The following is a 286,689-nucleotide window of genomic DNA, read 5'->3' as shown; positions in this document are numbered from 1 at the left end:
ATCAGTGAAGGTATTAGCCACAGCTGCTAACCAAATGCCTGGCATCCTGTGGTGAAGAGGAAGCCAGCGTGTGGAGCGGTGCAGCTGATGGCTCCGTTCACCTTGAGAAGCAGTAACCTGGCGTGTGGCATATAATAATACTGGCGGCCACTACTGTCTGAAGGCGGTGTTGTAGGGGCAAGTCAAACAAATCAAAGCGTGGCCCGAATTACATTGGAAGAAAACATTGAGGTGAAATAAAATCATTTCCTGAAGATACAATGCCCAGCCAGGGATATTTATTAACGGTAGTGTATTGAGGACACTTCACCGGGAAGGGTGGAAGCAGCTGGCATTTTGTCAAATCCCCCAGGAGGTCCCCAGTGCATCGCCTCTGTGGCCTCTTGTTTCTGTCTCCACCTTCCTACTTTCCTGTCCACATCCCTTGGCATGGTGACCCTCAGGCTTGTGACAGCACACTTATAACAGCTAGCATCACAATACACGGACTCACTCACCTTTTTAAGATTTTAAAAAGGTTTTTTTTTTTTTTTTTTTTTTTTTTTTTGCCTCTATGTATGTCTGTGTGAGGGTGTCAGCACACTCCTGGAACTAGAATTACAAACAGTTGTGAGCTGCCATGTAGATGCTGGGATTTGAACCCAGATCCGTTGGAAGAGCAGCCAGTGCTCTTAACTGCTGAGCCATCTCTCCAGCCCCATTACCCACCTTCTTTAAAGCAAGAAATGACTTTTGTTTCCTCTGCATCCCTTAGATGTGAATGTGGCGCTGGGGGACACTGCCACAGAAGGATGTGGGTAGCTGGCTGCGGTGAGACTGGGGCTTCTCCCTCTCCCCACCACTTAGATTTCAGGGTGCTTCCAGCACTAGGCTTAGGTTGTGTCTTTTTCATGGAAAATGGCTTGAAGGTTAAAAACCTTTCCACCTTGGAGTTCTATTTTTAATAGTTTTCCCCACCAAATATTCTAAAAACCGGAACAAGGCTGATTATACACAAGCATATGCATGCTAAGATTAGGAGAAAGGTCTTTCCAGCCAGGCATGGTGACACATCCTGGCAGTCCCAGCCCGAGGGAGTCAGAGGCAGGGGGCTGTGAGTTTGGGCCCAGGCTCAGGCTACTTAGAGACACTGTCTCAAACCCTGCCACCACCAAAAGGTATTTTAGGCTGAAGATTTGGTAAAAGTCTTTTATTTTTTTATTTTTGCAAACTATTTCCCTTCAAGCCATGTGACAAGGGGCTATAGGTGAGGCAAAGCTGCATTTTAACTGCATAGTCTGGCCAAGTAAGAAGCAGGTTGCCTTCTCAGTAAAGACTGGTAAGAAAAGGAAATCTTGGGTTAGTATAATGACATTATTTCACAAATAACAGAAGATAGAACTCATTAGTTTCAAATGAACCGTGCTCTCCTTGTTATTAACGACCACCTTGGCATTCCATCTCCAATATCAACAGTGCTTGGGATACAGGTGCCTAGTAATTGTTGAAAGAATTCTACTTTTATGGAGGGGAGGGGGAGGAGGAGGGAGGGAAGGAGGGGTGCACAGACAGACACTAACGCAGCATGTAGCCCTAGATGGTCTGGAACTCACTATGTAGACAAGCGTAGCCTTGGGTTCACAAATATCCTTGTCTCTGCCTCATGAGTGATGGTATTAAAGGTGTGTGTCACCATGTCTGTCTTGAATCAGTACATTTTATGATCTTCATGTCATTTAGGCTTGTTAAAAGATCCATATGCAGATTATGAATTCTCAGAATTGTGGTTCAAAAAGTTAGGTTCTGAGCAAGCAAGAGTTTTTAAAAGGTTGAAAAATTAGGGCTAGAGATGTAACTGGGTTGGCAGAGGGCTTGCCTAGCAAGCGGATTTGATCCTCAGCACCTTCTAAAACCACGTGTGGTGACGCATGCCTGGAACCCCAGTGCTTGGGAGGTGAGGCAGGAGGCCCTGAAGTTAGTCCAAGGCGGCAGTCTTTGGTAAGCTTGGGGGACATGAGATCCTGTCTCAAAAAAGAAAAGAGAAGAAAGTAAGGGACAGGAGGCTGCCCTGGGGTGCTTCATTTAAGCTCTGTCAAGTGCATTGCACTTAGTGATATTTATATTAACAGAACTTTGGATAATAAATGAATATTAGAGATATGGAGCTTGTTAATACCTAAAGATAGTTCAGCTGAGAGAAGAGTTACCAATCCATAGGTACAATTTATCTACATTCATAAATATAAAAACAAAAGATAACAATTTTAAAAAATACTATAACAAATGAAAATAAGTATTAATAGCCTTGGGGAGTTAAAAGTAACAAAACAAAACAAAAGTAAAAAAAAAAAAAACCAAACCAAAAAGTAGAGAAACCCTGTCTCAAAAAAAAAACAAAAACAAAAACAAAAACAAAAAACACTAACATTTCAAAAGAATAGCAACTATCTCCCAAAAAGATGAGATAGAAAAAGCCAATAGAACATGAAAGATACCAATCCTCAGTGAATCTTTGTATAGTAAAGAAATACATTTTTCTTTCATCAGATTGCTGGACAACAAAAGGCTGGCCACACAGTGTTATTAAGGGCATAAATAAATAAATATGGCCTTGTGCTGTTGGTAGGAGGATAACTTTCTGTACGTTTGGCAATTTGACTTTAAACATTAAATATAGTATCTCTTTGACTCAGCAAATCCTTTTGGAAGAATTTATTTTATAAAAATATTTGGACTGTATTGCAAGACTGGAATAGCAAAGGAGCAAAAGGAACCTTCATAAGGATCAATATCGGTGCTAGTGTGACACAGGCACACAGCAGGACATCATAAAACCAGCCATGTCTGTGATCACCTGGAAAAAAAATGTTCATAGCATAGTAAGTGCAAGAAGTTGGCTACAAAATGGAAGTGTCCTAACCCTGGCTTGTGCTGACACTTCAACAGTCTGTATACTTAACTAAAATTGCTGCATTCCTCAAATAGCTGAGCTGCAGGGTATATGATTTATATACCAATGGTTGTTCCTGTAAAAAGTTAGCTACAAAATAGTGTGTTATGAATATAATTTTGTCTAACACACACACATACACACACACATGCACACACGCACACGCAGAATCGTGAAGCTCTGGGTAGAGGCGGTACACTTGCTGTTTACATGGTCCAGTTTCCTGCAATGGGCTTTGACAACTGGGATGAGGAGGGCTATCTGAAACACAACAGGTGACAAACCTGTGTAAAGCTACTTCACAGCAATTTGGCAACGTCAAATGTCGGAACAGCCATCTTAGTCTCAGCATCTCCCTGTTTTGTGTTTTGAAAACTTTATATTCTGGACAGCTGTGTTACTAACAAGGCTAGGACTACCCAGGTTCCCAGTTGGGACATACTTTTAACCCTCGGCTGGAGCGCCACTGAAGACTCCCAAGAGCCCTTTCTGCTCACCGCCAGCCCCCACTGCAATTGTGGGAATATATTATGCTAACGCTGAGTCTCCGGGGTCCCTTGAAGACCTTTATTTCAAGTGAACGTTCGTGTCTCTCTTAGGCCATTACGGGTGGCTCTCGGGAAAGCCCAGGGGCCATCATGGCCTCCATAACAAGTTTTCAGGCAGTCTCTTGAATTAACACTCAGATACGGGTGTTTAGCTTTCTGGCTCCGGCCTGAAGCTAAAGTGTCATTGAATATAGTCCAGATATGACTTCACTCCCTCCCCATGTGCAGCTATGCATCATCCTGGCAGTTGTTGTGCAGATGCAGGAGGGACTAGGTGGCTTGGATGATGCACACGGGCTCCTGCTCGAAGGACTAGTGAAACGTCATTTTGTGAGCTCGCTAAGCCCCAGATGGTGCCGGGAGGAGCGTGAGAAGAACAGCCACACGTTTGCAGTGTCCGGGCCAAGAAGAGCTCTGGGAAATGCAGAGTTCCATCAAACCTGAGGGCGGTGGCGTCAGAGGGAAATGAATTCTTCCCTGGAGCTTTTAGGGAATCCGCATTCACTTGGCAACTCAAGCTGTGAGCAGCATCGGCTAAAAACCCCAGAGATGGAGACGGCCAAGCGTTTATTGCCAAAGTAAAAGGAGAAAACGAAAAGTTCCTCTTAGCCACAGCCACGGTGCCAGCTGCAGCTGGAGGAGGACTTGGTGAGGTAAGACTGCGCTGTGCCTCTGTTTCCCCACGAGCCGCAGGCCTGGGGCCATTGGCCAGTTCTTGAAAGCTGTGTCAGCCTAAAGCAGAAATGCTATCCAAGAAGAGGAGGTTAGACAGCCGTCACATCAGCTTTACTGCAAGAACAGTTCAGACTGTGAGGGCAATAGTCTGTGTTCTTCTTCTACAGCCAGCTCAAAGGTTGTAACTGTCATTCCATAAGTGAAATCTCACTGTGTGTCCGTGGGCAAACACATGAAACCGCAACAAAAATAAAAATAAAAAAATAATAAATAAAATAAAAAATAAAAAAATGCCGTTGTTGGAGACAGGACCCCTGACACAGACAATAAGATGTGGAAATGCTCCCAGGAGCAGCTATTACATGCGCCCCGTTGTGTTTTGCATAGGTAGGTAGAAGGGAGTTTCCAGAACAATCTCATTGATAAAGAGGGAAGGGAAGCCAAAGCCATACTGAAGTCACGTTTCCATGGGGAAACTGAGGAATCACCCAGGAAGACCTAGTCGCCTTGGGAAGCCAAAGCCAAAAAGCCTACAGGGTTTTGCTTGGAAGCCACCGTTCTTGGGCTGGGCTCCAGCTTCCCCTCTAGTCGTTAACACAGTGTGCGATACCTAATCCCCATCTCCTCTTCTGGAAATGGAGGGGGCACCTCACTGGACTGCTGGGAACACCACCTGTGCCAAAGCATACCAAAAGACAACCCACGACTGCTGCCCAACACAAACAGCTGGTGCCATCTGGAATCTTCGAGTTTTGAAACAGAAGGGAAAACTGTTGGGATTTTGCTCCAGTCGCCTACCTGTGATGTCACAGCCTACCTGCCATGGGGGTGTGGCTCTGCCCAGTATATAAAAGGACAGACTTACCTCGCCCCTCCCCCCCTTCCCTCTACTCCTTTCTCTCCTGTCTCTCTCTCTCTGCGGTCCCCCTCCCCTTTTCCTTCTCCCTCATGCTCATTTAATAAACCGCATATAATCTAATATCTGCTGCCTGTCCTCTTATTATCTTATTGCCTCTTTCTTATCTTAAACATAAAAAAAAAAACCCTCACTGGGGGACAATGATGGCTACCTGTAACGATGAATTCTGAAGGCTACTAAAAGGACAGTGAAAATAGTCAGAAACAGGTGAAGTAACTCACAGGCCGGCTCTCTGATATCTTTCGGAAAGGAGAGAAGTCTCGACTACGGATGCCTGGACAAGAGGAAGCTGTACAAGGGAGGACAAAAGACGGGCTGGAGAGATGGCTCAAAGGTTAAGAGCACTGTCTGTTCTTCCAAAGGTCCTGAGTTCAATTCCCAGCAACCACATGGTGGCTCACAACCATCTATACTGCGATCTAATACCCTCTTCTGGTGTGCAGGTGTACATGCAGGCAGAACATTGTACAAAAAATAATTAAATAAATCTTTTTTTAAAACAAGGGGGAGGGGACAAAAGATAATGAGCTTCCGGAGTCTCTAGAACGGGGCTGACATTGAGTGGCCACCACACCCTAGCCAGAGCATTTATTTCATTTGAATATTTACTTAAGGGTCGCTGTCACAGAGTTGGTGAACTGGACTCCCTTGGGAGCTTCTTGTCTAAATTTCAAGGGGAAGCCATATTGATTATGTTGTAAAAATGTAGTCTATCAGTCAATGGCCCTAAGTAAGTGACCTCTGTTTATTGCACCACTTACCAGGAGCCTGAGAACACAGGCCGGGTGAGGGGACTTGGCTTCTACAGTCAGGTGAGGGGGCTCAGCACCAGAGTGAGGCCAGGAGAGGATCAGGGGGACAAATAAAGAGGTTTGGGAACTCACATGGAATGGCGTTTTGGACCCTGTTCTGTCAGGCTGGATACACTTGTATTGGTATATTTTTTTTAATGCTGTATCTGATCTGGGTACCAACTTAAGAATGGTGTAATAATTTTAGTACTTTTTGTTTATATGTGTATACACACGTTCGTGTAGATGTGTTCGTGTGTGTGCAGGGAGGTCAATGCTCTTCCTCACTGTTGTCTACCCTATTTTATGAGATAGGGTCTCTCGCCACACCTCGAGCTCACTGACTTGGCTAACAGACTGGCCAGCAGGTCTCAGGGATCCTTCTGTGTCTGAGCCCCAGGGCTGGGATTACAGGGATATAGGTGCCTGGCCCTTTATGCAAGTGTTAGGGAATCTGAACTCAGGTTTTCATGTTTGCGTGGTGAGTACGTAGCTAGCTCCAGGCCCTGATTTCATTAATTACCCACCCACATGCATTCTGAACACTGGGAAGCACAGTGGGCCTTCTTTATCACTGTCTACATGAAAAATATACTTGTTAATAAAAATAATTGAATTGTGTTTAAGTACTCAACATGTTCACATAATTTAATTGATGAATTATAATCCACATGGTTCTGGTTTTGGTTTTTGTTTTTTGAGAGCGAGAAGTATGAGGGGCTTGGATCTTTGAAAGAATTGTGAAGACCATAAATGCACATTTATGTTCAGTGGGTTGTTAAATGTTCTTAAAGGCCGATTATCTTCAGGGTTGAGCAAGAGGAGGTAGTCATGGATTTTACATCCAGACAGACTGAAATTGTTGTCCCCACAAACATGTCAGACAACATAAAAGACAGATTCTGAGCCCAACAAAAAAGCTGGTGGGAAGAAAATCACTGACATATCCCTTCCAGTCCAGCATCTCAACAACTTATATTCCACAAGGGAGCTAGAGAAGGGGGTTTGGTTCTGTTCTGTTTGCCTGTGAACAGCTCAACATCTTAAGCTCTGCAGAGTTTAAACAGCACCACAGGAAAAACTCCCCGAGCAACTAACGGACGTTATTTAGTCTGATTCCCTCTGCCTTCCCACCGCAGAGAATGAAAAAAAGAAAACGACTTTTAGGCTATTCTCTCCGCCGACAGATTGCAATAGGCCCCACCTGGAGTTACAGCCCAGGATGTTCCCATTTTTGAACGAACACTGCAGCCTTTCCTGCCTCTCTTCTATCTTCCCTCCTTTGTTTCCTGGCTTCCTTCCTGCCTGGCCTCTTAAATGGCTGTACCCCTTAAATGGCCTCTCGTTAAGATTTCTTAAATACATACCTCCCTGAGGAGATAAATATTTTATTGACAGGATTCTGGGCAGAGCAAAGGACATTGTACATCATTAAGCACCTTCCAGACAAGGGGAACAAGCCAGTCCCCAAGACAATGACAAGAAAGCAAGCCATGAGGTAGTCGGCCAAGGTAGCAATCCGGCCCTGCCTGAGTTCCAGGAAAAATACAGCCCTCCCGACTAGAAAGCTATGGTCTCTTGCTCAAACTGGAATGATTTCCAGGTTCACTGATGCAAAATGCATACGCCTTTCTGGGAAATGCAGTAAAAAGAGGTACGCTTTCAAATCACTCTAGTCTCCCGGGGCTCCCCCAAATCATTCTGACAGAGAGGAAGAGAGAAGTTGGCAGGTTTCAGCACATTAATAGCAAACGACAAATTAGTAACTACGTTCTTTAATCTTCAACATTCATAATTGCACAAAGTATCACTGATCATTTAAATAATACATGTCAAATAGTCTAACGAAGAAATGGTGAAGTGGGACGCTAGGAAGCAGCAGCGCCGGAGAGGAGCCCTGAGTGCAGAGGCAGATCGGGCCTCTTGGAGGTCTGAAGTCCTTGCCAACAGGGCAAAGTGCTATAGAGAAACACATGGAAATATATTCAGCCTGTGAGACCTTGTCAGTAAACACACAGCAATTCTAACAGCTTTGGCTAAACCGACTTTCTACATACATGCAATAGTTTCTAATGCTAACATCCATTGGTGGGACTACAGAACAGGAACAGAGGAAGCGGTCCTTTGCTTTCAAAAACAGAACTGGGTGAGGAGGTCGGTCTAATCTCCTGACTAGCTGATGGCAAAGTGGCAAACCAGAACTCTGTTACCAAGGAAAGTAGTTTCCTTAAAAAATGTATATGTGTCAAAGATGACGGAAAATCTTGTCCATGCTGTGGGAAAGCAGAGTATGGAAAAATTTGCATTTTTCTATCTATGCTGTAAAGAAAATAAAAAGCCAGTGCGTTTTTGGCTTTAGGAAAAGGCTGAACTAAGTTCTCAGGCAATAAATTTATGGGGAAACATGACAGGCTTCTCATTAAAGCTATGTGTACGTTGGCTGAATTTTATACAAAATTCTCGAATCTTGTGGAAAACTGGGCACGGCTTGACATCTGAGCAATGTCCCTGGCTTGTTTGATTTCTAAAGCGTTGGAAAATGTTGCACTTTGGAAATCAAGTACAGAAGAATAAACACGTTCTGAATCAGAGCTGGGCTGGCTGAGTGATTTCCCCGCGTCTCCATGAGGTTCTAACGGCGGCGCTGACCTCTCTTACAAACACAGCCCCCATGCTAGAAACACTGTGGGCCTCTTCCTTTTCCCTCTTTTCCTCTGGTGCTGAGAAAATAGTACTGTTAAGGCAAATCTGACCCAGCAGCAGCAGCAGCCACCTAAGGATGGGCAGTTTTCAGCTGGCTTTTCAGAAGCTGGTTGCCATGACAAAGAGCACAATTTATTCTTTAGTCCCTTATCACAGCTACGACCACAGACCATAAAAATTAACAAGGCTTGTCCGTCCCCCCTATGACTTGGTGTGCCTCATCCTTACCTGAGGCCTTTTGTTCCCCCAATTAAAGAGAATGGATGTCAGTCATCTAGCAATTCAATTAATGCCGATTCAAAATTCTGGCCCAAACCAGAATCTATAATCACAGCCTCCTAATCACAGCTCAGTCGTGAGAATGAAAAGCAAGCAGGAAATTGCACTAATTACTCAATTAGACTAATACTGTATTTTTAAGCAAGGGCTTAAGGGGTTGTCAGCCCTGACAAAGGACTCATGAGTCCCCCTCACCTGTATGTCCCTTGCCTGAGTGAAGCTGGTGCTTTCAAGTGACTGTGATGTCTAGCCATCTAACACAGCTGGACTCAATCAGGCAATGGGACATTTTAATTGACAGAAGGCTCATAACAGAGGGTGGGGGTGGGGGCAGACGGACACACAGCTGTGGTGGCCTTCCAGGGCTCTCAGCAGAGACCTGTAGCATGCTGGGATCTTCCTGAACTAGGCCTTCCTCCTTGGTGTGAGGACAACTGAGCACACACCTTTCTGGTCCCAGGAAACTATTTAAGGCTTGCATAGAGCGTCTCTGCTAACCCAGTAAGATGGAACCACACTCACAGACCACCCCCTTAGCCGCAAGCTCCCAGCAGAAACCCCAGCATGCAGAGCCCGCACCATGCAGAGCCAAGACCCAGCCAGCCACCTGGCCCAGTGTGGGGCCTGTGGGCTGCAGGAATCAAAACCTCATCTGCACCCCCAGAGACAATGGCCAATGCCAGGTCCCCCTGGACAATCTTCCATGAAATCAACAGTGAATGAGAAAAGCTGGCTGGGAAGAACACACCAGCAGATGTGACTGAATTATTTACAAGACAACACTGGTTACAGACCAAACAGGCCGGACCTTATTTAAAAGAAAGCATCTTTCGTTTTTCGTATTCAATTTCAAAAGACACGAATATTCTGTAAACACCAGGAAGGGCAACAGAGCCTGTCAAGCCTCTGGTTTGTGTGGTCAGCTGTCAGAATCCTCCCTGGGCAAAGGGAGGGGAGCTGCAGACAGGGAGAAGTGGGCCTGCTTTGGCCCATGTAGCGCGGCCATTTCTCTACGGCAGTTCTGAAAATGACCAAGTTGGGAGTGCTGGGGGTTCTGAAAGGAGGGGACATTTATTTGACTAAACAACACAGGTCTTCACTTCCAGGGTTTGCCTTGCAGGTGGCCACTGTTGAGTGTGCGGGAGTTCGAGTGGCCAGCAGGACCCCCAGTGGGCAGGTTCTGGGCACCGCGACCAGCAGGCACCTTTGAGTCTCTTCCGGCAGAGTTATTCTGGTTCAGTCGGCCTGCAGGGAGCAAGAAAAAGAAAGGAGCAGAGCTGCAAGAAGGGTCCAGGGATAATCAGCCAAGAACACTTTTAAGCTAATGATGTTTAGTCGGTGGTCACTTTTATACTAATGACGCCTTCTGCGGCATCCACTGTGGGCCAGTGGTGATCTATTTCTTATCCCTGAGATCCACCTGACGTTGGGGAAGGGGGGCGGGGTAAGGATGAAGAAAAATCTGGTCTATCTCTCACCCCTTCCTTGGCAAAGATGGCTGTACAGGTTAGGGGGTGATTGAGGAGAGGGAGAAGACAAAGCAGGGGGGGGGGGGCAGAGCAGGAGGCTCTGGGTGGGGTCTTAAGCAGAGAAGGAAGGGAATCTCCCAAGAAGGAATCTCAGTGCCAGTGCCTTGCTCTTCAACCTAGAGGCAGCTGCTTGGGTGCCAACACTGCTGGCTGAGGTCTCCGTGCCAGCCCTCGGTACCTAATCCTTGCATTACCAGTGACCCCGACTAGTTCCCGTGCCACGCACAGAACCCCAAGAACATGGTTATATAAAGATACTTTTTGTATGATGAGGGGCTATTTAAGGGTGCACGGCTAGAGCGCCACCAAAGACACAGCCAGGGTCTCTTACTAGGCTTGTCAGCTGGTCCCTGGTCTGCTTCGAGGTAACATTCTATCTTTTTTAAGTCTTCTGGGGTAAATCTCCACTTGTTCTCGGCCGGTAGGGGTGGCGTTTTGGGGCTGGATCGTTTCCGGGGCTGCTGGCAAGAGGCTGGCAGGGAACCAGTGACCAGTCCTTCTGGGAACTTCTGAGCTAAGACTTTCAGACCTGGATGTGGGAGAACATCAGAAGAAGCAGGATTAACATAGCGAGGCCACAGCCAAGGCAGCGGAGGCCTGTGCATCTTCCAGCCCTTCATCACCATGTTGGAGAGCTGAAATCTTCCCTCATGCTGTGTCAACAAGGGAAGGAGAAATGTCAGCTGAGAATTCCACAGGAAATCTTCTGCTCAAGTCTTTAGTATTCTTACAGAACCCCTGCAGTAATGCTGTTATCTTAGGAATTAGAAACATGTGCTAGCTGGGCCTGGTGGCTTGCCTGTAATCCTAGCCGTCGGGATCTGATGCAGGAAGATTAAGGGTTTGAGGCCTGCCTGCGCTATGTAGCAAGATCCTGTCTCAAAAGCCATAGAAACCCCAAATCAACAAAACCTACAAATAAACCTCCCGCTTCCCCCAAAATGGAACCCATGCAAAAGTACTGACTAGAGGGCATGTCACATGACTCCCGGTTCCCTCCAGCTGGCAGGGCTTTCGCTCTGCCCAATGTTAAGGCCCTACCACTGAGCACTGAAAGGTGACAGCGTGGGTCTGAAGGGGCAGGGCGGCTGAGTGTAGAGACTTGGGCTTTGCTCACCCCCAGAGAGCATGAAGAGGTTTTCAAAGCCGCGCTCACACATGGTGGTGGCCGCCTGGCTGGCCAGCCTCTCGTCGCCATCGTATAAAATGATGATCTTGCCACGAGCGTTTTTCTGTGAGGTAAGTTAAGGATCCGAGTACCGAGTTAATGCTTCTAGACAGCAAACACTGGGCTGCCAAGGTCCACCCTGAGGACTGCGGGAGACCATGCTTTCCTTGTCAGAGACCACACAAGACAGGGCTGTCCGTTTGGGAACCAGCATGACCTAACACCTTCTAGTTCTTTTACCTTTGCAATACTGGAAAGGAAAAGTCACAGCCTCCATTTTCAATTTATATGTCAAACCCATCGCCAAAGCTCCCTTATCACAATACAACAGAACCACCCGGAAGCCCAAAACAAAGGGGAATTTTAGAGAGTAATCGGACAAGGAGATATTACACACCGTCAAAAATTAAGTTTACACACGGCTTACATTAATTAGCATGGGGAATTACAGATGTGAATGGCTTCACTTTTGTAAAAACAAATGGCACAGGTGCACATCAGAGACCAGTCAGAGCAAAGCACATCAGCTCTGTGGTGGGAGTTCATGCTCACTATCTGACACTAGCATCTTTTAGATTTCTTTGTTAATAGTTTCAGTGTTTTTCTCCTTGTATGATTTTTATGAATGAAAAATTAAAAATTTTAAAAGAAAAATGAAAATAGAAAAATATTTACTTCCTAACTTCGATTTGGGCAAGCTTTCCAAAAGAACCCTGGTCTTGGGGCTCTCAACAGACTCTTAGCAACCGCAACACCCTCAACCTAGTGTTTTCTGGCACAGTGAGGCATGATTGAAAAGGTTAGTCTTAACAGTTAGGATGCTCAGTGCCTGCTAGGAAGCCAAAATCTGAAATATGCTAGTCTGCTTAGTGTCAAAGGTCTCTTGCAGTTTCCATACTAAGAACATGGTTCATGATACATATGAGTCTTAAAATCCTGGTACCATCCAACTCCTTAAAATACAGCAAAGGATACATACTCAAGAATATCATTTGAGTAGGGGTTCATTGTCCTGGATAGAGTTGCGATTGGGTAACTGTAAGCTAGGAAGGGAAGAACAAGATTAGAGCTTAGAGTTCTCTTACAATCTGGCCCGGCTTCCCTGCTGGCTTACAGTCTAAGAGGTAAATATACTTTCAAAGTTAGTGAGCCATAAACCAAAATACACCTAAATATTTCATGAAAGAAATGAAAAGAAAAAGGACTCCATGAACAAAGAGGGAAACTCGGCCTCACTGCCCACGCACACTGCACTGTGCACTGGGCCCGTGGGCGAGACACCAGAGGACACCGTCAGCCTCTCTCAGAGGACATGGTGGTGCTAACTCCAAGGGTTCCATAATGGAGGCAGCACAGACAGTTTCCCTGACTGCTGACCCTGTGCTAGCACTGCGCTTCCTGGACTGAGGCGAGGCTCTGCTCCACAGCCCCCTCTCTCTCACCCCCGACAATGTGACACTGCTGATAAGAGTCTCGGTCGCGCACATCCAGCAGCAGGAAGGGGCAGTCCGGATAAGGCTTGTCTTTGCCTCTAGGTTCTTCTTTCTTCACGAGCCCTTTGTCTACATCCAGTTCCCCCACGCCACTGATGACGCTATAAGCAGAAGAAAAGAAAAAAGGTCATCAGAAACCAGTCAGGGGTCAGAGGGTTAAAGGCCAAATGTATCTCTATAGAACGGAGAGATGAGGGTTCCTTGTCTTTTCCAAGGCTACCCCTAAGAAAAAGTAAATGGGCAGAGTGCCTCACTTTTGCCCAGAAGGCAGGGCTGTGGGCATCTGTTCTACCACACTGGACCCCAGGACAGGATCCTCACTCAGAGAATGCAAGCAGAGCCACTGGAGGGCCAAGGGGTAGAAAGTATAGGGGACGCGCTGCCTTCAGCAACAAAGGCGACACTCAGAGAAAGGAAGAGGGAGGATGAATGCAATAGGATGTAAGGAGTAAGAAAACCAGCTAAATGGGCGAGGAATAAGGTCTGCAGAACCAGAGAAACGCAAAAGATTTCTATGTAGTAAACACAACATAAAGTATCAATAAATGTTTTAGACATTTCAAGTACAGTCTCAGGCCATGTGAAGACATTCCAGTCAAACGTGGACAGCATATAGTGGCTCTCTCACAAGATGATATGCAGTGATATGGGAGCCATTTTAGTTGGTTAAGTACACCCTCTGATGCTCCATCATGGGGAAAACACACCTAATGACACATTTCTCAGAATGGCCTGTCATTAAGTGATACGTGACTGTACTTACACAACGGCCAAGCCAATGTGGACATTGAACCTTATTTTCAATAGTTATCTGTACTTACTTTCAATTTACAGAGATGACGACGACGAGCCTGAAGAGGCTTTTAGAGTTAGTGGCATTCATACAATGAGCCAGTGGAAGAGCTGGGATTAAAATAAGGGAGTTCATCACTGACAGTTCTATTTCGAAGGTCATTAAACACGAGCTGCCATCTTAATGCCATAGAGAAAATGTGACAGGAACATAAGAGGACTGAGAAGACCAGGTACTGTGAACAAAGTGGCAAGAAGCGAAATATCTGTAGGGAAGTAAGAAGATACCAACCGTTCTCAGACATACAAGGTGCTGCGAACCCTGAGATCAGTAATGATGTCCAGTTCGTCTCCCACCACAGGTGATTTACTTTCTGCCATTAAATCCAATAAACTCCAATATGACTCCATTCTACCCAGTGTATATTTCAGTGAAGCAAAGGAGAAGAAAACCTACATGACGTGAACCTGCGCCCTCCATGGAAGCACTGCTGGCCTATATCTCTTTTTTTTTTAATACTGTGTGTGTACGCGTGTGCGTGTGCACACACATGTACGTGCACACTTGCATGTCTGGGTGTATGTATGTGCACTGTGTGTTTGGAGGTTTTGAGCTGCAGCAGGGGTCCTAGGAACAGAACCCAGGGCCTCTGCAAGAGCAACAAGTGCTCTTAACTGCCGAGCCATCTCTCCAGCCCCACCTCTCTCTTCTTGCATGCATTTTTTAGATAACCCTTTCACAAAAGCAGCTGTGACCATAACACAGTGGCACCAATGACGGTACTTCCGCTAGAGACTTTTCTAGCAGGGGTGTCTTGTCGGGAGATGGGCTGATTATGTGCCGGAAGCCAGCACTTGCCTTACAATCAACAGGTAATATTTGTGAGAAGTGATGGATGCGATAGGCCCTTGTAAACAAAAAAGATGAGCCATGTGCCATTTTAGAATAAACACCAATGGCTGCTATAGTTCCCTCTGTTCCTGCTCCATGCTAGGGCACTCTGTGCCACTGTGCCTTTTCTTACTTTAGACGGGACAAAATTCATACTCTACCTGAAAAAGCTAGACCCTAATTAACCTACATGTGGAAGGGCTGAGAAGACTGGAACCAAGAAGTGAAAATTAATATGTGCCTAATAACCAACCCACTTTCGAATTAATGCAGTAAGAACTGAAAAGGGCTCAGGGAGCAGTTAAATAGGAGGAGAGAATGCACAGGGCTGGGATTAGGTGCGGGAAGCCACTGCTGCCAGGTCTGTTTCAGCAAAGTCAGAAATGGCTCAGAAGAGCGATGGATCCAACACACGTACCTCTGCAGAGTGGAGCGGCTGGAATCCCCGGCTGCCGAGCTGTCGATGAACTGGACAGGACTGGGTGATTTTTCCCCCGGGCTCCCTTTCCCATTGGTCTTGGCAGCGATTTCAGCATCAGCCTCTGAAGTTTCAGAATCATTGTCTAAAAATTGCAATAAAGAAAAGACTTAAGGCTGCTGAGGTGACTCTGTGGGTGCTCGCCATCGAACCCCATGACATGAGCTTGGTCCCTGGAAAGCACACACTGAAAGGTGAGGACCAGTCCCCGCACCGTCCCCTGACCTCCACACACACACTGTTACACAGGTGTGCCCACCACGCATGTCACAAATAAATGGAGATTTAAAAAAAGTAATCAAGTGGAATCTCAGGATTTGAATTTACTTACTAGGTATTTCCATTGATACAAAGTTTTAAAAGATCATATCATTATCACTAAGTTACTCTAAAAGTTGTAATACAAGGAGCTCTCAAAATACAGTGAAATAAACCCAGGGGTTCCCCCAAGACCCTTTCACGCTGTCTACAGAGTGAAAACTGTTTCTTAAGATGTTATCTATCCCCACCCCACCCCAGCTAAGGACAGAACCTGATGCCCTGAACTTGCTAGGCAAGCGCTCTACCAATGGAGCTAAATTCACAACTAATCATTAAAAAACAAAAAAACAAAAACCAACCAAAAAAAAAAAATCTCCTTGTATTTATATTTGCTCTGATGGTACAAAGGAGACAGTGTGAAAACTCTAGCCCTCCAGTAAAGATCAAGGAAGTGGCACCACATTTATTAGCAGTCATATTTTTCCCTGTTGCACATGCTCTCACAGTAAATAAATTTAGCAGTCATGCTAAAAAAGTGTCCCTCATAAAGCAGTGATTAATAATTTTCATTAACTCTCGCCTTGAATTGGTGTGGTGGCTCACAGCCATAATCATAGCACTTGGGAGGCTGAGGCAAGAGGATTGATATAAGTTTGAAACCAACTTGTGTTACACAGCAAGTCCTAGGCCAGTCTGAGCTACAGAGCAAGATCTTAGCTCAAAAAAGGGAGAGAAATCTCTCTTTGAGGAAGGCCTATGCCTTTGGAACATTCTGTGTGGTGAAATGGTAGTTTTCTAGATGCCAATATACTATGGCAGCGTCAGCTTGCTCAGCTGTGGCCGAGCCAGCCATGTTGCTGTAGGCATCTGTTCTTGGTAGGAAAATCTGGATCCTTAGACTTGTGTGTTTTGGAGATATTGTCTCAAAGATGAATTGAGTAGACATTCTTTTAAAGAGAACAATTAATGGTATTTCTTGTCAGTGGATAAATTTTGAACAGAGGACAGAATTTTGGAATCTGTTTGGCGTCCAGAGGTAAAGTAGGAAGCGTCTCCCCATACTGGACACATTTCTGATTTCCTTAAGTCAGTAAAATGACATCTGACAAATAAGCAGTGTATGATATGGAATCTCACGCAGGCAGAAGTACTGAAGGCATGAGAGAGAGAGCAGAGGGCTTTCACAGAGCATGAAAGCCCATTGATAAGGGGTCTTAAGAAACAAGCTGCTGGGCAGGGGGTGCATGCCAGTGACACAGCGGGGGGGGGGGGGCGGGGGGTTTGAAGCTATAAAGAAAGAATAGGATGGAAAGGGAGGAAGGAAAGAAGGAAAGGGAAAGAAGAGAGGGCTGGAGAGAGGAAGGGAGAGAAGAGGTTGAACCTGTTGACAGTATAGTATCAAAGAAAGGCCAATGAGACCCCGCCCTCAGCTAAAGATAGGCCTTGTGAGCCAGATGTCCTCCACAGACTTCAACCCAAACAGCACATTGCACCAACTGAAGGCAAAAGTAGATACCAGAATCAGCTGTTGTCTACTAAAACACACATAAAAGAAATTTACAAAATACTTTAAGTCATGTGGCAAAATTCTGAGTTGCATATGACAAAATATGCCTAGAAACTTCAAGCAAATACTAGGAGAACATAGATAAGCAAAGCTGAGGTTATGACTTACGTGTCAATAGCCACATATGGCCTGACGAGGAGGACGAGAGGGCTTTCCTTTACAAGCACGGCGACAGGCCAGCACTACAACTACAGCAGCTATAAGGATCTATGCAGACCGTCTAGGCCCCTTAGTCTTATGCAGTTTTACTCTGGGTCTCAAAGAAGACCTCGACAAAGAGGTGCCGCGTGTGGCATGCTTCTGATTGACCAGCAGAACTGGGTTTTTAATCCTTAAAACTGATCTCAGTGGAAACTGTTATGAATAATCAAGATTTTCCTCACCGTTTGCAGTATTATATTGGTTTCTGTTGTATAAAGATATTCATTATCGAAAGCACTCACTCACAAATCAATAAGAAAAAAATGAGCATTGTTTCAGAAAAATAAAATAGGAAACACTATATAAAGATATTTTTTAAAAGAGGCTCAGTAAATGGACATGCATGGGCATTACCCATGCACATATTATACACATGGCTCAATTTCACTATCAAAGACACTAAAAATCAAACAAACAAACAAACAAACAAACAAACGATTAGATACAAGTCTGTATCCATTGGATGAGTGAGGAGCTTCTAAGGATGACTAGTCTGTTTTAATGGCAAGGTGCTCTCACTCACTCCTGACAGGAGAACGTGTGGGTCACAGCCACACTCGGGATGGAACGGGCTGGTTACCTGTGACCATTTGCAGCAATTCATTTTCAAGGAGCAATGAGACTCACATGCCTGCTTACACATATACAGTGTGGCACTGCTTCAGCAAAGTGACAAATCAAAAAACAAAACAAAACAAAAAACCCCTGCTAAAAAACAAAAACAAAAAACAAAACAAAACAAAACAAAAAACCCCTGCTTAAAAAAAAAAAAAAAACCAACACAACAACAACAACAAAAAAAACAAACAAACCCCTGCTATACCCGAGCAGAATGATAAAATTAAGGTATGCCCCCAAATCAGTCATGTTTTTGAATTCTGTCTATGACATTGGAAGACATGCATTAAAAAACATGTTAATTTAAGGTAGCACAAAGCAAAGCTTCACACAGACCACATGCTGACAACTGGGGTAAGATGGAAGATGCAGGAAAGTGGACCCAAACATCAACACTGACTGCTATTTATTATCATTTCTTCTGCGTAGATTTTTGCCATGCTGAAATATATTTTCTAAGTCAGGGAAAGCATTGGCAGTGTGAAGGAGAGCTCTGCGTTTTTCACGGTAACCAGCACACACAGGAACAGCCTGTTCTCCAGGCACCCCTGCCTGACGGATTATCTGTGTAGGGCACTAGAAAAACACTGATATTACTCACACATTATGGCGTCCTACTTTACAAGAGCCTATTTTGCTGCGCAAATTTATCTCAGGAGAGAAAATTGCATGCGCCCATATGCTCTGGTGCAGCAACCTCAACAATGAATTAAAGGCCGAATCTAGGTGCTTATACAACCCGGTTAAAATTGGGAGTGCTTGTATGAGGAGACGCAATTATCTCTGTTACAATGAGCCCTTATTTCTCTCTGCTGGGTGAGAGGCATCTGTCAAAGATAAATTCCTGTCGTTTTCAGATTCTCTTTATCCTCCCTAACAAAAACCAGCCCAGCAAAATGACAGTTGAGTTGCACAAAACCAGTGTGTTCAGACTTCCTGAGAAGCTTGTCTTGAAATCAGAAGTTAAATTCCTGACCTACATCAACCTTAACAAAACGCATTCCTCTTCAGTAAACAGGCACACATTGATTGTGGGGAACTTCAGGATAAAATCAAGACCCGAAGTCTGTGGACTCCTTTCATGAGTTCACAACTAGACGGGTTTTATTTTCCAGTTGGTATTTAAGCAAAGAAATCTGGAGCCTGCTTATCTTACGAGCCTTATCTCCCACCCAGTGTCTACCGTCCCCAAAGACCAAAGCAAGCCGGATTCCCAGATTCCTGGCATCCACCCTGTCCTTTCATGTCCACGTCTTGCTCAGGCCATGCATCCCCCATAACTTGTACCCCTTTGAGGCTTGCAGCAGAGGCCCTCAGGAAGCCTGTTTTGGTCAAACTGGAAAACATCCTTCCTTTCTGAGAACTCCCACAGCATCTCACATATTTTCAAAAGAACTCTCGGAATCCCTTCATGCCACAATGAGAGGGTTACTGCTACTGGAGACATTTAGACTGGGGCCTGGGTCCGCTCCCTCCTTACCAGATGGGCCACCTGGGGCTGAACTTTTGATGCTCGGACTCTTCGTCTATGACAGGCACCTTGTTGCCTGTTTCTGAGAGGAGTACATGATAAAACCCTGATGAAGTGCCCAGCTACACATACTTATTAACAAGTGACGCCACCTTCTTCCAATGAGTCCCAGCACACTGATAATTGTGTGGTGCTGCATCATTTCCCCCGACACATGTACATAGTTGTGTGTGTACACGCGCAGCCACAAATCTCATGGAAGCAGAGGTGTTTGCTCAGCTTTTTAGTCTCTTACCATTGAATTCTATAACCTGTGTATGCGCAGAAGACATTAGAAATGTTTGTTGGGAAAAAGGAAATAACATATTAAAACACTAAAACTGTGGGTCAGAAAATATTATTTTTTAAAAAGAAACAAGAATAATTAGGGCACCAGATAGCATTTCTCTGAGAGTAACTAATTGCAAACAGACGTATCAGTGACCCACATCCCTGTGAGTGCAGCAGTGAAAGCACAGGGCAAGCAGGCTCATCAACGGTCAGTCTGCTAGTTCCCTACATCCCCGGCTCTCCTTACCTTCCAGCCTTTGAATCTCCTCAGCTGTCACTTCCAGTGTTTGATCTGACAGGGAAGCAACTTGAATGACCTGATGGAGGAGGATGAAATGTGTAGATGTGTGTATATTTTCATTTTAAACATAGGCGACTCTGTCTTTTACAAAAGACCAGGAAACTCCAAACATCAAAGACATCATGCTTTAAGAAGCTGTCAGTGTCCTGACTGGCAAATCTTACTGAATTTCAGCCCTCTCAGCCATCAGGGTGGTAATTATCCCACAGATGAATGTTGCAGAAAACAAAACAACAACAACTCATTTAAAACATTACACACAAACAGTACAAGAAACAAGCAAGTAAATAAATGTTATGATATCAACATAGAAGCCATGGACGTGAGTTTAAAGCCACATGTACATATTGAGTCTGATTCTTGAAAATGTGGTACTGATCTATAGCAACACACAGTGGTGTTGACAATTCCCCACACGATTGAGAAGTAAAGGAAATTATAGATATGTTTTAACACAGTGTTCATTCTAAAGCACTGTCCATAGACCCTAAAGCCATCTGGCGTCTCATCAATGAACCTCTTGTTCAGAGGTCACAGAGACACCTTGTCCATTATTTTTCAGTGAAGGAAGAGACCCCTTCGCCTGGGGTAAGGAAATCACTCACAGCGCAGCAGTTTGGAAAGGAACTCAAGTGACTGAAAAAGGGGGGTCACTTGTTCAAGCATTTTTTCCAAAAATGTAGAATTGAGAATTTGAGATTCTAAATTTAAGTGAACAAACTAAAATAAAACCTAAGCCACAAATCTGGTCATTAAAAATAGAATGCAGATGCATTTATTTGATGGAAACCTTATTAAAGGGAAAAATGTCACACCATCTTTTTGTGAATGCCACCTCCATACAGACCAATTCATCCCCTCGGGGTGAGACTTGAAGGGCCCAAACCACTCCTTGGAAAAAAACCCGCGAGATACCCAGACATGCTCATGTAGGACAGCACAAATTCACCTGACTCCGAAAGGAAAACCGTTAAACTTACCAGCTGGGCAAAAGTAGTAACTTTTAGTCTCTTGAAAAGTTCATCTTTTTTGTATCTATAGTCTGAAAAAGAAAAATATGACATGCATTATGTGGGTTCCTCTTGCTCTCCTTGGGCTATTAATTCTTTCTAGTTATCAGATTCTGTGGTGTCACCTTTAAGTTATGAGTGTGCTTTACACATGTCATTGGATTTTGGCATTGTGCTCAAAAGAGGTAAAGTAGTGTTTTCTCCACTTTGCCCTGTGCCTTGGCCACCTGAAGAGCCTTCCTCTGTCTCCACCATGGCCATACTGGGTGGCATGCATCCTTTTCAGAACAAAGCGAGGGATAAATGTCTACATTTTACGAATGGTGATAGAGACGCAGAGGAGCTGAGCTGCCTCAGGCCAAACAGCTGGTCAGGCGCTTATACCCTGCGCTTCTGACTCTGACTTCAAAGAGAGCAATCATTTCTTCCTGTGGTGGTAGCCGATGCCAGAGACATGAGACATCATTGTGTGCGTGCTGGGTGCAAGGTTATGATTGGGTCTCGTAACTTGATTGGTGTTTCTAGTCAGATTTATATGAGGAAAGTTCTGGAGGTATATTGTAGAACAACAAGAGTACAGAACATCGCTGGAGTAACTGCCCACTTGAAAATAACTCGGATGGTAAATTATGTTTTGTGTTTTTTACCACAACAAAAATTAAAACCACTGGAAACAATCTGTATTAACTCAGCATCATCTTTATAATTTTTAAATATAAACTCAAATGAGGGTGCTTCTACAGTTATGTCAATCTAAATAGCAATACGTCAGACAGTGGAAAAGCCAATAGCTCTTTGTATCAGCCAGGCATAGTAGAACATTCTGTAACTCCAACAACTGGGAGGCGGAGGCAGCAGGACGCTGAGTTTAAGACCAACCTGAACTAACATCAAGACCTTGTCTTTAAACAAAGAAAGAAAAACACATCTTCACATCACATCCAACAAACAATCAAAGCTGGGACAATCTTGCTTTTCTCATATCTGCTCCGAAGATTCTCAGCAACAGCTCATTTCCTGAAATTTTTCTAACAATGATGCTAATTTTAAAGCTCACATTGTTGAACTCTGCCCGCCTTTATCCTTCCTTCCTGTCCATGGTTTTTACACTGGTGCCCAGGACTCCTTAAAGACTGCCTCATTATTTCAGAATTACTAAAGGTTAGCTGGATAATTGCCATGGCCTTCACCGAACGTCTCATAAACCGAGACTCCTAGCAACAAAGGAAAGGATTAAAGGTGTTTAAGATTATTTACTTGGTGTTACTAATCAGTTCCATGAATTGCCCCCAAAACTCGGCACAAACCGGATGGTTACTTTGGAGGGTAATCTAAGCTTGATTTACCAAATATTTTAATAATTAGAGTCAGGAAATAATACTACCTTAAAACTAACCATCTGTTAAATATATTACGGCTCTTTCTTGCAGAGAATTAAAACTTCTCTGTCTTAAAAATGTCTTGAAGAGAGCAATTTGGCAAGGAGACTATTATTTCTAGAAAGTTCTTAGAGCAGCTTCTGCTGGATGAAACAAGTTAATAAATGTGTCTGGATACAAATTCCAACAGGCTGAGTAGAATCCTCAAAAGAACAAGCGAGGTGATACAGCATTTCCTTCAAATTGCTACCAACCTGCCCACCCAAAGCCATTTTTGTAAATCTAAATAGCAATAAGTCAGACAACGGAAAAGCCAATATCTTTCAAGGAGCTTATATTTTGACATCGACCTATTGGCATTCTTTTGGTATTGCAACATAGATTGAAATACCTGTAAAATATAAAATGTACACATTTAAATCCCCTCTAGCTACACAGAGATTATACTGGATAAATACCAAGCTTTGCTATAGCCTGTGGACTGCCTTCTGCTCCAGCCCTGGGAACACATCACATACAGGCGTGGGTGCTACATACCTGGTTCTGCCTGAGGAAGAGAGCCATCAGTAGGACTTTCTGACATTATTACTTGGAGATAAAAGATCAAGTCAAAGCCTTACACAGAGTTTTAAATTGTATTAAAACAGGATGGTTTGGACAACTCTGTTGGTCTGTCCTCGCAAGAGCGAGCACAGCTTTAAGAATGGAGCTCCTCCCGCCTGGGCTTCCCTCAGACCCTGGAGGACACAGATTACCCCAGCTCAGAACACGATCAAGCTTTGCTTCTCCAGTGAGTGCAGGGCCTGAGTCGGCCTCTCTCGAGTTACTGGAAGGACAGAGACATGACTATCTAGGGTGTTTCACACTGGGTCATCTAACCACCAGGCCCCAAGAATGGGCTTTGTCAATGGTCAATAGCAGAGAGCATCGTTTTCCCCAGGTACAGTGCACACAATGTTCAGGTTACAAAGGATTTCTGCATTTTCAAGGTTCTGTCAAAATGTGTTACTAGCAAAGAAAAGGAAGTTGAATTCACAGAGGAAGACAAATCAAAGAAAGTAACAGAACAGGGTTTGTGATTTCACAGACAGATGTGGCATCTGAGGTAAGGCCAGCAGAGAGCTGGGTCTAGGATGTCAGGAAACAAGGCAGCATTCTCTTCCTGTTAGACCCAAGAGAACACCTGAAACAGAGGATGAGGAGGAAGCACAGGTGCCAAACCAGAATCTAGAGCACTTCTGTGGATGAGCACAAAGCACCAAGTGGAGGTGAGAGGACGCCTATGACTTCTAAGGAAGGAAGGAGGGAGGGTGTTCAAGGATTCAATTCCAAGAATAGGTCTCCGCTGAACGAGAGACAGTCTCCACCTAACGTTTAGAGACTCTGGAGACCACAGTGCTCTTAGCAAATGTGTTACAGCAAGGTTGGCCTGATCTGGGTGGAACAGGGCATTTTCTTTTTTTTTTTTATGGGACAAAGTCCCAGTAAGGACACGTGTGTTCACATCTAGAATCAGATGGAAGGGAGCTGAAAGAGGCCACAAACCCAAACAGAAGCAGGCTGGCCGGGGGCTGCCTGCCTTACAGAACTGAGGACGACAGCAGCGAAGTGTTGGTGAGTAAACACATTTTCTTCGCCCCCCGCATTTTCTTTCATAGTTCAGAAATGCAATACATTGTATACATATTAAGACATATAACTGTCATTGGGTAAAATGAATAAGAAAGCTCTTGTGATATTTATATGTATATATATATATATATAACATTAAATATCAATTTAAAAATGTCTATAGAACTGGGTCTTCTAACCGAGTGTAGCAAATAAAGAGTACAGAAAGTTGCCCCCAGGCCACATTTACTGTGGGTTTCCTACACTGTGCAATTCAAATGGGACATTATCTTTTAAAATGAAAAGATCTGCTGTGTCAAAAAAAATATTCTGGTGTATTTCAGAATTGCAATTTCCCGACCAAGACGATGCACGTTAGCAGAGCCAAGCCCTGACCTGGGATAAGTGCACACTCCTCTTCCTGTATTGGCCAAATACCCTGGCTCTGGGCTTTGTCACTTTACACAGAGCAAATTCACCTTATAAAATAGATGTTTTAGGTCCTCTTTAGTTCTGGCGTCAACACACACATTTTCTATCGATTGGATTTGGACACGGATTGAGAAGTGATGATTCTCTGTGAGGGCAATGCTTTCAGTGACCAGTCAGACATCTCTGCAGAAGATTAGCTTCTAAAAGGGATGTGCGTGAAATATGGTTTTTAATTAAAAGAAAACAGACTGCAATGAATGGCTAATGTAGAACACTAAGGTCAAGCCGGCTTCCTCAGACCTCTCAGTCTTTCATGAACATTTGCCAGTGAACATGAGAACAGCATGAAGAAAGCTTTTATTACCCTGTCTCAGGTATGGACCAAGTAAGAAGATTGAGCTGCAGAAAAAGACCACAAAGATTGTATTTAAAAAACCCAGAAACTTGGGCTGTGGCTGGTCCTACATTCTAACATTAAAATCCCCTCCAGGGTATAAGTTGAGTAGACACGGGGGTCCTAGTGTCTCCAACCACCTGCCAGGCTCACCTGACCCCCCACAGCCCTCCACACTTGGCAGCTGTGGAGCGTGGAGGCCAGTGGATAACCAGGGGATAGGCTACAGAGTTCCATCTTTTCTCCCAAGCCATCAGCAATGGTACTCACTTTTTTTAATGTCTTCTAGCTTCTCAATGTATTTGGTCATACTGTTACCTAGAAAGAGAAGACAAGTCTTAGATCTGCTTTGCTGTTGGGGAGTGAGGCTGAGAGTGGGTGCCCTCAGCTCCACTGTCCCGTTATTAGAGCACGTGGGACAACAGGCAACTGAGCCACGCGTGGCCAACAGCCCTTTAGACGAGGAGGAAACAGAACGAGGAAGTGCGCGGTTTCCCTGTGTTTAAGCCCAGGTGCACTGCTCCAACCTTCACGGTCTTGGGCAACACAGATGATCGTCTACAGCCTGCGTCCCCTTTGTCTCCCTTCCAGAGCCAGAGGCTTCTTCCTCCTTATATTCCCATAGCCTTTTGTGTATACAGAGGAAGATGAAGAAGCAATCATCTGAGGCTCTAAAAGCTGCCTCTGTGCTGCCTCTCTCCACTCCACCTTGTCTCTTTGGCTTTCCCTCCCCGCCCCCACCCTGTACTGCACTATTCACACTACGCTGCAGCCTGAACTAGACCACACGATCTGCGTGTGTGCACTCGCACGGACGTGGTGTGCTGAGCTGTGGAGCACGCCCAGCCCTTGTGTTTCACAGTCTGCTTCTACAATTCTCAGCTCTAGACAAGGCGGTTTGGGGCGACCTCATGCTTTAAAACTGTCCCATGAGCATTCTGGTTTCCAAATGAATTAACTTCTAGCTTTCAAGCCAGAGCTTCTATTATTATTATTATTTTTTAAACTGAGTGTGCTGCAATTTGATTTGATTTAACATGGCAATTTCTACCTTGCACCTAAAAGTGGTAAATAAAAAACATTCAAAATAATTTCTCATTTCTACAGTTTTGCTCCTCTTTAAGCCTTGAGATTTAGCCTAACTTCAGATCAAAGTAATGCCTCCATCTATGAATGGCATGAACTGACATTTCAAAGCACTATTCTGAATTTTTCTTCATTTTGAGCCAGAAACTGGGAGAAAAAATCCCCAGCCTGTCTTAAACCACCAAATGTATTTTCAAAATAATACTATGCTTAATTTGTTATTAAAAAATTTACCATGGATTCATCACAGAATAAAACCCCATTGGTTTAGGCTTATTTTTAATTATTATTGTTATTTTTTTCTGTTCTTATTTTAGGACATGCTAACAGGACAAGAAGGATGAGGTGTACCCCTAAACTCAGATGGTGTCCTTCCAGAAGCTCAGCAAACAAGCAGAGCTGGGAGGCCGGAAGCCCTCTCAAGAGAGCCCCTGAGTATGTTTCAGAAGACCCTCCCAAGCCACCGAGGACCAAATACAATCTGTTTTAGGAGCTTTGGTTTTGGTTTTTTTTCCCCCTTTCTTGGGTCAAAGCTCTCTTCCTCCTTTTGTGAGGAGGATATACTGAGGGAGAGAAAGAAAGAGCCAATACTCCTTAAATGTCTAAAATAAGCCTTTTGACCTGAGAGCTGACCCGGGAATTCCACAGCGGAACCCATCAATTCTTCCTGAAGCCCCGCCCCTTTTCCCTACTGCAGCTCTGAACTCAAGTGTGGACTTGCCAGGCAACACACTGAGGTTTTGAAGAAAAACCCAATTAGTTTGCTGTTCAGTGTCTTACAGTCTTATCCTTAAACCATTTGACACAAGAACCCTAGTGACAGGTCCCTTCCTGTCTCCTACACTGTGTGTGGCTGCAGTGGCAGATTCTTTAGGTTTAGGGGAGCTTCAGGCAATCTAGTCAGAAAGCTAGGAGGAAAAAAGCCTCATCAATTTGCCCAGCAATGCAGCGACTTACCAATTATTCGAGGATTAGCATCCTCAACCTCCCGGCTTCTTGTATGGTTCACAGAACCACCTGGCTTTTCTACCAGTGTGCTATTAGAAATGGTGGTGCAGGTTGAACCCAGGCTTCCTGCATGCGTAGGCAAGGACTCTCCCTAAGCTATGGCCAGTTCTCCTGTGTCTGGAACCTGTGGGAAGTGGTCAGTTCCCTCTTTGAGCACAGGGCCATCTGATGCTACAAATTCCCTGAGGAATGGAAAACAAAGCCAGCCTCATTTATTTTATCTTTTATTAAAATATTGTAGTTACAACTAACGCTGATATATATATATATATATATATATATATATATATATATATATATATATTTAATTCTTCGGTGCTAGGGATTGAACCCAGGGCCATATACATACTAAGTAAATGCTCTGCCTCTAAGCTATATGCCCAGTCCTGAAAATTAATCTCTTCAATATCAACATTCCCTGCAGGTTTGCATAGCACACCATCTCACAGCGGCAGACCTCCACCGGAATGCTCAGCGGCAAGGGCTTCCCCACCTAGCATTTCCTTTTCCTACTGAAGAAAAGGCAGAAAACCAAAAACCGCTTGCATTTCTACAAATGCTTGGCAAAATTATGCACATATCTAAGCCGAGTAACAACAAAGGCTCTTTTCTTTACAACGTCTCTTTTTCTCCAGGTAGGGAGGAGGAAAGACAGCGGAGGCGTCCACGCTGCTTCAGCTGGAGAAAGGAAATGATTTGAGTAAGTGGGGAAAGCGGCATTTTATCATGCATTGTATAGCAGTGTGTCAATTAAGTGCTTTGTCTTACTACAAATAATTTCAACAAAATGGCTGGAGATGGATGAACATAGGTCATTTATTTACAAACATGTCTTTTATACCAAAGGAGCCTGAAACGCTATCAGAGAACTAATCTTTTAAGACTTTTAAAAATCAAGCATTATTGTCAAATTTTCCTATATAAGACTAATTGAAAAGCCAAACAGAGTAAAGAAAAGCTTAGCGCTGTCCACTGCCCAATACTGAGTGTGAGGCCCTAGCTCTAGTGTGGACAATGCCAGCAGCCTGCTGGCCTTTCCTGCATAGTCTTAATGGCTGGCCTTGAGCTCAGCCAGCCTTCATTTTCTAAGTCCCTGCACTGGCTTACGCGGCAGCAGGAAGTGGCCTTTCCCTCCCTCCCTCCTACAGCAAGCAGCTAGCAGTGCACAGGGCATTTATCACTGACTGCACTGCCTTAGCTACCTTCTTCAACAGAAAGCCCGCACTATTTATCTGTGCACATCCACACACACACACACACACACACACACACTCACTCACAATCTTTACTCCTGTGTTCTAGTGTAGGAGACACTAAAAAACACTGGCTGGGTGAAATATACTACAGAACTCTACCATTTGAAAGACCCTTAGAGTAAGTTATATATAACGTAAACAATCACACCCGATGTGGCTTGCCTCTCAACCGCCCAGGCATCTGATTGTCTTTAAATGATGTGCACCTTTGACTGATTCACAGCTACACTACAGAGCACCCACAGGAGTCATCGACTCGGGCGACCTAGAAATGCCTAAGGTGGCATTTAGCTTCTACCTTGTTTACCACTGGCGTTGCAATGAAAGATACCTAACAAGGCTTCCACAATTTGAATCAGGAGAAAGAAACAACGCAACTCCATCAGTAGCCCTGTGCAGAGACAGAGCACGGTCCGTCCTCGGAGTGACTCACTGCTTTGATTTTTTTCCCCATTGTGTTCCTATAATTTAATAACGTTATTTGTACTGAGCATGTAACAAAAGCAAATGATTCTGAGCAGCAGTAATCTAGAGAGGGTAAGATTTATAAGGCAGGAATTCAGTTGCTAAGAGACAGCTCCACAGCTTTATTTTTCCTTCAATATTTCCCTCCTCTACGGAGAAGTTCTTTTGGCTCAGAAGGAGCAGGAAGCGTGAAAAGGGGCACAGTGGTCTTTTGTTAACCCAGATGAGTTATACATGGGTCTACAGCTTTCTGGTTTGTAAAAGCCTTTCACATACATTCCTTCCTTTGACGTAAGAGACAAATCAAATTCCAAATAAAAATGAGGCGCATATAGCCCGTGATGAGCTTGAGTGCTTAAGATCAAAATTATTAGTGAGTATTCAGGAAAAGTAGGGACTAACGAAGAGAGAAGGAAATGGTTAGTTGTGCGGATTTAACAAGAGGAAGGTGACATCCACAAAATAAAAACCGAGCTAGAAAGACCAAGTGGAGGAGGGCTACGGGATTGGGAGCGCTAAGGGAGGAGAGAAGGGAGAGAACAATGCGGCAGCAGGGACGGAGGGAGAGCCCGTGGCCATTCACAGAGTCCCCTAATGAAGCCGGGGTGCGGACTGCAGAACAGAAACACAGGCCTAAGACTGAACATAATAACCGCAGGAGCACTCAAAAGACACACCCAGGCACCTATGAAACAAAGGAAATACTGCAAGCCCACCATCATTCTGCAGTGTCAGTCACAGCTGTATACAGCTGGGTTCAGATTTCTGTGAGAAATGGAGTACAGAGGCAAAGCAGCCTCTTCCAGGAGAAGAGACCAGCCTTTCAGAAAAATAAGGCCTGACACAAAATTCTTGCCTTTGTGTATGCCATGATGAATTCTAAATTGATCGCTGTTTTATAAGAAAAAATTTAAAGGCTCACCTATTTAATCTAGGGATGAGAACCGCTCACTCATTCTGCCCATTTCCATGGCCCTGGCTGCAGAGCTTAAAAACATCCCACAGAGCCCTGTGTTGGTGGCATATGCCTTTAATCCCAGCACTTGGGAGGTAGAGGCAATCAGATCTCTAAGAGTTCAAGACCAGCCTGGCCTACAGAGTGAGTTCCAGGACAGCCAGGGTCACACAGAGAAATCCTGTCTCAAAAACCCGAAAACCAAACCAGACCAAAAAATCTCAGAGGTGAGCCTCTCTGCAGCTTGGGCTCTGAGGCCCCCAGTGCTTTCTTAAGCAGGACTCCTCAACATTTTCACCCATGGCAATGATAGTCTTTGGGCAAAATGATGTGTTCAGAGCTGCTGTAGGCAGGTTTTGCACATCTGAGAGGCAAGTCACAAAAAAACCTGTGAATGCAAACACTAAAGATCTCTCCCTAAAGTTGATTGATGGCTAAATGTGAAACACACACACAACCAAATGCTAGGACAGGATTTTTCTCCTACACTGACTATAAAATAGTTGGGATCTTGAAGCAATAAGGTATGCTTTGGCCCTTCCAAAATAAGCTATTACAAAGCAAGTTTGAGTGACTTTTGCTTCTAGGAAAGATGGGTAGATGTAATTTACTCCCTTGGTTAAGTCCCACAAAAACCTCAGACAACCCACAGCATGGGAGCATACATCTGAAAATCATATTTCTGTTAATAGTCTAGTGTCCAGAATAAACAAAAGAACTGACAATGTGAAAAAAATATCCACTTTTAAAGTGAGCAAATGATCTGAATAGACATGTCTCCATAGGAAATATACATGTGTCAATAAACACACAAGAAGGGTGTTCACCATCATGTCATCGGGAGCACACAAGTTACAATCACGTGAGATATTCCATGCCTGTCATGGTGGGCATAACCAAGACGAGGACATGGAGGAGACAGCCCACCCTCACCCCCATCCCCACCCTCACCCTCACCCCCACCCCCACTATTGATGGCAAGGTAAAGTGCTGTGGCTTGGTTAGAAAATTTGGCATGTTTTCACACATACAAAAGTGTATCCTAGGACCAGTAATTCAACTTCTCAGTATATATGCAAGAGATGTAGAAGCACATGCACACAACACTTGCATACACTGATGCTCTTAAGACACGCCATGACCAAAAGGTATGAATGATCCAATGCTCACCAGCTGGTGAGTAGAGAAACAAAGCACGGAGCACCCAGACAAGAGAACATCATTTGGCAATGGAACGGAACAGAGTGCTGACATGTGCTGTGGCGCGGGTAAGCTTTGGATACACTACATTATGTTAAAGAGGACAGACACGTAAGAGGACATCCTACACAGCTCAACGTGCTAAAATCATTCTGTAAAGAAAAACAGAGTGGAACTAGTGAGGCCAACCGACTGCATGTATCCAGTTATCATGAGCTGCAGTCATCAGGACTGTGGTACTGGCCAAAGCCTATATAAACAGACCAAGGGAACAAAAAGGGGGCCTGGAAATAAACCCACACAAGTGCTCTCCTGCCGGCTGACCAACACCCCTCAGCTAGAGAGCTAATGTTCATCTACGCCAGCCGTCCTAACATAGAAATGGTTCAACACGCACCATGGACTTACATGTAAAAGCCAGAAGCTTGAAGGAAAAACCTATGAGAGCAGGAGCCTCTGGGACATATTTAGGCCGAGGCTCCTAAAGTGGACGATGGTTATGATTACTAAAGAGGACACAGCAATGGACCTCAGCGAGATGAAAAGGAGTTTTCTTCAGAGATTGTCAGGAGGAGGAAAACAAGAGCTGCAGGTGGCAAAAGGACACTTGCAAACCAGGCCTCTCACAAAGGATGGGTGTCCAGAACAGGTAAGAAACTGGGAGTTCCGCTGGGCACAGCGGCACACGCCTGTAATCCCAGCACTCAGGAGGCAGAGGCAGGCGGATCACTGTGAGTTCGAGGGCAGCCTGGTCTACAAAGTGAGTCCAGGCAGGAAAGGCTACACAGAGAAACCCTGTCTCAAAGGGGAGGAAAAAAAAAAAACTTAAGAGAGAAAGAAAGAGGAAATTCAAAGGTGAAAACGCAAGCAATCCAGTCAGCATAGGCATGTCAGCAAAGAAGACAGAAAACTCACACAAACACATGAGCCATTGGGCAAGTTTAAAGTGCGGTGCTGTGCTACTGCAGACCATATCCGCGTGGTAATATAAAAAGTGGTGAGAACACCAAATGCAGGTGAACCTGTGGAGAAAATGATCACTCAGCTACTACTGAAGGAAATGTAAAATGGTCGAGCCACTTTGGAAAACTGCTTAATAGTTTTCTCAGGCTGAGGAGGGACGCGCAGGAATGCAGGCCAGCCTTGGCTAATAAACGGATGTGAGGCCAGTCTGAGCTACCTGAGGCTGCCTCAAAAGGACACACACACAACAAAGGGGAAAAAAAACCAAACAAACTCCATCAAGCCAAAGCACAATATGACCCAGCCACTGTGCCTCTATGCATTTATTCCAGAAAAACCAAGACCTGCTCACACAAAAAGCTGTAAATGAATGCCGACAGCACCTTTTAAAAAGCTATCCCCCAATTTGGAACAGTGTTACTGTCCTTCAGCTAGCAAGTGCCAAAGTCAAGAACGGCCATAGCAAGGAATCCCAGCCAGTAACAAAGGCACAAACTGCTGTTACGCGACAGCAGACTTGAAGTTCCAGAAAACTCTGCCCAGTGGACGTGCCCCCCCCCCCCCCCCCCGGCTGGACACGCATGGCCCTGTGCCAGAGCAATAGCCTAGCGTGTTAAAGTTCACTCCCCAGCAGTACACATGTAGAAAAACCAGTGAAAGGGACAGAGGAACAGAAGCAATCAATCCAAAAGGCTGTGTACTGTACAGCTCCATAGACGCTGCACTTGAAAAATGGCAAAGTGAAAGACTGAAGAAATTAGCAGCTGTGATGCTAACGAGGGACTGGAGTGGAAAGTAGCCAGGGCTGCCTACCGAAGCACAGCCTGGGGACCTCTGTGGGCGCGGCAGTGCTCTATAGCTTGGCTGCACATAGCCATGCCCTTAGCGCCACAGCAATAGTGCAGGTGGAGAGAAACTGGGTAAAGAATATGTGGAATTTCCATTTCATTTCTTACAAGTGCATGTGAATCCACAATTATCTCAAAATAAAAAGCTTAATTAACAAAAAGCAGTTTAAAACTCTCAGGATATAAAAGGACTCCAAATTTAATATGCACTACAAAATCAGATGTTAATTATTGCATTAAAAATTAAAATTAATTTCAGATGCCATTATTAAGTCAAATTTCTATTTGATTTTCATGAGAAAAAAGTTATGAAGGTATAGATAAATCTAGATGTCTGCAATAAGCCTGGGCTCTTAAATATTTATTTAGTCACTTATTTGTTTGTTTGTTTGTTTGTTTATTGTGGTACAAGAAATAGAACCAAGCAAATTACACAATCGCCAGGTCACAATTTTTTCCTCTGAAACAATAATACTTACATCTGCCCATCACACAGGATATACACAAGAATAAATATCCACGCAGCACGGGAGTGTTTTATAGAACTTGCACATCCTAATCTGGTACACTGAAAACATTTGTGTCTATGCTAGTGAGGACGCCTCAGAGCAGAAGACAATGGTTTTCAAGGGGACCAGAGGGAGGGAAAGGTGACTGAAACAGACATAACACTCCCCTTCACTTTCCTCAGGTGTCTTCAGATACTGCTGGAAAATTCTGAATTGTGAGAGAAAGGCTGAAGTAAAAGGAAACAAACAACCCCAAACGCACAGGGCTGCAGATCCACTGGGACCCTGGCAGGAGCAGCAACGGCGGTGGCGGTGGCAGTGCTCAGAGAGACGCAGACAGCATGGAAACTAGCAAGAAGGCTGCTTCCACCTAGGGCAGCACTAACCCAGTCTCAGCTGGGGTTCCAGTTACTCAGTCAGTCAGCTCTAATTGCAAAAGCCACAAGCCACAGCCATCCTCCTGTCTCCCAGAGTCCACAGTGTCACAGGCAGTGAGCACTCTGCAAACACAGGACTGAACAAACAGGCAGATGTATAATCTATTGCTGTCAGTGTGATGGAGTACACTTAAGGCACTCCAAAATGGAGTGTGACCTTCTGGTATTTACTCAGCGTCAGCCCTGTAACTTATTCAACAGTGGCTTCCATTCCTCGGATTTCCTTTTCTTGATTCAGATGATTTCTAATGGCGTAAGCAATAATAAGTGAGGTTACCTGAATGAGAAATTTTTACTGATAACATGAAAAACAGCTTTCAAGGACATCAGGCAAGAGGGACTCCCAGCCATGGCTGATCCCAGTGTCATGGGCGCTTTCCTGTTTATCAATAGCTACTAGATTTTTTTCCCCCTTCAATTCTGTTTCTGATTTTTACTTACCGGTATCCAGTCTTGATTTGACGTGTTGATACCTTGGGTTCTGTGGTATCCGTCTGGTCAGATACTACAAAAGAAGAAAATTCACAAGGAAAGGGGTTAATGTGAGGATGGTGGTGGGAAAGAGGAACGCATGCTGAGATTTCAGATCCCACAAATGAAGGAGGCTCAGAGGACCACTTAGGCCCTTACAGACAGGACTCTCCAGTGTGACGTTGCCTTGGCTGGAGGTAGTTACCTTGTTCCTATCAAAACATGTCCACTTTTCATCAGAATAACCTCAGAGTACTGTGTGCTAAGGAGAAAAAGGAAACCTTTAAAAGGATGTCTTCCACTGGGGTAGTTATGCTGTCCCCCTTTTTTAAATGTCACTCTTTGTATCATGGCTTCAGGGCCATCTCCTCTGGACACTCATAGGTTTTGTCCACAGTGCTACAGTGTGGCAGGCGGGATCCAGATGCTCCAGATGCTGGCAGGCCAGGGCCCCCTCTGGCAGGCTCTCTGGATCTCCACAGATGTCACTGTGTGGCAGCTGAGGCACATGTTGGCTCGGGTGAGCCTATGGCTGGCAGAGGTGTCTATGTCAGATCTGCCTGGTGTTACGCTGTGTTCTGGTTAGCCCTGTGAACCCAAGTGAAGACCATCCCCCATGTTAAATTCCTGTGGTGAATACAAAAGCCACTAAGGAAGGGCAGGCTCAGAATAAAGCGCTGCCTTGCTTAGGCCTGTTTCTGGTCTGCTGCTAGGAAAAGCATGTGTGCTGCACAGGTAGATGCACCAGCTGACCGTCATCTTCTCAGTGTTCCCATGCTGTCCCCCTAAAGTCTCCAGTCTAGACAGGTAACTGCCAAAAGTGCCTTTCCTCAACTTCTCCTTGGGAAAACCTTTGTCTCCTGTGAAGCTGCCTGAGGTGGGAATAGGCGCTCTTCCCCTGGCCTGCAAATTGTGGAACCCTAGCTCGTCCTCTACAACTAGACCTTTGCCCATGAGGTTTTCTTGAAGCCAGGGACAGTGAGTTGTTCATGTTTGTGGGACCTCGTACATGGCAAGTACACTTATTATTGCCATGGTCAATCAAGGGTTATTTGTCTGAGGACTGAACCACACTAATTTCCTAAGGAGAGAGCATCCAACTTACAAGGACCGGATCACTTGCCTTTGAAAACAGTGAGGGGCACGTGTGCTGTTGAGAGAACTGTGAAAAAGACACATGGATCAGAATACCTTTTTGAATGGCCTACAAAACACAAAACCAGCCTAGGACACTTCTATGATTTATGCAATGTCTGTTGGCCAATGGTTTGGACTTCAGAGACCAAGAAGAACTGTTAAAGACTGAGGGCGCTAGGAAAGATGTTTACTACCAACCCCATGACCTGAATTCCATCCCTTGGACCACATGGTGGAAGGAGAAGCCTGGCTGCAGAGAGAGAGAGAGATGTCCTCTGACCAAAGCACTCACACTGTGGACTGCAGAGAGATGTCCTCTGACCAAAGCACTCACACTGTGGACTGCAGAGAGATGTCCTCTGACCAAGGCACTCACACTGTGGACTGCAGAGAGATGTCCTCTGACCAAGGCACTCACACTGTGGACTGCAGAGAGATGTCCTCTGACCAAAGCACTCACACTGTGGACTGCAGAGAGATGTCCTCTGACCAAGGCACTCATACTGTGGACTACAGAGAGATGTCCTCTGACCAAGGCACTCACACTGTGGACTGCAGAGAGATGTCCTCTGACCAAGGCACTCACACTGTGGACTGCAGAGAGATGTCCTCTGACCAAGGCACTCACACTGTGGACTGCACATGCATACATGCACACAATGTAATTTAAAAAACTAACAAAACAAAACTGGGGGTACCTACAGGAAATTATCCTTTTTAATTTTGCCAAGTAAGCACATAAAATCCTCACACCTTTCACTTGCTACTTTATTTTTTTTTTAAGGTAAGTATATTTATTTTTTAATTAAATTCATTTTTACCACCGAAAACATAAACAACCTGCTATTTTTCTCAGTACTGAGGAGTGAACCCAGGACCTGTCACACTCTCGGCAACCACGCTATACCACAACACTCCTAGACCTGCCGTCTGCTATTTCAATTATCTAAAAGGTTAAAAAAAAAAAAAAAAAAAAAAAAAGCCCCTCAGGGTAAAAAGGTCAGTTCCTTCATATTATTAAAAAGCCAATGACGCTGTCTGTGTTTTTCATTTCACACCAGGCGAGTAAAACCTTTATTATGAACCCTGAGCACTGCTCCTCTGCTAGTGCTTGCAGTCACTAAGCCGATCTAGCCTCAGAAGAATGGTGGAAACTCGTTTCTCATTGTGATCAGTAATGGCTGCCTAGAAGAGCAAGGGACCGTAATGTCAGTGACAACACCTTGCCTAGAGGAAGATGGAGAAGGTTCTTAGGAGACAGTACAGCATACAAACACAAAGAGAGACTTCGGCGCAGTTCCCAGAGGCCGATAATATCATGAAAAATTAAATAGTGAACTAGGTCCAGCAAAATAAAGCGCACACGCGCGCGCGCGCACACACACACACTCTCTCATCTTAAGCTGAGGGACTTTTCCCCCCAGTTTATATTTTTATCATTTCTATACCCTATTTCCTGTTTTTACTTTTGTTTCCTGGCAAATCTTCTTTTGAAAAATCCCAGGCTAGTCTCTGCTGAGCCATGGAGATTTGTCCATACCTAAGCCAAAATAGCTGAGAAGTGAGGGTGCCTCTGGGGACCAGGTGTGGTGGGGCAGAGTGATGAGGGGTGGGAGTGTGGACAGCTGCAGCTGCCGGGGCCTCCCCGCCCCCGGTTTTCCCTTACATGGACTAATGAGAAATCCATATGCTGCTGGGGGAAAATGTCAGGTTTCTTTTCTGAGTTCTCAGTTTAGTTCAATTTCTTAGTCCTTTCTGGGTCCCAGAGCGACACTAAGCTTTGTGTGCTGCACTGCCAGGCAGCAGAGTGCCGCAGGCTCTTAAGACGATGCACTCTCTTCCTGAAAACTCCCGCTTCTTGACCTACTGACCAACTGCCTTTGTTTCCATGGCACACGCAGGCTGGGATGGCGATGGCGCAAGTGAAAGCACTATAACAAGAGGTGGTTTTAAGGAAGGCTCTTCATTCCTTCTATAAAGACTTAGTGAATGCCACTCACTCTGTGGACACTTACTACTGCGTGCCAATGAGAAGTAGGTCCCTGTGTGGGACACAGAGGTACAAACAGGCCTGGCCATCAGCTCTTGCTCCCTGTGGGTAAACAGGTGTCACTATGAAGAACAAGGAGAGGGAAAAGAGCAGGTTGGGAGCACATGAGACCAACACCTTAACAAGGGTCAGGAACCGTTTCCTAGAAGGTACCTGCTGAGCCAAATTCTGAGAGTCATGAGGTTAGGCCAGTGACAAGAGTAGTGGGTAGGTGCTCCAAGGCCCTGAGAGAAGAGCCTAGGTAAAGCATGAAAACAATGCAGATGACTTCTTACAGAATCCAGTGGCCACTGGAAGGCATGGAGTACTTGGGGCTAGGAGAGGACAGATGGCACTGGAGGGGTGGGGAAGGGGGAGGTCACAACAGGCCTTCTATTAAAAAAACCTACAGGACTTGCAACTTGTACTGCCAATCCGTGGACTCTAACAGGTGTGATTGTGCCAGCTCTGTGCCCAGGGTCATTTACCAAGGTCTGGAGACATTTTAGGTTGTCATGACTGAGTAGTGGGGGGTGCTGATGGCATTTCTTACGAAGAGACAGAGGCACTGGTTAACGTCCTATAGCACGAGAGCCAGGCCTGACGCCAACAGTGTGGAACCTGAGAAACCCAAGAGAAGAGCATGGTGGGGGCGTCCCCGAAGGTTTCGGGAGCAGTGATGGAGTCTTATTTACATTTGGGGGGGGGATCAATTGGCACGATATGGAGAATATGATCATAGTCAAGAAAAGAGGAACAAAAATCAGTTAAGAGACTCATGCTAAGGGGATAGAAAGCCCTAAAAAAAAGAAAGTTTCGAGAAATCTGTAAAAGGCAAGGCTGGGGTTGTGGCTCTTTGGTAGAGTGCTCACACCGCCCCCCTCCATCTTTAAAATGTAAATGCAACATGGCTACTTATACCCCTCCCCCAAAAAGGCAGTGAAAGAGGAAGCATATAGGTTAAGAACATCACGTGTGAAATCTGGGGCCACACTAAGTACAAGATGCTTGTAGGTTGTCAAAAAAGGAAGAGTCCAGCTAGCGATGTAGACATAGCAATCAGGAGAGAGCTGGGCTAAAAAGCAACTTGGGAATTTTCTGAATACAGACATGAAGTCATGGGACTGGCCAATATCACTCTAGGAAACAGTGTACACAGAGAAGAAATGTCCCAACGTTGCCAACATTGCAGGTGGGGAAGAGCTGCCTTGGCTGAGACTCAGAGGAGGCCAAAGAAAGAGGATTACGCAAGGCACAGAAGAGTTACAGGAGAGGGAAGCAGCCAACTCGGCACAGAGTTGTCAAGTCTGAGAATAAGAGGTCAAGCAGGAACAGGCAAACAAGAATCCAGGTCAAGTGACGGAACAGAAAACTGAATTTGGGTTTACAAACCAGGACACTGTTGATGGGCCCTGATGGGAGCAGCTAGAAAGTAACAATAGGTCAGATGTGTGCAGGGAGCAGTAGGTAGGCAGGTGGTCTTTTTGGGTTCTCTCCAGAGTTGCCAAGGTGAGACAGAGTTATCTCTCTGTGTGGTGGTGCTTTTGTGTTTGGGGGGAAGAAAGGACAGATTTAAGGATGCTTACAGAAAATGGGCAGAGGCCCAGAGCCCAGATGGAAAAGGTGACTTTTGATACATATTTAAAACAAAGATAGTCACAACGAAGTTCATCATCAGAGAGCAGGACGCGGAGACCGCTCATGTTTGTAAATTCCTAGAGGCTTTTTGGCAATACCCAAATATGTCAAAGCCCCTTCAGGGGCTTACTGAAGGATAGTGACACTGTTTTAGTCACGTTCCTGTGCCTGTGATAAACGCCATGACCAAAAAGCAACCCCAAGAGGAAAAGGCTCACTTGTCTACATGAGCTGATCATGGTCCGCCTTGAACAGGGGCTCTACCTACTACATGGCTCAGTATGTTACAAAACCTTGTGCAAAGCAAGGGACAGAAAGTGCCTGTGCCTGCCAAACTCAATGAACCTGGGCACAGTGGTGCACACCTGTAACCCAGCTCCTTTGGAGGGTTAGGTGAGAGGACTGTGAATTCTAGGCCAAGATGGGCAACTTTGTAAGATACCCCCACCCCACCCCACCCCCGCCAAAAAACCCACCTCAGCACACACACTGAGGCACATGCGCAGACACACACATTAAACATGAAGGCGCATGTGTGCGTCAGTACCACAGGAGCAGCCCAACACTCGAGGCTCTTAGAAGTCTGAAGAGCAACAATGCTAGGACACTGGGCTGAGAAGACAGGCTTCATGGAAGAATGGGCATGAGATAACAAAAGGGATGGAAAAGGTACTCCAAGTGGAAATAAATTCTAATAGGAAAGCCATTTGAAGGCTATGTTTGAAAAACAGATTGCTGTTTGCTAAAGAAAAGTTGAAAATCAGCAGAACCGTAATCACTCCTTTTATTTGGTGAGCGTGTGTCCCGGGTTGTTTGACATCTGACTAAGCATTTTACCTACTTCGTCTCATTTAACCATTAGCCACTGTGAATCTGAACTCCTGCCAGGGTTTTCACGTGACCTCACTGGTAAGTTTCCATGACTCTCATGAAGCTCTGTGAAAAAAGTCTGTGTATGTTCGTTTTCTCTGCTGGGTTTCCACCAAGTTCCCAAAAGAGTATGTAATCCCCAGACCTCAATAACCATAAGGATGTGGACTCCTGGGCTATGACAGGGCACGGGGGAGCGAGTCTCCAAATGGAGAAGATAGATGCGTGAGGACCAGCTCTTCTCAACAATGCAACGTATTACAGGTGCTGAGGTGTAAGCCATACAACCACAGCAGCGTTTCAGCAGATCGCTACCCTGCATACTGACGGAGAAAGACAGACTTGTGAAGATGTCAATGTTGGAGAAGAAAGAGAAGCGACAAGTTCACACGGAAACAAAGTAAACCAGCAGCAGCAGTGCCTGCGCCATGTGCTTTTCTCGCTTCCCCTCTCTCAGGACTCACATGCTGTTTGGCACACTTGCATGTCCACAAATGAGGGGAGTAAGTACTGGCCTTCAGGTAATCTGACTTTAAAATAGGTTTTTGTTCAAAGGCGAACTTTTTAGGATGAGTGCTTTAATGAATCCAGTTGTGTTAATATCAGTCATCTTGGCCCTAGACTCCGTGCACAGCGATACCTACTTTCTCAGTAGCTACTCCTCAGGGGCAGACTGTATTTTCCAAGATGGAGCCAAACTTTCCCATGGTATCAGACTATGGGTTTACAGTCTGCTGACTCTGGTGAGCCTGCGATGTTGGTGCAAGTGGCAGATGACTGAAAAGCAGCACAGCTTCCACCTGGTTCCCTTAGGACTCAGCCACCAAGTATGGGAGAGTCTGGGCCACATGGGAGAGGACACACAGCACTGATGGGCATACGTGTATATGCAGGTTTTGAGAAAATTCTAGCTTCAGGCTGTCTGCAAAATGCCATGAGCTTTCATGAGAGGCACCGAGCAGAGCTAAGAACCAGAAGGGATGCGGACAGAAGGGTTTCTGTCAGGGCAGCGCTCATACCAAATCAACTTATTACTGGAGCAGTGCCCTGCCCCTTCTCCTCTGCCAAGTTCCTTGAGTGCAGCCGTAGTAAATGTCACCACTGTTGTCTGGACCTCACTCGGTCACCCACCGCAATCACTGGACTGCGGTTCTCAGGCCAGCTACCTAACGTGAAAACTCTACATGCAAAACACAGTGGATACCTACTTAAACGTTCTCGGTCCTTCTTTAGCATACGATGGGATATTAAAAAACATGGTGGTGCACACCTTTAATCCCAGCACCAGGGAGGCAGAGGCAGGCGGATCGCTGTGAGTTCAAGGGCAGCCTGGTCTACAAAGTGAGTACAGGACAGCCAAGGCTACACAGAGACCCTGTCTCAAAAAAAGAAAAATTAAAAAACCAAAACCTGTTTCTACTGCATTGGCTTCGGTAATCTCTCTCTCCTCTGACGTTCCACTGACACATGAGTCACTCCTCCGTCAGTCCCTTAATTACTCTGTTTCTCAGGATTCCACCTTCTCAACCAACTGACTCTCTGTGGAGCAAAGCCTTACACTTTTTTCCTTTTATAGGCTTCTAATCTCCAAATGGTGGAATTTTACGCTTAACTTTTCCTCTCAGCTTCACACATATCTTCACTTATTCCAAAGGGTCTGCGGAAGCACCCGGTCCCCAGTGCAGTGAGGCTCATGTTCCTGCAAACATGTCAGAAACCCAAGTCATGGTAGATGATGAGGAACTGAAACAGAGAGACAGAACGGCTGCATCTGATTTCACTCTCTCCCAAAACCTCAGGAAGACTTCATCAGGAAGTATTTTAAGGACATAAACACCCCCCAGTCCTGACAGAGAGGGAAAAGTGACAGCAATTGGGCACTAGAGTACTCAAGCCTACAGAGAAGCTAGTGACTGGGAAGAAGAAACGAAGTGGCTGGCAGAGGACTAAGCCATGTACCACTAGAGATGAACAAGTGAAAATGACATGATGGGCTCCTGACAGCTGAGCAATAAGGAGTGCCAGGGGAGCCAAGAGCAGTGTTTAAAAGGCCAAAGAGTCGGCTGTGCCAAACATCCTCCACACAGGAAGGAAAACGAGCACTGAATAAGGGCTGAGGAAAGAAAGCTCTTCGGAGCTAGGGTCTACAGATCCTCCTCCCAGTTTGCACGCGCGTGCTTGCCCATCTTGGTAAATATCATCTGTAGCTCACCATCAGCAGGCCTTGTCTCAATTAAAAAAAAAAATCAGTATCTCAATCACCTTGTAAAATCTGCTACTCAGAAACATAAATTGACAACTGGGGGTTAAGAGACTCTGAGAATAGTGTTGTTGTCTTTACAAAAAGATACAAGTGAGAGGCTGGGGAGCAGGCTCAGCTGGCACAGTGCCCGCCGTGCAAGCAGGAGGTCCCAAGTTCCAATCCCCAGCATTCACGTAACAATCTGGGCAGGCATGTATCTGACACCCCAGTGGTGGGAAACGTGGGTAACAGGATGGGGACGAGGCCGCCAGCCGAGCTTTGTCAAAGAACTCCACGTTCAGTGAGACCCTGCCTCAAAACGAAGGTGGAGAGTGCACCAGAGGACAACATTAAATGCTGACATTCGACCACGTGTGCACAGGAAGAACACGTATGCAAGCACATGCCACACCTGCATCCACAAATAAACTTTTTTGTTGTTTGCTTGTTTAGTTTTTGAGACAAGGTCTCACTATGTAACCCTGGCTATTTTAGGACTCACTACATAGACTAGGTTGGCCTTGAACTCACAGAAATCTCCTTGTCTGTGCATCCTGAGTGCTGGGATTAAAGGCGTGGTACACTAGGCTTCACAAATCAACTTCTACAAGACTCAAAATAATTTTTAAAAAAGAAACACTATTGAATTATTTCTCTCCTGCCATCCACTGTGAGGACACCAAAAGAAGTTAGCCATCTACAAGCAAAGCCAGTCCTCACCATAAATGGAATCAGCTGGCACCCAGAGCTTCAAGACAAATTGTTAAGTGGGGGGGAAAAACAAGTCAAAACACCATATGTACAATACAACATTTATGTAAAACAAAATTACAATATAAATCTCCTTGCCATCCGACATAAATTTTTCAGTATGATGTACACAGAGAGAAAGTCTTGGAAAAGGAAATTATGAAAAGATTATGGTGATAGTGATGTAGGGCATTTTCCTGCATTATTTACAAAAAAGTAGAATAAAATTTTGATAGTAATAATTACAAAAGGTGATAATGATGTAGACACATCAGTCATAAGAAGTGCAGAGTCAAAGTAAAGGCAAATAGAAACTCAAGGAAATCAAAAAGCAGTAAGGAATTTAAATCCTAATTATTATCTGTTGTCCAAAAAACCAATATGTATGCAGTCACCAACAATGGCAACAAAAAGAAAAGGCCCAGGCATTAGAGCAGGAAGCCCAATGGAGGGGTGCACACATGGACTCCTAGGCCTCGAGACTGAGGCTGAGGCTGGAGGACTGCCATGAGCTCAAGGGCTCCCATGTGAGACTTAAAAAAAAAAAAAAAAAAAGCAAAAGACACAAAGATGTTTTGCTGAAAATGTTAGCTAGATAACAGATAATCACATAATCACATGAAAAGATTGCCAGTTTTTGTGTCCATTAGGGAGACAGATACAGATTAAAACCCTAATGAGGGTTGGCGAGCTTACTCAGTGGGTAAAGGCGCTCACTGGCAAGCCTGGGAGTAAAGAACCAACTCCCACAAGCTGACCTCCCACCTCCACACACATACCATAACACCCAGACACAAACAGCCACACACAAATAAATGTTTTTTTTTTAATCCCACAATGAGATAACTCTATGTGCCTATTCAGAGCAGCTCTGGTAGCATTGATAATATCAGATGTTACCAACATTATGCGACATCTAAAACCCTTATACACTATTAACAGGAATGAAAAGTAGTATAGCCTCTGTGTTAAGTCATAGAGCATTTTCTATTAAAACCAAGCATGTGCTTACCATACACCTCAACCACTGCACTCCTGGGTACAACACCTATCTTACGGAAATGAAACTTAATGTCCACACAAGAAGCTGAAATCCTTATTTCTAATAGTGCCAAACTGAAAGCAATCAAAATGTTTTACGCTGCTTGGGTGAGTGAACAAACTGCTGTATCTACACTACAGAGTACTGGCCAGCACGAAGGAGTCAATTTTTAGCATCGCCCTGGTGTGTCTCCAGGACGCTATCCTGAGTAGAAAGTGAAAACCATCCAAAAGGGCCATATATTGGATGATTCTATTCCTATAGCATTCTTAAAATGGCAATACAGAGATGGAGAACTTATTTGTGGTTGCCAGGGATGAGGGTAGTGAGAGAGGAAAATGGGCTGACTGGGAGGGGTACCGTGAGGGAGCTATTGTGGTGATGAAGTTCTTTTACTGTGACTGTAGCTCTATGCAAGTCTGGATTATACTAAACCTGCGTATGTGACAAGAGAGCCTAGAACTATGAACAAATTGTGGAAGCTTGAATATCCTAGTTCTGATGGTGTTCTATACTCATGGAAAACCGAGTGAAGAGCACACAGGACCTCTCTGTACTGTTTTAATACCTTTCTGCAAATCTATGTTTGTTTTTAAAATATTTTAAATATATTTATTTTTTTAAAGGAACATCACAGTAAAAAACAGAGCTCTTAAAAATTAAACTGATAAAGCCAGGCGGTGGTGGCGCACACCTTTAATCCCAGCACTTGGGAGGCAGAGGCAGGCAGATCTCTGTGAGTTCAAGGCCAGCCTGGTCTACAGAGTGAGTCCAGGGAGGGAGAAACATAAGGATACAAGTGAGAGCATAACAACTGAGATGTAATCTGAATAAATTAATTAAAAAAAAAAAACAAAAAAACAAAACAAAACAAAAAAACAAAGTGAGTCCAGGACAGCCAAGGCTACACAGACAAACCCTGCCTCAAAAAACAAAACAAAACAAAAAAAGTAAAATGATGGGGCTCTGGGTGACATCTTAGTCAGTATGAGGATCTGACATGTCCCAGAAGCCATGTGAGACAGTTGTGATGACATGCCTGCAATTCCACTGCTAAGGGGCCGGAGGATCCTTGGGATGCACTAGGTAAACAGCATCTGAGGTGAGTACCTGAGGTTGCTGACTTGTACATACACAAGCCCCATACACGTAAATCTCTCTCTCCCCCTCCCTTCTCTCTCTCTCTCTCTCTCTCTCCTTTTTTCCCTCCCCCCCTCTCTTTCTCTCTCTCTAACACACACACACAACAAAAATTACAATCAATACAAGAATTAGGAAATACATCTCTCTCTCCTCTCTTTCTCTCTCTCTCTCTTTTTTTTTTTTTTTTTTTTTGAGACAAGGTTTTCTGTGTAGCCTTGGCTGTCCTGGAACTCACTGTAGACTAGGCTGGGATTATAGGCACGTATCGCTACTGCCCAGCATAAAGTTAAATTTCTTAAAGCAGAAAGACAAAAATATAGAGTCAGGAGATGAAAATGAAAAAAAAAAAAATCAGAACCAGTTACACAGATATTGTATCAGAGTAATGAATCCAAGGAAGAGGGTGGAAGAAATGAACTCAACAGTAAAATAACTCAAGAAAATTTTACAGTCTAGAAAGATACACGTTTCTGGTGTTTACCAAAGTGAGTGAAAACAGACCACAATAAGGCATCTTTTTGTGAAATGCCCTACCACTGGGAACAAAATGAAGCTTCCTGAAAGGAAAAACAAGTCACAGAGCAACAGAGCAGCTTTGGATTTTTCTACAATAACACTGGCGGCTGGGTCACAGAGCAATGTTTTCAAGATGTTGCTGTTTTCCAACCAAGAAGTCTATTGTCAACCGCACTCTCAGGGGAAAAAAAAATTAAAGTAGATGTACAATAGAAACAGTTTCAGATATGCCTTACATTTTGGGTTCAAAAAAAAAAAAAAAAAAGATTTAGGTATTCTTTCTCAAGAATTCCTGGAAACTGTTGTCCATTCAAGGAAGGCAGTAAAGACGGCATTGTTTGTAGCCTTCTTCCTCTAACATACTCTTTGCCTTGTTCCTGACTTCGTTACTAGGTGGTCCCAGCTGGCAAGCAAGCTACCCATCTCCATGCCATCTCTCAAGGCGTGCTTGACCGTGCTGCATGGAGAGCTTCACACCACGATTTCTCCTCCATCTGTCCCGACTTCCTAGCCTCAGTCTACACAGACATCACCATAATCACCTAATCACCTAATGTGCTCCTTGCCTGCTCAGCTCCATCCTCCACACTGTGGCTCTAACTGTGCCTAAACGGCAACTCTGAGGAGTGCTAAGACTCCTTAAATGTTTCTCAAGTTCTGAACAGGCAAGACAATTATGTTGTCGCTGTGGCTACCTCTCCCACCCCCCACAGGTATCTAATATTGATACTATTTTAGTTGACAAAACACAATTGATTTCTGGGACATAACTGTGGAATTAGTAAGTCAAGTCAGTCAATATAGTCATCACCTCTCTTTTTGTGAGGAGAGAGCTGGAAATTTCTCTTGGTTAATCTGAAATTGCACATTGAAATTTTAGGCATCCTTACTGTGCAGCCTCAAAATTTTAGTTATCCTAACGAACTTTCTATCCTGAGACCAACATCGCTTTCTCCCTGACACCCCATCCCTAAGTTCTGATGAATATTATCTGATTTCTTGAATGGGCTGCACTTTAGATTCCAAATGTAAACGACACTGCAGTATTTACAAAGTACTATCAAGGCTGGGTGGTGGTGGTGGTGGTGGTGGTGATGGCGGTGCACACCTTTAAATCCTAACAACCAGAAGGCAGAGGCAGGCAGATCACTGTGAGGTTGAGGCCAGCCCGGTCCACATATTGAGTTCCTGTTCATCCAGAGCTACACAGCGAGACTGTGTCAAAAAGAACAAACAAATAAATAAAATAACAGGCACAGTTTGCTCAAACACCAGGCATTTGCCAAGAAATGAAAGACCTACAACTGGTGTTTGGTATGTCGGTGCAGAAGGCCCCTCTCAACTTGCCTCATGCTCTGTAGACTCATACTCTCCATAACTTGGCTCCTGCTGTTCTACCCAGCATGCTCTTCAGCAGACCAGTGAACGGCCTTGATATATTGGGACCCTTCCGACTCAAGAACCTCCTCTCAATTGACTTCCTCTTACATCTCACTCCTTAGTGACCGAACTCAACTCCAGTTTACAAGCGTCCATCACTAGACTGAACTCAGCTGTTCTATTTGTAGGTCTGGCACTTGTTCGGTAAGAGTCAAGCAATACTGGGTGACATTAAACTGCTTCAAACGCAGAAGAGCCCTTTGCAACAGCTTGGTCTGATGTACCCCGGCTCTCAGAAGTGATGGTCCCTTCATTCCTTCCATGTGTCTGGAGCAACTTTTATTTTTTTACTTCTTTTTCAAGTGTCACTCCTAGACGTAAACTCTTTGAAGGCAGGGGCTGTGTCTTTATGTACTTGGCTCCTCCAAGCCTCAAACACTGGTGTCGGGTCGGCGTTTGGGGAAGAGCTCGCCTGTCACCACCGGGCGCCTCCTGATGCAGAGCCCAGGCCTGCCCCGCCCCAGGCCCTGCGCTCGGCCCACTCCTCACGCCAGCCACTTCCCGCCTTCCAGGAGGCGGAAGTGGCCGGCTTTCGTCCCTGCCCACGTGGCGCCTTTTCCGGTGCGCCCGCCCCCTCCGGCTCTCGGGTCCGGACCTGGCCCTCACCTCAGGATTCCCAATGTGCCTCCGGGCAGACATATTTGCTCCAACCGACCACGCTCGGGGTTCTAGCCTCACGTCTTGCCACTAATCTAGCTTCCTACCCCCACAACCACGCTCAGCCGCCTCCCTGTAACCGCTCTTCCGATTGGCCTGGCTGCCCAGACCAGCCAATAGAAGCTCCGTTTACTGGCTCGGCAGGGCGAGGGAAGAGCGAAAAGCTGCTCAATGGTTGCTAAGGGCAACGCGGGACGCCCGCTAGCGCAGCTTTTGGTGCGGGGGCCTGGAGGCCAGAAAGGCGGGAAGAATGGCGCGGGGGTGGGGGTGGGGCGGGAGGCTGGCGCCTGCGCAGACCTGAGGTGGGGGGGGCTGGCCTCAGGCTGAAGAGAGAAGACAGATTCAGCACAGGTCGCCCCCCCTTTTGTAAAGCCATTCTAACCAAATATCGGGGCTACTTCTTCCATGACAGAGGACATGATGTAGGGCATAGTTGTTCAGCTGGAATGAGAGTACATAGTTTATTATATTCAGGTTTATTATGCAAATTATGCAAAATATCATGAGTAAACACAGTAATTATTTTTGCTTTAAAAGCTTTTAGTCTAGCTAAAGAACGGCAGCGTTAATTGCAAAGAGCACACACCGTTCAGTGTCTCATCATTCATTTAACAAGTATTTAATAAGCACCTTGTGAAGAAAGCTGCTGTACGTTTTTGTGGAGGACAGGAAAGATGACTAAAACCCAATCCTGTTGTCATGGAAACCATTGTGACTCCTGCCACCAACCACCACCTGTTCTCATTCCAGATCTGAGAATTAAGTCCTAGCACCTTTACAGAACAATTACCCACACAGTTTGACTCGGCTCCTCAATGTCCCACCAAATCCATCAAAATTATTATTTCCTTTTACAGGGAAGGAACAGCACAGTAACCCTTTGTCCTTTGCTCTAAGTCGTTTTTTCCAGAAACAAGAAAGGTTACATTCGGTTGCTCGTGCCGGCTAGTTCTGGGTAAATAATAACGTCCATGTGGACTACTCCAGAGTCTACGCGGATGACCCGATGACCAACACCGTCTCCCTTACCCTGTCCTTCTAGCTGTTTCAGGAACCTGCTCTTAGGGCCATATTCTGGATCGAGTCATTCGAACAGGATGGACCTCCAGGATCTTAAGACTATCTTCATAACTGTCCATGCACTTCGTTCACTCTTTAATACCTACCAAGGTTTGTCTGCCACAGATTACAAGGGAATAGGTAGGAGGATAGTTATCAGATCTGTGCACAGGGAGCAGAAGCTTCTAGACACATAAATTATGTATCTGTGCAGCTTGGAGTGCCCATAGGGATTATGGGTAGGACATTGAGAAAGGGACAGACAGAATAGCTTAGTGGACAAAGGTCCTGGCTGCCAAAGTGGATGACCTGAGGTCGGTCCCTGGAACCTACATGGTTCAAGGAGAGGACCAACGACAAGTTGCAGCTTGTCTTGTGACTTCCACACATGTGCACACACATGCGTACTCACAAAGTAAAGTGAAAAAAAAAAAAAGAAGCAAGAAAGAAACAGTAATAGGGACTAGGCCAAGAGGTGGGAAGAAAAGGAAGAAAGGGCAAACTCCAAGATGTCTATAGGTGAAGGGACAGATGCACGTGAGCTGGAGAAACAGGGCAAGGAACTAGAATGTATCAAGGGGCGCTGTACATCTGTAACCTTGGGAATCAAGGGAGTGGGTGAGGGCACATTAATAAAGTTACAGAACGCGATCAGGTTCTCAAGAGCAGGAAACACAATGGCCAGCACACGGTCCACTTCTGTTCATCAGTGCTGGCCTTCACCTCTTTGTAAGACTGTTCACCTTTGCTCCAGCGGCATGGAAATATCAGCTGTACTGACCTTAGTGGTTGCTGTGTTTAGGCACACAATGCTTCTCCATCCCTGGATTTTGATGCAGAAGAGCCCAAAGGCCACACTTGAGACTCTGCTCAGGAAGAGCCACCCTTGCTTTTATGGTGTGCCTCCACAGACTCTCTGCTAGTGCCGAGTTACAAACCAAAAGGCTTTTAGCATCAAGATTTCTTTCAGATCCTACTTGTGTCAAAACTGGATCAAAAATTAAAGGAAGGTGTTTACTCTCAATATGAAAAACAGCTAAATGCTATCAAATGATAAATCATGGAAGAAAGCAGTCAATAAACATAGCAAGATGTGTCTAACAAGGCAAAGAGCTGTCTCGCTTTTCAACTAACAGACAAAAGGTATTTTTCTCGTCAAAATGTTAACTGTGTAGTGCCCAGCGATTCTTGAAACAAACGCCTTCAGATACTACTAGTGGGGATATAAGGAAGTGTGACTTGATGAAGAGTAATTTGATGATGAATGCAGAGAAATCCTTAAAGCTTAATATCCTAAGAATTTTCCCTAAGGAAACGAACGGTCAGAGGGATGTATGGCAATGGCACTCATAGATGTTAAGCAAACTCTTAAAACTCTGGTCATCAAGTTAAAAAAAAAATGATTAAAATATCTAGTGGCATATTCATAAAAGGTAAATTTACAGAACCGTTAAAACATATATTTTGGGGAATAACCAGGGCAATGGAGAACTACGCCTGATACAGGAAATGGAAAGAACATTGAGAAATTTATTTAATATGATCCTGATGTGTATGGAGGGGAAAAATACAGGTATCCATAGAGAAGAAAATGAAAACATTAATAAGAGCTATGTCTGGATTGGAGAATATAGATATTTGTTTTATTCGGTAGACATTTTGTGAGTGTCACAGATTTTCTTCAGTGATTACGAACTTGTCCCATCCTTTTAAAAAAATCGCATTCTTCCCCTAAGAAACAAAACCTGGGATGCTGGCTGCATCCTGAAAGCGGTCTATGGCTTTTGTCTGTGCTGATTTAGACTAGAGCGGAATTCTGAGTAACGCACGGAGGTGAAGTGCTGCAGTTCTTGGCAGTAAAAGACTCTCCAGGCACTCCAGTGAGGTCCTTGCAATCAGAGTGGTGATTGCTGAGAGCCTCGAGCTTTGTTTGTAAGAGAAGTAGTTCTGATTCTTTTCTTTAGAAGTTCCTACTCCCACTGATTAATCTTATTTTTCTCCGAAGTTAGAAGTGCTCTTGTGAACTTCCATTTGTTTGACGCCTCCTTTTTAACCCTGTATGGGTTCCCAGAAGGTTTTAGTCTCTGTTGAGGGGAGGGAGCCTCAGGTAAGGTTGGTGTGGCTGATAGAAAGCTCGTTTGTATCTTAGGTGTTCCTGGGACCACTCCGTCAGTGCTTTCCCATACTTCAGCCTCTCGGTGGGTGCCTTCTTTCTCCCTGAACCCCTCTAGTTGTCTGGCTTCACATCCTCTGTCCAGTTGTTCTCTGTGCCCTCCCTTGGGTGTCAAGTCTACTTTCTTGATTAAAGCCCCAATTCCCCACTCCAACAGACCCGTCTCATGATGTTCCTTTTTGGATGTGGGCCTTGGCTCCTTTCCTTGGCTTCATTTGTTCTCATTTCCTAAATGACATACATGTCCAGATGTTAAGGAAATTGTTCCACGCAATCTAGTCCAGTCCTGGGATCCTTTCCTGGGTCCCCAGAAACAGATAGCTGAAGCAGTGAGCTTCTACCCCAGTGACACGTTCCCAGAAACAGTGCAACCATCTGCTGCCATTCGATTGGTGTGAAATGTGTCCGCAGGAAGAGCACAGCACGTCGGAGTGTGATATTGACCCTTGCCTATACCTCTCTGTAGCCAGTCCAAGAAGAGTGACTGACACCCACAGCTGTCGTCACATCTTGCCCTCCTAACTGATGGCACAAAGATACAGTGGTGTAACAATAGCCTGGTTGGTTGGCTGGTAGAGTCCATGCTTGTGCAGTTCTGCAACCACCTCTGTTCTCTCAGTCCATTTTCCGTTCCTATAACAAAATACCAGAGGCCAGATAGATTACAAAGAATAGAGACTTCTTCACTGAAGTCACAGTTGTAGGGGCTGAGAACTCCAAGAGCAAGGTACCAGAACCTGCTTAGCAGCTGGTGATAGGCTACTTGCTGCACTATGCCATGGCAAAGGGCATGCCGGGGAGAGCTAACTTGCTGAGGGTACAATATTCACCTATTAATCTGCGACTTAGTCTACTCATGAGAACAAAGCTCTTAATGACCCTATCAGCCCTCAGAGGTCCCATAGCAAAGGATAAATATAGCAACTGAGGGTTACATTTTCAACATATGAAATTTGGGGAGGGGGCACTTTCAAATCCTACCAGTGGGCCACATGGACTGCCATGCTGTGACAGAATATGTACATGATGTCCCTTCCCAGAAGACCTTACACCTGTGACAGAGTCTGGATGTTGGGGTAATGCAAGGAATGTCTTGGTCTTTGTTTGGGGAACAGTGTTCTGCCACAGACCCAGAACCATGGGGCCTGTGAAGAGCTGGCCTGGGTCAGAACGGAAGAAGAGAAAGGTTGGAGGTGCCTGTTGTACTCCAGGTACAAGGGGCCTGGGTGCCAGAAGTCCAATAAGGGCACAGCGTGTCAGAGGATCACATTTGTCAGGCTTTCGTGTGGAAACTTGAGGCCACAGGCTTGCAAGCCCTTCTCCTTGTCTCTCTCCTTTCTTCAAATACAATTCTTGCCCATAGTTTTTAAACCATCAAGATCATACCGATGGTAATAAGACAACAGAAGCACACGGATAGGCATTCTGCTTCCACTTATTATAGAAAACGCTGCCAGGGAACGTCACCCCATCATACCACATAGAGAATAATTTCTATAAGAATCACGTTTCTTTGAAGACTTCAGAGAAATGAGCTCATGGTCATATGCCAGCCATATAAGGAACTCCAAAGTCCTGCGGAGTCCCTCTTGCTCCGCTGGGCTGGACCCTAAGGTTCTGGGTCTGGGGGTGTGGAAGAAGAACCCCCGCCCTTGGGCTGGGTGTGGGTTAGCGGGTCAATGTGGGATAATGGGGAGCCTGTGGTAGTTCATTTCGTGTGGTTCTGCTTCAGTTGACCTACCTGTGATGTCACTGCTTACCTGCCACGGGGGTGTGGCCCTGCCCAGGGCTATATAAAAGGACAGTTCCACCGCCCCTCCTTCTTCCTCTTCCTCTCTCTTCTCACTCTTCCTGTCTCTGTCTCTGTCTCTGTCTCTGTCTCTGGGGTACCCTACCCCCTTTTCTTCTCTCCCCAAGTTCATTTAATAAACTCCTCTACAACATAATATCTGGCATCTGGTATCTTTATTACCTTATTATCTTATCTTATATCTAATTATTAAATATAAAACTGTGTGTCAGCTTGGCTGGACCAAGGCACCCAGATGTTTGGTCACACATCAACATGGGTGTTTTTGTGAAGTGTTTTCAAAGATGAGATTAATTGGTTGATTGTGAGCAAAGCAGATAACCCTCTAGTCTGTGGTTTGGCTTCATCCAAACAGCTGAAAAACCTTAAGAGAGAAAAGACTGACCACCCCCCAAGGAAGTAAGAATTTGCTGCCAAGCTGCCTTTGGACTCTCTTCCTTTTGTCTCCAGCCTGCACACCCTGTGCAGACTTTTTTTTTTTTCCTACTTGCTAACCTCTCTAATTACATAAACCAGTTAACTCTTTGCTTTCCCGTCCTTCTCCTCCTCCATCCATACAGAGAAATACTCTTGTAGATAAATGGATAGTGAGTAGAGCTGTACACACCCTGCGGCTTGTGTTTCTCTGCCAACACTGCCAGGATAGAGCTCCTGACAGCAGCAGACATTTTAACTCTCTTCTCCATCCGTGTCCCCTGGTTACTCACAGAGAGATTGGAGCAGGACAGGGTACCCAAAGGGAGCTCCCTTGGTGGAGTAGATTTGCAGGAAATGATGGGTCACTGCTGGGGACAGGCACAAACATTACCCATATCCTATGGCTCCTATATAAGTGATAAAACCTTAGACCCTCAGGGGCAGGGAGCCCCACGAAGGGGGGAAACATCTGGGGCCAGGAAGGAAGCGTGCCTTCCCATCCCCAGGAATTCCACAGACATCTGCTGTTCTCGAGAACGGGTGGGCAGAGGCATGAGCTGCCTGTGTCAGGGGACAGGATGCGGTGGGTCAAGAAAATCTCTAAATCAGAAGAACTTGTATTAATGCACAATAACACTAAGAGTGCCAAGAGGTGACTCCCTTCTGCCTAGGCCCTCCGAAGGTACTAGGCAGTGTCTGGCCAGGTAAGAGAGGAGGGAGGAGGACTGAGCAGGCCTCTAGAGATGAGGCGAATAATTCTTGTGGAAGACTGAGGAGCCTGAAATTAAGAACTCCCTGGCCTTACTGCGGCCTAGTTGACAAGCAACAAGCTGCAGCTTGTATCATGGGCTGGCGGGGGGGGGGGGGGGGGGTAGGGGAGCAGTGACGAAAAGCCTCTGAGTACCAATGTTCAGGTAAGGGGGAATGCACATTGAAGAAAACTTCCAAGCCCTAAGCACAGAGCTGCGGCCCTGTCTGGTACCCAGGGAAGTGAGAGGAAGACCTGCACAGGAACCAGATCACCACCACCACCACCACCACCACCACCCCCGGCTCCCAATAAGAGCAGCCCAACAGAGGAGGCACGCTGCTCACAGCCTGCTGTAAACACACAGTACCTCCTTTCTAGTAACTTGCATGAGAAAGGGCTGCTAATAGTCAGGATTTCAAGCTGACTGACTAACATACTAAAACACACACATTAACACAGGGAGAGTTTTAGCAAATAGGGAGAAACTATGAAAATTGAAACATGAGGAATAAAAACAGTATCAACAGTGAAAAATTTGGGCCTGGCAAGATGGCCCAGTGGGTAAAAGACCTCTCAGTGAAGCTGGGTGACCTGGGTTTGATTCCTGGGACCCACATGCCAGAAGAGTGGACTGGTTTCTGCAGGCTGCCACCTGCCCTCCACATATGTGCCATGGAATGCACACACACTAAATAAATGAATAGTTTTTTTTTTTTTTTGGAAAAGTTGAAGAATTCTCCTAATACCAGCAACAACCTAGACAGACCTTGAAGACAGTAAGAGAATTATCCAAAGCGGAACACCGAGGAAATCTGGGAACACAGCACAGAAAAGTGCATTAAACTGCTGGGGGCTGGGAATACGGTTTAGCTGATAAAGAGCTCTGCAGCTGGCACGCACACCCATATTCACACACTCAAATATGCACACTCACACACAAACATCACACATGCACCCACAAGAGTTAATATTTTTTTAATGCTGGGATGTCATCAAGAAGGTACTCAAGCAGGAGAGATGTAAACAACAGAGATGTAGTGGGGAGGACCTTTCTGAAATTATTTTAAGGCAACCGAGGTGGAGGTTCGAAAACTCAACATGGTAGGTGCAACCAAATGAAACCAAAATTAAACCCACCAACACACTGTAGACATAGAGACACAGTTAATGCACTCAGGAAAAAAAGGAATACTACACAGAAAAGAACAAAGATAAGCCAGGAAAAGGAATATTACACAGAGAAGAACAAGGATAAGGCAGGAAAAGGAATATTATACAGAGAAGAACAAGGATAAGGTTACAGCAAACTAAAAACAAAAACCCCAAGACAATTAAAGGATGTATTTTAAGTACAGAAAGCAGCAGGGGGAGGGGTATCAATTCAGATTTCTACAATCAGGGTACCTTTTTGTTGGTTGATTCTTAAGTAGGGGAAGGTTCAACCCTGGCTCATAGTTTTAGGAATCTCTGTCTATGTTGGCAAGGAGATTGCGTTGGAGCAGGCTCACATCATAGTGTCAGGGCAAATATTGTTTTGTTGTTTTGTTTTTTAAAAAAAAAAAACAAAAATAGATATTTTTCAGACAAAATTTGGCAAATTTATTGGCAATTGTCTTGTATTAAGCAAAATATTAAAAGCTCTTTGTAGAAAAAAAGAGCACGATCATAGTGGGGATTGTGGCAAACACAAAGAAATGAAGGAGGATAGGAAAATAAATTTTTTAATGAGGATAAATACAAAAGACACTTCCTGCCAATTTGTATTGTCTTTAAAAGAAAATTCATTAAGTACAAGTGGGAACAATGTCTTACGTGATTTATGGGGAGCATAACCCAATAATCAAGAGCAGGTAATTTATGACCAACCGACGAGCTGGAGGCTGAGGAGTTCAAAGGCGCAGTACCCGCGTCTGCTCAGCACCTGTCCGGGCCGGCTCCGTGGGTCACGTGACAAGACAGGCCAAGATAGCCGAGTCTCTTTCTCTCTTATAAAGTTCCTAATGTCATGGGTCCTCCCCCCCCCACTCACTGCCTCTCAAATGCCCCCAACTCCAAATGTTATAAACATATGAATCTGGCTCTCCAGTGTCCAAAGAACGGCATTGTGGAGGGTGCATCAAGCCACACTCAGTGGTCTCCACAGGGAAGCCTTCTGAGGTTCTGTCCCCACCACCTGTCAGAGGATAGCGTCTCACCATCCGAGAGCCCCTGTCACCCTGGAGGACCGCTCTCCCGGCACGCCCTCTCTCGCCTCCGAGACCTGCATCTGCACGTGCTTCTTGCTTGGTAAGTCTGTCTTCTGACCATGTGGTTTCCTTCCACTCGCCCTTTAGGATAAATATGACACCACCTCACTGTGGGAGCCTTCCCTGGCTGGCCTCTGTCCTCATCCCAGGCTGCCACCAACACATGCCTGGAAGCGGCCTGGCCTGTGAGCGGTGCTTTCTTACCTGCTCCCTTCCTCCTCCGGCTCCGCACCTTCTCGCTTCTTCACATGCTTAGTGCCGGGTTTGGCGTCTGGGATTGAATGGGTGCTCACCACTTGTCAAGAATGAACTGTGACTGTTCCTATGACGACACACAGGAGACTGACACGCGGGGAGCTTCCTCCTTTGTCACCCTGGCCATTGTCAACATTTTTATCTGCTATCTAGTGTTATCAATAAGGGCATAATGACAAATGATAAACAATATTTTTCTTTAGTTGTTAGACCAATGAGACCCACACATGACACACACACATAAATGTCTGCAAATGTCATCCCAAGTAACAGGATGCTGCAAGGCCTGGAAATCCAATCAAGGCATGACGGAATGTGAAGGAGACCTGTAACCTAATCGATGGCCTTAACAGCTGGAGCAAGAATATGGGAAAAGGAGGGGAAGGGCCTGTAGGGAATCCCGAAGAGCGGAGCCAAGGAACAAACATTTGTCATTATGTCTCCAGCCCTGTCAAGGGAAAGGGTTGATTTTTTTTTTTTTTTTTTTTTTTTTTTTGACCGTTAGACACAAGCCCAGGTCCGCCCTATATCCCCATGGATGCCGCAGAGCTCATCCAGTTCCCTCCCTTTGTTCTGATTTTATGCTCACAAACAACCTCTTGATTATAATTTGGCTCCCCACGTAGATTTTCCAACAGGAGAGAATGCGCTGACCAGTCAGTATGAACATCTGGTCCACTTGGCAGGGAGGTTTCTCTTTGTATATGAGTGTATTAGTGTCCTGGTTTATATATCAGTCAGTTTATACACCCCAGGGGCTATGGAGGCGCTCACTCTCCCAGCCCTTGCTCAGGCCATCAGCAGCCCCCCCCCATTCCCTCTTGTTTTCTTGCCTCACTTGTGTAGGCAGAGGACAAAGGCTCTCAAGTGAGTCCCATTTTCTCTTGAGTCAAGCCCATCTTGCTTTGTGCTCACCTCTTCTCCATCATGTCAAGGCACGTCGCATGCCCCCCACCGTCAGTGCTCACTTTCGGGCAGGGTATGTCCTTGGCCTCTGCCCCTCTTCAGAAATCTGGTCCCTGCTCATAACACAGTCCTCAACTGCGCACACCAGGGCTCTTTCCCTGTAAGTTCACTCACTTTGGTGATCACTTTCAAAGGCTGGGGATTGAGAGGGACACTTTCAGAAAGATGGTTAGGCTTGAGCTAGGTCTGTGAAGTAAGGGGGCTGCTTCATTAAGAGCTCAAGCAGAATTGGAATAGAAGATGAAGAGACTGAATCTCTACCTGGTTGGAATGGACACTTGGGTCATTTTGGAGGCCCTTATAGCCCTACTGATGACTTGGACGACCTATAGCTTACTCTGGGGGCCATGTCTCAATGGCTGATTGAATGTCTAGGAGTGGTATTCAGTGGTTCTCAATCTGTGGGTTGTGACCCTTTGTGGGGCGTGGGGTGGAGGGGGGTCAACTGACCCCTCCACAGTGGTCAACTAAGACCACTGGAAAATTCAGATCTTTATGGCTTACGATAGTAGTGAAATTGCAATTATGAAGTAGCAATGAAAACAGTATTATGGTTGGGGTCAGCACAGCATGAAGAACCGTATTAAAGGGTCACAGCATTAGGAAGGTTGAGAACCATTGGATAGATGCTAAGTTAATGAGACCATGGAGAGAAAATATCAAGTGGATCAATGCTGGGCAGGACAGAAGTCAAACTGAGTCAAAGATCCATGTAAAGCGGAGAGAATCCCAGGCATGTGCAGTGCTTACCCACAACCCCAGCTCCCGGGGTGCAGGCAGAAGAGACAGGAGTTTAGGATCTCTTGACAAATTGGCAAGTCCTTGGCAAATATCCTCAACCCCAACCTCACCTCCTCCCTCTCACTTACATAAAGGCAGCTGAATTGGAACTCGCTGTCGCCTAGAGGCTGCTGGTTTTGAATGTTAAGTAATCCTCCTGCCTCAGCTGACCCCGTATTGGATTTGTAGGCATGAGCCACCATGCTCAGTTCCCAGCCCAGATTACCCAGCTCTCCCCTTTCTGCAACTGTAACAAAATAGCTGGTGTGAGGTGATTTATAAAAAAAAAAAAAAGAGCTTTATCTTGTCTCCCTGTTCTAGAGGTCGTAAAGTCAGTCCCAGCACCTTCTCATTTTCTGCCCAGGGCTGAGTGGTGCTTACCCCTGCAATGAAAAGTACAAGGGCGCATCGCCTGGAGCAAAGGCAGAAAGGGGCTTTGGGGATGCAGAGATTCCTCGCCGCTTAAGAAGTGCTTGCTGTTCTTGCAGAGGACAAGAGTTCAGTTCTCAGCATCCCCACATCCACATCAGGTGGCTCACAACTGCCTGTAATTCCAGTTCTGGGGATCTGACTTCTGGCCTCTTGGGGCACCTACATACAAAGACACACACACACACACACACACACACACACACACACACACACACACACAATTGTATGTTGAGAGATGCAGGGAGCTTATTTACTTTTTAATATTTGAAGAAATCTTTATTCAGGTTTATTCAATTTGAAAATTAGGGCTTTGTTTCTTTTCTGTTTTTGTTTTTCGAGACAGGGTTTCTCTGTGTAACAACCCTGGCTGTCCTGGACTCTCTTTGTAGACCAGGCTGGCCTTGAACTCACAGAGAACCGCCTGCCTCTGCCTCCCGAGTGCTGGGATTAAAGGCGTGCACCACCACTGCCTGGCCTTAGAAAATACTAAATGTATTCTGCATATAAAACACTTATGAGATGTATGATTTGCAAATGTTTTCTTTTTTCCTACTTTTTTTATTTGAAAAATTTTCATGTAGTTTAATCATATTGTTTCCTTCAACTTCATGTTCTCTCTCTCTCCCTCTCAAAAATAAAACAGCAACAACAAAACCCAGTAAGACAAAACAAAACCTGCAGGCACACACACACACTCACGCACATACACGTACACATACACACACTCACGCACACACACATACATGTACACACACACACATACATGCACACACACACATACATGCACACACACATACATGTACACACAGACTCATGCACACACACACTCACACACATACACGTACACACACACTCATGCACACACACACTCACACACATACATGTACACACACACTCACGCACACACACACATACATGTACACACACACTCACATGCACACACACACACACACACACACACACACACACACACACACACACACACACATGTATCGCTCTTGAGCACACCACTGAGTTTTATGTTGGCCAAATCCTTGGGGCCTGAGGCCTGCCCTGGCATGTTGAGGTACCCAGTGACACCCCATAGGGGAGGAAGCATCTTTTCCCTCTCCCAGCAGGCATCAGCTGCAAATGACATCTTGGTTAGGGGTGGGACTTTGTGTCCCTTCCCTTCTTAGTGCTGAAATGCTGTCCAACCTCTGAAGGTGTTTTTACTTTCTTGATGGTATCTTTCCAAGAAAAAAAGAATAAAATTTTTATGAAGTTAAACTTACCTCTATTTTTCTTTTCTTGTTTGTTCCTTGGTGTCATTTCTAAGAATCTATGCCTGACCTAAACTTATGAAGTTTTTTATTTCTACATTTTCTTCTAAGAGTTTTATAATTTTAGCTTTTAGTGTTAACTTGAATATTTTTATCAATATTTTTAATTTTTACATAGACTATAAGAGATGATCACTCTTTTTCTTTTATATCCAGTGGATCCAGAAACATTTGTTGAATATAGCATTTCTTTTTTTAAAAAACATAATATTTTTATTGTTTGGGAATTTTACATAATGCATCCCCATTACTATTACTTCCCAGTCTTCCCAGGCCTGTCCCTACTTGGTAGCCTTCCCCCCTCAGAAAAAAAGATTAAAAAGAAAAGAAAAAGGGGAAAAAATGTCCAATTTGGGTTGTCCCTAGTCACAGGAGCATGGTCAAACTCTCAGAGGCCAGCCCCTTAATGAAAACTGACTTCTCCCCGACCCCTGCCCCGTAGCCATCTGTTGTGGAATCATCAACATCCTTACCACAACTTTTAAGAGTTCTCTTTGATGGCTTCTGTGTAAGTTGTTACTTTTGAGGGGTGAGGTGGGGATGGGGTTGTCACAGAAACCTTCTATGCCCCTCTTTCTCAACCATGTGAGTCCGACACATCGATACCTCTGCAGAAGAGTCTTCCTTGCCCTTTAGAGTCAGCAGAAGCACGGGTCATGGCCTTCCAGGCAGTATCTGGCGATAGCATGGACCACGGACATCCATCTGGCCATGGACCTCAGGATGGTCTCTGGTGACAGCAGAACAGGGTCCTGGCTACAGCAGGACCTTGGTCCCAGACAGCTTCTCCACCCCCACCAGCAGCATGGCCCGCAAACATCTGACTGACCTTTGGTGGTAAAAGGAGCATTTCCTCATCTACTGAATTCTTAGTACCCTTGTCAAAAAAATCAGCGGAGCAAAGCCAGACACGATGGCGCATGCCTTTAATCCCAGCACTCTTGAGGCAGAGGCAGGAAGATCTCTCAGTTCAAGGCCAGCCTGGTCTACAGAGCAAGCTCCAGGATATCCAAGACTACACAGAGAAACACTGTCTCAAACAACAAACAAACAAATCAGTGGGCATAGTAAATGACTGGGTTTATTTCTGAATTTTCATCGCTTCTGTTCACCTACACTTTCATCAGTTACAGGGACCTGCCCTGTGACTTTCACAACTTGAATTTGGGAAGCAGAAACATGCAAACTGCCGCTTCATTCCTTTTTACAATTGTGGGGCTAGGTTTGGGGCTGGCTCGCTGGTTAAGAGCACTAGCGACTCTTGTGCAGGACCTAGGTTCAGTTTCCATCACCCACATGGCAGCTTGCAAACATCCATAATTCCAGTTGCAGTTGCCCCAAAGTTCTCTTCTGGCTTCTGTGGGCACAAAAGGATTCGGCATATATAAACTTAGGAAGGTTCACACACATCTACATAAATTAAAAGAAAACAAATACGTGCTTTGGAAAAGATCGCTTTTCCATTCCTTGTATTTCCATTCAAATTTTGTGATCAGTTTGTCTATTTATGAAAGGGTGTGTGCGAGTGTGCGTGTGTGCGTGTGAAACTTTATAGGAACTGAATCAAACCTATGGAATCAACTTAGGGAGTAGTGCCTTTGCTTGCTTGTTTGTTTGTTTTTGAGACAGAGTTTCTCTGTGTAACAGAGCCCTGGCTGTCCTGGAACTTCACTGTGTAGACCAGGCTAGCCTTGAACTCACAGAGTTCTGCTTGCCTCTGCCTTCCAAGAGCTGGGATTAAAGGCGTGCACCACATGCCTGGCTGAATGTTGCCATCTTAACTGAAGCACCTACCAGTTTTTCATTCCATTTTTCTAAGGTTACTTTAGTTATTTCAGTAACGCTGTGGTCTTCAGTGGAAGAAGAAGCTGATGCCCATGGCCTTGCTGCTCATGAGCACAGCGGAGGCATGGGTATATTGTACGTATACTTGGAACTTCTGACCGTCCAAGAATATATAAATTTTAATTCCCCCAGGAGCATTTCATCCCCAGACTTTTCTTTTGAAGCTTCCTGTTAGTCTATTATTTGTCCCGACCATTATTTGCAGACTCAAGCAGCCATGAAGTTAAACAATTAGCTCTAATTGTTTTTGACAAACATTCTAGGGAAAAGCAGGTTTTATTTGCACTGATGAACTCTAATCAAATAAAGAAAGCCTTGCAAATGGAGTCTCCCAGGGAAACACCAGATAGGTGAAATAATAACAATTCTTTCCGAATGAGGCTTTTAAGGCCCCCCCTCCGCCCCCGTTCTTCTAAGGAGGCAGAAATGAACTCTCTCCATAACTGCCAGGCCACCGGGTTTACTGCAATCGTGGCCCCTGTGTTTTCAAGGCCACCGTGGAGTTCGAATCAGGGGTATGTGAACAGGGCAGGTTAAAAGATCATAAACTCACGGTTTTAATGGAGGTTCAGTAGCCTTTCTCGAATGAATAGATGCTTCCTAGATTACTAAAGCCTGTGGTTGACTTCCAGAGTTCTGAAGAAGCTGATTAGGAACCATTTCACTTTATGGAGAATTGGATTTCCAGCTCCTCAGCCCACCACGTTTGCTAACCTCACTCACTCAGCAATAGTAACCGTGACAACCATGCAACATTACATTTTTAAGTTTGATTTAAAATTTCAATTTCCACAATATATGTGATGTGTAGTAGAGCAATAAACAGCCATTTAAACATATAAAAATTAAATGTAAAATTGAAATAATGAAACTTCATTTATATTCTCAGAGTGAGTTTGGCTATTTAGACTAGGGACCATTATAAGCTAAGAACATTATTTTATGTGTGTGTGTGTGACACGCACACACACACACATAAACACACCCCACAGCATTCATGTGGAGATGAGAGGACAGCTTTCAGGAGTTGGTTTTCTCCTTCTACCATGTGGGTCCCAGGCCGCCAGGCTTGGCAGTAAGCGCCTTTACCTGGTGAACTATCTCGGAGGCCCAGGGACAGTCTTTTAACGTTCCCATACTAGTTATTTCTGTTTTCACTCTCAATTTCATGTCTAGAAAATAAAATCTTTAAAGGAAAAGCCCACCTGGGTTCCTGTGGGGTGGAGGCGAGCACAGTGCTGTGGTTGTTGCTTTGCAGCTGGTTTTGAGAGGACCAGGTCTTGGTATGGAGGGCAGTTGTTACAGAGAGATGTGCCTGTGTGCCCTAGAACAACCTAGTTGATTTTTTTTGTTAACACAGCATTACTAATAGCATTCACTTTTTACTCTCAAAAGGCCCTGGCTCAGGTGATACAGCCTATAATCACCTTAATGATCAACAGCTGCAGCGGGGGTGGGGTGGCCAGCCAAGAGACTCTAGTGTCAAGAATGAATGTGAGGATGAAAGGCCTGGGCACGGCTCTCCAATAAGGGTGGGCAGTGGTGGCTACCACCAATGGCTTCTTGGGTGTATTTTGAATTTTCCCCCTCCTACTAGCTGTGATGCCCAAGTGAATTCAGGCCCTCCACCAGGCTCTTGCTAGTGGAACAGCAGCTTGGCCCCTTGAGTTCCTGAGGCCAGACCTCGGATTGGCATCGTTGCTGGGCTGTTGGTATGGAAGATGTTTCCTGTCTAGTCCCTCAGAGGTGCAGGGTAAGACTCCCCACAGCTTCAAGGTCATGGGTAAGCAACAGCAATTGGCGGCTTGGAGGCTGAGGCCTGCTGCCTGTTGAGGGTAAAAACTTGCCTGTAATTGAGAGGATTCTTCTGGGTTGAGGATGGACAGCTTTTCGCTCCCTGGCTTCCTGTTTGGGGAAGAGAGGAGTACCAGAAGGAAATGCTCCCCATCAGGAGCTGTTCATTAATGCTGTTCATTAAGATAATGAAACATGAGAAATGAATTCTGTATCATTACCACAGCAGTGCAAACCTTCCCTAAGAGAGGAATCTTTCAGAAAAAAAAAACAAGCAACAAAGCAAAAAATGGTCAGGAGGCAGGAGGGCGATGCTATCTCACCGGGCATGCTAACACCAGGCACTGGCCTGCACTCTGAAGGGATGCAAACAGAGGTGGTGATTAGGTGTGAGGCAAGTCAGCAGGTGGGGCAAACCAGAATCAGCTGGACGGAGACTTTTTAAAAAGCGCCTGCGGAATTATCTCCCTCACTGGCGGGCTCCCCCTCCCACTTTTTTACTCCAAGAGTGTATTGAATCACACCATTTGATTTTCGAATGTTAAGCTGATTTTTCCACTCTTGGGATAAACCCTCACTTGGTCATGAGGTAGTGTACTTTCATTGTTACATTCAATGTTAGTCTGTTTTCCTAGGTATGTTCAGGAGTAGATACTGGAGTTTTGCTTGGTTGTGAGGTATGTGGCTTTGGTGTCGAGGTACTGTGAGTCTCATGAAGTTAATTGAAAGGTGTGTTTTCTAAGTCTGTGGAAAATTGGTATTATTTCTTTCTTAACCATTTCGTAGAGACCATGAAAGCCTCTTTCTTGTAGGAAGGCTGTTTATACTCAACATTATTGAGTTATAATTTACAAGCTGTAGCATGTACCATCAAACATAAAACCCAATGACTTTTGAAAAGTCCATGTACACATATAGCCACAGTGGCTGTCGCTTGTGTCTCATTTGGAATGTCCTCCGCCCCCGCGGCAAGCACACCATGCCGTAGTCCTCCGCTACCACAGATCTGCTTCTGTTACTACAGATCCGACGGCCATTTCTGCTTTGTCCTTTAGAACCAGACGATGCGGTTACTGCTGCCTTAAGATATATATGTTCCTTTAAATGTGGACACAACAAATTGCACACACTTATGGGGTACAGGGTGACATTTCAATTGTTGACAATTCAACAATCTGACTGGGGGTCCGTGGCATACCCCTCACCTCAGAACACCATTTTCTGAGGATTCGGGGCACTCTTGTTACTTTTTGTTATTTAGTATAGATAGACCGCAATCTATTTCCATTCACTTGTTAATTGACAGGTTATTTTCAGATTTTAGAGCCCTCTGTGTAAAACCGCTACAAACATTGCTAGCAAGCCTTTATGTGGACATGTGTCTGTACTTCCCTCTTGTACGGAGGCTGGCTGGGTTACGGGATAGGGGTATGCTTATCTGTGCAAGGAAACGGCAAACTACTTTGAATGTGATTGAAATGCTTTGCATCCCCACACGAGACAGAAAGAAGACTTCTGTTTTGCCTGTGTTTTCTCCAGCTCAGAGTATTCTAATTTTTGAAGTCATGGTCGTTGTAAGGGATGTGTGATGGTAAGGAACGCAGTCCCGGGTGCATTTCTCTGATAGCTAGTGATATTGTATCTTTCTCTGTGTTAGTTGGTTCATTAAATATGTTGCTTTGTAATGAGCTTTTCAGATCTTTGGTTTTCTTATTAGAGGATTTTAAAAGCCACATACATGTTGAATACAAGTCCTTTTTTCTTATACATATGTTGTGAATTTTGCAGAGGAGGTTAAGAGTTACAAATTATATATTTTAGAGGATGCCATTTCATTTGGGATATCAAAGTCATCATAAATTTATTAATAGGGCTATTTTACTCCCCTTGGAAGTCCGTATTGTCTGTGGTGCTAGCCTTTTCCCTTTAATGGCAGTGCATGCACTCTTTACTCCTTGATCAGGTCCTGGATGCGTCAATTTTGTTGATGTTTTTCAACGAAGCACTTTAGAAAATTCCCTTCTATTTTCTCCTTAATAATTCCTGCTCTTCTGTTTACTTCATTACGTTATGAATTATAGTGTTTTTTCTTCTTTTTTTTTAAGGCAGAAGCTTAGATTGTAGACATTCTTAGAGTCAGAAAACATTTCCCTTAGCTGCATCCCCAAAATTCTGCTTTACTACTTTTTATCTTTGTTGTTTGAGACAGGGTTTCTTTGTGTAAGGCCGTCCTGGAACTCTCTTTGTAGACCACGCTGGCCTCAAACTCACACCGACCCTCCTGCCTCTGCCTCCCTAGTGCTGGGATTACAGGCAGGCACCACTATGCCCAGCTTTATTACTTTTCTTAAAAGATCGGTTCTCATGACTGGTGTCAGACATTGTCTATCCAAGGGTGGCCTTGGACTTCTGCTTCCCTTCCCACCACCATGCCAGCGCCGGGACCACAGACATATGCTATGACATCTGGTTTTATGTGATAACTAGGATTGAACCCAGGGCAAACAATCTACCGTGCAGCTACATTCCCCAGCTCCCAATATAGCTTCATTGTTCAGTTCAAAATATCTTCTCGCTTCCTTCGTGATTTCCTTGACCCATGAAGGCCTATAAACGTGTTGTTTGCTTTCTTTCTGCCTGGGTATGGAGACCATACAAAGACTTCTGGGACTTGAGTTAGCATCAGATCTTTGAGGTTCATTTCCTGCCAGTGTCTGCGGCTTTCTGCAGGATGTTGTAAAGTTCACCCATTCCCCGGTCTCACAAACACATGTATTTGCTGCCCCTGAAATATCATGGCAGGTGGAACCTCTTTCAAGGGTCACACTGACAGGGCTTTCCCGTTGTAAAACATTGCACAGTTGGTTTTTCCTCACTTCCTGTTCTGAGCTTTGTCCCAGAAAGTCACCTTCTTTATAACTCAATTTGAGACCTCTACTCCTATGAAGTTAATATTTCTTTGATAAGGAAAACTATCCTGTTGACATCCAAACATGTTCTCATGGTAGAATTGCTGTTTTGTGGACTTCTAATTTAATGTCTTTGTGGCCTGACAGTACACTGTATGATTTTCATCCTTCTGTAGTCAGTAGCACTGTCTATACTGGTGAATAAACGCGAGTTTGCGGGGGAAGAGACGTTCTAAAGTCATTGGAATGTGCTCTACAAATGTCAGTTAGGTCAATTTGATTGATAGTATTGCTCAAGTCATCTTTATCTTTTTTTTTTTTCTATTCGTTCTGCCAATTACTGAGAAGGGTTGCAGTGTCTAGCCATAAGTGTGAGTATGTCCATTTCTTTTAGCCTTATTTGCTCCATATGGCTTAAGATTCCACTATTAGTCTATGAATTGATTATTTTTATATCACTATGAAATATCCCTGCGGCTGGAGGAATTCTAAGCCAACCATATGGACTGCTTGTCCCTCTGGTGACGTGGCTGTTATTCTAACCCATTTCAGATTTTAGGTTTGTTACATGGCTGCTATTGCCCTGAAGATGGGGTTTGTGTGGGTGGGTCTGACCCAATCGTGTGCCAGTGGAGGTTTTCCCTCGCTGGTTCCAGAAGCGGAGCCAACAAGTTTGAGGCATCAGGAAGATTTAACACTTTGTTGCTGGCTTGAGGATGGCAGCACCACAGGTCAGCTATGGTAGACGATCTGTGGGAAGTAAGGGGGACTTCCGGCCGACAGGCAGCAAAGGTGGCAGGACTCAGTACTAAAGTACAAGGAGTTGGGCTCTTGGAAGAATCCTGTCCGGAGCTTGCGAGTGAAGCTTTAACTTGGTGAATTCAGTATTGGAATAGCCAGAGTAGAAAACTCAACAATGCCTGGCCAGACTTCCTGTGTACAGGATTGTGAACTAGCACATGGGGATTGTCTTGAAGTTAAAACCAATAGCTTTGTGGTCATTTATTATAAAGCAATAAAAAAGAAATGGAAGCATTCCTTTATCTCTGGTAATATTTCTTATCCTCACGTCTACTTGGCTGAACTTCATATGGTCACTCCAGATTTCTTATGTTTAGGGCTTGCATTTTGCAGTCATCTTTTTAACTGTTACTTTAGATATTTAAGTTTGTTTCTGTAGCCACTGTCTGGTTAAGTCTTATTATTCACTGTGATAATGTTTGCTTTAGAATAGATTTAATCATATATGGTTTAACCCATATCTATTCCTGGTATTTTACATTAGTTTTTATCTGTATTTTCTGTTTCCCTCACACACCATCTTTTGCTTTAATTAGATATGTTTTCATGTTTTATTTTACCTCCTCTGTTATGCTACTGGTGACAGGCCTTTGCTCTATTTTCCTGTGCTGCTTATTGGAGTCATTTAATGCCCATCCTTAATGATCACTGTCCCTTTAACTGATGTGTTACACTAAGCATGCAAGTGTACATTTGAGTATGACTTGTGCCCCTATTTGTTTATCTATTTACTCATTATTGTGTGTGATGTGTGAGGGGGTATGGGCATGTGTGTGCCGTGGGGCATGTTGAGGTTAGAAGGACAGCTTTCAGGAGTTGGTTCTCTCCTTACACAGCGTGTTCTGGGCATTGGACTCACATTGCCAGACTTTGTGGCTAGTGCTTTACCCATTACGCCATGCTGCAGGCCTAGGTACGCCCTTTCTGTCCCTTTTGTTCCTGTGATACATTCTGCGTGTACATACGACAGTTCAGTAGTACACTATTAATATGCCAGTGTAAACATCAAGTACGCTTTAAGGAAACTATAACAATGGAAAAGGATTGATTTTAGCTTATTCTGTTGGGTGTGCACTGGCTGCTTTGGCTCATAAAGGGCTTTGAGGGGAGGAAGGCTGCCAGGGCTCCTGGTATCCGGGCTTTAGTCCGCCATGATGGGGAAGGAAGGAATGCTCAGCCCATGAAGACAGGAACGTAAGGCTGAAGTTCACCAGGAAAGTAGCCGGAGGGCTGGAGAGAGGGCTCAGTGCTTAAGAGCACCTGCTGCTCTGGCTCCAGTTCCAGGGGAGCCAGTGCCTTCTCTGACATCCTTAGGCACTGGGAATATGTATGGTTTATGTATATGCGCACACACACACACACACACACACACACACACACACACACACACACACGGGATTTTTTTTTTTTTTTTGAGTAGCTAAACCCAAAGGTGAACACAGCTCTCAAAGACCCATCCCTAGTGATCTGCTTCCTCTAGTCAGATCTCATCTCTAAAGCCTCCCAAATAGTGACACAAACTAGGACCACATGTGGGAAACATAGCCTGCTGGGGACAGTCCAGATTGAACCTGTAGCAGCAGAAAGGGGGAGAGATCTGAGGTGCCTTTCTTCAAGAATTAACCATTTTTCTTTCAGGTACCACTTTTTGCTCAGACTGAAAGGATTCATTAGCAGGGTTGAGTGGCATTGGAATTCAATGATTTCAGCTTGCGTTCATCTAAAATAATATATTTATTTGACCTTCCTTTAGATATTACATTTTATTTTGAAATTATTTTAAACTTATAGAAATGGTACAAAGCTAACCCAGAGGATATTTGTAACTGCCCACGTTGCCCTCATTAGCAGCGTCTTACATTACAGGGTACCTTTGTCAAAACAACACCAAGAAGCCAGCGCTGGTGCCTTCCATTGACTAGACTCTAGACTCCATCTGCACTGTGGCGGCTCTCCATCAACACAGCCTTTCTATTCCTGGATCCTATCCCAGGTACACATCACAGTTTTTCATTCATTGGTGATCTCATACATGTGGATAATGGGGAGTGAAAAATAATCAAAATACATTATCTCCTATCGTCCCCCTCCTGCTTTTTATGCACCCCCTCATCTCCCCAACACACCTCCTCCTCCTTTCATATCTGTGTTTACTTATGTATTTTGTTTGTTTGTTTTGTTTTGTTTTGTTTTTCAAGACAGGGTCTCTCTGTGTAACAGCCCTGGCTGTCATGGGCTGGCTTTGCAGACCATGTTAGCCTCCAGAGATCTGCCTACCTCAGCCTCCTGAGATCTGGGATTACAGGCGTGTGTCATTACGCCTGCCCGGCTCCATGTGACGTCACTGGTGGAGGTATTTTTCCTCCTCAGATGAAGCGGACTATGCCTGCCTTCTCCACGGTGTAGCTGAAAGTTCTTTTCCACACCCGACTCTTCAAAGTGAGTGAGGGAAAGGACGATTTCAGCTCCCCGCGCTGGGCTGGATTTGGGTGTTTTCTAGAGCTTGCTTGAGTCCTCCTGTCTCACTTACTTATTTATTTTCTTATTTTGGACTTAATGTGCATTTACTTCACTTTGGATTCACAGTCAATGCTGCTTGTGTTGTTATTTGAATCGTCAGAGGTTTTAGGAAGTCTTTCAGGTTGATCCTTCATGGCCACTGCCTACCCCTTTGTGGTTTGAGCCATTCCTACTTTCTGTCATTGCACCAGTGTTCTGGGCTTGTTTTGAATTGACCCATCGCACCCTGGTACCAGTCTTTTCAAGAGGCCTGTTTTGATTCAGTTTAATTTGTCTTCCATAGCACTGGGGATAGCACCCAGGGCCTTGTATGTGCTAGGCAGTCCCCTACCACTGTGCTATACTATCCAGGCATAGCTTTATAGTTAATTTGAAAATGTATATACTAAGCAAGATGTTGAACCTAGATTTGTGTTTAGATTTCACAACACATTGATCCAGGAGGGGTGTGTGTGTGTGTGTGTGTGTGTGTGTGTGTGTGTGTGTGTGTGTGTACTAATTCATAAAAATGAATATATCTATGAATGTTTCTCCATATACGTGTGTGTTTATGGTGTATACGCGTGTGTGTCTAGAGTAAGAGAGGCAGATAGGTAAATGAATTGAGCTCATATTGGTGCTGTGATGGCCAGTCAGTCCCACAGAGTTCATTTTAGCTGTCCTCTCTCGCTTTTCTGACACTTCTTTCTCCAACAGTGAGTAATTTGGCTTCCACGTCTAACGTTCTGGAGCTCCAACAAGCCTAGGAAATCTGTGACCTTTAGCACTGGCCTTAGAATGCCCGAGATTTTTTATTTTTTTACTCGGCTTTGTTGGCATCATGAAGGCCAGTGTTATTGGTCCTGCTGTGGACTCGGGTGGCTAGATGGATGGAGAATTGATGTACAGGCACGGTCCCCTAACAACCTGGGTTACTTTAGCCGCACTAATAGATGAGCTGGCTTGTTTATTTATCCCCAAGGCTGTCCTGACACTTATTTTCTAGTCCAGGCTGGCCATAAATTTGAGGCAGTTCTCTGCCCCAGCCTTCCAACTGACCATGTGTGGCTAGCAGAGTCCCTTTAGATGCTGGACTAGGATGTTCTTGTGATAGAGGGTCAATGGCCTCAAGTCCTGGGAACTTCTAAAGAGCGCCTTCCTTTTTGAGATGTTTAAAAACCTGCTTATTTGGGATTATCAATGAAGTTGATGAGTCTGCAGCCATTTTGTCAAGAAGGAAAGAGAGAAGAGACAAATTACTTCTATAAGGAATGCGTGAGGGGTATGTCACTATGGTTCCTGCAGATGCCAAAGGGCATTAATCCTGACAAAGAGAAAGCATGTCAAGATTGGCAAGACACACTGCTCAAACTCATTCAAGACAGAAACAGGTGACAAGAACTGCCGTGTATCTATTAAAGGACGCCAATGTATTGATTAAAACCTCTCTTCCATAAAACAAACTCACCCTTTACAAAACAACCCCTGGAGGCCAAAATGTCTTCACTGATAATCCTACCAAATATTTAAGGACGGGGTAATACTCACCCTGCACAAAAGCTCCCGTAGGATGAAAAACAAGTCATTTCCCTAGTCATGTTTTTAGGTCAGCATTAATTAGGTACAAGAATTAAACAAAGTATTATAAGAATAACTCATCTTAAAAATCATCTGTAAAATCAAATACTGTATCCTCCATATTTGTCTAAGAGGAATTTGTCTCCACATAGTAAAATGCAATTTAATAATGAAAAAATCCATAGATATTAACATCATTATGTTAAGTGGGGAAAAAAAGCCTATCAGAAGGGAGTACACAGGACTTGGCAATGTGGTTCAGTGGGCAAGGGCACTTGCTGCCAACACTGTCGACCTGAGTTCAATCCCTGGGACCTACAAAGTAAAAGAAGAAAACTGACTCTCAGAAGTTGTCCTCTGGTGTCCATATGCATGCATGGCGCGCACACACACACACACACACACACACACACACACACACACAAATTAATTAATTAATTAATTAATAATTAGTTGTTAATTAAATTAATTTTTAAAAAGCTTAAAGGGCACCTACTACATATGGTACAATTTACATATGATGTTAGAATATGCTGATTGTTCTATAGAAACAGGAATGGAACCAATAGGTGAGTCCCTGGGATTGGTCAGGGTAGATGGGCAGGAAATGGCTTAGAAAGATGCATGAGTGCATGGAGATGGGGGACAGATCCAGATACTTTGAATATGGTATTAGCTCAGAGTCTACCTGTATGTTGGGATTTGTGAAATGACTTTCTTTCTTTCTTTTATTTTTGCAAGTTACTAGTTATACCCCAGTGAAGTGGCTAAGAACTTGCATATGCTCAAAGTGGAGAGGAGCTGGTGGACACTCTAGGGTCATGGAGCTGGACCCTGGTGGTCCCCAACTCTGGCTCCCAAGCTCACCCTGTCTCATTTTGAAAATGTCTAGTGTCTTGGTGCTCACTCACATCGTGTCTTAGTTCTTATTTCCTGTTGCAGGGCCAGAAGCTTCTGGAACTGGGACCTGGAAGAGGCGCCAGGTCTCTCAGTCTCTCCTGAGCTCTGTTATGTCCCCAAAGCGAAGGCCCTTTAGAAAGCAGCAGCTTTGTTGTCCCATACTTTGTGAGCCTTGTCCCCACCTGGACAAGGTGGGGCCCTTCCATGGCTGCTAGGCAAAACTAAAAGTTTAATGGTACCCAGGACAGGCAATTCATTTGTTTTTAATGCCCTTGAATCTTTAGCTGTAAAAAACAAACAAACAAAAATTTATCCACGCATTGCTGAACCATGAACATGGCCTCACGCCTGATGTTGGCTCAGGCCCCTGTATCCAGGGCTTTGGGCCTGACTGCTGATACTTTATACACAGTTTTCTCTGTTTTTCCACGAACCACTTTAACCAATTCCACAGCTTCCAGCTGCTGCTTCCTGAGAGCAGATGCTACGGGAACAGCAGGCAGTGTCCTCCCGGTGCGTTTACGGTTTCACAGGTCTGAAAATTACAGTCATTTGCCGTCTTCTGCATTAGTGCCCTGACCCCAGCCCATTATGCCTACATGTTTGGTTTCTAATGTTTAAAACTTCTTGTTGCTTCACTGCCTGGTCTCCCCAAGCTGAAAATGTGCCGTTCTCATTTCCTAGGGGCCACTGAACTGCACACCTGGTCAATATTGAGATCATAGGGTTATCTTTGTTTGTTTTCCCTTATTGGGCTCACTAATTCTCCTGGTACAAACCTGTAGTTTTCCATCGTTCGTGCTAGAGGGAGAGAGGGGTGGCTGTGGATTCTGATTTTTGCTGGCTGGCGCTACACCTCTTTCAGGAGCTAATTGCATTTACTGTCTCTCTTGCCATCAGTCGTTGTGCACAGCTGTTATCAAACCCAGATGTGACTCCTCGTGAGGGTTCTCACCACTTCCCTGCTTGTCTAAGCTGACCTCTAGGTTTTAAGAGGTTTGCTTCCCTAGCAAATGTGAACCCAGTGTCATTACAGGCAAGTCAGGGTGGCTTGATAGGGCACACCTCGATCTTTAGGGTGTATCCAGTACTGCCAGGCAGGCTGTGAGACAGGCCTGATGGTTTCCATCCCCACGCGAACTGAGTGTTAGCATCTTACCGCATCCTACTAGTTGCTGCTGTTGTGTGTGTGTGGGGGGGCATTGTTACATCCTCAGCCACAGCTCCCAGGCCACTGCCAGCAGCAGCAGGGGAGGGCCAGGAGGAGTATGCCGTTTACTCGGCTTTGTGCTTTATCACATCCATCCTTGGCGGTCCTCTCAGGCTTGAGACTCTTTTCTCTCTTGTCTTTGAACCCTTTAATCTATTTCAGTGACTTTTCTTGCTTCTCAAGCTCTGGCCTCTTTGGGTCCCAGACACAGCACCAGAATCCTAAGCCATCTTGCACAATTTATTCAGAACAATTCTGATCAAATCCTAGTTCAGGAGCTTCCTGGCCAAGGTTTTCCAGATTTATTTTATTGTATATATGTCTTACACATATGCGTTTACACTTGCAGGTGCCTTTGGAGGCCATGAGAGGCCTGGAACTGGAGTTACAGGTGGTCAGTGTGTTGTGATCAGCCCAGGATGGGTGCTGGGAACTAAACTCTGGTCCTTTGGAAGGACAGAAAGCCCATCACTGCCCATCTGTCTGGCCCCTTGGCCAAGTTTCCCAAACAATTTTTTTCCTAATCATTATCCTGCCTCAGAATTAGCCAATTAACATGAAGTGCTTTGCTTTAGTAGCTCTACCAACACCCCTTTCCATCTTAGGATGTGGGAGGGGCTCTCTGTTCACTGTCTTCTTTTCTATTCACATAGCCCCCCAAGAACACCTTTGTTGGTATGTTCTGGGGCAGAAATGAAGACACAGATACGCACATGCCAGTTTGTGCTCTGAGCAAATATTCCTCCTTTCCGATGTGAAACCCCTCCAGTGTCTGATCACCCACCTTAAGTGCTACACGGAGACAACGGAAGAGCTCCCCTCTTCCAAGCTTCATTTTCAAAGTGGTTAAATCTGTATTTGTCTTTTTAAGTACAATTCTTTTATGTGGTCTAGTCAGGTTTCTAAGATTTCAGCCATCTTAAGCAATGCCCATTTCCCCCCTTCTTTCTCCCTTAAGCCCTTGTTATTTTCCTATTTGCCATTTTCAAGCTAAGTCTGTCTCCAGGGCAACGGGCCTCTGCCCCCTCCATGAAGGCCTTTCCACTCGCTATGTGCAAATTGGATTTTCTGAGCCTAATGCTCCAGGTGCTGTGGCTGATTGTGACTGTCTGTCCCTTTCTCTCTCTTGTTTGCTTTTTTTCCTTCTTCTTCTTCTTCTTCTTTTGCCTTTGGGTTTGTGCTTATTTAATTTTTTTCAATCACCTAGGCCAAAGAAGCTATATTGCCAATTTAATTCTTTCATTCCACTCCACCCCCTTATTCTCTGGGCTTTCAAATCCACTGTGATAATCAAGACATATTGATTATAATTTCCAGAGGTCCCCAACCAAGAGAGGCAGAAATAACTGGGTCCTTAGATATCTTGTGGGCAGGCTGCAGGTTCTGTGTTGATGGCCAAGTGCTGATCTTTCAGAGAGAGAGAGAGAGAGAGAGAGAGAGAGAGAGAGAGAGAGAGAGAGAGAGAGAGAGAGAATTCCTTTTATAATCTATAGAATGACATAACAAATAATTTAGTATGATTAATATACAGAAATACCAGCAGTAATCATATTTAGGTTTGGTTAGTATTTCACTCACAGAAATGTTAAGCCACAAGACTATCTGTAGTAAGCCACTTTTGTATCCAAGTCAGTCTATATATTTTTCCTATTTCTCCTTTTTTTCTGTGTATGTGCATGTGTGTATGCATGCTTGTCCGCATGCACATGGACATGTGTGCACACATACATGTGGAGGTCAGAGGTCAACTGTTTCACAGGAACTGTACACACTCGCCCCCCCATCCCCCCACCCCACCCCCACTCTCATTTATTTTGAGATGAGGATCACTTACAGGCACCATCATCATTGATTCTGCCTAGAACTCACCTCACATCTGCCCAGTGAGCCATTACCCAACCTCTCGAAGTCATTTTCATATCACTCTGAACACGGGGACCCACTTTGCCTATCACTGACCCCCAGTCCTTCTAAACAGTGTGCTCTCTCATAAAGAGTTGTTTGTATTCCATGTGGAAGTACAAAAAGGTAGGCTAGCTTACAGACAGGGTTGCTCCCAGGGAAAGGCTATCAGATCTCTCTCTCTCTCTCTCTCTCTCTCTCTCTCTCTCTCTCTCTCTCTCTCTCTCTTCCTCCCCCTCTCCCACTTACTCTGAAGCTAAAAACCAGCTTGCTGAAGCTGCTTGTTCTTAGATGAACTTCCTCTGACCTCAGAAATGCCTCTCTGAGAACACCAGATCCCTACTTCTACCAAGAGACACCCGTCCAGACCCCAGGCCAGGTCAGGGTCCCATACTTTCCATGTGAAATGTCACCCAAGCATGCAGCTGCTCCCAGGGCTGCCTGCGTGAGCAGCCCGCAAGCCCCACTCTCTCATGCATGTGCTTGCATGGGTTCTGCCAACCAGCCAGATGCCAGGACCATCCTCACTGTCCTAGCCTTTCCACTTGGAGTACTTGCTTGGTTGCTTCTTCTGCCAAAGTGTCTGGACACCGGAAAATAAAAATCCCAAGAACATCCTTAATTCTCAGTCCTTATTCCTTAAAATGGCACTTTGCAAATACTTCTACCAAAAATCTCCCTAACAGCAGAAGAGAGACCTGAATTTGCATGAAGTGGGGGGTAAAAAGCAATTTTAAGGGATTATTGTAAGCATGAAATTTGCATGTGATCTTAAATTCATGTAATGCTTGTATTTGACTTCATAATGAATTCCTATTTGTATTAGTATAAATGTGTTTCAAGTGATTTACCATCAAGCAAAATAGAGCTGACCTTTGCAAGTACAATAGTTTTATCCTGGAGCTTGGGGGCAGGTGGCACAAGAAATGACAGGCCAAGAAGGGACCCCACTGGTGACCTACCAGTCAGTTGGCCCAGAGGGCCTCTTTTTACACCTAGCCAATGTCCTATGGCATTTCCCCCAATGGACTGTTCTAAACCCTTCCAGCTGAATTTTATTTCTACCTCTTTCTGCAAATAACCTTCTGTTTCAGCCGGAATCGAGGAGACATCTTCCTTTACGCTTTCCTACCCTGTCTCTAGGAGCACTGGTACATGGGGTCGAGGAGCACCTCCCCCCTCCTCCATGTGGTGCTCTTAGAGACGCACCAAACTGTCCCCTTAGGTTCGATCATTTTAAAGGTTGAAAACAAAACTTCATTTTCCAGTGTGGAAAGTAGTACCTTCTACCAGGCACTGGCTGCTTGCCCTTGCCTGCCTGCATCCTCCTCCAGCGGCCAGCTGATTCCTCTCTGCCTGTCCCCCTCTGCTTTGTGGACAAGCCTGAGCTTGGGCCTGGCCACCAGAACCACGTTCAGGGAAGGCGATGTACTCATGCTGAGATGTGAGAAGTTGGTCCAGATTTGTTGCTTCTCTCTCTCTCTGGGGTTGCCAAGCAGGGGGATGCAGCTGACACAAAGTAAGGAGCAGCCAGCAGTAGGTGGAAAGCCTGTGTACAGTGGGTTTGTTGGTGGGCCTGAGCTAGCTGTGTCTGAGTCCACCTCAGATGCTTTAAGTAGAAGAAATGGCAGATCCTTCCTTTCTTGTTCCTTTATTAGCAACCCAAAGGCCGACAGAGAAGTCAGATAGATAGGTAGAATTAAAGGGTGCAACGGAAAGATTTTTAAAAAATTGTTTTTATGTTCTAGTTAAGAAAGCTTTGCCTAACCAAAGCCCACTGAGACTTTTCTTCTAGAGCCTTGTGGTTCTTATATTTAGCTCTGTGATTCATTCTGAGTATATTTTAATGTTGCCTATGATTCATTTTGAATTAAGGTGTGTGCATGACGTAAAGGCTCAAGGCTTCCCCCCACACACACACATCTTGCACACATATACCCACGTATTCCAGTCTCTCTGGTGATGAAATGATCATACCTATGTAAGGTGATTTCTGGGCTCTTTATTGCAACGTTGTCCTGTGTGTCTGTTTTTACACCAACATCACCTATGCAAAGGAGTCTTTAAATGAGAATATGATCAAAACATATTGTATGAAAAAAGACCTTAGTCAAAATATATTCCAAAACGGGAGATTGATGTCCTTTGACTTTATTCTTTTATTTTCAAATTTTGGTTATCTTTCTCCTTTGCGTTTCTAGTTTGATCTAATTATTTGCTTGGATTTTTGTTTTGTTTTGTTTTGTTGAGTCTGGGTCTTATAGCCTAGGTTGGCTTAAAACTCACAATGCAGCCTGGGCTGGACTCAAACTTCCGATCCCTCCCTCTGCCTTTGCTTCCAGGGTGCAGGGACCATGGATTTTCATGCCTGTGGCCCTCTGCATTTTCACATGAAGTTCAAATCTGTTTGCTATTTTCTATCACAGAACACTTCCAATTCTTGTGATTTTATTGAATGTACACATCAGTCCCAGGGCAGCCGACGACAGACACTTCCACAGACCGAGTCTTCCCTGGGCTAGGCACAGTCTGTCCTTGCTTGCATCATTGATTTCTCATCAGAGCACCAATTGTTTGGCACATTTAATTTATCCATAAGCACTTCATGTTCTTGGATGCTACCGTGCTTTTGAAGTACAATTTTTAACTGCTCCTTGTTGGTAAGAGGATAGGTACCAATGATCTTGTTTATTAACATTGCACTTTACAACTGTTCCAGACCGGCGGCTTTTCAAAGCTTCTGCGTAGGTTCTTTGGGATTTTCAACACGTAGAATCACGTGTATGAGGAGACAGTTCAGCATCTTCTTTCCACTATCTATGGGTCTTTTGTTTGTTTGTTGTCATTTTTTGTTTGTTTGTTATTTTCTTTTTGTTGCCTTACATTACTGCCTAGGGCTTCCAGAAGTGTGCACGAGAAGGGTGGACATGCCCCTTGTTTTGCTCACTTTATCAGGAGGAAAGGCCGTGAGCATGCTGGCCAAGTGTTTGAACCTTCGTTAGATTTGAGAGGATCCTTTCTGTTCCTACTTTGCCGATAGATTTTAATCAAGAACGGAGTCTGAATTTTGCCAAATGCTTTTCTAAATCTATTGAGATGACTCTTCACTTTTAATCTTTTAATGTGGTGTTATATTAATTGGCTTCTGAATAGTAAAATGATTTTTGGCATTTCTGTGACAAACTCCATTTAGTTATAACATGTCATCCATTTTATATATTGCTAGGTTTACTTTGCCAAAAAATGTATTAAGGATTTCTGTAAATGGACTTTGCGGATTTGTTGGTGTGTAGTTTTCTTGTGTCTCCTTTGCCTGTTCCACACAACTGAATAACACTGGCTTCACAAAATAAGCTGGAAAGTGGCCCCTTCTGGCTATAGGAGGCTAGAAATGGGATGGGGAGTTGAGGATGGGGGGACGGAAATTTCTTCTGGAGGTATTTGGAAGGGCTCAGTGAGGTCACTGGAATGTTCTCTGTGGGAGGGTTTGAACCTGGGGTCCAGTTCATTGCATAGATACAGGTATCCTCAGCTTGATAGTTTAGGATAAAGGAATGAATTTCATTGACATCAATATTGTTGTATTGACACATTTCTTTTTTATTTAAGGATTCTTTCTAATTTCCTTCTGGATACTGGTAATTTCTCCTCTCTTCTCTTCTCTTCTCTCTCTCTCTTCTCTAGAGGCTTTTAATTGCTCTTATTTTTTTTTAGGAATTAATTTTTATTTTCATTTATTTTTTAAAAATCATTTTTTGTGTTTTATTAATTCTGCTCTCTGCATTTCTCTTCTTCTATTTCTACTCCAGTCACCACATCAGTACAGTGTAGGCTCCAGTCACCACATCAGTACAGTGTAGGCTCCAGTCACCACATCAGTACAGTGTAGGCTACAGTCACCACATCAGTACAGTGTAGGCTCCAGTCACCACATCAGTACAGTGTAGGCTCCAGTCACCACATCAGTACAGTGTAGGCTACAGTTACCACATTAGTACAGTGTAGGCTCCAGTCACCACATCAGTACAGTGTAGGCTCCAGTCACCACATCAGTACAGTGTAGGCTACAGTCACCACATCAGTACAGTGTAGGCTCCAGTCACCACATCAGTACAGTGTAGGCTCCAGTCACCACATCAGTACAGTGTAGGCTCCAGTCACCACATCAGTACAGTGTAGGCTCCAGTCACCACATCAGTACAGTGTAGGCTCCAGTCACCACATTAGTACAGTGTAGGCTACAGTTACTACATTAGTATAGTGTAGGCTACAGGCTTGCTCTGTTGTGTTCCTGTTTCTGTTCCAGTTGGTTTGTTATTTGAGCCATGGATTACTTAGTTTACTTTTAATTTCTAAATATTTGAGGAATCCCATATGTTTTCCATAATAAATTTATAACTGATTCTATTGCTTTTGAACAGGTCCTTTGAGTTTCAAAATTTGTTGAGACTTATGGCCCAAACAATTACCTGTCTTGGTAAATATTTCATATGTTAAAAATAATATATGTTCTACTTTAGCGGCTTGAAAGTTTTCTTTAATGGGAATGAACTTAAGTTGGAATAGTCACTCATGTACTTCACATTCTAGTTTTTTTTTTTTTTTTTTTTGTCTATTCCCTCCATAGGTTATCAAGAAAGAAAATTAAAAACTCCAGCTAACCTCAGTGGAAGTGGCACAAATGCCTTTAATCCCAGCACTTGGGAGGCAGAGACAGGTGGATCTCTATAAGTTAGAGGCTAGCCTGGTCTACAGAGTGAGTCCAGGACAGGCAGAGCTATTACAGAGAGAAACCCTGTCTCAAAAAACAAAACAAAACAAAAAAAAACAAAAAAAAATAAAAAAAAACCCAAAAAACAAACAAAAAAAACCAACCAACCAACCAACCGAACAGAAAACAAAACAAAACCCGCTAGTTGTAACTTGTTTTGGTGGTGTAGCTTGTAGCCACACTTAAGGTTGAGTCTAGATGGGAGTTGCAGGTCTTGTCTGGACTACATAGCTCAAGGCCAATTTAGGTAATATAGAGACATGTGTCTTAAAAGATCAAAAGAACCAGGCATGGTGGACACATCTTTAATTTCAGCACAGGGGAGGCAGCTCTGTTTGAGGCTAGCCTGGTCTACGTATCAGCTGTATTTCATTATATGGGTATGGCGCACTCTATTTATCTAATCATCAGATTTGTCTTTCAGGTTTGCCTTGAAGGGCTTTCACGTCTCTGACAGACTAGAGGTAATAGGGTAGCAGGTAGCTAGCAACCCTGATACCTCTATGCCCGTAGAATGTCTTTTGTTGTGGTTTTTTTCTAAGAAATTAAACTAAATTGATAGGTGAGTGTGGATTAGCCTTCTGCACATCCTGCGCTCTCCACTTCAGCATCTGTGCGTTCCAAATTCTTCATATCTGTTACGTGACACAACTTTTCCCCAGAGAGATGCAGCATACAAGTCTACTAACCCCAAATGGGGTTTCATGACAGACCAAAGTGTGGATGCCACCAAAGTCCAACTGGTGAACAAATGAGTTTCACTGGAGTTACTTGCCAGGGGTACGGTTGATGGGTGGCTTACAAGAGCAGAAAGGACTCAAAGACAGCTGTATCACCAAAGCCCACCCCAATATGGCAGACAACTCACAAGAGTTGGGAACCGGGAACACACCACACAGCCTGCAGACAGCTTACCAGGTTAGAGAGTGTCCTTTCCAAGTGTCTAAACTCTTTCTAGGCTTGTCTGAGAGTCATCTTAGCAGCTCAACTCTGCTCCTGTGAGAAGGACTCTCAACTTTCATTGCTTATAACAGCAGGGAGTGGCCTAGTGAATCTAGTCAGTTTCAGGGACTTCCTGGAGCTGCTTTGAGTTGTTTCCTTTTCTGCTTAAGGACCTTCTCTGTCCTGCAGGATAGAATTTTTAACCTAGGAGGAAACCGATACATAACACTTCTCCATCAGAGATGACTCTATATTGCCCACCTTCCTTTAGCAAAACATTTTCAAACAAACCATTTTACTCTACTGAGGAATTCCCAGTAGATGAAACCATATGGTGTGGCTTGGGAACACGCTCATGCAAGTCTGTCTGGCTGCTGCCAAAACCAAGAGCATGCTTCATTTGGAAATGCTTCTTGTTCTTATTTTAAGGCAAATCTTTTGCAGACTCGAGGGTTTTAAACTGTGGAAACTATCAATCCTTTGTGGTGGGCAGCATGCGCCAGGAGAACAGCAATCTTCTAGAGACCTTGGCTCCAGGATGCTCCAGTTTGATTTCTGTGGTACCTTGGTTGGGATAACTCCTGTTTCCTGTACACCTGGTGCCAAGCGCAGCAAAGAGGGAGGAAGTAACTCAGAGACACAGAGCGTGAGACCCTCAGTGATAGGACCAGAGTTATTCTTCCGCAGTATGCTAGACTGTTGCCCAGCAGCCCAGGTGATGAACCACGGGCTGCAGTTTTCGTGGTGGAGAAAGACGAGACAAGACACTCAGATAGTTTATATTGCTGTGGCTGACAGGGGAATGAAAATGAAGTTTCCAATGTGCAGTTCCCTTGTGCTGGCTTCCCTGAGTGGTTCTCATGTTGCTTGTTTTTTGTTTTTGTTTTTTTGTTTTTATTGGAACTATTGACACAGTTTCCAAGCCAGGAGCTCTTCCTTCAGACCCGTATTGACTAACAGTTGCCACCCCTGTTCCCACCCCTGCCCTGCCAGGACTGACCTGGGTCCTCGCCCTGCCCTTTCTTGAGGTATGAAAGAGATGTTCGTTGGTCACATAGAATGGAAAACGAGGACTAAGCATCCACTTAGCCCTTCTCCTCTGGTCTGTTTTCATGTATATTTAGGGGCCAAGTACTAACTGAGGAGAGAGGGGAGTGGCAGGGGACACCCTCCTAAGACCAACCAACCAAACCTTCCAGAGGAAGGATTGCCCTTGACCCACTTCAGACCCCCAGGGTTTTACAGGCATTCCTGACACAGGATCAAAACTATCCCTGCTATCAGCATTAGAAACTGATATTATATTTGATAACATGGGTCACACATGCTTTTCTGCAAGGAGGATTACAATATATATAGGCTGCTTTGAAGTTTGCTCTTTCAGACCACACTGAGAAGTTTGGCATCTTAGAGCCTCTTCACTTGTATCCTATAAATGGACAGTGAAGTCATTTCCAGTTTAGAAAAAAAAAAAACAAAACATTTTCCCCTAAATAATGCAGTATTGTTCAACCTTGGATATAAGCCAGGGAGCATACGTGTAGGATAATTTGACAAAGTGATATTGCTGGGTCCGTTTTGATAATGCCAAATTGCCCACAAAGAGAGAGAGAGGAGGGGGGAATGGATCTATTGAATTCTACCCACAGTACTCCTCTGTTTAATTTTGGCCCACCCCACCGTGTGTCTCTTTGGTGGTTCCCATCAGAATGGCAGCTCCCTTCCACACCCCCTCCCCAGGGGGGTGGGCAGAGTGAACTACTCACAGAATTTTTCTTTATTTTGTTTGTTGAAGAACTGGAGGAACATAAATATGTTTTGCCTATATAAAGTTAATGGGCTGTGGTAAAGAATGTCGATTTGAAAGCAGGCTTCCCCGTTGTTTGGCTGGGGAAACAGTGGGGCAGTGTGCGGGACACCTGGCATGGGCTGGAAAGAAAGAGGGTGGGCCTTAGAGGGCTGTGCTAGCCAAGCTGGTCCGGGCCTCCCCTTTGCTTCTCACTTAATGTGCACCTCACTGTGCTTGTACTTGGATGCTTCTTCTATGCTGGGAGCACCTGGAGCTGAGGGGAGGCAATGGGCTCTTTTGTCCTGCAGTTTTAACTTCCTTTGAGTACAGGGTTCCCCCCAGCACAGGTTTCAATGAACTCTTCCCTACTTTTTGATTCTCTGGTATCTTTTTGGTACAGCTCTAGTTCTAGAAGATTCTGCCATCATGAGGCATCTGGGTGCCATCTAATTTCCCTCACCACGCTCCCTGCTTCCTGGTGGATTGCTCTTCATATGCCCATGAATTTTGATCACAGCTGTATTACTTAATCTATCCTTCTGCTTCTCTCTGTCCCCAACACTGGGTTGAGAGTGAGTTATACTAATGACAACAGTAATTGGGATAGTATAGCGTTTCCTGTGTGTCATGCACACCAGTGTCACACACAAACTCAGACCTCACAATATCTTGGTATCTGCATCTTTGGCAACTTCTTGAACATTCAATTTATATCTCTGTGCTCTGACTTACCCATGGGTTTTGGGGGAAAACAACAACCTCAACAACAAAAGACATTATTGTTGATAAAAAAATAAAAAAATAAAAAATAAAAAATCATCACGTTTATAAATAAGACCTGATGCTATGAAATAATAACTGAGTTGCTTCCCCAATTAGCCTGTCATCAAGACAGGCTTCTTCTGCCATTAGTTTAAGTTTGAACACTCTGTGTCTGTCCATGTGGGTAGAATTGTTGTGTGGTTTCCCTAGCAGACAGAGGTCAGACCTGTGGCACCAGCACCGGCATGAAATGACTACTTCCAAATGCTATGCTAATTTCCCCAAATTCCCTGACAAATGGACAAACCTGAATAGACTGATCTGAATTCAGATCCTACCTAGTGATTTTCCAGTCTTGGAACCCTGGCTGGATGGCTCAGTCTATCAAAGCCTCAGTTGTCTCACTGGACATGGACAGGGTCTGGTGTACAGTGATCCACAGTGTTTTGCTATTATTCATTCTTGTCATTGTTATAAAATGTTGGGGTGGACAGGAGAGACACAAATAAATGACATGGTCCCTTGACCTTAAGGAATTCAGATACATAGAAAGGGAGGTGAGAGAGATCTCTAAATATCTCCATAAGAGAATGTGGTAAGTGCATCTATTGAAGTGAGCCCAAGGGACAGCAGGGCACAGTGGAAGAAGATATTTCTGTAGGAAGACAAGGAAGAGATACAGTGAACTGACTTTTGATGAATAAATGGGATTTTTAAAAAAAGTTAGACACGGTGGGAAAGGACACATTTGATTAGGGCTGAGGACCTGTGTGGAGGCATGGAGAAAGGAGCCCACTGCCTGGTGCTTTCGATGAGTAATGGTTAGTCAGATTATGAAGTGTCAAGAATGAACAACTAGGAGCCAGGAGAACAGAACAGAACGCCAGGGCTGGACTTCACAGCGTTTCTGTATGGAGCGTTTTTTTTTTCCTTCTTGTATCCCGATCCGTAGAGGTTGGATTTAACACCAGTAAAACATTTAAAGAAGAACAGAGATGCCATCCGATTTTCATTTTAGAAAAATCACATTGGCAGGTGTGCCAGTGAGACTAGAAAGGCATGATGGTGAATACCTGGCAGTCAGTTAGGGAGCCAGGGTACAGGAGAGAGATTGGGGCGGCGGAGGGGGGGGGGGGGCAGGGCTTGAGCGAGGGAAATGGCGGTAGCAATGGAAGGGTGCCAGGGAAATCTAAGAGGGACTTGTAAGGTAAAATGACAAGAAAAAGGGAAGTTGCTGGGACCTGTTCCCATGCTGCCTAGACCTGGGGGCATTATTTTGTTATGCCCCGGATTTTGTTGCATGTGCGTGGAAGATCAGAACGGGGTGGTGATAGTCCAAACAGGATGTGGAAGGAAGCGGGATTGTAGATGGCTCAGTTTGCAGTCTGGGAAAGAGCAACACATTTAACCTTGACTTTGTGGAGCATGGAGTGTTTGTACCCATGTAAAGATGAACAGAGTCATGATTAACTTTATAGCTGCGGGGTTAGAGGCTAGGGGTGGAGCTACAGGCATGGGAGTCTTCAGGTTAACTACAGCGTGAGAAAGGTGGACATATGGAAGCCGCACCAAGATGGCTCCACAGTTAGTAACTATTAAAATCCTGCTTCCTTGGTCTTCACTTTTACTGATCAAATATGGAAAAGCACTGAGATAAGGCCCTGTAAGAGTTTATTCTTTGTTAACTATTGTCTTACACCAACGTCAGAGGCGCAGGCGGCCATTCCAGACCCTTTGTAACAGGTGGCGCTGGGCCCTGGCAGGAAGATGGTGGCAGCACATGCTGGGCTAGGGGAGATGGGCTGGTGCACCGAGGTGGAGCCGCTCTAGCCAGAGCCTGTACTCAGTGGCTTGGCCTAGTAGTTCCTGGGAACTGGGCTAAGGGGAGAAAAAGCCTTTTGGTTCCAGGAAGTGCTGGAGCACCCTCCTCCCATCACCGGGTGAGGGATGGGGGTCCTGTAGGACAGGTTGTATCCCAATCGGGTAGGAGAAGGGCTGGTGGCACTCTTTTTTTTGCAGCCCGCCCAAGAATGAGAGAGACTGGTACCTCTGCGGGAATGTGGACCTCGCCAGTCCGGGACCACCGGAAGTGACAATGGCATGCGAGTGTGGGTGCCCTTGCTAGGGCGGTAGTGCCCACCCCCCCACTACACCATCCCCACCTCCCACCCCGGTTCTGTGGTTGTACCTCCTATGGAGAGAACACATAGCCCAGACCTTAAAGAGCTGTTTGACACCCCCCGCCCCCACCCCCATTAAGCTGGAGAGGCCAGACTCTCTGGGTGCGGGTGCAGATGTGAGTGCGGGTGAGTGCTTGGGGCAGGGAAGGTCGCAGGCATGTGGGAATAGCTAAAGGGCAGAGAGTAAAGCCTGATTAGCCAGGGAGGTAAGGGGTACAGGCTGCTGGGAATAAGCCTCAGACAGAAGTGCTAGTAGGCATTGGACCCCGCAGGGCCAGGGGAAGGATCGCTGAGGAAAGTGTCTGGTGAGAGCTAGGAGGCAACCAGCCCCAGGATCTGCACACCCAAGTTGGCGGAAAATCCGTTTGTGGAAGATAGCAGAAAGGGCTGACCAGAGGGGTGGGGAAGTCAGAGAAAGTGCCCAAAGCGGCAGTGTTCCTTCCCCAGGCAGCTAGGAAGAAAATGCCTGCTTGTTTGGGAGTAGGTGTTCCTTAGAGGGCCCATGGTGAGCAGCAAATGAGAGAATGTGTGTGCGGAGGGTAAAGAGCTGTGAAAATGCGAGATACTATTAGTTAATTGAAGTCCTTCAAGCCTATTGATATTTGAGTGGCCAAGATGGCCTCTACGGGTGGAGTAGAGGTTGTTGCGGTTGTTGCGGGTGTGGGACTGTAGGAGGTGTGGGGTCCAGGGTGTGTAAGGGTCACTAAGGGTGTACTGTAACACTGCAGTGTGAGGGAACAGCTGCTTTCTCTGTCCTTTTGGTTCATCTTATTTGATTACTCGGCTTCGTTAGTATTCCTCCATTATGACTCATTTCTGGAGCTCTTTGCTGAGAGACACACACACACACACACACACACACACACACACACACAGAGAGAGAGAGAGAGAGAGAGAGAGAGAGAGAGAGAGAGAGAGAGAGAGAGAGAGAGAGAGAGAGAGAAGTTGTGAGTTTATTGATACTCCTTTAGTTTTGCCTCCAGTTGGAAGCTGCCTGTTGTACAGACCCTGCTGAGGGTCGCGACTAGGCAAGACTGGGTGGCAGCTCCGCGCCCTGAGCTCCGCGCCCTGAGCAGCACAAGGGTCGTTTTGGTCAAGCCTGCGCCTCTCTCAGCGTTCTTTTCCGCTGAGCGGTAAAAGCCTTGAAAGGCCATTCATTAAGCTCAAGACCAGGACCTTACATCCCTGCGGCCAGCTTGTCCTGTCCCTAGTGACGGGAACTCGGCATGATCCACCCAGCCCTTCTAGCAGAGCTGCACTGTTGGAAAATTCTTTACGCTGAGTGGATGCCTGTTTCTTTGCCGTTTGCACTCACTGGAGCCATATGGAGTAAAACGTCTAACGCCGCTTCCACAAATATTTGAAGACTGCGAACACATTTCCTCCTTCCATTCGCTCCACAAGGCTCCTTTTCTTTAGACTAAACATGCCCAGTTAGTTCAAACAGCGAGGTGGTGTGGGGCGATGGAAAGGACGCCAGCTCTGGAGCCAGCGGCAGCTGCGTTCAGCCCCCAGCTTCCCCGTGTTAACTCACGGTCCCCTGAGCAGATGGGTCGTCCTCGGGAATGAATGGAAATTCTCACCTAGCCGGTTCCTGTGAAGACGAGGGGGTGATAACGCACAGGAGAAACTTCGGCTATGCTAGTTGCTTTGTCTCGGATCACATGAGTTTTTTTAGTTTTACTCTGAATATATTACCGAATGTCTAAATGTCCCATAATATTTATTCTGTAGAGCAGAATAAAATACTCTTGTGAGATCTGATGAGCAAAATAGCGCAGATTAGGTTATTCCGGGCATCTGTGCGTAACTCCAGACACACAGTAGCTTAAAAAAGAAGAAGAAGAAGAAGAAGAAGAAGAAGAAGAAGAAGAAGAAGAAGAAGAAGAAGAAGAAGAAGAAAAACCCAAACTATTTCTCCTAGACTTAAATCTCTTTAACAAAGTATTACTGTTCAAATGAGTTTGCCCTATTCTGCAGTTTAATTTATTCAAACCTGTAACTATGGCTTTGGAAAGTGGCTCTACCCTGCTGACTGTAAACATCCGTGTGTTTGTCCTACCACAGTGCTTACAAAAGGGTTAGAAAAATAACCACAACAATTGAACCCATGGTAGAAGCCAGGCTGGTCTCTTACTGCTGTGAGGCGGGAAATGGAGTTTCTACACTGCTGAATTCACACAGATCTGAGGTGCTGTGGTGATGTGAATCCATGTTAGAAAAGGAATGCTAAGGGACTGTCCGACGTGCCACAGGCGCTCTGCGAGGTTGTGTCCACTGTGGAGTGTAAGCGCCTGTTAGGATGAAGTGAGGGTGGGTGCTGGCAGCAAGCTTGGTAGCCGACTCTTCATCTACGAAGTCTCACGTTTTCTCAGGTGCTCCAAGGGTTTCTAGAACGTACATCAGATGCTCCCCACTATGGAGGAAGCCCCCTCCAGAAATGTCAGTCCTGGTTACAAGATTCCCTAAACCTTTAGACTTTCGAAAGCCCCCCCTCCCCCCGCCTTAGCTGATCCCCAGCAGTGCGCGCGTTCCTTGGGCTACTTGCCTTTGTGTGGGAGCCGCCACCAGCTTTCTCTGCCTAACCGGTTCTGCGGTCCACGCCGTTTCAACCACATGCCGCCCTTTACCACCCAAGTTATTCCTAGTCACCTCAACTCGTAGGATCCCCCTGGGCCTGAACTAGAATTGCTTTTGTGGTTCAGAGTTTTGTCGACTTTTCTCCCCTCTGGGGTGCCCCGCCCCGCCACGACCCTCTTGTTCCATGTGGGTAGACTCTTCAGAATGAGAGCCATTGTGGGACACTCAGTTCATTAATTAGAAAATTGCCTTCGTCGTAGACGCTGGTGCTTTGGCCTGGTGAGAATGAAAGTGGAATTGTTTGTAAGGTTCCATTGACAATGAGTATGAAAAATATATAATGTACGGCTTTCCGCTGTACAGGCAGTTGTTAAAATCAAAATGTCTTTATGCTATAGAAAGCACCAATTCTAATTTTGCTAAGTAATTCGGTCTTTAAAAGGTTTGGCGGTTAGCTTTATAGGTAGGCAATCCTCTACTTGTGAAGGGACTAATTTAAATCACTGTCTTACAGGGTTTTAAACATCTGTAGCGTCTCATTTAGGACACATTCCACATTCCTTACGATGAACTACTCTTTCTTGTCTGCCCACCCCTCAGCCCCCCCCCCCCCCCCCCGACCGGTGCTGGCGCCCAAAGGAAACACTTTTTTTTTTTTTTTAAACCAAAGGTTACGTGCCGCTGAGCCTCCCGGTGCTTTGCAAGAGCCGTCCCCTCGGGCTGGAATGTTCTTTGTCTCTGGTAAATGTCTATTCATCACTCAAGACAACCCCTTCCTCCCTCCCCTTAATTACTTCCTCCCCTGTGCGCCCTCAAATTCTTGAACGTATTCATGCGGTATCTGTTAGGGGCCTGCTTTGTTGCCCACCCCACGGCGGGAGCTGGGATACAAAAGGTGAATGAAACAGGGGTTCAGACTTCGGGGGTCTGAGGCTGGGAAAGAGGAGGCCAACCTGTTAGGAAATGTTTTGAAGTTAAAAAAAAAAAAAGAAAAGAAAAAAGAAAGAAAGAAAGAAAGAAAGAAAGAAGAAAATAAAATATATAAAGTGCGACCCTTCTGTCCCTCGTTCACTTCCTAATCCCATGCATCGTCCTGCGGAGGTTCTGCACAAGCATTTGTTTCATGCCATCCCGAAGAAGTGTACCCTGGACCATGGAACGTTCTGGTGACCCTCTCTCAGGTGCTAGCATTGTCAGTGTCTGCTGGGTGGCCCCGAACACCAGGAGCATGGTTAGATGCCCACAGGGTAGATGTTCACGGGTTCGGCTGACCCACTGCGGTCCTCGGGCTGAATCTTGCTCGCCTACAAGGCTGGGCTTGGATGCCGCAAAGCTGAAGCTGCAGCAAACCAGGCGCCGAAGAGAGGCCTGCAGCGCCCCCGCTGGGCCGGCCTGCGCTCCTAGCATCCCTAGCTCGCTCGCGCCTGGGCTGTTAGAATTTCTGTGAACCACTCCAAACCTTATACAAGCATCACGATGCTCGGAGCTTTGCGAAGGTGTGAAAGATGACTTTTAAACGATGATGGATTAAAAAAAAAAAATCTCCAGTTTTGTCCGCACCTCCAGGGTTTTTGCATTGTGACTGTGTTGCACTTAACTAAAGGAGCCTTGTGTTCCTAGCGGGGCTCCAGATGGCCACAGCCGCAGCTTCTGGCGTGTGGACCACATTGTGCCCCTGCAAAGGAAGCTCACCGGTGTCACCGTGGTGCTGGTGTTGGTGGTGATTTTGGCCCTTTCTATGTGGTCACGGCTCCTCCACGAATGTGTCCATTTTAGCCCAGTGAAAGATACCACAGAATTTGTTCATTCTCTGGCCATTTGGTGTACTCTTCCTTCATTGTTATCTTGGGTTAAGGGCTCGGGGCTGCCATGCCCTGGTGACCTGCATTTTCAGACGTGTAGTCACCCCTAGGGCTCAGCACCCACTTAGGAGGTAGAAAAGAAGTGGGTGCCTGTGATGACTTGTGCCTAAGCAGGGGCCCTTTGGAGCTGGGGATCTGCGCGTGGTTCGACCCATCGGTCGGGGGGTCTCAGACATTTGTCTTTTGTCGGAGGAATTAATAAACAAGGAAGGGTTTCTTCAGCAGAATCTGGGGTTCAGGATTAGAGATTTGTGAGGAAAGAGGGGGTAGCGGGATGGATACCCCTGGAGGCACCCACGAGAGAGGCCCCCCCTTCTCTGCAGCAGTGGGGAGGGGCTCTGCGGCGGGAGCGGGAGGGAGGGGCGCTGCGGCATGGTGGGCGGGTCAGGGGCGGGGCTCTGTGGGCAATAAAAGTCGGTGCCCGCTCGCTCCTCTCTGCCGCGGCCACCAGCACATCCCGGTGCATTTTCGCAGGCGCAGCAGCCTTCCTCTGCGGCAGCCGCGCCTCGCCATCCGGCGCAGTGCAGCAGGCTTGCCCGAGTGGCCGCTTGCTGCCTCAGTTGCCGTTGCCGCTGCCGCGGGCCGCCCTGTGCGGACCGTGGGCTGCGCCGACGCCACCTCCGATCCTGTACGGCTGTGGGCGCCTCGGCGCGCCCCGTGCTCCGCAATCCTGCGGCGGGCTGCATGGGATAATGCGGCCATGGTGCGCCGGGATCGCTTGCGCAGGTGGGTGCTGCTGGCGGTGCCGCGAGGGGGTGTGGCCGGCCCGACTCTGTGCTGGTGCCGCTGCCACCCCGGAGCGGCCCGCGGCAAAATCCTCACCCAAAGGTGGCTGTGCTGCCTGGCTGAAAAGTGGTCGCACGCCCGAACTCAGGATCGCTCTCATTGGTGATTGTTAAAAACAGGGGTCAGTTGCGTGATAGGAACTTAGGATCTCCCTGGTGCGAATTATGGCTTTTTGTCTGGGTCTTTGCTGCGGTGTGATTTACGAGGTGGTAGTGGTGCAATTTAGGATTTGTGATCCTAGGTAACGCCCGGTGCGTTCTAGGATTTTTAGAACTGGTCATTGTTGTGGCGTGACTTAGGATTTCTAGACCACGGCGCGTGATTTAGGAACCCAGCAGACGAGGTTGCTGTGGTACGGCTTAAGATTTCCAGGTTCCGGCCTCGCAGTGGCGTGGTTACCGTATAGAAGTGACTGGACCTTGCCGCGCAGTGTGACCGCGGCAATAACTGTCTTTTGAAATCCAGAAATGGGAATCCCGGGGGCTCAGGCACACGGCCAGACTGTTAAAATGTAAAGAGAAATTTTTGCTTTGGTTTGTGGGTTTACAGCATAATTCTCACTGAAAATTGGTCAAGTGGGCCGGTTTGGTGGTATTGGATAAAATGTGTTTTTTTAAATCATTTACAGCAATAAGAAATCGAGACATGTGAAATTTGTTACAGGAATGTGCTGTATTTTTGCTCTAAATCATGGCGCCATCAAATAACGGGGATTTGGCTTAAAAATGTTTACGCCTTTTTGTCTGATTGATATTTTGCTTGACAACTAAAAATCCTAAAATGCTGGGGGGGTATTTTTACCAAGGTAACTAAGGCTGAAAACGCCTCCCTGGGGGGTTGGACCCCCCCTTTCCTGAGTGGAGGAGGTGCACTGAGGTGTGGAGAGCGTGGGTGTGGCGACTGTTTCCCTGCGCCAGCGGGAAGCCCCTGTACGCTCTGCGGTAGGCGCCCCTCCCAGGCGTTCTGCTGAGTCACTGCAGATTCAGTCTTAGAGTCCTGCATGGATGCCCCACAGGCTACGGGAAAATGTATGAACAGGTAACGGGACCGAACGGGTGCTGAGGAAAACAAACAAAACCGAACAATAACATCCCCCTTAAACAAAACAAAACAAAAACCCCTAACGCGTTTGTTATTTTCTTTTCAAGGAGGTTCAGCGGTAAGGGATCGAAGACTGATAAAAATCCTGTTCGGGCACTTTTCCAGTCATTTCTAATATAGTCTTGAAAGGTAGAATCAAGTCACTGTTACTGTTTATTGGACAGTGACTTTGAAGGGTGAAAAAAACAGCCAAACCAACCAACCAACCAACCAAACAAACAAAAAACATAGTCCAAGCCCCGTCTAAACTTAAGGCAGGGAGCTGAGATTCCTCAAGGGTTGTCATTTCTTTACCCACCATTTCAGGTTTATTGTGAGATTTACACACACAAAGCCCATTTCGTGGATTGCATGTAATATGTGCAGACAAAGAACCAATTGCACCAGGGCTCTAGCAATTAATTTGATTCGTTTCTAGCTACCTTCCTGACACCTCTAGTTTTAGTTTAGGAGGCATTATCCCATTTTGTTTGGAGTAAACATTTTCCTTGGTGACCATGGTGAGTCACAAGCAGAGGACATGGTTTCTAATCCTGCTTTAATTCTTGCCTCCAGTGTTGATAAATTGATCTGCACATAGCATAGCAAGCTGGGGGCACAAATCTGTGCTTTCTTTCCACAGACAAAATAAGTCCTGAGTGCTGGGTGGGTGGGGTCTTAATTAAATAAAAGCGAACCTCCTCAAGAGTTTGCTAAGAAAGCAAAAATATAATCTGCTGCCCAGACTTCTAAGAGATTAGATATTCAGGGTCAGGGCAAAGCTGCTTACTGGGACGTGAAGTGCTGTGGCAGTCTCTCTCCTTATCAGTTTCTTAGCACAAATCTAGATTTACTGGGCGAGAGGCAATGTTTTAAAAATCAGGAGCAGCTCTCTACTTTAGGCCATGTGTTAAGTCACATATATGTTTGAGGAGCACATATGGAAAGAATGGTGGGGAACAAGTTGTTTGTCAAAGGGTAGAGGCGGTTATCACTTCTTGGTCAACTTTCTGCGGTAGCCATGTGGGTGGGGTTAAAGGATTTACCTCCTGGTGCCAGAGTTTCCCACCCCATGTTCTATCCGATTTTTGGAAGCGTATAATGTTCCCTTGGTTGCTTTTTCCACAGGATGAGGGAGTGGTGGGTACAAGTGGGGCTACTGGCTGTGCCCTTGCTGGCTGCGTACCTGCACATCCCACCCCCTCAGCTCTCCCCTGCTTTGCACTCATGGAAGACTTCTGGCAAATTTTTCACCTACAAGGGACTGCGCATCTTCTACCAAGGTGAGAACTGAACTGTAGGATTGTCCTAAGGACATGGGTCATGTAGGTCCCAGCTGACGTACTTATTTTGTGTCCCGTGGTCTGTTGCTCCACACTGAAGGAGGTGTGTAGCCCCTTTTGTGGAAGGTGTACTTGAAATAATGGGCTGATTCCCTTCATTCTTCTGAGAGCAGGGGACTCAGCAGGAGTGGGATGGGGGAGGAGGCCAGAGATTACCAGGTAAAGTTAACTTTCCAGCCCCATTTGTATCTGAGACATTAGTTTTCTCTTTTGAGCGCCCCTAGTGTCAGATAAGATATATGATAGAGAGCTGTCTACACCTTTGTTTCCCCCACCCCCACCCATTTCCAAAGTCATTTCATTGTTTTCTATGAGTTGTTACACGTATCTAAACCTAACATGATTGACTTATTGCGACTTATTATGACTGCTACTTAATTACCACACTCAAGACATTCAGTTGTATTTTAATCTTCATTTTTTTCATTTTTCCTTTAATCTTTATAACAGCATTTGGAGATAGGTGCCATTAATCTCATTTTATAGGTGAAGAAACTGAGAAACAGATTGGAAACGATTTCTTTTGGGCGGGGGTCAAGAGCAATAACGAAAAATGTTTGTTTTTCGTAAACCGTTTTTCATTATTGCTCCTGACCTCCTCTCATTTGTTATATCCAGTCAAGTAAGTATGGATTTTTTTTTTTTTTTGTAAATGCTGGCTTGTTGTTTCCTTCCAAGATGTAAAATCTATTTACATAGATTCTTCAGGCTAAATAGAGTACACTGTATTTTTAATTGCTTTCAGTTAAATAATTTTTGAAAAATCATTCCAAAGTTTATGCCACTGGCAGTATTAATTAAAATCCAGTACTGTTGGAAAGGTATTTTATTGTTTAAATAATTTAAAAGATGTCACTTATAGAAAAACTTGCTGTCATGATTAGCCCACTTCTGTACCTGATAGAGTTTTGAAATAGTTAGACTTTTGAGTTACCTGTCCTGCTAGCACTAGACAAACAGTGTCAGTTCAGGAGATGGATCCACTGGGAAGAACTGTCAGATCTTAGAGAGATGTGACAAAGCACTGATAAGGTACAAGGAAGTTTTAGTTCATTGTGATTATGTTTTAGCTGTTTTTTTAATTTGAAAAATAATTTGCATCTTAATATTAATAATATGAACTAAAATATGAGCGTTTCTCTCTAAAAATGTCTAAGTGATAATGAGCAAACTGTTTCAAGTATTTTCTTGTAAAGTGTGCCATTACAATGTAAAAACACGAAGAGAAAGCTCCTAAAGTATTGTCAGCTCGTGTCCTAAAGAGCAATGTAGCACTGTGATGTCATTAATTTAGTCTGATCCTTTTTACTGAATTAGATTCTGGTGTCTTCAGGGCTACCACGCAGGGAGTTTGCCTGACTTCTCCTTCTCCTCCCTCTAGACTCTGTCGGTGTGGTTGGAAGCCCTGAGATAGTTGTACTTCTACATGGCTTTCCAACATCCAGCTATGATTGGTACAAGGTAATGAAGTCTGTAGGTCCTGCTATGTCCCAAAACATACTCCAAACTGAAGACTTTTTATTACGGCGGGGGTGGGGTGGGGTCAGCCCTAGAAGGCTCTTGCAGATTTGAACTGCTTGATAAAATCTCATTAAATGTAGAATTGCTTCTCATGTCCTTTAAGGGAGCAAAATACCGACTGTCCAGAAAGGAATGTTACATTGTTACGCAAAGTAACACTTAGATATACTAAGTGCTACTAAATCACACACACTTGTCCCGAGGACTACCCAGGCCTGTGTGTGGCTGGGCAGTGGAGTGTGGGAGCAGAGTGTACACCGTGCTTGCTTTCTTACAGATCTGGGAAGGTTTGACCCTGAGGTTCCATCGCGTGATCGCCCTTGATTTCTTAGGCTTTGGCTTCAGTGACAAACCGGTAAGCAGCAGCTGGGTGGGCCTGGGGGTATGGGTACAAATGTAGGCTCACGCTGGCCCTGGTGACATCATGTTGTGTCTGGCTTTCCTTTCCTTAGAGACCACATCAGTATTCCATATTTGAGCAGGCCAGCATCGTAGAGTCCCTTCTGCGGCACCTGGGACTCCAGAACCGCAGAATCAACTTGCTGTCTCATGACTATGGGGATATTGTTGCCCAAGAGCTGCTGTACAGGTCAGTGGGGTCAGCAGCTTACGATGATGGCCGTGAACCCTTCGCGGTTGTCTGCAGCCGTTGCATGGCTGTCAGCTGCTCAGCTACATGGGTTTCTTCTTACTCTGCTCAGGTACAAGCAGAATCGATCTGGCCGGCTGACCATAAAGAGTCTCTGTCTGTCAAATGGAGGTAATTGCCTTGGTGGGAGGCGGAAAGTGGGGAATAGCCTAGAAAAGACACCTTTTTAAGACACAAGAACATCTCAATAGTAATCTGATATTATAAACAGACACCACACATGGGGCATCATTTACCCTAATTGTGCCATGAATAGTCTTCATGGTTGATGGCATGTATGGAATATATGTTCTCAAATATTTAGAAAATAAAAGGATAACCAACGGGGCAGTAGCAAGATGACTCAATGGGTGAGGGTGCTTGCTGGCACGTCTGTCGATACTAATTAGATTCTGGAACCCACATCGTGGAAGAGAAAACTGACTCCTACAAGTTGTCCTCTGACCTCTGCAAAGGTGTCTTGGCATCTATATACACAGAAACAAAATAAATAAATTGTTTTGTTTTGTTTTTTCTTTTAAGAGCTGGGTTTAATCTCAGCACTTGGGAGGCAGAGGCTGGCAGACCTCACAAGTTCAAGGTCAGCCTGGTCTACATAATGAGTTCCAGGACAGCTAGGGCTACACAAAGAAACCCTGTCCTGGAAACAAAAACAAACAAACAAACAAACAAACAAAAAAAGGACTACCACAAATGCAGTTCTGTTGACCTGGCTGGTAAATTGCATTAGTAAACTCGGAATTGGTGGCAGTGCCAGGTGTCGACTGGGAATGAATGAGTGTTACCATTTTTGTTATTGAGGTGTTCATTAATCCAGAAATCCCCAAATGCCCCACCCAGTCTTAAGGGCAGTCTTCTTTTCCTAGAACCTCCTTACTGCGTCATACATGTGTGTTTGCAGACCAGTTCATCGGTGCCACTGTGTGCTCTGAGCATGATGGAGGAGCATAAGAGTCTGGTGCTGACTAGTCGTATAGCCGTGCCTCAGCTTGGCACACACACATGCATACAGCTGTTTGTGTTGATGATTCTAGATCTGGCAGCAAAGGCCCCAGGGTAACACAGAAGAGGGCAGACAGTTTCTGGTAACAGTTGTCGGTAAAGGACTAAGAAGTCTCTTTTTCCACAGGTATCTTTCCTGAGACCCACCGTCCTCTCCTTCTCCAAAAGGTTGGCAGCTTTACTGCATAGCTCCTCAGTTCACACATTTATGACATTCAAAAAACAAAACCCCAAACCCCTGGGCCCTTCTGAGGGTTGTGCCTGTGGTGACGAGCCAGCCTATTGAAACCTTCATTATGAATCCACATTAATCAAGCTAGTTTCCCCCTTCATTCATATAAAGCAGGCTCTCCTACCTAAAACCAGACAGTTCTGAGAAATAAGAGCTGAGCAAGCACTTAGAGAAATACAGCTATGTGAAGACGCCTAAGAACGATTACATAAGTTGAGGTCCTACGGTAACCTTGGTGATCTCATCAGTGTCTTAGGGATTATACATTTTTCAGAACATCTGGCTAAGTTCTATTTTAGTTTCAGATGTAAAACCTTTTGTCTTGGAGTGTTGTCAACTCCCTCTGGCTCTTCAGTTTTTACTCTCACTTCTTACCTGTAGCTCCTCAAAGATGGAGGTGTCCTTTCACCCATCCTGACGAGGCTCATGAACTTCTTTGTGTTCTCCCGAGGGTAAGTTACCATCACAGACTGACCATGAACTGAGCACAGGGTAATGAAACCTGTTGCTATTATAGCCCTGGACCAAAGCAAGCCTGGACTTGGAGATTTTCTAAAAGTCTGGCGTTCTCAGTTCCCTCCACACACAGCCTCACCTTTTATACTCCTTTCAGTCTCACTCCTGTCTTTGGACCGTACACTCGACCCTCTGAGAGTGAGCTGTGGGACATGTGGGCTGGGATCCGCAACAATGATGGGAACTTGGTCATCGACAGGTAAGACATGAGCCTTGCTCTAGCACCCAGTGAGCCTCCCTTAGGGAGGGGCAGCTCTAGGATTGTCTGTTTTGCTCCTGGCTGGCGTACTCCCTGTCATAAGAAGGCTGGTTAGGGGTTACAAGACAAACCTAAAACAGTCCTGGTCTGTGTTCTTCAAGAAAGAAATCAAGCACGGGGCGAGCCTTGCTCCTAAAGCATTTGGTACAGAGACTGGGGACAAACAGTGGCAGACTGTAATGCTTATCTGCATGACAATGACCATTGGCTTTGGCGGCTCCTTTAGACTTTTGGTCAATATTGAATGTTTCAAATGTTTTAATCAGTTTTGAAAGGAACTAATGTCTCAAGTGCAAAGCTCTTCTTCTGCCTGCTTTGCCCGTGGCCACAGAGTCCAGAGTCGGAGAAGCAAGGCTTTGGGGTGGGTGGAGAGACTGGGGCATGGTAACACAGGCAGTGCTCCTGGCCTTCTGCCAGCTGGGGCTGTGACTTCCAGTGCTCTACCTGTCCGCTCTACTGTGAACTCTGGATGAGGAGCATTCCTCCTTCCCCATCCTAACCCACAGGAGCCTTCATATTTTAATACGTGTAAAGTTGAAAGCCAAACATGCCTCTTTAAAAAAAGTACTCTCATATTTTACCTTAATAGCTGGCCGGGAGTTAGAGAACTGCCCTCTGGGCTGCAGTGCGGCTGCAGGAGCTATCTTGGAGATTCCGTAGGTTTCTCAAGTCATGGGGCTGGTTGGTAGTGGAATGACACCTGGATTCTTATCCAGACTCAGGGTTAAGTTACGCACACTACAGACACACTTCCGCCCTTCTGAAGATCTCATTCCCTGCGCAGTAACTGCAGAGAGCCACCAGTGCTTGTGCTGACAGTCACTATTGTGTCTGCCATGATCACAGACGGAGCAGAGAGGCTCCTCCTGGGGCCTGAGGCTGCTTCCATAGGAGGACGCTTCTCTGTGGGCTCTGGGACTGCACTGAGCAGTTCTTGCCCATCCCTGGCTGACTCACCTGTGCTGCAGTCTTTTACAGTATATCAATCAAAGGAAGAAATTTAGAAGACGCTGGGTGGGAGCGCTTGCGTCTGTGACCATCCCCAGTGAGTACCTGTGTGTACAGTTGCGTTACTTCCTGGCAGGAACACTGGGGGGACAGTGGCTCAACATAACTACAACTCAAACGCTCCATGTAGGTTGCCACATTTAGCAAATAAAAACATCCATTCAAGTAAATCTGAGTCTTACCATAAAAAATAGCTACTTTTGGCATATATACATATACAAACACACACACACACACACACACACACACACACACACAGTATTTAGTACATACCCCCCGCCCCCATCTAAGAACAAAGCCATGAAACACAAACTTTTCACCTGGAACAGTTAGTTAACTGGCCATTCTTTACCCACGGGCACCCCTCCTCTACACCTGGCTCACTACAGTGAGAGTGCAAGGCAGGGGCACTGCTACAGACGCAGCTGTGTGACAGCTAGTCAGGTCAGTCATTAATCGAGGCTGGAGGCACTTGTGCTCTGTTGTCTCTTCTTTGCATTTACAAAGAAAACAGCACGGTGCCTCCCACATAATAGTTAGTGATTGTCAAACTGTTGACTGACTTCAAATGTCAGAGGTCAGTTACAATAAGGGCAAATATCAGAGTGATGAGTGTGTTTCTAGAAAGCAGGTTTTGAAAAAGAGCTTACTCCTTTGGTTCAGGTACAGAACAAGCAAGAAGGGACCAGAGAGTTCTACGTAGAACACTGGCTAGTTCAAGTGGTTTCTATCATAACATTCTTAGTTACATTAAAAAAATGTTAGTTTAAATTAGGCTAGTTTTAGGGTAGCAACAGGAGCACAGATGTGAGCTGCTAGAAATTCTCTTTCCTCTTCTCTCTTCTAGTTCATTTTATCTATGGGCCACTGGACCCTATAAATCCCTACCCAGAGTTCCTGGAGCTGTACAGGTGAGTCCTCAGAGGTCTTTGCTTTGTTAGTATTTTATCCTGACATGGTTGTTGGCATTAGCTATTGCCTCTGACCTGACTGGAAACAAAATAGACAGACCAGTGAGGGTAGGGAATCCTATTTTCACCGAGTGGAAAGACCAAGAGACTGGATTATACTTTCCCTGGATTCATATATCCTGTTCTCACTGTCATGGCTGTTACCATATTCCTAAGTGTAGAGGTAAGGGGGAAAAAACCACCCTTCATGTGAAGTAGACACTTTAAGAAATGTGTTAATCTGAGCCAGTTCACTGACCTCAACTGAGCAGACTTCAGTGCGCAGTTATGGAAAGCTTTTTCACTGGTTGTTACTCCTTCCTGTGGGTCCTGACTTTGAAGGTGCTGGAGTGTGAGCTCTTGACTGCCCTCTAAGAGTGTTCTAGACCTTCATGTGCCCTGGTGGGTTCAACAGTCTCCTCCAGGCTAAGGAAGGCTCTTTGTCCATCTCTGCCTGGGCAGTGAGGCGCTGAGTGAGCCAACTGTTGATGCTTCTCTAAGGAGCTGAAAGTCATGTTTGGAGGACTCATACAGAAGAGTTGTGTTTGCAAGATGTTGTCTGTTGGGTTCTGAACAATTCAAACGGTGTAAGTGGACTGGCAAGTTTGTCTGCCTAAGGTATAGTTCTCAAGTAGGAGATGAGTAATGTCTTGTTGGTTCCTTCCAGTGTGGTAAGTCTGTAGGGGCATTTACTGGGCTTCCCATGGCTGACATCCTCTCATCCTCCAGCCTTAAGTTCACCTCCATGCTGTTCTCTTCCACTAGGAAAACGCTGCCGCGGTCCACAGTGTCGATTCTGGATGACCACATTAGCCACTATCCACAGCTAGAGGATCCCATGGGCTTCTTGAATGCATATATGGGCTTCATCAACTCCTTCTGAGCTGGAAAGAGTAGCTTCCCTGTATTATTTACCCCATTCTCGTATCTGTGTGTATTCCACTTAGAAATGCCCAAAAGAGGTCCTGGCAATCAAATAGTATTCTTTCATAAAAGTCCATTTTATTCACATTGGTGAACAAACAACAGAAAACAGGCAGCAGAAACTCTTAAGGATGACATATTAGTCCCCCTCTCATTCTCTAAGGGTGACACGATAATCCTCATTCTGTGGCAGCTGAGTGAGTATAACACACCTGCTGTTTTGTGTTATTAGGACATTCTGACTAATAACACTTCATTTATGCAGAAAAACAGCATTAGGCATTCTTTTTTTGTGTAAAATACTCCAAAAAACCCACCCTAAAACAAACAAACAAAAAGCCCCCAAATCCTCCCCCCAAAAAACAAAAAACAAAAAATAAAAAAACAAAACCACAACAACAACAAAAAAACTAGCTTCTGTGGACTTTTAGAAATGCTAACTTCTGGCCCAACCCTGATTGGAATCCTGGAATAAAGAGTGAGGGGGAGAGCCTGCTGCCTCCCCTCAGCATCTGCATAGACAGCACAGCTTATGAGAGGGGGCAGCTTGTCACATCTTTACATTTAGTTTATGAGAGGGGACATCTTGTCACCTTTACATTTAGTTTCATCAGCTGCTTCTAATTATAGACATTTTTGTTAAAACTGATATTGGCTTGGGGGCTGGGGATGTAGCTCAGAGGGTGCCTGTCTAGCATGCTAAAGCCCCTGGGTTCAATCCCCAGCACTGCCCCACTGCCCTCCCCCAAAAAATCCTAATGAACAAAAATAGCCATTGCCATGAATACAGTGTTCTGAGTGTGCTTCTAAGATGGATTTGCACACTCATGTATATATCTTACAACAGTATTAAAACAGTTGGCCCTTACCTGCTAGAGTAGAGAACCTCATTACACAAAAGAATTTGTGAGTAAACAGATTCAAAGTATTTACAAAATTTCCTAAACCCACAAAGTATTAAGAACCAATTGCATCTGCCAGAGATTTACTGTTACTGTCTAGAAAGTTCAAGCTGAACAGTAAATTACAGCTTGCCTCCTCGCCTCTCAGTGCCTAGGTGTGTATTCCTCCATGGCTTGAGGGGAGGGGACCTCTGCAACAGCCGCATGTTCACTGACTCCTCGTCAGATGGCTGCTTAGCATCCCACTGGCTGTTCAGAAAGGCTTTCTCTCATTACTCAGCAACTCCTGTACTTAGAGACAGGCAAGTTCCCAAATGCTTTAAGAACAAATTGAAAGGCCTAGAGCAAATGGTGCTGAATACTTTTTTAAGCCAGTTTTAAGTGTCTTAGTTAAAGCAGTGTTATTATTTTAAATTCATTTTTTTAAATTAGAAATTTCAAGTATAGCAACTTTGAAACTGGAATGAATGAGTGTTTATTTTCTATTAATAAAAACAAACTGTGACAAAAATGGATTCTGGCTTCCCCTCCCCCTCCTGGGATAAAAGTTTCCAACATTGCCAAGAGTTTTCACACATTAAATAAAAGCATATGATGAAGCTAAGCAGCTGCAGAGTAGCATACATAGTATCCGATTTTCAACGTCACTTAAAGCTGCACTGTCATACCCAAGCTGAGCAAGTAAGACAGTAAGAAGGGAAGAGACACTAAAATCCATGCACAAAGACAAATATTTGCTTGATCTGCTGGCTCAGGGCCAAACATTGGATTTGCTTCTTCAAGGTCATTATTAATCTTTAAGTATGATTCTGGGACATTCATGCCACTAGCCTAAAAACCACCAATAGGGAGGGCACAGCCACATCATCTTTCCCAGCAAAAGCTTATCCCACAGAAGCCAAGATAACATCTACAGGTGCTCTCTCTGTGCTTCTCACAGTCACCTGCATGGTCACTCCATCTGCTAAGGCCAGCCTGGACCGCACCAATAAGTCATAGCCACCTCTGTATATGCCTGAGAGAAAAAAGTTAGGAAAAGTATATTAAGAACTTCAAATAAGCTCTGGCTAATTTATCATGTTTTGACTGAACCTCCTTTCTGTTGTTTCAGTTTAGCTTTTATAGAAATTTACAGGAAATAAGTCCTACAGACAATCCTAATTTTCAAATGTTAAAACCAGGTACATAGAAGGTATACAGTAACAGTGACTTGGTGTATTCAGGTAGCAGTAGTTGGGGCGACACTGGCATCTGTTAGAGATTTAAGTGTGTGCGCCTCCTAAAAGAGCAACTTAAGGAGAACCTGTGCAGTCAGTTACTCTTTTGGTTTCAAACTGTTACATGATGAGAGCACAGACAACAGCAGGGCCGGGCAGCCTAGCCACACCCCTTCCTTTTACATTCTGCTTTCTGCTACGGACTCTAAGTAAGGGAAAGCCCACCGGAGCCTCTTACCTGCCAGGTAGAGGGAATGGGAGTTCTTATTCTCCGGGACTTTATCTGATCGCTCACATGGCTGCATGCCCAGAAATGTGATGATGTTGTTGACAGCCTCTGTTGAGAAAGTTGATGTAACAAGTATTAGGAAAGGTCAACATGAGGGTCTGCCTCGGCCCCAGCATGTCCTAGGAGCTGCGCATGGACAGAGCTGTAGATGGGGACGGAGGCTACTAGCCTAGAAAATGACTGGCTTGGTCAAATGGTGACGGCAGGTACCTGGTTTTGAGTATACTTAAGAGTATACTCAGCAGAAAGGAGTTCTTTTGGACTACATGCATTCTTCCTGGGTTTTATCCTGGTCCCAGGCAGCCAAACTCTTCTTACCTTCGAGGGTTTTTGTAGAGCTCAGGGCAAAGGTCTCTTCTTTTTCAAAGGCGTCTCCCACCTCCTCCCAGGCAGCAGCAAAGTTAGGTTTTAGTACCTTCTGCATATGGTCCGACACAGTTACTTCAAGATCTTCCAGCTAGTGGGCAGTAAGCAGGGGTCAGTAAAGAAAAGTCCTTTGAGTCTACAGCAAAAACAGAAGGGCCTGACCACCACTCACCATTATGTCTACAAGCCACGCAAGAGGCCCAAGCGAAACCGCTTCCCTACTACTGTGGTCTGGGTGAGCCTGAGGCTATCCACAGGTTCTAGTACAGTGGAGCAAGAGCCAAGTGTAGGTTACGTGCTAGTGGCCCTGAGGGGCACAGCAGTCACATTGCCACACTTAGACCTCTGAGTTGAGGCCATTCAGCATCTTCTAAATGTGACACTCTTAACCCTCCTTTCTGTCAAAGTCCAGGACTTGCCAATATTCGAACCAACTAAACAAAAAGTTGCTGAAGGAGAACCAAAACTAACTTTATAAGTAAACTAAGTCATATTAAAAATGATGTAATTATTTCTTAGTTATTCCCATTGTGGGGGGTGGGGGTGGGCATTGAATTTCTAGGCTTTAGCCGTAACATTTACATTTTCCCTGGCATGACAGCTTCATCACGGAGAGGGTTAGTCTAGGTCCCAGGAGTTTTGTCAGCTGTTTCTAGAGAAATGCTCTTGTGACCGAAGTCATTTACTGTTGCAGAGGTGTCAGGGTCTCTGCAGGGAAAACTCACCACATATTCATCATCATATCCATCTTCATCTGGAACTCCAGTGTTAGGGTCACAGTCCCGGACTGTAAACTTCATGGTACAGCTAAAGGTGCCTGCAACTGGAGGGAACAGCAGGCAAGCCCACATGAGCGGGCACAGAGAGCACACTTTCACAATTACCAGGGAAGTCCCACCTGCCTTCAGCGCTGTGCTCCACACTTTCAGGTGTCAACACACGCACACATGCCTGTTCTAAGGTAGTTAAATAGTTCTTGAAGCAAGCAGCTTGCAAGCTGGTCAAAAGTTAGTTTCACAAAGCGTGGTTTGAAAATATTTCTGTTCTGTGGACTAGAGTGCACAGAAGAGATGACTTGAGCACAATGCTTTTGTATTGATGTGTATTTTGGGGGAACTTTTTTGTCATGCTTCTCAAAGGGCCGATATTTTGAAAATTAGAAGCACCATTCACTGGTCTAACATACAACAGCAACAACTATTGACAGCAAAGCGCACAGATCACCAGGTCACCACAGAGCAGGTACATGGCCTCAATGCTGTCTTTAGGCTGTGGACTGAGCGGTGTACAGAACACCACAATAAGATGCTCCAAGTCAACTGTCAACCTGCAGCGAGTAGGTGAAAGTCATGTTTTACTATTGATAAAAGTCTGTTTCATAATGGAAAAGCAAATAGGCACTGTATGTTTCAGATGACTGACAAAATTAAGTAAGAAATGAATAATAAAAATGGACACAATTTTGGAAAGTGAAGTTTCTACACAGTTTGAAGGAGTGAATTTGCCAGCATGGGTGGAGGAAAAGGTGTCTATAGTCTAATCAGGGATCTAGAAAAGGCTCACACATAAACAAAATAATAGAAATTGGAGCATTAGAAGACTATTATGGGGTGTGAGCAAGAGAAGAAAGGAGACTCAAATACGTAATAGTATGGGCAACAAGAGCTTCTTGTTTAGTCTTTCATCATTCCATCCATCCATCCATCCATCCATTTCTCCCTCCCCCTCCCTCATATAATTAATATATTTGATAACTCTATTGATGACACTACAATTCAATGCCATAGATCTTTTAGTAAAAGTTTTAATATCATGCTATGTGAAATTGCTTGGGGGTAAATTAAAGAGACAAAATGACTGGCAAACAACTAGATCACAGGCTGGGGCAGACTACCTGGATTTTATGTAGCGAACAAGAGAGAAGGCATTTGCAAGTACTAAGGATGTGACACAGGAATGGGCTGAGGAGGAATGTGTAAGGACGTTGGCGTGGTGCAGGTTTCACTACATGATTTGTTGATACCATGAAGACTTGCAGGGAGTCTGCCCAGGGCTACACTATAAGTCAGTGGTGGTGATGCATCAGCCTCGCCAGAGAAGACAGACACTGGGAGATGCGAGGCAGTCAGGGGCCCTGCCAGGGCAAGAGCACAGCATTACTATCACAAAGATTACAGCCCCATCAAGCAGGAGAGGCAAAATCTGAAAGGACAAAACAAAACCTGTAGACCTTTGTTAAAAGAGGCTTAAAAATGAGGTATGTTTGTAAGGAAATGCTAAGAACGAGAGCCAGCTGCTAAGGAGATTAGTGTGAAAAGAATACAGAATTGGAAGCTCAGTGCTGGAAGCTAAGTAGGGAGAGGGGTGTCCAGTTGGGCTGGGGTATATCTAGACACACATGGCAGAGTGGAGAGCTGGAGAAGTTAACCAATGTGAGGAAGACTAAGGCAAAATAAAGAGGAGATGCAGAGCTGAAGAGATCCCTAGGTGGTTGAAGAAGAAGGTGTGTGTGTGCCAAGAGAGCAAAAATTAGAGAGGGTTCAAGGAAACAGGCTCTCTGCAGCAATCCAGATAGGTCTAGACTGAGCTGACAGCAGATACAGTACACAGGGAATTAAAGGAGGAAGAAAGTGTAAAGCAGTGAATGTTACTTAAAAGACAAACAAAACAAAACAAAAACCTCAACACAAAAAAAAGCCCCAAAAACCTGATGGGTGTTTAACTAGCAGACAGTGCTGAATTTATGGGAGTGTTGCACCCATGATAGGAGGGATGCTGAGATTAAGGCTTTTCTCTAAATTAAAGGAGGAACAACAGCACAGGGCATTAATATTAACCTCACTCTGATATAGAAGCCAGCACTAAGGAATGACAGACATCAAGTGAAAGCTATGACTGTATTCTTAGGTGCCAAATCAGCAGGGAGTGAAAATGAGAAGGCAGACTGGAAGCAAAGGGGAGGAAGTCCATGCTAGAGGGCCAACAAGCAGAGACAGTGTAGAACAAAGGCCTCAAAGGGAAAGTCCAGGCAGAGCTCAGTGTACATCTAATTGGTCACATTTGGGCATTGAGGCCGTTGCACAGTCTGAGGAGGACAGACCTGAGAAGGACATGTTGGAAGGAAACTGGAGGGTCTGGTCATTAAGGAAGGGAAAGTTTATAAGGACTGAGATGCCAGAGTGCTGATAGAGAGTGACAGCCTACAACTTCATGAAGATGCTAGCATTGCTTAGTGGAGGGTGTGGGCAGGTAGCTTGTTTCTAGAATAGGTTACTGTTAAAAGATGGAGAATGAGTGAAGATTATACGCAAATACATCTGAAGAATTCTGCATTCATGTTGAATATAGTGGGTTAGAAATGGAAAAGTTGACAGTTAAGATACTGCAGATTATTGCACAGTGTGCCATTAAAATTGCTGATATGCTTTGTGGAGCCTGGCTGACAGAGAATGACACAATCCTCACGGAGCCTTGTATAAAAGTATCACAGAGAAGACAGGCTGGAATCTGAAGAAGAAAAAAGTAAGTAGCATTTGGAATGGAAGGACAGAGTGAGTACAGAGGGCGGGTAGGGAAGGCATTATAAAGGGCCAGAATGAGGAATGCTTAAGGAAAAAAAAACAGAGTTGAATTTGCAGTAGAGAATTGTGTTTTATGCCAGAATGCAACCAAAGATGGGGAGAAGAGTGTGGCTAGGAACCTGCAATGAAGGAGTATTGTCTGGTGATCTCCCCTCGAATGGCATCTGAAGCACCAGTAAGACCAGTAGACTTAAGGGTCAAGGAATATATAAGTGGGATGGATCTGAGCCATGGCCAATTCCAAGGTTCCTCTGAAAGTCTAAGACTAAAAAGTGTGTGGGGAGGAACGAAAGAAAAGACTATTGAATCCATAAGGCCATAAAGAGGTAAAAGCAATTATATAGTGAGCACAAATGTCAGTGTCTAAGGCCAAACAAAATGAAGAGCCACAGGAAAGATGGGAGCATTTGAATGCTAGCAAGTATTGAAGGTTATGACGCCATAATTATACTAAACATCATGGCTAAGGAGAAGAGAGACAGGCAAGTGTACTATCTTAAAGAGAGTGACATGGACAGATAGGTTATAGCATTTCACAGAATGGCTTAAGAATGTAGTTCTCAGGCTAGATGTTGGATCTTAAAGCCAGACTTAGAAAATGTCATTTGCAGTGGGAGAAGAATAAGGGTATTAGGGATGGGTGGCTTTGGTGGGAATTTTAACTCAGAGGATCAGGAAGAGATGGATGACGATGAACCTTGATAAAATGATACCAAGACACTGCATAGTTTGCCCATAGAAAGGATGAGTAATGCTGGGAGAGTGTCTGAAGGTTATGATGGGAACCCAAATTCAAAGTAAAATTTCATTTTTATTCCCAAAGGGAAATGGGGGATGAACATACACATAATGAAGGCAGGGAGTGCACGCTGTGCTATGTAGAGCTGCCCTGAAGTTCCTCTGCTGCATGAAGGGTTTCTGTTTTGAAGAGGGGTGATGCGCTAGAGAGAAGTCTTGTTCCAGAGGAGGCATAGGCCACCTGGATGGACATGGGGTCTCCACACGGGGTGGGTGGTTGACATTGTTTTCAGGGAAAGAGGGTGAGGAGGAAAGGAATGGGAAAACAGCAGATGAAAATAAGGGCAGGTACTGGATGGAAGGAGAAGACCCTTTATTTGGGCCAAAAGAGAGATTAAGGCCCTGGAGGGGGTGCGACCTAGAGAGTGGTTCTTAGGTGGCTTGGTAATGAGAGACCACGAAACCATAGAGATTTCTAGAAGTAAGCTCAGATTTCAATGGTGTGTGTGTGTGTGCTTGGGAAAGAGAACAGGAAGTAGAGTGGGGCACTCCTGCTCCTCATGCCTGGGTGTGAACTTTTTTACTAAAAGGCTGGATGGAGGGAAAGGCAAAGACAGCATTTCTTAAACATGTTGCAAGTCTAGTCTCTCCTGGTCACAGACCTACTGAATCAGAAATTAAGAGGGCTCAGCAGGTTGAGTGAGGTATGCAGAATGTTTAAGATATGCTACAGAGAGACAGCTAGGTGTGGGGTTGGACAGGTTTGGGTGTTGTTAAGGAATCTAGTAGAAGTATCTGAAAGTGAGAGAAGTGAGAAGCAATCATGAAAACATATAGATGGGGGCACTTGAGTGGAGTTAAAACACATGAGTTGAGGTTGGTTTACAACTCTAAGGTACAGGGTATCAAATGTGACAGGCCAGAATGAGAAATGCAAGTGTCACTACCTCTGCAGCACAGAGTTGAAAACAGTTTGCATGTAAAGTTCTTGGACAGGCAGACAGATGCACGCACGCACGCACGCACGCACGCACACATGCACTCCACCCTACCATGTCTTTAGGAAGCCTGGTACCAGTGAGTTACACTCAAATGCTAATGTTGACTCCTTGTACACATGCCTGTTTGTTGTGACATAGTTTTGTTATGGCCATAGCATTTCATTAGTAGGCTCACTTTCTATGATCAAGGACCTTAAAAAAATGCTGTGAAATATTCCTGTCATCTTCCTAATAATGTGGGCAAGATAAGAAACTCATCAACTGGTAAGTAAGCATTTCCAAAATATTTCTTATTTATATTGTATGTATTTAGTGTGTAAGGTGTAACAACTTGTTATTTATGTGTTAAAAACATCACTGTTCCCTGCTATAGTGTCTTCTACCGAAAGTTGCATTTAAAAATAATTAGACAATTGTCCTTAGACATGGTTTATATTTAAAACACTCTTAAAAGTTTCATGAGCATATTCATGATAGTTGTGAAAATGTGCTTTTTTTTTTTTTTTGTTCCCCCCCCAAATGGAGCTGGATGAAAGCTTTTTCAAGCTCAGAATGCAGTGTATTTATTACAAAAAGCATTGGGTGTGGTAGGGGTGGGAGATGGTAATTGCTGGTATTTACAAAGCAGCTGGGCCAGAAAGATAGTGGCATAGGGAGGTGGCTCTTAAAAGAAGAAGGAAGAAAATGGAGTGGTAACTGCCAACAGGCCACAGGAGGGGTAGTGTTCAGGAAAGTGTGTGTGCAAAGAAGGGCAGTTGATAGAAAAGTTAGAGAGAGAGAGAGAGAGAGAGAGAGAGAGAGAGAGAGAGAGTGTGTGTGTGTGTGTGTGTGTGTGTGTGTGTGTGTGATGCACGCCTTCAATCCCAGCACTCAGGAGGCAGAGGCAGGTGGCCCTGAGTTTAAGGCCAGGTATAAGCAGAGAAAAGGCCAGAGGACGACAGAAACCGAAGGAAAAGGGTGACATGGGAAAGAAGCTCATGGCTGACAATCATATCCTGCACTATAAAGATAGGAAGGGCAAAGTGAAAGAGACCCAAATGAAAGAGAGCACACCCATGCCTAGAAAGTGTGCTTAGAAAGATGTTAGAAAGCAGCTACAGAAGGAGGTGAGAGGGGAAGAAAAGACTTACAGAATGGGCAAGCCCAAGCAGGTTACATGTGGGTCTCAAGTGCGCCCTAAGAAAACCAATAAATGAGATGAAAACCTCCTTAAGAGGCTATGGAGAGAAGAGAGGAGCAGAGGAGAAGGGATGTCCACGGAGTGAGAGTCCTGAGCGTGACCACACGAGTGTACTCTCCAGGCACGTGCTCTCAGGACAGAGAAGGAGCAGTAACTGAAGCACTCCCGCACACAGGGGCTTGTGACTTTGAAGACAGAACAGAGAATGCTGTCTGAGAATAAAAGTTATCAACCTGCTGAGAAAAGTGTTAGGAGTGTGAGCACCTTTTATACATAAGCTCACAAAAAGGTCAGTTTACAACCTAGATCTTATGGGAAGGCTCATTTAAAAGAGCTTGAGTATACAGTGGCAAAATAAGGAATGGAAGGAAAAGTTAGAAACATTCTGTGGGGGGCTTAGGGGAGGAGATGAAGGAAATGAGGAAAAGCAGCTTGGATGAGATTTTCAGGTTTCTTTCAGAGTTGGGAAAAGTTGAGTACAAAGCATAAAATTGCAAACTAGACCAAGGAGTGTGCAAAGGAAGTAAGTTTAAATATACAAGGAAAAATAGATAGTGGTCTTCTGAAAGAGTAATTTTTAAAAAGTAGAAATAAGATAAAATATCAATCATACTGTGCCAACTGTGGTTGGATTATGCTGTGTGTGAAAGAGTGAACAGGGAGAGGAATAACTTGGGTGGGTTCAGGGTCTGTACAAGAAGGGGCAGCACTGAGGTGCTTGAGTGAGGGTGTGTGATGGTCACCCCCAGAGAGCTAGGGGAATGGAATGGGACAGCAAAGGCCAGGGAGGATGGGAGCCATCCACAGCAGTGATTCTTAACTGGGGGTGGGGGGTGGGGGGTTTCCACCCGAGGGGGGGCGGGCAGGGCCCCCAGGTAGCCTATCAGAACATCAGAGGGGAGCAGTGACCTGCTCACAGGCACTAACAACAGCCTCACAGACAAGATGGTTCTGATAGGCTACTGGGGGGCCATGCACCCCGGGTGAGAATCACTAGTGGAAGGGGGGATGGAGAGGGCATGGAGAAGGAAGGGTGAGCAGATGAGCCTGTGGGTCCAGGCAGATGGGAGGCATCAGTCATGACTGTCAGACTTGGGGGGAAAGGCCTTGAGTGCAGGAGGCTGACAGGGAGCAACTGGATGCAGTGCAGAAGGAGGGTGTGAGGAGGGCGAGAGCTGTGTGAGGACTTGCTGTCAGGGGCAGGGAGTGCAGTGCCAACTGTGGCTCCTGCTGGGGACTGAGGTGGGGCAGTGAGGCTGAGATGGGTAGTATTCAGAAATGATGAAAGTTGAGACTGTTTTCCATGAGGAAGCAGGGAAACGGGAGAAATGGAGATGAGTGCTGACAAGGAGAAGAGATTCAGCAGGAGCAGCAGGAGCGGGTGTTAGGACCTGCAGTGCCCAGAGGAGAGCGGTCAGTGTAGTAGTAAGTTATGGAAAAGGCAGGCGTTGCTCTGTCAGGATGGCGTGGCCTCATGGAGCAGGATACGAAAATCACACAGTGACAGGACCAGAGAGGCAGATGTCCCTTGAGAGTGTTATCTAAGTGTGACTCAAAGGGTGCAAAAGGAAGCAAAACAGGTTACAGGGAGCCATGGATGTGGAGTTCTAGAAGGAATTCAAACCTGTGTCACAGGGAGTGCTAGAAGGAGGGTGTTGCAAAGAGGACCAAATGTGGTGAAGCAGTGGGTGTGTAGCTGAGGGTGCGGGTTAGAGGTCTGCAGAGTGTAGGAGAGCATCACAGAGGGCATCTCAAAGAGTTTCAGATGGCATAAGGCAGAAGAAAGTACAGCAAGAGTAAGGATCAATTGGGCATAGGAGAAAGGGGGAGGAGAAGAGGAGTCTGGGAAACCATGGGAGAAGAGCTGAAGTGCTGGGTCCAAATGAGAACGACTAGCAGAAGGAGCGAACACCAAGCTAGCAGGGAGTAGAGAGCTCAAGGAAAGGTAACCACACCAAGAAGAGGTGGAGACAGAGACAGCAAGCTTGGGAGGGAGAGTATGGCTAGGCCAACCAGAGCAGGAAGCAGAGGTGTGAGGAGGCACCTGGAGAACTCTACGACTACCATGTTAATGAGAGACATGGTGAGATAACAGCTTTGAGGGTAAGCCCCAAAGGGAGGAAACAACTGTGTCTAATGCACGAAAACTAAGACCCTAGGATGATGAAGGGTGAGATAAGACAGGGAGTAGACTCAAGCTAGCACACTAGAGACAAAGAGGCTGGTGACATGGCAGCAGTGGGAATCCTAGGAAGGGAGCAGACAAAGGGAGGATGTCTGGCTCTATAGTCACTGAAGGTGGCAGAGAAGTGAAGTGTACGCTAAAGTACAAGCACAATCTTTCAGGCGAAATGCAGGGGACGATGAGACGGGTCATCTGTAGCACACAGAAAGAAAGCTACTAAAATTTGCCTGCCTTGAAAAGGCAGCAGATGGAGTATTTATTAGGTGAAAGAGGTGATTGGAAAGACAGCACTTGGAAGGCACATAAAAGTAAATTAGGAATTTGTAGAGGGTCAGTCTTGAACATAGCTGGCTAGGAAAAGGAGAGACAGAAGCTAAAGTTTCCATATGGAGGTTTGCAGGTATCAGGAGACAAGTCAGCATCAATGTCAAACCACAAGGGCACAGCAGGGAAGGACACCCACAGCTCAGGCATTTGCAAAGTAGCAAACTTAAGAAAATATGGCACAAAGGGCCACAGTGACTTCTTTTAGATCCAGAAAATGGAACAGTGTTTGCACAAGTAGTAAGTTGCACAGATAGGACTGGCAGGTAATCTCAGGAACAGAGAGATAGACCTATGAACACCAAGTCCAGAATGTGGGTTAAGAAAGGCCTGCAAATGGTAGAGAAGCATCTGCTGACCAATGCTGAGAAGACATCTCACAGGGTTGCCTAGATCCATTTTTCCCCTTCGCAGGGTGGCCAGACGGCTGTCCTGGCTGACATAGAAGGCAAGCTCGGGTGGGAAGTTGACGCTGGAGCACTGGGCATTGTGGGTTAGTACTGAGAGTGTAAAGAAGGTAGACAAATGGCAGAGCAGGAGAAAAACAGGCTCTAGGAGTAGATGACTTTGGAGCTGTGTGTGGGTCAGCTGATGCAGAGGGCAAGAGCGCTCAGAGAGCAGGGGGAAGTAGTGCTCACACAGGAGGAGGGTCCTCACCCCAGGGTGTGTGTGTGTGTGTGTGTGTGTGTGTGTGTGTGTGTGTTTGTGTGTGTGTGTGTGAAAGTGGTGCACTAGGCTGACAGCAGAAAGAGGTGAGCTGCACATCCTGTGCTCTATGGAGGGGATGGGAGTGAAGGGAAGAGAGGAGAGAAAGGGTGTGGGAAGATAGGAAGAAAGAGGCTGAATTATTTATTAGTAAGGGAGACATAGGCAAAGGCAGCTGAGAGAAAGAGGTCGGAATCCATGGAAAAACTGGTAGTGAAAGTTCCTGAAGAGACAGTGGGATAAGGAGAAGAGGAAAAGGGGCTGAGCAGTGAAAGTGGGCTAAAAAAGTGAATTGATCCCCATGAAGAAATAAGGAGTGGCTACAAAGAAGCAGATCAGAGGACTATGGTCTAGATCTGAGGCACGGATCCTTGTTCTGGCTAAGAAAGAGAAGCCAGCAAGAACATATGTGGGAAGAAAAATAAAAACAGGCCAGCTGTAGAGGGGCAGATGGGGATGAGGCACTAGGTTGGACAGATAGCATGGAGTATGGTAGAAGTGGCACAGGCTATGTAGCAACACAGAGACAGCCTGGACCAAGGAGGAGGTGGTGGTCACAAGGTTAGAGTGAAGGACATAACCAAATGGGGTGGAGAGAGGGAGAGGAGAGAGACGGAGAGAATAGAAAAGGAATAGAGAATAATGTCAGATAGAAATGTGACGCCATTGCAAAGGTTTAAGTGTTGGGCCAGGTTCTTGGGATCTAGTAGGAAAGGGGAGGGCAGGCTGACCTAAGGTGGGATTTGGGGTAGGCATGGAGTGAAGGCGGACTGGGCTAGCCTGGGAGGCATGGAGTGAAGGCGGACTGGGCTAGCCTGGGAGGTAGAGCTGGGAAGGAGGGCAAAAAGCAAGGGACTACTTTTACTGGAAACAAGATTTACATAAAAAAGCAGTAGGCTCCGCAAGGGCTTTTTGTGTCTCAGCATTGCAGAGAGAGAGGAAGGGAGGGTCAAGCGAAAGAGAGAAAGGTTCAGAATCAAAGATACTGACCTCAGGGTGGGAGAGTACAGTGTGGTAGGGGGCAGGCCTTCAGGAGAACAGTGTCATGGAGCCTGGGGTTGCAGCGGGTCACGTGTGTGAAGGAGTACACAGGAAGGAAGGGGTTCTGAGAAGAAGAGGATGTAGGTCTGCATGAGAAGGAGAAGCACGGATGTGGGGGTGAGTCACTCCCAGATAGCGAGGGACACAGAATGGGACAGCAAAGGCCAGGGACGGAGGAGGGGGCCATCCACAGCAGTGATTCTTAACTCGGGGTGGGGGTGGGGGTTTCCACCCGAGGGGGGGCAGGCAGGGCCCCCAGGTAGCCTATCAGAACATCAGAGGGGAGCAGTGACCTGCTCACAGGCACTAACAACAGCCTCACAGACAAGATGGTTCTGATAGGCTACTGGGGGGCCATGTACCCCGGGTGAGAATCACTGGTGGAAGGGGGGATGGAGAGGGCATGGAGAAGGAAGGGCTAGCAGATGAGCCTGTGGGTCCAGGCAGATGGAGGCATCAGTCATGACTGTCAGACTATGGTGAGAGCTGGGTGTGGGATTCTTGTCAGGGGCAGGGAGTGCAGTGCCAACTGTGGCTCCTGCTGAGGACTGAGGTGGGACAGTGAGGCTGATGGAGATGGATGGTACACACAGGTGATATGGGGGGTTGTGCGCTGGTTGTACATGGGGGAGGCAGACAGGAGAACTCAGGGAAGGAGATGAATGCTGAAGGAAAAGGAGGCAAGGACTAGAGTGCCCAGGAAGAGAAGTGCCATGCCACTAGTGGACCAGAGTGACAGTGGGCGCCCCTGTGTGGGAATGGAGTATCCTCTGTAGGAAAAGGAATAGGGTCAGAAGACAAAAGCAGGCGTGGACAGGAACACAGCAGAGAATGAAAGACCCATTTCTTCTATGTGTTTTTAGGAGATTCTGAAAGGCAATATGTCACCTCATGCTATAGAGGTAGGATGCTGGGAGGATCCCATAGTTCAGGCCACAAGGAAGCAAACTTTGAGAGCCTGGGGATGGGAGTACAGTGGTCCAGTATGACCACTAGAGAGAAAAGCTCAGAAGTAAGAGGTTAGATGTTTTCAACTTGAGGGAGCTCATGATAGGTAAGATGCTCCGTGAAAGAATGAAATCAAAGAGCCCAGTATGTTGAGAGGATTAAGGGGGGCATTGCATCTAGGGAGACATGGCAAACACCACCAGGGGTGGGAATGAATAGGGAACATGCAGAAACTTGTTATTAATGCAGACAAAGCACAAAGGAAGCCCAGGGAAGACAGAGAGCATGGGAGAAGAGAAATGAGCAGTGAAGAAGCAGAGGAGGCTGAAGCAGTCAGGGTCCTTTACCACTGATGAGCATACGTGAGGAAAGGCTGAGGGAAAGGTGCCAGGCACGGAACTGACTATAATAGAAACACAGACTACTAGAGGTGAGTTTGGACAGCAGATGGACTCAGCCCTGCTGACTAGGGACAAGAGTGGCAACAGTGAGGACAGGTCAGCAGCTGATAGTGAGGGAAAAGGAAGATTACTGAGTCCACAGGTGGCAGAAAGAAAGGCTGGATGCTGATGGGGAAGTGGTCGATCTATGTTAAACAGCAGTAGGGAGAAGCATAGGGGACACCATGCAAATTTAAAATTCATGTTCAGGACAGAGAGAGAGAGAGACACACACACACACACACACACACACACACACACACACACACACACACACACAGCAGTAGAGCTGCCATGGGAGAGTGGTAAGTAGGAGAGTGCATCAGAGGAGTTGATAGGACAAAAAAGAGAGGTCAGTTCAGGAGAAGATGTAATGATCTTGTGTGGTGGTTTTAGAAAAGCAAATGGGCCACTATCCAAAAGGGGGAAGTGTCGATGTAAAGCTCCTCAAATGGGGGCGCAGGCAGATCTCAGGGGACAAGCTGGTAGGACTCAGAGTATCAGTGTCAAGCCTTAGGAGAAGAGGAGAGAAACAAACTCCAAGTGTTTGCAGAATGGGGCCCTTAGGAAAAAGTAAAGTAAATGGGTCAAAGCGACTTGGATTACTTAGAAGAAATCAACTGACATGCACTTTATGACAGTTCCTGAACAGATGGCACTGGGAGGCAACCTCAGGGACACGGCAGTGGACTCTAGTGGAAAGAAGCAAGCATGTGGGTAGATACAGGATGCATGCAGATGGTGGAGGCACAGCTGGGCACCAGTGCGGAGCAGCCACTTCGCAGTGACCACTAAACCTGTGCTTCTGCTGTTCAAGACTGGCTGAGAGGAGAGAGGTGCGCTGTACAACAGAGAGACTGTGTGGGGACAGGAGATCAGTGGAGCCTTGATGCAGGGGACCTTCTAATCTCATTAGGTTTGTAGGGTTATTTTGAGAAAGTAAAGAAAGCAGGTATATTTTTGCAGGATACAGCAAGACTTTGAGGCTTAGGAGTTCAGGGGCTTTTGTTGTTTTATTTTCTTGTCAAAGGACAAGACATGAAGAGAAATAGGATGAAGATTGGTTGACAGAAAGACTTCAAAACTGAATGAGTGTAGTCTTATAATGTAGTGGGCCCAAAGGAGAAAAAGGAAACCAGAGTGACCTGGATTACAGGATTGACAGTGGGAAGGCACTGCCACTAACAGTGGCGCACTGCCGCTCTTTGGGAAAGGATCCCGGTGCGTTAGAAACAACAGCAGAAGGGAAGCTTGAAAGGAAGCAGTGTGCAGACTTTTGAGGACTCCAGTGACCATAATGGAAAGAGAAATATCCCTTCCCCCGAAAACCCAAGTCAGGGCAGTGGTGAAGAAATGCCCCCTCAGTGTGGCAGGAAGCCAGGGTTAATGGGCTATCCAGACGAGTGACAGCCATTGACGACAGAGGAGAAGGTGTTAGGGTGAGGACGGAGAGAGGCTGCGAGCAGGTCTAGGAAGAGAAGATTCCTATGGAGAACAGAGCAGGGGAGGGGACGAAGTGGCAGACACTAACTATTTGAGAGAAGTATAAACTTCAGAGAAATGGCAGGATGAATTATGTAATGCAGCTGTCTAAGGAGGAGCAGGTTAGAAAGAGAAAGACGGAAAGGAAAGACTACAGGACAATGATGCAGTCACTTATGGAAGACAAATGACACAAAAGCACCCAGGGAGGATGGAGAACAAGATCAGGGTGGAAAGGAGACAGGCTGGGACCCAAGACAAGAGAGGTGGGAGATGGAATGAAAGCGCTTGGAGGACTCAGCCAGCCTTCAAGGCTGGGCATGGAAAGGGAAAGAGGAAAACGCTCTCTTAAAAGTGTTGAATGTGCTTAGATACTGCAGCTTTTGGCCACACTCTGTTACAGATTTGTTAGGCATGGGTAGCTGGTGGGGATGGTTGGGTGGCTAGGGTGAGGCTTATTTTCAGATGAAATAGATTGGCTAGGAAGAGGGGTGGGGGCGGGGGCTGAGACTAGTGGGGCTGAACATGGGGAAATGAGATGGGTAGGTTGAGGAGATAAAACCCAGGATTCGGGTACTGAGTTTAGCCCACAGAAGATTCCACAGAAGTTCAAAGATCAGTAAATACGGACTGGCGATTAACCTGAGTTTACTAAAAGACAGAGTTAGCAGCAACAGTGAGCCAGTGCGAAGGACAGCAATGGCAACATGCTGCTCTGTAGCACAGGACAGGCATGACAATAGTGATGTTCTGCCCAGACTCCTTGTGATATTGTCAAGAAGAGGGAAGAATCAGAAGTGTTGAGGGGATAATAACCAAACCTAAGGAGCAGGTTAAAGTAAAAACTGTTGTCAGAATGCCTGAAAATCATATTGGTGGGAGTTACGAGGAATGGGGAATATGTTTGTTTAAAGAGCTATCTTATACAAATCAGGCTCAGGGCACATTGTGTGTGAAAGAGTGAACAGGGAGAGGAATAACTTGGGTGGGTTCAGGGTCTGTACAAGAAGGGGCAGCACTGAGATGCTTGAGTGAGGGTGTGTGATGGTCACCCCCAGAGAGCTAGGGGAATGGAATGGGACAGCAAAGGTCAGGGAGGATGGGAGCCATCCACAGCAGTGATTCTTAACTGGGGGTGGGGGGTGGGGGGTTTCCACCCGAGGGGGGGCGGGCAGGGCCCCCAGGTAGCCAATCAGAACATCAGAGGGGAGCAGTGACCTGCTCACAGGCACTAACAACAGCCTCACAGACAAGATGGTTCTGATAGGCTACTGGGGGGCCATGCACCCTGGGTGAGAATCACTGGTGGAAGGGGGGATGGAGAGGGCATGGAGAAGGAAGGGTGAGCAGATGAGCCTGTGGGTCCAGGCAGATGGAGACATCAGTCATGACTGTCAGACTTGGGGGAAAAGGCCTTGAGTGCAGGAGGCTGACAGGGAGCAACTGGATGCAGTGCAGAAGGAGGGTGTGAGGAGGGCGAGAGCTGTGTGAGGACTTGTTGTCAGGGGCAGGGAGTGCAGTGCCAACTGTGGCTCCTGCACTGAGAAAGGTGGGTACTGAGTATATGGCTGCCTGCCCATGGGGAACAGGAACAGAGGAGTATGGAGTCACCTGTGCAGGGGAGCTTGTGGAAGGAGATGATTGCTGAGGCAGGATGGTGATTCAGGGACTGTAGTGTCAAGGAAGAGAGCTGTAAACCCAGAAGCAAGTCAGAGCGAGGGTGGTGCCTCAGTGGGTGGATGGAATAGGCAGGTATGGGGCAAGAGAGATGGCAGAAGACACAAAGCATTCGGGGTAGAAATTAGGTAGTAGAATCCAAAGTAGTTACCTAAGGACACTTTCAGAAGACTCTGAAAGAACCAGTGTGTAAGCTTGGGTTGGGTGACACATGCCCATAACCTCCAATATCAGGGGGCTAAAAGGTATAGTAAGACCCTGTCTCATAAAAGATGTAAAAGGGATGCCTGAAAAATTATAAGAAGGGAAGCCATGGTTATTGGGAGTTAGAAACAATACACATTTTGTAGACACAGTGTGGAGCACCTGAAAGGCTGGGTAGAGCATGTGGATTTGGTGCAATCTGTCTAATGAAAAAAGTACTGAATATATTTTCACTTGCTGGGACCATGAAAAGAATTCCCATGGAACAGGACTACAACTGTCTGACAAATCAGAATAGCTAAAATAATGGCAGACGGGGAAGGTTCCATAATTATCCTGTAATCAGAAACGAGAAGGGAGACAGTGCGGGTCAGCAGGAGCCCTGAGGGTGCTGAGTTGCTAAATGCCAACAATGCCAGGACAAAGAGGGAGTGAACATGGAGCGTCCAGGGCTTTGCCATCCATGTGGGCAAAGAGAACTCGAAGATGCTTGAGAGCAAAGACTGGCATGGACAGAGGTCCAGGAAGGAAGAAGCAGTGGTAAATGGAGGCCTAAAAACAATGAGGGAGCAGAGGCAGCCATGACCCAGGATTGAAGGCCACTGAGTCAACAAAGGGCTTGTGTAGTAAGAGAAGTTTCTAGGGAATATCTTTAGCAGAGAAGACTTATCACCAAAATAGCATAGATAGGGTGGTCTTGGGTAGAGGAGCTGACTGCAAATAGAAGTTGCAAATAATTGCAACAGTTAAGGAAACGTTAGGAATCCAGCAGAGACGGAGGGAAGAACTGTGTCCATGAACTGACTGGGAGCCGGCACTCGACATGGGCAGGAACTGGAGGGTCCCTAGAAAGCACAACGTAAGAAAACACAGAGATGGCTGTGCAAGGGCTACATTCAAGGGTGGAAAGAGAGATGCTGGATAGCGTCAGGAAGTGGCAAGTGGAGTCAAGTTGATGGGAAAACAGAGGAGGAGGCATTTCAGAAGTTTACAAGTTTATAGCAATTTCAGCAAAGGTCAAGGGGCAACACTGAAAAACAGAAAAGTAGACTGTAGAGTTTCCTAGATGGGAACACTGGCAGATCTCAAGGGACAGATTTGTGGGACTGCATGTTACCAATGTCAGAGTTTAGAGAAGGCAAACAAAAGCAAAAGCCTGGGGAGTTTGCAGAATGGACTGTATGGCATTTGTAGCAAAGGAACACGGGGTGGGGGGGGGCTTGAATTAATTAGAGGAAAACAGGTGAGGTGCACCTTATAGACAACTGTTTGGCTACCTCAGAAATGTGGGACTGGGCTCCAGAGAGAGAGTCCAGTAAGAGCGAAGCTACAGATGTGTGTAAATGGTGGACGCACAGCTGGGTACCAATGTGGAGCAGCCATTTCACAGTTGACCCCTGAACCTGTGCTTCCACTATTCAAGATTGGCTGAAAGGAGAGAGGTGTGCTGTACAACAGAGTGCGGGGAACAGGAGCTGTAGTGAAATTGGGCAGAGGGCTTTTAGCCTCTGCAGGGTTTGTAGATTTAACGCAGAAGGTAAATTGGGAAGCTAGTTAGTAGTGCAAAGTAGTGGTTCAATTGGAAGGCTTTTCTGAGTGGAGGGCAGACCAGAATGGAAACTGGTGTTTTTGGAAGAGGAGAGGGCTTTGCAATGGGACCAGCGCTATTGTGAAGCGCTGTGTACAGGCTGCATATGGAAGGAGATGGGTGAGCTAGATAATCCTTAACTGTGCAGAGGCAAGTGCAACGGACAAGGCTGCATTCAGTTTAGGGACTTCTTTAGTGGAGAAGTGCAAATTAGATAGGGAAAGAGCTGGAAGTGCAGGTTATAATGGTCTGTGCTGCTTTTTGATGGAAGGAAAGGAAAGAAGAGGAATAAGGTTGCTGTGAAATGGTGGGGAAAAAGGGCGGTGTTAAGTTAGGTATAAAGTAGGACTAGTTCACTCTGCAGAGCAGTGACAGGGAACGGCTGCAGAGGAGAGGGTGACGAAGGGTTGGGAAGGATGTGAACAAGCAGATCAAAGACCAGGCCATGTGCTGCAGACAGAGCTGATGAAGTGAGTAGGACTCAGTAGCTGGACAACAAAATAAGCCTCAGAGCAATGAAGCAAGAAGGGTTGCCTCAGCCAGGAAGGAAGGAGAAGAAATACAGCACGAAAAAAATACTACAGGAGGATGATGTAGTGCATGGGACACAGACAGGGCACAAGACACACCCGAGGAGGGTGGACACTGGGAAACAAGGTGGAGGGACACATGGAGGTCCCAGGGTTAGAGTGCTGGCACTCCAGAGTGCCTAGGACAGCTCGAAAACCTTAGCATGGGGAAGAAACACAGAATTATTGTCTTGAGTGTTCTCGCAGGAGCAAAATTTAGGCCAGGCTCTTTACTACGGATCCGCGGGGAAGGGTGGGTGGGTGGGGAGGGGTAAGGGGTGGGGCTTCCTTGGGTTGGTGGGGAGGGCAGGGTTGGGAGTAGTGGGGTAGGGTGGGGTGGGGTAGGGATGGGAGTGGGTGGACTGGGATGGGATTTGGGTGGGGGACACGAGCCAAGTGCCAGGTACTGAGAAAATAATTCTACTGTTTTGACTAGAAAACAATCCCATGTCTAGTGTTCAAATGAGTAGATGGACACATGCTAGGAAGGATAGGATCTCCGGAAAGGAAGAGGGAAGGAAAGACAAGGGGCAGGGGATGCTCTGTAGGAAGTAAGGACAGACAAACATACAAGACAGTTCTTTAGGGTTCACCGTATGTGATGGGAAAAGAATACAGGAGATTGAAAGGGATAATAAATAATAAGCAAACAGAATAATGTGATGAGGTGAAATAACATCAGAGTGTTGGACAGTCACATTTGGTAGGGGTAGCCTGAGGAGAAATGTGTTTGAAAAAGAAAACAGCTCACTCGTCCAGACTGGGGTTGGGCATCTGTATCACTGTGAAGGAATTAACAGAAGGGATGGAGATGGTTCCAACTGGAGAGTGTCCTGTCCATATGAAATGGGGCAGCACTGAGGTGCTTGAGTGAGGGTGTGTGATGGTCACCCCCAGAGAGCTAGGGGAATGGAATGGGACAGCAAAGGCCAGGGAGGATGGGGGCCATCCACAGCAGTGATTCTTAACTGGGGGTGGGGGTGGGGGGTTTCCACCCGAGGGGGGGGGCGGGCAGGGCCCCCAGGTAGCCTATCAGAACATCAGAGGGGAGCAGTGGTCTGCTCACAGGCACTAACAACAGCCTCACAGACAAGATGGTTCTGATAGGCTACTGGGGGGCCATGCACCCTGGGTGAGAATCACTGGTGGAAGGGGGGATGGCGAGGGCATGGAGAAGGAAGGGTGAGCAGATGAGCCTGTGGGTCCAGGCAGATGGAGGCATCAGTCATGACTGTCAGACTTGGGGGGAAAGGCCTTGAGTGCAGGAGGCTGACAGGGAGCAACTGGATGCAGTGCAGAAGGAGGGTGTGAGGAGGGCGAGAGCTGTGTGAGGACTTGTTGTCAGGGGCAGGGAGTGCAGTGCCAACTGTGGCTCCTGCTGGGGACTGAGGTGGGGCAGTGAGGCTGATGGAGATGGATGATGCAGAGAGGTAATGGAGGGGTGTATGCTGGTTATCCATGAGGGGGGCAGAGACAGAGGAAAATGGAACCAGCAGTTCATGAGAGCTCAAGGAAGAAGATGAGTTCTGAGAAAAAGAAGAGGGGGAGAGTAGCAATCGTTGTCATCCAGGTACTGGAGTGCCCAGGAAGAAAGCTCTCAGTCAGGGAAAGGATGGGCACATGTGTAAGGATGGGGTGGGTGGGCTATGTGTGGCAGAAGTGAAGAGGGACAGAAGGCAGAAGTGTATATGGACAGGAACACAGTAGGAAAGTGGAGACATCTTCTGAAGTACATTTAGAAGGATGTTAGGAAGGGCACAAAAGTATTCTTAGGAGGTTTCCATAAAGTAAGACCACACAGTCTTGGGCCACAGGGACGTTAAAGCTGAGCACATGAGAAGAAGGAGTCTGAAACAAAGATGTCAAAATGTGGTTGAACAGCTGCATGGAGTAGAGGTTAAAAAGAAGGTGCACTCTTGGGAATCCTACAGTCTTAGTGGGACAATTCAGAAATGGTAACGAGCAATGAGATAGCAATATTTTAATGGATGGCACACAGGAATTACAGGTGAAATGGAAGGGTAGGGCATGAGATTACAAATACAGTGAGTTCAAAGATAGACTATATGAGATCATGGCTCAGAAAATGAAAACAAAGAATAGGGTAGGGAGGGGAAGAAGGAAAGGAGCGAGGGAGGGAGAGAGGAGAGAGAGAGAGGAACGAGGAAAAAGCACATAGTGTAGCCCTAGCAACTGAGAAGAGAAGGCTGTTGTGAGCATACTGAGTACAATAAACCAGGAAAACAAGGCAAACAACAAAGTGAGGGAGTGAACATGAAGAACTGGAAACATTTCCCTCCAAGTGTGAAGTTGTGGAAGAGGAAGAGCATGGCATAAACAAGCAAGGATCAAAGAGGCCAGTGGGAGTGAGGTCATAGAGAGTGGTACCTCAGAAACATTCTCTAGGTCAGTGGGGTTAACAAAGGGCAACACTAGGAAAGATGAGGGGAGCAATTCCAAGAGAGTTAAGACCTTTTTAGGTATGCGCTCCAACAGCTGATGGATATAGTAGTATGTACTGGGAGACACATGGCAGGGATGAGAGCAGCGAGATGAGATCAGGAGAGGAGGTGAGGAAAAGAGTGATGCCAGACAGACTTTTCAGTTCATAGTTTCGTGTTAGATGGCAGAGGAAATGTGCCTAGAAACCTCAAAGAAGTGATAGTTGAAGAAGGAGAAGGAGGAGGAGGAAGAAGACGAGGAAGAGGAGGAAGAAGACGAGGAAGAGGAGGAAGAAGATGAGGAGGAGGAGGAAGAAGAAATAAGAAATAGAAGATGAAGGGCATGCAAGGATTAAATGATAGCTACCCAGTCACTAGGGTTGGAAAAGTGGTGTGTGGGAGTAATCCTATCAGCTGTTAAGAAGACAGAGAGATGGGAGAGAACTGCAACAGGGAGAGGCTCTCTCCAGAATGAAAGGCTGGAGTGGTACCATGTTGTTAAAGGGGAAGGAGAATGCAGTTTTCAAATGGAGGGAGGGCATTCAGATTTTAGCAGAAAAGCTAAGTAGACAGGATGGGCGTACCAAGGCCAGATATGAGAGGCAGAGTAGAGCAGAGCAAATGCCTAAAGTGATGTAAGTTAAATTAGGCAGCTTTCTATTTTAAAAATGGGATCTGCATAGACAGCACTGACAAGTGACCGAAGGGACTTGGGAAAGAACTACTTACAGACTGAGATTATTATGTCAGGAACAAAATACTTGCAAATGGCTGAGTACAGCTGGAACCAATGTGGAACAGGCATTTCGCAGTGACCACTGAACCTGTGCTTCAGCTATTTAAAGGTATCTGAAAAGAGGGAGCTAAAGTGCCTGGCAGACATATGGCCAGTGGAAATAGCAAAAGAATGTGGTTAGGTCATCCAACCCAGCAAGGCATTATAATTAAATTACAAAAGGTGATCAAAAGGCAATCTTGTTCTGCCAGAGAAAGTAACACTCTGGGGAAAGGTTAGTGTGTCTAGGCTCAGCTTTTGGGGGGAGGGCGGGGGAGGTATGATATAAAGGAAAACAGGTAGGAAGAGGAGGCTGGAGAGAGGGCCTTGTGTAAGAAAGGACCTTAGTCATCCATACAAGTGCTGTGACACAGGCAGGGGAAATAAGGGATGAAGAACTGGGAGATGTGCATGCTATGAGTGGGTGGGGTCTAGTGAATGGAGCCCTGTTGGTGGCATGGAAGTATGAAGGAGAAAGTATGAAAAGTACTGGGTAGACTTTTGAGTTTTGGTGGAACAGGAAAAGTAAGAAGAAATTAGGATGACAGTGGACACAACAGGCAGAAAATGTAGAGGAAGAATGAGTCGATGGCAAGAAAAGTAAAGAGCATTGATTTGGGAAAAGCAGGTAGAATGTGGGAGAGGCAAGAGTTAGAGCAGTGATGACAGGTTAAGAACCCACTGGGGGATGTATATCTGGTAAGGTAACATTTTTTTTCTCTTGGTGAGGAAAAGAAGGAATAGATCAGAAGCAGAATATACATACCAACAAAAAAGCTCTAAGAAAAAGTCAGCTGTAGGAGACAGGGCAGAGGAGACACCCAGGGAGAACAGAGCAAGGAGTAGGACCAGGAGGCAGGGAGGCAGGGGCACAAGCTAGAAGGTAGGAGGCCTCAAGGCAGAAGGAGGCCCTTAAGAGTGCTCTGGTCAACTTGCAGGCCACACTTTGGGAAGAAAAACCAAACCAAACAGGGATGGGAAGCAGCCAGCAGGGAGAGATGTGATCTTCAACCCCTGAGTACTGTTAGAATGGGGCAAATTTGGAGCCAGCCTCTTTACGATGGATCTGGCAGGGAAGGTAGGATGGGGAGGGTGGTGACAGGCCAGGGTTGCTGTAGCTCACTGGATTGGACACAAGGGCAGGTTTGGGAACAGTGAGGACTGGGGTGGAGATGTAAGCTGAGTTTTAGGCGTTGAGAAGACATCTTGCTGAACTGAGCTGGTGGACAGTTAGGTCCTGTGTTTACACCAATGACTACAAGCTTGAGAGAATACTGAAACTGCCCAAGAGAAAAGAGTAGCTGAAGAAAGGACGAAATAAAGGGTGAAGAGCCAGTGTGCAGGAAAAGAGAAGGCAGTGGCAAGCTGTCTGGGAAGGAGTAAGCAAATGAAAAAGGTAGTTCCAAGAGGGGAGTGTTTGAGGAAGTGCTAGGATGCCTGAGTGAAGATTTCAGGTGGTCACCACTAGAAAGCTCACAGTGTTGGAATTGAAGAACGAAGGTCAGAGAGAAGAGGGGGCCATCCACAGCAGTGATTCTTAACTGGGGGTGGGGGGTGGGGGGTTTCCACCCGAGGGGGGGCGGGCAGGGCCCCCACGTAGCCTATCAGAACATCAGAGGGGAGCAGTGACCTGCTCACAGGCACTAACAACAGCCTCACAGACAAGATGGTTCTGATAGGCTACTGGGGGGGCCATGCACCCCGGGTGAGAATCACTGGTGGAAGGGGGGATGGAGATGGAAGAAAAGGAAGATGATGAACTGGAGTGTCATGGAAAAGAGCTGTCAGCTCAGCAGCAAGTCAGAATGAAGGTCGGCACTCTTCTGTGAAGATGGAAGCATGTAGGGAAAGGAACATTAAGAGGTAGATGGTGTTATCCTTGAGATTTTCAGGAAGTGTCAAACAGCATGAAAAGAAGCAAAAACAGTCACAGGGAGGCATGCATATGGAATTCCAGAAGGAACTTACATGGACTGCTTGGTACAGTACTCAGGCTTGGTTAAGCAATTGGATGCAAAGATGAAGGAACATGGTAGAACAATGGGTCTGGAGAGCAGGTGAAGGACAGCATGCATACCCAAAGTGCCACAGGGGACAGCTGAAAGGACTTCCAGCATGGTGGGTATAAGGATGCTTCACTAGAGTAAAGCTGACAGCAGGAGAAAGGATCAGCTGGACCCAGGAGACAGGAGAGGAGGTCAGGAGCCTGCAACATGTGCTAGAGTATGAGAGGAGAACATGCAGAGAAGGCACTGAAGAAAGAAAAGAACACTGAGGACCAAGAACGATGTCAACCAGCCTGGTCATGGTGCTGGCACACGCCTTTAATCCCAGCACTCAGGAGGTAGAGGCAGGTGGATCTCTGAGTTTGAGGCCAGCCTGGGATCCAGAGTTCCAGAGCACCAGGGCTACACAGAAAAACCATGTCTAAAACAAACAAACAAAAGTGTGTGTGTGTCAATTGAGAACAAGGAAACTAAGAACTCTGTTCTTAAAAGGCTACAAAGAGAGGGAATTAATGTGATGAATTCCATAGAGAAAAAGCATGGCCTAGGTAGTGAAAATCAAGGGGAACAGGAGAGACGGTAAGAGTCCGTAAAGAAGAGTGAGGCTGTAGGGGTGGTCAGCACCTAGGAAAGACTGGTGATTGTGTGTCAAGGGATAATGGCGATAATGAAAGGCCAGTACAATGGCGGCTACCCGAAATGATTGTTATCTACTGGTGACTAGGCATGACATAAGGCAGTAACTGCTCTAAATAACCCAGCTGGTGCACTACAGCAAGGATCTTGACGTCCAAAGGTACAGTTTTCTGAGGGGATATCACAATTTCTTCATTGCAGAGGAGGAAGTGAAAAGGGTAATAGATTGCCAGACAAGAGAGAACTAGGTAGGATATGATAGCTAGAGACAGAGGATTAAAAAGAATGGCTTTCACATTCAGATTTGGGGTCTGGGCAAGTTCTGTGTGAAATAAACAGGAAAAGGAAGGAAGTGTCTTAAAAAAGGGAGCAAGATTAGGAAGCAACAAGATGTTCAGGTGAGGGCACTAAATGGTCACCACTAGAAAGACAGAGGTATGAAATGGGATAGAGAAGAGGGGGCTATCCATAGCAGTGATTCTTAACTGGGGGTGGGGGGTGGGGGGTTTCCACCTGAGGGGGGGGCGGGCAGGGCCCCCAGGTAGCCTATCAGAACATCAGAGGGGAGCAGTGACCTGCTCACAGGCACTAACAACAGCCTCACAGACAAGATGGTTCTGATAGGCTACTGGGGGCCATGCACCCCGGGTGAGAATCACTGGTGGAAGGGGAGATGGAGAGGGCATGGAGAAGGAAGGGTGAACAGATGAGCCTGTGGGTCCAGGCAGATGGAGGCATCAGTCATGACTGTCAGATTTGGGGGGAAAGGCCTTGAGTGCAGGAGGCTGACAGGGAGCAACTGGATGCAGTGCAGAAGGAGGGTGTGAGGAGGGCGAGAGCTGTGTGAGGACTTGTTGTCAGGGGCAGGGAGTGCAGTGCCAACTGTGGCTCCTGCTGGGGACTGAGGTGGGGCAGTGAGGTGGATGGAGATGGATGGTACACACAGGTGAAGGTGTTTGCTTCAGGCAGAGGAAAATGGAACCAGTGATGCAGGGAAGCTCATGGAAGGAAATGAGTGCTGAGGATGAGAAAGATGACTCAGGGACTGGAGTCCCCAGGGAGAAAGCATCAGTTCTGCATTAAGACAGGGTGGAAGTTAGAGCCTCTGGAGATGGCTTAGGCTATGTGGGCAGAAGGACCAGTATACAGGCCAGGAAGAGGATGGCAATCAGAGGTGGATGTTTTCTGAGAGCTCATCAGTATGAATCAAAGGATCTGAAAAGAAGCAAAACAGGTTACAGGGAGACATGGATGCAGAGTCCTAGAAGGAGCCCTTAAGTTTGGGCCACAGGGACTGCTGGGTAGATAGAGTGTGCAGATCTGGTACCATCAGTCTGAAGTGAAGAGGACCAAGTGTGGTGAAGTGTGGATGTGGGGGACAGGCCAAGCTGGGGGTGCAGGTTTAGAGGTCTGCAGAATGCACCAGAGCATCACAGAACGAGTATGGAGAGTTGTGAGAAGGTGAGGAATTGCTGGTAGGTGGGAGGGGTTGGTCCACTGAGTTAGATGAACCAGTGTAAGCTGTGACAGGAGCCAGTAGCTGAGGGAGCAGAGGGTGCTCAGGGAGGCACCACATCCAAGATGATGCAGTAAAGAGTGAAGAAAAAGGAGAAGACAGAGTGTGTGGAATGTGGGCCAGCCAGCCCAGGCAGGAGAGAAGAATGGTCTGGGTGTGGGAAGGGAACATCTGCAGTAGGCTGGGGAATGCTATGTCAAGAGAGGCCAAGGCGAGGTGGCCAGTTGGATATAAAGGTTTCAAAACATGTAACCAACTTGCTTTATTGTGGCAGAACTAGGAAGCTGACTGGCAGGAGAGGGTTCAAATAGCATGGACCAGGAGAGCTTGTTCTGGACAGAGAGGCTGACAGTCATGTTGGGAATGTGTGAAGTTTGAAGGGAGCAGAGAAGGGGAAGACTGATGAGTTTATGTACTGAGTGCAAGGCAACAGGGCAAGTTAGTTTAGATGCTGTTGTGCAGGCACTGCATTGAAGACAGGAAGGAAAAAATCTGCACTGACAGGTAGAAGGTAGAATGTTTAACACCTGCCGGGAGGGAAAAAAGAAACCTTTGGCCTGCTATGGGAATGTAGCATGTGGTGCTGACTGGCTTAGGGCAGCTGGTGTGAAAAAACAAGAGGATGCATTTCAGTAGAGAATTTTCTGAGCTTCTGGTGAATTCAGTCAAGGTTGAGGGGCCGCTATGGAAAACAATAAAGCAGACAGTCGAGTTCCCCAACTGAGATCCTCGGCAGATCTCAGCGGGCAAGTTTGTTGGATAGATGGTATTAATGTCAGATGTTAGCGGACAGAAAAGACGAGCAAAAGCCCGGGAAGTTTGTAGGATGGAACTGATGGCGTTTGTAGTGAAGGGACAAGAGTGGCTTGAATTAATTAGAGGAAACCAGGTGAGGTGCACCTTATAGACTCCTGCATAGACAACTGTTCGGCTACCTCAAACGTGGGACTGGGCTCCAGAGAGAGTCCAGCAAGAGCGTAGTTGTAGATAGACAGATGTGTGTAAATGGTGGATGCACAGCTGGGTACCAATGCGGAGCAGCCACTTCGCAGTTGACCTCTGAACCTGTGCTTCCGCTGTTCAAGATTGGCTGAAAGGATAGAGGTGTGCTGCACAACAGAGAGACTGTGCGGGGGTCTTGGTGAATCCCAGGGTAGGAAGGATGCTCCAACTACCAGGCAGGAAGGACCTTCTAACCGCTCAAGGTAGGAAGGACCTTCTAACTGCCCAGGTAGGATGGACGTTCCAACTACCAGGTAGGAAGGCCCTTCTAACCGCTCAAGGTAGGAAGGACTTCCTAACCGTTCTAGGTAGTAAGGACCTTCTAACCGTTCAAGGTAGGAAGGACCTTCTAACTGCCCAGGGTAGGACGGACCTTCCAACACCATGGGGACCTCATAGGTTTAGAGTGAAGTTAGGTCACTAGTCCACGAGGAGCGGAATGAGCCTGGCCTAGGGGGCCAGGGTCTGGTGACAGGATGGGCTTAGGCTACCGAGTGTTTGATCGAGATGGTGAAGATAAGGAAATAAAGAGGAGGATGCAGTGTGGTAATTTCGCAAGGAGAATGTCTTCAAATATAAATACAAGTATAATGAATATTGTATTTCCTAGTGGCAGTAAGGAGAGAAGGGACATCCAACGGGTTCAAGCGCAATGACTGAAATGAGCGGGCTCGATTCCCGTGGTGAGGTTTTAATGGAGGTGAGAAAGTGAGGAGCAGGGGTGGAGGACTTGCTCTACTGTTCTGATTTGCTGCTGGAAAGAGGAGGAAGGAGGATGAGAATGGTTGGCATGGAGAGAGAAGGAATAGCACCTGAGATAAGGAGCAGGAAGAGTCAATCAAAGACCCAGACCAGTGACCTGAACAGCTGCAGCAGTGGTGGCGAGTGAGATCAAGGGGCAGGTTCTAGGTATTTCGGCAAAGTAAGGGCCATAGGGGAAAAGCAGAGAGTCTTCCCCTACCCAAGGGCAAAAGAAGAAACAAGCTTCAAGCAGAACGGCTGCAGGAGGGAAAGTAGGTATATGAAGATGCTGTAGCATGGGGTGGAGTCAGCTGTAGGAGACAGGGCAGAGGCACCCAGGGAGAACAGAGCAAGGAGTAGGACCAGGAGGCAGGGAGGCAGGGGCACAAGCTAGATAAGAAGGTAGGAGGACCCGAGGCAGAAGGAGGCCCTTAAGAGTGCTCTGGTCAACTTGCAGGCCACACTTTGGGAAGAAAAACCAAACCAAACAGGGATGGGAAGCAGCCAGCAGGGAGAGATGTGATCTTCAACCCCTGAGTACTGTTAGAATGGGGCAAATTTGGAGCCAGCCTCTTTGGAAGGTAGGATGGGGAGGGTGGTGACAGGCCAGGGTTGCTGTAGCTCACTGGATTGGACACAAGGGCAGGTTTGGGAACAGTGAGGACTGGGGTGGAGATGTAAGCTGAGTTTTAGGCGTTGAGAAGACATCTTGCTGAACTGAGCTGGTGGACAGTTAGGTCCTGTGTTTACACCAATGACTACAAGCTTGAGAGAATACTGAAACTGCCCAAGAGAAAAGAGTAGCTGAAGAAAGGACGAAATAAAGGGTGAAGAGCCAGTGTGCAGGAAAAGAGAAGGCAGTGGCAAGCTGTCTGGGAAGGAGTAAGCAAATGAAAAAGGTAGTTCCAAGAGGGGAGTGTTTGAGGAAGTGCTAGGATGCCTGAGTGAAGATTTCAGGTGGTCACCACTAGAAAGCTCACAGTGTTGGAATTGAAGAACGAAGGTCAGAGAGAAGAGGGGGCCATCCACAGCAGTGATTCTTAACTGGGGGTGGGGGGTGGGGGGTTTCCACCCGAGGGGGGGCGGGCAGGGCCCCCAGGTAGCCTATCAGAACATCAGAGGGGAGCAGTGACCTGCTCACAGGCACTAACAACAGCCTCACAGACAAGATGGTTCTGATAGGCTACTGGGGGCCATGCACCCTGGGTGAGAATCACTGGTAGAAGGGGGGATGGAGAGGGCATGGAGAAGGAAGGGTGAGCAGATGAGCCTGTGGGTCCAGGCAGAAGGAGGCATCAGTCATGACTGTCATCTTGGGGGGAAAGGCCTTGAGTGCAGGAGGCTGACAGGGAGCAACTGGATGCAGTGCAGAAGGAGGGTGTGAGGAGGGCGAGAGCTGTGTGAGGACTTGCTGTCAGGGGCAGGGAGTGCAGTGCCAACCGTGGCTCCTGCTGGGGACTGAGGTGGGGCAGTGAGGTGGATGGAGATGGATGGTACACACAGGTGAAGGTGTTTGCTTCAGGCAGAGGAAAATGGAACCAGCGATGCAGGGAAACTCATGGAAGGAAATGAGTGCTGAGGATGAGAAAGATGACTCAGGGACTGGAGTCCCCAGGGAGAAAGCATCAGTTCTGCATTAAGACAGGGTGGAAGTTAGAGCCTCTGGAGATGGCTTAGGCTATGTGGGCAGAAGGACCAGTATACAGGCCAGGAAGAGGATGGCAATCAGAGGTGGATGTTCTCTGAGAGCTCATCAGTATGAATCAAAGGATCTGAAAAGAAGCAAAACAGGTTACAGGGAGACATGGATGCAGAGTCCTAGAAGGAGCCCTTAAGTTTGGGCCACAGGGACTGCTGGGTAGATAGAGTGTGCAGATCTGGTACCATCAGTCTGAAGTGAAGAGGACCAAGTGTGGTGAAGTGTGGATGTGGGGGACAGGCCAAGCTGGGGGTGCAGGTTTAGAGGTCTGCAGAATGCACCAGAGCATCACAGAACGAGTATGGAAAGTTGTGAGAAGGTGAGGAATTGCTGGTAGGTGGGAGGGGTTGGTCCACTGAGTTAGATGAACCAGTGTAAGCTGTGACAGGAGCCAGTAGCTGGGAGAGCAGAGGGTGCAGAGAGGCTCAAGGGAGGCACCACATCCAAGAAGGGTACACTCAGGAATGACAGAAGGTGAGGCATTCATATCAGCCATGATGTGAATTATAGGGGGAATGGGGGAGAAAGGAAAACAGTACCCAGAAAATAACTGGGAGCACTATGCCATTCAATAGCACAGAAAGATGGCTCAGGTCAGAGTGCTTCACAAACCAGCTTTTTCCCTCAATGGTAGACTTAAGAAGCTAGGCTGGTTATAGATACATGAATTAAAACATCTGGCCTCACTAGAGATTGGCACAGACTGAGAGGCTGGCAATGATGGAAGCAGACAGTACAAATAAGGAAGTGATCAGACAGGCCTAAGAAGACTCTTGAATCTGTGTTTTTTGGAAGGTTCCAAAAAAGTGTTGTTGAGGTGGAAGCAGGTAGCCATAGGATGATGGTAACAAACATTTTGAATCAAACTGGTCACACAGCTGATGAGAAATGAAAGGGTCAGGAGTGGATAGATCAATTGAAATTGTGGCTCACCCCTGATAATGGAGCCAGCATGGGAAAGCAAAAGGCTGAACTCAGGGTTTCCAAAGTGGGAGGTGTTAACAGATCTCCAGGTTAAACAATGAATGATAGGCAGACTTTAAAGGCCTCAGTAGAGGAGTTGTCTTCATAAGAGAAGCAAGTCAGGCAACACAGCCTTTATCTATTGCATAAACAACTTCGCTAATCTAGAGAACAGAAGAATATTAAAGGCAAACCATAGCAAAGTAGTAGCACCATGACTAATTAACTATAAAACCAGAAAATGTGAGTTAGGTGTAGTGGCAGGAAGATCACAAGTTCAAGGCCAGCCTGGGATACAGAGGGAAATCTTGTATTATAAAGAAAGAAATGGAAAGAAAGGAAGGAAGGAAAGAAGGAAGAAAAAAAAAAAAAAAGAAAAAAGACAAAGAGAGGGGTGAAGGGGGACAATGACAACTGAGAGAAGAGTTGGACATAGGTTGATTTATGTTTAACCTATCTATGGACTGCAACTTAACTGCACAGCCCAAATGGAAAAGGAATGCTGTTGATGAAACTGGTCTGTGTGACTAGAGTTCATTTCATGTCATCTGAGGACTACTGAGGACATTTCGAATGGTCAGATGGGTAGTATTGCTCATTGCAATTCCAGAATTAAACAAAATATTGTCTGTTGATTACTATTTCTGGTGCCAGACCAGACTTACACAAATAAAATAATTTGTCCAATTTACAGAGTTAATATGTGGTATGGCCAGAATTCAAATTATGACCTATCTATTCAACCTATATTTCTTTCTAATGTGCTACATTACTTTCCCGTTGAAGGAAATCATAAGCAAGAATTTCTATTTATTTTTTTCCCTGTGATCCTAAGGAAAAATAGTTTTCTGAGATAAGATAAATATTAAAAGTGTTAGATTTGGAAGTGACTGGTAATATTTAGAATATCTGCAATGTAAAAACAATGGATGGTAGAGAAAGAAAGACGAGAGGGTAGGTAAAGACTCATTACCACCTATGTCCTGGTATTTCACTTCGTTCATTGCAAAGTAGAGTTGAGATTGGCTATGGATTAAAATTCATGAATTTCTAATAAAACTAAGCAATAGAAAGGAGAAATCAAGCATATGGTAGGCCAAACACAAAAGTTGAAACTAGATTAGAGTTTATTACCACATTCTACTATTGATCAGGAAACCCTCTGAATCTAACAAAAAGAAAATTCTCTAATTGCCAAATTTTCATAAACAAAACCCAAATAGTCCACAGCCAGCAGACCAAAAGTTAAAACCTCTGGGCTAATAACATGTGATATCTGTTTTAAAAAGAAGTCACCTCCTCAGTGAAGCAGGCTGAGGTGATACCTATTCTTGCTCTCTTGGTGGAAGTGTTTAATGTTACTTGTTGTTTTCCTGTAATATATGTAACTACTGTAATTTCAATGTTGTTGTTTTGTGTATCTTGATATTGTAAAACTGTGCTTACTCTTTTAATCCCATTCCCTGCATCCCCTGTGGTGGGTCCCCTGAGTTATCCATTATCAGAGTACACATGAAGAGCCTGAGGAGCTAGTATTCTCAACTGGGAAAGGCCAGAGTTTTCAATGGGTTCATTTCACTTCCCTCTGTAATTAAGTGGTAAAGTAATGGCACTCCTTAAAAACAAAACAACCCATAAGTTTGGTGAGAAGTACAGTGAATGTGGAAGAATTCTGAAACAAGGATAGCTATTAAAAAAAAAAAAACAAAAAAAAAAAAACAGATAAAATGCATAGTCTCCCAGGACATATATTAAGGCTGGACCCCGATACTTGAGAGAATAGAAAGTTTAGTTATTGCCTAGTTGACATACTTCAGATACACACAGAAAACCAGACCAGGAGAACAAAGTAAAACTACAAGAAAATAGAACCTGAGAAATTTCACAAAGGAATAATGAAAGTTATTCCAGCTAGGAAAGTGCCTTCCCACCCAGGGGTAATAGACCCAGACGGCTGTATAACACAAACAGCTCTACTCGGGATCAGAGAGAACAACCTGGGATTCGGACTCGGCAATGGTGCCAACATGAATCTACCTCGTGCCAGAGTCTGAGTAGCCTAATCTAGCACCCAACACAGATAAGACTGGTCACGGGCTCCCATGAATGAACATCAAAGAAGGGAGTTAGGAGGGGGCTATAAAGTAAGTCAGACTATGCTCCAGATATAACTGAATGGTAACCAGGGGTAACTATTTACTAGTACTTTTATGATTTCTTGTAACTCTGTAACCTCCCTGATGTTTGCTAATACTGTTAATTTCTGTATTTCCTGTACTTACTTATACGTAGTAAAAACTTTAAATATTAATGTAGTAATGTGTGCTTATTTCTATGAAAGTTGGGTAACTACTGTTAAGCTCTACAGTGAGTATGGGAAAACCGAGTAAAGAATTCAATATTTCAACATTTATTTTAAAATGCACTGCTAAGACCATCCTAAATCCTCAATTTATAAATACTATCACTGGCACTACAGCTGGCTCTCTTCTACACCCCTTATGCCACTCTACCCCAAGATTGAACATAGGTCAAATAAATGATAAAGCCTTTCTCAAGTATGGACACAAGATGGTTGACTAAGCGACTCATTAAGCTGAAGCACTGCAGACCACAGCCTTATACTACAAGGTGCTAAAAGTGGTGTATTAAAATGCCAACCATCTGCTACATAACCAACTTTCCCCAGACACCTTGGAAAGAAACAACATGATTCTTATAAGATATATCAGGTATGGTTATGTTGTTTGAATACTAAACCTGAATTCTTTTTTGGGCTATCACAGTACACATTTTAACATTATCATCAGCAAGTTTTTCTCACAGATTTAGTTTTTAAATAATAGTTCTACAATAGTAACCAATTTTATGAACATACCCTACCTACCCCCCAACATTAAGTTTTTGAAAGAAGCATATTCTTGAAACTTTTAAATTTGTCCAGACATTCTAAGGGCTCAAGAGGTGACGCATTTTAGATCCCCAAGTATCTTCCCCCTTCTAAGAGTGAGTACCTGCTGTAGGATCCTCCTCCGGCAAGCGCACAAGTGTGTAGCATATTCCCGGCTGATTGTAAGTAAGGCTGGGAGCTGGGATGCAGCACAGTACTTCATGGGAATCGGATGGTTCCATCTGCACTGTTACTTTCTCCAGCAGCTGGTCATTCAGAGTGTTGGTACAGTCAAACTGAAAAGTCACCAATAGAAAAGTTGTGAAGAATAAAAGATGCTTTCTAACAAGCTGTTTCTACTCACTCACGGTCCACAGTGCAGCTCTGGAATCCACTAAACCCAACACCAAATAGCAATAGACACCAAATATGTCTCTTAAGAATTTTTTTTTTTTTTTTTTGGAGACAGGGTTTCTCTATGTGGCCTTGGGTGTCCTGGACTCACCTTGTAGACCAGGCTAGCTTCAAATTCACAGAGATCAGCCTGTCTCTGCTTACCTGAGTGCTGGAATTACAGGAGTGAGGGACCGTGCCTGGTGATTTTCTTTAGGTGTTAGGGATTGAAGCCAGGCCTCATGCCAGCCAAGAGTGTGCTCCCAACCCCCTCACAGGCTGTCTCTGTAAAGCACAGGCAGGTCTATTTCAAGTGCTTTGTTTTGAGCCATCAGGGTTCCTCTCCCTGATACTATCTCCACATCAGGGTGTTACTTACATCTGACAACTATCAAGTCTAAGCTCTTCCAACAACCCACTTAGTTTAACCATGTTTAAATGCTGATTTTTAAAATAGTTATGCTATATGTCTATTTCTTGAGACATTCCAACTTTATATCCTTTTAGATTTTAGTAATCAGAAGAAGAAAACTTTATACCTCTGAAAAGAAAACTTGAACTGTTGCTAAATTAATCATCTATGAAAGGAACTAGAATCATAAACTGAAGGGAAGCACTGTTTGGCTTCAAGTGTAGTAGCTTACACTTAAAGGCATAAAAACTAAGGATTCTTCTTCTCACCTGGAACACGATATGGTCAGTAAACATGTGCTTGATACAGCGCACGAAGTACTCTGTCTCTGCCTCCGTGAGCTGGACCGGCTCGGAAGACTTGAACAAGGGCCCCAGATTCATAAACTCAGGAACGGCAGCCAGTTGTTCTATTAAGCACAAAGAGAAAGAAAAGTACAAGTACAGTATGAAGGAGGCAGGAAGAGACCTTACTGAAATGCTTTAGTGACCACAGAGTAGAAAGATGGCTTCCTTCTATGGCATTACTAGTAATCGAACACTGAGCCCATGCGTCTCCAAGCGTCTGTGAAATCATCCTTTAGGTTACCAAGTTTATATACCAGATTCCTATATGGGGGAGTGTGGGGAGGAAACTAAATTGCTAATTTCTTTATCTCCTAACCAACAAAATATGCACAAGAATAACAGGTAGTAAATAAATAACTGGGAAGTCCATGGACACCTGGTAATTCCAGCCACCATAACCATGACACAGGAAGATTTACTAAACTGATAATTAATCAAAGCAGTAGATGCTATTAATTTATAATGCCTATGGATTAAATATTATTGCACTCATAAAAATATACCTTGGAAAATATCTTGCCTGGAAGGAGCCAACTTCTCTGGCTTAGGAGTCACAAGCGTGATTTCTACAAAGACAGATATAAACAACCAAGTGATTTCTTTCCACGTCAGCTAACTGCATACAGAAGATGGAAGTAATAACTCTAGCAGATACACAGTGACAAACAGCTTCAAGTATTGTGACATTTGTATCAAATAATTAAAAATAAAAAACCTTTCATTTTGAGATATTTTTCTTATTTTTATTTTGGGCTAAATCCAAGAGACTTAAAATTGAAACCCCAAATTAAAAAAATGTCATCTATCTTAGCACTAAAAGCCCTCCATGGAATAAAAAAAAAAAAGGGGGGGGTATAAAAAAAAAAAAAACACCCGGTGTGGTGGTATATTTCTTTAATTCCAGCACTCTAGAAACAAAGGCTAAGGATCTTTGTGAGTTCTGGGACAGGGCTATGTAAAGATACCTTGTCTCAAAAAACAAAGATTTTTTTAAAAAATGAAAGGGGGGGGGGAGGGAGGAGCTAAGGTTTTTATAGTTTTAGTTTTGGCTTTTCAAGACAGGGTTTCTCTCTGTTGACCTGGCTGGCCTGGAACTTACAGAGATCCTCCTGCCTCTGCCTCCCAAGTGCTGGGATTAAAGGCATGTGCTACCATGCCCGGCTGAAACTAAGCTATTTTTAAAAGCTTTTTCTAATTTTTATTTTCTGAGTTACAAGATATTCTAATATGTATACCTTTTTATGAAATTACTTACACAGAGAAAAACTAACAGTTTTATTACCTGACTTCTGTTCAAAGACAGGAGCCATAGCAAGAGGAATAGACTTCATATCAAACGGTTTTTCTGACGGCTCCATTGTATATTGGTGTAAGGCCTTTTCCATCCCTGGTATAGAGACTGTCAGACCTACAGACAGGAAAATCTCAGCATTATAATCTCTTCTCAGTTTTTTGTAATGGTTCTGAAGAAAGAGAAACACATAACAAAAGACTGTATCCCAGTGGTTCTCAACCTGTGGGTAGCAGCCCCTTCACGGGGACTGCCTGAGACGAGAAAACACACATGTCTACATAACAGTAGCAACATTATAGTTATGAAGTAGCAATGAAAATAATCTTATGGTTGGGGTCACTACATTATGAGGAACTGTATTAAAGGGTCAGAGCATTAGGGAGGTCGAGAACCCACAGCTATAGCCTAATTAAACAAACTAAAGATTCCTATATACAACTGCCTTATAAACTGCCTTATTTCTTTCAAGGAAACACGAGGGCAGAGCATAAAAGTCAACAAACTGCAAGCATCTCACAGAAAATAAATTATCTTAGCTATATAGGAACAAGAAAAGCAGAAGAAAATGAAATAGAGACAGCCATGAAAGAGGGAGCTTAAGAAGAATGAGGGATGAGCAATATTCTTTAGGCCATTTCACATTTTACAAAATATATTCTTATGTATTATCTTATAGGAACTGCTATTACCAAATTAGAATATACTTTTGTGAGTATGTTTCCCTAGACATGGAATTGCGTACAAAGATTAAAGCCATATATAACTGCCCAAAGGAGTCAGTTAATACATGAATCATTATAACATAAATACATTTGCTCATTTGGAGAACAAAAGTGGTACTGTCCATAATCCTGACTCTCACTGACCATTCAAGATATATGTAGCATTCAGGGCCATCTGTCTCTGCTGTAGCACATTCAGGTAGAAGGTAGCTCGGTCCCGTACCTCATCATCTGTATCCATCATACACCTGTTCAGAAGAAATGGCACAGGCATGTTTTTATATACCAAAGATGTCCAATAGTTTCACCACCACACCTGAAGTGCACAGCTGAGGTCATCCGATATGACAACTAATATACAACAGCTAGCATTTGCTCCTAAAAGTTCCGCAGTTCTTGAACTGTTATGAGTTACTAAAGAAAGGCTGCGACTGTAAACCAGAATCACTATATTATGAGGCACTGAAGCAACTAGGAAGAACACAATAAGGTGGCATATAACTTAGTCTGTTCTTGAACCTGTAACTACATGAGCCCAACAGAGACTTCGCTGCTCTATAGCTAGGCAACTGATATGCGACACTTCCTAAGGACACAAGAACAAAAGCACTCAGAATCCAGACACTGCTTTGTTCAAAGGACAGTCTGTTTCATCTGAACTAGGTCTTTGGCTTATGACTTAACTGCTTTAATTATAAAATGCAACGACAAAATATTTGCTAAGAAGGCTATCCCTCACCAAGTGAGGAGGCGCAGAGATCAGGAAAGGCTTCTATCTTTAATTCTTCATATGAATCATTTAACACTTCTTTCAAGTTAGTGCCTACTGTACAAACTGAGGTACAAATACAGGTTTACCTTATTGCTTTCTCAAAATTATTTTAAAGAAATCTAAAGCTCAAATTTCACATGTATTTTACACACATGTAACTGCCAGAAATAGAAAAAAACTCTATTTGCCCGTGACAATTAGCTCTATCAGCTCTGGTCTTAGCTCTTCAGTACATCTGACATAATACAAAGAGGGTTTTCACTACTTAACCATATGGAATCCTTATTTTCCAAAGCTGACATTAATTTTTTTTTTACATACCTTTGTAAGAGTACAAGGATGCTTGGGAGAAGGCTCTCATTCTGAGCTCCAAATTTAGCCAAAGCACTCACAGCAGCTATTGTGAAACACAAGACAAATCAACATAAATACTGGCTTCTCAGAGCTAAGCAGTAAGCATTCAAAAACAAATCAGACACCTCTGAGGCCAAGATGGGAAGATTACTCAAAGTCTGGGCTACAAAGTAAGTCCAAAACAAAAATACCAAAACTAAAAGCAAATTAGAGAAGCAGTTGGTATCCAGTGGAAATAAAGTCTTTTGTTTTCTTGACAGTTCCTTGATTTTTTTTTCTTCTTTTATTTATTCCCCCCAAGACAGGGTTTCTCTGTGTCGTCCCGGCTGTCCTGGACTCACTTTGTAGACCAGGCTGGCTTCAAACTCAAGAGCTCCGCCTGCCTCTGCCTCCGAGTGCTAGGATTACAGGCGTGCGCCACTGCACCCTGCATGGTTCCTCAACCTTACTTAGGCATAAATAGAATTGTGAAGCATCTAGCAAGCTCTATACAGTGACACTTTCATTCAGTGAGGAAAAAGAATCACGTACATATTGTATGTGAGCTGTATCTACCCTATGACAGCCTCATATATACCCTCTGGCATGATTCAGTTCATATTTCAAACAATGCCAAAAAACTATTATTAAAATTCCTTTCATTCAACAAAGATTCAGTGTTCACCTAAATACGACCTGAGTGTGGCTGAAGGTAGAAAGATAAAAGACATTGTTGTTGACCTAAGGGGTGAGAGTGCAGGGAGGAAGATGGGTAAATAAAGAGACTGGCTGGCCTATAAACCTCAAGTAGAACCATATCCAGGATGCTAGGGAAGGAGTGACAGGGGCTTATGCAAGGCAAGGAATTGAGACACTACTGTGCATAATTTTTTTTTTTTTTAAAGAACAGTTAGTTTAGCCAGAGAGAAGAGTCAGGACAAGAGTACTAGCAAGACAAATCAAAATGTCCTATGCTCAGAGCAGAAAGTGTTATTTCTAGACTTGAAGGAGAAACAGCTGAGCACTGGACCCATGTTAGAGTGAAAGTGAGAGACTAGAGATAAACTAAAGCCACACGTAGCTCAACCTCAATGTTTTAATTAAAGGTTACATTATTCCAGATAGACATAGGATATATTTGTGGTTTGCTTTTTAAGATTTATTTTAAATTACGGGTAGGTGCAGATGCTTATGTGTAGGTACATACACATGAGTGCAGGTGCTAGAAGGAAGCCAGCATATCACATCTCCTGGGAGCTGGAGTTACATGTGGTTGTGAGCCCCCTGACGTGGATGCTGGGAGCCAAATTCAGGTCCTAGGCGAGAGCAGTAAGTACTCTTAACTGCTAAATCAGCTCTCCAGCCCAATTTTCTGTTATTTTAATGACCATTCCTCACATTCCACAGACAGACAGACAGACAGACAGACTAGTTAGTTAGATGTCACACCCCTCCAGTGGAGTCTGTGTGACAAACGATACTGCACAACCCGAGGTGACAGCCCAGCCCAGGGAGAGCCCCCTGGGATGGGTGTGATGGTCCTGCCAGGAGTAACTGATTGCAGTCTTTCTTATTACTCATTTGTTTTGGAACATTCTGCCTTTGTTTTTACTTTCTTATCAGAACTTTTCAAACATAACTGTGTTGCTAGGAGACACCCTAACTTGGGACTGCAGCTAAGGGTCATTTGGCAAGTTTACCACCAAGTTCTGTTGCACCTGTTAATAAAAACATGGCCAAGAATTAATCACCAGTTAATATTTTATATTATGACTTACAAATAAAGTGTTTAAGAAAGCTCCAGATAGTGATGAGAAGAGCTAAGAAAAAACTGTCTTGACTCACAGATGTTTGGCATAATGAGAGACCCCTGACCTTTGATGAAGAGGGCACTGATACCAAGCTTATGACTTAAGAATGATGATTCAAGATTGATGACATTATTACTCTGCATCCTGTATTTTGAATTATATGAAAAAAATTGTGACCACAAAAACACCCCCTCCCCCGTTTCAAAAAAGGTGTATAAAAGGTGTATAAAGCTTGCTTGCCTGCAAAATATACTCAGACTCAAACACTACTCATGGGTTTGTCTCTGCTTATCACTCGCCTATCTTTGCCCACCGACACTTCGAGAACACCCGTTCCCAAGGACCTATCCCCAACTGAGACAGTCTGCGGCAGACAGACAGACAGACAGACAGACGAAACTAGAAATAGACAAGCCAGGGATCAGAAATAAATGAAAGGCTAAACCTGTACACAATGACCAAAATACAAGAGGATGAAGAAACCAGTAAGGAGGTGAAGTGACAGGACTATGGCACAGAACAGATGCGGGTTCAAGGATGTGACCTAAGCCTCCGTCTTCTGAGTGTAGGGTCACGCGGAGATTCCAGTTTGCATTAGTTTGAACTTCACACTGCATCTGGGGTGAGGGGTGGACGTTCATATTCAGGAGAGTTTTACGCCTATCAACAAAGCTCCTTTTAGAAGAATGTGAGCTATGATAAAAGTATTAAGCAGTCAGATTTGCCAGCTAATTTATATGTAATTTTTAAAAGGTAATGAAAGAAATTTAAAGGAGAGGGCCAAATTTTATTGAGCTGAAAAGAAAATGGAACAAGATCATATGACGGCAACTGGTAATGTCTTCTTTGAGTTTGTCTGGAAATGACGTGTAAGGATAGGATAAGGGCAGGAGTTAACGAGAGAGATGGGATTGCAGGAGAGTTTAGCTACATAGTGTAACAGACTACAAAGAACCACTTAAAATGAATATACGGACATATCATATATACATCCCTTTTTTTTAATTTTCAGAGACAGGGTCTCTCTGTGTAGCCTTGGCTATCCTGGACTCACTTTGTAGACTAGGGTGGCCTTGAACTCACAGCCATCGCCTATATACATTCTTATTTATTGCATTAATGAAAAACTAGAGGTTCCACTACAGTGTTTGAAAGGCAAAGGCTGTAGGTCTGGAAGTTGAAACACAAAGGTCCTCCCTGACCACAACACACCACCAGAGATCCCACAACCTCACTTCCCAGTTCCACTACCACCCCCTTAAATTACCTTTCTTAAAGGTGAGCAATTCCATCGCTAGTTATGTTCTACTGACTCACCAGCTCTGACAGCCTCGTTCTCCAGGACCACCCTATTAAAAATGAATCTGATATATTTGGAGGGGACAGGTGTTCTAGGGCCCTCTTTGCCCAATAAGTGGAGAATCTTAGTAGCCAGGACGGTGTGTTCACAGTCCTCAATGAATTCGCAGAGGTGGGCTAGGCCAGCTTCTTTACTCTCAGGGTTCTCTTCCACAATGCTTATTATGCAGTCCACGATGGCCTTTTTGTATTCAAAACCTCCCTGACAAAAGAGAAGGTAAAACTGCCGTTTGTTCTAAGGACTTTCTTTTTTTCCACCACCAACCAACCACCACCGCCATTCCCATTTTAAGGACTTTTTTTTTTTTTAAAGAAATGCTAGTATTTCAAAGTTCATGCTTATAATATTAAAATTTCAACCAACTTCCTTTATTTAATATAACAATAACAACAAAGTTTTCCCCCTTCAAATTGGGGGGAAAAGCCATAATAATACAGCAATTGGAATTATGTATGGTGTTTGAGTGGCATACAAAATTGAAAAAGAAGTATATTTAACACATGATAAAGAAATATGCTTAAAATACTAACGGGAGGTCCTGGGTTGAGTTGGAGCATAGGCAGGGGAGGTGAGGGGTGGACAGGATTAAGATACAGTGAATACATGTATGAAATTTTCAAAGAATAAAAAAATAAAAATACAAACCATGAAGAAGTGAGTTAACAACAACAACAACAATAACAATAACACCACCCTGTGATATTTAACAGCAATCAAGGGAATGAAAGAGCACAGCTTCCTGTGTTTAGAAAGTAGTTTGCTCCCTACATCATCTCGAAGCATGTTGGAAAGGAACGTCATCATAACGCTGTGTTTCCGTGGGTACTTCTGGCAGAGAGCACTAATTGCCTGTACAACCACCACCTGTAGAAAAGCAAACAGAACAGTCAGAGGAGTTAAAGAACATTTCTTCTTCTTGGTTAGGATTTTTCAACATCAATAAGATAGTTTGTTCTTTTCTATGGTAATTTATACATTTCATACGATTCCAATAAAAATGGAAATAAAAATTTTATGAAACCAGGAAGCTTTATTTAGATAAGGAAAACAAACATAAAAGCATAGCTAGGAAAACACTGCTTTGATGGGGAGCTAACAGGGTCAACAAATCTTATTAAAGACTGTGGTAATGGTGTGTAACTAGGTAGACATACAAGTCTATACAGAAACGAAGAACAAGGACCTATGGAACCTGGGTAAAACATCAAAGTGTAAGTGTGTCTGAAGGGAACATGAGTGAATTGCTGCATACGAAGTATAAGGACTCTAACAATGACCAAACAAGTATACAACAATATAACCAAAAAACTTGAGCATTACAAAATCCATTCTAACATAGGAGACAAATGGAAAACTAAGAAGAAAAATGAGTAGTAGTTTCATATGTCTGTATCCTTAATATACAAGAAGTCTTTAAATAATTGAAGAAATAAAAGACAAAAATGTGGTGCAAAAACTCAAGAGACACCTCACAAAGAGGTACTAAACACAGAAGATGGTTAGGCCGGTGAGAGAGGTCAAAGGGTAAAGTGCTTGTCAATCAAGTGTGAGGACCCAAGTATGGGTGTAGGAGTGAGCATCTGTAATCTCGGTGATGGGAGGAGGAAACAGGAGCATCCTAGCAAGTTAGTGGACATGCTAGCTTACAGGGAAGAAGGGCTGCACTCCAGGTTGTCCTCTGGCCTTCACACATGTGCTCTAGCATGTGTAGACCCATGCCTCCATACATACTTGCACACAAACATTATGCAAACACACACGCAGGGATTTAAAAAGGAAAAGATACTTAATTTTCCTCCTAATAACAAAATTCAAATTAAAACTACACATTGAAACACCATTTCTCATCCAATAGGTTGGCAAACTGTAATAGCTCAACACACACTACTTGTAAGATTATTCAAAACTAATACTTTTACACACTGCTGGCAGCATCCAGTGTGCTCTATGAAAGATGTACTTGCTACATTTAGCTTTCTTAACAAATGTGCTTTGAGGACAAGATCTAGTGTTTTGAAAACACATGCCTAAGGTATTCACTGCAGCACTCTTCCTAAGTACAAAATAACTGCACACTACCCAAACACAAGTTTGGTTACCTAAGCTACATCACACATAACTGTTGGGGTATTATGTAGCCATAAGGAAAAACGAGGCATATCTCCTTCAAAAAACTTTGAATGACTTTTATTTATTTTTATGTTAAAAAAAGGAAAAGCACTGTACAAAAACAGCACACTATCTTTGATGTACAATAAAACAAAAAACATGCACATATCTCTTATATTTGAAAAGGTATACTAAAGAAGATAAACATGCAATAAATAAAGTTTCATAGAGTGGTATGGGAGAAATGAGAGGAAGAGGTACTCTTGAACATATTAATACTTCTTTGAATAGTATAGTGTTCTATCATTAAAAAAATAAAATAATTAAAACTATGTGAAACTTGAGGTGCAATAGTAAAACTTAAAGCAAGCTGAAACAAATCAATCTATTTGTACTATAAGAGATTTATGGTAATTGCACTAAAATAAAAGAATTCAAATAATGTAGACAGTACTCTACCACTGTATGAACAATTACAGCTGTCATACGATGCACATAGAAATCAGCAACAGTGTACTCTCAGCTTTTTATTGTTTCATTTATACTTCACAACAACTCTATGGGATGGGAATTATCATCTCCTTGTACAGTCAAGGAAACTGAGGCAGCCAGACTCACACATCTAATAAGTCAGAGAATCAAACCTATGAATTTAGACGCTTTTTCTTAATCACACAGATTCTCCCCCAAATTAACTGCTTGATCTGACATTTAAAATGCATTTCTGTTGGGAATATACTTAGGAGTAAAACTGCTGGGTTACACACAAGGCATGGATTCATTCAGCTTTAGTAAATACTATCTGTTTTTCAAAATGATCTTATATTTCAACTTAATATATACAAAATTTGGGTTGCTTCATCTTCATCAAGCTGGGGAGTGTCCAAGAGACTTCCAAAACAATGTAGGTTATTGCTAATGCGCTTGGTTGCTTCCTAAAGCTTGAGGGTAAGATCCTATTGCTACAAACACCATACACTTTGGAGACCAAGTTTTCATCCCGCTTTCAGTTAACTTCTAGGTCCAAGGGAGGAGTCAATGCTTTTTTAACAAAAGTAATTTTTAGGTAAATGTTTTATTCATGGTAGTTTTGCCAAATTAAATGTTTGTTTTGGTGAAGGAAAGCAAGTTTATTTAAGCTGACGCTGAAGAAAAGAAAGTTACCCTTCCATCTCAAGTTTTTATCTTCTAGAGCTTTTACTGGACACAGGATGACAGTAGGACAATGTGCAGGAAACCCATGGGCCGGGCAAGGATCTTTAGAAGCCATCTTTGTCTGTTTTTCTTCAAAGTTGATCTGAAACTACTTCTTCCTGCACCATTTGCATTTTCTTTTTTTATTTACCAATTCATACGAATGGGGCTAGGAAGGAAAATATGTGCAAAGGACGGACCTTTGAAAGACAAAGGCAAGGCATTATCAACTGGCCAGTCAAGACATGTGCACTGGTGTAATAGTGGCAAGTCTACTATGGGGACAACCAACAGTTTTCTGATTAGATTTGCATTCTAAAAATTGTGTTAATGTCCATATATTGGTGCTGCTGTCAGCTGTGATCAGAGAAGCTTCTTTATGTAGTTCTCAGCAATGACTACAGACAATTCATAACTGGTCAGGGTACTGGGAATAAATGGCTGTTGAATACACAGCCCTTAAAAGGCACACAAAGGACGGACACACACACACACACACACACACACACACACACACACACACACACACACACACACACACACACACACCCCTTACCATAGGGAACACTGGTAGAAGGGGAAACAAATGTCAGAACAGGAGGGAGTGATGGCTCCCTGACTTCCTGGCTTGGTAGGGCTATTGTACTACTGAACTCAGAGCAGCTGTAAACTGCACAGGATTAAGCCCATCAATGCCTTGTCAAGAAAGGGGGAAAGGCAGCTGGGTAGTGATGGTGGCGCACGCCTGTAATCCCACCACTTGGGAGGCAGAGGCAGGTGGGTCTCTGTAAGTTCGAGGCCAGCCTGGTCTGCAAAGGGATCTCAGGACAGCAAAGGCTACACAGAGAAACCCTGTCTCAACACACACACACACACACACACACACACACACACACACACACACACACACACCAAAAAAAAGAAAGAAAAAAAGAAAGAAAGAAAGAAAGAAAGAAAGAGAGAAAGGGGTAGAGGATCATGGGGTTTCACCCCTCTCTGACAATTTATTCACAATTAGTGATGGACAGGGGAGGGAGAGAAATTCTCTTCAGTGGTATAGCTATAGGTAAGGTGCTCATGCTCCAGTAACCAGCCTTAAAGAAACTCACTGGAAAACAACCCCCCAAGCCCCAGACACACATGCATGGCATCAAAGTAGATGGGTAGATAGTTGGGGAAAGTAAGTAGATTAGCAGGAAGTGGAGGGAGGCAAAGAGGATACTGGTGTGAAAATGATTCTGTACATAATACTGAAATGTGTATGTAGTATTTGCTAATATAAACCAATAAAAAGGCGATGGCAAAAGAGATGGTGGAAAGGGGAGACAAGTTAACAAAAGGGCAGTGGCAAGACTTGGGGGGAGGGGAGACTGACATCCCCAATCAACCATCTCACACCCAACTTCTCTTTTCCCCGAATAAAAAGAACTTAATATATTTGTTGTCCTGAGGATTTTTGTGTATTTTCACATTTACAGTATAACTATGATTTTTGCCTCCCCTGTTCACATTCTTCAATGTCAACATTTTCGTCTATTGCATGGACTGTGGGATGGCGTCTATAATGGCTGCTCTGTGCTGAGTAGGGGTGACGCTGGGCATTCAGGGAATGGCAGGTAAATATAAAGTTTTTACTAATTCTAGTTTGTCAGACTTATTTTATGTTTTATAAAGTATACATACATATGTGCATACACACACACACACACATGAACACACTCACAATCACTCCATCGAAAAATCACTCTCAGGCAGGAGCAATTATGTTAAGGGAACTGGCTTTCCCCTTCAAGCAAAAAGAACTTCTTTGACTCACGTTGTAGCAGCAGAACTGACGCAGCGATCCACCTACCACACCTGGAGCAAGACTGATGAGGTACGCATGTGTACATACATATATGTGCAACTGTTTTACACTGTGTCACGAAGACGGCCTAATGTGCTTTCTTTTAAACTACTCATTCTTTTGCTTTGTACAATCAAATCTTCAATCCAGACAGAACTGATTTCTATCTATGGTGTGAATGGGTTATGATTCACTTTCTCTCTGGGATTATCTAGTTGATGAACTCTAATGTTTTAATAACATTTTACCATTTCATCATAGTCTCTAAAATCACAGCTGTCAGAAAAAGTCAACAAGACAGAGAAACAGGAAATGATATAAACATTAAATGTTTGATGGCAGATGAAGACTCAGAATGGTAAACTGGGGAAGTGCGTGTAAATTAGAAAATACAAGCCAGGTGTGGTAGCTCATGCCTTTAATAACAGCACTGGGGAGGCAGAGGCGAAGGCAGAGAGGTCTCTGAATTTGAGGCCATTTTGGTCTACAAATCATGTTCCAGGACAGCCAGGACTATATAGAAAATTCTTGACTCAACAAAGCAAAGCAAAGCAAAAGCCCAACCCCCCCCCCAAACAACGAAACAAATATCACATACACAAATAAATAAATAAATGATAAAATGAAAAAAAAAATACAGGTTGGGTCCCAGTTGTGCTGCTAACGCAGTGTGATCTTATGTCAGTCATGTTTCAACCTCAATCAATCCCTACTCCCACAAAACCCACAAAGAGTAGCAGGAATAGTAGCAACTTTTATTTGCTTACCTAAGAGCACAAGAGATCTCATATATGATTATAGTTACACAGATTTGTAACAGGCATTTAGAAGTTAGAAGCTGCTTTTGCTCAAAAATCACTGACTTGGGCCTACAAGTTAACTAAAAGCAAAACAAAAGCCAGGCATCTGCCTTATTTTATATGTGTCTTTGGGTCAGTTACTTGCTTAATTTGCATAGAGGCATACTAATCTACTCAATAATTGAGTATAAAGGCTTGTGGTAGCCAACCATTCCATCCTCTTCCAGGCTAAAGATACAAAGGTAACAGTGACTGAGGCATCATCTCATTACCAACTTTGTAAGTCCCCATTCCATGCCTCCAGAAAGGGTCTTAAAGATCTCCAGTCATTTCCTGAACCTGTAATCATCTTGGATTCAAGAAACAGAAGAATCTAAAAACTCCATTATGAAATCACTCTCAGGCAGAACAACCATGTTATGAAAACTGGCTTATGCCCTCAAGCATTAATAATGTCTTCTCTGAACTATCTTACAGAACCAGACTGAGACAACAACCAGCCTCATGCAGTCACAATGACTCAATCTCCTTTCTCTGCCTTTTATGATTAATCCTGTCTTTAACTGACATACTGGGGCAGGTGGCGAAGCTAGATTGCTGGGACTCCCAGTGCAGAGCTTTAGCCCTGAAACACCAGTAACATATTTACAATGCTAAGTGTTTGGTGATATGGCACTTGATGTAACCAGACTTTAGGATACATCTTTGATTCATCAAGACTCAACAATACCTACTTCATGTCTTCATTTTCTTCCCCTAAACCACTATGTATATGTATAAAGAAGTTTCCTTTAGAAGGCACTAAAACAAGGGAAAATATTTTTGAGAAATACAGTAAAGATCTACATATAATATGTAGCCAATTAAAATAATAAAAAAGATATAACATCTAAGTTGAGAGCAATCCCTTTTAAAATTTCATTTTTATCAATCCCCTTTTATTATAAAACTCCATGCAGTCACAGATATCAAGAGCTAAAGAATCAAACAAAACAAAACAAAACAAAACACTGATATTTACAAGTACACTGAGCTTTAAACAACTTAATGAGCATCTGTTTCATAAGGTTAAAAAGCTAGCAAAACGAGTAACAGGAAGAGGTCCTGCCAATTGAAGAATGCAGCTTAACAAGTCAAATATTATCACTTTTTTCTAACTTTTCTATGGCATGTTTCAGATGATTATTAAAATATATACTTAACAAAATATTATAGAAACAATATTTATACCTCTCATAGCTTGTTTAAAAGATTGCCATAATCTGAAAGTCTTTGGGTTTTTTTTGTTGTTGTTGTTTATGTTTTTTGTGTTTTCCAGACAGGGTTTCTCTGTGCAGCCTTGGCTGTCTGGAACTTGCTCTGTAAACCAGGCTGACCTGGAATCTACACAGATCCTCTTGTGTCTGCCTCCTGACTGCTGGGATTAAAGGTGTGCGCCACCACCCAGCATCCTCTCCTGCCAGATCATTTCCTTTGTAGCCTTCTCAGGTATGAGTCCTCTCTTAATATCTTTACCATCTCTTTATTTTTCTTCAGTCTACTAAATGTACCCATAAATAAAATATCTATATAAGTTTTGCTTAATCTTTGGTGTTTACATGACTGCTATTATTTTGTACAATTTTCCCAATATGTTTATAAGTAATGCAAAGGACTGAAATGATCTCAAAAAGCGAACTTGTAGGATTCTCTCTCTTCTTTTTATTTTTTACATTTTTGGTCTTTCCAGGCAGATATGGTAGCAACTATAATCTTGGGAAGCTGGGATAGTAGAAAAAAACTAACACACACACACACACACAGACACACACACATACATTTTATTAGATATTGGATTTTTTTTTTAATTCTAGAAGTAGTTGTACACAAGGATAAATAAATGTTCCCATGAGCCATATCCTGATCATCAAGTTAGTGTACTTAAATTTTTAATCTTTCTAAACTTTTTAATTTTCTAAAACTGAAGCCAATAAACTATTACCCAATCTTGGCTGCATTCTGCTTTCCTTGATTGTTATTTGGATAAGAGTCTTGGTATTCACTCAGGATGTCCTGGAACTTGATCGGCTGGCCAGAACTCATGATGCTTCTATCCCAGCCTTCCAGGTACTAGGGGTTATAGGCACACATCGCAATCCCATACTTATATGCTGTTTTTGTAGGGTTTGAAAGCTATCAGAGTTTTAAATTTTTAAAGAATTGTAAAGAATAAAAACAAAGATTATGCAAACAGATAATTGCAGGAACCCAGACCATCTAAAGTACTTATGTTATGGCCCTTTAGAGAAGTATGCCAACTTCTATCCTAACACATTATCTTTAACAATATATATTCCCTACCATTCCAGTTTATTTTTACAAACAGCCACAAAAGTTTGGAAGTGCCTGCTTTTGTTTACTGTTTCAGTCTAGAACTTTCTAAGCAGAGAGCAGCTGTCCCATGCACTCCCTGGCTGAGCACTAGAGAGGATGGCAGTCTTCTTCCTCTTGGCCCTTTGGTACGCCTAGCACCCTGTTGCTGGTTCTCCTCAACACTTTATTAGAAGTGCTAGCTGTTTTAATAAGGCAAGAAAAAGGACAAAAAAGTCTTTGCATTCAAACTAAGGAAACCTCTTCTTCATTTATACAGGATATTACTATGTATTTAGACAATTCCAAACAATGTAGGCAGTAAGGGAATTCAGCAAGGTCATATGATACCAAGTGAGTACAGAGAAATTAAGAGAAAAATAGTTTTGCATACTAGTAGTAAATAATTATTTGATTACCTGATTTTAAAATAAAGATACCAAAGTACTCCAATATGTAAAGGAAGTCTTTCCAACTAGCTATGCTGTCATAACTGGGTATGAGGATAGGAAAACACTGGATTTATCATACAAACATTACTTCAAGTGGTCACAAACTAAACTGTAAAAGCTAAAGTCATAAAACATTTAGAATAAAACATACTTTTTATGACTAGGAAAGACATAAAAATTATTTATGTAGGATACAGCAATACCTAGGAAGGAAAAGAATAATAGCATAGACCTCATAAAAATAAGACCTGCTCAAAAGACACTGTTCAGGCAAGAAAAAGCTTGTTTAAAGTCTTACCTTGAATTCATCTGAGATTTCAGACACAAAAGAAGATATCTGCTTCATAAGCCTGTCCACACTGCTCTCACTTCCTGTTTTGAGCAATGTAGTAATGGCCAGCGTAGCGATACTTCTGTTTGAGTCCGTGATTAAGTTTTCTAAGTCCAGGTTGCAGGCAGTAACAGCAGAGGGATGCTTCATTGCCACCTTGTAGAAAGCAGCAAGAAACAAATGGACACTGTTGTTGATAAAGGCCAGAGCCTAACTTTAGTTAGTAATCACTTTAGGTCAGGTGTAGTGGAGGCCTATGCCCTTAGCACATGAGAGCTAAAGGCAGAAGAGCCAAGAGGTTAATGCCATTTATGGCTACTTAGTAAATTCCAAGCCATCTGGGCTATTTGACAACCTATCTCAATTTTTCCCTGCCCAAATTTATTTTTTTAAGTAACAAGGTTTCATTTGATAAATGAAGAATTGACATAACATAGCACTTTCCTTTTTTAACCTTTCCCATACAATTTTAATAACAAAACCAGTCTGTCTTATTATAGGTGGTTTGTCATCTCTTTATACTTTACATGTTCATGAGTGTCTATTCTAGTAAACATTAGAAACTTTAAGAAAATGATCTATTATGGTAAATGTTGATCAACAAAGACATTCTGTCATTTTAAAAATAATTCTGCAATTAAGCAAATTCCTGCTAAACTGAATTACCCACTGTTGCTAAAATATGTCTGTCACTCTACATTGATGCTGTTCCATCTCTCTATCTCTTCCACATTGGCATAGAGTGTTTGGTCCAAAATTCTGAAAATGTGAAAATACTCTCTAAATCACTGTCAGTAAAACTCATTCACTAGGAATAGATGGCCCAGACTAATGAAAAAGCCTTCATTTATCGATGTAGCAAAGAGTCATATGTTTGTGCAGAAATTTTTGTGTATTGTGCTGGTTCTGGCCCATTGGAGTTAATATGTAAGAGATAGCATCACATTATAACATCTCTAAAATTCACAAACATGTGAAGTCTAAGACACAACCAGTTTGAAGATTAGAGATGAGGAATTGATAAAACTATTCAATATCTGTACTGTTTTATATGCTCTTCATTAACCACAAGTGTCTATAAGCATATGTATGACTGGAGTGACTAAGAATGTGAATTCCTTGTTTAATCTTAATTAACTTAAATGGGCACTTGTGAACAGCCTCCATACTGAGCAGTGTACCACCTGAACACAAAGTACTCAGAAATCAGAAATGAATTATAATCTTCCATGGACTAACAGTACAAATAGTTACAACTAAGGCTACAAGTAGAAATGAGGTGCTGCAATTGAAGCCCATAGATCATATATTCTATGCTTTGAAGAGAAAACCAAACTCTTTGTTTTCAAAGTTTCAGAATTAAACTTCACATCTATAGCTTTCAAAGGGATACCTACTTTGTTTAAGGTCCGCACAGCTGCATATCTCAAGGCTGGCTTAGGAGAGCTACAGAAAAGTTGAAGAACTGGAATGGGAAACAGAAAAATCACTGTGGCTCCTGTTTACCACATAACTGAAAATTATAGTGCATAATGAATCGTGTTCATTCTGTGTATCAAGAAATTAGATCACAATATCAAAACTCCATGTGAACAGCAATAACACCAAAAGTATAAAATAAAGCACTTTTTGTTCAGCTATAAAAACTTTAGTAGAAAAGAAGGTTTACTTTTTTCCTCTAAAAATTAATATCTCGGAGGAGGGGGATTCCAAAATGGTGGCCCCTATCACGCACTGCATATGATCTACCGCACGCAGACCAGGGACCTGACTGGGAGCCACAGACTGTAAGAACTGGATAATACTAGGTAAGTGGGGTCCCACGCAGTGCAGACCACAGGTGGACCTGGCCCCGGGTCAATCAACAGCCTACGTGGACGGGAGACCAGTCCCCAGACACTGGTAAGAAACCCGCTCGCAAACGACAGTTGGGCTCTGTAACCCGAACTCGTTATACAGGACAGTGAAACACCAGAGCTCCTGGCAGGTGGATCTGTCCTCAGACGCCCCCCATCCGTCCACAGAAAGTCCCAGGGGCCCCAGGGAAGCCCAGATGGCTGTGAACGCGTTACACAGCCACAGCGATGCGATCTGAATGCGACCAGACAGGAACCCAACTACCAGCCACAGCAGTCTGTGCCTGTACAATTGGGCAGATAGAATCCAGCCTAGCCAGGCTACATGGTCTGGAAGGGTCTCCCATGCTCTCGGGAGACGCTGGGCAACCCTGAACAGCAGCCCCAATGCAGCCGGACTGAATAGCCACACTTGCGCGGCCTAAACAGGGTCTGGACCGAAACCTAACTTCTGCCCATAGTGGTCTGTGCTTGTACAATTGAGCAGATAAAACCCGGCCTATCCAGGCTCCACAGCCCAGCAGTGTCTCCCACGCTCTAGGGAGAGGCTGAACAACCCTAAGGGGTCAGGAAAGAAAACTAAACAGCAGGCCTAACTTAGCGGACTAAACTGCCTCAGTAGTGTAATCTGAAAGGGACCAGACAGAAGCCTACCTCTGCTGGCCCAGGGCGGGAGCCTAAGGTGTAGAGCAAAGTCTTCTGGATCAGAAACCAGGTCACCTGCTTGTTCCAGGAAAGAATTCTCTGTTCCCCACAGGCAAGGGCACTCAACCTACAATCACTCACCAACTATCCACTCTCAAAGACCAGTGAAGGATGCCAGAAGCTACCTCCCAACATCAGAGACAACAAGATGACTAAAGGCCAGTGTAAGAACGCAAACAACAAAACCCAAAACAATTCGGCATCTCCAGATCCCAGCTATCCCAAAGAAAGCAACCCTGAGAACTCAAACACAATCGAAACACGGGAAAATTACTTCAAATCCTTAGTAATGAAGATGATAATGGAAGAAACAAATAAAATCCATAAACAAATACAGGAGGATGCAGCCAAACAGGCTGAAGACATAAAAGAGGCTATAGAGAGGCACTGGAAGAAATTCAGGAAAATACAACCAGATGAAGGAAGTCAATAAAACAGTTCAAGATCTGAAGATGAAAATGGAAACAATGATAAAGGCACAGACATAAGAAAGATGGGAACAAGAGAACTAAGAGAAGAAAGCAAGAAACTCGGCGGTGAGCTTCTCAAATAGAATCCGAGAAATGGACGAACAAATCTCAGGACTAGAAGATACAATTGTAGAACTTGAAGCAATCATCAAATAAAATGCTAAATCTGAAAAATTGCTGACACAAAACATCCAAGAAATCAAGGACACCATGAAAAGACGAAACCTGAGGATAATGGGCATTGAGGAAAGAGAAGATACCTGACTCCAAGGCCTAGAAAATATCTTCAACAAAATTATAGAAGAAAATTCCCCCAATTTAAAGAAGGGATGCATATAAACATACAAGAGGCCTACAGAACGCCAATAGACCAGAAGAGAAAATCTTCCTGCTACATAATAATCAAAACACAAAATATACAGAACTAAGAAAGAATATTAAAAGCAGCAAGAGAAAAGGACCAAATAACATATAATAGCAAACCTAATCAGAATTACACATGACTTCTCAGCAGAGACCATAAAAGCCATAAGGGCCTGGACAGAGGTCCTGCAAACCCTAAGAGACCACAGATGCCAGGCCAGACTACTTTACCCAGCAAAACTATCAATAACCATTGATGGAGAAAACAAGATATTCCATGACAAAACCAAATTCAAACAGTACTGTTCCACAAATCTGGCCTTACAGAGTTACTAGAAGGAAACCTCCAACCCAAAGCAACAAGTTACAACCAAAATTACACAGGAAATAGATAACTACACCGTTGCAAAAACATAGCCACACAAACATTCTAGTGCAACCAACATCAAAATCAAGGGACTTAACAGTCACTGGTCATTAATATCTCTCAACATCAATGGTCTCAATTCTCCAATAAAAAGGTACAGACTAACTGAATGGAGGCATAAACAAGACCCAACATTCCTCTGCATTCAAGAAACACATGTCAGCCACAAGGATAGACATTACCTCAGGGTAAAAGGCTGGAAAAAGGTATTCCAAGCAAACAGACAAAAAAGCAAGCTGGTGCAGCCATTTTAATATCTAATAAAATAGACTTTCAACTGAAATTAATCAAAAGAGATGAAGATGGTCACTTCATACTCATCAAAGGTAAAGCCAACCAAAATGACATCACAATTCTAAACATCTACGTTCCCAATACAAGGGTAACCACATTTGTAAAAGAACTATTAACAAAGCTTAAACCATACATCAATCCCCACACATTAATAGTCGGAGACTTCAACACCCACTTTCACTGAAGGATAGGTCATTAAAACAGACACTAAACTGAGAAATAATGACACTGACCAATGCCACGAATCAAATAGATCTAACAGATATCTACAGAACTTTTCACCCAAACACAAAGGATTATGCGTTCTTCTCAGCACTCCATGGAACCTTCTCCAAAATTGATCATATAGTAGGTCACAAAGCAAGCCTCAACAGATTCAAGAAGACTGAAATAATACCTGTATCCTATCAGATCACCATGGTCTAAAGCTGGACTTCAACAACAGAAGTAAAAATAAAAATTAAAAAAAAGCCTACACACACATGGAAACCAAACAACTCTCTACTTAATGACACCTGGGTCAGGGAAGAAATAAAGAAATTAAAGACTTCTTGAAATTCAATGAAAATGAAAGAACAACATACCCAAATTTGTGGGACATAGTGAAAGCGGTACTAAGAGGAAAATTCATAGTACTAAGTGCCTTTATAAAGAAATTGGAAACATCCCATATAAGCAACTTAACGACACATCTGGAAGCCCTAGGGGGAAAAAAAGGAAGCAGAAACACCCAAGAGGAGTAGACGCCTGGAAATAATCAAACTTCAGGTTGAAATCAATAAATTAGAAACAAAGAGAACAATTCAAAGAATCAACAAAACCAGGAGCTGGTTCTTTGAGAAAATCAACAAGATAGACAAACGTTAGCCAAACTAACTAAAAGGCAGAGAAATACTATCCAAATTAACAACATCAGAAATGAAAAGGGAGACATAACAATAGACACTGAAGAAACAAAAAGAATCCTACTTCAAAGACATATATGCCACAAAATTTGAACATCTGAGGAAAATGGACAATTTTCTTGATCGATTCCACTTGCCAAAATTGAATCAAAATCAGATAGATAAATTAAATAGTCCTATTTTTCCTATAGAAATAGAGGCAGTCATTAATAGTCTCCTAACCAAAAAAAAAAAAAAAAAAGCCCAGGGCCAGGTGATTTCAGCATAGAATTCCAACAGACCTTCAAAGAGGAGATATTACTGATACTCTTCAAGCTACTCTAAAAGATAGAAATGGATAGAACATTAACAAATTCATTCTATGAGGCCACAGTCATGCTGATACCTAAACCTCACAAAGATCCAACAAAAAGAATGTCAGACCAATTTCTCTGATGAACACTGATGCAAAAATACTCAATAAAATACTCGCAATTAAATACAAGAACATATCAAAGATATCATTCACCAGGACCAGGTAGGCTTCATCCCAGGCATGCAGGGATGGTTTAATATATAGAAATCCATCAATGTAATCCACCATATAAACAAACTGAAAGAAAAAAAAAAAACCACATGATCATCTCCTTAGATGCAGAAAAAGGATCTGACAAAATCCAACACTCATTCATGTTTAAAGTTTTGTAGAGATCGGGGATACAAGGCACATACCTAAACATAATAAAGGCTATATATACAGCAAACCAATAGCCAACATCAAATTAAATGGAGAGATACTCAAGGAAATGGCTTTAAAATTGAGGACCAGTCAAGGCTGCCCACTTTCTCCATATCTCTTTAATATAGTTCTTGAAGTTCTAGCCAGAGCAATAAGACAACAAAAGGAGATCAAGGGGATCCAAATGGGAAAGGAAGAAGTTAAATTATCCCTATTTGCAGATGATATTATAGTGTACATAAGTGACCCCCAGAATTCCACCAGAGAACTCCTACAGCTGATAAACACCATCAGCAAAATGGCTGGATACAAAATTAACTAAAAAAAAGTCAGTAGCCTTCCTATATACAAATGACAATCATGCAGAGGAAAAAATTAGGAAAATTACACCCTTCACGATAGCCACAAACAATATTAAATATCTAACCAAGCAAGTGAAGAACTTGTTTGAAAAAAACTTCAAATCTCTATCAAAGGAGATTGAAGATGACATCAGAAGATAGAATGATCTCCCTTGTTCATGGAGAATTAACAAAGTAAAAATGGCCATCTTACCAAAAGCAATTTATAGATTCAATGTGATCCCCATCAAAATACCTACAAAAAATTTTAAAGACATTGAAAGATCAATTCTCAACTTCATATGGAAAAATAAAAACCTAGAATAGCTAAAACAATCCTGTACAATAAAAGATCCTCTAGAGGAATCTGCATACCTTTTCTCAAGCTGTAATATGGAGTAACAGTAATTAAAACAACATGGTACTAGCACAGCAATAGGCTGGTTGATCAACAGAATAGAACTGAAGATCCAGAAATGAATCCACACACATATGGTCACTTGATTTTTGACAAAAAAGCCAACTCTATTAAATGGAAAAAAGATAGAATCTTCAACAAATGGTGCTGGTCTAACTGGATATCTCTGTGTAGAAAAAAGCAATTAGACCCATATTTATCACCATGCACAAAATTCAAGTCCAAGTGGATTAAAGACCTCAACATAAAACCAGAGACACTAAATCGGTTAAAAGAAAAAGTGGGGAAGAGCCTGGAACACATTGGCACAGAAGACAACTTTCTGAACAGAACACCAACAGCCCAGGCCTTAAGGTCAGGTAAGGCACTGTCAAGAGAACAAACCGACAGTCTACAAACTGGGAAAAGATCTTTACCAACCCTACATCTGACAAAGATCTAACATCCAAAATATATAAAGAATTCAAGAAATTAAGTACCACCAAACCAAATAACCCAATTAAGAAATGGGGCTCAGAATTAAACAAAGAATTCTCAACAGAGGAATAGTGAATGTCTGAGAAACACTTAAAGAAATGCTCAACTTCCTTAGTCATCAGAGAAATGCAAATCAAAACAACTCTGAGATTCCATCTCACACCCATCAGAATGGCTAAAATAAAAAACTCAAGTGACAGCACATGCTGGCAAGAATGTGGAGAAAGGGGAACACTTCTTCATTGATGGTGAGAATCTGATCTTGTACAACCACTTTGGAAATCTATCTGGCGCTTTCCCAGAAAACTGGGAATAGGGCTTCCTCAAGACCCAGCTATTCCACTCCTTGGAATATACCCAGAAGATGCTCCACCCCACAACAAGGACATATGCTCAATCATGTTCATAGTAGCCTTATTCATAATAGCCAGAATCTGGAAACAACCTAAATGCCCCTCAGTCAAAGAATGGATAAAGAAACTGGTACATTTACACTATGGAATACTACTCAGCTATTAAAAGCAAGGAATTCCCGAAATCTGTGGACAAATGGGTTGCACTAGAAATGATCATACTGAGTGAGTTAACTCAGAAACAGAAAGACTCACATGGTATATGCTCACTTCTTGGACACTAGTCCAACAGGGATGTCTCACTTACCAGGAGATTGGGATAGATGTGAGTACATCCTATTTGGATTCTAGGTGAGAGAAGTATGGGAGAATGGGAAAATAGAAGGATCCAGAGGGTCCTAGAACCCTACAAGAAGAACATCATGACGGGCAGATCTGGGCCCAGGGGTTCTGCTCAAACTACTGCACCAACCAAGGACAATATATGCAGTAAATATTGTACCCCTACTCAGATCTAGCCAATGGACAAGACATTTTCCACAGTTATGTGGACAGCAGGGACTGACTCTGACATGAACTCTGGTGCCCCATATTTGACCACTTTCACCGTGGTGGGGAGGCCTGGTGGCACTCAGAGAAAGGATAAGCAGGCTACCAAGATGAGACTTGATAGCCTATGACCATATACCGGGGGAGGAGGTCCCCCTCGGTCATAGACCTAGGGGAAGGGAATAGAGTGAAAGTGGGAGGGAGGGAGGAACAGGTGGATACAAGTGAGGGGAAAACAATGGAGACATAATCTGAATAAATTAATTAAATAAAAATTAATTAATATCCCAATTAATATTTGAATTTAAGTAAGAGAAACTATGCTAGTTATCAGAGCAAATGTGTTTTCTAAACATTAAAGAAAACCAAAACCGTCAGTAACATCTTTACTCATAGGGCAGTCTCAGCCCTAAATGCCACTCTTAGTGCCATACTGCAAACCCATTGACTGAAAAAAATGTAAGAAGAGCATAAACAAAGGGCAGCTACCAAATACAACTAACCTGAAACGGCAGGTGCCAACTCTCTGGCAGTACAGTTAGGAAGATGAATAATGGCAGAAGCAGCTTCATAAATGACCATTTCATGTTTATTTCGTAAGCAGCTCTCAATGAAATCGAAGAGTGGACTTTCATGACTGCCAATAAATGTAGACAGAACATGTTTACATATCAAATAGCAGGGTAAAAAGACTGAGATATACCTCTGGAACATTGGGCAAATGACCACTGAAATTTCACTTCTTCAAACAGCAATGAAAAATTGTCAAAACTATTTTTTTCAGAACTTTACATTTTAACCAAGGCCTTGTAAATGAGCAATTACTGAAGGAAAACACAGAACTCGGTAAGAATGGTGAACTTCCTGGTGCTTTAACTTATACCAGACTCCCAATTTCCATCCACAGGGTCACTGTAGCCCTGTAAACATCAGCAGCTTCATAGAATCAGTTTAACATCAGCAAATCAATTATGTTACATACCACATTAAAATATATAATTTGAGAAGTATGTAATTATTCTTCTAGCCAAAAACCATGAGACATACAGACAGTAAAATATTGCCTAAATACAAGAAAAAAAAGGTAGTCACCTGCAATTATTCCTGAGGAGGCTTTTAGGCTTTAGGCTTACTTACTAGATAAACACTTTGAGTCAACTAATACAAATATGTTCAAAGAACTAAAGGAAACTACATCTAAAGAGTTAAATGATCTAGAACTATGGCAGATTATAGCTGATTTTTAAAGGACGCAATGAAAAGCAGAGATTTGGAGAAAGCAGTGATGGGAATGAAAGATCAGTCGAGGAGGTTCAATGCAAATATATATGGAGCCAGAAACTGAAATAACCAGCAGAGGGGAATAAAGGAAAGCAAGAAGAGACGAACAAGGTTTGGAGATCCTTGTAGCATGAACAGGCATTGTCAACTCCATAGAAGGAGAAGCCTATGCTGGCATGATGCTCTTGTGCACTGTGTGCAGTTCACCTGTGTTCATTGGAATGCTGATCTCTCTACCCCACTACCTGGATCAAGCCAGACATTGCATTGTGATGCTTATTCCAAGTATCTCCAGTTTCAAGTTTGTGTAAATATGTCACCATTTGTTCTCTGTGTTGTCAACAAAAACAAACTAGCCAATGCTGAGCAATAACAAAGAATAGGGTGGGACATTCTGATGGAGTGAGGGGAGGAGAAAGAGGAGGAAGGAGAGGATGGAGCCCAGAGGAGAGACTGGGAGACATCAAGAGGAATGAACTAGGCCTACGAGATGATTTCAAAGCAAGTATAAAGTGGGAAATCAGAATGGGAAGAAACTATACTAGCCTGGAGATTTAGGATGAAGTAATTGCACAGCATTGTGCTATAGGCTATAAATAGATCCTGGTCTCTTTCTGTGGTTATTTGGGTATAAAGCTGGTTAAGGAGTAACCGCTGATATTACTAAAATAATAATTCAATATTAAATATTCATTCAATGATCCTACAAAGAAAGAGACAAGGTGGCAAAATATTTGAAGAAACAATGACTGAAAATCTACAGATTGATTAATTAAAACCAAGTCTACATGCCAGAGAAACTCAACAAATCTCAAGCAGGACAAATATATATAGCTACAATATTGTTTGTTAGTGTTACTTTTACAACTGTGAGTGTGTTGCCGTTTTTCACTTAACCTGGCTAAGACCCAAAACTTTGAGACTGGACTAGGTTATTTATTTAAGAAGCTTTAAGGCACAACACTGAGCAGCTATTACTCTACTCTCAGCTCTCTAAACTAATCTGAGTACCTCTTTGCCAAAATTCCCAAGATACTTGCATTTTACGGTTTTCTTTGTTCCAACTGCTCTCTCTTGATGTCTCCTGGACCTCTGCCTGCGACTGAACCCTCTCTCTGTCTCTGTCTCTCCTCTCCCTCCCTCTGTCCTCGCCCCCTCTTGTCTCCCTCCCTCCCCTCAATCTCTCTTCTCCCCTGGCTGACAGGAAGCCCAGCCCTATTCTCTCCTCTGCTAAGGACTGGCTGTTAAGCTGCTTTATCGACATATCAGGGAACAATTGGGGAGCAAGTTTTAAGGTTTAGACAAGAGATTCTCAGAACAAGGATTGCAACCAGATATTGGGGGGGGGTACAGAAATCAGTATTTGAATCTTTACACAGTACACAATAACATTATGTCTACAGTTATTCAAGTATTAAGTAAATAAATGGGCAGAAAAATTCTGACAGTAACGGTAAAATATAAACAAACTCATCATACTTTATACAAATCAACAGAATTATACAATTAGTGGCTGTTTTGGGGGATGTAATCTGTGCACAGAACTAGCCTACCTCACTGCTGCCTTCCCTCCCAGGCCCAATATCAGTAGACACAGAAAGAAGCTTGTCTAATTAACTTAGGTATTCCTTCTTTCCTTCTGTCACTCTCCTTAATTTTACTCTCTATAATATTTTATAAAATCTTTCCATTTTTCTTTTTCTGATATTTTAATGTTTTATTTTATTTCTAGCTTTTTGTTTCTGTTTCTCCTACCTTTACAGCTTTTTCTACATTTCATAATCTGATATATTTTTCCAATGCTTCTATCTGTCCCTCTCACACCCTGTCCCCCTTTCATTAAAGCTTGTTTCAGTATCTTCTCTTTACTTCCTCCTTTACTTCATTCACCATTGTTTTTACTTTACTAGTTTTTAAATGCATACTTTTATTATACATTTTTTACCATTTTCTTTCTATTGTCACTTATGATATAGTAAATGACTTTAACTTCTTTTAACTGTGTTTTTCTTAAATATTTATTTTAAACATGTGCATATGAGTATAGGTGTGCAGAGGTCAGAGGCATTGGATCCCATGGAATCAGACTTACAGGCAGCTCTGAACTGCCTGACAGAGATGCTGGAACTCCAGCCTCTTACGGAAGAGCAGTGGCACCACTGGGCCATCTCTCTAGCCCCTTTAACTTTATTTTTATATATGACCTATTATGGTGTTAAAATGCTATAATCAAAGCTCTCTATCTCTGTGAGTGGAGCCTTTAAGAGAAGGCCGCTCACTAAGAGCTCCCTATATAAGGAATATCCATCTCAACAAATGCATGACCTGAATCATAAACATGAAAACCCAAAGCAGCGTGGCTCCTCTAGAAGCTTGCAACTTTTAAATAACTGAACCTAAAGATACTGAAACACTTTAAAAGTCAGAAACATTTAAAAAGTCTGCTTGAAGAAATAATCAATGAAGGGCTATTGAAATGGCATTGTGAGTAGAAGCTCTTGTTTTGCAAGCATGAAGCCCTGAGTTAGAACTCTTGGCTCTCATATAAAAAGCTGAGTGTGGGCTCCACGCGCGAGGACTGGGAAACAGAGGCATGCTTGGGAGCTTCTGGTTCAGTGGGAGATTCTATCTCAAAGAAGTAAAGTAAAAGTGATAGAGGAAGACATTTGACATCCTGCTCTTGGCTTCTACACACGTGCTCACATCCTCTGTTCATGTGCTTCATGTGCTCTCAAAATACACACACACACACACACACACACATATACGCAGACACACACAGACACACACAGACACACATAGACACACACACACACACAGATTAATAAGAAGGTTCAAATAAGAGATGAGTGAATATGTCAATATGATACCTGTACAAAAAAATTCAACAACTTGGGCTAGAAATGCAGTAACTTAAATAAAAAATACAGGCAAATAAAAATCTTAAAAATAAGTCAAATAAAAATTCTTACTAGAAAGTATCACCAGCACACTAGACCAGGTGTAATAAAAGCTACTAGGAATTGGTGACAAAGGTGGGAAATCTATATTCAGATAACAAAAAAACAAAATCCAGAAATAATGAAAATAACATTCAAGACCTCTGGTGCACTATTAAGAGACCAAATTAACCCATCTACAGTATAGAAGGATCCAAAAAGAGCAAACTAAAGAGGCTGAAACTTCACTGTAGCAGAAAACTTCCCAAATCTAGAAAAAGACATGGGCATCCCACACGAGGCATATAGAATCCCAAATAGAGCCAGGTAAATACTTTTATACATTATAAAATTCCAAAAGCATAGAACATAATACTGAAAAATGCAAGAAAGGTAATGCTACTTGAAAAGAGAAACCCATTGAAACAACAGGATACTTCACAAAAGAACCTCTAAAGACTAAGAGAGATACAAAAACAACTGCTAACCCAGACAATGAGAGTGTGAAATTTTAAATGCATCCTTTAAAACTGAAGCAGAAACAAAGACTTCTCATTAACATAAATTAAGCCAATTCATAACCGCTACACTAGCACTGCTGAATACACTTAAAAGAAATACTACACACAGAAAAGGAAGAAACACATACACAAATGTGAAAGTCCAAGAAAGAACAAGTCTCATTAAAAGAATAAACAAAGTAGGAAAGAACCAAACATGATTAGCTCTGTAAACCAGCAAACATTCAAAGATGGGCAAAATTAGTATATATCTCTCAATAATATTAAATTTAAAATGTTAACTTCAATTGGAACATAGACGAATAGAGTAAAAGGCAAGATCCAACTGTTTGCTCTCTACAAGAAATTTATCTACTGGCAAAGACTGAAAGAAAAATAAAAAATTAAATTCCAAGTAAGTAGAATTCAAAACCAAGCTAGAATAGCTATACTCATACTTGGCAAAGCAGACGTCAAGCCAAGCTTAATCAAGGAAAGAGACAGTGTGCCGTGTTAATAAAGGGATAACCCATTAAGAATGTATGATGATTATAAATATGTAAGCATCAAATGCTGATGCACCCAGTTTCACTACTAAAAATAAAGGGACAGACAAGTCCAGAAATAACAACGATGGATACTTTAAAATCTCGCTCTGCCTGGGTGTGGTGGAGCACACCTTTAATCCTAGCACTTGGAAGGCAGAGGCATGAGAATCTCTATGAGTTGAGGCCAACCTGGTCTACATAACGAGTTCTAAGAACAGCCAGGGCTACATAGAGAGGCCCTGCCTTAAAAGAAAAAAAAAAAATTCATTCTCGATAAAAGACAGCTATATCATCCAGCCTGCCCAACCCCAGAAGAAAGTTGGCGTTCAATTGTATTGTGAGTCAAATGGAGTGAACTGACACTTTCCAGAATATTCTATCTGTGGAATACATACTCTTCTCAGCAGTCCATGAACTGTTCTCCCATGTAGATCACATTTTAGATAATAAATCAAGTTTTAACAATACAAAAAGGGAGAGAAGAGTCAGAACATGAATATTTCTTAGGGGCTAGAGAAATGGCTCAGTGGTCAAGTTTATGTCAAATAGCTTATAACTACTTCTAACTCCAGTTCCAAGAGATCCAACACCCTCTTCTGAAATCTGTGAGCACTTATATATATGTGTGCACATACATGCCCACATACAAATAAAATACATCTTTGAAAAAAATAATTTCTTGGGAGATGGAGAGATGGCTCAGAGGTTAAGAGCACTGACTGCTCTTCCAAAGGTCCTGAGTTCAATTCCCAGCAACCACATGGTGGCTCACACCCATCTATAATGAGATCTGGTGCCCTCTTTTGATCTGCAGGCAGAGCAATGTATACATAATAAATAAATAAATCTTTAAAATAAAGAAAAAATAATTTCTTATATCTTACTGATCATGATGGAATAAAATTAGTATCACAAGAAATAAAGAAGATTGAATATGCAAACTATATTTGCTATATATAAAGTATGGTTTTTAAAAATTAAAGAAATCATAGAATTAAGTGAAAGTAAAAGTACACTGTATTAGAAGCAAAGGCAGAAGAGGTGAGCTTGCTGTGATGAGTGCATACATTAACAAGTCGAGAGAATTCTCTGGGAAATATCTTAGTGATGTACTTCAAAGTCTAAGAAAAGAACAAGAAAAGGCCAAACAAAATAAGTAGGTGAAAATGAAAAAATAACAGAGTAGGGGAGGAATCAGGGAGATGAAGGCCGTAAGAGGAACAGCTGCTTGTGGGCAGATAGACAAGACCAACAACGCTTACATCAACTAATCAAAACAAAGACTCAAATCAGTAACGTTAGAGGTGAGGGGACATTACAACAAGATTCCCTGAAATCCAGAGGCTAGGAAGCACTCTGAAGGCTTATCTTTCAGGAAACTAGAAACCCCACTGGAAATGGATTCTTGACAAAGGTGCCAAAGTGCCTATTGGAGGAAAGATGCCCTCATCCACCAATGGTGCTAGGGAGCAAGAAATGCACGTGGCAAAGACTGAAACATGATCTTCACCTCTCACCTTGCACAAAAATCAACTAAAAATGGATTATAGATCTTAATGTAAGATCCAAAATGTTGAAATTACGAAAGGAAACCATAAACATTTCAAGATCCAGGGACAAGCAACAACTTTCTGAGTAAGACTCTAACAGCTCGGGAAATAGCAGCTAGGTCTTACAAATATCAAATTAAACTCCTACACAGCAAAGGGAACGTAAAAAGATAACCTGCAGGAAGGGAGATATGTTTTGTTAGCTCTTCACTAGGCAGAGCATGAATAACTAGAATAAAGAGCTGACAAAATTAAACGAGTGAAAGAAGTGAGCAGATAGTTCTCAGAAGCAGTACAAATGGCACCCTAGGCATCTGTGATATGCAAATGAAACTCCACCGAAACTCCATCTCCTCCAACCAGAGTAGCTACATCTTAAGAAAACAGATGAGAACAAATGCAGGTGAGGATACAGAGGAACCTCTACACTGCTGCAGCCACTATGGAAATCAGTATGGTGGTTCCTCAAGACACTAAAGCTACAGCATTGCTGAGTGTATATCTGGATGAATCTAAGTCAGCATACTACAGGCACTTACACACTCATTACACACTCATAAATACTCATTATACAACACAATATATTACATGTTATATAAGACATAATAATCATAGTAAAACAAATTGATTATTAGGAAAGATCAAATGTTACACACTACATTAATAGACATTAACTAGTCAAAACAACATTAAAACAAACAACTAGGGTTAGAGGGCATAGCCTCAACTGGATTAAGTAGATCTTTGCTACCATCATGTTTAATGGTTTTCCTGACAAAATCTGCACTTTGACAAGGAAGCCTTCTTTCACCATTTCTACTCACTACTGCACTAAAGGCTTGAGCTAGTGAAAAAGGCACAGCACAAAATACAGGAGTTAGTCTAGAAACACAGACGTGAAACTGTATTTGTTCACAAGTGATATGATTTTGTGCACAGAAAATCCAAAGTAGTATAAAGATTGAGAGAACAAGAGCAAAAGAGGGAGGGAAAGAGAGAAGGAGAGAGAAAGGGAGGGGGGAGTATGCACTAGCTAGGAGCATTACAAGCTCATAACATAAAAACAACTACATTTCAATGTGCTACAACAAGAAATCCAGAAGTGAAAGTGATGAAACAATTCCATTCATAACAGCCTAAGAATGACAGAATGGGGCCAGTGAGACAGCTCAGTGGGTTAAGGTACTTGCTGTCAAGTCTGAGTTTGACTGCCCAGGATTCATATGTTAGATTGTGAGTACCAACTCTTGTGAGTTGTTCTCTCTGACTTCTATATACACACAAAATAAATTAATACTTTTTTATTTTATAAAAATAAATACTTTTACTTAATTTAAAATACAATTTTAAGTTAAAAACTAAAAAATCTTTTTGAGAACTCTAGTTGAAGAAAAGGACCCTGTCCATACTCTAAAACTACTTATTATCAACATGGCAATCCTCCCACGTGGATTTATTTAAAGTACATCTATTGTTCCATTCAGTGCAAATCTTACCAAAATGTCAGCAAGGTTTTGTTGTAGTAATTCAAAGCTCATTCTAGAATGTTTATGGATAAGCAAAGAATTCTGAGACACATTTTCCAAATTCACAACTTTAAACCACAAGCAATCATGACAATGAACAAAAGTCTGAGTTTCATCACATGGTCAACTGGCTTTCCAAAGAGGAGACAATTTAAAGGGGAAAAGGTGAATTTTTACTAATTAGCACTGGGAAACTTGGTCTCTCTGTATTTTTAGATGAGTGTGCACCATTATATGAACATATGCAGATCTTAACTCAGACGAGACGACAGTCTTAATGGTTCCACACTAAAACTATTAATACTGTGCTACCAGAAGAACACACTGAGGAAACAAATCACTGTGGTCTTGAATTAGGTAGGCAGCCACTGGACACAGCACACAAAGCACCATCTCTCAGAGAAACAGGTGATAAAACCAAACATTAAAACGTTAAAATAAGGAAACAAAAGACAAGCAAAACACTGTAAAAGCATTTGTTTGTTAACAATTTGGGGATACACCAAGAGACATAATTGTGGATTTCTAATGAAATTGTCAAGCTTTGTTATCTGATTCATCAAAAAAAAAAAAAAATCAGAATGAGTCAGGACATCTTCCAAATGCAACAACTGTATTAAAAGATAGGCAAGAGATCTGAATGGCTACTATTTAATAACAACAACAAAGGAAGAAAGCAGTAACACAAATAAGCAGCTGAAAAGAAAGTACTAGTAATTAGGAAAGTGGATGCTAAGAGCAAGGTGAGAGACTTCCATATAGCCACTGGAATAGGCAGCAGACACACCAGGCACACAGGTAAGGTACATCTAGGTCTCAGCACTCAGGAGGCAGAACCTGAAGAGTTCTAGGCCAGACTGAGACACTGAGTGAGAACAATCTGAAAGATGAAGAAGTCAGCAGACAACATCCTACATCGATGAAGATGTCCTCACAGACATGTAAAATAGTATGGAACTGTATAAAATCATCTTCAGCTTCTTTAAAACATAAACACAGCAAGTAGTCCGGTATTCCATTTATAGGAATCTTCCCAAGAGAACAGAAAATATATGTGCACACAAAGATTTGGACCTGGCTATCAAAAGCAACTCAAATGACATCAGTTGATAAACAAAACCTGTCATCCTCACATTATGCAATAGCACTCGGCAATAAAAAGGAGTAAAGATTCATGCTGCGATAAAGTAAACCACTGAATATTAGGCTGAATGAAAACAGCAGGAATATGGTGTCGTTTACAGGAAGTGTCTACACAGGCAAAAGGCAGCAGGGGTATTAGACAGATGAGAGTAAGCAACTTCAGAAGGTGATGGACACATTCTAAAGACAGATTGTGCTGACAGTTGTAGAGTTACACAAGCTTATTACTAAATTACACAATTGCATGCTTATAGTGAGTGAATTTTATCACACCTGTAAGCCCAGCATTGAAAGGCAGAGGCAACAGAATTCTTATGAGTTCCAGCCAGGCCTGGGCTATAGAATGCAGAATCAACTACATTAGTTGATCAAAATTTAAAATATTAATATCTTTTTATGTATAACAATGAGAAGGAAGTCTAATTGTTCTAACATTTTTAATATTCATTTACTAAAACTTCTCAAGAGCTAAGGTTACTTATTTTTTATTATTTAGTGTGTGTGTTGGCTGTGTGTGGGGAGAATGAATGAAGGTCCATGTGCATGTGTGGAGATCAGAGAACAGTGTCTAAAGCTGGTCCTCTCTCTCTCCTTTTTTTTGGGGGGGGGAGGGGAGGTTTTCGAGACAGGGTTTCTCTGTGTAGCCTTGGCTGTCCTGGACTCACTTTGTAGACCAGGCTGGCCTCGAACTCACAGTGATCCCTCTCTCTCCTCTAGGGGTTCTGGGACTTGAACTAAAAGGCTTGTGTGGCAAGTGCTTTCACCCACTAAGCCATCTCACTAGGCCAAAACAAACTGCTTCGCTATGCTGACACTCAACAGAGTTAGTAAAGCTAAATTATGACCGTTTAAGTAGTCACAGTATTCTCTTATGCGGGTATTTCTTTCTTATGCCTAAGTAACACCCAAGGTCACTGCTTTCAATTCTCATCAACCAGCTAGGACTGATTTCTATCAATCAACTGTACAATTTACAATAGTTCTTAGCCCCAGGCTCTCATATAACAATACTACAAAATTTTTCTTTAATTTCTTTTGAGGGAGGTAGCTTTTAAGGTAAGATCTCACTCTGTAGCCCAGGCTGTCCTCAAACTGGTACTTCTCTTGCCTCTTCTGCCTGAGTTCTGGCATTATAGGCATGAACCATCACACCAAGCTTGTACTTTAATTAATTATATAAATTAAATGCAATTCATACATTTTAATACTATCCTTCATAAATTCTGCATTCAAAATAGCAGAAAGTCTCACATCCAGCAGCCCTAAAACAGTTTTCAACTTCCTGTTGGATACTGTCCAGCTTTCTATTGCTGTTATAAAACACTGACCAAAAGCACCTTGGGAAGGAAAAGGTTTACCTGATCTCACACTCCCAACAGTCCATCACTGAAGACCACTCTGTAAGCTCCAAACCAGTGAAAGACCCTATCTCAAAAAAATCACCTGTATGAAGTTACCTGAGGCTTCCATGTGCCTATATCCATATGTGCACATGCAAACACATACACATATGCACCCACATGAACACACATACACAGTCTACATATGTACACACATGCACAAGAGACTATATTCAGTGGGTTGTTTTCTTCTACAGAAATGATGCTAATCTTCATATTCACTTTACCATGTTTTTTTCCCACAAAGCAGCCTTTTTAAAAGATGAAGACACAACCAGGTGTGGTGGCGCATATCTGTAATCCTAGCACTTAGGAGGCAGATGCAGGTAGATGACTGAGTTTGAGGCCAGCCTGGGTCTACAAAGCTAGTCCAGGACAGCCAAGGCTACATAGAGAAACCCTTCCTCAAGGGGGCGAGGAGGAGAAAGAAAGAAAAGATGAGGACATAGAGATATAACTAAATTTTCTGCACAATCTTTTGTTGGCTGCATTATTAAAAATACCTCTCAAAACTCAGACATTATAAATAATAAAGGAACTGACATCTTGTTTCCTTGCTCATATATATAAGTATTCCTCTGTGGAATTCTTGAAGAGAAACTTCTAAATTATAGGCAAGCAACGTACGTGCTTTCATTTTCAGTAGGCACGCAAACGACCCTCAGGACTATCTGTCCTATTTCATACTCCCAGCAGGGTGAGAATATCCACATTCTGGACGCCATTTGACTCTGTAAAGCGCTAAATATTCTGCCAATCTGGTGATAGGTAGAGACAGTAGTTTATTTTGATGTATATGTTTCTAATTAATAGTGATGTGAAGCTTTTTAAAAATGTCTGTTGCAAAATATTTGTAACAGTAAAACTTACTAACTTTACTTACTAAAAAGCTATAAAATCATTTGAATACAATTTGTTTTTATTTTTTGAGACATGGTCTTGCTATGCAGCCAGGTTGGTCGGTCTCTCAAGTGTTGGGATTATGAGAGTGCCACGTGTCCAACTCCTTTCTTCTCTCTCCTTTCCCTTCCTCTCTCTCCTGTATACTGACCTAGAGCAAATGGGCAACGAAGGGAACATAGCATCTAACATTCCTTCAGTCTGTTCTGGAAGAATATCTTTCAATGCATGTTACACCTGTTGGGTTTGTTGAGTCCTACTTAGCCATTGTTCTTGGTTTACATTTTTAAAATGTCATAGCACACTGGACATCAATTTCAATTTCTGCCATGGCTTTCTGGAAGTGAATCAAAGGATCAGAGGTGAAGATTTAATTCATCACTGACTGTCTAGGGGAAACTATAAAAGTAACTTTTATTCTCCTGGCTCAGTTGTTGTCTGGGAGGCTCACTGCTTCCTTCTGCTAACCTAGACCTAGGATATTTTCAGCTTCTGAGACTTACTGCTCCTAGACCTAAGCTTTCCTTTACCTGATACTTGCTCTGTATGTACCAGGCTGGCCTTGAGCTCAGCTCTGTTTGCGTCTATCTCCTGGATTAAAGGTGAGTTTGTATTCCAGCTGGATCACTCAGACCCAGAAGATCTTTGGATGTGATCTCTTGCCAGCCAGATCACATAGACCTATGTCTTTGGATATGATCTCTTGCCAGAACAGCCATGTTCTGAATTAACATTCCTCTACAAGAAACAGCCCCAATGTCCCAGTGGTGAAAACATTTGGGAGTAAGAATGTATAGGTATTGTGATTTGGAAGTAAAGCATCTCCACAAAACGATTGTGGGAAGGTTCATGCTTTATCCCTGGATACTGAGAGGTGACTGGACCATGAGGGAGCTAACTTGAATCAAAGGATTCATCGACTGAGTTCGATGAATGAGCTACAAGCACGGAGGGCCCTGTTGGAAGAAATGAGTCAGTAGGGGCGTGTCTTTGAAAGATATATCTTGTCTTGACCCTTCCTGCATGCTTGACTCCTAGCACCATGAACTGGGCCAGTTTTTCCCATCACATATGCCCCACCACAATCCTGTCTTATCATACATGGACCCAGAAGCAATGGAGCCACACAACCACAGACTCAACCTTTCAAAGCAAGAGTCAAGATAAATTTTTCTCTCTTGTTTTCAGCTATTTGTCTCAGTGATGAAAAACTGATTAACAAACCAGGTTAGAACTCCTGACTGTCATGATTGCCTTGATGCAAGTCTCCTAAGAATAAACAAACTCCATTGAAAGGAAAGATAAGTAATCCTTGTTCAGATTATACAAAAACAGACAGAAATAAGGATGAAAAATGAGCCCTTGAAAAATTCTTGTGTAGAAGAAGAAAAGATCTGCCTCTGCACGTACCTACATTATTGTAATGCTATTAAAAATGAGTACGGTGGTAGCTCAGGTACTGCAATTGACAGCAATAGGAAGCAGGAGCCCAGAATAGACAACCATGTAGGGAAATCGAGTTTACAAGAAAGCTGATATTCTATAGCAGTGGATATAGACTTATTTCAACAAATCCTTCAGAATCTACTAGCTTTCAGATGAGGGAAAAAACTAAGTTGCTAAATTATATCATATCTAGAAAAAAATTCAGGTATGATACAGACCCAAAATATGAAAATTAAAACTATAATACTTAGCTGGGCATGGTGGCATATGCCTTTAATCCCAGAACTCAGGAAGGCAGAGGCAGGAAGATACTGTGAGTTTGAAGCCAACCTGGTCTACAAAGCAAGTCTAGGACAGCTACGGCTACCCAGAGAAACCCTGTCTCAGAAAAAAAACCAAAAAACCAAAAACCAAACCAAACAAACAAACAAAACAAGAACAAAACCAAAACTATAATGCTTGAAATAGCACAAAAAAGGTATTTGTGAACTTGGGGTTCAAGCAAGACAACAAAAACAATATTCTTTCAATAAGAGACTGATAAACTTAATTGTCCTACATTTAAGTAGTTCTTTCTGTTCATCAAAGATATCAGAAAAAGAATGGGGGAAAGCATCTGTAACGCTTATAACCAATCCAGAACTATTATTACATATTAAGAATTCCTATAGCCAGACAGTGGTAGTGCATAACCTTAATCCCAGCACTTGGCTTCATGAAATCTCCCTTCTACATGGAATGAATATTGACACACCATTTTGGAAAAACAAAGACTGGTGTTACATATAAACTGCAGAGGTATATATGACAATGATCTTGTAACACCACGCTTCTATATACTGTACAGAAGTGTATGTTTAAACATGAAAATAGGGCTATGGAGACTGCTGTGGTTTGATTGTGTTCTTCAGAAGTTCATGCATCAAAAACTTAATCCCCAAATCCATATGGTAATACTATTTATTATAGTGGAGCCTTTGGCAGGTAATTAGAATTAGATGGCATCATGGGAGTTGGGCCATATAATAACATGAGTAATGCTATAAGAAAAGATACTTCAAGTAACACCCTTGTTCTGCCTTACCATGTGAGGCAGCAAGAAGGCTTTCCAGATGTTGAGCACCATGCTCTTGCCTTCCCAACCTCTAGAACTAAGCCAAATCCAACATCTCATAATAAATGTCTTGGTCTTAGATAAAGATGCTCCTTAACTTACAATGTGGTATGTTCTAATAGACCTATTATAAATGAAAGCAATATAACTCAAAAATGCTTTTATACCTATCTACCAAACACTATAGCTTAGCAGCACATCACATATAGTTCTCCACCCTCATACTGCACACAGGGAGCTATGGCTCACTGCTGTTGTTGCCGTTCCAACTGAAGGCCTGGAAAAAGGTTTATCCCATGCACATTGCTGCCATAAAGTTAAAAAAGTCAAACTATCACAAACTGAGGACCATCTATATTTTTATAGCGACAAAAATGGATGAAGGTAGGAGTAGTGTGAGACAAGAAGCTGTTCACGGTGGTTTTACTCATAAGCAACAAAGCCAGAAAAAAAGAATGAGCCGGGAAATTACGAAAGAAGTACATCTAAATGAACAAACAAAACCAAGTGTGATTGTTACAATAAAATTCTAAGTGAAAAAAACAAGGCACAAAATGCAACATGAGTCATCCACAAAATGTTAAGAACAGGATGAAACAACTTCAGTGTTTAGGAATGGGTATAGAGGGAGTAAAATATAAAAAGAAAAGCAATGAAATGAGTGTTTAAAATGCCTTAGTTGTTCTTCTGGAGACCAAGAGTTATATAACCAAATAAAATGCACATAGCATGTTGGGGCACTAGAAATAATATACTATTTCCTAATGTATGCAATCATTCAGTCCTATACACATACTATGCATACAAGTAAGTTTTTTCATTTTCTGTATGTACTTTATCTTTCTTAATTTAAAAGAATGTCGGATATAGCATTCCAGAAAAGAGGCCAATTTTATTAATAGTGACATATAGACATAGCTGTATTCTTACTGTTTATTCAATCCGAGACTCTTTCAATAGGTAACAGACTTATGTTTATTATGATAAATGATGTATTTTGTGTTCTAGACAGCCCACAAAGATGGGCTTACCAAATATACACTGCCAGATATTCAAACCCTGGTAGTGTCCTCAAATATTATTGCCAGGATTGTTTAGGGGGATATAAGAGAAGGAATAGCACAACATTTCCGAGATTAGATTTCAAATACCACAGTTTCCAAGCTCTCTCCCTTACACACTTGCTTTAGGAGAAGGGAGTTGTCATGATAAGTGGATATTTGACAGCCAATGAAAATCTCTCAAAGGAGGAAAGTGGAACATCTGACCAATAGCCAGGAAGAAAGTTAAGGTTTACCAACAAAATGTGAGTAAAGTATGAAGTGGACTCTCCAGCGCCAGATGACTGCAGGCCTGGCCAACATGACTCACACAGCACCTCATATCAGAACCAGACAGCTCAGCTGCAGATCACTGAACATGGTAACTGAAACAAATGCTTGTTCTAAGTAGTAAGTCTAAGGCCAACTTTCCACATGGCCAGAGCTATCTAATACCCTGACACTTCCATGCAATGTATTTCCTGTCTCCTGCATATATGCACCATTTTAATTACCTTACTAACATCATTCAGCATGTCCTTGTACCATTTTTTGCTCTTAACATGTTGAAGAATTTTTATTCAATTTTTTCTCTTTTTTAAAATTTATATAGTTGATTGTAGCCCCCTCCCTGTCTCCGTCCAGTCCCACCCTCCCTCCCTCTTACCCCCTCCCGCTCCCCTGGTCCTCAGAAATGGAGCCCTCCTTCCCTACCATCTGACCCCAGACTATCAAGTCTCATCAGGACTGCCTGCATCCTCTTCCTCTGTGGGCTGGCATGGCTGCTCTGCCAGGGGGAAGTGACCAATGAGTGGGCAGCAGGGTCCATGTCAGATGCTGTCAATTTTTTGCTCTTAAGTACTGCTATTGTTTGACCATATCCACCAAAGTTCCTGAGTGGGAGATTAGGCTCTAATATAAAACTGTTATGAGGTGAAACTTGAAAGACTTACTCTGGTCATGCAGACTTTGCCCTGAGCATTTGTTTGTTAACACAGGAGATTAGCTGCCACAAGAGAGACTTACAAAGGGGAGAATTTTGTTACCTTTTCCTCTTCTCCTTTTTCAAGTAGACACGGGGGTGGGGGGGGGGGGGGGTGGGGCTCCTAACATAGTACCTCTGTCCTGTTATAATACAGCACGAACACCCTTGCCAGGTGTTGGTGCCATGCTCTGGAACATGCCAGTTCCGAAACAATGAGCCAAATAAACTATCATTTATAATCTACCCAGTTTCTGGTACTCTATTGCAAAAGCAGGAAATGGACTAGAAATTTACTGACCAATTTTTTGGGTCAAGTTTAATTATAATTTCCTCCTCAAACAAGACCAATATACTTGCATTTCGAATACCACATTCTAACCATAATTTCTTATGTGGAGATCCCCTGGAATCACAGTCTGTTATTCTATTTTTAATATCTTTTAAAAAATGGTTTAGAAGCTAAGGAGGTGGCTCACTGGATAAAGTGCTTGGCATCAAGTACGAAGGCCAAAGTTTGGACTCCCAATATCTACATTAAAAGCTTTGTGGGATTATCAGCTGGCCTGTTCCCAGGGGCTCAGGACGTTGAGTCAGGGAACTGAATGCCCTAGGGAAGCTAACCAGACTGGATGGGTCAGGAAGCTCTGGGGTCAGTGAGAGATTCTGTCTCAGTAAGTGAGCAGGAATCAATCACGGAAGACATCTGAGGTAGACTTCTGGCCTCTACATGAGCATGCTCTTCTTTCATGCATTCACAATTGAGAAAACACACACACACACACACACACACACACACACACACACACACACACACACACCTCACACTCAAAAGTTTTGACTTAGAAATCCCAGCTTCTGGGATGGGAGATGACTTGGTGGGTAAAGAACTTGCTATGTAAGAACAAGGCCCTGAGGGCAGATCCTAGCATACACATTAAGTCAGACACAGTAGCACAGCTCAACACCTCAGTGATCCTGTTGTCCCTAAGTAAAGACAGAAGGCAGAGACAGGAAGCTTGTGGTTTAGCTATTGTAACTACATGGCAGTGAACATGTCACATAAGCCTTCAGTTTGAGGTATTTTATTATGGCAGCCCACAACTAACATAGCCAAATTTGACAACAGTCCAAAATGATTCTTGCATCCTTCTATCTGTTCTCTTAATACCGCTGGCCTTTCTACCCAACAGAAGAAACGTTGGCATGCTTCCCCAAGAGTAGGTCAGAAAAAAAAAAAAAATGTACTTTTCTCTTTTGTTCTGGAGACTCAAGCAACACTATGGAGAGGAGAGGGGCTCCCTCTCTCCTTGAGTTTTCAACTACACAGGTGGGTTCCGCCCTGATGATTTCATCTAATCCTAATCACTTCTCAAAGGCTCTGTCTCTAGACATTATAGAGCAATGAAGCTTCCAGGTTTTTCTTTTTCTTCTTTTTTTGTTTTCTTTTTCAAGACAGGGTTTCTCTGTGTAGTCCTGGCTGTCCTGGAACTGACATGCAGACCAGGCCGGTCTCAAACTCAGAGATCAGCCTGTTTTAGCCTCCCAAGAGCTGGGATTAAAGGTATATGTCACCATTGTCCAGCCCAGGTTTTTATTTCCATTATTGTATGTATGTATGTATGTGTGTATGTAAGTATGTATGTATGTATGTATATATGTATGTGTATGTATGTATGTATATATGTATGTATGTATATATGTATGTATGTATGTATGTATGTGTGTATGTATGTGTGTGTATGTATGTATATATGTATGTATGTACATATATATGATTTGAGACAGTGTCTTACTCTGTAGACCAGACTAACCTGAAAATCATTATGAAACCAAGACTAGCCTCAAACTAGTGGCAATCCTCCTGCCTCAGCCTCTCCAGTACTAGAATTTATATACATAAGCCACTACATCCTGCTCCAATCTTTTGATATATCTTATGGGAACTGAACTTCAACACAAGATGGGACAAACTTAAAACAGTCTTACTAGGCATGGTTCTCTAGAGGAACAGAACCTATATATGTGTTATATATTATAAAATATATATTTATACATATTATATTTTAAAATACATATTATAAAATGGATGCCTGGAACCAGACAGCTCAACAATGACCATGTATACTCTAAAGAAGCAGAGTAGCTACTCGGTTCACGAAACCGGGTATCTCAGCATCTCAGTTCAGCCCTGAAGACCTAGTCTCTCTAGAAAATCATCTGTACTGGTCCATGTTGGAAAGCCAGAGAGAGTTGAGCACCATGTCAACAGAGAGCAGCAAGAGCAGCAGTGACAGATAGACACACTCAGGAAGGAGCAGAGAAGGCAAACTAATGTACATTTTCAAGCAAATGCTTCTCTTTCACTGAAGATCTGACTAAAAGCAGTAAACCTATATCTTACAATTGTCTCGAAATTTTCTCTGTCAAAGAACTTTATTATTTCTGAATTCAGCCTTACTCAAGTTTTCAGTATACAAGTAGAAAGGAACCAGATCGGTCGGTCGGTCGGTCTGTCTGTCTGTCTGTCTGTCTGTCTGTCTATCTATCTATCTTTTGTCTGTCTGTCTGTCTGTCTGTCTGTCTATCTATCTATCTATCTTTTGTTCTCTTTTCTTTTCTTGCCAGAATGTAATATGACTAGCCTCTGGTCCTAGTCTCAAAAGTCCTTATTCCCCATTAAAACTGTGTCAGACAGGATTTCATTGTCCACATTTCTAGCAGCCTCTGGACTTTTATACATTGTCAAAACGGCTGCTTACAGCATGCCAGGGCTTCCCTATCCACAGGCCCAAATTCTCTGAATCCCTTCCACAAAGCAGTTCTAGCTGGGCATGGTGGAGCACATCTTCACTGTCAGCACTCAGGAAGCAGGGGCAGGGGGCGTCTCTGACTTCAAGGCCAGCTTGGTCTACAAAGTTTCAAGACAACCAGAACTATAAAGAGAAAGCCTGCCACAAACAAATAAACAAACAAACAGCAATTCCAGAGTACCTGAGACAGATGGTCATGTAGTCCTAACAAAAGCCCCACATTTTGGATAAGTATTATTAGTTTTTTTCTTATGACAAAATGCCTGGCAGAAGCAAATGAAGAAGGTTTTGCTTTGGCTCACAGTTTGAGCAGTGAAAATGGCTCCAGCTGTGGCAGCAGGGGTATCTGGAAGCTGGTAACATTCCTTCCAAGGTCAGGAAGCAGAGCCAGCTCAATGCTGATGTCAGCGCACACTCTTTGTACCCTTCTATTCCACTGGGAACCCCAGCCAACACTCAGATTCCATCGTCCCTCCAAAGTTAAAGCTCTTTAGAAACAATCTCACAGACAACCCCAGAGGAATGTCTCCTTGGTGACCAAATCCAGTGAAGCTGACAGTGACAATGAGCCATCACAGCATCCACCATTCGTACTTTCATCTCTTTGAGTCTAACATGCTGTGCTTTCTTTGGTTCCTTTCATTTTGGCTTTCTACGTACGTGACACACAGCAGCCTCCTGTCACGGCTGACAGTACTCACTCTGCCCAGTCCATCCTCTCCTCCTCAGTCACGGTACATATTTTTCCTTCCCGTACTTCAGTTTAGGTAATTTTCACTGAGCGGTCTTCAAATTCTCTAATTTCTTTCCCTAGTAAGTAATCTACTAGTGAGCTCTTCAAGTATTTCTGATATTGTATTTTAATTCACTTTTTTTTTCAAGTCTCCACTGGTTTGTGAAATTTCTTACCCCACTTACACATTTTTTCACTAACTCTTTAAACATCTGCATATTAAGTTCAAGTGTATAGTGTATGTAGGTGTGAGTGTATGTAGGTGCACACTCTTGAGCACAGCAGCCAGAGAAGAGCTTCAGGTACCATTGGTCAAGTACCATCTGTGTTTTTTTGTTTGTTTGTTTTAAAGACAGTACCCTTCACTGTCCTGGAATACACGGATGAGAAAGGCTTTGGTGATGCACTGTCTTTGAGTCATTTCTGCTCCTGAAAATAACCTTCTACCCATATTACTGTAAGTAGCCCCAATAAAACTCACTGGTTGACAAAGCTGGACTTTGGTGGTATCTGTATTGTGATCTGTTGTGTATTCCCTATTTAGGGTGAGTAGACGTTTATGTATTCTGTCTCCCCAGGGAAAGGTTTGTCACACAACATAACTGGTACCTAAACGGGGACATGACAGAGTGAACGGTGAGTTGGGGAAGAGTGAGTACATGGTCCTGGCTGTGGGTGGAGGCTGCAGCTGCGGCTTAGAAGCCTGAGGGAGGAGCATGCCCAGAGAAAACTCTGGTAGCTGTCCTTTCCTGTATGGTGTGTGTCACTGAGCCTTGTGCTATGGCAGTGGTTGTGAGGCTCTTGCTATGGACAGGGAGACACGCCTAAGACTAGGCCACTAGGATCACGAGTGCCTATAGGAGGGATCCTAGGATGGCAGTCTTCCTCTAGGTGATGTGGAGTGGCATGTCTCCGGGAGGAGCGAGGTCCACCATGTAAATACTAAGATGCCCTGGAGACAGCCTACGGTTTAGAGGAAATTTTACAGTCCTGAAGATTAGCACACAAGGGCCAAGACCATCTGTAAGTAGCAGCTGAGGCTGCCTGGCCTGTTGTGTCTATTAGAAATGCATCTGAGATTGACAGAAGCTAAGCAGGACGTTGTCTCTGTGAAGCAGCAACTTGTCTGTGTAAAGGAGCAATTGCAACAAGAAAGGGAGATGAAGTTAGCATCCTCCATGTTAGCCTCTGATTGGGCAAGTAAATTAAATAAACTAGAAGAGATGAAGGTGTCAGCTTGCTGCTTAAGGTTCGGAGAACAGAAGAGGAGGAGAATAGATCCATGCTCAAAAGCCCTTTGTGGGATCCAAGAACTTGGAATCCATAGAAAGATTCAGAAAGTGAGGAAGGGAACATGGCAAAAGCAATAGAAGATAGCTCATGGGTCTGACCTTTAATAGGAAAAGGGGGTATCTGTGACCCAACATAAAGATGGGGGCCCTTACAATGTATGTACAGCAAACTAGGTTACCAGGAAATACTCAGCACTTGAACGTCTAAAACTTGGAAAGGCTTTTAAACCAGCTATGAAAGGGCCTGGCTTCTGAGGCTGTGGGACATGGAGCGCATGGGATCAGAACGACTGCTGTACAGGCAGAGAAACTGACTCATTAACTAGCCACCCCTGCTTAGGCTACAGCTCCATATCCTGGAGCTCCTGGGGAGAACTGTCACTAACATTCCTGATTAGCTGTGGGCTGCAGGGGTTGAAACACCATTATGCTAGGCAGGATGTACCTGCTGGTGCAACAGTGGCTCAGCTATTTTGGGTAAGACCAACAGCCTTCCATCTGGTTTTGGTTTGGTTTGGTTTGGTTTTGGTTTGGTTTTGGTTTGGTTTGGTTTGGTTTGGTTTGGTTTGGGTTTTTCAAGACAGGGTTTTCTCTGTGTGGCCTTGACTGTCCTGGACTCGCTTTGTAAGACCAGGTAGGCCTCGAACTCATAATGATCTGCCTGCCTCTGCCTCCCAAGTACTGGGATTAAAGCCGTGTGCCACCACAGCCCAGCTTCCACCTGGTTTTAAGGCTCACTCCAGAAGAGGGAGTTCATGTCTGATGCTGTAAGCCAGGATAAAAAGAACCTGTGGCTGGGGAGGTCAGAGGTCCCAATGAGGAGGCAAGTCCTATGGTTTTTCTAGATAGGTGCAATGTACTCATCAAAGTGCCTTTTAAACATGTGTATTTATGCCCACAGATCGCAGTTGTTGTCAGCCTCAACTCATAAATACTGGGGAAGTTCCTGAGAGCAAGCGACTGTGGCCTAGTGGCCTATTTCTTAGCCACAGTGGAGATCTATAGTCACCCACTGTGGTGGTTTCAATAGGAATGGCCCCCACCGACTCCTATGTGTGAATGCTTGGCCTTGCTGCAGGAAGTGTGCCACTGTGGGGGCAGGCTCTGAGGTCTCAGATGCTCAAACTAGGCCTAGTGTCACTTTTTCCCCCACTTCTGTCTGCAGATTAAAATGTAGGGCACTCAGCTCCTTCTCCAGCACCATGTCTGCCTGCATGCTGCCATGCTTCCTGCTGTGACAATAACGGTCTAAAGCTCTGAAACTGTACACCAGCCCCAAATTAAACGCTTTCCTGTCTTAAGAGTTGCTCTGGTCATGGTGTCTCTTCACAGCAGTAGAAACCCTAAGTAAGACACCCCTCCAAGCCTCAGTCACTGTGGAAGAGGGACTGGGAAGAATCTAAGCCAAAGGAAGAGGTGGAGTGGTGGTGACAACCTCCTGCAGTATAGAAGCATTCCATCTGCAGGAAAGCTCCTTAATCAGAAAGGTAAGTAACTCCAAATAGCTTTAGGAAGTTCCTGAAATTCATCAGACCCCCCTAGGCCCCTCCCTGTCAGATTAATAAGACTCAGACAATCTGAGCTGCAGAAGAGACGCTGACAGGAGAAAGGCAACAAAGAAGAGTCTGAGACCAACCAGCTGCCTGAAAGCAGCAGAAGGCAGCAGAGTGTTAGACCAGTCACTTGGTAAGGACACTCTCCAACTGCTGAGCTGCCTGCAGGCTACGCAGTGTACTCTGTTTCCCAGCTTTAGTGAGCTGTCACCTGTGCTGGGGTGGGCCTAGATGATGCAGCTTTCTTTGCGTTATTTCTGCTCCTCTAAGTAATCTTCTACCCATAGTCCTGTAACACTCATTCATTCCCCAAGTTGGAATTTGGTGGTATCTGTACTTTGGGCTGCCATGAGTTCCTTATCTGGGGTCAGCAGATATGTGTGTTACATGTCACCAGGGAAAGTTCTGCCACACAACAGAAGGGGAAGGCTGAGGCAAGAGAGGCAAGCCTGTAGGATGCTGTCTATAAACTAAAAAGGTAAAGCCACGAGCCAGTGGGGATGAGGATGCTGCTTCTTTCTCCAAGCGTACTATACCATAAAGATCCCTAACCTCTTCCTGTCCTCCTCCCAGCCTCTAGGACTGCTAAGGTACTGCTGCTAAGTCCACACGTAACTCACACTCACACAATGACCTTGGGGAAATCACTCAACTTAGTATTTCAACATTCTGTCCTATACAAGATATATAAGATGATTCTTAGTGTCCCTCCTAATCATCATATTGCATTATACGTGTGACTCATGACCTACAGTTTTTTTGTTCAGTATCAGTTTGCAGGTATATTATTAGTAATCACACACACACACACACACACACATATGAGCATACATTAAGGTAAAAAACCAAAAAAATGTTACTTAGAATCCTCAATTTCCTTTTATTTTTTTATTTTGTCTTTTTGTTTGAGACATGTTTTCACTGTATAGCCCTGGATGGCCCGGAACTCATTCTGTAGCCCAGGCTGGCCTTGAACTCTTAAGATCTGCCTGCCTCTGCCTCCCAAGTGCTGAAATTAAATGCATGCGCCACCACACTCAGCTTTCAATTTCTTTTTAATTTGGAAACCATTAAACTTATCTGTACAGCCAGTGCTTCCCTAAAAATATTCATAAAGAAAATAAATTCTAAGGCACATTAATTTGTAAATGAAGACCACGTCAGTTTGGGATACTCACCCGTCCTCACTTTCTTTTAGTAAGCGACTAGCAATTCGAATCAGCATACAATACGCAAACTGTGATTTGACACCAGATTTGGTAAATTTATTTAACATCTTGGAGACAGCAAGCCGATCATTCTTCCTAAGGTGATAAAGCACACCCAATGCATGGTACTAAGAACAAGAAAAAGAGTGAAACATGAGCTTAGGAAGAAGCAAGACACCTTTAGGAAAGACAACTGCATGGAACTAGACAGAAGATTTTTAAAAAAGAAAAAAAAAAAAGATACACAAGTCAAAAAAGACAAAATACAGTATCTTTTTATATGAAACTAAACATTGGGATCACACATACACACACAAAGTCTAATTACTCAACAAGTTGTAACTTCAGAGTAGACAACTAAGAACAGGGTTGTATACAATCTGAAGACAGATCTACTGGGTTCAGCAACGGCTCACACCCTCAGTCTAACTTACTTATCTATTTATTTATAGACAGAGTTTTGCTGTGTTTGCCTGGCTTGTCTTCACTCATGAGTTCAAACGGTCCTCCTACCTCAGCCTCCTGAGTGCTGCGACTACCAGTACATAACACTGTGCCTGGTTCAAAGCCTCTTCAAATCTGTCACCACCTTAGCAAAGGATAAATCTCCTAAAGTAGGCAAGGGGAGTATCATCACCATGACACTCTGTATGAAAGTACAGTGATCAGAATTAGACCAGTAGATATATCTCAAAATGAAAGTGACTGTTTTTCCCATTAATAAATATGCTAATGTAAGAAGCTGTAAACATTAATACTTTTCTAAACACATACAGAGATTTCACATGAAACTAACAGTTAAACTTCTAATCATATTTCTTCTGATAATAGCCTAATAAATATCATAAGATCTTTCTGAAAAAATATCTCTGATGTTTTATGTAGTAAAAATGGCTTATTATTTTTACAATATTTATTATCAAGGACTAAGAAACAGAGTTTCCTTTTATACAAATCATTTTTCAAATAAAAAACAAATGCATTGTGAATCCCTTTGGAATAAGCATTTCTATCTACTACTGGAGAGACCCTTTCCCAAATATCCCTACTGGGCATCATTTATCTTCTACCCAACACTTGAAAGCCAGTGGAGTCATGAAAATTACTCAGGTACCCACTTGATAATATGTATAACAAGTAGGTAAATATGTCAAAAATGTTGCCTTGATTGCTGGGGAGTAATACTCTGTCCTGAAACATAGGATGACAAGATTCAAAGACAGCACCTGCACCATGATGTTGTCACTCGATGCAGCTTCTTGGGCTTCATTTATCCACCGTTTAACCACATCATAGCTTATCTTCATCATGTGCTGAAGTAAGAAATGGGAGAGCAGAGAATTCATCATCACTACACATTAGAAAGCTAAGTTAAATTTCTTGCAAAAATTATTAAAAGATGTTCCCAAACATCAAAAATATTGTTACCTTCTAAGTCTACATTGTCTCTATTATTAAGGCAATTATAAACTTTAATTTTTTTCTTTAATATCTCTTTGCAAAGTAATAGACATGTACATATTTGTGAGCTGGAAGAGGTAAGCAAAAGAAAGGGAAGCTGAGGACAGAGAGGCGAGAGGTGAGTGTACGGGACACAGAGGAGAGACTGGAAACCAGCCCCTGCGTCTTCCCTGTCCTTTACCCGCATCCTGCTTTCTACCGCCATTAGCTGTGCAACTTCCGGTCCCCAAGCTTCTAAACGTGAAAGGTTCTAGCTTTTACTCCCCATTATAACTGCTGAGGTTCTTCCAAATAAAACACAGTAATATAAAGTAACAAGATGTACACATATTTTTTAACTATTTCTCTTGTGAGAGAAACAGTGAGAAATTATTTTCTAGCTATACACTAGACCATGCATAGAAAACAAAAAGCTGCTGATCACTTACTAAGGAGGATACCAGTGCTGAACTGGATACACTGGGGACCTTATCCACAATGGCCTGCTTCATGTACCTTTCAATAGCTTGCAACATTGTTCCCTAATAACATTAAAAAGAAAAGGTTGTTAAAGCCATTTATGCAAAATTACTACCCAGAAATAATGCACAAAAACTGGCCATATATGTGTTCTGTATCTTCATCTTGCAATAAAGATTATATATAGTAATAATATCCTAGCGAGCATAACTCAAACAATCTAGTACAAAACACACACACATGCATGGGCGCACACACACACACACACACACACACACACGGGGGAGGGGTGTAGGTGGGTGTGGGTGAGGGGAACTATTAGTTCAAGGCTAGCCTGAATAAATTAGTTAAATTCTGTCTCTCAAAAAGAAAAAGAATTCCTGTATGAGGGTAGAGGTTCCTTTTGAAATCTTGAAGATGTTTAGATGTTTCTATATTAAAAGCCCATGTTAAACATCTTGAACAGTCCTACACATCAAATGTATTTTCTGATTATTTTAAGATACATAGGAAATTAAATGCATAATATCCTACTGTAGCAAGCCCATAGCATGGAATCTTCTGAAGTAAGGTTCTTTTTAACTTTAGCATGGAAAAAGCTTTCTGTCCTGGGAGGATGGTGTCAGATAAAAATGAGTGAAGATACTGAGACCAATATTCAGATTAAAAAGAATTTACTAAGTTTTACACTAAAACTTTAATATTAAAGAGAAAACAACAGCAAAATAACAAGGTAGCAAAAGTAAACTAAGTTTTAAAAACTTTCCAATCTGATCTGGATCAAACTGTAAAACATAAGCCAGGTTTGATGATACATGCCTTTAATTCTAGCACTCAGGAGGCCGAGGCAGAAGGATCATGAATTCAAGGCCAGTTTGAGCTATGCAGCACGTTAAAGATCCTGTCTCAAAAAGAAATTATAAACCTTGAAAAGATCATAATACACACAAATACACCCAAGCACAAGTCTACAGTGATCAACTCATTAAAAGAAAGAGAACTTACATCTGTGATTCTGCAGAGAGCCCTGATGGCTGGGCCTCGGTACACATCTTCCTTTCCAGTCATGTCTTTAGTCAGACTTTTAAAAAAGCAAATTGGTTAATATTACTTTAGTCAAAATGTTCTTTCCCTAGACACATTTCCCAATTGTCTTCATAATGACCTCACTACCACTACTAGTTCAAGAAATACTTGTGTTCAATTCTGTTAAGTGTTAAGCCCTAGGCAGAAGCAGACTACTTCTTAACATTAAGGAATACAGTGCTAAACATACCAAGTTCTTTGCTTCACAGAAGACACATTTCAATAGGGTGAAAAAGAAAAAGTAAACCGGGGAGATCCAAGATGACAGCGAGCAGTGTGGACCATGTTTGGAGGCTCCAGTGAACAATTCAGGGAATTGCACAGATTTCTGAGCCAGGAACACCGAGGTCCCTACACCACGGCAGCGGCAGTGCTCCACGGTTCGGAGGGACCAGGGTGCGGAGGCCCTGCGTGCCCCTGCACACGGGAGGAGCACAGATTTTCTTGGATCGGAGCAGCAGCGGCAGAGGCAACAGAGGCAGCAGCAGCAGCGGCACCAGCGGCACTAGCATCAGCAGCAGCGGTGGCTGAGGTTTGCAGCTCAGAGCCTTCCGGTTGAAGCGATTGGTGTGGTGGCCGGTGGGAGTTGCTGCGGGAGAGGGGACTCTGGGCAAGATTTGGGTCGTGTGGTGTCTTGGGACCCAGACTGGACTTGGCGGACAGTTCTGCCCCGGAGCCCCGGGTTCAGCTCAGTGCGCAGTGCCGTGGAGATGCTGGCTCAGCTCAGCAAGCGATTCTGCCCGAGGCACTAACTCAGCGCAGCCGCAGTTCTCCTGCTGTGACGCAGGCTGGGCAGAGCGCTAGGTTCCACCGGAGGTGCTGATCGGCTCAGCAAGCAGTTCTGCCCGAGACACTAGCTCAGCTCGGAGGGCAGTTCTGAGGCACTGACACAGGCTGAGGTCAGCACGCAGATTTAGCCCAGAGGCCCTAGCTGGACTTGCTGGGCAGATCGGGCCCAGAGACTCTAGCTGAGCTGTGCGCACAGGCTCAGCGGCCCTAAGACTCTGGCTGGACTATCCATGCAGTTTAGGCCCGGAGTCCCGGGCTGAACTCAGAGCGCAGTGTGACTCCAGAGTCCCTGGCTGAGCTCCGTGCACAATTCTACCCCGGAGACTCGGGTGAAGCTTGGCGTGCAGTTTGGGGCCAGAGTCCCTAACTGTGCTTGGCGGACAGATTGGGCCCAGTGACTCTAGCTGAGCTTTAGGCACAGTCCCGGCTCTAAGACTCTGGTTGGACACAGTATGCAGTTTGAATCCAGAATTCCTGGCTGAGCTTGGCAGACAGTTCGGGCCCTGAGTCAGTAACTGACCACAGCATGCACTTTGGGCCAAAAGCCCCTAGCTGAGCTTGGTGCGCAGTCCCAAGCCCAAAAATTCTGGCTAGACCCTGTGTGCATTTTGGGCCCAGAATCCCTAGCTGAGCTCAGCAGACAGTTCAGGCCCTGAGAATCTAGCTGAGTTCGGCCCATAGTTCGGGCCCAGTGTTCCTCGCTGGACTTGGCAGGAGACACAGAAGGCTGTGGATACTTTGGCCTGACCCAACACTCATTCAGAGACCCAGAACGATTGCAGGACCCACAGCACAGGGGAGCTGAGGATCACTGGCTGTGAGAGACCAAAACGACAGGGCTAACCTCCTACCATCCACACCAGTGAAGCATTAGAGGTTCCAGCCTAGGGAAATCATGAGAAAACAAGTGAATCTATCATCAGACTCCCTCCATCCAACTCTGGAAGCTACCCAACAAAAACAAGGACGGCAAGATATCTAAAAGACAGCATAAAAGCATACGCAAAAAAAAAAAAACAAAAAAAAACAAAAAAAAAAAAAAACAAACCAAAACAACATGGCATCTCCAGTTTCCAGCTATCCCAAAGAAAACAACCCAGAGAACTCAAATACAACGGAAATACAAGAAAATGACCACAATTCCTTAGTAATGAGGATGGTAATGGAGAAAACAAATAAAATTCATAATCAAATGCAGGAAGACACAGCCAAACAGGTGACAGACGTAAAAGAAGCACATAGAGTGGAACTGGAAATTTTTCAGGAAAATGCAAACAACCAGATGAAAGAAATAAATAAAACGGTTCAAGCTCTGAAGACCTATAAAGAGGCAATGGAAGAAACTCAGGAATATACAAACAATCAGATGAAAGAAATCAAAAAATCAGTTCAAGATCTGAAAATGAAAACGGATTCAATGATAAACACACAGACAGAAGAAAAACGAGAACGTGAGACCTCAGAGAAGAAGGCGAGCAACACAGAGGTGAGCTTTTCTAACAGAATCCAAGAGATGGAAGAACGAATCTCAGGTCTAGAAGATACAATCACAGATATTGAATCAACCATTAAAGAAAATGCCAAATCTGGAAAACTCCTGACACAAAACATCCAAGAAATTAAGGACACCATGAAAAGAAGAAATCTGAGGATAATAGGCATTGAAGAAAGAGAAGACATCAGACTCCAGGGCCCAGAAACTATTCTCAACAAAATCATAGAAGAAAATTTCCCCAATCTAAAGAAAGAAATGCCTATAAACATACAAGAGGCCTACAGAACACCAAATAGAATTGACCAGAAAAGAAACACTGCCCGCCACATAATAATCAAAACACAAAACATACAGAACAAAGAAAAATATTAAAAGCTGCAAGGGAAAAGGGTCAAATAACATTTAATGGCAAACCTATCAGAATTACACCCGACTTCTCAGCAGAGACCATAAAAGCCAGAAGGGCCGAGACAGAGATCCTGCAAACCCTAAGAGACCACAGATGCCAGGCCAGACTACTTTACCCAGCAAAACTATCAATAACTATTGATGGAGAAAACAAAATATTCCATGAGAAAAACAAATTCAAACAGTAGCTATCTACAAATCCAGCTTTATAGAAGGTACTAGAAGGAAAACTCCATCCCAAAGGGTCAAGCTACAACCAAAACTACTCAGGAAATAGATAACTATCCCATGGCAAAAACACAACTACACAAACGCTCGACTGGAACCAACATCAAAATTAAGACTCTTAACAGTCACTGGCCATTAATATCTCTCAACATCAATGGTCTCAATTCTCCAATAAAAAGACACAGACTAACTGAATGGGTGCATAAACAAGATCCAACATTCTTCTGCATTCAAGAAACACATCTCGCCCATAACGATAGGCATTACCTCAGGGTAAAAGGTTGGAAAAAAATATTCCAAGCAAATGGTCACAAGAAGCAAGCAGGCATAGCCATTTTAATATCGAACAAACTAGACTTTCAACCAAAATTAATCAAAAGGGATGAGGACGGACACTTCATATTCATCAAAGGTAAAGTCAACCAAGATGACATCACAATTCTGAACATCTATGCTCCCAATACAAGGGCACCCACATTTGTAAAAGATCTGCTAAAAAAGCTGAAACCACACATCGATCCCCACACATTAATAGTGGGAGACTTCAACACCCCACTCTCACTGAAGTCATTGAAACAGAAACTAAGCCGAGAAATAACATCATTAACCAATGCCATGGGTCAAATGGATCTAACAGAACCTTTCACCCAAACAAGAAAGAGTATACCTTCTTCTCTGCACCCCATGGAACCTTCTCCAAAATTGATCACATCGTAGGTCACAAAGCAAGCCTCAATAGATACAAGAGGATTGAAAGAATACCTTGTATCCTATCAGATCACCATGCTCTTAGGCTACAATTCAACAACAACAGAAATAACAAAAAGCCTACACGTATGTGGAAACTAAACAACTCTCTGCTAAATGACACCTGGGTCAGGGAAGAAATAAAGAAAGAAATCAAGGAGTTTCTGAAATTCAATGAAAATGAACGAACAACGTACCCAAATTTGTGGGATACATTGAAAGCAGTGCTAAGAGGAAAATTCATAGCACTAAGTGCCTTTAAAAAGAAATTGGAAACATCCCACATAAGCATCTTAACGACACAACTGGAAGCCCTAGAAAAAAAAGAAGCAGAAACACCCAAAAGGAGTAGACATCTGCAAATAATCAAACTCAGGGCTGAAATTAACAAATTAGAAACTAAGAAAACAGTCCAAAGAATCAACAAAACCAAGAGCTGGTTCTTTGAGAAAATCAACAAGATAGACAAACTAACTAAAAGGCAGAGAGACAGTATTGAAATCAACAAAATCAGAAATGAAAAGGAAGACATAACAACTGACACTGAAGAAATACAAAGAATCATAAGATCCTACTTTGAAGGCATATATGCCACAAAATTTGAAAATCTGAGGGAAATGGATGATCATTTTGATCAATTTCACTTGCCAAAGTTGAGTGAAGAACAGATAAACAAGCTAAATAGTCCCATTTCCCCTACAGAAATAGAAGCAATCATTGATAGTCTCCCAACCAAAAAAAAGCCCAGGGCCAGATGGTTTCAGTGCAGAATTCTACCAGACCTTCAAGGGCAAGCTAATACCGATACTCTTCAAGCTACTCCAAAAGATAGAAATGGATGGAAAATTACCAAATTCATTCTATGAGGCCATAGTCTCATTGATACCTAAACCTCACAAAGACTCAACAAAGAAAGAGAACTTCAGACCAATTTCTCTTATGAACATCGATGCAAAAATACTAAATAAAATACTTGCAAAACGAATACAAGAACACATCAAAGATATCACTCATCATGACCAAGTAGGCTTCATTCCAGGCATGCAGGGATGGTTTAATATACGGAAATCCATCAATGTAATCCACCATATAAACAAACTGAAAATAAAAAACCACATGATCATCTCTTTAGATGCAGAGAAAGCATTTGATAAAATCCAACACCCATTCATGGTTAAAGTTTTAGAGAGATCGGGGATACAAGGCACTTTCCTCAACATAATAAAGGCTATATACAGCAAGCCAATAGCCAAAATCAAAGTAAATGGTGAGATACTTAAGGAAATTCCTCTAAAATCGGGAACAAGACAAGGTTACCCCCTCTCTCCATAGCTCTTCAATATAGTACTTGAAGTTCTGGCCAGAGCAATAAGACAACAAAAGGAGATCAAGGGGATCCAAATGGGAAAGGAGGAAGTTAAATTATCCCTATTTGCAGATGATATGATGGTGTATATAAGTGACCCTCAAAATTCCACCAGAGAACTCCTAAAGCTGATAAACACCTTCAGCAAATTGGCTGGATACAAAATTAACTCAAAAAAGTCTGTAGCCTTCCTATACACAAATGACAAGCTTGCAGAGGAAGAAATTAGGAAAACCACAGCCTTCACATTAGCCACAAGAAATATAAAATATTTAGGAGTTACTCTAACTAAGCAAGTGAAGGACTTGTTTGAAAAAAATTTCAAAACTCTGAAGAAAGAGATTGAAGATGACATGAGAAGATGGAACGATCTTCCTTGCTCATGGATCGGGAGAATTAACATAGTAAAAATGGCCATCCTACTGAAAGCAATCTACAGATTCAATGCAATCCCTATCAAATTACCTACACAATTTTTTAAAGACATTGAAAGTTCAATTCTGAACTTCATACGGAAAAATAAAAAACCCAGAATAATTAAAACAATCTTGTGCAATAAAAGGTGCTCCAAAGGAATCTCTATACTTGATCTCAAACTGTACTATAAAGCAATAGTAATTAAAACAGCATGGTACTGGCACAGCAACAGGCTTGTTGATCAGTGGAATCGAATCAAAGACCCAGATATGAATCCACACACATTTGTTCACTTGATTTTTGAGTAAGTAGCCAAATTCTTACAATGGAAAAAGGATAGCATCTTCAACCAATGGTGTTGGTCTAACTGGATGTCTATGTGTAAAAAAAGGTCTAATATCTAAAATATGTAAAGAACTCAAGAAATTAACCACCACCAAACCAAATAACCTAATAGAGAAATGGGGCTTGGAACTAAACAGAGAACTCTCCACAGAGGAATATCAAATGGGTAAGAAACACTTAAAGAAATGCTGAACCACTTTAGTCATCAGGGAATTGCAAATCAAAACAACTCTGAGATTCCATCTTACACCCATCAAAATGGCTAAGATAAAAAATTCAAGCGACACCACCTATTGGCGAGGATGTAGGGAGAGAGGAACACTCCTTCATTGCTGGTGGGAATGCAAACTAGTACAGCCACTTTGGAAATCTATCTGGTGCTACCTCAGAAACCTGCGAATAGGGCTTCTGCAAGACCCAGCTATTCCACTCCTTGGAATACACCCAGAAGATGCTCCAGCACACAATAATAAAATTTTCTCAACCATGTTCATAGCAGCCTTATTCATAATAGCCAGAACACATGGAAACAGCCTAAGTGTCCCTCAGTAGAAGAATGGATAAAGAAACTATGGTACATATACACTATGGAATACTACTCAGCTATTAAAAACAAGGAATTCCCAAAATTTGTGGACAAATTGATTGAGTTAGAAATGATCATAATGAATGAGTTAACTCAGAAGCAGAAAGATTCAAATGGTATATACTCACTTATATCTGCATACTAGCCCAAGGGGCATGTCCCACGAAAGCCTTCACTTATCAGGAAACTGGGACAGAGGGGAGGACATCCTATTGGGACTCTAGATGAGAGATGCATGGGAGAATAGAAAAGTAGAAGGATTCAGAGGGTCCTAGAAACCTACAAGTAGAACATTATGATAGGCAGATTTGGGCCCAGGGGTCTCGCTCAAACTAAGGCAGCAGCCAAGGACAATACAGGGGGTAATTTTTAAACCCCTACCCAGATCTAGCCAATGGTCAGAACATTCTCCACAGTTGAGTGGAGAGTGGGATATGACTTTCTCACGTACTCTGGTGCCTCACATTTGACCATGTCCCCTGGAGGGGGAGACCTGGTGGCACTCAGAGGAAGGACAACAGGTTACCAAGAAGAGACTTGATACCCTATGAGCATATACAGGGGGAGGAAATCCCTCTCAGGAACAGTCATATGGGAGGGGAATAAGGGGAAAATGGGAGGGAGGAAAGAATGGGAGGATACAAGGGATGGGATAAGCATTGAGATGTAACAAGAATAAATTAATTAAAAAAAGAAAACCACATAAACAAACGAAACAATACAGTTTTAGATACAGATAATCAACAATTGTGATGGTGAAGATGATGATGATGATGATGCCAATGTTACAGAAAGCCCTAGGCTGAAGTTCAAATCCTGAAAAGCAATCATACTAGAAAAATGTTTTATATGAAATTAACAAATGATAAGCTCATTCATTCCGTCTTATCTCTCAGGCACAGGTCTGTAAACTGACAAACACCATGACTTCTTTCTGCCAAGCTTTAGAAATAGGCAGATGCACGTGAGCTGAGCTATACAGTCCCACACCATGCTTTTCTCCTCCCTTCCCATGTTCTCTCTGCATCTACATTACCCCCAAATGCAGTCCAACTCCCTTCCCCCTCTACTTTTCTCAACTCTTCTCATATAATCTAAACTGGCCACAACTGACTCATTCTGTTATGGCAGCTAGAGTAAAAAGCATGAAAAACTGAGAGTTTACTGGTTACTCTACTTAAAGTATAAAAGTGATTAATTAAAAAAACAATTTAATAATAAATGTAATACTTGTCTCTCCTCATCTCCCAAACTTTCAATGCCACTTAACTGGAATTTTCGAGTAAGGAAGTTTTTTGCACTAAACACAACACCAAGATTTATTAAAATGCTCACCCTTAGATTATGACTTTTCCTGTTTTACTTATTAACAAGAATGACTCTAGAGCCTTACTATGTTCTTTTCAAAATAATATTCTATTTCTTTTTACCAAGTAAATGCATTAGTTAACACTCTAAATGAATGGTAATAGTAGGCCTTTAACCCTGTTTAATGCTTCCCATTAGACTAACTGCAATGATGTGTTTTAGGGGCTCAGGCTCAGAACCCAGAACTCACTTTACCACTGAGCTACATGCCCAGCCTTAAGTTTATGACACATCTTAGCTGTGAATGCACTGAATTTTGACAAGCACCTTTTGGACATACAATCATTGGGTTTTCCCAAGACAGTACATGAAGAGAATTCCATGTGTTAGAGAATTGATAAAGAGAGACCTATGTTCAATTCCTGGGATCCACATTGTGGAAGGAGACCACTCACTTCAGAGAGCTGGCCTCTGACTGACCTCCTTAAGTGTGCTACCACATGTGTATGCCCATACATATGCATACACACATAAACAATTTAAAAATTGACATGAAACTTCCTTATTGTGATGAATTATATTTAAAGTTTTAAGATGCTTCCTTTAGAAATATGAAACATTGTTCTACAGATATGAGATATTATAACTCATTATACAGTCCAGGCTAATTTTAAATTCACAATCTTCCTTTCTCAGCCTCTCAAATGCTAGGACTGGAGATGTATACTACCTATGTGGCTACAATATGATTTTTATAAAGGTTTAAGTAAAAGTGGGGGTGGTGGCAAATGCCTTTAATCCTAGTACTTGGAAGGCCAAGGCAAGCAGATCTGGGTTCAAGGCCAGTCTGAGCTTCAAATGAGTTCCAGACCAGCCAGCCAGGACTACACAGTGAGACCCTGTTTCAAAGAAACAAACAAAAACCCTTTTAAGTAGAATTAATTTCTACAGTTAGGGTCTGTTAAAGTTTTCTGTCTCTTGTAGAGACAATTTTGTTAAAGTTACATTTTGATTTAAAAAAATCACTTCCAAGCATGTTCCAAACTTATTTGCTTTAAAGTTTATAAAATAGTCCCATAATAAATTTTTTACTTCTCAAACGTTTCTCAATTTTTTTCTTTTCTTCTAGTTTTGTGTAATATTTCTTTTTCTGAATTAAGCTTATTTTTTGCTTTCTAAAAAATGGCTCTTTGGCTTGTGTTGTTTTCTGCATTATATTCTCATAATTTCTCCCTTCTGCTTATTTGTACTTTTCTCTCTCTCTCTCTGATTTTCTAAGTAGAACATCTAGCTCATGGGGCTTCCTTATTTTCTCCCTACAGTGGATACTACAGACAGAGCACTGAATGCGATTCTGATGGACCCCTATCCATTTCTGACAGGAAACAACAGCTGGAGCACAGACAGGACCAGGCACACTTGGCTTTACTAGGTCAGGAAGGTCTGCCACTGTGCCTAGTACAACTGCCAGGGAACAGTACAGTCCTTGAGGTACTAAGCGTAGCTCAGTGCTTATCAGATGATCAAGCAGCCGCTAGCTGCTGGAGAAGTTCTGGGGTGTGAATACTCTTTTCTGGATGTCCTCTCTCTGATTCTGTAGGATGTATGCTTGGTTCACTGGATTTTCAGGAGCATCCATAACCTAGATTCTATTGTCAACTATGGAAAACCATCAACCAGACACTTACTATATAACTTATAGGCTAATGATTATGAAATTTTTTGAGTACAGCTTTAATTATTCATTGTTCTTTTGTTTTCTAAATACATTTACAGTCTGATTATGCTGTAATGAGAAAATGTAGTTTTCACTATATTTCTATTTTTTGAAATTAAAGGTTTTCAGGGCCTAAATGCATACAGAACATTTTTAAAATTTTCCATAAACACATGTAAAGGTGATTTTTCTATTATAAAGGTGCGATTTTAAGTATCAACTTACTATTAAAAAACCTGTATGTGCTTTTATTTTCTTTGTACAATGAAACTGATAATATTTGGCTCTATTTGCATTTATTTTGCTTTTGGCTTATGTTCTTTGATCATCTATTAACTGACTAATTCGCTACCATTCTGCCCTCATTTTTCACGATCAAAAAGTCCTTCCTCTGTCTCATTCTGCCCCTTTTTGCACAGCAACAAGCTTCCTAATACTAACAGCACGGCCTGAGGTGCCGTCACAGGTGTCTGGTGCGTGTCCTTTTGCCTATGCTTCTACATTCAGATTGTACTTTGTATTTTTTCCAGGATCACAAATATCTAACATAGTTTGCTGGGGTTTTGGTTTTTTGCTTGTTTGTTTGTTCCTTCTCCTGCTGTTGGGGTGTTTTGAGACATCTGAGACAGCCCAGGCTGCCCTTGAATCCGCAATCCTCTTGCCTACACTTCCCAAATGTTAAGCTTAGAGAGAGGGTGCAGGACTCCGCTGTGTGTCTGTTACCTCTAATCTATATCTCTTTTAACAGACTACATTTAGGGTTAATTGTATCCAATCATTCTGTGTAGCAACTTTATTTTGAATACTTTCTTTGTTCCTTCTAAGGCAATGCTAGCCAACAGACAATTTGCAATGATGGGAATGCTCTACACCACTGAACACACAGTATCTGTGATCCTCTGTGCTTACTGAGCACTCACTATACAAGGGAAGAACTGAAGAACTGGGTCTTAAACTTGACTTCAGTCAAAGTTCACTATAATTTTACTAGGCTGTCTAGCTACTTGCTACCTCACTGACAGAGTTGCTAAGTGTTGTGCTGTCTTCCTGAAATGTGGAAGATTTATATTTTAACTTTAGCTCTTTGTGTGATTGCCGTATTTTAAATAAAAACTAACTTACGGAACTTAAGAAAATTAAGGTGCATATAACATCTCTTTTGTCTGCTTGCCCATCTCTCAATTCTATATCATATATTTGTATTACCATAAGAATATTTATAACTAAATATAAGGTATTTAGTCTCAATTTTAACAATAATTCCTAGAGTGTTTTAACATTATTTTTATAAATTCCATGGTCACCGCTAATTCATTTTCTAAAACCTATTATAGAATTCACTCTTAACTTTAAGGTTACTGTAATGTGAATTTTTAATTTTAAGAAAAGCTCACTGATGTTAATGATCCCTAATATCTTTCAAGTCTGAAAGTCTGATTATTGTCTCTGCATTTGAAAAACAACTTGCTTAACAATTTTCAAACTATTCTTCGATTTCATTCTTTTTCTTATAACTTTGCAGACACTGCCCCCATTCTCTTCTGACACCTAAAACTGTCATGAATTGGATGGCTAGAGAGATGGCTCAGTGGTTAAGAACACTGACTGTTCTTCCAAAAGACCTGGGTCCAATTCTCAGCACCCACATGGCAGCTTACAATTGTCTGTAACTCCAGTTCCAGAGGACATGACACCCTCACACAGACATACATGCAGGCAGAACACCAATGCACATTTTTTTAAAGCAAAAACCAAAAAACTAGAAAACATGGCATGAATAGTTAAAATGAGACTTAGACAAGTGGTCAGTCTCTAGAGTCTGCATCTGCCTCTGTCATTGTGCAGTCCCCCCTCACCCCCAGCCAGTCTCCCCAACTCTTCTGCATTTACTATGTAGCATAGACTGGCTTGGAACTTGCTATATTATTCATGCTGACTTAGAATTTACACTCCTCCATCAGTTTACCTAGTGCTAGGGTTGCAGGCACGCCCCACTACACCTGTGTTTAAGGGACCAGCACTCTTTGTCTTTTCTCAACAGATAGATATAGAGAGAAAGATAGAGATACAAATACAGATACAGATAGACATAATCTATCCAAGACGCATTTTAGCACTGGTCATTCTGTTAAATTTTTTTTGTTTGAATGCACTATGCTATTTTAAATTGTAAATTTCTTCTTCATAAGCCAAAAAAACTTTCTCCTATTTTATCATTGGTGTTTTAACTATAAACTGGGTTTGCCTCAGTCAAAGGTCTGCACCCCCTCACTTCCATTAAATTACCTTAATCTTTACTTTCTGTTCTACATTACAGTGTTTATTATATATAAATATCTATCATATGTAATATGTAAATATTGTATATTTATTTATATTTTATTTATTATATATAATGATATATCATATATATGTGTGTATATGTATAGCAAGTACTATGCTAGAGACTTGGATTTTTTTTTAAACCTCAGCACAGTAACTTTCTTTCTTTTTTTTTTTATTATTTATTTATTTATTTTATTTGCCTTAGTGTTTTGACTGCACATATGTCTGTGTGAGGGTTTTGGATCCTCTGGAACTGGAATTACAGACAGATGTGAGCTGCCATATGGGTGCTGGGAATTGAACTCAGGACCTCTGGAAGAGCAGCCAGTGCTCTTAACCACTGAGCCATCTCTTGAGCCCTGAGACTTGGATATGTTAATGAGCAAAAGACAAACACTTGTGCTGTCAAAAGTGTATATTCTACAAGGACAATCTGAGAAATATTTTAGGTTTTGCAGGCTGGTAAGACCTCCTCACAGCTACCCAGTTCTACTATAACAATACAAAAACATCCAAGCAAAACACACACATGGGGGGGGATATTATTTGCAAGCCTTAAGCCTAAATGCCGTTTGCATGGTTAGACTTCAAAATTGTTTAGCACTATTAATGCATTCTTTTTTCTATCTCCCCCTTTAAGACTGAGAATGAGTGTTAGCTGCGTCTCTGCCCACTCCACCACTGTATCTAGGGAGCACATATGGTGAGATCTGTGGATCTATGAACCCAGGAAAAACATTATTCTTCACCAGGAGGAATTATGGCCAGAAACTTGCCCATACTGCATGTCGACAATTTAAATGATGATTCTAGGATTTCTGAGCTAGACATCATGGGTTTTAGTCTTTGGAGGACAGTGTAAGAGGGAGAATGCATTTTACATGTAGGGCAGATGTGAACTTGGAAGGACTAGAGGGAAGTTTGATCAGCTAAATGCAAGATTCCAAAGACATCCAGGTACTATTCTCTAGAACATGTAGATGGGATTATATTAAAGACTTTAAGATGGGGGGATTCTGCCAGAACAGTGGAGTGGGCCCTAAACAGAATCACAAGTATACTTATCAGAGTGAACGAGGAGGCTGATGGAGGACGCAAATGGCGTGACTACAAAGCACGGGGCGAGACAATGCAGGTAGCCTCCAGAAATCAAGGAGGAAAGCAAACTTCCTAGAGTGGCCACAGAGAGCTAGCTCTGGCCATACCTCTGACTCCAGCCCAGTGAAATTGCTTTTCAGAGTTGTTTTGTGTGTGTTAGTATTCAATGTGTTTGTATGTATGCATATATGATGTGCGTGCGCATATGCATGTGTGTAACTGTGGCCACACGCATGCCACAGCACGCATGTGAAGGTCGGAGGAAAACCTGAGATGCTAGTCCCTGCCTTTCACTTTGCTGTTTCACTGCTCCATATGCCAGACTAGCTGGCCCATGAGCTTCTGGAGACTGCTGTCTCTGCTTCCCTCTCACTAGAGGGAGGCCCTGGGGTTACAGATGCTAATCTACCACATGGGTTCTGGGGGTTTAAACTCAGGTCCTCATGCTTGCATAGCAAACTCTTTGCCCACTGAGTCATCGTCCCAGCCTGATCTGTAAAAGAGTAATCTGTGCTGTGTTTAAGCCACCAATTGCTGTTTACGTTAACAGGTTTGTAATAACTTGCTACAGCAGCATTAGGAAACAGGCTTGGTGTGTTTTGTTTTGTTTTGTTTTCTGAAAAGGATCACTTAGTAAATGTTTTAGAATTCTGTAGTCTATATACCTCTTCAGCACTACTCAAGGCTTTCATATCATGAAAGCAGTCATACATATTACCTTGTAAGTTGGAGTGGCAGCCAGGCGTGGTGGCGCACGCCTTTAATCCCAGCACTTGGAGGCAGGAGGCAGGCGGATCGTTGTGAGTTAGAGGCCAGCCTGGTCTACAAAGCGAGTCTAGGACAACCAGAGCAACACAGAGAAACCCTGTCTTGAAAAAACAAAACAAAACAAAAAAACATAATATGTTGGAGTGGCTATATTAAAGTCAAATTAATTTTTTATGGGGTAGATTTCATGTAATGTCGTATTTATTTATTTATTTTATTAATTTATTCTTGTTACATCTCAATGGTTATCCCATTTCTTGTATCCTCCCAATGTAAAATTAATTTTATTTTAAGAGATTACACAGCAGTTTTAGCTTTGGCCACAGGTTCCTAAGTCATGCTCTGTTACTGTCTTGGCCTCCCTGTGTGTAGAAAAGGTTTGCTTCAGAAGGCTTATGTGGGAATGTGTTGAAAGAACTGTGATGCGTAGGAGAGACAGCAGGATAGTGGGCAAAATCAGTATAAAGACATTTTCTCAACTTTGCAGCTAGTTATTTAATGAGCAATTGTATGGTTCAGGTATAGAGTGTTATCCCCAAAGGCTAATGTGCTAAAGACTTGGTGGCCAGCTAATGGGCTCTTGTGACCCCCTCAGGCAGTGTGATGGCATCACTGAGAGGTGCTGGAAACCTTAGGAGGGAAAGCCCGGATGGAAGACGTGGTTCCCTGGGGGTATACTCTGAAGGGCATATTTTATCCCGACTTTTTTCTCTGCTTTCTGTCTCCCGTTTGCTTTAAATGGTCCCCCTGCACTACCTGATCCCCTGAATGATGATCTGCTTCACCAAGTATGAGACCAGAAGCAAGAAAGCCAAGTGGGCATCGCCTGAAGCCTCTGAAACAGGGAACCAAAGTAAGTTTTGACTCCATTCTGTTCACCAGGGATGGTATCACAGATATTATAGACTGACTAGCACAGCTACCTTGCAAGGAGCCTTAGAAGCACGTCCCAGAGCCACTGCTCTTAGCTGCTGGCTGAACATTAGCCTTAAGCAATTCTTCCACATTCCTGGGCTATACTGGTATGAGCTGTGAATATGTAACCACACTTGATGCGAAGCAAAAACCATAAGACAGAAATAAGGCAGTATAAATTAAGTGAGCCGAGTCCTGCACAAAATTGCTCACTGTAGTGCAGCTAAAATCAAAGAAGCCTGAAGCTATACTAAGTATAGTTTCCTCAAGCTCAGAAGAGGCATCTAATACAGGGTGCATATACATCCTTCTAATTGTATATCTCTAGTAAGTCTACTCTACTACTGATGCCTCAAGATGGCAACCACCTACTATTTTCTGAACACAGGAAAGTGAACAGAACACATATGTAATCCTTGCTTCTATATCTTATTCTGAGGCCATAACTGATGCCCATCATCTCTTTCCTATGCTATGTGTTTTATTCCCTGCTAATCGTGTGTACTTCATCCAATCTTGTTCGTTCCCCAGGATGTGACTCAAACCCATATTCCACAGGATGTGAGCCTTTGTTGGATGCACACTGATTGGACTATTCCCAAATCACCACTGTTATAGGCATGAAAGTACCAAAATGTACTCAACTGAATAACACAAATCTGAAATACAGCGCTATTTACTGCCACTACACAGAATCAAGATCAATTCATTAACCTCTAGGGGATGGACTTCAACGTGGCCCAGCAGTCATCCTTACTCCTGGTACACTATACAGTCTACTTCCAGGCCCAGGCCTTCATGGATATGGATGTGTGGGGTGCCCCTGGCTGTCAACGGCTCACTCAGGGGTATATAAAGGACAAGTTGAGGGTATTTCTGTGTTGAGGACAGTTATCACCCAACAGGAACTAAAAGCCAGAATAGATTATAACAACCATTACATCTCACAGTCATGTCTATTTTTCACATTATTTTTCCATAAAATAGGTGGCAATGTAATACACTATACTATGACAATAAATCAATAATAGTTTTAATCAAAGCCGATAGATCTCTATCAAGCCCTTGGCTTGTTTTATATTTTAGTGTTCTTAGTTACTGCCTATTGGCAGTCCTAGTCCTTTATGTAGATCCACATTTTCATTACCACTTTATCCTGACTGGAAAAAAAAACTTTGTATTTACATGTTAATATACTGTAAGTGAACTACTTCAGTTTCTCTATGTCTGAAAGTGCCTTTATATCATGTTAAAGAACTGTGTGTTTGCATGTATGTAGTATATGTGTGCACATCGGGGAAGCATTATACATAAGGTAAGGTACGTGTCACAATACATGTGTGGAAATCAGTGCTCATCCATGTTGGATGATGTAACTCACTGAAGCCTTGTTTCTGAGCACAAAATACGCAGGCAGCCTTGGGTGGCCAGACCGTCCTAACAACAGCATCCGTCACCCAGCACCCTCCAGCACACGAGCTCAGATGTCAGAGTGATGTGAGTTATGAACTGCAGTGCTTTTCCTGGACAAACAAAATTTCTCTCTTTATAGAAACATAATTTATGGAAAAGCAAAAAATTTGTATATTTTTCTACCATAATTGTGTAGCATGTCAATACTAAATTACTGTATCTTTGGCTTGTATTTAATTAAAATGTTTGATTTTAAAACTGCTTAAGATGCTTACTTAAATTTCATAAAATATTGTTACTTGAATTTCAGATTGCAATTAGAATTCCAAAAACGCTCCAAACACACTTCTGTCATTTTGTACTGCACATCTGTGCAAAGCAGCATTCTCAGAGCTAACAATTATAAAATAAAAACACTAATCAACTCTAGAAATCATTGAAGATGCTGTATAGCCTATGGCATCAAATACCCAGCTGAAATTTAATTCCTTACATAAAAGAATGTTGGTAGATAAACATTTGTTCATTTTAAGAAAATGGTAAAATAATATGTATATCAAAATTGCTTTACAATATATTTATTCACATTATCAATAAAAATTTTATTATTACTCCTGTTTTATTATGTCCAGAGTCATAAAGTTTAATTGCATAGGCAAAAAATAGTTATAAGTAGAAAAAAATTAAGAAACCCTGGTATATCAGGATCATACATAAGTCATTCTCAGCTTTCTGAGGAGCCACCCTTCTGTTCTCTCCCAGTGGCTGTACTAAACTGCATTCCACCAGCAGTATGTAAGAGCTCCTTCCTCGGCATCCTTACCATCTTTATTCTGGTTTAAATTTTTGATTTTCACATATTTATTGGCCATTTGCACTTCTTTTGCGAAATGTCGAGAGAGAGAGAGACAGAGACAGAGATGGAGAGACAGAGACAGACAGAAACAGAAAGAGAGGAAGGGGGAGGGGGAGATGGACTTTTCCTACCATTTGCCCTTCTTTGGTTGGATCTCATTTTTATGTTGTTTCTGATACCTGTAGATTCTAGACATTACTTCGCTGTCAGATAGTTATCTGCAAAGCTTTTCTCCCACTCTGTAGATCATCTCTTCATGCTATTGTTTCCTTGCTGTGAAGAAGCTTACTGAATCCGCCTTACTCCCGCCTCTCAATTCTTGCTTCTGTTTTCTGGGCTCTAGAGTGCCCATATGATTTGCAAAATCACTGTCCATACCAATGTTGTCTTCTAGTAGTTCCAAAGTTTAGGGTCTAGCTTTAGTTAGTCTTTATGCAAAATAAGTCTAATTGTCCCAGCAAGTTATCAAAGAGGATGTCTTTGTTCCCAAAGCGAGCCTTCAGCACCTTTTTCAAGAACTGCTTAGATACATGTGTGTAGGTTTATTTCTGGGTCTTCTGTGTGTCTATATTTGTGCTGGTACCACACTGCTCTTCACTGCTGTGACTCTGTAATGCATTCTGAAATCAAGTACAGCAGACACCTCCAGCATTGATCTTTTGGTTCCGTATGATTGAGCGTTTGTCTTAATCACTGCTCTATTGGTGTGACACTATGACCAAGACAACTCTGTGTGTGTGTGTGTGTGTGTGTGTGTGTGTGTGTGTGTGTGTATGTGAGATCACGTCTATCTAATACTTTAAGACTTTTTAAATCATTTACTTATTCATTTTACTGCACCATTTTGTTGTTTTAAGAATAAGGGTAGTTTTTGCCTTTTTGAGGATTAATGACAAATGAAAGATAACTTGGAAAACTAAGAACTTAACTTACTACAGAAAGCTGTCTAGTATATTGTTGAAACCATTGCCATCTGAATTTTAAAATTTCAGTTACAAATATATAGGTTAAAAAAAGAATAAAATGAAAAATCCTTATAAAAGCATCAATTAGTTTATATTGTAACTAAGGTTTTAAGAAACCTTAACTTAGTTAAGAAACCTTAACTTAGGACTAAAAAGACCAAGACAACTCTTAACAAAGAAAGCATTTCATTGGGGGCTTGCTTATAGTTTCAAAGGTTTTAGTCCATTATCATTACGGCAGGCACATAGGCAGACACAGGAGAAGCAGCTGAGGGCTATATCCTGATGAATAGGCTGAAAAGAGACTCTGGGCTTAGCATGTGCTTTTGAAACATCAAAGCCCACCCCAAGTGACATACTTCCTCCAACATGGCCACACCTCACTCTCTGATGACTAAGCATTCAAATACATGAGTCTATAGGGGCCACTCTTATTTAAACCACCAAAGCCCTTACAGATCCTTTGTGTATCTATATGAACTTAAGATTGTGTTTTCTGTAAAGCATGCTATTGGTCTTTTGATTGGGAATTGTACTGAATCTGTAGATCACCTCTTTTATACTGGACATTTTTAAAATGTCACAAGACTTTGAGCTTTATTAAAAGATTTGGGAATGGTCATGTTTTAGCTAGGAAGGAATTAACTCAGTTCCAGATGCTATCTGTCCTATTCATACTGTTTTCAAAGTTAGTTCATATTTTAAAACCTTTGTCAGGCCTTTTCACTTGTGCTGCCTTGATAGAGCTCTCATATCTTTCCAGATCTTCCAGAACTTTCAGATCTCTACAATTATCATTTCTGTCATACTCTCTGGCTATCAAAGACCTCTTCTTATCAGTTCTGTTAGCCAGAAACATAAGTTACTCCACTTCAGTTTCCGTGCTAATGCCCAATTTTATATAACTGGGCCCATTCTCAGGATAAGGACGATGACACCAAGTCGCTAGTAGTAGTCATCGCTGCTGTCGTGGTACTAAGTGAATGCCCCTACTTGGTCATCGTTGAAGTAGTAGTAGCAGGTGGACTCCCCACTTGTCATGCACCAGGAGCCCCTTTCCAGGAACAGCTTTTTTTTGCAGAGTTTCATGTGTCTATAATACTAATTATACACCATAGTACAATTGTTCTATCACTGGGGCTGGCCTCAGGAAAAAACTAGAAGAGGAAAAACGCAACAAGAATTCTTCCCTGTGCTATGTAGCTTACAGGTCATCCACTGGCCTTTCTTCTTCAAACCTGTGCCCAGGCCACACAGGTAGAGTTCTCTGTGGTACAGAGTCCTAATTCCACCTGCCCAGAATACAAGGAACAGACTTCATGAAGCTTGCTGTGTGTTTGTTCTTTATTGGTCATTTATTAAGTAATGCTTTCTCTCCCCAATTTACCTGCTATCACTTACTTTTTGGAGACCTCAGTAGTCTTCTTTGTATTTATCACTAAAGTTTTTGTTTTACTGCTGTTAAAGACAGACTACAGTATCCTTACTTCATCTTGGCTAGAGTTAAAATTTTCTGGCCTTCATTTCTAGTCACTGTTGTTCAGCAGGCTTTAGAGAGGACGTTTATGATGTGGTATCGTTTTAACACCTCTCTTCAAGAGCTGCCACAATTTCATTTGGAAAAGAATAAATGTTAATCCTAACAACTAGGCTTACAAACAAGGTAGGGAAAAAACAAAGGAAAGCAGACACAGAAAGGTTTCTCAGCACCATGAAGGCACAACTTTCACACTTCTGAGCATGTGAAAGGCTTTCCTAAAACAGAGAGAGTCCTGAGGATGGATCCCAGTGCCCTTGCTGAAAGGAGAAACACAGACTATGCCATGTTTACTTTCTGCAACATGCCTATACTCATCTCCTGTAAATGGAAAACCCTGCTCCAGTTTTAACAGTACACGCACTGTAAGATATGGCTCTTCCTCTCAAAAAGCTAATGGTGCAGACGGCAGAGAAATATCTAAACAAGTGAGTGCTGAACAACCCACTAGAAAACAGTGTTTTAGGAACAACTGAATTTGCCACACTGTCAACAGAATAGGGAAATCAATACACAAGATTCTAGGTGTCTGAGCTATGTAAAAAAGAAAACAGGACAATTCTAGGCATGAAAAGAAACATGTAAAAAGATCCAAGGTATCAAATAGCATCAGGACTATGGCCAACAGAACTGTACTGATGTGAACTCCCAGGATTCAAGTGTTCCCCTGACCACAGACAGGACATGAGTAAGCACGGCTGAAGCACAAACTGGAGTGGCGATGGGAGGCAATTTAGGACTGTAAAGTTTCTCAGAGCTGAAGATGGTAGAACTCTAAGTACTAGCTACAAATTCATTTTTTGATTTTGCAATGAAAATGTTACTGAAGATCTCTGAAAGAAAAGACAGAGCATGTCCCTGACAGCCACTCCTCAAACTAATTATCCAGGGACAACTGAGTCATTCAATCAGAAAAACTGGCTCAGGTTTGTATGTTTTTTATCAAGTAAGTGAAAAGACTTAACTTTCCTGAAACTATTTTCAACCCCCAACCAAAATCCATACATTAACTCTATTAGATTTACACACAGAGTTTTACACTTACATTTAACTTTACATCATTACAAACTCTCCAACAAATCACAATTAATGAACTACTTACTTATTTATGGGGACTAGAGATGTTAAGGATGGAAATTACCACAAACCGATACCCACCCCATATTACTTTTCTTCCTCATTGCTGTAGCCAGACGCTTCAGAGATACCAACAGGGCCAACAGGATTTATTTGAACTCAAGGTTTCAGAGGGCTCTGCCCACTGTGGTGGATAGGATAGAGCAGGACAGTTGAAGTCATGATGGGCCAGGAAGCAAAAAGAAGAGAAATGACAGCACACTGCTGACCACCTCCAGCCTATAGGATGGTACCACCCACATAACTAAGAGTAGACATTCCTTCCTTAGTTGAGCCTTTCAGGAAACAACTTCATATACATATTCAAGTTGTGCCTCACCAATCTTCTAGGTGATTCTAAGTCTACTCAGATCAGCAATGAAGATTTACTATCACCCCTGCCACACATACACTATTCCCAAGGTTCAACTGAAGGCTCATTCTTCAGAACTCAACTCCATAATACTAGCACTCTTCCAACATGGACTTTCACATAGAACAGTATCACCAAACATAGTCTATGTGACCTACTCAAGCCCCTAACAAAATCTCTCTAGGTTATTCTTTAACTTAATTGTAATAAAAACCAAAACAATATTTCAAATTCCTGCTGCTAATTGGGCCCATACTTGTCACCATGCACAAAACTCAAGTCCAAGTGGATTAAAGACCTCAACATAAAACCAGAGACACTAAATCGGTTAGAAGAAAAAGTGGGGAAGAGCCTGGAACACATTGGCACAGGAGACAACTTCCTGAACAGAACACCAACAGCACAGGCCTTAAGGTCAACAATTAATAAATGGGACCTCATGAGGATGAGAAGCTTCTGTTAAGGCAGGAGACACTGTCAACATAACAAAGCGACAGCCTACAGACTGGGAAAAAGATCTTCACCAACCCTGTATCTGACAAAGGTCTAATGTCCAAAATATACAAAGAACTCAAGAAATTAAACACCACCAAACCAAATAACCTAATTGAGAAATGGGGCTCAGAACTAAACAGAGAATTCTCAACAGAGGAATAGTGAATGGCTGAGAAACACTTAAAGAAATACTTAACGTCTTTAGTCATCAGAGAAATGGAAATCAAAATGACTCTGAGATTCCATCTTACACCCATCAGAATGGCTAAGATCAAAAATTCAAATGACACCACATGCTGGTGAGGATGTGGGGAGAGAGGAACACTCCTTCATTGCTGGTGGGAATGCAAACTGGTACAACCACTTTGGAAATCTATCTGGCGCTTTCTCAGAATTGAGAATAGGGCTTCCTCAAAACCCAGCTATTCCACTCCTTGGAATATACCCAGAATATGCTCCACCCCACAAGGATATATGCTCAATCATGTTCATATTGGCCTTATTCATAATAGCCAGAACATGAAAACAGCCTAAGTGTCCCTAATAGAAGAATGGATAAAGAAACTGTGGTACATTTACACTATGCAATACTACTCAGCTATTAAAAGCAAGGAATTCCCAAAATCTGTGGACAAATGGATTGAACTAGAAATGATCATAATGAGTGAGTTAATCCAGAAACAGAAAGACTCAAGTGGTATATACTCACTCATAACCAGACACTAGCCCAAGGGACATGTCCCATGAAAGTCTTCACCTACTAGGAAAGTGGGATAGATGTGAGGACATCCTATTTGGACTCTAGGTGAGAGACGCATGGGAGAATGAGAAAATAGAAGGATCCAGAGGGTCCTAGAAACCTACAAGTAGAGCATTATAATGGGCAGATCTGGGCCCAGGGGTTCTGCTCAAACTATGGCACCAACCAAGGACAATACGTGCAATAAACATCAAACCCCTACCTGGATCTAGCCAATGGTCAGGACATTCTCCACAGTTGAGTGGAGAGTGGGAACTGACTTTCACATGAACTCTGGTGCCCCATATTTGACCACGTCCCCTTGATGAGGAGGCCTGGTGGCACTCAGAGGAAGGATAGCAGACTACCAAGAGAGACTTTATACCCTAAGGTCATATACAAAGGGAGGAGGTCCCCCTCAGTCACAGTCATAGGGGAGGGAATAGGGTGAAAGTGGGAGGGAGGGAGGAATGGGAGGATAGAAGGGATGGGATAACAATTGAGATGTAATATGAATGAATTAATAAATAAATAATTTTTTAAAATTCCTGCTGCTTTGGCTTCCTAGCAATAATAGAATAATAAATAAACGCTTTGTCCCTTACATTGCTTTTGTCAGGGTATTTTATCATAACAACAGAAAAGAAACTAAGACAAGCCCTAAACAACTTTTTAAAATCTAACCAGGCAGAGTGCTTAAGCAGAGATCTAAGCAGTTCTCAGTGGTACTCTTCAGGTCTACACCTCTGCCCATGCAGTCCCCTCCACTTGGTCAGAAAGTGCAGCTAACAGGCATTTGAAATAGAGTAAGTCTATCAGCCTATTTCCTACATGCAGAATTCTGAGGTGTGGAAAGCTTCTTTCACTTTGTTGTCTCCATGTACTTTCAAGTCCAAGATAGTAGTGTTTCTGCTGGCGTAACATACTCAAGCATCTTGTGGGGCTGCCACAGAAGTGCAGAGAGACACTGCGTTTAGACAGAGGCCCAAACCACAGACCTCGCCTTCGTAATCTCATCTCTATTTTCAGCTTCTGCTTAACTCTAAGGGAATCATGAGCCTCGTCGGTGACCTCCTTAGTGTTCCAAATGAAGACTCTGACCTTTTGATCTAATTTTCAGCATGGACTCCTTTCACTGTTTCTCTATAGCACACTTTCATGACAGTGACTCTCTTATTTTTAGCACCCTATATCCTTTAGACAGAGAATTTTCTGTCTTAACCAAGTCTTAACTTTTTGGTGTTTTGTTGTTATTTCTTTGGTTGTGTGATGGTTGTTTTTGAGACAGGATCTCAAGTAGCCTCAAACTTGCTATGTGGCAAAAAATGCCTTGAACTCCTAATCCTCCTGTCTCTACCTCCTAAATCGTAACTAAAGAAAACCTGGTTCTTTCTAAATAGGTCTCCTCTCAATTTACCTACTTTCAAATTTTAATAAACACTTAAAAAATCAGAAAGGCTGGGCATGGTGGTGCACACCTTTAACCCCAGCACTCAGGAGGCAGAGGCAGGCGGATTTCTGTGAGTTCAAGGCCAGCCTGGTCTATAAAGCAAGTCCACAACAGCCAAGGCTACACAGAGAAACCTTGTCTTAAACAAACAAACAAACAAACAAACAAAAAGAAATCAGAATGCATCTTCAACATTGCTTGGAAATCCCATCAGTTAAAATCTAAGTTTTGTTTGTTTTTGTTTTCCCCTATCCTGCTCCTTTAACTTCTAAGTCTTGCACAGTGATTAAAATCTACACTTCCACTAACCAGTCTAAATCTTCCTAATGCTGTGACACTTCAATATGGTTCCTCATGTTGTGGTGACCCCAACCATAAAATTATTTTCATTGCTGATTCATACTGTCATTCTGGTACTATTATGAATTATCATATAAGTATCTGTGTTTTCCAATGGTCCTAGGTGACCCACAAAGGGGTCACAACCCACAAGTTGAGAACCACTGGTCTAGGGTTTTTCTAACATTTCTTCAAAGTTCCAAAGCTACTTTTGGATGTTCTGTTGCAGCAGCACCACATATCTAGGTATAAAACTTGTATTACTTTCCTACTCTTCTACTGTAATAACAAAGTATCACAAAGTTAGAGCGTTACAGTTAATGAGTTTGTGTGTGACACAGGTCTCACTGGGCTAAAGTCAAGATGTTTGAGACCTAGAACATGAACACAATAGGGGCTGCTGGGCATGAGTATGACTGGGAGGACCCAGGTGCTGGAAGCTTAGTTCCTGGCATGGCGGTGTGGAAGCTGTAACAGGGGGCACCTAGTACTTAAGTCACTGCAGACACTGCCCCCAGAAGTGATTATTAACGTTCTCTGAAGACATGACTACTCCTGTGAGACCAAGTTGCTGTAAGAGACAGAAACCCTGGCTCCCTGTGCTCCTCTGATGCCTGCTCTTACCACCACTTGACCTCCTTTATATACATTCCTGCCATTATAATGTTTAATTATATTATAATCCACAGCGCCCTCAGCAGAGGCCAAAGAGATGGAGCTACCATATTTTCAGACCATTAAGACTGGCGGGGGGGGGGGGGGTGGGAAATGAGGGTGTGCCTTATGGTCCAATTGCTGTTTTTACTGGTTTTCTTGCTTTACTGCTCTAAAATTTGGGTGTGTCTTATAGTCTGAAAAATATGGTACTCAACTGTTGTGATTTGAATAAGAAATGTCCTCCACAGGTTCATGTGTCTCTGGCTGGTGGTGCCTCTTGAGAAAGTTATGGGGCCTTTAGGAGGTGAAACTATGTGAAAGGAAGTGGGTTCCTGGGGGCATTATCCCTTGAGGCCTTACAGCCTGGTGCATTTCCTATTTATTCTCAGCTTCTTGAATGTGGACAAATGTAACAAGCCAGCCCCCAGCCACTGCTGCCACATCTTCCCACCATGACAGGCTATCACTATGTGAAACTATAAGCCAAATTAACCTTTCTCCCTTAAGATGCTTTTGTCAGGGTATTTTATCATAGCAAAGAAGAAACAAAGATAGCAATCTTGAACTTTCAGCCACCTAATGAACTAAATAAACCTACTACTTTTTAAAGAACTTGGCCCCAGGCATTGTTTCAGCAACTGAAAGTGAAGATAGGATGAATCCATTTCCTCATTGGTCCCAACTTCAGAGGTCCCCTTTGCTCTGTGACTCAAGGCCCCTTCCTTTATTTTCAAATCTTTTTTTATTATTTATGTGTGCGCACACACACACGCATGTGTGCATGTGCGTGTGTGCCTATGTATGTGACTGAATGGCATGAGGAGGCCAGAAGAGAGTACTGGATGGATGCCTTAGAGCTAGAGTTAGAAGTGGCTATAAGCTGTCCAATGGTGGTGCTGGAAACCTGGGTCATCTGGAAAGCAATAAGCACTCTTTACCGCTGAGCCATCTTTCCAGCCTAGCATTTTTAAGAGTACTTAACCTTTTAAAGGACCACATGAATAAACCAGAATACTCCTATTGGCCCCCTTTGCCATAGAATATAACATATTCACAGATCCTGGGAATTTGGACATGGGCGTTGTCAGGGAACAATTATCCAGCCTACCATACCTACTAATCACTTAAGAGCACTAGAAGTAAACCCTGATTATATCTAATAAGGCTCCGAGGGAAGAATTAACCACTGAAAGATACAAACATCGTTATTTTATCTTTAATTTTTCAAGTATTTAGTGAATCAAAAATTATAACTAGGGGTTGGGGAGTTAGCTCAGTGGTAGAACGCTTGCCTAGCTGGTCCAAGGCCCTGGGTTTGGTCCTCAGCTCTGGGGGGAAAAAAATTAACTGAAAGATTTCTGTTTCTTGTCTGTGGCAGACCCTAGTTGGCTAATAAAACACTAATTTTCAATCCCTTCTCCCTTGCCTGCCCCTAGTACTTGGACTATAAAAACTAAATACTTGCCTGGCCTCCTAAAGATAGTCATATAATATAAATGTGTCAAACTAAATCTAAAAATTGCCTCAGGAAATGCTACCACACTCTTGATAAAAGACACAGATGGTGCTGGCACCCCTTGGCCCCTTCCCAGCAGTTCTCCTGCTTGAACATGGGACACTGCCAGTAATTCAAGCCTCTATTTCGCAATGATGGATGGAGGACATCCAAAAGAATCCAAGAGATATTAGTCCTGCCACTGTCAAGTGCTTCCAGCAACACCAGCTAGTCCATGCCTTCAGACTTACAGCTATATGAGGGGAAATAACTTTTCATCTTGTTTAAGTCACTGTTTATACCTGCTTTTCTGGTATTTCCAATTAAAAGTTTTAATTGAAACTGAATTAAACATAACTAAACATAAACATCTTCCTTCAAAATGTATTTTGTTCACAAAAACTACGTTCAGTTAAATGAGTTATAATTAAGCTCTTAAAAGGCAACTATTTTTAAACATGATGTATTTACTATAAATTATACAGACCATTCTAAGATATTTAGAAACTACCAAATATTTAAATAATTCCAAGCAGCCAAGGATAAACTACTATTAACATGTTACTGTATTTACCACTGTAGGGGCAAAATGAATGCCATATCCTATATGTAATTTATATTCTGCATTTAATACCATGTTCTGTATGAGAACTTGTCTCCAGGTGACTTCACTTCTTCCTGCATTCCAGGAATGACGACGCAATACCATAAACTAGACCTGCTAGCAGTTTCCAGAAACTCCACCGGAGCGATTAGCTGAGATAAAACAACTTCCCTGGACACTCAGTCTCCACCTGACCTCCCATCCATAACTGTGAAGTTTCCACAGCCTCACCTGTCCCTCCCCTTCAGGAACTGTGACCAAAATCTGCCCAGCCCAAGAATATAAAAACCCTAAGATTCTTCTGTTTGGGGCCGCCTCACTCCTGCGTGCAGGTGGACCCCAGCGCGCTGGAACAATAAACCTCTTGCTTTTGCACCGACCCGGTCTCTGTCTCTCTCATTTGATGCTCCTGGTATAGACTCTCCCGATTAGAGTCTTACACCACCATATTCTTACATACATATATATGAAACAGTTTTTAAAATCAGACTACACAGAATATATAGACTGAATCCTACTTCCACTTACAATTATACATAAAAAAAGAAATTTCATATTATTGCAGATTTTTAAGAAATAATCCCAAAATCTTGAGATAGTTCCTATGTGATTATTACATGCCTAATTAAGTAATTTTAACAATGGTAGACACACACCAGATAAATAATCCAGAATGTGCTGTTACTGAGATGAACATTTTCAGTCATAAATGCTGTTCGAGTGCTTCCTAGAAAAACAAAGTCAATTTATGATTCTACCTCTGTGTTCCAGAGCATCAGGCTCTGTTGTGAGAACTTAATGCTATTCCTCTGCTTTTGTGGTGATCCGGTGAGTAAATATACTATACTTTAGTCTTAAATCTTTTTTTTTGGGGGGGGGGGTTTCGAGGCAGGGTTTCTCTGTGTTAGCCATGGCTGTCCTGGACTCACTTTGTAGACCAGGCTGGCCTCGAACTCACAGCGATCCACCTGCCTCTGCCTCCCGAGTGCTGGGATTAAAGGTGTGTGTCACCATGCCCGGCCGTTAGTCTTAAATCTTTAATTTACTTACTTTGATTATTAGTGACAGTGACTATCTAAAGATATTTAGATCTTTAGAGTGTTTATTTTGTACACTACCCCTCAGTATTTTTTTTAAGGATAAAAGTTTTTATATGTAAAATGACAACCTTTTGATATTATTTGTTGTATTAACATCTTATTTCATTAAGCAGTTACTTTCCAGTTTTGCTTATATTTATTTTTATGAACTTAAAAAAAATGTTTTTATGCCTTGTGTGGTAGCACGTGCCTTTAATCCCAGCACTCTGGAGGTAGAGACAGGCGGATCTATGTCAGTTCAAGGCCAGCCTCGTTTACAGAGCAGGTTCCAGAACAGCAAGGCTACACAGAGAAACCATGCCTTGAAAACCAGAAAAAAGGAGGAGGAAGAAGAGGAGGAGGAAAGTAGTAGTAGTAGTCATTTTGTTTTACATATATGAGTGGTTTTTTGCAGGTATATATGTGTATCATGTATGTGCCTGGTGCCCACAGGGGCTGCTGATAACTAGGGTTACAGATGGCTGTGAACTACACCATGAGTGCTGGGACTGTGGCCAGCTCCTGCAAGAGCAAGTGCTCTGAACCACTTGCGCCATCTCTCCAGCCCCTATTTTTATAACCTTTAAAAAATAATCCACAGCCTTTATCCTTTGTGACCTGTTTTGCAGATTGAGATGATTTGTATATGATGACAGCTGTGTTTTAGAAAAGAGTGATTTAACATTTTTGAAAATTTTTATTGGCAGCCAAAAAAGAAACACCAAATCAAGAAATTAATGAGTATTACATATGACAACTGCATTTTGGAAAAGAATGATTTAAGATGTGACATTCTTATAAATTCTTACTGGCAGCCGTAGAACGAGAACAGCAAGCCTTCCATCATTAGTAGCCTGTGGTCCTACACTGACTACTCACATACCTGCTTGTGACGATGATCACGTCCTCAGAGATGGTAGCCATTTCCTTGATGGTAAGGTAGCACATTCTCCTCAGCGTTTGCTGAAAAGATAAATACAGAGGATAACAGGTTATTTGTAAGGAATCTTTAAAAATGTTAAGACTAGCAAGCATATTAGGAGAAATATTCTTGGGCCAGCAAGATGGCACAGTGGGTAAAGGGGCTCTCCACCAAGTTTGAGGGCCCAGGTTTAATCCCTGGAACCCCAATGATGAACGCAAAGAACCAACTCCCACAAGTTGTCTATTAACCCACACATGAATAAACATTAAAAACAAGTAAGGAAACTTTCTTTAAAATATATAGCTCCAAAAATACTTTAAAACTATATGGGTAAAAAAAATGTTCAAAATACTGTTTCTTGAACACAAATACATGATTCACTGATACCTGAGAAAACATAAAAGCAACACCTTAAAAACTCAACTACTCTTCTACAGAGATATTACTGTTTTAAAGTGAAAAAGACTTGTCTTAACAAACGTGTATGCAGAGATATACTAATGCCGTTTCCCCTTATGGTAGTCTCAATATAACTGGCTCCCACAGGCTCACAGGGAATGGCACTGTTAGGTGTGGCCCTGCTGGAGGAAGTGTGTCTTAGTTCATGTCCTGTTGCTGTGGATCAAGATGTAGAACTCTCAGCTCCTTCTCCAGCATCACACCTGCATGCCGCCATGTTTCTTGCCACGATGATAATGGACTAAATCTCTGAAATGTAAGCCAGCCCCAATTGAGTGGTTTCCTTTATTAGAGTTGCTGTAGTCACGGTGTCTCTTCACAGCAGTAGAAACCCTAACTATGACACCCCTCCACTTCGGGAATACCAATGTTTCTCCTAAAATGACTCATTACTAGATAATCAGCTTCCATCCTTGTTTGTTTGTTTGTTTTGTCTTTTGAGACAGGGTTTCTCTGTGTCCTGGCTGTCCTGGACTCGCTTTGTAGACCAGGCTGGCCTCGAACTCACAGCAATCCACCTGCCTCTGCCTCCTGAGTGCTGGGATTAAAGGCATGTGCCACCACGCCCAGCTCAGCTTCCATCTTAAATTATCAAAATTCCCAGATGAACACCAGGATCCCAAGTGAGATGGTAACAATAAAAGCAGTTCCAGCCCAGATCTCCTCAGCTGCACCTGATGTACTGCAGACCCCAGGCTCCTTTAGTCTGTCCAGCCTCCTTCCACGTACCCTCAGTGTCTTCTAAGTACAGAAACGCGCACACAGCAGACTCAGTTCCACAACCTGCTTTACACTACTGAGCCAAAAAAGATAAGGGGAAAAAGAAAACGAGGGTTCTCAGTTTGATTTAACACAAGGAAGGAAGGGAGGGAGATAGGGAAGGAGGGAGAATGGAAAGAAATGGAAGGGAAGGGGAGGGGAAGAGCAGGAAGAGGATAGGGAGGGGCAGGGAGGAAAAGAAGGCAGGCAGCCAGGCAAGCAAGCACATCACAGACCAAACCCACACAAATAACAAAGCTACAACAAGAAAATGGAAAATAGAAATAATAAATTCAGAAAAAATTCCCTCTGTATAAAATACCTAGCATAAAACACAAATGAAAACTGGGTACACAAAATATTAGCCAAAGTAGAAAAAGAAATAGTTGCTCAAATTAGTAGTCATAAAGCAAAACGGAAATTAGATTCAGACACTACCCCATGCCCAATAAAATGGAAAAACTTCAAAAACCTAACACTACAAACTACCAGCAAAGATAAACTTTTAGCCAGCAAAACACACTACGTAAGTTAAATACACAGAAATGTTAAATAGAATATGAATCAAACATTTAGTTTTTAAAAATAATTATTTCAAAAATGATTTTTATGTAATATATTGGAGCGGGGTCGCACCTAGATTACATGAACTATTATAACTCAACAAAAACACAATTTTTTAAATGGACAAAAGATTTGTTGTTCTTTTTACAGTTGGTTCTTTGAGAATTTCGTACAGTCTATTCACGCCCCAACTCCTCCCAGATCCACTCCCCTGTTCCCTACCTACTCAAACCCAGCAAGCCCAGCCTATGCCTAGACAAAACAACTGAAGAGATGTTTCTTCAAAAAGGCATGAATGGCCAATAATCACATAAAAAGACTGATGCCAAAATTTTACTTTGTAGCCATGGACAAAATTCAAAGAGATTCCCAAGGCAGGAAGGAGTCCTGGCAGTGAGAACAAATGCTAATACCCACCCATGAGGTATAAACTCAGGATCTCACTGGATGAGAAATAGCAAATTAAAAAATACATTCTAACAGGCATATTCTGTAGGTGCAAGGAAAACTATTCCAGACACTAATTTGATCATTTATCAAGGAATAAAAAGTAGAAAGGACCCCTTCTGTCAGAGGTCAATGGGAGGGGACTATGGAGAAAGAGGGAAGAGGTGGGAACGGGAAGATACAAGTGAGGGGATAACAATCGGGATGTAATCTGAATAAATTATAATTTAAAAAAAAAAAGAAAAAAGTAGAAAGGAAAAAGTAGTAAAGATTAATTTAAATGAAAGAAAAAATATATTTATAAATATATAAAAATACATTTAAAAATATATACGCATATATAAATAACATGTCTGTTTACATATTCATATATATGGTACAAGGGTCTAGGATTCTCAAATTTCCCACAAGCAGGGAAAAATAAAGATGAATATTAGATTTTGATAAGTTGGTGAAGCAATTCAGGATAACTGCCAAAAACTCTGAAAATCCTATGCCATATATCACTAATGTTCTTCATTTTGTTGCCTTTCTTTTTTCCTTAGCTCTATTTTAGGTTGTTTCTATCACTGTCTTCAAGTACACTGATTTTCACTCTCACTTTTCTCCTTTCTCTCTGGTATATTCTCTAAAAAAAATTCACACTTTTTTGGCTTTCCTCCTCCACCTGACCCTCCCGATGGCTATGGTCTGCTCTGGGCAGCTGGCTGGTGCAGTCTGGGGCATCTTGCTGGCTTCCCATCTTAAGCTCTCGGTGCATGCTGGACAGTCCCTGCTGTGTTTGGTTCTCTAGTGTTCATGACGGCTGGGTAAATCCAGCTCTACACAGCTAGAGACAAAACAGGACAGCTCCTAACATCAGAACAAGGAGTCATTTACACAAAATGGCTTGGTTTTTCCTTTTCCTACCCCTTTCTTCCACTTACTTCATCACTGATTTCTAATACTGCTGCAGAATAATTACAATTATAGCTAAAGGACAAAGTCTGTATGATTTTGTTCCTTTAAAATTACTTCCTGGCTTTACCCCAGTCTGTAGGTGTCTGTGAACATGGTGCTCTTCACCTACACAGAACGTTAGGTACATCTATGTGTGTGTCGTTCTTATTTCTCTTCTCCTGCTCTCATTTTCTCACCCTCTTACTTCATTCACTCAATGGGCTGCACACTGTGATACTGGCTGGACTTGAACTCACTAGGTAGCCAAGAATGGCCCTAACTTCTAATCCTCCTGCCTCTACCCCGCAAGTGGTTACAGACACACACCATCAAGCCTGGCTTAGGAGGGACTGGAGCTGGAACCCAGGGCTTCATGCACCAAGCCGAGCACTCCACCAACAAGCGATATCCTCAGCTTTCTGTTTTCCCCACATGATTTTAGAAGAGGAAAAACTGATAGGAAAAAAGTTCATGAATCAAAATGCTTGTTCCACGAAGATATTGATAAGGTATAAGCCTCTAGACAAAACACTAAGGAATACAAGAATATATAATTTACCCTTATCAAAATGATAAGATGTCATTACAAATTCTACAGACATTAGTAAAAAAAGGATTATGAACAATTCCATTTTCTACTTTTTCTCAAAAAAATTCCTTAGCATCCTCAAGCTCTTCCATAAATGTTCCTATCCTTCGGTGTATTGACAATTTCTATTCCCTTCGGATTGCCTGCAACTTTCTATAGTGGTGGCTGCTTTCTTCCTCATGGCCTCCAGATGGGGAAGCTGCTCCTCACGGCCTTTTTATCTACTGCCAGCACCTTCCTTCAACACGCCTCCTCTCCTGAAATGTTGTAGTTTCAAAAGTTACGTCCTTGCACTATATTACCTACCATCATTTACTACAAAGGCGACTCATTTCGACTGTCATGGCCTCTATCAGTGACAGCCACCACTCTTGGCTGCAACAGCCCTGTTCATTCTATCATCACTTATAACCCATTAATCCTGTAACCATTTGCTAACCCTATCTGGCCTAACACCAGGTACCTGACTGCAAAACTAGAGTCACACGCAGCCTTGTCTGATTTTTATAACAGCAAATCTTTGGGCCTTACTCCTACAACTTAAAATGCCCACTTCTCTAGTCCTGATGGAAATACCTAACCCAAAAATATTCACAGAGGCTCTGCTTCTAGTGAACCCTGAATTGTTGGTGTAGGAAGCTGTTAAAAGGAAGCAGGTACTGAAGGCTAAGAACTTGAGACTGCTTCTCTGTTTGGACTGAAGAATCAGGGAATACAAGTAGTCTATAGCATTAAATAGTATAAATATTTAAATTATCACTTGCAAAAACCTATAGAAAACAAAGCTTTGGGTAAATAAGCAGTTGTTGCCAGAGTACATTTTAATAAAAATTAAATTGCTAAAACTGAAGATGTTAAAAATAATTTGTTTAAGGGACCGACAAGATGGTTCAGCAAGTAATGACATTTGCTACCAATACTAAAGGCCTGAGTCCAATCACTAGGCCCTTCATGGTAGAAGGAGAGAACTGAGCCCTGCAAGTTGTTCTCTGACCACCACACAGGAGCCATGGCACGCGTGTGCGTGCATATCACACCTATACACCACACAGGAGCCATGGCACGCGTGTGCGTGCATATCACACCTATACACCACACAGGAGCCATGGCACGCGTGTGCGTGCATATCACACCTATACACCACACAGGAGCCATGGCACGCGTGTGCGTGCACATCACACCTATACACCACACAGGAGCCATGGCACGCGTGTGCGTGCACATCACACCTATACACCACACAGGAGCCATGGCATGCGCGTGCGTGCACATCACACCTATACACCACACAGGAGCCATGGCACGCGTGTGCGTGCATATCACACCTATACATCTACACATACACACACAAATCTTTTCCTAAGAAAAAATGAGTTTAACAGGTTTAAATGGACAGCTAACAGTCTGGGAAGGAAGCAGAGATCCTCCCTAAATGCTGTGACACAAAGTTTTTGCCATGGCCATGTGGTCACAAAACTGGGAAAACATCCTGCAGGAAGTTTAATTACAAAACAAATCCAAGTCATAGCCCTGGAGACCTTGATTGGCATGGAAGGGAATCTGAAAACTGAGGCGGGGACAGATGGGCAGATTCTAATCAAATTCTGCCAAGCATCTTTTGTCAATACAAATAATCTTTGATCTGAGGGGTTGCTCTCCCTCTGCCTGGGCATATCTCAAAGCTTCCCTTACTGCAACTGTCTTATGGGGATCTGTTGAAAATTACCCCTAACATCCTTCATTATCTAGACATATGGGCAGACTCAAATCCCAGAGAGTCCTGGGAATGGGACACAAAATGTAGCCTGTGCTGATATACAGTGTGTATGAAAAGAATTTGGCAAATATATGCTAAAATCTGTATCCCAGAATCCAACTCCCTGTATGTTTCTGAATTAAACCTGGGCTGAGAAGAGCTGTGCCACGCTGAGAACTAAGCAGTGACGCAAGCTGGGGTAAGGAAAGGTGGCCACAGAGGTGCTGACAGGTTTGCTGTGTCCCCACTGACCAGCAAGCCAAGCCCAGTGTAAACCTGACTAGGAAGCAAGCGCCATGGACCTACAGGTATGACCTCTCCCCAGGGACTTCAGGGACAACTGTACACTATACACTTCAGTTCGTCCACGTCCACATATTATTTTAAAAGCATTTATAAATGTTACAAAAATAAATGGTTTTAAAGTAATTTTAAACATTTCAAGCACCTTTCTTTAATTTGGAACACTCTACGTCCCCTGGGGAAAATAAATGTTTTCATCTTAAAAGAATGAAGAAGACTTACATCATTAGACTGAAACAACCGAGTCATTGCGAAGAAGGCTTCTGTAGCTTCCACAGTTCCGAAGTGCTCACCCTAAGAAAAATTTAAAACAAAATTTTAAACTAAAAATAGGAGATATTAAGGGTTTTCTCTTTACTTCTCAAAAAAAAAATTTGAATTCAGAAAGTAAGTTTCTTTATAAACATTCTGCCTCTTGGCAACTTTTCTGCTTTCAATTTAGAAACCTGCAGGGGAGAAAAACCCCTCAGGAGCATTTAGAGACTTGTTATTTAAAATAATTCAAAATAGCACACCATACTCAGAAGTTCTGGAACTGTAGTCTCTACATTTTTAACAGAAATTGCTTATATATCCCTTACGGCTATATTAGGAGGCAAATATGATAGCAAGTAGAATTTCCAATCAGCACTGCACGATCAGGTCACACAACCTAAAAACAGGCTTATGTCTTGTACACTTCCACAATCTCATGCCTGGCACATGCCCAGTACAGGACAGGTACATCACAGATTTAAAAAAAAAATAAAAAATAAAAAAATAAATGGAAAGGATTACTTGTGAGGAATCCTAGAATATATGGTAAAACAGGTTCAAACCAAAAGAGAAGGATCTAGAATCCCCTTCTTTTTATATTTCAGGGGCTGCTACAGATCCTAAGACACTGACATAAACTTGTAATGGTGTGATCTGGGTCTTATATCTTGACGTAAACAACAGATCATTTCAAGGCCTTGTCAAATACAGTCCCCGTCAGTGAGCGCTGGGGAGCATGGCGGTTTTCACTCAGTACAAGCTCCCAGCATGCCAATGCTGCTGGTCTGGCAGTACGTAGCTAGACAACTTATTAACTAAATTTCAAAACACTTTTAGTCATAGGCTTTCTCAAATATTATCATTTCAACACTTACTTCTTTCACTAAAAGTAATCTTATATAGTGTATTGGGCTCAATTTCTTTTCAGAGTTCATATTTTACATAAAATACAAGTAGTCTTACATCTATTTGCCATGGGTTTAAGAATTTTAATTAAAAAAACGTCTCAAGCTGGGTGGCAGTGGCACATGCTTTTAATCCCAGCACTTGGGAGGTAGAGACAGGAGGATCTCAGGGCTATTACACAGATAAATTCTGTCTCAAAAAAACAAACAAATAAACAAAAAAGTCTCAAGTTGAGGATGAAGGACAAAGTATAGCAAGAATTTACAACTATTGAAATCATTGTCCAACTTGCTTATCAGCAAGAGAACTTTCTATGAAACTTACCAGGAACCTATAGAACTCTTCATATTAGAAAACTCTTAAGTTACAACTTTTTGTGGGGGGACGAGGGACGGGTCTCAAGACAGGGTCTCTCTGTGTAGCCCTGGCTGTCCTGGACTCGCTTTGTAGACCAGACTGGCCTCAAACTCACAGCGACCTGCCTGCCTCTGCCTCCAGAGTGCTGGGATTAGAGGTGTGCGCCACTACATCCAGCCAAGATACAACTTTGTGACTTACAATTCAGAATTTGTGGCTCTGTCAGTTCTAGCAGAAATTTTGAAGTGTTTCCCCCCTCTTCTCATAATGTTCTACTGTACTTGACAAGCTCCTTATCGAAATAATTGTCTCAACATGAGTTATTCCAGAAAAAGGTATTAGCCAACCAATACCTGACTTTGACTACTTTAAATCAACATGACTGCTCTGAATTCTGCCCACACCATTGAGTTAGCCACTTTTGACATGATCCAACATATGCTACACAAAGTTACGTCAAACCGACTTTGGCTTTATTTTAATGCTACTACGATTATGCTGTTTCTAACAGACATGTCTTACATGGTTGTTTCTCAAGTCTCGATTTGCAAACAACAAAATTTTGTTAAAACTCTAGACTAGGTCTTTAGTTATAAAAACAACATGATAAAAAAGAACTTTTAGGGACTGATGAGATGGCTCAGTAGGTAAGGACACTTGTCAGCAAGCCTGATGAGTTATGTTCAATCCCCAGGTCTTATATGATAGAAAGAGAGAACAGAACTTCACATACACTTGATGTAAGCACACACAAAGTTAGTAAGTAAATGTTTAAAAAAAAAAATAAAGTCTTCTTAGAATTTAACTTGGTAAGTATAACACATTTAACATTACATACAAATAACTTAGTTACACAATGTATACAGGTATGTATATAAATACCTATAGAGATATTTAGAGATGGTATTTATAGTTTGAGGCAAAAGCAATCAATAATAGAACACAAATTTTTTTTAAAAGTTTTTTGACTCTGTCTTCTATAACTCCAGTGCCTAGAACAGTACATAAGACACAGCAGGTATGCAATAAAACTTGCTGAGTTATAAATGGAAAGTATTTCTGAATACAAACGGTGTGCTTACCACTATTATAATGGTTTATATCCATTATTTCATTTAACTATAATGCTTAAAAAATTGGATAATGCTTTTAAAAACTGCCCATTTACAGAAGGGCAATGAGGCATATACTAAAGTACTTCTCCAGAATCATACTGACAGTATTAGTATAACGACACGGATATAAAACCTGAACATTAAGACAAAATTTTCAATACATCACTATCATGCCAAATAAACAGGCAAACAAAATAACTGCTATCTATCTGACTTTAAGACACTGTATTTTCAAAGGATCTCAAAATACACGTAAACAGATTTGGGGAGTTACAGCAGTTAAGAGCACTTGTTATTCTTAGCGAAGACCCAGGTTTGATTCCCAGCAGCCACATGGTAGCTCACAACCCTCTGCAACTCTATTCTCAGGGGACCTGATGCCCTCTTCTACCTTCTGTGAACACCAGGCACACACATGGTACATATACATGCATGCAGGCAAAACACTCATGTACATGAATACATAAATCTTTAAAAAACTAAAACTAAATACACATAACGAGTATGTTCTAAGTAGTATCTGTTGAATTCAAATCAATGTCTACTGGAGTGTACATGTTTAGCTGGTTTAATATCTCATAAATTTCATTACAAAGTTACAGTCCTTGTATTAAAGACCTTTTACACATTATTGTTCTAACCAAACACTGCGGGTTTTTCATGCTTTTCATTTTTAAACAAGTCTACTCAGTAAGCACTTCATTATAGGTTACATGTTTCCACCCCAGTACCCAAGTCTAAGGAAGTCGGAATAGTTTACCTGATTGAGTAAGTAAAGGACCTTCGTCAAGATATGCAAGCATCTTCTTGGATTGATGGGAGTTTCATTGAATATGCGTGCCTAAAAAAATATGCAAAACAGTATGTTGTATACGATGTATTTTCTATCAGAGTACAGCAAATCATCTTGAATAACATTAACAACATGTTCATGCAATATCCAAATAATGTCAGTTGTCTATGCTCACAAGCTATTATGGTGTACAATAAATTACTGCATGTGACGTGTTTTCCTGTCTGTACTTTATTCCCTTATGTTGACGACTTCAACTTTAAAGACTTTACCAGAATCTCTGTCTACATATGAGCACTCGGAGCTTAATATCTCTTTCTTCCACTAACCTTCCACTTAGGGCTTCAGAAATTTCATAAAGCCCCAGCACATGACAGAGACTCCACATCTGTATGGATATACCTCCAGGTTCTCCTCTCCACCCCAGCACATGACAGAGACTCCACATCTGTATGGATATACCTCCAGGTTCTCCTCTCTCTACTCCACATCCTCTACATTTGGTTACACTTCTTTGTTACTTTTACTGTATCAATAAAAAATGAAATTTTTCATCTTTTTATCAAATGTGGGGAAGAGTGATTTTTCAGACTGTCAGGTGAGTGTCCACGCTCCCTCATTCTTATTTTGGATACCCTGACTTTAGTACCGCAGAGGTTCTTTACCCATCATTCTCAAACAGAACCGATAAGACACTGTAACTATCCACGCCATACCTCCTGCAGGACAGAACTCTTCTCCAAATGCTGGAAAGGATTGGAACCACTACCTATAGTATAAGAAAAAGAAAAGGTCTTCAGTAGCTGTCCTACAAAGACTTCCTTAGAGAAGCATATCGCATGCTTAGGAAATCTCACCTAAACAAAATGATCCCTTGGAAGTCACAAGGACAACCATTACTAATATGCAAATAAATTGGATGAAGTAATTTTGGTCCTGGTACAAATTCTGTCATTGCCATACTGAGAGATCTTGGAGTTCTCTGGATATAGGGACCCTGTCCAAAATGTGCGCCTTCCTTCCCTGCTTCCCCCTCCCCCATCCTATGGATGTTAACAATTGTGTCGTTTCCACCACCACCAAGAGTAATGAGATGACAGCACACTATGGATCAAGCCCTGTTGTGTGTGTTTCACACATTTACTGAAGCAGAAAGGAACAGTTTCGCAGAGACCACAAATGTAAAGAGGCCATGCAGGACGAGGCCATGAAGGTCCACTAAGCCAACCTTCCACCACACTTGTGAGAGCAGCTACCACTAAAGAGCTGAAGTTTTTTGGTTGGTTTTTTTTTTTTGGGGGGGGGGGTTGTTTTGCTTTTGGAAGAGGCTTGGCATCTTCCCCACCTGCACTGCACCACAGACAGGTATCAACACGCCAAGTCACTACTGGATGCCTGTGCATTCAGTGAGCTGTGTCCCACCCGGGAGTCTTAAGCCCTGGGAACAGGAGAATCAAGGCCCTTCAGAGTCCATAGACAAGCAAACCCTGGCCCGGTCGACCCCAGCCCCGAAAATACGGGTGCTCGCCCTGGGTCCTAACCCCACCAGCAAACCCTTGACTACCGAGACGTGCGCGCGCACCTCCTAGCCCCCCGACAGGGCCCCACGGAGGGCCGGCTCAGAGGGGCTCGGGCGGGGGGCGGGCGCGGGGGGCGGAGCCGCCGAGCGCTCAAGGCTACACCCGGCCCGGTACACGCGGCCCGAGGGGAGGCCCCGGCGCCGGGGGAGGGGCTTCGAGCAGACCCCGCCGCTGCGGCCGCCCCCCCGAGCAGGTGGCAACGGGCAAGAGAAGAGGGACCCATGCGCCTGAGGGTGGGCGTCCGGAGCGCCGCGCGTACCAGACTCCTCGTCCTTCTTGTCGAATTTTTTAATCATCTTGGACGGTTTCCCAGCGCCCAGACCCACCGCAACCGTCCTAGGCGCCGCAACCGGCGAGCGGAAGACGCTGCAGGAAGGCCGGCCCTGTGTCCTCACACCGGTTGGGCCGGCGGGCCGTCACTCGGGGCCAAGGCCCGCCCCCCCTCGGGCCGCAGCGGCCGCCCTAGCCCTCTAAGGACGCAGGCACGCCCTCTGCCCCGCCCACTCTGCTGGCCCCGCCCCACCTCCCAGCCTCTGCAACCCAGGTCTGAGGCAGCAAGCATGGAACTTTTATTTGGTTAGTGACTTCTCCAGGCGCCTCTCAGGTCTTGGAAAGCGAGGAGGGGGGACTTGAGGATTTGTCTTCACTTAATGACAGCGGCATTTTGGACAACCCACTGTTGGGCCCTTCCATAGCGAAAAACGCTCTCCCCTGGCACACTTCTGGTGGACTTCTCTTCAAGCAGCTTTGAAAATGTCAGTGGTTCCCGAAGCGCTTGCGAAGTTGATCTCTCACCCTCTGTCTTGGAAACTACGACAAAGCACAAGACACACTGAATGTGGATCTCTGAAAGCACTAGAAGGGTACTTTTAAAGGAAGGCATGATGCAATCCATTTAGAGCGAACAGAAAGCTGGCTTTAAGGGTACATTTTAGGACTACCATTCCTGACCTCTTAGGAATTCTTCTTCACCAAAAACTACTGCCTGTGTGGTCTTCATGATGCAGTCTGCAGCCATACTGGTTAATACTAAACCAAGGGGCGCACTCACATTAACGTGCATCGGTGCTTTCCCAAAATGTTTTCTCGTTTTTCATACTCTGGTCTCAGAGTATAAGTAACACACTTTTTCTACCTTTGGCGTCGATGGTGTCACATTTCTAGAAGGTCTTTCCAGCTTCCCCTGTTCTTAGGGCGTTGTCTATTTTAAGATCTTAACTACCGTCCTGGCTTAAGGGCGTGGTTTGCCTCTTGGCCAACTTTCTAACCAGTCTTCATAGCTTCTGCCCAGATCTCTCTTTTTCTCTTCTCTCTCTCTCTCTCTCTCTCTCTCTCTCTCTCTCTCTCTCTCTCTCTCTCTCTCTCTCTCTCCTCTCTCTCCCCACCCCCTCTTTCTCATACACACAAAATCATGGGGCATCATTGTGGGACAGAGAAGATGTTAGCTTGAAAATGGAGCCACTAGTAAACCACCCTGGAAAATTTGTCATTGTTGAGGAAATGCACCATAACTGTCCCTTTTAAGTACAAAAGTAAACCACTCATATTTGGAGAGGGAAACTGCAGTCACCATAAATGTCACTAGAGCTGCAGACCAATATTCTACTTTATACATGTATCTCTAGCTCATCTTGGTGAAGACAAGGCTCTTGGAAAATTAGAGAAAGTCTTATGTGGATTAGATTACATATTCTAGAGAAATTTTCCAAGCAGGGCATGGTAGAACACGCCTCTAATCCCAGCACTCAGGAGCAGAGGCAGGCGGATCTCTGAGTTAGAGGCGAGCCTCATTTACAGAGGGAGTTCCAGGACAGCTAGGTTTACGCAGAGAAACCTTGTCTGGACAAACCAAAAAAAGAAAAAGAAAAAATTTTCCCAGTGTATACAGATTTAAGCTGGATAATGTGCCTACACCTTAATAAGATCACTTAAAACTTTATTCCATCCTGATTGAAAGTACTATGCTTAAACCTCCTTAAAAGTTGAGTATGGAAATAGTCTAGCACCATCCTAACTTTTCTTCTACTAGGAAAAGTAGATTTGGAGCTATCAGAAGAGATGGCAGCTAAACAACACCCTTAGTCCGATAGATTCTCTCTCCCCCAGCCCACTGCTTCATCTGTCAGGTGCGGCACAGTGCAGGACGGGGAGGCCTTACCCACTTTCCTTGCCTCCCTCTGGCAGGCTGGAGCGAGGATGAGCTCGGGGTACATTTTTGCCTGTCTCCTCAGAGCATAGACTTCAGAGTACCTCCCTTTAGTCGTGAAGTCATTGTCAGTGGAGAATCTTAACAAAACAAAACAAAAGTATACTTGGTTGATCTAGAGCTGCAGATTAATGACACCAGTCACCTGAAAGTCAGCTACATCCTCAGAGATCCCAAGGAAGAATGGACAGTGCCCAGAAAGTTGGGGTTGCTGGTTTAAAAATAGAGGAGAGGAGAGGCTTTAAGAGATTAATACACTGCAAACCTTGCAGCCAATTTCAAAATCCCCTGTCTTCTCGGCATTAAAGTCTCTTCCTATGAATTGCTTAAAATAAAACCATTTTATATTTGTTTTAAAACAATTGTTCACATGCATACACGCATCTCTTCATGCAGGTGCACATGTGTGCACGCAAGCGTGGAGGCCAGAGACATGTGTTGGGTGTCTTCCTCAATCACCATCCTTACTTCTGTTGTTGTTGTTGTTGTTTTGTTCTCGAGACAGGGTCTCTCTGTGTAGCCTTGGCTGTCCTGGACTCATTTGTAGACCAGCCTGGCTTTGAACTCAAAGTGATCCGCCTGCCTCTGCCTCCCGAGTGCTGGGATTAAAGGCGTGCGCCACCACGCCCAGCCCTCCATCTTATTTTTTAAGTCAGGGTCTCTCATTGAACCTGTAGTTTGCTAGACTGTCTGGCCAGGAAGTTCCAGGGATCCTCCTGTCTCCATCTCCCAGTGCTGGCATAACTGGTTTGTGCCATACAACCTGGCTTTTTAACCTGGATGCCAGAGATCACACTTAGGTCCTCAAGTGTACTCACTGAACACTTTACTGAGCCACTCCCCAGCCTTCAAAAGCCTCCTTTTCTCTGCATCCTCATGGCATGTTCCTCTAGTCCTTAACTTATTTTTCAGTATCCTTAAAACACAGACCTTAGATTACATTTTCCAGCTGGGTGATGGTGGCACACGCTTTTAATTCCAGCACTAGGGAGGCAGAGGCAGGTGGATCTCTGTGAGTTTGAGTACAGCCTGGACTACAGAGCAAGTCCAGGACAGCCAGGACAGCCAAGGCTACACAGAGAAACCCTGTCTCAAAAAAAAAAAAAAAAAAAAAAAAGGCAAGAAACAACCCACAAAAAATAAAAATCGAGCTGGGCATGGTGGTACATGTCACTCAGGAGGTGGATCTCTGTGAGTTTGAGGCCAGCCTGGTCTACAGAGCAAGTTCCAGAACAGCCAGGGCTACACAGAGAAACTGTATCTTGGGTGGGGGCTAGGGAGAGGGAATTAAAACAAATAAGCCAAAGACCAATAAAGCAACAAAACAAAGAAAATTTAAATAAGTGCACGAAGATGTCGTTGAGTTTGTTTTGTTGGCTAACTGTCCCTGGGCACAAGGCCCACCCTGAAATGTGGTAAATACACACCGAGAGACTCCACTGGAGAAGACCAATTTTCCCTCTGCCAGCAGGTATCAATTGTGTGGTGGTGCACGCCTGTAATCCCAGCACTCAGGAAGCAGAGGCAGGCAGGTCTCTGTGGTGAGGTCGAGGCCAGCCTGGTCTACAGAGAGAGTCCAGGACAGCCGGGGCTGTTAACACAGAGAAACCCTGTCTTGAAAAACCAAAAAGAAATAAGAAAGAAAGAAACTAGGATCTGGCGTTCACTTCTCCCTGTCCATGCTGGGACTCTTCTTCCCTGAACCCTGGCAAATGTGTATATGCTGCCACACTGTGAGTTCATATGTGCCTCACTCAGTCCAACTGTGCCTCCACTACCTGATGGTGAGGCCCTATTGCTGAAGACAACACTTATGTCTTGGAACATGAAGAATGTCTTATGTGTTTTGACATATCCTTTACAACCAAAACTATATGAGGAAGCTCCTCCTTTTCCAGTCGACCTTGTCCTGAATCTCTGTGAGTTCCCACTTGTGCTTGCTAAATTATACAGCAGCACACACAAGGGAAGGACAAGAGGGAAAGAAGCCCAGTGAGAGCCAGCATGTCACCTAAACCATTGCTGTCCCTTGGATGCAGGGTCTCTTAGCTGTCTCACGGAGAACACTGGTTTCAGCTCCGGTATTAGCTTCTTTTTCTGAGGCATTGTGGGAAGGTAGAAGTTCTTGGTGGGTTTGCACTGACGGCGAGTTTCCTGAGGAGAAAAAGAGCAAAGGAGGAAGGAAGCTGAGTCCCTAGAAGTTTAAAAGCGGAACTGAGTTCCTGCACTAAATCACAATGGGACTGCTAAATGTTAGAGCGACACCCCGAGCTTATCAGAGGAAAAGTGGGAACTCAGAAACTACAATGAGATGAGTGAGAAAATGCTCATTTTTGTCCTCAGGTAACGTCCCCAAAGCTTGATCAGTTTCCTGAGTAATTTCCTGAGCTCTGTAGTTATGGGCCCCCTGAAAAAGAAAGGCAGAGGAAGTTCCTGCCTGGGTTTGGGCTAAGAGTTTATGGCAGTTGGGCTGTGGCATTTGGCTCCATTTGGAGTACAAATGCAGAGGAGAAAGACTTATTTTGTAGCACAGATAGAAAGCATCTTGCCTTCAGCACCTACCGAGGCAGACTGACAAATAACTTACTCTTAAAACTGAAAGGTAAAAACACATCAGAAAAACCATAGAACTTACTGGACACACCAGACCAGCGAAGGGCACAGCACCTCTCCTGACCTCCATAAGGAAGAAGACACCTACCACTGTGAGGGAGGCAGACCCACCAACTGGTCACCTGACCAGCGTGTGTGCCAAAGGACTGACAGGCTGAGAACTCCCGAATGCCCCTGTGGCTTCAGCTCAGCTTTGTCTCTACTGTTGGCAAGGCTTCCTTGGTTTTCTGCCCATCCACCTATCCCTCCTCCATCCAGACTCCATGCTGCACCTTGTCTCTGTGGCCTATGCCTCTACAGCGCAGCTGGACCCTGCAGTGTTGCCACTTAGCTCTGTGCTTGCCATAGCTTTCCTAGCAGGTTCTCCAAGTAGATTGTTAATCTTATCTGAGCACCTGTGGTGACTGCTCTCCCTGCATCTGTGCTGGCTCTCTGCCTCAGCTTCCAGTAAGGTCTCCTTACCATTCTTAAACTCTGCAGCCTCTATAACTCTTTTCTAGACATTTCTGAAACCTTCGTTATCTGTAGATGATAGATGGACAGGTCCCTGTGTGACACGTAATGTGTCCAAAATTGAGAGGTTTTTATTAGTAGTTAAGATTGTAATAAAACAATCTGTGTTTGCCAGCAGCTTGCTATCAGGGGAAATCAGGGCCGCTTGGCAAATTGCAGCCAGCCAAGGAAAGCGAAGGCGCTTGTGGGTTTATTGTTATTCAGTGAATTCTGACATGGGGCAAAGACACAGATGTGCCTGGCTGTGTCTCTGACATAGCACACTCACAGCAGACCCAATCAGTGAATTGCTTGGGAGACCAAATGTTTAAGAGTAAAATGGGAAACAAGCCCCCACAGAACACTACCTACCTTCCTTCGAGACAGTGGCTGTATCTAGTGTAGTCTTTTGTTCTGCTATGGAAAAGCCATAGAATGAAAGGTCTTGTGAGGTAATAATTTTGCTATTCCTAAAGGTCAAATAATCAAAAGTATTCAGACTCTGAAAGGTCATCCAGTCAGACTGTCTACCTGGCCCTCACAGCCCATTCATAATTTCCCTGTCAAGTGATCCACTTGTCCTATACCTAAAAAACAAAGCAAAGCCAACACAAGAGGCTGGTGATCTAGTTCAGCAGGCAAAGGCGCTTGCTGTGCAAGCCTGGAGACCTGAGTTGCAAGCCTAGAACTAATGCCACAAAGTTGTCCTCTGACTTCCACACATTGTAATACATGCACGCCCATTCCGCCTCCTCTGTGTAACACACACATACTGCTGTTAATAGTACACTTCATCTTTAATCAACCAACATTCATCTCTTTGTAGTTTTTTCCAAAACAGTTCAAGCAGAATGAGTCCAGTGCCTCGTGTATAGCATGCTCAAATTTTGTTGTTGTTGTTGTTGCTGTTGTTGAAGAAATGCACGTGTTCCTTCTAGGCTCTGTTTCTCCCAAGATAAGCATTGTCAATCTTTTGAGCTGTTTGTCACCTGACTCAAGTCGGATTGCCTTATTCTCCTGATTGATCTCACTGGAGAAAGTTACAAGTAATGCTTTCCTAATGTGAGGCTATGTAAAATGAGGCCAGTATGCTGGAGCAGCAGTCACACGATACGTCCCCTGGGCCCTTTAAAATATCTACTGAATAGGCATAACCTCTGCTGAGAACCTTCCGGAATCATGCTATCTAAAACTCCCTCTCACATTCCATCCCCCTTTCCTGATATTTCAAAGTCCCTGTCACATTATATGGCACTTGTCTCTTTGCCTGTGGTCCTGCATAGACAATAAAATCATCAGGCTTACATTACAGTAAAGCAAAGATGTCATTCACCAATGCATCTTTAGTCTCTTAGCCTTCGTAGGGTCTGGCACACAGTAGAAGAGAAATGTTTGTTGAACCAAAGACCAAGCTATTAGTTGACATATTGAACTTTTGCTTTCATAAAAATACTTGGTGTTGCCACAGAACCAGTCTTTCTGAATGCCTTCTCTTTAAGCTGTTCTAGTTTGAAGACATGGGACTTTGTGCAAGTTATTTAATAGGCAACTTAATGAAACAGCACAACCAAAAAACTAAGGTACAGCTAATGAACCTGCTATTTGAAACAGCAGAAAACTTAGTAGAACTGGACCTCAAAACAAAAAATAAATAAAATAAGGGAGGGTGGGATGGCTCAGTGGTAAAGGTAGATATAGAAGCTTATTTCCAGCCAGGCACAAAGGCGCACGCCTGTTGGGGAGGCAGAGGCAGGTGGATCTCTGTGAGTTCGAGGCCAGTATGGTCTACAAAGTGAGTCCAGGACAGACAAGACTACACAATGTCTCAAAAATCCAAAAAAGGGGGAGGGGTTACTTCTGAGCCTGATTTCAGTTCAGTCCCCAGGTCCGACATGGTAGGAGAGCTTTGGCCCTGGCAGGTTGCCATCTCTCCACACACCACTCCCTCTCCTCAGAAAAGTAAAGTCTTTCCACCTTCTCTTCTCTCTCTCTCTCTCTCTCTCTCTCTCTCTCTCTCTCTCTCTCTCTCTCTCGTTAATATTTAAAAGATAAACAGGAACTGAAAGTTATTTAGAATTCAAGGCGGCGCCAGTAGGGCACTACCATCTTGTCTTAACCATAGCACAAGTCCCTTCAATGTTCTTTCTCTGCTTCCCTCTTCCTCCCTTCTCCCTCCCTCCTCCTCCTCAGACTCTTGAGACTTCCGCAGCTCTTTTGACCTTTTGTAACCTACATATATGCATGTATATAGAGAGATACAAGATACAACTGTACAATTATATCTCTCTCCTACTCCTGTTTTCTCCCTTCCCTATAACTTTAACCAACCACGTTCCTGGCCTTGCGCTGCCCTTCCTCCCCATGGTTTGATTCTCTCATGGCATCACTCTGTATGGCCTTCCAATCTTCACTCCCATTTATTTCCTCCATCTTTTCTTGCTAATTCAGGTGCTTAGACATAAAAGTCTGTGATTTACCCCGGAGGTTTGATGGTTAGTAGAGCAGCTGGCGGCTGGCGTAGCTTTGGTTGGTTTGAGTTTGGGGAGGTACCTGTGTGCAGCACAGGTCAGTTACCAGCCTAGGAATTTTGTTTCACTGAATCTGATATCCACTCCTGGTCCATACTAGGAGCAGATATGGAGTTGTATTTTACAAAACAAAGTTTCTTGGGCATTCTCATAGGCGACGTGGCAGGGCCAGAGTTCCATAGCAGGGAATGAGAGCAATAGTCATTGGTGTCTATTTCCCTAAGCTTGCTTACTGGGCTCTACACTGTGCCTAGGCACAGTACAGAATATTTTTCTCATATGTAATTCTAGGACCAAAAAGGGGGGAGGGGTGCATCAGGAATATTAAAGAGCCACTGTAGATAGCATGTACTCTACTCCTCAGAATCAGCTCCCTAACCCTGTCCACTAATACAATGCTACCAATACCACTTGCTCATGAGGATGATCAGACCTCTGGGACTCACAGGGGACAGCTTTGGGGTGCTCCTCAGGGACCACAGGCTGTGAACTCAGGAGCTCCTCAGGGACCACAGGCTGTGAACTCAGGAGCTCCTCAGAGACCACAGGCTGTGAACTCAGGAGCTCCTCAGGGACCACAGGCTGTGAACTCAGGAACTCCTCAGGGACCACAGGCTGTGAACTCAGGAGCTCCTCAGGGACCACAGGCTGTGAACTCAGGAGCTCCTCAGGGACCACAGGCTGTGAACTCAGGAGCTCCTCAGGGACCACAGGCAGTGAACTCAGGAGCTCCTCAGGGACCACAGGCAGTGAACTCAGGAGCTCCTCAGGGACCACAGGCTGTGAACTCAGGAGCTCCTCAGGGACCACAGGCTGTGAACTCAGGAGCTCCTCAGGGACCACAGGCTGTGAACTCAGGAGCTCCTCAGGGACCACAGGCTGTGAACTCAGGAGCTCCTCAGGGACCACAGGCTGTGAACTCAGGAGCTCCTCAGGGACCACAGGCAGTGAATCCAAGAGCTCCTCTTTAGTTTTGCACCACTGTATGGTGACCTCTCTCACTGCCATCCATCTAGTGACTAAGAAAGTACTGACTCCCAGCTCACAGATTGTTATAAAGATAGGTCTTTGGGCTATCCCATCCCCAGACTCTAATCACGAGTAGATCCTTTTGACTGTACTTTCACTTATTTCATTTCTTCCTGTTAGATTGGGTCTGTTCTCCAGGCTGTCAACATCTCTCTCGGCTCCTGACTCCCAATAATCTCTTAAATCAATTTTCTTCCTTCCTCTGCTATTTTGAATTTAGCTCAAATTTTCAGCATTGCTCATCTCGACTATTAAAGAAACAGCATAGCTAACCTTCCTGGCTTTTGTCTCTTTTACAACTAATGCATCTCCCTTCAATCTGCAAATGTTCTATCTGAAACACAGATTTGATTACCCCCTTTTATCTCCTGCTACTTTCTCTTTTACATCTCCACGAAAGCATCTTGCTTCTTGTGTCTCCAAGCCTTCCCATTGCCCTCGGATTGGCACATTCCTCTGTTCTTTGGCAGTGAGTCACCTCCTTGACCACACTCCCTTTTCCCCAACTGAGAGTTTTTTCTCTAGTCTATGTAATTTCTATATTTTAAGTACTCTTGGATTATTTACATATCCTGGTACTGTAGAATTATTTTAATGTGTGTTCTTTTTTTTAAGCATATAAATGCAGGTTTATTGTGGTGGGGGGAGCTGTCAGGCGGGCTCACAGATCTCACAGGGAGAGGGCAGTGAGGCCGCCATGCGAGGGAGAGGATGGGATGAAGAGAGAGGATGTGCACAAAGAGAGAGGAGAGAGGAGGTTGCAGAGAACATGTGTTCTTTCTCGATCTATATTTTTCTTTTATTAATTCATTCATTTTACATCTCAATAGTTATCCCATCCCTTCTATTCTCCTATCCCTCCCTCCCTCCCGCTTTCCCCCTACTCCTTTCCCCATGACTGTGACTGAGGGGGACCTCCTCCCCCTGTATATGCTCATAGGGTATCAAGTCTCTTCTTGGTAGCCTGACATCCTTCCTCTGAGTGCCACCAGGCCTCCCCATCCAGGGGATGTGGTCAAATATGGGGCACCAGGGTTTGTGTGAAAGTCAGTCCCCACTCTTCTACTCAACTGCGGAGAATGTCCTGACCGTTGGCTAGATCTAGGTCAGGGTTTGATGTTTACTGCACATATTGTCCTTGGCTGGTGCCATAGTTCGAGCAGAATCCCTTAGATTCCGGGATTCTTCAAGATAGAATCTGTCCTGTGATCATCTTTAAGGTCTTGCTGTAGGTTCTAGCTTACTGAAGGTGTGAAGCAGTTACTTTTTAATATGCCATTTTGTTTTGTTTTGAGACATCAGGGTCTTGCTAGGTAGCCCATGCTGACTTCAAACTCTCTACAGCTCTAGTTTTGTGGAGCATCTGGCTGGACCTGAGCCGGGGAGAGTAACACCCCGGCAACCCTTCTCTAGGTTAAGTGGGTTTCTCTATGTTTACTCTAAGCCCCGCCTCCCTCTGGTCTTTACTTAGGCTGTCAGAAGACTTTCTTGGGCACTGTTACCTTGAGCTGAAACTCTGGGGGGAAGTACCGTGGAGCGCCATCCTTTTCCTCCTGGCTGAGGGAGCAGGGAGGCGGGTTGTTGGTCATGAGCAGTAAGGTCATATCCTGATCATACTCGGTCACTTTTACCATGAAACTATTGAGTTTCTTCCTTTGAGTCAGGAATCTCTGCAGTTTACTGGGCTTCAAAGGCTCATAGTATTTGGCCTGAGTAGAGAGAAAGGTTTCCAGACAAAGAGATCGGGTCAAAGGAGGATGAAGGAATCAGTTGGCTACTTTCTCCTCCCCTCTCCTGGGTAAGCTGAGAGGCTGAGCAGGGCCAGAACAAACTCGCTTTTTAATTTGTTGGTTTGAAACTTTTGGAAGCTCTCTGTCACAGCCTTCCCTTAAAGCTGCAAATAAACTAGGGGCCTGGGGAATGCAGTTGCGCGGTTTCCATGGTAACAGAACAAGATGATTAAAGTCTTTCATGAGAAAAAGAGAGGGGGAGAGAGAGAAGAGAAGAGAAGAGAAGAGAGGAGAGGAGAGGAGAGGAGAGAGAGAGGAGAGGAGAAGAAAGAGAAGAAAAAAAAAGAAAGAAAGAAAAGGAAAGGAAAGAGATAGGGTCCAGCCTAATGGTACAAATAGAAGTTGTATGTGTTTCAGCCTGATTGGCCTTTCTACACCTGTCTCTGAGGCGGAGGGGAAATCCCAGGAGCAAAGCGAAGCTCTTATTTCCCCCAACGTCTCTCAACAGGCACGGGCTTTACTAACAAGCGCCAGAACTAGTTAAAAGGGAAAGACAGTCACGACGCACAGTGAGTCACGCCAGGTGTGGGCGGGGAAGGGACAGTTACCACGGAGCTTGATTTTCTCTGAATAGGAAGACTAAAGGGGGGTGGGGGGGCAGGGAAGGAGCACGGATTAGACATAGTTGCCTTGATTGTGTTTTTTCCTGAAGAATAAGATGCACTGGGAGCACTTTCTCCCCCGCTCCTCCCCCTCCTCCGGTCTCTCACCTCATAACCAAATCCCAGCTTTGTATCCCAAAAGCTGTTCTGTTTCCCCATCCTGGAAACTGGGGCTACTCTGTAGCTGGGGCTCTGGACCTATTACTGAAATTTGCCCTTAACGGTCTTTGGGGTGCTTTTCACCTACCATATTTGGATGGACCGCGTAGTGTTTGAGGTTCTTTAGAACAAAATTAGAGTGCCCAGTTATATCATATATCTGAAGAAAATAAACAGAATTAGAATTAGTGGTCTTAAGTTCTCTCTCTCTCTCTCTCTCTCTCTCTCTCTCTCTCTCTCTCTCTCTCTCTCTCTCCTCCTCTCTCTCTCCTCTCCCTTCCCTCCTTCTCTCTCCTCTTCCTCTCTCTCTCCCTCCTCCTTCTCTCTCTCTCTCTCTCTCTCTCTCTCTCTTCCCTCCCTTCCTCTCTCTCTCCCTCCCTTCCTCTCTCTCTCTCCCTCCTTTCCTCTCTCTCTCTCTCTCTCTCTCTCTCTCTCTCTCTCTCTCTCTCTCTGTGTGTCTGTGTTTCTCTTCACCTTATTTTTTGAGACAGTGTCTCTCACTGAACCAAGAGCTTACTGACTCAGCTAGACCGGCTGGCAAGCAAAACCCAGGGATCCTCCTGTCTCTGCCCCTTCTCTCCAAAATATTGGCATTATGAGTCCACACTGCACATTGAAAAATAATAATAATAAGACTGGGCCTCTTGGATCCAAAGCTAATTCTGATCTCCACCTCTTCAGTGCTAGGATCCCAGCATGCGCCGTTATGCCTGATTTATTCAGTACTGGGGATTTAGCCTAGGGCTTACCACGTGCTAGGCAAGCGCTCCACCAACTGAGCCTAGTTCCCAACCTTGACCCAGGGAGGGCACCTTAGGCCCTTCGTGCTTGCTGTGTGAGCACTTTACCCACTGAGCCATCTCTCCAGTGCCCAAGCCACATCTATTAAACGGTGTGGCCTCATCTCACTCTCACTAAAAGGGTCTTTTCTGGACAGTAAGTGAGGAGACTCTATTCTGCCTGTGTTGTATTCTGGGGTTTCTGGAACAAGGTCTACAGCCAAGAGAGCAGGATTCTGAAATGGGAAGGAAATGTGGAGATGGTAATGTGGCCCTGCCTTAGAAATCCCAAATAAGGGGACTAGAATGCTAACTCAGTCCAGAAAAGTGCTTGCCATGGGAGCAAGAGATCCACAGCAACCTAAAAACAAAAAACAAAAAACAAAACAAAAACCAACAACAACAAACAAACAACCATGATTGTAGTCCCAGCTCAGAACAGCGCCTCAGCTTACTCTAATTAATGAAGCTGGATACCAGTGACAGACGCCCGAAAAGACAAGGTGGATGATTCCCAAGGAACAAAACCTGAGAAGTCTCCATACATGCATACACTTGTATCCTCAACCCCCATAGACCGTCACACACAGACACACACACACACACACTCAGATGATACACATCCACACATAGGCACACACAGACACACAGACACTCACAAACACAGAGAGACATACTGACACATATATGGACACACACACAGACACACATACTCACACACACAGACACACACGCAGACACACACCCGAACACAGAAGCACACACACACACACACACACACACACACACACACACACACACACACAAAATGCCACATGAAGCCATAGGGCAGTAGACAACTGGAATCACTCCCTTCCCCTTCCTTTTCCCTGTGCGGGAGTCAGCTCAGGTGGCCTCAGTAGAGAGGCTAGCCTGTAAGGAGAAAAGTGGCTACAAAGGAGCAACTGCCTGACAGGTGTGTGGATTCCCTGGGGCCTCCAGGGACAGCTCTGCCACCTGAGCCAGGAACTGGCAGTCACAGATCAAGGGGGAAGAGAGAACATTTAGCATTTCTAAATATCTCTGCAAAAAACAAAACAAACAAACAAACAAAAAACAATTCTTCTAGAGATGCTGACAAAATAGCTAAGTTTTGATGTCCTTTCTGTCTGGCTCTTTCCGTCACTGTATTGGTAGCAGTGCTGTTGTTTGGACTGCAAGAGTGTCCTGTCTGATAGAGCGCTCCTCCCCGTGTGCTTAGCCCTGGGTTAGCTAAGGACGAGTGGAAGTAAGAACACAGGAGATAGAGGCCATGGGTTACACTCTCAGCATACTCAGAAACCAGCATAAAAGGAGACGTGCGGAACACTGTGTTCGGATCAACAGTTCTGAAAGGCCCTGTGCCTCCAAAAAGGTGGCATAGTAAGATGGGGTTCTGGGAAAAGGAGGCATGCACCGGAAAGTCAATAGAGCTAGAAGCAGATGGAGGTAAGAGACAGGAGGAATGGGGTAGGACCATAGGAGGGACGAACGCACTGTACTTCAAGAGAAAAATGCCAGGGGGTGTGGCTTCTGGGTTACATGGGGACTGAGAGAAGCAGCAAACCCACTTCTGTTAGGAAGGCTGAGAAGAAACATGCAACAAATGCAAAGAGCTAATCATTTTGTTTTTATCTTTTGGAAATCCAATTTCTATTTGTTTAAAACAAAAGTTATGAAAAAAAACTGCTTCTTAAGTATATGGTATGAAAGGTGTACACACACACACACACACACACACACACACACACACACACACACACTAGAAAACTGAAAAACATTGTTTGGAGGAAAGGTTTGAAGGCTTTTTTTTCCTTAAAGGTTTTAAAAATTAACTTTAGAGGGAAAGTCTCTAAGGAAAACACTAACTTCTGGACTTTTCTGAGGAACCGTACCTCTGTTACAAATTAGCCTCCAGCAGCTGACTAAACCTAAACATTGGAATATGTTTTTCATTTTGTTATGTTGACTTAATTATCGCTGGTGAAATAAAAGTTGGCTTTAAAAATTCACTTGAATATGATAATCTTGGGAAAGCAACCAAACATACCCAGTGGAATTTTGCTATAAGCAGTGGCCTTGAAAGCCTTACGCAATGCTGGTGGGAGTGTAAAACTAAGGCAGTCACCATGGAACTCCATGTGGAAGTTTCTCAAAAGAATTAACATTAAGGCTGCCATAGCTGGGCCACTTCTAAATCAACAGGTCACAGAGGTCAATGCATATCTATGCTTGGGGCTGGGCCACTCAAAACCATCAAGGGGCAGAAACCAGCCCTGATATCCAACAGATGAATGAACAAAGATACTTCAGTTCATATACACAGTGGGTTTTCTTTAGCTTTAAAGAACAGCGAAATTATGACAATTTCAGGAAAATGGATGGGCCCATTAGGCTAAGTAAAACAAGCCATACTCAGAAAGATAAATGCACTTTCCCCCCCCATATACAGAAACTAGATTTAAGGGTGTGCATGCGTATGTGTGTTGGGTGGGTCATGAAAGTAAAAGAGAGACCATCAAGGGAGGAAAAGATTTCAAGATGGTGGGTGTTTTAATATTTTTTTTCTGTTGCTGTGACAAAACACTCTGATCAAAAGCAACTTAGGGAATGATTCATTTGGCTTTATGCTTCCAAATCACAGTCTTATCAGTGAGGGAAGTCAAGACGGGAAGCTGTAGCGAAAACCATGAAGGAACTGCTTACGCTAGCTCGCTTTCTAGCCCAGACTACGTACTTAGGGAATGGTGCTGCCAATGGTAGACTGGGCCTTTCTTTATCCATTAATAATCAAGATAGTCTCTTACAGACATGCTAACCGGCCAATCTGATCTGGGCGAGTCCTCAATTAAGACTCCCTTCTCACCAGGCGTGGTGGCGCACGCCTTTAATCCCAGCACTCGGGAGGCAGAGGCAGGCGGGTCGCTGTGAGTTCGAGGCCAGCCCAGTCTACAAAGTGAGTCCAGGACAGCCAAGGCTACACAGAGAAACCCTGTCTCGAAAAACCAAAAGCCAAAAAACAAAAAACAAAAAACAAAAAAACCCTCTCTTCTTAGGTGACCCTAGGCTGTGTCAAGTTGACAGTTAAAACTAGCAAGGACAGTAGGTAATAGAATGTAGCTGAAATGACCAGAGAAGAGGACACTGTTTCAGAGAGAGGACATTGGTCAGCAAGAGGAGGGAAGAAGGCACAAAGAAACTGGCAAGGCGAGGACAAATAGGAATAAATTACACTGTCACATACTTCTGATATATTTTACTTTTCCAGGCTTAGTGACACAGGGGTTTGGTCTTGGCTACTCCAGAGGTGGAGACAGAAGGATCTTGAGTTCAAGGTTATACTAGGCAACTTTGTGAGATCCTCTATTAAAAAACCAAAACAAGGGGTGTACTGGCTGGTTTTGTGTCTCAACTTGAGGAGCTTCAGATGAGGAAATGCCTCCACGAGATCAGCTGTGGGGCATTTTCTCAACTAGTGATCACTGGGGGAGGGTCCAGCTCAGCTCATGGTGGGTGGTGCCATCCCTGGGCAGCTGGCTGAGCAAGCCAGGAAGTTACACCCCTACCCCCATGGTCACATCAGCTCTAGCCTCCAAGTTCTGGGTTCCAGGTTCCAAGCCTGATTGAGTTCCTGTCCTGACTTCCTCCAATGATGGACTAGGACCCGGAAGTGGAAGGCAAATACACACTTTCCTCCCCAACTTGCTTTTTTGTTATGGTGTTTTATAGCAGCAATAAAACCCAAGTAAGACAAGGGGTCTGGAGAGAGCTCAGTGACAGAGTGACTGGCTGGTATACATGAGGCCCTGAGTTTAGTCTCTAGTACTATGAAATAAAACAAAACATTACTTTATGTACTAATTTTTAAAATCAATTAAAAAGTGGCATAAACTAAGTGGTGGTGGCACATGCCTTTAATCCCAGCACCCAGGAAGCAGAGGCAGGTAGATCTCTCTGAGTTCAAGGCTAGCCTGGTCTACAAAATAAGTTCCAGAACAGCCAGGGTTACAAAGACAAACCCTGTCTCAGGGGGAAAAAAAAAACAGCTTTTTTGACATAAAAAAAAAATAGCCTTGATGTCTAGGTTAGGTTTTAATACTTCCTAAGGTAAGTTACTGGTTTTTAGGTTTTGTGTCCTGATTTGTTGCCGATACGTCCTTGATGCTTCCCTCAGCTTCTCTCTTTTTTTGTAAAACAAAATAAATTAACCTTACTCTGTATATAAAATGTTTGCTCCTCTTTGCTTTTTCATAGGAAGTTTATAAAACAAAACTTGTAACGTAGTTTAAGCAATCCCAAGAAAAGATGACATAGGAATACATACAACAGGTATTTCTTACCTCCTCGTCATCTGGACCTATTGTTTTATCAAATTTAATAGAAACATTTCCCACATTTGATGAGGAGACATTTGGTGCCTTGTTATCTTCAAGCCTGAAAAAGGAGTGGAACATCCGGTTTCATTACTGACTCAAGAGTCCCATCTTTCTGCACATCTGCAGTCTCCTACAGCTCAAGTTTGGGAGCTTAACTTGAGAGATCACGAATTAAATAGAACTCACATCCTGCTTGTATGCTGAAGAAAAGAAAACTTAAGATGGACTTCTGTAAGATGAGCTGACTCCAGTAAGCTGATTTTAGTTTTTTAAGTAGATAGTTTTGGATCACTCGAAGAAATTGCTTTAGTAGAATGTCCAAGGAAATTCTTTCAGTCAGCTAGGCTATCATAATGTCTTAAAGGCCACCTACTACTATTTTGAATATGTATCTGTTTATCCTGCATGCTGAAATGTCCCTGACTTTGCCAGTGATAGCCAATTAGTCAGTCATGAAACGTGAAACAAAGCTAGGGAATTTCACAACTACATTTCCGATTCCTATTGGCTTTGCTTAGATTAATGGTCAAATAATTTTTCTAACCACATCTCAAAGGTTCCTTTTCTAGAACTAGGATAGTAAAATTAGTCATCAATGGTGAACTACTATTTCACTTACTTTTCTGTCTTCCACCAGATACCAACGCTCTTTGAGAGAAAGGAGGAAGGAAGTTGTGGTACCTAATTATAAAGTATCCCGATGTTCTTGACTCTTGTTTTCCCACACCGGTGACTGAACCCAGGCACTTGCACTTGCTAAACAAGCGTTCTAACACCAAGCTGCATCCCTAGTCCTCCAAGGTCTGACCACAGGGCTTAAAAATGGTCCCAAGCCTATTGGACACATTTGAATATGTTCGTTTTATATAAGTATCTTAAAGTCTGTGCCTTTCTGATGTATTCTCTTACTATAAGCACTTAACAATACCATCGCATCCTTTTTATTGTAGCACTTTTCAAAATGATCTCTTAGCCAGGCAGTGATGGCACACGCCTTTAATCCCAGCACTCGGGAGGCAGGTGGATCACTGTGAGTTCGAGGCCAGCCTGGTCTACAAAGGGAGTCCAGGACAGCTAACGCTACACAGAGAAACCCTGTCTTGAAAAACCAAAAATAAATAAGTAAATAATGATCTTTTGTTTGTTTACAAAGCAGCACAGGGTCTCAGACTCTTCTACAAGGTCAGTTTTAGGCCCTGAATGACGCGAAGGGCTCTCCAGTGCTCCGTCAGAACTCATCTTGTTGAGTGGCCTGGTGCTTTTCCCCTTCTGTTGCTACACGAAATACAGATCCAACTCTGTTTTGTTATTTTTGTTTTTGTTTTTGTTTTTTTCTGTAGTCAGTCAACTAAAACCTTTAATAAAGGTCCACTCTGCGATTCATAGCATTTAGAGTGCTGTGAGTGACGGGCTTGTGGTACATGCCTTTAATCCCAGCACTCGGGAGGCAGAGGCAGGCAGAGCGCTGTGAGTTCGAGGCCAGCCTGGTCTACAAAGTAAGTCCAGGATAGCCAAGGATACACAGAGAAACCCTGTCTCAAGAAACCAAAAAAAAAAAAAAAAAAAAAAAAAAAAAAAAAGAATAGAGTGCTGTGAGTGACAAAATAGCAGGAATTAATGTTTGTAGCTTAGTTGAGCAAAGAAGATTATGTACTTGGCATATTTCTTTGGGTCCATGGCTGTTCACTGAGAACTGAACCAACTTGCAGCAAGTATTCACTGAAGCCCAAAATCAGCGTCTCCAAATGATTCACATTCTATGAGGGTTCAAGCAATGAAATACTCTTTTCTTAGCACACACTGTGTGCCCAGACCTAATATTGATCCTGTGTGAGAAACAAGAAAAAAAATTTTAATAAATGGTTTTATGGATGTAAGTGCTGCTCAAAGCATGACAACCCTTGACCTTGAGAACTTAAATTTATTTAACCAATGAGGGAAGAAGAAAGTCATTATTAAATCTGAAACAAAAAGAAAAAATACATGCTAATATATTAATAACTTCATCTCTTAGAAGTCTCAATTTCATCTGTAAAGTTAGATCATTAACAGAATGATTTAAAGGTGATATTCTAATCTGGTGACAATGGTGAGATTTTACTCACCTAAGGATTCTAAATGACATGAAATCATGTGTACAATGGAGGGGGAAGTCTGAGAAACGTCCAGCTTTCAATTTACCTTTTCTTTCAGCTTACAGCCATCCTTATCCACAGCTAAGGCTGAAGAAGCTGGGAAAAGTGTGTGTGTGTGTGTGTGTGTGTGTATGCGTGTGTGTGTGTGTGTGTGTGTGTGTGCGCGCGCACACATACACATGCATGCGTGCGGAAGGTGGAGCTGCTACACTTTTTTAGAAAAGATTCATTTTAATTATGTATGAGGGGAGCATGCATGTGAGTGCAGGTGCCTGCGGAGCTGAGCTGTTTCTCCAGTTCCTGTTATGCTTATTACAGACAATTAAAAATGTGAGATACATGTTGAGGGAACCTCTAGAGAAAGGAGAGGTTAGTGAGGCTTGGGTAGGAGGTTTTGTAAAGGACGTGGGATGTACGAAGTCCTGTAGGAAGGTGTGAGAAGCACCCAGCCTGGAAGGTTAGTGGTTACTGATCTGAGCAGTAAGAATTGAAGGGAGGTAACCAGTAAGGGACTTGAAAATTAAAGACTTTGGTAAGACTGACAAGTACCTTGGGAAGTAGACTAGTAAAGTCTTTATTCTTTTCTTGTGTTTAGCTTTTCTAGAATTGTCTGTCTAGTGTTAAGTATGTATTGACATTCAAATAAAAAACTTTGTATCACTGTGAAGTTGTATGTCTTGTGTTGTTTGTGTGCAGCCTGGGCTTGAGGGATAGGATCACACAAACACAAAATCTACATTCAAGATAGAAAGATTGATGGTGCATGCTGTCTTGATGGTACATGCTTGTCTTAGCTACTCAGAAGGCTGAAGGAGAAGATGCCGAGTCCAGGAGGTTGAGGCCATCCTGGCAATGGCAAAAGAGCATCACAAAGAAAGAAAAGAAATACATCTATGAAAGAAAGGAAGAGGGACAAAGAAAAAACGACCCAGCGCGCAATACCTTTAAGGACACTAGGAAATCTCAAGAAGATACACTTCCTTAATCAGGAAACTTTCCGTGTCAAAGGTAACGATTCCCTTCCGGATTCTGAAGGTGATGAGGAATTTGTGATGGATTAGCACTCTAGAATGCTGAGCTACTTTGTTCTAAAGACAGAATGCAAAGGACAAAGACACATGTTAAAAACAAAAATCTGTTTGACTGGCCCTTATTTCTCTAGCCTATCACTCATCTTCCTCCCACCGACCTGATCAGCATTTCTTTATCTCTTCCTTAACCAACATCTTCATCCCATCTCTCAACACAATAAGTTTGCTGTACACACAGGGAGCACTTCTCTCTCATCCCCACCATCTCCCCCATCTTAAGACACTTTTCCTAAATATCTTATTCTTCTTTCTTTATGCTACTACTCAGATGGACTTTCCGGTCAGTGTCTTCAGGCACTGTTTTTGAAGCACATTAAGTATCTTGTAGTTCTACTTGTATTTTGCTTTCATGCTGGTCTTGTTTCCCTCCAAGCTAGCTCCCCCAAAATGGAAATGTAACTTTTATACATATTTTCAGACACTTAGTGTTTTGTATGTTAGGCACTCAAATTCAGTTTATTTTAAATTTTGTGATAACGAGCCAGACACTATCCTAGGTCACAGAAACCAAACATAAATTCAATGTGTTTATCAACCTTAATGAGAACAATTCAGAAAGAAGCACAAGAAAAGTGTTGGTGCCCATATTAGAGACAAGTTCAGGAGGCCGTGGGAGCAACAAGAAAGAACATTTAATCCAGATTGACATGTGCCTTGGAATATGGTTGAAGAAATCTCTCACTTGCTAAAAGCACTTGCTGATCTGAGTTTGGGTCTTAATACCCATGTTGGGTGGTTCATAACCACTTGCAACTAGCTTTGGGGGAATTTGATATCTTCTTTTATTCCCTGTGGACACCCAAATGGCATGCGCGCGCGCGCGCGCGCACACACACACACACACACACACACACACACACACACACACGAAAAAAAAGCAAAAAACCAAACCAAACCAAACCAAACCAAAAATCAAATGTATGTGTTTTAAAGAAGAGCCTATGAAGTCTCCCTAAAGTACACAAAATATCAGTCACTGCACCCTGTCCCCTGCACTCCACTTTCCAGCCCATAACTCTGCTGGGATTCCCAGAGGCCTGTAAGCACCAGGGACAACCAGGCAAGCCCCATCCCAAGCCCTTGCCTACCATACCAAGTCCCCTTAATGCATACCCAACAGTGGTAAACTGCACTGTGTCCCCTGAGCCCCATTTTCCAACCCACAATTCTTCCTGCTTTCTCTCCAGGCCATGCTAGTACTAGGGACCCCAGAAGCAAGGTTAACACCCCAAACTCCAGAGGCCATGCAGACCACAAAACTTCCAGGGCAAATACCCTACTGGATGTGAAGATTTTCTAGTCATCAGAAGCCCAGGCCACTCCAGCCAGAAGACAGAGAGGAAACAGAAACCAACGGGGAAAATATCCAAAACCACTTATCCAACAAAAATAAATTCAGTAAGCAGCATCTAAATCTATAAAAACTGCAAAATCCAGATGGCTAAAGGCCAGCATAAGAACATAATCAACAAGAGCCAGGGCAATATGGCACCACCAGAGCACAGCTATCCTACCACAGCAAGCCCTGGATATCCTAACATAACTGATGCACAAGAAAATGACCTTAAATTCAATTTTATGTTTAAAATATATCCTTATAATATTTCTGCTTAAAAAGAAACTCTTTAATATATATGTATGTGTGTGTGTGTGTGTGTGTGTGTGTATGCTCTATCTGCATGTATACCTGCATTCCAGAAGAGAACATTAAAGGTTATAGATGATTTTGAACTACCATGTGGTTGCTAGGAATTGAACTCAGAACTTCTGAAAGAGCAGACAGTGTTCTTAACTGCTAAGCTGTCTCTTCAGCCCTAAATTCAATCTTATAAAGATGTCAGAGGCCTTTAAAGAGGAAATGAATAAATCCCTTAAAGAAATACAAGAAAATACAATCCAAAAAGTGACATAAATGAATAAAATTGTTCAAGACCTGAAGATGGAAATAGAAGAAATAAAGAAAATACAACCTAATAGGATCCTGGAGATAAAAAACATAGGCAAGAGAACAGAAATTACAGCATCACCAACATAATACAAGAGATGGAAGAGAGAATCTCAGCCATAGAAGATACAATTGAAGACACTGATACATCAGTCAAAGAAAATGTTAAATCTAAAAAGTTTCTGACACAAAACATACAGGCCATTTGGGACATTACAAAAAGACAAACCCCAAGAATAATAGGAGTAGAAGAAAGAGGATATTCTCAGCTCCAAGGCCCAGACAATATTTTCAACAAAATCACAGAAGAAAATTTCACTAACCCAAAGAAAGAGATGCCAATAATCATACAAGAAGCTTACAGAACACTAAATAGATTGGACAAAAAAAAAAAAAAAAAAAAAAAAAAAAAAAAAAATCGTCCCACAACATAATAATCAAAACATTAAATGTATAGAACAAAACAAACAAAAACCAAAAAAAATATTAAAAGCCACAAGGGAAAAAGGGCAAGACCTATTAGACGTATTAGAATCACACCCAATTTCTCCACAGAGACTATGAAAGCCAGAAAGGCCTGGGCAGATGTTTTATCTAAGAGAATACAGGTGCCAGCCCAGACTACTATGCCCAGCAAAACTTTCAATTACTATAGATGGAGAAAATATATTATTTCAAAACAAATTTAAACAATACCATTCTACAAATCCAGCCTTACAGAAGATACTAGAAGGAAAATGCCAACCCAAAGAGGTCAACTACACCCAAGAAGACATAGAAAATGCATAATTTCACACCAGCAAATAAAAAAGGGGGAGCACACACACACACACACACACACACACACACACACACACACACAACCACCATCAAAATAACAGGAATTAACTATCTTTAATATTTCTCAACATCAATGCACTACTTCCCCAATTAAAAAACCCAGGCTACCAGAATGAATGCAAAAACAGGATCCATCATTCTGCTGTATACAAGAAACACACCTCAGTTGAGATGTGGTGGCACATGCCTTTAATTCCAAAACTCAGAGAGGCAGAGGCAAGCTATCTCTGTGAGTTTGAGACCATCCTGGTCTAAGGTGAGTTCAGGACAGCTAGGGTGATATATAGAGAAACTCTGCCTTGAAAAACAAAACAAAACAAAAACTAAGGCATAGGCTTCAACATCAAAGATAGACGTTGCCTCAGAGAGTAAATGGCTGGAAAAGATTTTCCAAGCAAACGGACCCAAGAAGCAAGCTAGAGTAGCCATTCTAATATCTAATAAAATAGACTTCCAACCAAAATTAATCAAAAGAAAAGGAAAAGTCCACCAAGATGCCATCTCAATTCTGAATATCTATCTCCAAATGCAAGAGCACATACATTTGTAAAAGAAATGCTACCAAACTTAAATCATACATTGAATCCCACACCCCACTCTCACTAATATACACATCATCCAGACAGAAACTAAACAGAGAAATAATGGAACTAACTAATGTCATGACTCAAATGAACCTAACAGATATCTACAGAACATTTTATCCAAATACAAAAGAATATAACTTCTTCTCAGCACATCATAGAACCTTCTCCAAAACTGACCATATACTTGGTCACAAAGAAAGTCTCAACAGATACAAGAAAATTGAAATAATCCCTTGAATTATCAGGACACTATGGAATAAAGCTGGATTTCAACAACAGAAACAACAGAAAGCCTACAAACTCATGGAAACTGAACAACTCTCTTCTTGATAACCATGAAGTCAAAGCAGAAATAAAGAAAGAAATTAAAGACTTTCTAGAATTCAGTGAAGATGAAGCCACAAGATATCCAAACATATGGAACACAATGAAAGCAATGCTAAGAGGAAAGTTCATAGCACTAAGTGCCAAAAAGAAATTAGTAGATCTCATACAGAACACCTGAAAGCTCTAGAACAACAACAACAACAAACAACAACAAAAATCAAACACAACCAAGAGGAGTAGATGGCAGAAAATAATAAAATTCTGGGACTGAAATCAATAACTTAGAAACAAAGAGAACAATACAAAGAACCAACAAAGAGTTGGTTCTTTGAGAAAATGAACTAGATAGACAAAGCCTTAGCCAAACTAACTAAAAGGCAGAAAGAACTATCCAAATTAACAAAATAAGAAATGAAAAAGACGACATAACAACAGATACCAATGAAATGCAAAGAATTATTAGATCTTACTTCAAAAACCTGTACTCTACAAAATTGGCGAATCTAAATGAAGTAGATAATTTTCTTGATAGATACCACTTACCAAAGTTAAGTCAAGGTCATATATACAATTTAAATAGACTTAAAACCTTGGAGGAAATAGAAGCAGCCATTAAAAGTCTCCCAAGCAAAAAAACAAACAAACAAACAAACAAACAAAACCATCCAGGGACAGATGAATTTAGTGCAAAATTCTACAAGATATTCAAAGAAGAGCTAATACCAATACTTCTCAAACTATCCCATAAAATAGAAACAGAAGGAACATTGCCAAATTTATTTTATGAGACCACAGTCATCTTCATACTTTAACCATATGAAGTTAACCAAAAACAAAAATTCCAGACTACTCTTTCTTATGAACATTGATGCAAAAAATGCTCAATAAAATACTCACAAAAACATCATCCACCATGATCAAGTAGGCTTCATCCCAGAGATGCAGGGATGTTTCCACATATGAAAATCCATCAACTTAATCCACCATATAAACAAACTGAAAGAAAAAATCCACACGATCATCTCAATAGACGCAAAAAAAGCCTTTGACAAAATCCAACACCCCTTCTTAATAAAATTCAAGCGATCAGGGATACAAGGCACATACCTAAACACAATAAAGGCAATATGTAACAACCCGATAGCCACTATCAAATTAAATGGAGAGAAACTTAAAGCAATTCCTCTAAAATCAGAGTCAAGACAAGGCTGTACATTCTTCATATTCTACTCAATAAAGCACTTGAAGTCCTAGCCAGAGCAATAAGACAACTAAAGGAAATCAAGGAAATATAAATGGGAAAGGAAGAAGTCAAAGTATCACTATTCTCAGATGATAGCATACATAAGTGACCCCAAAAATTCTCCCAGGGAACTCATACAGCTGATAAACACCTTCAACAAAGTGGTTGGATAAAAACTTAACTAAAACAAAACAAAATAACAACAACAAAAACAGTAGTCTTCCCATATACAAATGATAAACAGGCTGAGAAAGAAATTAAGAAAACAACATCCTTCACAATAGCCACAAATAATATAAAATATTATGGTGTAAGTCTAACCAAGCAAGTGAAAGATCTGTATGACAAGAACTTGAAATCTTTGAAGAAAGAAATTAAAGAAGATATCGGAAGATGAAAAGGTCTCCCATGCTAATAGATTGATAGGTTTAACATAGAAAAAGTGGCCATCCTACTGAAAGCAATCTATAGATTCAATGCAATTCCCATAAAAATTTCAACACAATTCTTTACAGACCTTGGAAGAACAATACTCATCTTCAGAAGGAAAAACAAAACAAGCAAACCAACAGAATAGCTAAAACAATCCTGCACAATAAAAGAACTTCTGGAGGTGTCACCATCCCTGATTTCATGCTGTACAACAAGGCAATAATAATAAAAACTGCATGGTACTGGAATAGAAACAGACGGTTTGATCGATGGAATCACATAGAAGAACCAGAAGTCAACCCACACACCTATGGACACTTGGTTTTTATCAAAGAAGCCAAAACTATGGAAAAAAGGAAACATCTTCACCAAATGGTGCTAGTCTAACTGGATATCTGCAAATAGAAGAACACAAATAGATCCATATCTATCACCCTGCACAAAACTAAAGTCCAAGTGGATCGAAGACCTCAATATAAAACCAGATACACTAATATTGATAGAACAGAAAGTGGGGAAGAGCCTTGAACTCATTGGCACAGGAAACAGCTTCAAGAACAGAACACCAACAGCTCAGACACTAAGATCAACAGTTAATACATGGGACCTCATGAAATCAAAAAGCTTCTGCAAGGCAAAGGATGCTGTCAATGGGACAAAATGGAAGCCTACAGAATTACAGAATGGGAAAAGATTTTCACCAATTTACAGAGGGCTAATATCCAAATTAAGATGCTCCACCATACCACAAGGACACTTGTTCAGCTATATTCATAGTAACTTTATTAATAATAGCCAGAATCTGAAAACAACCTAGATGTCCCTCAACCAAAGAATGAAAAAAGAAAATGTGGTACATTTACTCAATGGAGTATTACTCAGCCATTAAAAACAATGGCATCATGAAATTTACAGGCAAATGGATGGCTCTAGAAAAGATCATCTTGAGTGAGGTAACTCAGACCCAGGAAGACAAACATGATATGTACTCACTTATAAGTGGATATTAGTCATAAAGTACAGAATAACCAGGCTACAAACCCCAGACCTAGAGAGGCTGAGAAGAAGGAAGACCCAAAGGGAGATGTTTGAATCTCACTGAGAAAGTAGGTTAGACGTCGGAGGCAGATGAAGGGAAGGAGGTGAGGAGGGAGTGGGGATGGGAACAGGAGGAGGACAGAGGGAAAGAGTCCTTGGAGAGACAACTGGATTGAGGTGGGCATCTCTGGGACAAACTTGAAACATAGGACAATGGAAACTCCCAGGAATCTATGAGCATGACCCTAGCTAAGACTCCAAGAAATGGGAGCTATGGAGCCTGAAGCAGCCATCTCCTGTAGCGAGGGAAAACTTCCAGGAGTGGGTTTGGGACACCAGCCAGCCACAGAACTTTAGCTTTCAATTTGTCCTGCCTACAAGTTAAACGGGTAAAGATGGAGCAAAATTTGAGGGAATGGCCAACCAATGACTGGCCCAGCTTGAGACCCATGCCATGAGAGGGAGCCCACCCCTGACGTTATTAATGACATTCTTCTAAACTTGCAGGCAAGAGCCTAGCATAACTGTCCTCTGAGAGGCTCCACCGAACAGCTGATGGAAATACTTGCAGAGACAGACAGCCAAACAGTGAGTTGAGCTTATGGATTCCTATGGAGGAGGGGGAGAAAGGGTTGTGGGCACCAGAGGGATCAGGAACACCATAGAAAAACCTATAGAATCAACTAATCTGGGCCCACAGGGCCTCATAGAGACTGAACTGCCAATCAGAAAGCAGGAGTGGAACAGACCTAGGACCTCTGCACAGATGTAACAGTTGTTCAGCTGGGTCTCCATGTGGAACACCCAAAGCGAGAGCCACGCTTGTCTCTGACTCCATTGCCAGCCTTTGGATCCCTTTCCCCTAACTGGCTGCCTTGTCCAGCCTCAATAGACGATGATGCCTAATCTTACTGCAATTTGATACGCCAAGGCTGGGTGATATCCATGGGAGGTCTCCCCTTTTCTGGGGACACAAGGAGGGGAGAGGGAGGGACTTGGGAGGACAAGAGGGAGGGGATGCTGAGATCCAGATGTAAAGTAAATACATAACAATTAATAATTTTTAAAAATGGAGAAAATGAGCCTCCTAGAGACTTAGAACTAACACCTAAGCTGAGTTAGTAAGGTAAGAGGAGGGTTTGGGGAAAGAGGGAACAGCACAACTAAAAAAACGTAAGACTGAGACAAGTGATGGCTTGCTCAGTGGTATTGAAATACCTGCAGAATGTCGGGGCCTTAAGATGAGGGGAATAGCAAGAGATGAGACTAAAGGTAGGCAGAATTGTAAAGTGGAGTCGCTGCTAGGAAGCGTTCAATTATTCTGAGCACTGAAGAGTTATTAACAGATCTTAAGGAAAAGAATACATTAGACACGAAGGCAGACACAGTGGTGTCCACCTGTGAGCCACAAACCTGGGAAGTAGAGGCAGGAGGATCAGAAATACAAGATCATCTCTGGTTACATAGCGGGTTTAACACCAGCCTGAGCTACATGAGACCCTGCCACAAAACAACAACAACAACAGCAAAGACAAAGCACACACACATACACACACACACACACACACACACACACACACACACACACACACACACACATAAACTGAACAAAATAGAAAACTTTTTTAGCCTATGAAAATGGTGACATTGAAAGGAAGAACCAGCCGGGCAGAGGTGGTGCACGCCTTTAATCCCAGCACTCGGGAGGCAGAGGCAGGCAGATCGCTGTGAGTTCGAGGTCAGCCTGGTCTACAGAGTAAGCTCCAGGACAGCCAAGGTTACACAGAGAAACCCTGTCTCGAAAAAACAAAACAAACAAACAAGTGAGAACCCAATTTTAAGGCTAGAGAATAGCAAGCAGTAAAGACAAGAAGGCGGGGTAGTGCTGGGGAGGGCTGGCCACAATAACAGTCTGTCGCAGTTACAGACGTGTGTCATTTACCCTTGGTTTCTGGCCCTGGATGAGTTCCTCTCTTTGCCGAGTCTGAAAACTTGGTAAAGAGACCCAGAGATGGACGATGGCTGGATCTGCGTTGTTTGCTGAAGACCCCAGATCCAGCTTTTCTTCCAATTCTCTGAGCTTTGCCAATAGTTTTTCAAATAACCGTTTTTGGCCTAAATTAATCAGAGTTCATTTCCATGACTTATAACAACAACCATCACAAAATGCCTAAGCAGATTTGTCACTGCAGCACATAGTGGACGTGGAAAAGAAGGGAGCATCAAGGAGGTAGCACTAGGACTGGGTTGCCATGGGACAGTAACACGTCTCACTTCAGTTTTATTGTCTAATATGTGGAAATAGGGATGCAATTCATCAAGCTAAATAATAATAAAGAATGAGCAAATGTGAGGAATAAATGAAGGTTTTGGCCATTTGGCTATTTGGGACAAGTAGGGTCCCAAGTGGTTTAAAAGATGAGCCTGAGGGTTGTGGTATAGTCCAGTGGTAGAGCGTTTGTTAGCAGGCTTACTCTCTAGCATCAAAATAAACCACAATACAATATAACATTAAAAAGGTGAATACATGCCAAGCCTTTCATCCCAGCACTCGGGAAGCAGAGGCAGGTGGATTGCTGTGAGTTTGAGGCCAGCCTGGTCTACAAAGCAAGACCAGGGCAGCAAAAGCTACACAGAGAAACCTTGTCTCAAAACAAAACAAAAACAAAAACAGAAAAGCCAAAAAAAAAAAAAAAAAAAAAACCAAAAAAACAAAACAACAACAACCAAAACCAAAACAAAACAAACAAAAAAGTGAATCCAGAGCTTAGAAGAGACAAGCTTGGTGATGCAGATTAGAATTTTACATTCTCCCCAGTTCATAAATTGATGCCTAACATCCAAGTTGATACGTTGATGCCTAACCCCCAATACGAGGGTAATGGAAGTTACAGCCTTTGGGAGTGATTAATGCCCAGGAGACTCCAGGAAACATTGCTGACCCTTCTGCCAAATGAAGGCCCAACTGAGCTATCATCCATCCATGAGCTAGTAAGTGCGTCCTCATCAGATGTAGCATCTACCAGCCCCCTCATCTTGAACTTTCAGATACTAGAACTACAAGAGACAAATTTCTATGGTTTATAAGCTACCCATCACTTTGCTATAGCAACTCAACTGGATTAAGACATTTGGGATAGCATTTCATATTTAGGAGTCAGCCATAAGTGTATGTGCTAGTTGAAACAATGAACTAGATGAAACTATGCAGGAAAAAAAATTAGGGTAAGGCTTAGGACAGAGCTCTGAATTACACAGACATTACTGAGAATCATAAAAAGACAGTATAAAGAACATGGAAGAAGAAAAGTCAGGGCTGGGAGAAGAAGTAGGAGAAAGTAGTACATAGTCACAGAAGCCAGCCTCCAGTAGAAGGGGCATAGTCTGTCTTGGAGGCAGCGTCCCAGCTGCTGCTCCAGAAGTTACAGAAGAGTCAAAATAGTAGCCAGATGTGGAGGGCCATGCCTATAATCTCAGCACTTGGAAGATGGAGGCTCCAAGGCTAAGGAGCTCAACGCCGTCTTCAGCTACACAACGAATCTGTGATGATCTTGGGCTACGGGAGATCCTGACTCAAGAAAAAATTTCATGAGGATGACCATAGCCTTAAAGAACAACCCAAGGGCTGGGCATGGTAGCACATGCCTTTAATCCTAGCACAGGAAGAGGCAGGTAGATCTCTGAGTTTGAGGTTAGCCTGGTCTACAAAGTGAGTTCCAGGACAGCCAGGGATACAAGAGAAACCCTGTCTTGAAAAACTAAACTAAACTAAAAAAGAAGGAAAGAAAGGAAGGAAGGAAGGAAGGAAGGAAGGAAGGAACAGCGAGCAACTGACAGATTGAAAACAATCTAGTAGACTTGAGTTCTGGGAAGAGCCAGGGTTTGCTCAAAGACTCAGAGACCATGAGATAAATGGCAATGCATATGGCCACTGATGTCTTTTCAGAGACGTAGGGGGCTGCATCAATCATAACTTCCTACAACTCCTCGGATGTTTATGAATGATAAGACCTAAAGACAGACTTCCTCATCCCTTTATCTTCAAAACTTTGCACACTCATCTGGAGTCCAACCCCTAGAAACATCTGGATGTCATGATGGGGGCCTGGGGAGGATATTGTACATGTTAACATTTCTTTCTTTTTCTCTTTTTCTTTCTTTCTTTCTTTCTTTCTTTTTCTTTTTTTTTTTTTTTTTTTTTCCAGACAGCATTTCTCTGTGTAGCCTTCGCTGTCCTAGACTTGCTTTTTACTTTTTTTTTTTTTTTTTTAAGCAAAAAACTGTGTGTGGCTAGGTGCAGTAGCTCACAGCCTTAATCCTAGCACTGAGGAGGCAGAGGCAAGCAGATCTCTGTAAGTTCAAAGTCAGCTTGGTCTATATAGTAAGTTCCAGGACAGCCAGGGCTATATAGAGAAATGCTGTCTTAATAAACAAAAATAATTGTCTCTGTTTCTCTTTGTGTCTGTGTCTGTGTGTCTGTGTCTCTGTCTGTCCATCTGTCTGTCTGTCTCTGTCTCTGTCTCGGCTCTCTCTGTCTCTCTGTCTCTGTCTCTCTGTCTCTGTCTCTGTCCTGTCTCTGTCTCTCTCTCTCTGTTTCTCTGTCTCTGTCTCTCTGTCTCTGTCTCTGTCTCTGTCTCTGTCTCTGTCTCTCTCTCTCTCTCTCTCTCTCTCTCTCTCTCTCTCTCTCTCTGTGTGTGTGCGCGCGCACGTGAGCACACATGTGTAAGTAAGTGCCTAGAGCAGGAAAGAGTATCAGACCCTCTGAAACTAAACTTACAGGCTTTCATGGGCTGTCTAATATAGATGCTGGGAACTAAATATTTCTTTCTCCCAATTTTGGCTCTTCCCTTTTCTTTCTTTCTTTTTAAATTTTATTATAATTTATTCAGATTATATCTTGAATGTTATCCCCAAGTTTTTATCTTCTCATTACCATCCTCCCTCCCTCTTCCACCCTAGACCTCCCCTCCCCTAGACATCTGATATAAGGGGACCTCCTCCTCCATCGTATGACTACAGCCTATCAGGTCTCATCCAGACAGCCTACTTCCCCTTCCTCCTGTGTCCGTCAGGCCTCCTCAGCAAGGGCAAATAATCAAATCAGGGGACAGAGCTTCTGTCAGAGGCAGTCCCCACTCTCCGCTCCCTGCTTTCCCCACAACCGTGACTAGATCTGAATGGGGGACAGGAGGGTCTAAGTTTACTGCATACATTGTCCTTGGTTGGTGCAACAGTTTGTGCAGGCCCCCCTGGGTCCAGATGTTAGCCCAACATAGATGTCCTCTGAGAGACTCCACCCAGCAGGGGATTGGGACCATTGCTGGAACTCCCTGCTGGACTCCAGGTGGAGCAGTGAGAGTGGTATGGAAGAATGGGGGGGACGGAAGGACACAGAAGGTTCAGGAGCCCCACAAGGAGACCATCTAGGCTGACTCTTCCCTTTTCGCATAGCCACTGACAATGCATGTTGCTTTTCTCTTATAGAAGAGAGCTCAGTCTTTCCAGTTCAGAAGCCACCCACAGTCTCAAACCACCATGTAGAAGGAAAAACAAGAGGGAGTTTGAACTTATGTGATCATGTGTTTGCTTATTGATTGATTTGGAGCCTGTATGGCAAAGACACATGACTAGAACATTTTAAGTGCTCGATACTGCAATATCCTAGCTGAGGAAAAAAGCCACCATTGTAATTTTAATGTACCACATTGACTCAATTCTGTAGAACTAGCAAATGAAAGTTCTAGAAAGCTGTCTCTTTAGGAAAGGAAAGAGGGAAGGAAGAAAGAAAGGAAGGAAGCCATCAATCCAGCCATCCAGCCCACTGGAAACTGAAGACTGGGCAGAGAGACCTGCTTAGCAACCTGCTCTCCACTTATGAATAGAGAGTGGACCTAGGCTTTGGAGATCCATCCCCCACAACACCACATCTGAAGAGAGTATTGTTCAGAGACAAATGTATGCAAGATGATTATCTAGGCTGATTAATTCTGCATGGAGGTGAATCCTGCAGCAGCAAGCGCCCTTATGGCACTGTAGGAAGCTGAGGCAGAGTGACAGAAATGGAGAACAGTTGAGATTGAGCAGGATGACGGTGGCTAACGTAAACAAACCGGGAATCAGGACCATGAAATACGTTTGTGAGCCCATCTTGTTAACGGGTTGGGAAATGTGCTTTCAGGAGAGTAGAGACTCTCTCCCCTCTGTACTATACTAAACTAGAATTCGGTTTAGTATTGGACTCTCAGAGCTCTAGGGACCAAGAAAGAAACATAAAGGAAAAAGAATGAGCTCTAAAAGTACAAGGTGCATAGGAAGAGGTCCAGGTAGTGGGTGGGCAAACCCTTGGGACTGGAGATGCCTATGGCCAGTTTCCACATATTTCCAATACAGGAGACAGGCACAAAAGGAACAGGAGCTGTGCTTTCCATGTAAGATGCCTCCTCCACTCTGACTTGGTCTTGTCTTGAGCTAATTTAACGGAACCAACAAAACCTCAGCAGTTCTTTACCTTTAAATGAAAGCTTCGAAAGCTCAATTGCAATATAGAATGCCTTTGCAACTAGATGTGATCAGTGCAGATAGCTCTGTCTAACAGAGAAAGAAAATGATTAATCTTAGAGATTTCTGCCCAGATATGGCAGATATTTGTGTCACAACTGAACATAATTGATTCTACTCACAAAAGGGCCACTAGGCAACTAGAAGTAACTTACTGGTACTTCAGTGATGCTGAAGCCAAGAAGCCTTCTCCCATCCTCTCACTTGTGTGTGATGCACTGGCCAAGGGACGACTTCAGCTGTTTCTCAGATGCTATCCACCTTGTATGTTAGAGTTTGGGCCTCAGACTGGCCTAGGGCCAGCCAACTGGGCTAGGCTGGTCTGCCAGGGAGTTCCAGGGATCCCCACCTCCATATGTGAGTCTCTACCTCCCCACTGTTGGGGTACACACCCACACCATCATACTTATTTCAGATGGCTCCTGAGGGTGGAACTAGGTCCCTATGTTTATGCAAAGCCAGCAACTTGGCTCTCTGAGCCACATCCAGAGCCCTGTTCTCTCACTTTTTAGATAGTATCTCTTCCTCCAGCTCGTCAACATAACTCCAGACTCTGTGCAGCATACATGCCCCCAACAGATAACACGGGGCAACGCAAAATTGAACAGAACCGTTATTGTATATATGCCCATGCCGTATGTTTTTACAGCTGACTGTATACTGAGTCTTATTACTGGCAAAAGCTTTGAGAGCATCCATGTTAGAACCATCAGAGAGATGGGGCCTGGAGTGAGAGGCTCTTCTTTCGCACGTTCCACTTAGCTTTCTCTTAAGAGGATAATTTATATTTTTATTTGTATTTCCTTTTCCTTTCTACTGGGTGGGGGAGGCCTCTAGGCATTCTAGAAGTTCAGCCCTTTGTCCCGGCTCTGGCCCTTCCTTGGTCCTCTTTGTTCTCCTGTTCTGCATCTAGAATTTAAGTTCAGATAATAGGACGCCATTCTGGGCCCTTTGCTTTGTTGGGCACCCTTCCATGCTAGCTGTTCGACTGTAGTCTCTTGGCTGCAAGGCCCCGCCCTGACCCTTTAACCCACACTCTGAGATGCTGTACTTCCCAGGTTCCCTGGTCCAGTAGACTTCCTGTTAATTTCTGTCAAGAAGCAGGACTTGACTGAAGGAAAAGAGAAACCCTTCCTGTTTTTCCAGTTCTTGTCAGCCCCTCTCTGGCAAAAGTGGTTGGATCATCTGCAATTTCTCTTAGCGTTCTGGTTATTGATAAATAGTCTTCGTTGCCAATTGGCTTGTCTATTCGGCAAGGGCTATAGTCCAGACTCCAAACTACAAAAGCGTCAGATGCATGTTCACTCATTTATCCAAGAAATATTTATTCACCACCTACTGTGTGCCAGAGTCTCCTGTAGGTTCCAAGGACATAGGAGCAGATAGAGACAGCAGCCTGTTCCTGTTTGAGCTTAGATCATGAGTGGGAGTTATATGCAAGCAGGGTTTTTCGATATCTGCTAGGCATTTCAGACTTGAAGGGGTTTAAATAATCCTGATTCCTTCTCCCCTTCAAACCCATTCTTTTCATACTTAGACAATGACAGCTTTGAAGTTATTCTTGATTTTCCCTCATTCTGTCACATAACACATCCAAATGGTCTTCTGTCAAGTCTTGCTGATCCTGTCTTCGAATATGGTCCAAATCTGATCGGGGTGCTTTTCAGCCACCCCGCGCCAAGCAAAGCTCCTTCTCACACTGGCGCTTTCACTGGTGTGACTTTCCTCAGAGGGAGAGACGGCAAAGGGGAAGTGATGCTAGGAAGTGCACAGCAGGCAGCAATTAGGCTGTGTGCTGGATGTGTTTCTTGGCTCTGTTTCCTTTAAGAAACTCATAGATCATTTATAAGATAGAATTCTGAATGGTCTTCCTTGGGCTCAGGATCTCTGAACTATAACCTCAAACACCATTTCCCAGAATTTGCAGCTCTGCCTGCCTTGGGAAAGGACGGGGGGAGGAGGGAACAAATATATTTCTATAGATCACTTAAAAACCACTCACTTATTAGCATGTGTGTGCATGCGTGCGTGCGTGTGTGTCTGTGTGTGTGTAGGGAGTCTCACGTGTCTCAGCAGGCATGCCTGTGGAGGTCAGAGAACAACTTGCTGGAGCCGATGCTTACCTATCCTCAAGCTTTCTTGGGTTTCCGGGACTGAAGTCAGCTGGCCAGGCTTGCTCACAGCACCTTTGCCCACGGAGCCGCCTCACTGGCCCCTATGGATTATTTTTCACGTAAAAGAATCATGAACAACTTTTCTTGCTCAAAACCTACCTAATATCTCCCTATATTTGCAGTAAATTCAAACTGCCTGTTATTTTTCAAAAGAAAAAAAAAAATTCTGTATGGGTGTTTTGTCCTCAGGGACATCTGTGCATCATGTGTGTGCAGTACCTATGAAGACCAGAAGAGTGAGATGGGAATCAGAGTCACAGATGGTTGTGAGCCGCCATGTGGGTACTAAGGCTAAAGCCAGGTCCTCTGCAAGAGTAACAAATGCTCTTAACCGCTGAGCCTACTCCCTAGCACTGCTTGTTTATAAAGCTTGGCTGGTTCTCCCTGCTCTTCTCTGACTTTGATCTCCTTCTATTCCTCCCTTGTGTCCACATCCTTGCCACTTGGGGCTTCTTATTTCTTTCAAGAACTTTTTATTTAATTATTTTATTTTTACTTGGTATGTGTGTAGGGTGTGTCTGTATGCACGTGGTTCCCCCCATTTGATTAATTAATTAGCTACTTCTCATTTTTTTATTAGTTCATAGAAACGTTTCTATGTATTATGGTTGTATTATGATTGTATTCAGACCCTTCCCCAACTCCTCCTAGACCCACCCTCCCTTCCCTACCCGCCCAGTTGTGTGTCCTCTTTTTTACGTGAGTACTGAGAACGACACTTGGGGTCTTATGGCTGCCTTGCAAGCATTTTGCTGGCTGAGCCCCCAGCCTCATCTTGGACTTCTTGTTAGTCCTTAAACACACTCAAGTCAGCCCCTTCCAGCCATGTCCTGTCTCATTATTATGCCTTCTGGCTGTGGGATGTTTGTGATGAGAATGGTGGATTCCAGGGAATTTCAATAAAGGAGGAAAGAAATGGCACAAGGTACCAATTTGGACTTAGACCCCAAGAGGAAGTCTAGACCCAGCAAACTATTGAAAGTCGCCCTCTGATGGTGACAGGCAGAAAGTCTTAATACAAACAGTCGGGGACTCTCCTTGGTTCCTGGAAAGACCCCCCCCCCACACACACACACAATAATCATAATCAAAAGATATTTTGGTATTCTTTTGTGGACTCAAAATGGCACAGCTTTTGTAGATGGGGGATCATGACTAACACGTGCTCCAAAGAATATGTCCAGGTAGCGCTGGAGGACAGGACTCTAAGGCCATGAGATCCACCTACGGGGCCAGAAAGCCACACAATAGAACAGGTCTGGGACATGATGGGCAAACAGACCCAGTCCTCCTCTTTTTCTTCCTGACATGTGAAGGTGAGATAACCCTGTTTTTTAGGATTCCAAGTGTGGGATTGGAACAGTCCCGTGGGAGAACAGGTGAGGCTAATCCACTAGAAGACCGATCACCTCACGCAGGAGCTTGATTGTTGCCAGCTGAAAAGATCCCGTGAACAGACTCTAGGAGGAGATATATAAATGAGCCCAGAACTGGAGGCAGGGCTTTGGTGGAGACTTGGGATAGTTTTGGCTGTTCATCGCTGCACTTCGAGACGCTCCTAGAGAGAACCGTTTGAGGGAACGCTTCGGGGCTCCGGCTCCTGCTGAGGTTCTGGGTTCTGGTTACTTTAGACTCCAGCAGAAGAAACCTTGCTGATTGTGCCAGGAGAATTGTTCCTTGGAACTGATATCCTTATGGTTTTGTTATTGTGTCCATTAATCCTCATTTCCTATAGTTTTGGTTAGTCGGGTTATAAGTGACGTATGCTTGGTCACTAAGCTGTTAATAAAATATATTGGTTTAAAAAACTGAGCCTACAGACTTGAGCTTTGAAAATTTTCATGTTGAAAATTTTAAATAATTATTAAATACATGTATGCATATTTCCTTCAGAATATCATGCTCACCACTGTATTTCTTTGATTTTAAATACTCATTTCACTGAACTATCTATATCTCTCAATACAACATTTTCTATCTAAGAAAAATTTGTATTCATGGCTCTTGAATTCAATACAACTTTAAAAACATGCATTTTAGAGATGAGCAAGTAGTGATAATTCTATTTAAATTCCGCCTATAATTAGCAGACTGTGGAAATCACATGTAGTTATAAAACCCAAGGATTGACAAAGAAATATGAGTTGCAGGTGTAACTGGTGCTAAGGGACCAAATTATTGCATCAAACCAACTGTTTATTAACAGTTACATTGTTTCCGATCAGAATGCATTTTAGAGCCTTCTTTCTAATGCTAGAGTTTGTGAGTGACTCAGAGATGGTTTTGTTTTGTTTTAGGAAATTGCTTGGGAAAGGGAGTTGTTTAAAATAATAAGAAAATAAGATCATGCTTAGTATTTTCATATATAACATCTGGTTTTCAGGAAAGGACTATTGGGAGATGTTTGACAATAAATTTCCAATTTTCAACCAAATAGAAGGGACCAAAGAAAGTGTGATATTATGTTAGTGAGGAATGAGGATGACAATACAAGCAAGGCAAAATATAATACATTGAATAAAAAAGAATTAAACATAATTTAAATAAATAAACATAAGAAAATGGATTTAATTCACCTATGAGGAAGATATTTTCAGGTTTGATTAAAGTTGCCCAGACCCCAGCCAGCAAAATGGCTCATCAGGTAAAGGAACCTGCCACCAAGCCCGATGACCTAAGTTCAACCCCCAGGACTCACATGATAGGAGAGTTCCCGGCTCCTGAAAGCTGTCCTCTGGCCTCCATATGTGCATAAAAGTATATGCAACCTCCCACATCCCATAAATAAAAAGATGCAATTATAAAAAGAATCCAGCCATGCAGTCTTTACCTGGACACACTTAAACTAAAAGTACAGAATAATTGAAAATGGGATGTAGTCCAAAGAAAAAGTGTTTTCTAGTTCAATTCCCTCTTCTTAAATTCTCTCCACCTCCATTCTACTCCCTGTGTCATCGTATCTCTATGCTATAAGACAGAACCAAGTGTCTCTGGAACACAAGGAGCTACTAGTAGCAGCATGGTGGTGGTCAGGGGATCTGGGTGGTATTTTGATAAACCTGGCTACAAAAAAAAAAAGTGCTTGCTACCAGAGTGTCAGATACTTAGTAACTTCCCGTAACTGCACTATAGTAGAAAGACTAGCCTTGGGAAACTCTCATTTCCTGGAATCCTTTGCTAGTTAGCTTTGGGTTAGGGTCCACCAACTGGAGACTTATGGTTTGAATCTGAAGTGTCCTCCCCCAGGCTTGTGTTTTTAATGTTTGGCTCCCAGCTGGTGGCAGATCCTTTAGGAAGTGGGGTGCAGCTGGCAGAAGTGGGGTTACTGAGGGTGGAAGGGAAAGTGGAAAAGGGAAGAGAGGAGTCTCCTCCAGATTCCAGCTGGAGTCTGCATAACCTCCATCCACAGTTCACGGATGTGGTTCTAGTCCCAGGCTTCTTTAAACGTTCTTAGCAACACTCTACATATGTTCATAGGGACAGTAGTAGCAGCCACCTACCATTTGCTTGGCATGGCCTGAAATGGCCAGGTTTCCACCTATCACCAATCAAGGAAGACTCGTATCCTCTTGTCTATATTCTGGCCTCATACTTCCCAGCTTTTTGTTCAAAGTAGTGCTGCAATATTAGCTAATAATCCACTCTTTATTCTGCAAAACACACCCGTTTCCTTGATGTCTACTGAAAAAAATAATTTCTAATGGATTTTTGGAACCTTCATTAGTATAAATGGCTGTTGCTAAATTCTATTCCACTGGTCTTAATACCAAACCTGCTAATAAGTTTAATGAGTTTTGTTGTTGGTGGTGGTGGTGGTGTTTTGTTTTGTTTTGGTTTGGTTTTGGTATTTGTTTTTGAGGCAGGGTTTCTTTGTGTAGCATTGGCTGTCCTGGAACTTGATATGTAGACCAGGCTAAACTTGCCTCTCTCTGCCTCTCGTGTGCTAGGATTAAAGGCATGCTCCACCACACCCAGCTAAATGTGTGGTTTTGTTGTTGTTTTGTTTTTGTTTTCTGAGACAGGGTTTCTCTGTGTAGTCTTGGCTGTCCTAGACTCACTTTGTAGACCAGGCTGGCCTTGAACTCACAGTGATTTGCCTGCCTCTGCCTCCCGAGTGCTGGGATTAAAGGCGTGTGCCACCACACCGAAGCTGCTAAATGTTTTTAAAGTTGACTTTTATCAAGTTTTAAGAGTCAGCTTGCCATATTTGAAATGCAATTAGAATTAATTTTGACTTTGATCATGCTAAAATTACAAATTAACCGAGAGAAATGTTATTATAAAGTTTTTATTTTTTGTCTGCTTGTGTTTTTGAGACAAGGTCTCTCTGGATACCCTTGTATAACAGGGAACTCACCATGCAGACCAGGCTGGCCTTGAACTCAATGAGCTCTTCCAGGCCCTGCCTCCCGAGTGCTGGGGCTAAAGTGTGCACCACTATACCCGACCAGCTGTACTATTTAAAAACATAATTTATTTCCTGTTTAGCTTGTCATCATATTGGTTAGAGGCTTTCTTTTTAACTAAATTATTATACTGTCAAATTTTCATTTGTGGATATAAATGCTTGTGGTAAGGAGACGTCTCAGCAGTTAGGACCACTGACTTCTCTTCCAGAGATCCTTGAGTTTAATCCCTAGCACCCACGTTGCGACTCACAATAGTCTGATCTATAATGGGGCCTGACGCCCTTTTCTGGTGTTTAGGCTTACATGTAGACAAAGCTCTCTTATACATACATAAATAAATCCTTTTTAAAAAGAATATAAAATTCAGGTAATTTAGGCAATCTTATTTAGGTAATTTTTTCCTTTTTTTAGAGATTTATGGATTTTTAATATAAATTTAATGAATTTGGGTTTAAATGTATGTCCAGTTAGTTTATAATTTATTACTGATTATAGGAATGGTGTCATCATCTTTGGATTTAGTGCTTATTCACACACTGGGGGTTCTGTCATTGTTTTACAACGGCCTTTTATAGTAACTGGGATTCGAACCCAAGGCCTTGTACATGTTAGGCAAGTGTTCTAGCACTGAGCTATACCCTTGGCCCTCATACAACATTTTTCTGAATCAAGACATTCAGTCATCTTAAAAGAGGTAAAACACTCGGTTGACATGCCTACGAGGGTCTGCTGGCTTTCCTGTGAACACTGTCTTCCAGAAGAGGCCAGGTGGAAAGCCTTCTAAAGTCTAAAGTTAGGTGTCAGCTGACAGAAATCATCTCAAGGGGCATGCTGAACAAGTTAGGAGGTATGGCCCAGACCTGAAAGACGATTCTGTTTTCCCAAAACCAACATCAGGGTCAATGCCATGGTGGTCTTCACTCCTGGCTTTGCTTATTTAAAATTCTCTTTGTCGCCCCCCCCCCCCCGACTCCCACACTTTTGTTTCTAAGACAGTATGCGTACGTAGTTCAGGCTAACCTTGAGCTCGTCATTCTCCTACCTGCTTCCGAGTGCTGGGATTACAACCTCCACAGGCACAAAAAGAAGGAATGCTTCCATGGTGTGAGGTGGTTGGCATCCCATTAAACTGGAAGCTAAGACTGCCTCCTAGCTGGCCGGGGTAGTCCACACACCCTTGAGACATCAGGCTTAAGAAGAGGGCTCTTCCTTGTCTGCTCCACAACTTGTGTATTGGTGTGTGCATCTTTGTGTGTATGTATTCATGTGGCCGTGTGTGTGTGTGTGTGTGTGTGTGTGTGTGTGTGCACAGAAGCCCAGAGGACAACCTCAGAGGCTGTCCCTCCAGAGCTGTCCACCTTGAGTTTTGAGACATGGTCTCTCACACCTAGTAGGTTAGGTTGGCTGGACTGTGGCCATAGGGATCTGCCCGTCTCTCCCCTACCAGACTGGGATTACAAGCAACCACCACTATGCAGGCCTGGCATTTTATATGAGTTCTGGGGAATCAAACTCAGGTCCTCCTGCCTTAAGGCAACCAGTTCACTGGATGAGCCCTTATAACTTAACTTTAAAGCCTCGCGCTGGCCTCCCCCCAGCCCCCTGCCCCAGCTTCATCTTAGTTCCCATTGGCTTAGAACAGAGGAGAGTCTGGCTCACACCCCTCTGCCCCCGACACATGCTCCTTTTATGAAGGAGTAGGAAAAGGGCTAGCAAGTCACAACTATCTTATGGGTGGTCCAGAGAGACAGCAAGATCCTTTCCTGGCTCCAACAAGCTCTACAGGGGACTCTCAGGGCACTCTCTCCCTTTATGGCCATCCAGTGAGTGACGTCATCTTCTGTTTCTCTTAGGTGTACATCTTGGCCCCACTGTGGCAGTCTCAGGAAGAATGTTTCTCCAAATCCCAGTCACTCTCTGTAGCTAATTCTTGAGCCCAAAGGTATTCGGAAGAGGGAGCAATTCCACAACCCTTTCTTCCGTGTTAGCTCCATCATGCAATCTTTGATGGTTGGCTTGAATGGTCAACTCGGCACAACCTACAATCACCTGGGAAGAGCCTCATTGAAGGATTGCCTACATTGGGTTGGCCCAAGAGAGGACCCAGCCCATTGTGGTCGGCTAATTCCAGAGACATCGAGCTAAGCTCAAGCAATCCAGTGAGTACATGCAGTACACACGTTCACTTCTCTCTGCTTTTGACTGTGGCCAGCAGGGGACTGGCTGAAGTTCCTTCGCTGACTTGTTTACAGTGACAGCATCTAACCTGGGGCTGAAGGGGGAGATGCAGCCCTTTCTCCTCTAAGCTGCTTTTGGTCAGGGTTCTTTGTTCTCATCACAACAATAGAAATATCATTAAGATCACATTGTCTTCCTGATCCCAAAGCCCGAGGGCGGATCCCTCAATGTTGCTCTGATAATGAAATCATCTGTGTGCAGTGCCTTCTGCCAGCTCCCCTCACAGGACATTGATAGATGTCTTTTAAAAACAAAATCTTTGTCTGGAATAAGTATGTTCAAAGTCAGTCTTCCTCTTGTCAATCAAGAATTACCAAAAGTTAGCCGACACCTGTCCGACTCTGTAAGGAAAACCTTGGACTTTCTTGTTAAATGATAATCAGGGAGAGACTGATTATCTCAATGTACGCCTCTGGGGAGCAAGCCCACCCTTGGATAACAATCCAGGAAGGTGTATTAGCGTTTGGCTCTGTTTTCTACCAAGACTTAAGATGATAATGCCATGCCTAAGCAATTATTTCACCTACTACTAAATCAGCACCTGATGGGTAACAGAAGGCCTCCATTTCTGCTCCTTCCCCAGTGCTTCCTCGATGGTGGAGACTGTTTATGCCCTGCCAAGATGATGTTCCCTCAGCCTTCCATTTATAATCTGACACATGGAACTGTCTCCTTCTAGATGATCTACTGCCTTCAAAATCAGACGGGGCACTAGGCAACAGTGCCTTTGAAATGATGGTCTGTTCTGCAGCCCACAGTCTGGCTCGGTATCTCCAGATGTCCCCTCAAAGGTGACTTTCTGAGGCCCCTCTTTGAACCTTTACTGGCTGCCTAATATTGCTCAGGCTGCCTGAGTTTGCTCTCTCATCTCCATGAATAGAAGTGTGGCTGTGAGTCGGCCAAAGAGAACCCTCTCCAACCCGCCTCTGAATTACAATAATACGCTGGGGTTTTCATAAATGCTGGTGGGTGTTTGCTTCTATTTCCATCTGATGGGATAGCACTATGGTTATTTTATTCTTAGCTTTGAGGGCTGTTCATTAAAGTGTAACCATAATATTTAAGAAGTATTGAAACATTAGCTGGGCATGGTGGTACATGCCTTTAATCCTAGCATTGGGAGGCAGAAGCAGGCAGATCTCTGGGGGTTTGGGGCCAGCCTGGTCTACACAGTGAGTTCCAGGACAACCAGGGCTACATAATAGAAAGGCTCTGTCTCAACAAAACAGAACAAAACAAAAACAAAAACACCAAACAAACAAACAAAACCAAAAAGTACTTAAATAAGTAAAGTTTTTGGCACAGCATACCCCTGTGAAGATTGTGAAGTTGATGACTCTGAAATAATTCAGGAAAAATATAGGTGTGGGAACGTATAAACTATATTTATATAATCTGTGTGTGCACACACATGTTCACACATGCACACATGCATACATATGCACAGTGAGTAAATAATCTGTGGCGTGCTTAACCTCTGTGGTATCATCAGGAGAAAAACACATGGGTTTTGTGCACTGTTGCTGGAATTTCTTTGTCAAAATGAAAAGCATACAAATGTTTATTAAAGTGAAGAGCTCTAAAAGCACATCCTCTAACGTTAGTAGTAGTTGTCACTGCACTATGGGATTATTGGACGGCTTTATGTTCTCTTTTTGGTTCATTTGCATGTCTAAATGTCCCATGAGGCAGATGCATGACTTCTGCTTTGTGATGAGGACAAAAGAAACTTTGAAGATGCGATTGAAGTTCTACGCTCAAACCAGAAGAACAGGGCAGCTTTTATGAAGCCACTGGGAGTCCTCAAAAAGTGGTGGTGATGTCCTGGCTATCTTTTGAGATTCTGAGACTCTCCACATGTATTCCCTGCTCCTCCTTTTCATAAGTCTGGCCTTCTCTTGTTGTCTGGCTTCTTCCACTGGGTTTGGTCAATAGTGAGGAAGGTGCAAAAACTACATGGGAAGGAATTCTGGGTAAATCTTTCTCCCAGGCCCACTCCTGCAGGCCTGCTTCAAGTTGGCCTGACGCTCTAGTGGAAGTACATGCATCTCTTTCATGGCTTTCTTTCTTTTTTTCTTTTCAGAGTTTTATTGTGTTGCACTGAAGGAACAGCAGAGCGGTTACACAGTTCTCTTGTTCATTTTTGAAAATCTAAAGTACTTGCAAATTCTTAAGAATACCTTGACCACTGCATTAGAACAGGAAGCATCATAAAACCAATTTCTCAGCAAACAATGTCTTACAAATAAAAACACATTTAAAATAGCTTTAAATGCACTCTTTACAGGTGATTCAGCATGTTTATATCACTTATACTTAAGAATTAAAGCAAGTGTATTACTGTGACAGGAATCCTCTCACGCAATATATAGGGACCACGTTCAAGTCAACAGAGAGAGAAATCTCACTCTTCTCACTGTTGTGTCCACATGTAATCAACTACAGTGATAAGTGAGGAAACCTATGATGTTTCCCACGACTCGGATGCACATTTTCCGTTCAGCAGCAGCACCTCATATCTACAGCTAGTTTGTATTTAGATGGCATTCGATAAAACTAAAGCGAGCCAACAAGTCCTCTGAGCAGAGCTTCCAATGGGCTGAGGGCAGCCAGTAAGTAACGCATCACTCGAGGGCTTCAGCTGTTCCTTAAGAGTGCAAGCTCAACCTGTCAACACCAGAGGTCATCATTTTATATTAATTTATACATAATTCCATTTAAATTCTTTATCCAAATAGAACATATGAAAACAGTCTTTCCACGAGCAAAAAGTGTGGAAACATTTAAAAAAAAAAAAAAAAAGAAGTCATTTATTTAAAGTAACTGATCAGATTCCATAGGCTACTCTTGGAAACAGGACTTTGCTAGATAGAATCCCTTCATTGGTGGAGTTTCGCATGCACTTAACTGGATGGATTCTTCTGTGTTGTTCTAAGAGCTCAACCAAAACATACATCATACCGTAAAGGTAGTTAAAAAAAAAAAAAAGAAAAGAAAAGAAAAGAAAGAAAGAAAAAAAAAAAGACAAAGGCTAGAAGGTAAAAAGCTGGTTTGCACCCTTCTGACAGTAGGCCTGAATTCATGATGGTCGTCGGGTGGTAGAGTCCGGGGTGCCCATTACCAGTCTAGTCATGCACCTCCAAATACGGTATGCCAAAAGGGGCATCTTGAGACCCAGTGTGAGCCACTCTGCTGCATAAAGAAACATGACACAGAAGAAAGCATGGATGAGTTACTCCGCAAGTACAAGAGGGTTCAGGGTGTTACATTGGTCTATAGGGTTCTTGTAATCAGTCTTCAGCTCATCGAATGCTATAATGTGCCAGATGGTGAAGAAGATGAGCGCGGCGGCGGCCAGCAGCAGCACCAGCATGTAGCCGCGAACGAACGCCGCGGCCTGGCCGGGGAGGAGCTGCTGGGCACGCCGGCGCCAGCGGAGAAAGGCGGCACACGGCTTCTCTCATGGTTTTCTTCAACGGGCTCTCTCCTCCAGGTCTACCCATGGAAACAGCACTACAAATCACTAGCTGACCCCGCCCTCAGCCCCAGCCCCTGCTCACATGCCTTGAAGTCTATGGACCAATTTGAAGGCATCATGTTTCCTACTGGGACCCTTAATAGGCTAGCTGGGTGCCTTGTGGTTTTAAAGGGAATTTCAGCAAGTGTTCCCGAGGGCCTTTACTAAGCTTGCACCATATGGAAGCCTTCAGGTCGGATCCAGCTTGAATAATCTGAGTCCTGTGTCCTAACTGTGCAGTGTCTTCACCAACAGGGATCTACTTCAACCTCTGAGAAACACCCAAGGGCAGCAGCAATGGCCCATATGGTTTTGAGAGTCACTTGGATTACCCTGACCAAGGCCTGGGAAGGTTCCTCACGCCTGGTACTAGGGACTCTGTTAGTCTATGGTTTTGTGGGGAGCACTGGCAGCCCAAATAGCATATGCCCCCCCCACACACACATACACTCTTATGGTGTATAATGTTATGTAAACATAAAATAATGTGATTCCTTGAGATTCTATCAAACAATCTTGGTGTCATTTGTCCCTCCCCCTCTGTATTACTCTCCTTCCCCCAGCTGAAGCTCCACTTCATGTCACCTGTATCCCGCTATTCCCCTTTCACAACTCACGGTCTCTTTACATTTACCTGGTGTCATTGGATAATCCACATTGTTTATGTATATCTGAAGATTTGCAGCTAGAAACTACAAGAGGAGCGAGAACATTTGGTGTTTTTTGTTTGTTTGTTTTGTTTTTTTCTGGTCCGGCTACCTTACTCAATATAATCTTATTTAGATCCACCCATTTATCTGCACATTTCATGATTTCGTTTTTCTTAATAGCTCAATAGCCTTCCATTGTGCATAGATAGGTTCCACATTTCCGTTGCTCACTCATCTGCTGAAGGGCATGTAGGTGGCTTCCATTTCCTGACGATTGTGAATAGGGTAACAGTAAACACTGGGGTGCAAGCACCAGCGGAGAAGGGTGCTGAACAAGGATTTCAATGGATGCGCCTTTTCTACCAGGGAACTCAGAGCCTGTGCTTTTCCAAGGATCAAACCCCTAAATCAGCTATTTGATATTTTCAAGGGGCACACCTTAGATGCTGGTGGAACCTGGAGGGTAGACTGCATTGTTCCCTTTAAGAAAGTTAAATGGCTGCAGTCCCCAGCATGGAATGCTGACATGCAGGAATAACCAGACTCAGTTTCCCAACTGGGAGACGATAAGACTGGTTTCTACACTCAATACCGAATTCACGTTTGCCTAGGGCTTCAAACTGTGGACCACTGGAAAGACAGCACAGGACTACGATGCTGATTTTCCTTTCTTCATAGCTTCTACTCCAGGTAAAATGTGGTTTATGGTCTATACTGAGTACCCTGCGTATAGGTGGTACAGGTAGTACCTGTCGGTGTGACCCGGGCACATACACTGTAGCATGGAAGTCTGGGGAGAAGAGGGAAACTTCTGCCCTCAGTCTACATTTCCCTGATGAACAAAACATAGATGCTAAAGAAAGCCCTTCAGAGTGTTTCCTGGTAACCTGGGCACCAGACTTCTGCATCCAAGCCTGCCTCCTTTTTACACTCATAGAGCACTGAAGGATGCTCCCAGAATTACAGAGACTTGTGCCAAACAACAGGGAGAATTCTTAATGGTGAAGTACCATGAACAAGACTGGAAGGGCTGACCCGACTCCCAGCAAATGACATGGCCTTGTCTCCAGCACAATATGATGAGGGAATGCCAAGACCCTGTAATCTCAGACCTGCCTAACCTACAGGAGGGACTCTGGCAGCTCCTTAGAAATAGCCCTTGGGGACATCACTGTGTCCCTGCTGACGGCCCAATGCTCATTAAGCTAAATGCTCTCTGGGAAAAGTGGCTTTGCTTTACCTGTCTTAACATCTGGGGAGAGCATCTATCCGGATGTCACAGGAAGCATGCCAGGACAGACTACACCATGAACACACTGATGGCAATCCTCTGCTTGGCCAGAGCCCTTGGTAAAAGGCAAGATGGCCTATCACAAGGACACTAATGTCACCAAAATGAAGTAGAGGAGCCAGTTTATACCAGTCACTGCAGTTATAAAGGAGATTAAAATACCTCGCTCAGCCTTAAAAATGGCCATCGGAAGACCAATTATGAGGTAGTAGCAATCTAAGGAGAACACTACAGAACAGCATATCATTTAGAAGTCAGGACGTGCCACCTCAAAGCTCTTTAGTGGACGCTGTTCCTTCTATTGTCAAATCTAGAAGTCTACTAAGAAAGATGGATACCCCACCACACATTTTAGGTTAGTATTTGAGTAACTAAGGTGCTGCTATGATGCAGAGCAGGCCTTGAGGGAGGAAACCTGAGTTTCCTTAAACAATAACCATAAGCAAATAGTTGGGCAAACAGAATGGCTTGTGTTGGTAGAAGTCAACTTACTGCTCAAAAAAAAAAAAAAAAAAAAAAAAAAAAAAAAAAAAAAGTAAAATAGTATCATTTTAAATTTGCCATGATCTATGTTTCTCTATGGCATGTGTGTGTGTGTGTGTATGTGTGTGTGTGATAGGCATGCATGGTCCCATATGTATGCACAAGTGTGTAAGGAGGCCTAGGGCTGAGTTTGGGAGTCTTACTTTATTATTTTCTACTTTACTTGTCAAAACAGGACTCTCAACTGAACCCACAGCTCAGCCATAAGGCTAGTCTAGCTAGCCAGATTGCATGGGAAATCCTCTGCCTCTGCCTTCTCAGTGACAGAATTCTGGTAGACTGCCATGCCCACCCAGCCTTTGCAGGAGTACTGGGAATCCCAGTGCTGGTTCTCACACTTGGTGCTTGCATGGCAATCACTTTACCTGTGCAGTCATCTCTCCACCAAGCCCCTGAATGTGACTCTTGGCAAAGAAAGAAAGAAAGAAATGCATATGATAGTTTACAGAAATAATAACATGACATGTGAACCATTTTATGCTGTTGGAAGGAAAATCAAAACTAAGAGGTCTAGGGCTGGAATGTCAGTCAGAGTGCTACTGAGCACAAGGGCCTAGGTCCAGTTCCTTTTTTTTTTTTTTTTTGCTTTTTTGAGACAGGGTTTCTCTGTGTAGCCATGGCTGTCCTGGACTCGCTTTGTAGTCCAGGGTGGCCTTGAACTCACAGCAATCTGCTTGCCTCTGCCTCCCGAGTGCTGGGATTAAAGGTGTGTGCCACCAATGCCCGGCTTCTTCTTCTTCTTCTTCTTCTTCTTCTTCTTCTTCTTCTTCTTCTTCTTCTTCTTCTTCTTCTTCTTCTTCTTCTTCTTCCTCCTCCTCCTCCTCCTCCTCCTCTTCCTCCTCCTCCTCCTCTTCCTTCTTCTTCTTTCTTTTTTTTTTGGCTTAAAATTCTTAACCACATAAAACCATGTTTGAGGCACAAGCCTGCAAATCCCAGCACTTGAGGGTGGAGGAGAAAGCTCAGGTGTGTGAGTTAGAGGTCGGTCTGGGCCACATGGAACTCAGTTGTTTGTTTATTTTTTTATTTTATTTTTTTTTTAAAGCTGTTCAGCATCTCTCACTCCCTGACATGACTGGCATAAAAGCAGCAATCACACTGTCAGAGGCACAGTTCTCTCTCCCTAAGAAGCACTTGAGTAATGGAAAATATTGACAGGGGTCCCCAGGGAAATCTCTCCTTGTTAGGTTCAGACCCTTGGAGCGCTCATTGCTCTGTGGCAGTATTACCCTTCATTGAGTGTGATAGCTACATTAAGTCATAGATTGTATGTTTCAGTCACGAGATTCAATTAGTGATGTACTTCAGAACCATCAATGGGTCATTTGTCAATATTTCTCAATAATTTAATCTCCAGGCTCCCTATCACCTTGTCATAACTGTCTTTTTCTTTCTCTTTTCTCTGAGGTGTGGGACTGTTATGAGATAGGGCCCCAAATGTGCTACAATGCCAAAGATGACCTTGAACTCCTGATCTATTGTTTCATTTGTGTCAGGAATTCATTTCCCATTCTCCCTCTCCAGCCTCAACGTCCTTGACCCCCTCTGTGCCAGCTTACACCCACTCGTTCACCTCTGACTCACTTGTTTGTGCTCACTGATTTCTTTTGATTAAACTAAAATGGTTAGGTCATCTTCTGTGCCCAGTCTGTGCCTAAACCCATGCAGCTACATGAATGAGGCTGGAGTGTCCGTATCAATGTGGCCTCACAGGGAGAGAGCTCTCATTTTAAATTCGCAACCACAAGCTTTGAGGGAATTCTTGGTGGTGCCCGGCAATCACACATCCTGGCTAATTTCTCTCTCAGTTTCCCGGTGATTTTTGTTCCCTCTTCAAACACTAATAGCTTAAGCTTGGCTGATGACTTTTCTTTTTTCTTTCTTTCTTTCTTTTCCTTTTTTTTTCTTTCTTTCTTTTTTTTTTGACCTTCCCAGGAAATTTTGAGCAATCATTAGGAACTTCCACCGACTTTCCGGACCTCTTCTATTCACCTGTCATTGTCGACCACACACGGTTCGCCTTCCCGAGCACTTTAAGGTAAAACACCCAGGCAGCCTGCGGAAGTCCATCCCCTCAAGCGTACATGAGCTCTCCCTGCCCTTGTTCCTCCGAGAGATGGTGTGCCACCCCCACTTCTCCCTCTCTATCTTTTACTCTCTCTTGGATTATTTTCATTAAAAGGTTAATTTCGTTCCTATCTTAACACCAGAAGTCACTTCCCTTGCCTCTTGTCCCACCAGTAACTGACTGATGGACAGAGTGATGGTCATCTCCCCAGCCCTGACTAACTTAGCGACCACATCTCATGATGTGGCCCGCTCCCACTGATGCGCTTTCTATGTGAGGCTTCAGGATGCTTCCCTCTTGGCTTTCTTCCTGCCACACCCTGTCTCTTTTGTGGGCTCCTAGCCTTGCTCACTTCTTCATGAGTGACCAGCTGTCACCTCTTCTCTTTCACTCTCTTTAGTTACTCTTGTGTGCGTGACTCAGACTTCCAGCTTTAAATAGCATCTATATATATAGATAGATAGATAGATGCTGGGGCTTGTTTGGACCAGATTTTCCCAAAAACGCTAGACTCATCTCTTTTCCTGCCTATTCAATTTTTCTACTGGAATGTCCAATACATAACTTAAATCCAACATCTCCAAAATGGAATGTTTTCTCTTCCCAACAAATCTGCCCCATTTCTAGCTTTCCTCATCTCTGCTGACGGCAACTCTACCCAGATGCTTTGGCCAAAGACCTCTGAGTCATCAGTCTCTTTTCTTTCTTCACATCCCAGTAGTAAATCCTTTAGGGGAGGTCTATAGACTTTTCCTTTAAAAGCTACCCACGTTTGATTTCTTCTCATTATACCGCCCACCATTGGTTTGGCTCAGGGCAACATAATTTCCTATCTAGATTAATGAAATCACGCCCTTATAGGCCTTTCTGCTTGGCATAATTGTCAAGCATTCTCTTGAAACACACAGTGGGATTTAATCTTGTTTAACATCCTCCAGGATATATCTGTTTTATTCCAAGAAGAAAACGGAGTCATCGCAATAGTTTACAAGGCACGTGTGGGCTAGCCTCCTCCCTTCTTTCTGCCTGTTAGTGTGCTGCGGGCATGTTAATTGTGTCTTGGCCCTGGCACCTAGCTGTGTTCTCTTCCCGGAATGGTTTTTGTCCAGGTGTCTGCTGGCCGCCTTCCTTATCTCCATCAGGCTCATTCGTATCTTATGTGCACAACAAAGACCTCCACTATGCTGTTACTCCCAACTCGCACCCTGGTGCCCACTTAGCATCTCAGCTTTCTCTTAATCCCACGCTGTCTATGGCCTAACATACTATACAGTTTACTTCTTGTTTGTTTTTTGTATCTCTTTGACCAGCATATGAAAGAGCTTCCTTTCAGTTTCCCACCATGCCTATAACAGTGCCTCATACATTGCAAACGTTTGATGAATTGCATGCCCAAGGAAACTTGGTTTTAAAAGATCAAAGCCAAGGCTACATAACAGGCCAGAAGGAAAGCCTCTCAAGCAGCACCTCTGGGCTCTTCTGTGCATTCCAGTCTAATCCATTGCTGACCCCTGCTGGAACTCACTGACCAAGCTGCCATCCCTCCTTTGATGGGACAGGAAACCCTAGTACTCCCTGGGGACCAGCAGTATGCAAGAGTCTACTGCTATTGTCTCTGCCATCAACCGTGCCCTTCTTCCCATAAAGCAGTAGTGAGGCAGCTCTCCCTCTGTCTGGGACTTTTGCTAACTCTTAGGAACCCGCAGAAGACAGAGTAAAGCTTCCTTTTGCCTTATTTATATTGACAAATGTCTCTTCTATAAGGGCTTAATAATTAGAGAGGAAAAGCAAAATGTAAAAAACATGATGGGGGCGGGGCTTCAACCATCAGAAGTAAGAGCTCAGTCTTTAAACAGACCAGAAAATGGCATAAGGAAGAAAGTTTGGTTTGAAAAATATCATTATGTGTTCCTTCTTTTTTCTTTTGTATGCAACCATTCTCTTTCAACCGGACAATATCCAGGCTGCTAAGGCAGGGCTACAAAAGCAAAGGACGCTGCTTCATTGTGCAAATTTGATCTCCAACTCAATAGCAGTCCTGAGATTTTTACTGAGAAAGAAAAGGGAGTCCAAAGCTCCAAGTCTGGCAAATATTAAGAGCAAAGCATGTGGCCCAAACTGAGCATTTACTGTAGCCAATAAGTAGGTAGAGCAAACTTAGGGTGTTAGCACCTCTTGAGTGAGAAGGGCGAGTTCTTCTCCCATTGGAAGAGCCAAGGGCTGGAGGAAGTTTAGAAGGACAGGAACTGAGCTGGATACTTAGGTCCCTGAGAAGTAACCAACCAACCAGTCCAGAGGCCAGGAAGGGGAAGGCACTGTGATATCAGGAACCCTGTACACACTAAGGCTGAATTGTAACATCTGGGGCAGTCCTTCGCGGCTACTCCAGACCTACTGACAGCAGAGTAACACGTGTCATTTAAGAAACACAGACATCTGTGCAGACAGCCTTCTGTTTGTATCCAGCTCCCTGTGGCTCTATGGAGGAGAACCAGAATTTTATTTTATTTTTTTCCTCCTACTTTGGCTGGAGCGAGCAGGCATGCTGAGAATAGAAAGTCCAAAAGTCTACATTGCAGATGAGACAGTCACACCCAGTGGGGACATCACAAACAACAGATTTGGCCAGATTTAGCATCTTGAATAGCAGAAGAGTACCAAAACAGAACAATAACAAAACCAGACAGGAGCTGTTGTAATTCTCTAGGCACAGTCACAACTTGCCCAGAAACTCCCATACTGGCCATGGAGCAGGGAAAATGAGCGAAGACCCAGAAAACAGCATTGCACATCGTCCTGACAGCACATCATCCTGACACCACTTCCTGTCTGCTGTTCTGAGGTTATGTGTACTCTCTGACATTCGGAAGCCATGGCCAGAGGGTGGGGGTCCCTTCGGAGGAGTCTGCTTTGAGAGAGCTTGAATTTTGAATTGATTCAACTTTTATCTCAAAAAAACAAAATTAAGTTGAACAGGAATATATTTAACTGAAAATGACAAATTGAAATAGAAATTAATTCTGTTACCTTAATTGACAAATTTGAATGCTTCCTCTTTCATTAATGGGAGTGGGAACATATTAACCAGAGCTATAGATAAAACAGAGCAAACAGTTTTTCTTTTTTTCTTCAAACTGATTTGCAAGTGTTTATGCATTTGGTTTTGCTTGTTTCTCCCTTTACAGAGCTAGAAATTTTGAAAAGGCCATCAGTGTCAAGGGTCAAATCCTGAATCCTTAGTAACAAGTCTGGGTAACTAAAACGGGCATGATTATTGTGGGGGAGGGGGAGGGAAGTGTCCTTGAAGGTCCACATTGTCCCTCTGCAGTGTGACCTGTGTTGTCACTTGCTACCTCTGCACCTGAGGTTATGGCCATAGGATCTCACTGTGTACCTCACACTGGCATAAACTCTGAACTCTCCTGCTTCCAACTCCCAAATACTAGGACTACAGGGGTGTACCTGGATGCTTTTGGTTTTTAAATTATACCTCTCTTTCCTTTAAGGTATTTTTTAAAATGTTGTTCCTTTTAACTGATTCAAACAACATATAAAGGATGATTCTCTCTCTCTCTCTCTCTCTCTCTCTCTCTCACACACACACACACACACACACACACACACACACTTTTTAAATTAGTTTTTTAAGACTAGGTCTCTCTGTGTAGCACTTGTTGTCCTGAACTTGCTTTGTAGATCAGGGACCAGGCTGGCCTCCAAACTTACAACGATCAGCCAGCCTCTGTCTCCTGAGTGCTGGGATTAAAGGCATGCACCACCAGGCCCAGCTTTTTTTTTTTTTTTTTTTCTTTTCCTTTTTCTTTCCTTCTCCCAGCCCCCTCATTAACCAGGTACTTTTCTTTAAATACCTGTCCTTTGGCCAGTATGTGTGTGTCTGTGTGTGTGTGTGTGTATGTGTGTGTGTTCCTTTGTCTCTTGAAGTTTTGGTTCTGAATATATTCTGCACATTAATCTTCTGACTGCTATTGTTTTTCTCAGAGTGTAGCTTGGTATTTATTTATTTGTTGGTTTTAAATTTTTCATTTTGCCAAATTCTTTTCCTTTTTGAAATTTTTATTTTCTTCTCCCTCGTGTTTGTTTGTTTTTTGCCTAGCATGCATGAGGCCTTGTGTTCAAGTCCCAAGCCTATAATAAATAATGTAGTATACAAAAATAAAATTATGTCATAACCAAGACTACTTTCCTTGTTTAATGACAATAGAGAGATTTACTAGTATTTTTAACTAGTATGTTTTTTTTTAACATTAAGCAGTGTGAGTATTTATCATGTGGAATTTCTCTTTTCAAAATCTATGCAATAGAAGCAATGTTAGGTTTTGTTTTCCTTTCCTCATGACTAATCGTTTCTGAAGCATTTTTCAGCTCCTCTCTCTCTCTCTTACATGAAGTGTCTTTATTCCTATCCTTCAGGGACTCTATTCACAGGGCCATTTCTGGTGTCTTTATTCAATTCTTCTTACCTATTTGTCTGTTTCTACACTACACTATGGTGCCTCAACAATTTCAACTCTGTAGTATCTGACATCTGCTGAAGCAGCTTTAACTTGTTTTCTTCTGGCTCTTCTGAAATATTCCTTTTAAAAAGCTCCATGAGAGCTGAGGTCGATAGTTTACCTAGCTCCAACCCTGGCTCCAGAAAGAAAAAAGCAAGAAGAGGAAGAGAAATCAGGCAAGCTCGGTGGAGAGTCATTGGGGTGTTGTTTAAAATGGTACTAACAATTTTGGCTAATCAGTAGGAAGAACTTCTCCAGAATGACTGAATTTCACCACCTACAGACATGGCTTCTACTACTTATCCTCAATTCTTCTGTTGCTCGGTAAAAGTTTTACGGTTGTCTCCATAACGGCTGTAACTCTGTTTGCTGCTATCACGTATGGAATCTCTTAGTCTACTGTATCTCCTGATTGGTGATTGCTGAATATAAACATGTGCTTGGTTTTGTTCTCTATTCAGTTCATTATATTGATCTATCATTATTACTGACACAGGTTTCATGTGATGCTGATGACGCGTGGTTTTTCATTTGATGCTGACTTCAAATTGCCAATATTTTATTTAGGATTTTTGCACTTGTTTTTATAGATTAAATAGGTACGTTTATTCCTTATCTTTTATCTTTTTTTGTTATTGGACCTAACTATATAAAGTAGACTTTTATCTTTTTCTACACTCTAGAGCAATTTATACAAGTTAGAAGTAAATTTTTTTAAGTGTTCATGCAGGCCAGAAAAGGGCATCAGATCCCCTGGGATTGGAGTTACAGATGGTTGTGAGCCACCACGTGGGTTCTGGACTTGAACTCTGGTCCTCCGAAAGAGCAGCCATTCCAGGAGCCATTTCTTCAGCTTCCATGACATTATCTATTTTTTTGGAGCTTTACAGAACTAGACATGGTACCTTTTGAAGAATAGATCTTATAATAATATATAATATAATATAATAATTATGCATTATTTTCAATAGATCCAAAGCTATTTGTATTATTCTCTTATAATTAAAAACTATACTCATGTGGTATGTGATTTTCCTCTTTTGTGATGTTTCTGTGTCAATTCTTATTTTTAATCCATATTTGCCTTTAAAGAAAATGATTTTACTGGGCTTTTAAAGGTCTTGTCTATTCTAATTTTGTCTTCTGCCTCACTAATTTCCTCTTTTCAACTTTTAAAACCATTTTATCCCACTAAGATTGTTTTTTAACTTCCCCATAACCATTTCCCACCTCTTGCTCGTATGAAATTTCAAATCACACATACAGTGTATATATGTTTATATAATAGGCTCTTGAAAGCCACAGCCACTGTCTGAGAGACCTACCTTTTTTTGAGAACCTCTTTTAAAAACTGCCTTCAGCCCACTATCTTTCTAACTGAGAATATGGGGGCCATAGCATAATGCTATCTATTTTGCATTTGATTTTTTTTCCCTTTTCTTCTATAGTTAAAAATCTTAGTTCTTTTACTTTCAACCTTTGCTTTACCCAAGGAAAGTACCAGGCTACAGACAGGACTTCCTGTGTCTCCGTTGTGCTTTCTGCTTTCACTCAGTTCCATACTTCTGTTAATCTCTCTTTTTATCTTAGTTATGTAGAATTCTGATTTCAAACTTCAAAAATTATAATTTAAAGGCAACTTAATACATTAGATGTATTTTATGTCATCATCTGCTTGATTATTGAGATGTTTTATCTTACCATGTATTTAATAAGAATGCTTGAAAACTTTCAACATTTTGTTCTGATGTTTGCAGGAGGCTTTTGATAGATATTGTTTTGTGGGTTTTTTGTTTTGTTTTGTTTTTGTTATTTTTGTTGTTGTTGTTAGTCAGTTACGTTAGTTAGTTTGTTTTTGAGACAGAGTTTCTCTGTGCAGCCCTAGCTGTCCTGGAACTCACTCTGTAGACCAGGATGGCCTTGAAGTCAGAGATCCACCTGCCTCTGCCTCCCCAGTGCTTTAATAGTTTTTTTGTTTTTGTTTTGTTTTATTTTGTTTTTACCAATTTGAGAAATCACCATCTGCTACTAGTTTACTTGTAAGTTAAATAACAACAAATAGTTACTTTGGAGCCTATTAAGATGTTCATGTCCTTATTTCAATTGATTTGGTTAATTATTTGTACCTATTTATGCATCTTGTCTTTCTCTGTTTTCTCTTGAGGATCTAATTATTTCACTCTTTAAGCCATCTAGCATCCCGCATCAGGACCAAAGATGAGTTCTCATTAGTTTCTCTGCCAGCGTAGGCAGGCACTTCCCAATATCTTCGTATACCTGAGATCTCCAGCAGAGATGGGGATTTCTCTGAGAACCTGCTTCCGTTCTTTTGTTAGCACTCTTTCCAATTACCTCTTCTAATTTAGTAATGACTACAATGTCACTCTACTTTATAATCTTGTCTTTAAGGGGGTTTGGTGTGTGTGTGTGTGTGTGTGTGTGTGTGTGTGTGTGTTTTGGTTTTTTCGAGACAGTGTTTCTCTGTGTAGCCTTGGCTGTCCTGAACTCACTTTGTAAACCAGGCTGAACTCGAACTTACAGTGATCTGCCTGCCTCTGCCTCCCAAGTGCTGGGATTAAAGGCGTGCGCCACCATGCTCGGCAAGGCTAAGAAATTCTTATGATGACTAAAATTATTTTTTGGTTATTTTTCTTGTTCTGATACAGGTCTGGTTATAGCCTTGCCTTTCCTAAAACTCCCTATGTAGACCAGGCTGGCCTCGAACTCACAGCGATCCACCTGCCTCTGCCTCCTGAGTGCTACCACTGCCCAGCTTGTCTTTAAGATTTATTATCTCTTGATTTTATTTTTTTATATAATTACTATCACCCAAAACCACAATCTTTCTTTTCTTTTTTCTTTCTTTCTTTTTTTTGCTTTTTGTTTGTTTTGTTGTTTTTGTTTTTGTTTGTTTGTTTGTTTGTTTCAAAACAAGGTTTCTCTGTGTAGCTTTGGCTGTCCTGAACTCACTTTGTAGGCCAGGCTGGCCTCAAACTCACAGAGATCGCCTGCTTCTGCCTCCTAAGTCAGAGTGCTGGTATTAAAGGTGTGCACCACCACCAGCACCACTAGCACTGTCCGGCACAATCTTTCTTCTTAATAAATTCATTTCCTCTAGCTTAATCAGCCACTTCCATTTACTTTTCACTAAGTCTCTGCTTCTCTTTAGAATTCAGTGTCCAAATAGATACGTGATTGGTGTCTTTTAAATATCTTTTTTGCCTCTGAGATTACGATGACATTACTCAGACTCTCATATAATGCACATTCCATTCTTTTTTAATGTATTTATGATAAAATTAGTCATTCCTTGTGGTTGAATATCTAGAATTTCAATTGAGTAGGATCCTGAGACTCCATTTTGGGTGCTTACACAGTCAACATTTCTAGCACCAACTAAGAAAAAAATAGAAGGTGCACCAGAGAGCTTGGCCTTCCTTCCCAGCAGCCTTTCTTCCACTCTCTAAAAAGATGGAATTCAGACCACGATCAGAAAGAATCAAGTTTGGGAAATATATCTAATGCTTTGTGATCATCTCAAGAACAATTTTAGGCCAAGGGTCTTTTAAGTTTGTGGAGTTCGCAGCCTAAAGTCACCACTTTCCATTGTGGTTGGGAATAAAGGCAGCAAAAACAAAAAGTGATCCATTCAATTGTATAATGCATTGCCTTTCTGAAGCAAGCTCATCTCAACCATATCTATGAGAATCAAAACTAGTCATAGTCTCCTATGTAGCCCATTTTTGCAAACCTTAATCTCCAGTGTCTCTCAAAAGTATTGATTTAAAGGTAGGCAACTGCTGTCATAAGCTTCGGACTTGAAAAACCAAAAGAATTGGAAGATTCAAGTTAACTAAAGCATTAAAACTGTGTCCTAGAATATTAGACATCCTACTTCAGACCTTTAACTCCAATCAGGGTGCCTAACCAGCATTTAGAAACAAACTCACAATTAAATATGTTAGAGATTAACACACACACACACACACACACACACACACACACATGCAAGTTCTCAACCAAATGAGTAATAGGTACAGAAATAAAATATCAAAATATTAGTGCTTTGCTGATAAAGCTATATCATGATCAAATAGGGACTTTCTAATGTTCTGTCTCCCCAACATCACCCAACTCTTAGACTTGAGGTGACCCACCAAAGGACACTATACAAAGGAAACACTTACCTGGACAGCAACACTGACCATGATGTCCTCAAGGCAGTTAAGATGCTCTTCAGATCTGCCTCTGGAAGGCAGACCTGGGTCTCAGCATGTGTGACAGCCACAGGAAGGCTGGAGCTGAATTGTACATATGCACACCAAAGCTGGGGAGTCCCAGAAGAGATGGGGGATGTGGGATATGTGCACAGTGCCCAGATTCCCTGTGTTCCAGTTAAAGAATGCATTGTTTTTCTTATAGGAGAAGTGAGAGGTAGACAGGGCACAGAGAGATATTCCAAAATGACTTCTTTCTTGAAAACAAGCAGAGAAACAGGGACATATAACAGATCATTTCCTCCACAGCTCAGACTTATCTCACACCGAGGTCTCTCTTGGAATTAACACTCAGCTTCCAACCCACACTTCAATTCATAGATTCTGCTCCTAGTTTATTCCTCTATCAGATCCAAGAAGAAGGGGATGGCATGAGGACACAGAGGTTCAGCCTAAGTCCAACAACCCCCAGATACATTTCCTCACTGAGCATGGTCCGCTCAACAAAAAGTAGGAGAAGTATCAAGAGATTCAAAATGTTCTTCTAATGTACCTCATTAATAACTAGTCCTCACAAACTGTTGGGGTACAAAGAATAAAACTCAGATCAAGAAAGACCACTAAAAAAGACCAAAAAAAAAAAAAAAAAAAAAAAAAAAAAAAAAAAAAAAAAAAGAAAAAAACACCAAACAAAAACAAACAAACAAAAAACCCAAAAACAACAATAACAAAAAAACTAGCCCTAAAACCTTGCCTCTTTCATTTGGCCTCTGTGGAGTCTTTGCTTAGTACTCTTTGCTTAGTACTCTAAGTAAGAGCTGACAGCAGAGCGTCAGAGGGCATTTCCAAACAAAAATACCCAAGGTAGAATCCTACTGTGGACATTATTCGAGGCCTTGAAAATTAAAAGCTATTTAGCAGTTGGAAATCTATTTTTAAAACTTAATTCCTGAATAAGTTAGAGGAGTTCTTGTTAGCTTCTTTTGTTCACTTACCCAATGGTATATCTTCTACTGAAAGGGACAAAGAGAAAACCTTACCTCAGTGGGCCCCAAGGTACCCAAACTAACTAGCAAAAGAAGACCTCTTCCCAATTAAAAAAAAAAATCACCTTTAAGGTGATTTAAGTCTCCTCTTCCTAAAAATTCAAGAGCAACCCTTCCTGTTCTGTATGGCCCCACTAGAAAACACAGAACCTCTTGAGGATTACAGGCCACATTTTTTTGGGCCAATCCAAGGATCCCTCCCTCATATAGCTTATGAGAACCTTGCAGCATTCCAATGCCATGTTTGTAATCACTTATTCTCTCAAGGATACCTGAACATCCAGGACCAGAAAGAGAAGGGAAATCAGCCCCCCACCCCCACCCCCACTGCAACCCAAAAGTGTCTCCCAGGATGCCAAAGAAGGAGTGTCACTTCAAGATCACAGGGCATGGACCTGAGAATGGATTTAGCCAGTTAAGAAAAGGGTTTGGAGGCGCAGTGGCCCACGCCTTTAATCCCAGCAAAGGCAGGCATACCAATGTGAATTCAAGGCCAGCCTAGTCTACAAAGAGAGTCCTGCACAGCCAAGGCTACAGAGAGAAACCCTGCCACCAAGCCCCACCCCCCAAAAAAAGAAAGAAGGAAAGAAAGAAAGATAGATAGAAAGAAAAGAAAGAAAGAAAGATAGAAAGAAAGAAAGAAAGAAAGAAAGAAAGAAAGAAAGAAAGGGATTGGGTATTAAATAATTAGCCAAAGGACTCAGGTAACCCCTCAACATTTAAAGATTTATAGAAGCAGTAGAAAACAGGATGAGAGGGGATCACAGTAACAGGAAGGTAGGGTGGCACCTTTTGTCGAAGGTCCCAGGGAGTGAGAAAATGGGGACTCAAGCACGAATGAACGCCATTTAAAAGTCAAACACTTTACTTTTACTCACAGCTTTTGCCAGAAACTTAGCATATAACTTTGAGATAATTTTAGCTTCAGCGTTTTTATCTATAAAACAGGGGAAAGCGGTTTGCTTAATCTTGTGCCTCTTATGATCCCATGAGATTACAACATCCTTTACAAGTGTGATTGATAGGGAGTATAAGATATCCAGGAGGGGATCGTAGGAGACCACATCAGGTTAGGAAAGGCCTTTCAGCCTCATGTCAAATGAAGGGAATACAAACACAAACACATATGTGTGTGTGTGCG

At 43.2% G+C, this 286,689-nt stretch overlaps 4 protein-coding genes across 6 annotated transcripts; 1 reads left to right on the top strand and 3 right to left on the bottom strand.

Annotated features, from left to right (window-relative positions):
* Positions 1-9,801: 9,801 nt before the first annotated feature.
* On the bottom strand, positions 9,802-47,484 carry Cep41 (centrosomal protein 41). 3 transcript variants are annotated; one of them, XM_051151777.1, is made up of 11 exons: positions 47,383-47,484; positions 33,940-34,003; positions 25,042-25,089; positions 20,926-20,987; positions 19,892-19,961; positions 15,137-15,281; positions 12,984-13,135; positions 12,517-12,584; positions 11,491-11,605; positions 10,705-10,902; positions 9,802-10,089 (listed from the first exon to the last, which is right to left on the bottom strand). In XM_051151777.1, exons 1-11 carry the CDS (start codon positions 47,413-47,415, stop codon positions 9,941-9,943), a joined length of 1,104 nt encoding a protein of 367 aa, XP_051007734.1. In that variant the 5' UTR covers positions 47,416-47,484; the 3' UTR covers positions 9,802-9,940. The 3 variants fall into 3 exon arrangements, with proteins under 3 accessions (XP_051007734.1, XP_051007732.1, XP_051007733.1); XM_051151775.1 differs by lacking the exon at positions 25,042-25,089; XM_051151776.1 differs by lacking the exons at positions 33,940-34,003; positions 47,383-47,484 and having other exon boundaries at positions 25,042-25,317.
* A 42,933-nt stretch (positions 47,485-90,417) lies between these two features.
* Positions 90,418-100,516, top strand: Mest (mesoderm specific transcript). Its single transcript, XM_051151774.1, has 12 exons — positions 90,418-90,694; positions 92,963-93,117; positions 94,559-94,638; positions 94,976-95,053; positions 95,151-95,287; positions 95,400-95,458; positions 96,477-96,517; positions 96,963-97,033; positions 97,195-97,296; positions 98,325-98,401; positions 99,212-99,275; positions 100,080-100,516. The coding sequence occupies exons 1-12, from the start codon at positions 90,669-90,671 to the stop codon at positions 100,195-100,197; spliced, it is 1,008 nt and encodes a 335-aa protein (XP_051007731.1). The 5' UTR covers positions 90,418-90,668; the 3' UTR covers positions 100,198-100,516.
* A 1,083-nt stretch (positions 100,517-101,599) lies between these two features.
* On the bottom strand, positions 101,600-226,506 carry Copg2 (COPI coat complex subunit gamma 2). Its single transcript, XM_051151773.1, has 24 exons — positions 226,356-226,506; positions 225,233-225,285; positions 224,484-224,564; positions 221,313-221,384; positions 215,233-215,312; positions 186,639-186,714; positions 185,603-185,695; positions 184,940-185,026; positions 183,684-183,841; positions 160,249-160,382; positions 153,267-153,334; positions 151,837-152,025; positions 143,557-143,652; positions 142,746-142,989; positions 139,606-139,681; positions 138,657-138,760; positions 137,779-137,904; positions 137,000-137,062; positions 136,419-136,558; positions 135,469-135,640; positions 103,738-103,835; positions 102,965-103,103; positions 102,596-102,694; positions 101,600-102,155 (listed from the first exon to the last, which is right to left on the bottom strand). The coding sequence occupies exons 1-24, from the start codon at positions 226,390-226,392 to the stop codon at positions 102,025-102,027; spliced, it is 2,616 nt and encodes an 871-aa protein (XP_051007730.1). The 5' UTR covers positions 226,393-226,506; the 3' UTR covers positions 101,600-102,024.
* Positions 226,507-226,641: 135 nt separating this feature from the next.
* Positions 226,642-244,449, bottom strand: Tsga13 (testis specific 13). Its single transcript, XM_051151556.1, has 7 exons — positions 244,343-244,449; positions 242,653-242,746; positions 237,604-237,675; positions 236,467-236,673; positions 230,314-230,456; positions 228,255-228,382; positions 226,642-226,906 (listed from the first exon to the last, which is right to left on the bottom strand). Exons 1-7 carry the CDS (start codon positions 244,363-244,365, stop codon positions 226,740-226,742), a joined length of 834 nt encoding a protein of 277 aa, XP_051007513.1. The 5' UTR covers positions 244,366-244,449; the 3' UTR covers positions 226,642-226,739.
* Between the last annotated feature and the right edge of the window lie 42,240 nt (positions 244,450-286,689).

Source organism: Acomys russatus, chromosome 10 (genome assembly GCF_903995435.1).
Source record: "Acomys russatus chromosome 10, mAcoRus1.1, whole genome shotgun sequence".
In the NCBI taxonomy this organism is placed as follows: domain Eukaryota; kingdom Metazoa; phylum Chordata; class Mammalia; order Rodentia; family Muridae; genus Acomys; species Acomys russatus.
Note: the sequence above shows the minus strand (reverse complement) of the source record. Positions and strands in the feature narration are given on the sequence as shown.

Coding starts and splice junctions, on each gene's coding strand:
- Tsga13 (XM_051151556.1), bottom strand. CDS start 244,365: ATGGACCCAAAGAAATATGCCAA. Junction 237,676..242,652: donor TAGGTCCAGATGACGAGGAG/GTAAGAAATACC, acceptor TATTTTCTTCAG/ATATATGATATAACTGGGCA. Junction 230,457..236,466: donor CCCCAGAGTTTCAGCTCAAG/GTAACAGTGCCC, acceptor TTTTCTCCTCAG/GAAACTCGCCGTCAGTGCAA.
- Cep41 (XM_051151777.1), bottom strand. CDS start 47,415: ATGTCTGCCCGGAGGCACATTGGGAATCCTGAG. Junction 19,962..20,925: donor TTACTACTTTTGCCCAGCTG/GTAAGTTTAACG, acceptor CTCCTCCATCAG/GTCATTCAAGTTGCTTCCCT. Junction 11,606..12,516: donor CAAATGATATTCTTGAGTAT/GTATCCTTTGCT, acceptor CTTACCTCACAG/AAAAACGCTCGTGGCAAGAT.
- Mest (XM_051151774.1), top strand. CDS start 90,669: ATGGTGCGCCGGGATCGCTTGCGCAG. Junction 93,118..94,558: donor ACTGCGCATCTTCTACCAAG/GTGAGAACTGAA, acceptor TCCTCCCTCTAG/ACTCTGTCGGTGTGGTTGGA. Junction 98,402..99,211: donor TGCGTCTGTGACCATCCCCA/GTGAGTACCTGT, acceptor TCTCTCTTCTAG/TTCATTTTATCTATGGGCCA.
- Copg2 (XM_051151773.1), bottom strand. CDS start 226,392: ATGATTAAAAAATTCGACAAGAAGGACGAGGAGTCTG. Junction 153,335..160,248: donor GTTGGCACCTGCCGTTTCAG/GTTAGTTGTATT, acceptor TTCCCATTCCAG/TTCTTCAACTTTTCTGTAGC. Junction 102,156..102,595: donor CCATTCCCTCTACCTGGCAG/GTAAGAGGCTCC, acceptor TTTTTCTCTCAG/GCATATACAGAGGTGGCTAT.